At 46.3% G+C, this 288,358-nt stretch overlaps 1 protein-coding gene and 2 long non-coding RNA genes across 12 annotated transcripts in view; 2 read left to right on the top strand and 1 right to left on the bottom strand.

Annotated features, from left to right (window-relative positions):
- Positions 1-93,902: 93,902 nt before the first annotated feature.
- On the top strand, positions 93,903-124,957 carry LOC307215813. 2 transcript variants are annotated; one of them, XR_013838629.1, is made up of 3 exons: positions 93,903-94,035; positions 123,923-124,051; positions 124,832-124,957. It is a non-coding gene; the product is annotated as an uncharacterized lncRNA (long non-coding RNA). The 2 variants fall into 2 exon arrangements; XR_013838630.1 differs by lacking the exon at positions 93,903-94,035 and adding an exon at positions 121,668-122,805 and having other exon boundaries at positions 122,842-124,051.
- Positions 124,796-269,895, bottom strand: PAX2 (paired box 2). 9 transcript variants are annotated; one of them, XM_079975303.1, is made up of 11 exons: positions 269,583-269,895; positions 265,967-266,135; positions 265,571-265,732; positions 264,503-264,700; positions 211,327-211,412; positions 194,455-194,574; positions 158,843-159,018; positions 155,039-155,165; positions 136,830-136,931; positions 130,402-130,488; positions 124,796-125,010 (listed from the first exon to the last, which is right to left on the bottom strand). In XM_079975303.1, the coding sequence occupies exons 1-11, from the start codon at positions 269,623-269,625 to the stop codon at positions 124,820-124,822; spliced, it is 1,461 nt and encodes a 486-aa protein (XP_079831429.1). In that variant the 5' UTR covers positions 269,626-269,895; the 3' UTR covers positions 124,796-124,819. The 9 variants fall into 9 exon arrangements, with proteins under 9 accessions (XP_079831429.1, XP_079831426.1, XP_079831425.1 ...); XM_079975300.1 differs by having other exon boundaries at positions 124,796-125,714; positions 269,583-269,721; XM_079975299.1 differs by having other exon boundaries at positions 124,796-125,695; positions 269,583-269,721.
- An 8,615-nt stretch (positions 269,896-278,510) lies between these two features.
- LOC307215852 overlaps positions 278,511-288,358 on the top strand; it is a 21,348-nt gene continuing 11,500 nt past the window's right edge. The window contains exons 1-2 of the long non-coding RNA XR_013838676.1: positions 278,511-279,275; positions 280,423-280,574. This is a non-coding gene — a long non-coding RNA (uncharacterized lncRNA). The remainder of the gene's footprint in view (positions 279,276-280,422; positions 280,575-288,358) is intronic.

The following is a 288,358-nucleotide window of genomic DNA, read 5'->3' as shown; positions in this document are numbered from 1 at the left end:
CGGACTACAATTCCCAACATCCCCGACCGCTGGTCTTGCTAGCTAGGGATGATGGGAGTTGTAGTCCATAAACAGCTAGAGACACAAAACACTGGTCTAGTGTATCTCTGGAGCAAAGGGTGGATGGGAATGGAGAACCTTTTGTGATGTGAGATGTTAAGAAAGACTATGAAAAAAAAGGTACCACTTGAAGCACACACACACTTGAAGCACATCTACCCTTCTGCCCATCCCATTTACCGTTGAATTGGAGCAAACAGCAATTGGGTTTTCTCCGGACTGATGTTTGCTCTCATTTGGTGCTGAAGAGCAGATTTTCGGGGGGGGGGGGGTCGGGGGGGAGTGGCAGGCCAAACAGAAGTGTGGACAGGTATATAAAATCAGCACACACTTTTGCTTTGTATGAGAGGTAGTCTTGGGCACCTCCTTAAGCACACAGATTTGAGCAGGGACATGGTTTGAAAATTGTAAGTAGCATGGTGTCAAGTCTGCGCATTTCGCAAGATGATACCCCCCCCACTTCGTTGTACCACAAGGCTGCCTACAGTCTCTGAACAGTCAAGGCCTGGAGCTAAGTAACCACCACCCTCTCTATTTTTGAGTGAGTTATTACAAATAGTTTGAGTGAGAGTCTGTGACTGGGGTGGACTGTGTGGATGTTAATGAATGGAGAGTACATGAAGTATCTATTGTGTGAATGGTTTGCATGTTCACCCTTGGCTATGGTTACCAGATTTTTTTCAATGAAGCCGGGGACACTTTTTTTTAAAGTAGCAACAGGGAGTCAGTAGTGGGGATGAGGAGGCAAAAGACCCTGGGCCCAAGCAAACGTATTGTATAAAGGTGCAAAGCCCTTCTTTCGCACCCTGTGAAACATAAATGTGCAGAGTTTTTTTAAAAACTGGGCAACGGCCGACCACCTGCAACTCCTGAGCCTCCCCCAATCAGTCAAAACAAAGGAGGAAGGGGGCAGGAGATATATACCGCTGGACGTCCCCGGTTCCCTTTTAGCAGTGGCAGCAACAGCGGCAGTCAGCAGCCTGGAGCCAGCCTGGTAGCGCCAGTTTGCCTCCCGGAAGTCCCCATATGATATGTCTTGTGCACAACACATCATGTGGGGACTTCCGGTGAGGAAAAATGGCGGGCGCCACGGCAGCGAGCAGCAACTGAAGCCAGCCAGAGCCAACTGCGCTACCAGGCTGGCTCTGGGCTGCCGAGGCTGCCGCTGCCATGTTTCCCGGGTACAGATTTGCAAATCTGGGGACATTCCAGGGATGGAATTTGTCCGGGGACAGATTTGCAAATCTGGGGACTGTCCCCGGGAACCAGGGACGTCCGGTAACCCTGCCCTTGGTCCTACTCATGTTTGGATTTGACCTTGTCCAGCACAGCCTCCCTTCCTGCCCAAGGAGACCCAAGAGACCATGTGGTTTTCAGGTGAAATGTGTTAGAGGGTTGAGCAGGCCAATTCTCTCTTCTATTCCAGACCCCAAGTTCGTTCATTCGTTTGTTCCTTCCTTCCTTCCTTCCTTCCTTCCTTCCTTCCTTCCTTCCTTCCTTCCTTCCCTTTCCCTCAACAGTTCATCCCTTATGGAAGTTGCAGGTCCCTGTCAGTCTGTTTTGGGGGGGTTAAATTTTTTCTTTTCTTTAAAATTTATAGACTTACAGGTTTCCACATACCTAGAGTTGCTCCTCAAATTTATAGAAACTACAACCTTCCATGTGGCTGCATTCTGCCACCAATCTAGTGTACATCCAGCCACCTCAGTTCGCTCTTAGAGGGATGAAGGCTTTCAGTTCTCGAATTCGTTTTGCAAGCCTTATCTGCAGCTATAGAAGTCTATCTTGTGCAACCTGAACGAAAGGTAAAACTAACAAAACAGCCATCCAGCTATCAGGATACCAGACTTGCTCTGTTCTGCTTGTAAATTCTAAAGATGTAATTAACATTTTAAGCAGAGGCAACTTGCTGAAAAGGCCAGTCCTGTGCATGTTTACTCATCACTGCAAGACTCACCTCCTCCTTCCTGTTGCTGGCTTGTGTGTCACCCTGTCATGAAGCAGTCACATGCTCCAATGCCCACCTGGCCCCAGTCTTCTGTCGCTCTCTGCATCTACAATCTATCAAGCTTACCGTATTTTTCACTCTATAAGACACACCAGACCATAAGACACACCTAGTTTTTGGAGGAGGAAAACAAGAAAAAAAATATTCTGAATCCCAGAAGGCAGAACAGCAAGAGGGTTCCCGGGGACAGTCCCCAGATTTGCAAATCTGTCCCCGGACAAATTCCATCCCTGGAACATCCCCAGATTTGCAAATCTGTACCCGGGAAACATGGCAGCGGCAGCCTCAGCAGCCCAGAGCCAGCCTGGTAGCGCAGTTGGCCCTGGCTATAAGACGCACCAGACCATAAGACACACCTAGTTTTTGGAGGAGGAAAACAAGAAAAACAATATTCTGAATCCCAGAAGGCAGAACAGCAAGAGGGATCGCTGCTTTTGCTGCACAGCGATCCCTCTTGCTGTTCTGGCTTCTGGGATAGCTGCGCAGCGTGCATTCGCTCCATAAGACGCACACACATTTCCCCTTACTTTTTAGGAGGGAAAAAGTGAGTCTTATAGAGCAAAAATACAGTATTTCCCTCCCACTTTTCGCAACTTGTCACAGTTAACGCATGCCGTTCTCCCTATCCCAAATGAAATATAGGGAAAGCACAGGGACCTCATGCCTGTTTCCCCATACTAGGCCAGTCATAGGAACAAAACACATGATTTAGTAACAGCGCTGGGGAGATATTTTAGCCCCAATGTAGAGTCTCACGGTACCAACAAGGCAGTGAGTAGTGTCAGTCCATACAGCTGGTGGACTGAGCAAGCAGAAGGACTTTCCCCAAGGTTGAATAACCCAGGCGCAAGTTAGTTCAACCCTCCCTATTAGTGGTGTAGCAAGGGATATTCAGCAAGCGTTGGCATGGAGGAATTGGGTAAATCAGTGCCGGATTTATGTATAAGCTAAACAAGCCATAGCTTAGGGCCCCACTCTCTTGGGGCCCCCCAAAAAAATTAAAGAAAAACAACAACTGGATGTACATTTCCCAAATAAGATAAGAAATAAACCTACATACAACAACAGCGTTTTGTGTTGTGTAGGCTCCTATGATGTAAGTCATGGGCCCCGCCTGCTAGCCTGCTCCCTAAAATATCACTGGTTTGCTCATTTCTATATATAGGGTGCCTACATTCTTCATGGCAATATGTGCAAATAGCTTGAGATACCTATTAGGTCCATTAATTACCATATAGCATATATTCAACATGAAAAACGGTCTCTGGACCGTAATACAGTAAAGGTTGATGATGATGATATATTCAACGCGAAAAACAGCGACGATGTGTTGTTGACAAAGGATAGCTGGACATATAAAGGGCCCCATTACCTTCAGTAGCTTAGGCCTTTTCAAACCTAAATTCGGCCCTGGGGTAAACCCATCCCAATGTTCAAGCTCTGGCAGGCATTCAACCGCTTCAGATTGTCATAGTCCTCTGCTGCCAGCTACGGCAGAGCTCAGGGGAGGGAGAAGCCAGCCAGCTGGCCGAGTCTTAGGCTGGAGACAGAGTCCGTATACAAGGTTCAGTCCAGTCCTAAGGTCAGGAATATCTCTGTTCACATAGCCAGACAATCTGGGGTGTGTGTGTGTCAAGAATGCCAAGGGTCCAATGTCACAAGAAGCAGCAGGGTCTGGCCAGGAATGTTGTTTCCAGCAACTGACTGAGGTTGGGAACCCTGCTTAAGAAAGCTGGAGACAGCTGGCTCTCATCAGGAGCAAGAAGGCTGATCAGCAGCAGGTGGAGTCCCTTCGCCTTCTGCTCCTTCAGGTGAAGCCAACTCTTGGCCTATGACACAGATAATGGTCAGGAGTGGTGTTTCAGCAAAAAAAAAGTTTTAATTGACATTTGTAAAAAAAAACCCAAGCATTTTTGTTAGGGATTGGATGGAAGAATGAGGAAATCCCAACGAAAGAACAGTGGCAAGAAAAATTGATGAGTTATGCAGAACTGGCCAAATTGACATATAAACTGCATGAAAAGGACAACTGTGACTTCAAGGAAGAATGGGAACTTTTTACAAACTATTTAAAAAGACAATAAAACGAACTGGATCCTTTGGCAGGTTTTGAATAAACATTCACAAATTTATTAGTGAATGCATTCCTTGGAGGCTGGATCTGTTGTCTCTGTGGGTGCTGCCGCCCGAGGCAGTCACACCCCTTTGCCTTAAGGGTGGGCCGCCGCTGGGTTGCCATATGTCCTCTTTTCCCAGGACGCATCCTCCTTTTTTGGGGTATGTAAAAAGAGAGTTGTCCTACCGATCCATCGTTAAAAGTAGATGTCAGCCCATGAATCCTCTTTTTTGCTCTTCAAAATATGGTTATCACTCACACCCCTGTGCCAAAATTCTGCAGCAAAATTGGCCATGCTTTCAGACAGGGTGTACAATACAGTGGTACCCTCGGGTTAAGAACTTAATTTGTTCTGGAGGTCCGTTCTTAACCTGAAACTGTTCTTAACCTGAACCACCACTTTAGCTAATGGGGCCTCCTGCTGCCGCCACGACGCCGCTGCACGATTTCTGTTCTCATCCTGAAGCAAAGTTCTTAACCTGAGGTACTATTTCTGGGCTAGCGGAGTCTGTAACCTGAAGCGTCTGTAACCTGAAGCGTCTGTAACCCGAGGTACCTCTGTATGTGGGAAAAGTTCCTAACGTCAGAGAGCTTTGCCTAGCCAGAGGAGCACAGTGCAGGAAATATTCAACGACAGGACATTTTGTTATCATGTGTCATACCCAGGAGGTGCAAGAAATAACCATGGTAATAGAAAGCTATTTTCCCTTAGGCGCCATATTTTATAAAGGCCCTAACCCAGCCTGGACTCGAGAGTGAATTTATTTGTGGAGGAATTGTTAATTTCAAAATAGTTTCAGGTGTTAATACCAAGGATTCAGGAACCCTTCAGACCTGTATAAAGCAGAAACTGTTTTACACAGCCCAGGGGGTACCCTCTACTATCTCGGATGCTTTGACATACATGGAAGTGACAAAGAGAAGCTGTTTGTGCTCATTGTGTATATGATATGAGGTCATAACCTGAAGTCTCATCATTGAGGGGAGTAGCTGTCAGAATGGGAAGACAGAAAACAGCACAATGAATGGAAGACGTGTTTGAAGACACAGGATGTTGCTTTAAGACCTGATGCCAAGCCATATCATGTACAAACAGACCATACAGTTCCCATTTGGTTGCTCTGGAGCTGAAAAGAGTGGAGAGATGTGGTATAATTTAAGTCAATTGCCAAACCAATCTTGTGTTCACCAATGGTCACCAGGAAACAAAATGGGAGAATAGGCATCTGTGCAGATTTTTTAAAAAAGCTTAATGAAGCTGTAGTCAGAGATAAATATTTATTTCTGGTATTAGATGACCTTTTCCCAAAAGGGACAAGTGCCAAAGTATTTTCCAAATTAGATGCCCCAAGAAGCTTTTGACAAATGCCCTTGACAAACAGGAGTGCTAAATTGATTGCACTTATCACAACGTTTGGGAGATTTTGTTTTTAGGGTTTGCCATGCGGAAACACAAGCACTTGCAAGTTTTTTTTCAAAGGGAGACGACAGAACTCCTTTGAGACATAACAGGAGCCATTGGCTCCATGGGCAATATATTAATATGTGGTGCATCAGTGGAAGACCACGACAAAGCCCTCATTTTAAATTGGCTCTATGGATCTGGACTGTGAGCTAAACAATAAGTGTGTGTTTTTGATTATTATTAATATTAATTTGCAGTAACCTTTCCCAACCTGAGACCCCTCCAGATTGTGCTATCTGGGACTTATGGGAGACTCTACAATTCTACGATTCTATGAATGGTTAAAGGTAAAGGGACCCCTGACCATTAGGTCCAGTCGTGGCCGACTCTGTTTTTTTTTTATAAAAAATAATATTTATTAAAATTTTAAAGGTTACAAAAAGAAAAAAGAAAAAAGAAAAATACCACATTAAACAAAAAACAAAACAACACATCACAATATAAGAAAACAGAAAAATAAAATCCATTAAGCAAAAACAAAAACACAAGGAAAAATATATCAAATCTCCTCATTACTTATCTTTCATTAGCTTATTTCCTTGACCTCCTCACACCTCCCTTTTTTGTATTCTAGTTCAATTATCCATTTCAGCAAATCCTTTCCCTCTTTTAAAATTTTAATCCTGTAAATTATCTTAATATAATGTAACTTTACTTTTCCTCCTTTCACCAATTAACAGTCAATTATTCCCAAATCCTTTATATCATTTCTGCTAAATTCATATAATATTATTCCAACATCCTTCTAACAATTGTTAATTTTACAATGTTTCTGTAAATAGTCTTTAAATTTCTTCCAATCTTCCTCCACCGACTCTTCTCCCTGGTCTCGGATTCTGCCAGTCATTTCCGCAGTCGTGGCCGACTCTGGGGTTGCGGCGCTCATCTCGCTTTATTGGTCGAGGGAGCCAGCGTACAGCTTCCGGGTCATGTAGCCAGCATGACTAAGCCGCTTCTGGCAAACCAGAGCAGCGCACAGAAACGCCATTTACCTTCCCGCTGGAGTGGTACCTATTTATCTACTTGCACTTTGACGTCCTTTCAAACTGCTAGGTTGGCAGAAGCAGGGACCGAGCAACGGGAGCTCACCCCGTTGCGGGGATTCGAACCACCAACCTTTCAATCAGCAAGTCCTAGGCTGTGTGGTTTAACCCACAGCGCCACCTGCGTCCCCTCTATGAATGGTTAGTAGTGATGCAAATAACTACAGATCAGATCATGCACTTCTACACCTTTTGTTGTCACCTGGAAGCACGTGGAAGCAACAGAAACAACCCTCTGCAAGGCTACATCTTCCTCCTCTCCTTATTATGATTACGCAAACTAATAGGTCGCTTCATGGCATTAAGCTATTGCAAGTTGAAAACAGAATAAAACGCAAATAGTAAATAAAAGCTCTGGAAAAGAACCCAACACCATCCATACAAACTCCCCCCAAAAAGAGGCGAAATAATTGGAGCTAATCAGCATTTCAGTGAAAAAAAAAAAGGGAGGGGGGAGGATTCAGATTGAGGAAATGTCATGGGAAGAAAGAGTTCAACGTCTTCTCCCAAAGCACCACTTCGCTGATCTTCAAAGTAGCCTTGCGGAGCTGCTAATTGGTTAAACAAAAACTGTGGGAGAGCCTAATCACATTATCGTCCACATCATATCTAATGGGCAAAGTGAAGAGGGTGAACAGGGAAGGGCAGGGCAAGGAGGCAGGAGGGCAACTAATGCTGCAAAACGCAGGAGCCACAGGTGTTGTGCCAGTTCACACCTGAAACGTCATGTTGGAAGCATGGGGCACAGGAATGGAGAGCAACAGGGAAAACACTGGAAGGCTACCATTGTTTGAGGAACAGTGCCTGGATCCCGATGAATAAATTGATGAACACATTGTGTCAATACCAGAGGAGAAGGCAAGTGTGGCTATCTTTGATACAGGGAACCAGGCAGAGGGCCTTCTCGGTAGTGGCGCCCGCCCTGTGGAACGCCCTCCCATCAGATGTCAAAGCGATAAACAACTACCTGACATTCAGAAGACATCTTAAGGCCCTGTTCAGGGAAGTTCAGTGAAGTTTTTAATGTGTGACATCTTAGTGTATTTTTGGTCTTTGTGGAAGCTGCCCAGAGTGGCTGGGGAAACCCAGCCAGATGGGCGGGGTACAAATAATAAATTATTATTATTATAAATTATTATTGATCAGTGGCTATCTTCAAACCCCATTTGCTTAGCTGAACAGCTGTGGCAAATCCTGCTTCCAGATCTCACCTGCACATCCACCCTAGGGATACCAGGGCTGGATCTAGACACATCAAAAAAACACGTTTCAGGAAAACACGTTGTAAAGCTCATAATGGAAAATCACGTTGCCGAAGCATCAAACTCTACAGCGCCACCTGGTGCCACAGTGTTATAACGCATTTAAAACACCTTTTTTTTACTAATGTAGCTGAGTCCCAGGTAAACATGGGCTTGCAAATGTGTAGTTCCATCCTGAGGAAGCAGCGTAATCACATTGCTTTATTCACTGCTTGTGTTCATATCCCACCTTCTTCTCCAAGGAGCTCAAAGTGATGTAGGCAGTTCTCCCTCCCCTCATTTCACCTCCAGAACAACCCTACGAGGTAGGTTAGGCTGAGAGTAAGCGATTAGCCCAAGGTCACCTAATGAGATTCAGGGCTGAGTAGGGAATTGAAGCCTGGTCACCCAGGTCCTTGTTCAGCACTCTTAACCACTATGCCACACTGTCTTCTGCAAACGCGCTGCTCCTTCTGTATTTTCTGCTCCCTCTCAGGATGCACTGCAGAAGTGCATCCTTATGCTGTGAAAATGGATGTGGGCCAGAGGCAGGGCACACATGCAGAAGATAATAATAATAATAATAATAATAATAATAATAATAATAATAATAATAATTTATTTATACCCCGCCCATCTGGCTGGGCATCCCCCCAGCCACTCTGGGCGGCTTCCATAGAAACCAAAAATACAGTAAAATATCACACGTTAAAAACTTCCCTGAACAGGGCTGCCTTAAGATGTCTTCTGAATGTCAGGTAGTTGTTTATCGCTTTGACATCTGCTGGAAGGGCGTTCCACAGGGCGGGCGCCACTACCGAGAAGGCCCTCTGCCTGGTTCCCTGTAGTTTTGCTTCTCGCAATGAGGGAACCGCCAGAAGGCCCTTGGCGCTGGACCTCAGCGTCCGGGCATAAATAATAAATAAATAATAATTTATTTATACCCCACCCATCTGGCTGGGCATCCCCAGCCACTCTGGGTGGCTTCCAAAAATATATATTAAAACACTGAAATACATCAAACATTAAAAGCTTCCCTAAACAGGGCTGCCTTCAGATCCAGGAAAGTCATCGGACATGACCCAAAAAATGGGGGGATGGCACAGAAACCTTCTGAATTTCAGGAACAGAAGAAGAAAAACCCGCCAATCAAGATATGCAAACTCCATACCCTACGACATTTCTCCGATGAAAATAGGGACATCCCATTCCATAATGCTAATTTTATGATTTATACCCCACACATCTTACTGGGTTGCCCCAGCCACTCTGGGCAGCTTCCAACATATATAATAACATAAACAAATTAAACTTAAAAAAAAAAAAAACTTCTCTATGCAGGATTGCCTTCAGGCAGCTCAGGGGTTGGATAATTCCATACCCTCCAGCATTTCTCCAATGAAAATAGGGACATCCTCAGAATGCCATCCTCTCTTGCGTTTAAGTGTGCGGTTATGGTTTTGATTTGTACCTCTCAGTGGATAAATGACATCAGCAACCTTTCCACTACCATCAAAGACCAGGGTAGGTGTGGATAGGTTGGGAGGGGTGGCGGATGAGGCCCGAGGCTTGCAAGCGGAAAGCCTCATGACCACAGCATTGATAAGGCTAAAAGATGAAACAGAGCTTCATTGGCAGAAGAGAGGCCAGGAAATGCCACGACAAATTAGCCCTCAGCTTCGCTGCTTTCCCCTTCATTATCCAAGCCCCCTCCAGAGAAGAATGGAGGAGGTTATGACCCTCTCCTGGCAAATGCACTGCTCTGCTTTTCCATGTGTTCCTTTCAACAGCGCTGGATGGAAGGGGTGCAGGGACCTCTGATGCTTTGCGGTCAGGGGCGGAATCTACACACACGTTAAAAAAGTGCAAATGCTTTTTTTTTATATAAAAAAAAAATAACCGTTTTGAAAAATGCGTTGAATTTGCTGTAACTCACAGTTGCCATCAAGTGTCAGAATTGCATATTGCACTTCACAACACGTTCAAAACGTTTTACAGTGGTACCTCGGGTTACGTACGCTTCAGGTTACATACGCTTCAGGTTACAGACTCCGCTAACCCAGAAATATTACCTCGGGTTAAGAACTTTGCTTCAGGATGAGAACAGAAATCGTGCTCCGGCGGCACGGTGGCAGTGGGAAGCCCCATTAGCTAAAGTGGTGCTTCAGGTTAAGAACAGTTTCATGTTAAGAACGGACCTCCGTAATGAATTAAGTACTTAACCTGAGGTACCACTGTATTTGCAGCTGTATAGCTGAGACTGGGGGTTTCTACTCAGGTGACTCCCACATCAAGCCCCCCCACTTCTCCCTCAACCTCACCCAAACAAAAAGACGCCCACAAAGGCATCCCTCCTCTGGCCCACTAATCCTACATCGGTGCAATTCTCCCCATGATGGCTTCTCTGTCCTATGACCCATCATCTAAGCATTCCATCACATACTACACAGTTAAACTGTGGGCTTCTCCATACACCTGCCTTTCCCACACCTAAAAATCATGGATCTGAGTGGTTTTCTGCTGCTCCAGGTTGTTTTCCCGGCATAGGTCCTGGGCAGTTTTGCCTTTGCCCCACTGCTTACCCCAAGAAAGCTCTCTCTTTAGCATCGGAACCAACGGCAATCGTGGAAAACCAAACTGCCCTTTGTTCCAGTTCAGCGTTAAAGCACAAATTTGCACTGGGGGGAAGCAGCGGGGCAAAGAGAATTGTGGGTAATCCCTGTGGAATTTGCCCCACAGAAGGTGGCGATGGCTTTAGCAGACAATGTGCCAAATTCATGGAGGCTGAGGCTAGCGATGGCAGCTGTGTTCTGCCTCCGTTGGTGGAAACAATACGCCTCTGAAGACCAGTTGATGGAAATCCCCAAGTGGGGCTTGCAGCTGTTGCTTGCAGGTTTTCACATTGGTACCTGGGGTTGAGTCCAGTCAGGGGGAAAGACGGGGGTGCAAATAAAAATATGAAAAGAATAAGAATCTGGTTGGAAACTGGGAGAACTCAGTGCTGGATTAGGTGGGTCCTTGGCTCGATCCAGCATTGCTCTTTTTATCTCTTTATCTTGACTATTATCCATAGCCTTCTTGAAGGGATGCGGGTGGCGCTGTGGGTTAAACCACAAAGCCTAGGACTTGCCAATCAGAAGGTCAGCGGTTTGAATCCCTGCGACAGGGAGGGCTCCCGTTGCTCGGTCCCTGCTCCTGCCAACCTAGCAGTTCGAAAGCACGTTAAAGTGCAAGTAGATAAATAGGTACCACTCCGGCGGGAAGGTAAACGGCGTTTCCGTGCGCTGCTCTGGTTCGCCAGAAGCGGCTTAGTCATGCTGGCCACATGACCCGGAAGCTGTACGCCTGCTCCCTCGGCCAATAAAGCAAGATGAGCGCCGCAACCCCAGAGTCGGCCACGACTGGACCTAATGGTCAGGGGTCCCTTTACCTTTACCTTAGCCTTCTTGAATCTGTCTAATTCCCCCTTTATATCCATGAAATCCACTGTGTGAAATATTTCCTTTTGTCTGCCCTGAACAGACCAACATTCAACTTGATAGGAGAGCCGCAAGGCCTAGTATTATGAGAGAGGGAGAGAAACTCAACGGTGTGCATAATTTCAGATACCTGGCTTGCGTCTCCCCTTACTCATTACTCCCTCCACTAAACTAAATACCATATTTTTCCGTGTATAAGAGGATGCTTTTTGCTCAAAGAAATTAGGAAAAAATTGGGTGTCGTCTTATACACGGACAGTGAAAGCAGAGGGGGGACGTGCGATTAATGACAGCAGCAAGCAGGAGATTGGCAGTGGCGATTGGGCGGGTGATTGGTGGCTGTGGCAAGACCTGCTGGTGATTGGCTGTGGCAGTTGGGCAGGTGATTGGCAGCTGTGGCAAGGTGGGCAGGTGATTGGAGGCTGTGGCAAAGGGGGGGGGTGAGCTGTTGGTGGTGGTGAGTGGGCAGACAATTGGCGGCTGCGGTGAGGTGTGCAATCGGCAGTGGCTGTGGCAAGTGATTGGCAGTGGTGGACAGGCGAGTGAGCGATTAGCAGAAGTGACCTCCCCCACCCCCCAAAAGCTAAACAACTTCATTTCTTAATTTTGGGTTAAAAATAGGCATTGTCTTATACATGGGAGCGTCTTATACATGGAAAAATACAGTAGCTTTTCTTCACAGGGAATTTTCCCAGTTCTTACTTCTCACACCAGATCCCAGCCATCATTTAAGATTAAGTCTGGGGGCATTTCCTTTCTGGTTGGTTCCATGACCAACTGCTCTAGGGCACAGGAATTAGGGCATCTAGAAGTTTTGCATCTTTGTGTTCACCAGAACATGTGGAGGGGCAGCCAATATTGTGCCCATCAGATGTTTTCGACTCTCAACACCCATCAGCCCCAGTCAATGCAGCCAGTAGTCAGAGATGATGGGAACTGCAGACCATAATACTAAGAGAGCACCAACTTGGCTACCCCTAATCTAGCGTATGTAAAGGTACTGGAAGCTAACCATTAATACCACACTTCCTGTTTTGTATGCCTCCATGATTTCTCTCTCCATCTCCACCTCCATTGGCTAGGGTTGCCAAAAGCTGTTGAGCTTTTTGGCAAAATCTCCAAAAAAAAGTGAGAGAAGTTTTAAGGTGTGTGTGTGTGTTGTTGTTTTTTGAAATTTGAAAATAAATCAACACCACCTTTGATATGGGCTGTCATACGCCCAGGTTTCCCTTGACATTTTTATGGATGCCATTTTTGATGGGCAAATTCTGGACGTATGGCAACCCTGCCATTGGTACTCTCAGCATTTAGTTGGTGGGGGGTGTAGCGGGAATTGTGTCTGAAGTACTTTTGAATACAGTGGTACCTCAGGTTACAAACACCTCGGGTTACAAACACCTCGGGTTACAAACACTTCAGGTTACAGACTCCACTAACCCAGAAGTAGTACCTCGGGTTAAGAACTTTACCTCAGGATGAGAACAGAAATCATTTGCTGGTGACGCGGCGGCAGCGGGAAGCCCCAATAGCTAAAGTGGTACCTTAGCTTAAGAACGATTTCAGGTTAAGAACGGATCTCCGGAACGAATTATGTTCGTGACCAGAGGTACCACTGTAATAATAATAATAATAATAATAATAATAATAATACAATAATTTATTCTTCATATGCCACCCATCTGACTGGGTTTCCCCAGCCACTCTGGGCAGCTTCCAACAAATTAAAACACAGTAAGACGTCAACACCATTAAGAACTACCCTATATAGGCCTGCCTTCAGATGTCTTCTAAAACTCAGTTATTTATCTCCTTGACATGTGATGGGAGGGCATTCCACAGGGAGGGTGCTACTACCAAGAAGGCCCTCTGTCTGGTTCCCTGTAACCTCACTTCCCGCAGGGAGGGAACCGTCAAAAGGCCCTCGGAGCTGGACCTCAGTGTCCGGGCTGAACAATGGGGGTGGAGAAGCTCCTTCAGGTAAGTCGGAGTCTGGTATTGTCACCCACACAGGTTTTTGGAGGAGTGTACTCCTCATGTAAGGGATGCAGGTGGCGCTGTGGGTTAAAGCCTCAGCACCTAGGACTTGCCGATCGAAAGGTCAGCGGTTCGAATCCCTGCGGCGGGGTGCGCTCCCGCTGCTCGGTCCCAGCGCCTGCCAACCTAGCAGTTCGAAAGCACCTCCGGGTGCAAGTAGATAAATAGGGACCGCTTACCAGCGGGAAGGTAAACGGCGTTTCCGTGTGTGGCTCTGGCTTGCCAGAGCAGCGATGTCACGCTGGCCACGTGACCCGGAAGTGTCTTCGGACAGCGCTGGCCCCTGGCCTCTTAAGTGAGATGGGCGCACAACCCCAGAGTCTGTCAAGACTGGCCCGTACGGGCAGGGGTACCTTTACCTTTACCTTTTACTCCTCATGTGTTTTTTTAGTTTAGGTGTTCATGGGCCAGAAATATGATCAGAAGCGTGTTGGTTATTGAAGTGTGTATGTACATCTGCCTGTATAGATATCTTGCGAATACAGAGAGAGGAAAGATATTTGTCCCCCTTTTAACAAAGCAGTGCTGAAAAGCCAAGAAGCAGAAGCAACAGACTCTCTGAGTGTCCCTATTTTCCAGGGACAGCCCCAAATTTACAGAAGCTGTCCCGGTTTCTGATTTGATCCCGAAATGTCCTGCGTTTCCTTAAAGGGAAAGGTAAAGGGACCCCTGACCATTAGGTCCAGTTGTGGCTGACTCTGGGGTTGCGGCGCTCATCTCGCTTTATTGGCCGAGGGAGCCGGCGTACAGCTTCCGGGTCATGTGGCCAGCATGACTAAGCCGCTTCTGGAGAACCAGAGCAGCGCACGGAAACGCTGTTTACCTTCCCGCCGGAGTGGTACCTATTTATCTACTTGCACTTTGACGTGCTTTCGAACTGCTAGGTTGGCAAGAGCAGGACGTCCCTATTTTAATCGGGGAAATGTTGGAGGTTATGGAGCAACAGCAGTAGGTGTGTTGCGTGGAACACAAATGAGACCCAGGCCAATGAAGGCACGTTTCACCCCTCACAACGATATCTCAATCCCCTCACTCCTCCGACTGGTTACTGAGCACACTCAAATCCTGCAATGCTGTTACAGTGGTACCTCGGGTTAAGTACTTAATTCGTTCTGGAGGTCCATACTTAACCTGAAACTGTTCTTAACCTGAAGCACCACTTTAGCTAATGGGGCCTCCAGCTGCCGCCGCACCGCCAGAGCACGATTTCTGTTCTCATCCTGAAGCAAAGTTCTTAACCTGAAGCACTATTTCTGGGTTAGTGGAGTCTGTAACCTGAAGCGTATGTAACCTGAAGCGTATGTAACCCGAGGTACCACTATATTTGTTTTGGAAGCTGTTTCCACTGAGGGCTTGGGGATGCAGCAGTCGAACTGTCCTGGCTAGGCTCCACCACAAGAATCTTCTTCTTCCTCTTCTTCTTCTTCTTCTTCTTCTTCTTCTTCTTCTTCTTCTTCTTCTTCTTCCTGCCCCCCACACCCCCCACTCCAAAGTGAGTAATTGAATGAAAGAGGCAGTCGGTGCTGGTGCGGGGAGCTGACTTCCAGCCCAACATCATTAGGAGAGCTGCACACAATGGGGGATGACAGGGAGATTCAAGTGTCCAATTTCTCTCTTGAACTCTCTAAACAGGAGGCTCCAGTCAGGGAAGTCCCCTGCCCCCCCCCCGTCCCTCCCTTCCCTTCCCTGACAGTTTCTTTATTAATTAACAGAGTTGGCCAGAGGACGGAAACAGAGGACAATAATCAACACAGATGGGGCCACAGACCTATTTTTAATAATGTGCATTGCATCCATCCTAATTGGGAAAGAAACACTGACCTGATTGGAATGGCTGGGCGGGAGCCCCTTGGGCTCGCTTTCTTTCTTTCTTTCTTTCTTTCTTTCTTTCTTTCTTTCTTTCTTTCTTTCTTTCTTTCTTTCTCCCTGTACTCCAATTTTTGTTTGGTGTAAAAAAATCTGACTCGGTGGGGGACAGAGGGGCCGTAAGAAAGACAAAACATGAGCCTTTAAGGGGCAAACGTTGAGAGCGGAAGGGTAGGGAAACCAGGCAGAGGAGCTCAGGATGGAGTTGAGGCGGGAGGGGGGGGGAATCGCCTCATTTAGTGGCAGTATCACAAAAGGAGAGGCGGAAGAGCCCAGCTGCTACCTAGGGAGATGTGTACGCGGCCTAGCAGGAAGCCCAGGGGGGGGGGAGGAGAGAGGGGTGTACGTGTTTGAGTGTGTGCAAGAGAGCAGGGAATCTCATCGCAAGGGCCAAGCTGCCCGCTGAGCAATTATTACAACCCATGCTACTGTAGCACTTGGCAGCCTTCATAGAAAGGCAGGCACTAGGATCTATATGAGTTAATTTTTTCTTTTAAAAAAAGACATATTCATGGCAGTGCCAAAAATAGCAGGGTGTGTGTGTCATAGAATGAGAAGCAACAGCATAGCTATGGTGGGTGGTGGGATATGGTAGGCTTGACTTATCTCAGAGTTTTGTTGCCATCCAGTCTGCCCAAGATTTTTGCCTGTCTTCATCCCCTGCCCATTGGCTCAGTAGAGACCATGCAAGAGAAATGTTGGAGGGTATGGTAAGGTAAAGGTAAAGGGACCCCTGACCATTAGGTCCAGTTGTGGCCGACTCTGGGGTTGTGGCGCTCATCTCGCTTTATTAGCCGAGGGAGCCGGCGTACAGCTTCCGGGTCATGTGGCCAGCATGACTAAGCCACTTCTGGCGAAACAGAGCAGCGCATGGAAATGCCGTTTACCTTCCCGCTGGAGCGGTACCTATTTATCTACTTGTACTTTTGGGCGTGCTTTCGAACTGCTAGGTTGGCAGGAGCAGGGACCAAGCAACGGGAGCTCACCCGGTCGCGGGGATTCGAACCGCCAACCTTCTGATCGGCAAGCCCTAGGCTCTGTGGTTTAACCCACAGCGCCACCTGCGTCCCTATAGGAGGGTATGGTAGGACATCCCCATTTTCATTGGAGAAATGTTGGAAGCTATGGAGTTATGCAACCCTCAAGCCAAGGAGATAACTAACTCTACAACCTTTAGAAGACATCTGAAGGCAGTCCTGCATAGGGAAGTGTTTTTATTGTTTTATTATGCTTTTATATATGTTGGAAGCTGCCCTGTCAGATAGGTGTGGTATAAATAATAAAATTATTATTAGTAATATTATGGAATAGAACGTCCCTATTTTCATCGGAGAAATGTCCTTTTCAACATGTTTGTGGGAGGTGGGCTCTTGGTTTTATTTGTTTTTCTTCTTGTTTTTTATTATTTATTGTCCTTTTTTATTTTGCATTTTTATGAGATCTTCAGACGAAGGGCAATACAATGGTACCTCAGGTTACATATGCTTCAGGTTACAGACTCCGCAAACCCCAAAAATAGTGCTTCAGGTTAAGAACTTTGCTTCAGGATAAGAACAGAAATCGTGCTCTGGCAGCGCGGCGGCAGCAGGAGGCCCCATTAGCTAAAGTGGTGCTTCAGGTTAAGAACAGTTTCAGGTTAAGTACGGACTTCCGGAATGAATTAAGTACTTAACCTGAGGTACCACTCTATACAAATTTAACAAACAAGCAAACAAACATTATTAGAAGTACTTTGCGCAAGTCCCATTCTGAGGCATGGAAGTTCCCTGCTCACTCTGGCCTTGCCATTTTCCCTCCTTTACACCCATGGGAGGCAAGTGCGAGTGTTATACCCTCCACCCGCAGACGACAAGGACGACAGAAGAATCAGAGGGAATGACGATGTCGCCATGTCATGTCACCTCGAGGAACTTGCCAGTACACCATATAAATCAAGGGCAACACTAACTCATTTCCTGGGTCGTTCATGATGAAAACGCCACATTTCATGGCTTGTTGCCTATTCATAGAAAGCTCTCATTAAAACTTGGCAGATTATTGATACAATTTAAACAAACGGCGATAAAAATTGTGCGATATTCGGTGGCCAACAAAATGAAGCACTGAATATTGAATATGTCGCTGGTATATGTGGTAAAGAGGAAAGGAGGCGAACCTCTGTGGTTTCCCCCCTGCCTATCCCTCTCCACCCAGGAGCATAAGATCTTGCCAGCGTGGGGTGGGGTGCGACCCTTCAACTGAAATAGTTCTAATATAATTCTGTGTTCTGTTTATCAGCTCCATCTGGTATGCAGGCTGAGACCCTACCTGCCCGCAGACTGTCTCGCCAGAGTGGTGCATGCTCTAGTTATCTCCCGCTTGCACTACTGCAATGCTCTCTACGTGGGGCTACCTTTGAAGGTGACCCGGAAACTACAACTAATCCAGAATGCGGCAGCTAGACTGGTGACTGGGAGCGGCCGCCGAGACCATATGAAAGACCTACACTGGCTCCCAGTACGTTTCCGAGCACAATTCTAAGTGTTGGTGCTGACCTTTAAAGCCCTAAATGGCCTCGGTCCAGTATACCTGAAGGAGCGTCTCCACCTCCATCGTTCTGCCCGGACACTGAGGTCCAGTGCCGAGGGCCTTTTGGCGGTTCCCTCCCAAGTTACAGGGAACCAGGCAGAGGGCCTTCTCGGTAGTGGCACCCGCCCTGTGGAACGCCCTCCCACCAGATGTCAAAGAGAAAAACAACTACCAGACTTTTAGAAGACATTTGAAGGCAGCCCTGTTCAGGGAAGCTTTTAATGTTTAAGAGACTATTGTATTTTAATATTCTGTTGGAAGCCGCCCAGAGTGGCTGTGGAAACCCAGCCAGATGGGTGGGGTATAAATAAATTATTATTATTATTATTATTATTATTATTATTATTATTATTATATTCAATTTAATGGAATATCAGCAGAGCACAGTGCTCCTTGCCTTCTTCCCAGAACAGCCATCCATGTTGTTTCCATACCCTCCAGCATTTCTCTGATGAAAATAGGGAGGTCCTACCACACCTTCCAACATTTCTCTGATGACAATAGGGGTGTCCTAAGGAAAAGCAGGTCTTTCCGGTATTGTATCAGAGACCGGGACAGCTTCTGTAAACCTGTCCTTAGAAAATGGAGACCTTTGGAGGGCCTGCCACCTGCCTGTCTCATGTACCTGTCTTTGCCTTCCTTGCTTTATCTTGCTTCTCCCTTGTAGGGAGAAGCTTTACATGTAGAGAGTTCCTGGTTCACTACCTGGCATTTCCAGGTATGTGCCCTGCTTGAACCCCCGGCAGACAATATTGAGCTCGATGGACCAATGGTCTGGTACAATATCAGGCAGCTTCCTGTTCCCCAATGTCAATCTTCACCAGTCCCACACAACTGACATCATCATCCTGTCCCTTCTGCCACAGTCACCCAGCTGAAGTCCTTTTCCACTGCCGAAGACTGGAGCAATTACTGAAGAAATGAACCGACCTTTCGATGTTAAACCAGTGGTGAAGAACTAGTTTTACTATTCTGAAGGAAATCAGCCCTGAGTGCTCACTGGAAGGACAGATCCTGAAGCTGAGGCTCCAATACTTTGGCCACCTCATGAGAAGAGAAGACTCCCCGGAAAAGACCCTGATGCTGGGAAAGATGGAGGGCACAAGGAGAAGGGGACGACAGAGGACGAGATGGTTGGACAGTGCTCTCGAAGCTACCAGCATGAGTCTGACCAAACTGTGGGAGGTAGTGGAAGACAGGAGTGCCTGGCGTGCTCTGGTCCAGGGGGTCACGAAGAGTCGGACACGACTAAACGACTAAACAACAACAACAAACGTGGAGAATGAGGGACAGTGCTTTTCAGGCAAAGCCTGGACTTTCCAGAGAGGAAGTTTTGGTTGCCAGATATCTTACTGGAAACTCTCCTGCCCTGCTTTTGTCATTGGTTTGATGCGCAGAACATCAGGCAGAGAAGCTGCTCGCAACAGGGGGATATGCATTATCACCCACTGATGCCTGCACATCAAGCTGTTGTTGGAAGTCAGTTACAATGATGAGCTGAAAGGCTGGCAAGCTTTGCTGAAACATCTCCGACAGGAAACAGGAGTGAGGAATAGGAGGGAAATGGAACAGATGATAGCTCAGATGGACCACTGGATAGTTCAGTTGGTTAGAACATGGTGCTCATAATACCAAGGTCGCTGGTTCGATCCCAGTATGGGATAGCAGCATATTCCTGCATTGCCGGGGGTTGGACTAGATCAGGTTTTCACATACTTGCGTCTTTAACTGTTAGACTACAACTCCCATCATCCCTAGCTAGCAGGACCAGTGTTCAGGGATGATGGGAGTTGTTGTCCAAAACCAACTGGAGATCTGAGTTTGGGAGACCCTGGATGATCATCAGGGTCCCTTCCAACTCCACGATGCTATGACACTAATTCACATCCAGTTTTTTGAACCAGCAAAGATTCAAAATAGGAGCAAAATTGGCAGTGCTTTGGAACATCAAGGACTTTAGGCCTGCTTTGTCCTTTTGAAGGAGAGCGGGTCACCCTGCCTGCCGCCTGCAACATTCAAACAAAGGCTTTTAAGAAGGTGAGGAGGCCAGAAAGCTGGATTGACCACCTGGGTTTGAAAAAGGTAATTGGCCAGCAGGGAGCACCATAACCTTTGTTTTTGCTTGACGCTTCTCACTTGACTGGGCAAAGGCAAACACACAGCAGTGTTGTGTGTGCAAACACCCACAGACTGCGTGCCTGCAAAAGAAGTCCAGCTCCTCTCTGCAACCACCGAGCTCTCAAGCACCCAAACGTGCGACCAAAGGAAGGCATGAAGCACGTTCACTCTCAGAGGAGCTAAAGCAGTTCCTTTCAAGAGGAACTCTTGCCTAGCGCAGGATGGGGAAAATACATATGGCACATATAGGAGACAAGGTCTGCTCTGTTGTCCAGTCTAGTTATATCTCACGGCATCAAACAGTTTTATTATTTCTAAGGTTTCAATAATTGCTGGACAGATATAAGCTGAGCCAGGTCCCTGACTCAATCTTGAGCCACAATATAGCAAAGGAAGACAAATATGTTGGCATTCTCATCCGCAAAGTAATGATATTTCTTAGGGGGACAGGGGCTGGGTGGGGGACTCCCTGGTATTGAGTGGGGTAACTGTGCCCCTAAAGGGCCAGGTGTGTGGCCTGGGAGTCATTTTAGACTCACAGCTATCCATGGAGATGCAGGTCAATTCTGCGTTCAGGGCAGCTGTCTACCAGTTCCATCTACTACTACTGGGCTCCCAGTACGTTTCTGAGCACAATTCAAAGAGTTGGTGCTGACCTTTAAAGCCCTAAACAGCCCTGGCCCAGTATACCTGAAGAAGTGTCTCCACCTTCATCGTTCTGTCCAGACACTGAGATCCAGCTCCGAGGGTCTTCTGGTGGTTCCCTCACTGCGAGAAGTAAAATTACAGGGAACCAGGCCTTCTCCATAGAGGCACCCACCCTGTGAAACGCCTTCCCATCAGATGTCAAGGAGATGAGTAACTATACAACCTTCAGAAGACATCTGAAGGTAGCCCTGTATAGGGAAGTTTTTAATGTTTGATGTCCCTACCCTCTCTTTGCTATTTTTACCATGAAAAGCTAAATGGATGAAGCTGTGAACGTATGATATTCCTGTAAAGCACATTTGAAGCACATTTTCCCCCTCAAAGAATTATGGGCACTGCAGTTTAGCTATCACAGAGTTACTATTTCTAGAACCCCTTGACAAACTACAGTATCCAGAATTCATTGAAGGGGGAAATGTGTTTTGAATATGCTTTGATGGTATAGTTCATAGAGATCCAAAAATTCATTGAAGTGGTGGTATTCCCCACATTTGAGCATAGATGCCAGTCTTTTCCTCGTTTTGTCTTGTACTTTAATCAAAAAAAGATCATTACCCAAACATCCCCTACATTACCCAAACATCCCCTACTTGCGGTAAGTACTTTTTCTGCAAAAGTGCAGGAGGAAACGGAGGCCGTTCAAAACAAAACGTTGTATGACTACATGACATGTTCAAATTGATCTATATCTCTTGAAGAAGTTATAAAAAGGGATGAGGTGGGGGAAAGCAGGTCTTAAATCAAGGAGGTTGAATCACTAAGTTTCGGAGCAAAGACAAAAATAGTACAAGAACTCCAAGCCTTAATCATATAATAATAAATTGTACAGTACAAGACATCCAGATATTAAACTCTATATCTAAAGCATTATTTAAAGGTGCCCTCCCAGCCAAAATGATTTTTTAAAAAGTCCAGTATATTTTGGATCACAAATGGAACAATGTAAGAACTATTGACCATAAGCAATTCACGCCTAAAAATATTGTTATACGGCTATAGTTCACAATGACGATATAAAATATGGTTATGTTTAATGGTATGTTTAAAACAGGGGTGTCCATGGAAGACAAGATTTGGTTCAGAGCTTGCTTCGGTGCTTTGTATAAAGGTAAAGGTAAAGGGACCCCTGGCCGTTAGGCAGAGTCGCGGATGACTCTGGGGTTGCGGCGCTCATCTCGCTTTACTGGCCGAGGGAGCCGGCGTACAGCTTCTGGGTCATGTGGCCAGCATGACTAAGCCGCTTCTGGCGAACCAGAGCAGCACACAGAAACACTGTTTACCTTCCCGCTGGAGCGGTACCTATTTATCTGCTTGCACTTCGTGCTTTTGAACTGCTAGGTTGGCAGGAGCAGGGACCGAGCAACGGGAGCTCACTCCATTGCGGGGATTTGAACCACCGACCTTCTGATCGGCAAGCCCTAGGCTCTGTGGTTTAACCCACAGCGCCACCCGCATAGTGGGGTGATTTGGTGCCAACTGCTTTGGAGACCCACTTTCCACTGAGTCAGAATTTTGCTGAACCTTCATTTCTCCACATTTCAGATCAAGTGGAAAGACAGACCCTCCAAGCACCCCTATTTTTTAGGGACAGTCCTAGATTTACAGAAGCCATCCCGGTTTCTGATTTGATCCCAGAATGTCCGTATTTCCATCCCTATTTTTCTTGCAGAAAAGTTGGAGTGTGTGGAGTTATGCAACCCCCCCAAACCAAGGAGATAAGTACCTATGCAACCTTTAGAAGACATCTGAAGGCAGCTAGTATAAGGAAGTTTTTTTTATAATGTTTACTGTTTTATTATGTTGGAAACTGCCCAGAGTGGCTGGCGCAACCCAGTCATATGAGCGGGGTATAATTATTAAAATCATTATCTTTCTTTATCGTCATCATCATGATGGAACAGGGCATCCTTATTTGCATCGGAGAAATGTTGGAGGGTATGAAAGCGGTGGGGAAGCAGGAATGTAGATCAGCCCTGAGTGTGGGGTTTCCATTTCTACTCTAATGGTGGGTTGGGGCCTGATTTGGGAAAAGTTACATGGTTGTAGTCACAACCATTGTGTACCCTTGTGACCCTCCAGCCAGTCAATGTCAGTTTTATAAACATATGCACATTTCACAACTTTTTTTTTTTTTTGCATCTCATGCCTAGTATTCTAGAGTTCGGATCTCGTGGGAATTTCAGAGATTACAGGAGCAACTACATGCCTGCCTGAACTATGGCAAACTTCGTTACTGCGCTGAAAGTTCGTCTGCCATGGGTAGTACAGTCATACCTTGTGTTGTGTTAGGTTCATGTTGTGTCTTTTCGGCTTGTGAACGCAGCAAACCTGGAAGTTTATACTTCCGGGTTTTGCCGCACGTACAGAAGCATTCTACATGCTTCGCACATGTGCAGAAGCGCCGCTTTAGTTGCAGACAGAAACTCCTCTCAGAAACTGGGATGATGATTTTGCAAATGAAAATACTGAGGCTCCGTTTTGGATCTTTAACAAAAGTTAAGTCATTTTGCAGCAGAAGAAAAAGCATTTCCAAAGAAATTGTTCCAGAATACTAGCTGAATAACAGCAACCTTGTGTGGCAGCATGCCAAAAAATCCCCACAAATCAGCAACTACAGCATAAGACTATAAGGGGCGATTGCAGAAAGTGAGATCTGTGGTCCTTCTACCCCAGTACTGTACTGCCTGGTGTGACTGGCAATGGCTTTCCGGGATTTCAGCATCCTTCAGCCCTACCTTGAGATGCAGGAATGGAACCTGGGACCATCCGTCATCCACATTCAAGGCATCTTCTGTTGTCAGCACTGCTTCTTAGCTGAATCGAGTCTGTCTATAATTTTAGTGCCCGTGGCCATGAGGAGCACACCTTACCGCCTCCAAAAGGGCTTGTCCTTTTCTTGCTTTGTTTATTACAGTTAGTTAAAGTTTAAACAGAATAATATCCAAAATACAGAGTAGATTCACTGAAATCAACAGACTTCGTCTGCTCTGAGCATGTTGGATATCAACAAGTGCTTTAAAAAAAAAAATGTTTAGGGGTACTCTCATTTTGGCTCAAGAAAACCAAAATTTTATAGTTCAAATCAGGGAAAATAAATACTATACAGTAAATGGACAAAAGTACAAAGATTCACAAAATGTTTAGGGGTATGCGTACCACTGTGTCCCCCCAGAAAAAAGCACTGTATATCACTAACCAAAACTAATCTTGTGTACGACAATCACAAAAGCTATGCAGCTTGCCATTATTGGAGTGGGGAAGTGATAATATATTTTTCTGTATTCATCCTGTTTTGAGAATCAAAAAAGAGTAACCAAAACTCATCAAAATGTGCTTGCATTAGCTTTGCCTTCCCCAAAAGTTTCCTTTTTTATTGAATTTTATTTATTTATTGAAATAATAATTTTGTCCATAGCCAGAAATTTTCCTATCAGTTCCTCACATTTTCTTTGGTTATAGGCATGAAAGCATCTTAGCAGCACAAACAGAAAAATACCTCCGATTCAACGGTCAATAATGTTTTGAGAAAGTTGGTATTACTATGATCCAATACGGTCCATTTCTAGCCATATAAGCTCAAAACTGCTTCTTTAAAGTTTTAAAAAATTAAAGATTTTGGACTGAGAGACCATAAAAAACATTTTGGTTTAAAGAGACTCAATTTCCTCAGATCCAATAATAATGATAACGATAATGATAATTTGTAAACTGTTGGATACCCATAGGTCTCAGGGCTGTTCACAACAGAAAGTTACCATATAAAAGCACAACATACATAATAAAAATAATTAAAACAACAAACAATTCTAATGTATATAAACTAATGAAAAATACCCTCCCTAGCAAAAGCCCCCAGCAGTCCCCCCAACAAACCCAAAAACCCAAATTAACATATAACAAGTACAAATACAAGAATCCAAATCAACATATAACATTTAAAAACAATTTAGAGCGACCCCACTCCCAAATAAAACATCACCCACCCGAGTTAAAACCCCATCTCCCATTAAAACAATATAGCAAAAATATATAAAACTTGCCACCTCTTCTTGCTGTAAATGCAGCGAATAAACGAGCCCCTGCCCTGTGCATTGACAGGCGTCTATTTCAGTCTATAATAATATTATTTTAAAAGGTGGAGGCTGTGGGTTCCTAGATAGCATCATCTGTAGGGCTGCCATACATCCAGACATTAATGGGATTTCAAAGACGGAATTCATGCCCGTTCTGGATTTTAGGCAAAAAAAAAAAAAAAAAAAAAAAAAAAGGTGTCCTGGTTTTTACTTTTTGAAATATGGCAACCCTAATCATCTGTTGGTTTTGAGAGGCCTCCCAGTGCGCTGTGTTTCTGTCTCAAACCTTTGCAGTGATTGGGAATAAAAAACTGCACCTTTTACCAGAGCTTCTAATTCCTGGTGTACATTACATTTCAGGTGGGGGGTGCAGAGGTGCTTTGTCATCTTTCCGTTGCTTTTGAAAGCAGTAGCTAACGATAGTTTAAGATACAGGAGCAACAACTGAGCGTGACATTCTAGAGTGTCCATTTTCCCTACCTAACAGAGAACAGTTCTCTATTTTATCGTCTGTCAAAGAATCATCTTTTATTTGAAGGTTCCATCAGTACGAAAGGCTGACTAATCTGTGTCTGGGGAAAAGATAAACCCCCCTAAGAACATACCCTCCAACATTTCTCCGATGAAAACAGGGGTGTTCTACTCCACGATGATGACCCATTAGCAATGGCAGTAACACAGCTTCTTTCCTTTTGGATGAAGTTAATCTAGATGAGATATGCTTTCTTACGACTTTTCTCCAGTGAAAATAGGAGAAGCGGGTCTCTCTCTGGGATCATATCAGAAACCATGACAGCTTCTGTAAAACTGGGGCTGTCCTTGGAAAATAGGGGCACTTGGAGGGTCTGCAGTTGTAAAATAAAATGCCAGTTAGAGTCTGGGGCCCTGAACACCAATCACAGCAGAGACAGGGTTTTTTGTGTGTGTGTATGGCCGAAGAATTGATGCTTTTGAATTATGGTGCTGGAGGAGATTCTTGAGAGTCCCATGGACTGCAAGAAGATCAAACCTCTCCATTCTGAAGGAAATCAGCCCTGAGTGCTCACTGGAAGGACAGATTGTGAAGCTGAGGCTCCAGTACTTTGGCCACCTCATGAGAAGAGAAGACTCCCTGGAGAAGACCCTGATGTTGGGAAAGATGGAGGGCACAAGGAGAAGGGGGCGACAGAGGACGAGATGGTTGGATAGTGTTTTCGAGGTTACCAGCATGAGTCTGACCAAGCTGCGGGGGGCAGTGGAGGACAGGAGTGCCTGGCGTTCTCTGGTCCATGGGGTCACGAAGAGTCGGACACGACTAAACGACTAAACAACAACAACAACAAATGGCAAGTAGTTTAGAGTTTGGTCCAAACAGTAGAGCAGGGGCTCAGCAAGGTCTGCTTTGGAAACACAGTCCAAATAGTGAGGATTGTGAGGAATTCTTCCCCCAAATTCTATACAGTGGTACAGTCATACCTCGGGTTGAATGTGCTTCAGGTTGAGTGCTTTCAGGTTGCGCTCCGTGGCAACTTGGAAGTAACGGAGCGCGCTACTTCTATGTTTCGCCGCATGCGCATACGCTCAAAATGACATCACGTGCATGCGCAGAAGCGGCAAAATGTGACCCGCAGATGCACCATCGCACCTTACATTCTGTTCAGGATGCGAACGGGGCTCTGGAACGGATCCCGTTCGCATCCGAGGTACCACTGTACCTCAGTTTAAGAACAGTCCTGTCTATGAACGATTCGGTTTACGAACTCTGCAAAACCGGAAGTAGTGTCCCGGTTTGTGAACTTTACCTCGGTCTAAGAACGGAAGCCGAACGGTGGAAGGGCACCGGTGGCGGGAGGCCTCGTTAGGGAAAGCGCGCCTCGGTTCAAGAATGGTTTCGGTTTAAGAACGGACTTCTGGAACGGATTAAGTTCGTAAATCGAGGTACCACTGTATAGGACTTTGCATTCCAATTCTTGGTGGCCTTGCTTTACACAAGTCTGTGTCCTTTGTGTTGAATCGTGGCCCCCCAAAGTCCCTGCCGCCCAAATGCAGCATATTCCCTGCATTAAGGAGACTGTTCCTTCTCCCTCAATCGCCTTCCCCTGTGTGCGCACCAGCTCCTTTGGCCTTGCTTGCCGAATTTATGAAACGCATCCCCCGGGTTTGCAGGAGTCAGCCCTTCCTCCCCCGAGTGCGCTTCTGTGCTCGTGTGTGAGAGCTGATAATTGTGAGCGCTCCCTAGGAGAATCTGTGGGGCCATGGGACACAATAGGCAAGGTTTGAGGGTCTGAAACTGTAGACTTTAATAAAGCCACTGACAGCAAATAAAGAGTCTGACATGTGACTCAGATTACGGACAACAAGGGCTGCTTTGTAGCTCCATCTGCACCCCGATCGGGTCCCATACAGTAGCTGAAAGAACAGAACAAACTGCTGCTGCCTCCAGTAAATACAAGAGTGGCACAAAGGCGGCCAAACAGACCAACTTTGTGCAGCTCTGCTACAGCTGAGCTGCCCTCCCACCTTCGCCTGCCCTCACCCCCATCCCTGGGCTCAGCCTTCCCTGGGTCCTTCCTTCCCATTGGGAATAACCAGGTGCTAACTAAATATAACACGCAGCCATATGAATTAAAAGCCTCGTTGCTTGCTCCTTCTGTTGAGAAGCAGTGATGGGAGGGAGATCTCGGAACAGATAAGGGAGGGGTGCCTCCATGCTTTCTCCACCCAATGGAAATCATTTGCAGCGTTCCAGACACGTTGACCTCACAGGCAATGCATCTGGAACCCTGCAAGGTTGGGAGAACGACGGCCACTTTCCGTGGAGGCAGGGAAGGTCTCAGGAGTAGCCATCCCCCTGCCAAGGTGCCTCTGACCCACGCTGCTTTGCAGGAACCCAGCTTGCCTATAATGTTTAAGGTAAAGGGACCCCTGACCATTAGGTCCAGTCATGACCAACTCTGGGGTTGCGGCACTCCTCTCGCTTTATTGGCCGAGGGAGCCGGCGTGCAGCTTCCGGGTCATGTGGCCAGCAGGACTAAGCTGCTTCTGGCGAACCAGAGTAGCGCACGGAAATGCCATTTACCTTCCTGCCGGAGCGGTACCTATTTATCTACTTGCACTTTGACGTGCTTTTGAACTGCTAGGTTGGCAGGAGCAGGGACAGAGCTACAGGAGCTCACCCCGTCGCGGGGATTCGAACCGCCGACCTTCTGATCGGCAAGCTCGAGGGGCTTAGTGGTTTAACCCACAGCGCCACCCACGTCCTTTCTATAATGTTTAGATGCCATTAATTGATACTTTTCTGGATCAGAGCTGATTTAATAACCTATGTGCGCATGTTGAAAGAGACAGCATAGTGCATGTTGAAGGAGACCATATATTGCTTTTAAAAACAACAACCCAATACAGTACTAGCAAAACAGGACTAGCTCTGAAACTGCCTGAGACAGTCCATTCTCCACTCGAGCAGCTTTCGATTCTTTCAGAGCGGCATGCAATGCAAACAAGGAATCTTCTCAGTCGGCACTCACCACCCTTGGGGCCTGGGTGGCTACTGAATCAGTGAAGCATTGGGGGCTGACCCAATGCAGAGAATGGGGCACCCCCCCACTTCAGTCTGCCCTCAGCCAACCCCCATCTGCCTTCCTTCTTACTTACAACCAGCCCAGGGTGTGGCATTGGCTCTCAGATTCTTCCCCCATGGTCACTATATAACTCAACAGCAAGGAAGATGGCGGTTGGGAAACAACTAGTCATCTGTACCTATCATAGGCTGTGTCTTCGCCTTCTGTTGGCTTCCTTGACTTCTGCCTTATCGTTCCTAATGGGATTCCAGTGCACCTCCAAAGAGGATTCCTCCAAGAGCAGGAAGCTGTTCCTATCAAAAGCACTGCTAAAATGGAGGGTTTTTTGCTCCCCTGTAGCTGTTAGGGACGTGGGTGGTGCTGTGGGTTAAACCACACAGCCTAGGACTTGCCGATCAGAAGATTGGCGGTTTGAATCCCCTTGACGGGGTGAGCTCCCGTTGCTCGGTCCCTGCTCCTGCCAACCTAGCAGTTCGAAAGCACGTCAAAGTGCAAGTAGATAAATAGGTACCGCTCCGGCGGGAAGGTAAATGGCATTTCCGTGCGCTGCTCTGGTTCGCCAGAAGCGGCTTAGTCATGTTGGCCACATGACCTGGAAGCTGTATGCCGGCTCCCTTGGCCAATAAAGCGAGATGAGTGCCGCAACCCCAGAGTCGGCCACGACTGGACCTAATGGTCAGGGGTCCTTAGCTGTGGTTTCAATGGAAATCGCTTCCTGCTCCCATCAGCTGATGAATGGTGAGATTGTGCTTTGCTCCAGCAAATTGGGAGCAACCAGGAGCTCACTTTAAGCTTCTGACTCTTCCTTTGAAACCACATCTGTAGGGAAGATCTGCAGCCAAAATGCCAATTTATGTTTACTGCACAAGTTTATGAAGAGAGCTGAATGCCTAGAGAGAGCACCTCTGTGATATCATTTCCCTTTAATTCTGTGGCGGGAAACATAGGCAAAAGATTTAAATCCTTAGTATTTCCTCCTTGCCTCAGATCACTCTCTTTTTCATCTGCCTGCTGGAGATGGACGTGTGGTTTGCTCTTAGCACATTTTAGGATGTAGAAAGTAAGAATACAGTATCACTGCCTGCCTTGTATTCTTCACAGTGGCGTAGCGTGGGTTGTCAGCACCCGGGGCAAGGCAAGTAATTTGCGCCCCCTAACCCATGGATTTGCGCCCCCTAACCCATGGATTTGCGCACCCTAACCCTAACCCCCAGATGTTGCGCCCGGTGCGGCCGGCCCCCCCTGCACCTCCCACGCTACGCCACTGATTCTTCACCGTAGAATCATGGAATCATAGAGTTGGAAGAGACCACAAGGGCCATCGAGTCCAACCCCCTTGCTGAAGCCTGGCAAGACTTAAATGTGAGTAAACATAGCATTTTCTTATACTTACTACAGAGTTTGTTGCCTGATTATTTTTGTAGGAGAGAAAAAGGGGAAACTCGGACTGCTAAGGCAGTCTTGATAAGCATATTTAAGGCTAAACAGCCTAGTCTCAAGTTTCCATTTTACTCTGCAAAGGGATGGCAATATTTTAAATCAGTAGAGTTCTAAACCCCACTCAACTGAGACTGGGGAGATAAATTAAGTTTTATATATCCTCTCCTGCTTATTGAAATCCACCCAACAACTTTGGTACGTGCTCTATACCTGACATAAAATGTGATATCAGATAGGGAGTAGTTTGGTTCATCAGGAAAAACACCCCCATGGTGGGTCGATTTGGGACCCCTCCTGGGACAAATTTGGCCTGTAGGTTGGAGGTTCTCCACCTCTGCCCTAAACGATCCAGGATCGGAGTATCTGAGTAATTGTCTCCGTACGTATGAAATTGGCCAAATCTTAAGATCTCCTAATAGGCTGCTCAGTATTGTAGCATCCTGCTTGTGGTTAACGCTTAGCTGGAATGAAATATTCAACGCAGCAATAGAGAAATTAAAATAGTAATTTATTTGTCAGACAAATAAATATGAGGCACAGTGGTATATGGTTACCAAGCTCTGGCCTGGCCTCTTGCCATTCTGGCCAGCACTTATATTTCCTTAATCCAGCCCCCTTGCTCCTCCTGTGGCTGCCTCTGTCCAATCAGCCTGGTTGAAATTCCTATTGGCTGTTTGCTAGAACCAATCACAAAAGATACACCCATTTCCTCTTGCCTTTTATGGAAATCAAAAAGCTATATATTCTTCTATCTATAAATGACAAATAAGTAGTAATATATCTTACATGTGTCTCAACAAGGAATCTTAATTACCAGCTCACCTCTTGCCCTCCTTGCCCTATTGCCTTCCAAAACAGATGATTAATCTTGAATTTTTATCTTAAACATATGTCAAGGATTTTGAGTTCACATCAACATTGAGAGATCTCCTTCATTTGAAGGTTTCTAAACAAAAGGCCTGACAACCATATATCAGGAGTGCTCGATGGCGTCTCCTGTCTGGCAAGGGGGGGGGGGGGGCTGGTGGCTGACTTAATTTCAGGATAGTTACAACTCTTACAACTATATGAAATAAGAATCTAGCATTTCTTAAATCCTTTGCATAATTATATTTAAGCTAATATATTTAATACATAAATAACCTTTTAAAAGGAAAAGAAATCTTAAAAGGATCTTAGTTTAAGAAAGAAACAGCTTTAGAAAAGACTTCCCAAAAATGTTCTGTTTCTGCCAGCCAGACCAGTTGCTTTTTCACTGCTCTTGACCTTCTTAACCTTAGGAAGAAGATATGGCTCATTTTACTATTTATCCACCCTTAATTTGTAGGGTCAGTGTAACCTTGGCTGTCAGCCTGTAATTCCCTTTTTACGACTTTGAGAATTGTTTTCTACTATAAATCAGGGGGCCCCTTTGTCTAGGAGAAAAACATTCTGCCAAGGTTCTTTAGGCAGCTGGTCTTCTGCCTGGCATAAAACATTTATGAATTTGAACTCATTTTTAAAATACAAGCCCTGATTAAACATATAAGCTTTAATAAAAATGCAGGCTTATGATTAGATGCCTCAGTATCTCCCACCCATTGGTGAAATTATAGTGAATAGACTCCAAGGAGAGAGTCTTTACAGTGCCAAGAAAATGGATTGCCCTATCCAAAGATGTTTGGCTGGTCCTGCTCATCTTTTGGCAGGCAGCTAAGATTGCTTCCAGGCATAGGTCTTTTTAGGCACAGTCTTTTGAAACAGGTTTTGCTTTGTATCTCTGTGTTTTTAAAAATTCCAATCTGTTTCTGAGTCACTCTGTGCTCTCTCTCTTTCTATCTATCTATCTGTATTTTGGGTCCTGAGCTGCTTTGTATAAAACAAGGCTCTGTGATCTCTATTCATCCCAACAAGGAATCTACAAACCTTAACTTTCCCCCCTTGGGGGCCAAAGTGGATGAAATTTACAGGCAGAGCCCATGAACCTACAGAAATATAGAGACAGATGGAAACATAAAGCTATACGGTACAGGAACAGCATAGTAGCATCAGGCAACTGGGTTGGGTATGTTACTGACATCACACTTCAACTTGGGGGGAGAATACCTATCACCCCAACAATTCATGTCTCATTATTTGGTTCCCCCAAAGAGCTGATGTGCACCCCTAGCTTTTACTGCTGCTTTTATTCCATTGTAAACTGCCTTATACTTTAGTTTTATTTTAGAATTGCATCATCATCATCATCATCATCATCATCATCATTTAAAATGCTATCATAGGTGGTCACCTTGATTCTATTGTTTTACATAGGAAAAAAACTGGTTTTAAATGAAATAAATAAATAAATGCCCACCTTGTTTGAAGAAGAGAGTGATCAGGTAAACAATTTACTGACTCCTGACTGCTTTAGATGCCAAACAATCCTCACGGTGTCTCTACACTATGGAAGTGCTCACATGCACTTTTAAAGCAGGAGAAACGAAAAACTCCTGTTTTCAGCAAAACTGCAAGCCTGTCCAGTTATGGGCCCAATAAGCTGCTGCTGCTGCTGCTGCTGTTCTTTAACAGAATTTATATACCGCTGGATTGTAAAACAAAAAAACAAGCCCCACCTCTAAGGGATTTACAAAGATATAAAATAAAACATTAAAACTATCATTACAACGTTAAAGAAAGAAGAATGCACAAGTAAAGTGATGGGTTATGCTGAACCGAGCAAGTTAACAGCTAAGAGAACTTAATGATGATTGCTTTATGGAAAAAATGGACTATTTAAAGAAATATCATAGCATGATGAATTTGCCAGAAGGATTTGAACTATGAGCAACAGAAGGAATGAGAGATTATTGTATTATTGTTATGATATAAGAGAGGGAAGATCAGGTGCAGCAAGGGGGAGATGGGATGAGAAGTTGACAAAACAAAACAAATTATTATTTATTGGAATGTTTATGTGAAATTTCTGGAAATTTAATAAAACCTATCTTAAAAACATTAAAATTATTGCATTTAAAAATATTCAGAAGGTGATTAAAATCAACAGGAGCTAAAATGATAAAGCACATGTAACTGATATGTGTCTGGAAAAGTTTGCTGGATTAAAAATATTTTTAGAAGGTGTTACCAAATAAAAAGTACAGCGAAGATGCCTGTTTGATGTAAATAGGTAGGGAGTTCCCAAGTTGTAGGTGTCGCGGCACTAAAAGACTGAATGAGCATTAATTGGCACCTGTAACAGTTTGAAGCCGGAAGAGTTGATGGGAGTGGCTGCCGAGACCATATAACACTGGTCTTGAAAGACCTACATTGGCTCCTGGTATGTTTCCGAGCACAATTCAAAGTGTTGGTGTTGCTCTTTAAAGCCCAAAATGGCCTTGGCCCAGTATACCTGAAGGAGCGTCTCCACCCCCATCGTTCTGCCCGGACACTGAGGTCCAGCATCGAGGGCCTTCTGGCAGTTCCCTCCCTGCGAGAAGCGAAGTTACAGGGAACCAGGCAGAGGGCCTCCTTGGTGGTGGCACCCGCCCTGTGGAAAACCCTCCTATCAGATGTCGAGGAAATAAACAACTACCTGACTTTTAGAAGACATCTGAAGGCAGCCCTGTTTAGGGAAGTTTGTAATGTTTGATGGCATTTTTAATATTCTGATGGGAGTAGCCCAGAGTGGCTGGGGAGGCCCAGCCAGATGGGCAGGTATAAGTATAGCATCTAGATCAAGGGAAGTAATAGTGCCACTGTATTCTGCTCTGGTCAGACCTCACCTGGAGTACTGTGTCCAGTTCTGGGCACCACAGTTCAAGAAGGACACTGACAAACTGGAACGTGTCCAGAGGAGGGCAACCAAAATGGTCAAAGGCCTGGAAATGATGCCTTATGAGGAACAGCTAAGGGAGCTGGACATGTTTAGCCTGGAGAAGAGGAGGTTAAGGGGTGATATGATAGCCATGTTCAAATATATAAAAGGATGTCACATAGAGGAGGGAGAAAGGTTGTTTTCTGCTGCTCCAGAGAAACGGACACGGAGCAATGGCTCCAAACTACAAGAAAGAAGATTCCACCTAAACATTAGGAAGAACGTCCTGACAGTAAGAGCTGTTCGACAGTGGAATTTGCTGCCAAGGAGTGTGGTGGAATCTCCTTCTTTGGAGGTCTTTAAGCAGAGGCTTGACAACCATATGTCAGGAGTGCTCTGATGGTGTTTCCTGCTTGGCAGGGGGTTGGACTCGATGGCCCTTGTGGTCTCTTCCAACTCTATGATTCTATGAAATCATCATCATCATCATCATCATCATCATCATCATTATTACTATGACCCCGCAAGTGAAAATAAAGAGAATCTTGGACCCCTGAATGGCCTTGGGATTTTGGACCGCATTTGAAAATGAGGGTGAACGATTTACCGCTAGGGGAAGGGATTTACAGGGAGTGGCTACCCCGCCCTGTGGTCTTGGGGAAGGAGAGCGGTGCCCGCAGGAGAGGAAAGGTCCCCGACGAGAAGCTGTTAGCATCTTTCAGGCCTCGAGTGCAGGAAAAGAGAAGCTGACCTCGATAACACCAATCAAGAGCAATTTCCCAGCTGAAAGGTGGCCTTGACGAAGGAGGAGTAGCCAGAAGCAGCTGCATGCCACTGCTGTCAGAGTTGGCCAGGTCTGTCAATTAAGAGAACACAGAGCAATCTGTGATCGCTGAAAGAGATCCCTTCAGTCTGCTTGGCGGCTGAGAGACAGGCCTTTTGTCTGCCTGCATGTCTCAAATAGTTTCAGGATTCCTGATAAGAAGGCATCCCATAAAAAAACCGGCCTTATGTGGCAGCTCCGGCATACCTCAGCTGGGGCGCAGGAGGTGGGTGGGAGAAGAGTGAACAGTGCACCTTGCTTCACCAGGAGGCAAGTTAGTGACAGATGCCTGGTTTGGTGGTCGCCGCGTAAAAACCTGCTGTCACAAACTCTTGTTGATGGATGGCGTAATTTACCTCTCCCATCTCAATGGAGTTTCATAATGGACGAAAGGGTTATGACAGCGCAGAACAGAGGGGCAGATCATCAACTTTCAACATGTAGCAATGCCGGCGATGAAAGCCTCTTTGAGTAGGGAGCAGGGAAAGGACCACCAGCGTTCTTTGAACAGTGTACAGGATTTGAACCCAGCGCAGTTGTGAGACTGGGAGACAAGAGAGAGAGAGGTCTTAGAATCATGGGACCTATGCGGACGCTGCTTGTTTGAGATGTTTCCTTTGTCTGCCTTGGACAAAGATGGCGTTACTGCAATCATGAATTTATTTATTTTTTAAAAAGTGTGCCAGAGGCAAAATCATATAACTGCTTCTAATTGTTTGACATTTGCAGCCACTACCCGTTGGATGTGTCTGGTTCAAAGGCATACCAGTGTTTTTGGCAATTATATGTGTTAACGGCAACAACCAGGAGAAATGTTCGTCTTTCCCTGTTTTCTACTCATCTGCAACAAGATGTCTGGCTCAAACTGTTTCCAAAACATAAGGTACCATACAGGAGCATGCAACTAGCAGCCTTTGTAAAGTATGAACAATTGTGGAAAACAAAACTTTGGGAGATTCCTAAATTTGGAGATTTCACCTTGAAATTTGAAATGCACCGAAATTCATGCTCGCCTTGTATGCAGTCTCTTGGTTCTGGTGAGGTGTTGAGGGGATATTTTAAAATTTGTTAATATGGTTTCCCATGTCTTGAAACTTCCTAGCTGGATCAGAAATTATGTGAACAAATGAGGGTTGCTCGGATTGAAGGGTCTCCCCCCACCTATTGGCTGTTTGAGACAGGCTTGATTGAATCTCCCCTGCATCTCTTTCCCCATCAGACCGTTGACTGGTAGAATCCAACTAAGTTTGCCCTATTTTGTACAGGTGTCTTGCAAATAAAAGCATAGAGGCACTGCTGTTGTTGGTAGCTGCCTGTCAGTACCCTGGGGCTCCTCTTCCATTGTTTATTTTCCTCCCTGTTTAACACCTTCCCCTCCCAATGCTTGGTGTGTGTGATTTTCAGCAGAACTGCCACAGAAGGGTTAATTTCTCCCTCCCTGCTTCCCGAATTCTTGATCCTGATTACGCACCCCAACCTGCCATTTGCAGTTGCTAAAAGATCCACACATCTTAAACCAAAGCACGCAATGCCAGGAGTCGCTTAGTCCTGAAAATCTCCAGATTTTCAGTAAAAGAAAGCACTCTTTAAAAAAGAAAAAAGAAGAGACTTGACCTCTGCTAAATGCCTCTTGTGTGATTCTCATAAAGCACTTGATGCGAGAGACCACTTCTCATGGGCCTGATTCATGTTTGAGTGCTTTGCAAAAAATTTGTGTCATTTAACTGTTGCTTCTACTTAACACCCACAGTTTCATGATAATAGATATCCTTGTGTCTACCTGGCCCAATCCCTGGAATACTTAACAGATATCCACAGGATAATTTGATGTGGTTGTAATAAGGGGCAGCTCAAGATGTTTTGCCACCTGAGGCAAAGGACAAGCTGGCATCTCCTCCCGGTTTCATGTGTAGGAGCCAACTGGACTGCACTTAAATCTTGCTGCAACACTGGTGACAGGATAGCATCCCACCACGCCTGAGACAGCAGGCCAGATGAGAAAGCACAGAAGAGGTCATGTGGCAACAAAGGAGAATAGTTGGGGGTCCAGAACCGAGGGGCTGCTGCTGTCCTGTGAGCATTTGCCATCTATTTCCCTCTGCCTAATGGTAGGGCCGGCCCTAGCTTTAATTCTTTTCTCTTTATTGCACAAGTCTGTGATTGATCTGGCCTGTTCACCGTTATTTCATTAACTAACCTCCTTTTGCCTTGAAATCTTTTGATTTATGTACATGTGAACAAAGCTGTAGCATCGCTTCTGTGCTGGTCAGTGTCCGGTGCAACGGCATTTTGTGCATTCTCCCCCGCTATTGATTTATTGCTTTGGGTGTTTCCAATAATCTACATCACGTCCACTTTCTGGAACAGTGTAATATATGTCACACCTCTGCAGCTGTTTATGGCTGATGTGTGAACACGTTGATGCTGAGTCACAGAGTTTGCAACAAGGAGGAGCACATCCTTTTCACCAACCACTGAAGGTGCAAAGTGATGCTGGCGTAGGAGAGGGCTGCCAGCCTGCTTTTTTAAAAATTACTTTTTTATTCAAAATTAAAACAAAACATATTGTCCAGAAGCATATCATCCTTATTTCCCCCCTTTTTCCTCCCTCCCCCTCCCTCCCCCCACAGAAACCCGCCCCCCGACTTCCCTCAGTTCCAGTCTTTGATTTCTCTAAAAATGCTGTTTTCTGCATGTTACACAGTTGTATAGATCCTCAAACTATTTAAGTAATAATTATCAATAAAAAGTTTGTGAATGTTTATTCAAAACCAGCCAAGGAGTCCAGTTCGCTTTGTTGCGTCTTCAAATACTTTGTCAAGGGTTCCCATTCATCTTTAAAGTCACAGTTACCCTTGTCCCGTAGCTTGTATGTCCGTTTTGCCAGTTCTGGAGGGTATGGAAACATGGATGTCTGTTTCTGGGAAGAACGTATGGAGCACTGTACCAGCTGCAGTGCCAGGATTCCCATTCCGTTGTCCTCTCCTTTCTGCAACTCATGCGGTTTTTTAAAACCACAATGGCCATAGCAAGGGCTTCAGCCAAAATCCAGTTCCCCTGCTCTCAGTATGCATGCTTTAATTTAAAACATCAAAGGGGGTGCAGGGCTGGGGGAGGAATGGCTTCTGCTTCTTCTGCCACCCTCATAGATGGCCATGGTTGTTTTTTTTTTGTGTGTGAGTGTGTGTGTGTGTGTGGGGGGGGGTTTGGTTATATCTAATGAAGAAAAAACGAAGCTCAAGTTTCCACGCACTGGTAGGTCCCAAACCTGAGCTGAATGAATCAGTTCAGCTCCCCTCCCCACTTATCTTCCACTCCAGGTGGCAAGGAGGTCGCAGAGAAACTGTCTCTTGCAGTAGTATAGACCATGGGTAGGCAAAATAAGGCCCAGGGGCCGGATCCGGCCCAATCGCCTTTTCAATCCGGCCCGCAGACAGTCAGCGTGTTTTTACATGAGTAGAATGTGCCCTTTTATTTAAAATGCATCTCTGGGTTATTTGTGGGGCATAGGAATTCTTTAATATTTCCCCCCCAAAATATAGTCTGGCCCACCACAAGATCTGAGGGACAGTAGACTGGCTCCCTGCTGAAAAATTTGCTGACTCCTGGAATAGACTCTCTCTCTTTCTTATAAAAAAATCCTGGGGGAGAGCAGGAAGACACCAGTGCCTCTGCTGTTCCATTAAGAAGAAGGAAGCAGGAGGTGCAGCAGGTGGAATTAAAACAAACAAACAAACAAACAAACAACAACAACAGTAATGAGTGCTATTTTTTTAGAAAAAGAGGTGCCATGAACACCACCCTTATAATGGCTATGGCACCTACCTGAGAGGTGCCAGTACTGAGTTTTAGCTGAAAAAAGCCATAATAATAATAATAATAATAATAATAATAATAATAATAATATACCACCTTCTTGCACGGATACATGTCACAATGCCTGAAATGAGGTTGGAGCTATGTAGAAGCATTTGCTGGCTTCACAGTGTTTCCCATATTGTGATTTTTGCAGTGCTTTTTCCCTAAAAAATGTTTGGGGTACTCTCATTTTCCTCCTCATATTGAAATACTGCCCCTCAATGAGGCCAAACTTAAGATTCACAAAACTTTTAAGGCTATGCGTCCCCCCAGGAAAAAAGCACTGGATTTTTGCATAGCGCACACACACATCATGACTCGCAATATATTGCCAGGTCAAAAATTATGAAGCCGATATCACGATAAGGACTCCAAACCAGTTTTGGACAATATATCGATACATCACTCAGCCCTAGTGTAAACTGGAGTGGATATCATCCAGTCGCAGTGAATTAAAGTGTACTCATTTGAGAGAGGCACTGGTGTAATTATTTCAAAACTTGGTGTCAATCCTGCGAAGAATGGTTCTCTGGGGATAACTGAGACTGCTCAAAGATCACCCAGCGACAACAACATGAGATATAATATCAGGTGAAGGTCCTGTGTGAGTGTCTGGAGGCGGTTGGAGGATAGATGGCGGCTAACAGATTGAGGTTGAATCCTGACAAGACAGAAGTACTGTTTTTGGGGGACAGGAGGCGGGCAGGTGTGGAGGATTCCCTGGTCCTGAATGGGGTAACTGTGCCCCTGAAGGACCAGGTGTGCAGCCTGGGAGTCATTTTGGACTCACAGCTGTCCATGGAGGCACAGGTCAAATCTGTGTCCACGGCAGCTGTTTACCAGCTCCATCTGGTACGTAGGCTGAGACCCTATCTGCCCACAGACTGTCTCGCCAGAGTGGTGCATGCTCTGGTTATCTCCTGCTTCGACTACTGCAATGCACTCTACGTGGGGCTACCTTTGAAGGTGACTCGGAAACTACAACTAATCCAGAATGCGGCAGCTAGACTGGTGACTGGGGGCGGCCGCCAAGACCATATAACACCAGTCTTGAAAGAACTATATTGGCTCCCAGTACGTTTCCGAGCACAATTCAAAGTGTTGGTGCTGACCTTTAAAGCCCTAAACGGCCTCGGTCCAGTATACCTGAAGGAGCGTCTCCACCCCCATCGTTCTGCCCGGACGCTGAGGTCCAGCGCCGAGGGCCTTCTGGCGGTTCCCTCATTGCGAGAAGCAAAGCTACAGGGAACCAGGCAGAGGGCCTTCTCGGTAGTGGCGCCCGCCCTGTGGAACGCCCTTCCAGCAGATGTCAAAGCGATAAACAACTACCTGACATGCAGAAGATATCTTAAGGCAGCCCTGTTCAGGGAAGTTTTTAACGTGTGATATTTTACTGTATTTTTGGTTTCTATGGAAGCCGCCCAGAGTGGCTGGGGAGGCCCAGCCAGATGGGCGGGGTATAAATAATAAATTATTATTATTATTATTATTATTATTATTATTATTATTATGATTATCAACCTACAGATTGGTAGCTCGTGGGAAGAAGCTAGTTCAAGTGCGTCTAGGATAGGACAGCAATTCTTGGTAAATCTCTTTCTCTCCACCTTTAAGAGACGATTCTGTTCCTGAATGGCTGAAGAAGGAATTGAGCCTCTTTGGGGCTCTTAATGTCTTCACTGCCTCTAGTTTAGCACCTTTTATCTCTTAATGCCCTTAGCCAGCCAGCCAGCCAACCAGCCAGGGAGGTAACTGAAATCACCACCCAGCCATTTGCGTTTCCTTTATGTTCCTGGTTGCCTCCCTGTGTGCGAAGAGCCTGATTTCAAGAGAGAGGGAGGAAAAGAGAAAAGAAGGGAGAGAGAGGGAGAGGCGCTAAAAGCTCATTTTCCTGGTAATTTACTCTTCTCTTCAGTTGGGTCCTGCTGCTCAGAAGCCTATTCCTGTTACAATATTAGATATAAACAAGTAAACTGTGTAATGGATCACATTAAGCAGACCCTGCATCTTGAGGCAGGATTTAATTTGCATGGCAGATTATCTTGTCTGCAGTAGGAGAGACGCCCTGGGGCACCAACCGCATTAATAGGATCTACTCTCTTAAAATCCATTAAGTCAATTGAGTGGACCAGTCTATAATCTCATTTCAAATACAGCGTGAAAATGCTTAAACACTGGCCCCTATGACATTGACAGCAGCGGGGAAGGGGCTAAAGGGAAGCTGGAGACCTCACTGTACCATATTGCTCGCCTGCCTGCGGCAAGGGGGAGGGCGAGGGGAGGCGATGCTCTCTTTCAGCAAACTCTGTTCGCAAAGAGCTTGACAGCAGGAAGGAACGGGGACCAGAACAGGAGGCAGGGGCTGCACAGGGAATGAGCCTGGGCTGCGTTCCAAGTCGCAGAGAGCTGCTGGAACCAAAGCGCGCCGTTTTCCTACGAGGGTCTTAGGCCTAGGAAAAGGCAGGGTAATGGCAACTTGGCTTTTACGCACCTCCTCACAGTTCTCTGTTTATCTACACACCTGTGCTGATCCCTGCTTGGGTTACTTTGCTCTCGTTCAGACGTACAGTAGTACCTCAGGTTACATACGCTTCAGGTTACATATGCTTCAGGTTACAGCCTCCGCTAACCCAGAAGGCAGCAGCAGGAGGCCCCGTTAGCTAAAGTGGTGCTTCAGGTTAAGAACAGTTTCAGGTTAAGTACGGACCTCCGGAACGAATTAAGTACTTATCCTGAGGTACCACTGTATGTTGTAGTTACTCACAAAACAGGGCTCCTAAGTTGCCACAGGTTCTCCCCACACACCATGTGCCAGAACCGAGAAGATGCTGCGTTTGAGGAGGGTGTGCCTGCCAAACATTTAAAAATACAGTGGAACCTCTGTTTTTGAACGTCTCCGTCGACGAACAATTCACAACTCGAATGCCAAAAACCCGGAAGTAATTGCTTCCGTTTTCGAACGTGCCTCAGAAGTCGAAGGGCTTCCGAGGCATGTTTCTCCATTGTTTCAAAGGATTTTGCTGACTGCCCTTTGATCTTCGGTTTTTGAACATTTTGGAAGTCGAACTGTCTTCTGGAACAGATTACGTTCGAAAACCGAGATTCCACTGTATTCTGTCCCATACTTTCCTGATCTGGGCCAATTGTTAAAACAACAACAACTAATGACTTATATATGAAATCGAAAGGAAGTAGAGAGTGGCAGGAGATATGATATTGCTGCCCCTCTTGCCTCTTGTTTAGCCTTGACCACAAAGAACCATCTCCACTGATGGTTAGGAGGGGAGAGATACCAAGGTCTTTGACTTGAGGTGGAACTCTCAACAGAAGGTATTATACAATCACATTACAGCAACTGGGAGAAGAGACATTGACTCTCAGGGTCCTGCTCCCTTTTCTGCGCTTCTTCTTCAGCCTTGGAGCACTTGCAAAGAGCGGAGGGAAAGTGTTGGAGAACTAAGGGCTGAGTTTCTCCTGAAAGATGTCAACCTCTGAAGATGCCTTCAGCCTTGGCCACAGTACAGAAGGAGTTCCTTGGGGGAAAGCAATGCATCACCTCATTTTCCAAGACATTGCAAGTTAGGTGACGATTATTGTCATTCTTCAAATAGGGGAAATGAGGCACAGGTGAGTGGGGATGTTCAACCTGCACATTCTTTCCAATGGACTTGCCTTCTTCCCAGCTCAGGGAGACACCCTTGAAGAATGGGTGTGTATGATATTTAGTAAAGGTAAAGGTAAAGGTACCCCTGCCCGTACAGGCCAGTCTTGACAGACTCTGGGGTTGTGCGCCCATCTCACTTAAGAGGCCAGGGGCCAGCGCTGTCCGGAGACACTTCCGGGTCACGTGGCCAGCGTGACATCGCTGCTCTGGCCAGAGCCAGAGCCAGAGCCAGAGCCGCACACGGAAACGCCGTTTACCTTCCCGCTGGTAAGCGGTCCCTATTTATCTACTTGCACCCGGAGGTGCTTTCGAACTGCTAGGTTGGCAGGCGCTGGGACCGAGCAGCGGGAGCGCACCCCGCCGCAGGGATTCGAACCGCCGACCTTTCGATCGGCAAGCCCTAGGCGCTGAGGCTTTAACCCACAGCGCCACCTGCGTCCCTATGATATTTAGTACATGTGTCTTTACATGGGAGAGCAAGCAATGGCTTGGACCCCAATATTTTGCTGCATGGACTGCTTTGGCCCCGAAGTTCAGGAGAATCCCCAGAACACCTTATGAGGTAGTGGGTGGTGGTGATACAGATATTGTGATTGTGTGTGTGTGTGTGTGTGTGTGTGTGTGTGTGAGAGAGAGAGAGAGAGAGAGAGAGAGAGAGAGAGAGATGCAAACAACAATTGCCCTACTTCAGGCATGTCCAAAGTCAGGCCCCGGGGCCTAATCCTGCCCGCCCGTCGGTTGAATCCATCCCCTGCGTCAGTTTATTTTCTTAGGTAAAATCCTAAAACCAGGTCAGCAGCTTCAAACCTAAAAAAAGGTCGGCAACATCGGGGGGAAATCCCCCCAAAAGTTCAACGACTTGAATGCTAAAAAAAGCTCAAGAACCTTAATCGTTAAAAAAGCTGAACAAATTTGATGTAAAATGCAAAAAGGAGCGCAACAACTTCAATCCTAAGAAAAGGTCAACAACTTTGGTCGGCCCTCACGCATGTTCACGTCATCAAATCTGGCCCTCTTTGAAAAGAGTTTGGGCACCTCAGCCCTACTTGAAAGATGGTAGCAGAGGTTCCCTTCTACTTGAAATGATTGGAGTGAAGGATATTGAAATATTGTTTCAAACAAATATGTTGCAGTGAGTTTCCCAAGAACTGATAGTCCTTATTTAAAACAACAACAACTCTGGAAGCATGTGGTGTGTGTGTTTTAAAGGAGATCTAAGAAAAGCTGCGTCATCCATCATTAAAAAAAGAGCTGACAAAGTGAGGGCTGGAGGTGAGCCTGCAAAACTCACGTCTTTTTACAAAAGGTGTTAAGGGCAATCATGGGAATTACAGGTCTCAGTGAGCCTCACATCTGGAGCAGGAAGAATTGCTGAGTAAATCATTAAAGGCAGAGTTATAAATGTCGAGATGTGCAAGGATAATCTAGTCAAGGGAGGCCAGACAGTTTCTGATTGGTGGCTCTTAATCTTGCCTCTGAGAGAATTCATGAAAAACAAAAATAGAAAAAAAAGGATAAGGACTAGAAGACTACAGAATTGAAAAGGGGGCCTTGTCTTGGTATCCTTTACTAACCACCATGGGCGTAGCCAGGATATTTTTTTTTTTGGGGGGGGAGCAGATCCTAAAAAATGCTGAACTTTTTTTGGGAGATCACAGACATTTTCTTTAAAATGTAAAAATCTGCCCCCCCAAAATACATTACGGGGAGCAGACTTTTGTTTGGGGGGGGGAGACTTCTGCTGGGGGTGGTAGAGGTAGAATCTCAGTTTCTTAAGATTTTTAATGCTTTTTAATACTTTTGGAGGATTTACACCCATGCCAATCAACCAGGAATATCTTGCTCTGATCCTGAACAGTAATAATAAATAATAATAATAATAATAATAATAATAATAATAATAAAATTTTATTTATACCCCGCCCTTCCCAGTTCACAAACTGGGCTCAGGGCGGCTAACAACAAATTTAAAACACTTTAAAACACTTAATTATAAAAGCAGCATAAAATACAGTATAAAAACATGAATAACAATAAAAATCAAAAATCAATTAGATAATCCCCAGGGCTAGCTGGATGAATTGGTCCTACTTGGGCCAGCGAGGAGGCCAGGGGAGAATGAGCTGGGGGTAATGCTTTGGATCATGAAGCTGAGGCTCCAATACTTTGGCCACCTCATGAGAAGAGAAGACTCCCTGGAAAAGACCCTGATGTTGGGAAAGATGGAGGGCACAAGGAGAAGGGGACGACAGAAGATGAGATGGTTGGACAGTGTTCTCGAAGCTACCAGCATGAGTTCGACCAAACTGTGGGAGACAGTGGAAGACAGGAGTGCCTGGCGTGCTCAGGTCCATGGGGTCACGAAGAGCCGGACACGACTAAACGACTAAACAACAACAATGCTTTGGAAAAGTAGTACATTGCAGCTATAAAGTTTTGCAGTGCAAAGGAGAGAGATTTCTTTTTCTCTTGAGCAAATGGCACAAACTCACGGACAAGACAGCAGAAGATCGAGTCACACACATTTGTGGTGTGCGGAAGCCATCCCAGTTTGCCTTTGGGAGAGTGGAGAAGGGAGAAGCAGCTTTGTTTTGCTCTGAGTTGGCTGAGAATCAGTTCTAGCACAACTTTATGCTGCACCAACATTGATAAACAATGCATTCTGTCCAATGGTAAGGCATCTATTCATGGGGCCAAAAGGAAAATAATTTTCAGTTATACATCCCTCCCCCACTAAGCCTGATCCAGGAGATTGGGGGACCTTCCATAGCTGACACAGGGGGTGAAGGGGACTTTAGCGAAGTGGGGGATTGTTGAAAATTGTTTCTTTCCCCATTCCATTGACGGAAGCCTTACTGTTAAGTCTTACTGTTGGATCCAACCCCCCAAAAATATGTAAAAGAGAGCATAAATCTCCATCAGAGGAAAGCACAGCATGAAAGTATGTCTCCAGTACTGTAATTAGTTGGAGACTCTATGCAGGGGCAGCCAAAATGGCACCCATTGGATATTGTTGGACTCCAACTCCCAGGAGCTCCAGCCAGCACAGCTCATCAAAGATCATTGGAATTAGCGTCCAAAAACAAGTGGAGAGCACCCCATTGCTCCATATCCACAGCTGTAATCCATGTCTCCAGATGACACCCTACCTGAGCGAGCTTCAAGAGCACTGCTCTTTGTTAGGAGCCCCATCTCAGCTGTTGTTGTTGTTTTGTCGTTTAGTTGTGTCTGACTCTTCGTGACCCCATGGACCAGAGGACGCCAGGCACTCCTGTCTTCCACTGCCTCCCGCAGTTTGGTCATACTCATGCTGGTAGCTTCGAGAACACTGTCCAACCATCTCGTCCTCTGTCGTCCCCTTCTCCTTGTGCCCTCCATCTTTCCCAACATCAGGGTCTTTTCCAGGGAGTCTACTCTTCTCATGAGGTGGCCAAAGTATTGGAGCCTCAGCTTCAGGATCTGTCCTTCCAGTGAGCACTCAGGGCTGATTTCCTTCGGAATGGATAGGTTTGATCTTCTTGCAGTCCATGGGACTCTCAAGAGTCTCCTCCAGCACCATAATTCAAAAGCATCAATTCTTTGGCGATTTGTTTTTTATCATATTTTTTGGAAATGTACATACAGGTTTGTTTCCTTTACATTTTTTTTAGGGGGGCCCAAGAGAGTAGGAGCCTAAGCTATGGCTTGTTTAGCTTATACGTAAATCCGGCACTGAGTTTGCACATTATCTGCTCTTTTTGTCAAAGAGCCTTAGCAGTCTTCCATCCCTTCCCGGCTGAGAGTTTGCTTTGTCCAGTTCATTCACTGAGCTGCGCTCTGAAATTCCTTCATTTCCCCTCTGCCAATTGACTTTGCCTGTCTCCTCGCTCTCCCCCTTTTTCAAGGAAACCTCGCCAGACCCATCTTTAGAGGTCATCCATTTAATTTGCTGCTTGTTAATCAGAAGGGGGTCCTGGGGTCTCTCTCTCTCTCTCTCTCTCTCTCTTTCTCTCTCTCTCTCTCTCTCTCTCTCTCTCTCTCTCTCTGCCTCCAGAGTTCAGACTGGAGTGCCACCACCCCAACACACACACACACACACACACACACCACACACACACACACACACACACACACACACACACACACACCACACACTGCTTTTGCTCATCTAGCCTCCATCTGCATCTCCTTTCCTGGATTCCTCCCCAAGTCTCTGTGATAAAAAAAAGAAAAAAAGTACCAGATTGGAGTTACTGTGTAAAAGTGTTCATTTGCCATTTGCCACCATATGGGCCCAAAAGCAAAATCGTCAGCTAGGCGATTAAATCAAGTATGTCGAACAAAATGTTATGAACTGACATTATGGGTATATAATTTTATGCCATTTGTTGCCATCTGTTTATCTAAACAGTGCCTGTTCCACACAAACACACACAAATCTCTGCCACACACAAGGCTTGCCGCACAGCAGCCAGCCAGCTCTTGAATCTCTCTTCCTATTCCGCTTCTCCTTTTGCCCTTCTTTCTGCTTTTTTCCTTCTGCCTGACTCCCAATGACAAGGGGCAGAGAAGCAGCAACACCTGCAATTTTACTGTGGCGGATTGGGGGCGAGGGGGTGGTGGCAGAAGGAAGGAAGGAACAATTCAGTAAACAGTGGGAGCACCTCTTTAATTTCAGTCCTTTTGCTCCTCTGTATTTATATACCAGCTAAAAGTCATAATAATAATAATAATAATAATAATAATAATAATAATAATTACCTGCCCCTCAGAATAAGATTCCAGGACTTTTTAAAATAAAATAAAATGAGCCAGTACTCACCATAAAGTGATAAGCTTACTATAAATGCCACATTTTTATTTTTATTTTTTTAATTTAATATAAATTTTATTAGTATTTTCCACACAACAACACGAAAAATATCAAAGAATAACAATACACAAAAACCAACATTCAGAAAACAAAACAAAAATCCATATCTTACAAGTTAACAATATAAACACTAAAATGAAAAACAAACATTGACTTCCACCAATCCCACAGCACCTCCTTTATCTCTCATTGTGTCTTCCTTTTTTCCTTATCATCTCTATCCTAACATCTAGATATAACATCTAGATATAAATCCCTCTTTCTTATCCTTTCACTTCACAAGATTATTCCAGACTCAGCCAGATTTCTGTCCTCGAACCTTGACTTTTAAGGTATTCATTTAGGCACTCCCATTCTTTTTTTTAACTTCACTTTTTGGTTTTTGTCTTATTAACGTCTGTCAATTTGGCTACTTCTTAATATTCTGAGAACTTACATAACCATCCTGGTGGCTAAGTATTGGAAAGGGAATCAGTTACCCACTAGGGGAGAGTGGTTATGTAAATGCCACATTTTAAACATTTTTTTGTGAGGGAGGGGAAGTTGCCAGTTACAACCATTTAAAAATACATTAAAATTAGTTAAAACATGATGTGCTATCCTGGGTACTGAACTCCAAACATTTCGTTGTTTAAGAGAATCCCTGGGCTTTATAGAAGTGCATTAACCCAAATCTATAACCCAGCAAAAAACTCAAATTAGCTTAAGAAAACTATGAAACCGAACTGCATTTGCAGTGAAAATCGGGTGTTTTGAGACTTTGAAAACGGAATGTTGAAGTGCACTCCTTGGTGAAGTTGAAGGCCAACGTATCTCAAAGAGGAAGTTGTTTAGTCTGTCATGATATCTCACTGCTTCTAGACAAGGTCTGTTTTGGTACTGATTTCCTTTTTAATGGAAAATATCACCCCCCCCAAGGGACTACCCCAGAGTCGGCCACAACTGGACCTAATGGTCTGGGGTCCCTTTACCTTTACCTTTATCCCCCCCCTCCCCGGCAAAATAAATAAATGTATTCTTCAAATTATATTTGGATTCTGAAATGTAATGTGTGAGATTCAGGAACCAAAATGTTGGATACTGAGATACTGTGTGTAAGACTGAATTTCAAAATGCTTATAGTGTTCGTCTCCAGTCTCCACCGCTCCTGCCCTACAGGGATTTTGCTGCCCAATAATATTGTTTGGAAGGTGCAACAGCTTCCCCACTTTGCCCCCTGTACTTCTTGTTGCACAGATAGCAGTCAAGGTGCAAAGCAGAATGTTTTCTGTCTGGGAAAAATGAATTCTTTCCCAGATAAACACGTCCACAGCTTTTGAAATTGCCACAGATTGGAGTTGTACTCCATGGAAATTGTTTTATTCAGGAGCCCACAACTGTATCCAGTGTGGATCCTACTCAGAGGAGATCTGTGACATGAATGGATCTGGTTAACGTAGAGTAGATTCATTGAGTAGGGTTTGGTTGGCTACAATGGCAGTTGTTATAATAATAATTTATTATTTATACCCCGCCCATCTGGCTAGGTTTCCCCAGCCACTCTGGACGGCTTCCAACAAAACACTAAAATACAATAACCTATTAAACATTAAAAGCTTCCCTAAACAGGGCTGCTTTTAGATGTCTTCTAAAAGTTTGGTAGTTATTTTTCTCTTTGACATCTGGTGGGAGGGCGTTCCACAGGGCAGGTGCCACTACCGAGAAGGCCCTCTGCCTGGTTCCCTGTAACTTGGCTTCTCGCAGCGAGGGAACCGCCAGAAGGCCCTCGGTGCTGGACCTCAGTGTCCGGGCAGAACGATGGAGGTGGAGACACTGTGAGTATGATCTGCTCCTCTGAAGGAGAAGCTCCTGCAGATGAGGGTTCTGCTTTGGCTTTGCTCAACAGCAGGAAATTGTTTTTTGGAGTAGCTTTTCCACCATCGTTCCCTTGATTTCAGGAGGGCTTGAGCTATTTGCAGGGGCTAGTGTAAGAAGGCTTGCAATGAAGGCCATCTCCCTGTTCAAGGAGTTTTGATTAATCATGTCAGTTTCGTTCTATTAATTGGACGGTTTGCATATTATCAAAATGGAAGTTCTGGAGGGTGGGAAGCATGCGTTGCTTTTAGATGATGCACCCAGGTGTCGCAGGAGGAATGACTCTTCTACAATGATTCCGTAAAAGATGGCTACCTTCTATGAAGGCTCTTTTGAAATTAACCTAACCAATTAATTGACTACTTATAACTGGCTTACTTCCAAGCTATCCTTTGTCCAAGTGTGCTTCTCCTTCTTCACACTAGACTTAGGCCACCAGGTCGAATAATCCAAATATGCATGTGGAAGGTGTTTATGTTACCAATCACCTGAACTTAATGCTTCTCCTTACTCCACCCCAGCATCTTCTATCTGAGGTAGCTGCCTCACTCTGCCCAATGTTGGAGCTGGACTTGTCTCTCCTGTCCGATTTCTACCCAAACAAACACAACAAATATTAAAAAAACAACGAAGATCATGGCCACTGGTCCCATCACCTCCTGGCAAATAGAAGGGGAAGAAATGGAGGCAGTGAGAGAATTTACTTTCTTAAGCTTCATGATCACTGCAGATGGTGACAGCAGTCACAAAATTAAAAGATGTCTGCTTCTTGGGAGAAAAGCAATGACAAACCTAGACAGCATCTTAAAAAGAAGACATCACCTTGCTGACAAAGGTCTATTATAGTTAAAGCTATGGTTTTCCCAGTAGTGATGTATGGAAGTGAGAGCTGGACCATAAAGAAGGCTGATCGCTGAAGAATTGATGCTTTTGAATTATGGTGCTGGAGGAGACTCTTGAGAGTCCCATGGACTGCAAGAAGATCAAACCGATCCATTCTGAAGGAAATCAGTCCTGAGTGCTCACTGGAAGGACAGATCATGAAGCTGAGGCTCCAATACTTTGGCCACCTCATGAGAAGAGAAGAATCTCTGGAAAAAACTCTGATGTTGGGTAAGATGGAGGGCACAAGGAGAAGGGGACGACAGAGGATGAGATGGTTGGACAGTGTTCTCGAAGCTACCAGCATGAGTTTGACCAAACTGTGGGAGGCAGTGGAAGACAGGAGTGCCTGGCGTCCTCTGGTCCATGGGGTCATGAAGAGTTGGACACGACTAAAAAACAACAACAACACATACAGCAACAGTGTTTTGTGTTGTGTAGGCTCCTGTGATGTAAGTCATGTGCCCTGCCTGCTAGCCTGCTCCCTAAAATATCACTGGTTTCTTCGTTTCTATATATAAGGTGCCTACATTCTGCATGGACTGGTTGCATGGCAACATGTGCAAATGGCTTTAGATACCTATTAGGTCCACAAATCACCATATAGCAAATATTCAACACAAAAAACAGTGACAATTGGTTGTTGACAAAGGACGGCTGGACATATAAAGGGTCCCATTACCTTCAGTAGCTTAGGGCCTCATCAAACCTAAATCCACCCCTGTGCAAACTGGATTTTTCACGGGAGACAGAGGCTAAAAAGCAGGGTTGGAGATGGGGCATGGGGACTATCTTCTAATGTCAACCAAGATCAGGCCTGCTATTGGAAATGATGGGGCATGGCACCCGCCTGTGCCAGGCGTGATGTTCAGGGGAGGCACTAAGCAAAGGCATACCTAGGCTCCTGAAATGTACTCGGAGTCCTGTAGTGATTTCATGATCTTCATTGCAGCTTGTAAAACAGTGATTGAATTGCATCCCAACCTCAGACTTTTATATACATTATTTACACAATGAGCTCCATCTGATTGGCTGATTCTGGATTCTGCTTCCCTCCTGGATCCTGATTGGTCTTTTCCTGCAGGCCAATCAGTTGTTGCATTCTACGATCCTACCAGCCTAATAAGCTGATTAACTTTCTCCTGGAGCCTGATTGGTCTTTTCCTTCAAGCCAATCACTTGTTGCATTCTAGGATCCTACTTGCCTGTTGTTCTAGGATACAAGCTTAGTACATAACAGCTCGCTTGTGCCCTTGGCAAGGGCCCTTGAATCAGTGCTCCCTGGTCCCCTTGGCAAGGAGCTGACTGGGAAGGGGGCCCCACAAGGCTGCTGTGACAGAGCCAGAATGGAGAGGCGGAGAGGCACTACTTTTGCACATACATCCCAAAGATATGCCCTTGGAAGGTGCCAACCTACTAACCCCTAGGTACGCCCCTGGCACCAAGTGCTCTAACTGACCTCACACTTAAGGCAGCAAGGTGGACTATACAGATGAGAAGACCTCCGCAGACCCCATTCCACCTTGCTTAGCAATTAAGGAGGAGGAAGGACTTATGGATTGTCACATTGCCATGGTCTCCTTCCTTTTTAATACGCAACCAGGTTGTCCCCTCTCCAGTACAAATGGCCATCTGAGGTCAAAATGCAGTGAGCTGACTGAGCTAGACTTTAATTCTTAAAATCCCATTCAGTAAAAGAGTGGGTGACAGGGCGGCATGGGAAACATCAGCTGGGCATGAATAATTTGTCCAGGCCAGCAGTTAATGCAGGCAGTTACAGACCCTCCCTGTTTTCCAGGGACAGTCCCAGATTTACAGAAGCCATCCCAGTTTCTGATTTGATCCCGGAATGTCCCACTTTTCCTTAGGCTGTCCCTATTTTCACTGGAGAAATGTTGGAGCATATGGAGTTATCCAAGTCCTGATCCACCTGAAGGAAGCCCTGTACAGGGAAGTTTTTTTAAATGTTTAATGTTTTATTATGTTTCTATATATGTTGGAAGCCGCCCAGAGTGGCTGGGGCAATCCAGTCAGATGGGCAGGGTATGAATTGTAAAACTGTTGTTGCTGTTACTGAATAGGATATCTCTATTTTCATCAAGGGACGCGGGTGGCGCTGTGGTCTAAACCACAGAGCCTAGTGCTTGCTGATCAGAAGGTCGGCGGTTCGAATCCCCGCGACGGGGTGAGCTCCCGTTGCTCGGTCCCTGCTCCTGCCAACCTAGCAGTTCAAAAGCATATCAAAGTGCAAGTAGATAAATAGGTACCGCTCCGGCGGAAAGGTAAATGGTGTTTCTGTGCGTTGCTCTGGTTCGCCAGAAGCAGCTTAGTCATGCTGGCCACATGACCCGGAAGCTGTACGCTGGCTCCCTCGGCCAATAAAGCGAGATGAGCGCCGCAACCCCAGAGTCGGTCACGACTGGACCTAATGGTCAGGGGTCCCTTTACCTTTACCTTTATTTTAATCAAAGAAATGATGGAGGGCAGGCAGTTTTAGCAACTGCCAACAGGACCTTCTAATTTCTGCAACTTCTCTCAGAAATATTTGCAGGGGGGGGGTATTCTGGCTCCTGGTTTAGGTACGCTCTTCATCCCATGAAGCACTTTCTGGGCCCTGGCTTCTTGCAATTTAGGAACACACTGGGACTGAAAGGAGGGGGGGGTCACACACCACATGGCCTAGAGATAAAGTAGGGGTGTTTGATGCTGTGGATTGTTTGCACCCAGAAAGAAAGCGCAAGGTGTGCCCTTTTCGAAACAGTTCTAGTCAAGTACTGTGACTACAGCTGCCACTAAAATCTACCACCGGAGATCACTATATATGAAGCTCTGCTTGCTGGTCTTGCATCTGTTATCCTGAACTCAGGTGCAACATTGATGCTGCACAGATCACCGGTACTGAGGAAACAGCAAGCTCCCCCTTCTTTGCAACATAACAGTTTATCCTTCCCTTGCATTTGGGAGAATCTGGTAAAGCAAGTACTCAAATAACTCACGTCTGCGGTCATTTACCCCCTGCCAGCACAAAGCGGCTGTGCATCTCTTTCTCACAGTCACAAATGCCAACAGAATTGCAACAACTCTACTTTCCCCACCAGTGCCAGAAAGCGCCAATGCCATTTTATGGGCTGGCTGCCTTTGCCAAATATCCGGACTGGATGTTGGTTGTCAGGCAGAGTTCACCTTGATTACACACAGGACTCACTTCTGGAGTCAAACAGGAAGAACCAAGCTTCCTTAAAACCCCCTTAGTACTTTGACATACATCTTCCTTCGCTCTTGCAAAACACCCTGAAGCTATTCCGTCACACCACTGTGCCAAAATTCACATGCCAAACACAAGCCAAGATGGAAGCGTAGCATATAGAGAGACACGACACCATGTGGAATCACAGAAAGTTAATGTGGTGGCTCTCATTTGTGTTGTCTGAATCTTGACTATGGAATTCAGGCTCCATACAGGTGTCAGTAACTTAACAAGGGAATATACAGCTCGGAGAAAATTCCCCTGCATGCGAAGACAGGCTCTGGTGGACTGAGCAGATGAGACCAAAGGTGGTTTCTGTTCAGATATCAAAATGATGAACTTTTCACACAAGAAAGGAGGCCTTTCGTGGGCTATTTTTAAAAATTACTGTGGTCAAATGAAATTGCGGGCAGGATTCGAGATAAACTCAGTGGAAGAAAAACGATAAAATAATTGTAATGGAGGAACTTTGTGTAATAGATAAAGCTACAATGCAGTAGAATAAAAGGTAAAGGGACCCCTGACCATTAGGTCCAGTCGTGGCCAACTCTGGGGTTGTGGCACTCATCTCGCTTTACTGGCCGAGGGATCCGGCGTACAGCTTCTGGGTCACGTGGCCAGCATGACTAAGCCGCTTCTGGTGAACCAGAGCAGCACACAGAAACGCCATTTACCTTCCCGCCGGAGCGGTACCTATTTATCTACTTGCACTTTGACGTGCTTTCAGACTGCTAGGTTGGCAGGAGCAGGGACCGAGCAACGGGAGCTCACCCTGTCACGGGGATTTGAACCGCCGACCTTCTGATCGGCAAGTCCTAGGCTCTGGGTTTAACCCACAGTGCCACCCACGTCCCTAATGCAGTAGAATAGGTATGGGTAAAAACACCCATGTAGGAAAAAGGAAATTTCTTCGGGAGCAGAGCATTTGTTCCCTTCTTTTGTGGCATAATGCAGTTCACTTCGACTGCAGATTCCTGCTTGGCACCCACCCTATTTTCTGTGACTCTATTTTTTATTGTAAGTTTTAAAAACTGCCCTTAACGTTGCATTTTAAATTGTCATAAGTAACCCACCCTGGGATCTTAGGCTGAAGAGTGGATAATAAATTAATACAATAGGAGCGTAGGTTGGTATTTGGAGATTGTGAGCCTAAGTGAGATGGTTCTGGATCAGGGTTCGCCAATGTGATGCCCTCCAAGATGCTGTTAGTCTCCAACCATTGCCCATGCTGGCTGGGGTTGATGGGATTTGTAGTCCAACAACACTGGGATGGCACCGAATTGGCCATCCCTTATCTCGATTGTGTCCAGTCTCCATCCCACTCCTGGGCTGTGCTGTGCTGTGAAAAAGAACAACCTGCCTCTGGCAGCAGCATTTGAAGCTCAGCCAGCCCTAATCTCTGGAACGAATTTCTTCCAGATCCCTCTTTTGTCCGAGTCCCTGCTCTGCTGATTCAAAAGGAGCTGCCAGCCAGTTGCAGCAGCCGCCCAGATCCTGCTGAATCAGCTGTCCACCCGGGTGGCAAGCGTGCCTCTGCGTCGTATCTGATCGCAAATGAAGGACAGTCTCCGGGAATGGGATCCCTCTTTGGCACGTACCTACCTCCTCCAAGATCCCGCTTAGCATCATCCCTACTTGTGTAGGGCTCGGTTTACAAGGTAATGAAGGGGATCTTACAAGGTAATGAAGGGGAAGACTTCATCATCTCCCCCTACACCTCCAGCCTCTGGCCCCGGAACTATCCCCCCTTTCCTTTTTTTCCTCATTTCGTGCCATTCCTGGCAGTTGGCAACAGAGACTGCTGGAGACAAGAGAAGCTCCCTGGTGCCTCTTTTAATTGCCATTTAGTTAAATGAGAACAGAGACCTACAAATAAACGTCCCCCCTCCCTTCCCTACTCCCCACTGCCAGAAGCTCCGCATTTCAGTCAAGTGCTCACTGGAGAATTTGCCCATTTACTCTTGTTATTTGCATGATAAAGGCGGCTGTGCCAGCCCTGGCGCTGCTGCACTCAGCTCGAAAACCCACCGAAGTTGTCCCGAGCAGGCAAGGATAAGGGAGGGGGGGTTTGCGGAGCGCAGCTGAAAGTCCTTTTTTAGTTTCGTTTTCAGTCTTGTCAAAAAGCAGCTCCGCTTGTCAGGGTGGAAGGAACTTGTAGAGGTGTGTTCTATAAAATGGATCAAGGCTCCCCTTTAAAGGGAATATCTGGAGCCCATTGCAGTGCTTGCAGCCATAGGAAGAAAGAAGACAATTTTCAATTATGCTGAAGTTTTGCTAAGCTAAAACTGCAGCCAACGTATACAAAATACAAAGCAACACCTGAAAGCTGATAATGATCTGTTACAGGCATGGGGAAACTCAGGCCTGGGAGCCAAATGTGGCCCTCAAGGCCTCTGTCTGGCCCTCAGAGCTCTCCCCATTGTTTTAGCAGGGGATTCCATGGAAGCCCCTACTAAAGAGGAGGGGCTCTTTAGCAGGGGATTCCATGGAAGCCCCCCTGAAGAGGGGGGAAATCCTCCCTTTTAGCAGCAGCTTGCAAGGTGCTTTGAAGTCCCAGCTTTGGGACTTCAAAGTCCCTTAACAGGATATGATTGTGAACTGATGTGATTGACAGGTGCGTAGCCCTGCCCACACATCTGCTTTGGCCTGTAAGTGCCGGATGCACTTAAAAAGGGGCTCCAGTTATGCAGAGTAGCTTACATGCTTTCAACTTACAGGTAGGTAGCCGTGTTGGTCTGCCGTAATAATAATAATAATAATAATAATAATAATAATAGTAAATTTTATTTATATCCCACCCTCCCCAGCCAAGACTGGGCTCCGGGTGGCTAACAACCAATAATAAAAACAAGTTGATTAAAATACAACTTAAAAGACAAGATTAAAATACAACATTAAAATGCAGCCTCTTCACAGGAGGAGAGAGGAAAAAGAAAGGGGGAGGGAATCAAATTGATTAGTAGTCAAAACAAAATAAAAAAATTCCTTCCAGTAGCACCTTAGAGACCAAGTAAGTTTGTTATTGGTATGAGCTTTCATGTGCATGCACACTGCATGTCTTCCACCCAACAGTCAAAGGTCTGGGGGTGGAGCTACTGGGGGCAGGGAAGGTTGAGGGTGGGGCCAGCACCCACAGACCCCCCTCCTGCCTGCCTGTGTTCCTGGAATCTCTGAAAGACACTGTCATGTCTCTTTGCTGCAGTGCCTTAGACCCAACAAATCATTCCCTGCGATTTCCCCCAAACTATCAGATTGGGAAATCCTAACCTGCCCTTTTCTACAGCTTGGCATATTGTATTAAATCACTCCCATACCATCTTACTGTCTTAACAGCATATAAACATTTATTGATTTCTTTTATAACTGAGGATTTTAACAAGGACCTAGGCAGAATTCCAATGATCAGATGAGGAGGCAGAGAGTTAGGTGGGGAAATGAGAAAAGGGATCGTCCCTAGAAAAAGAATACAGTCCCATCATGATAGGCCAGTCCAACCAGTCTGAGATCTGGACATCAGTTGGTCTTGAGCACAGAAAGAATGACTTCACATCACAAACTTGGGGCTTTCGTGTGTGGTTCTACCACCTGCCCCAAGAAATGCCCCAAGATGTTTTGGTGGCCGAAGTAATACACTGTAATGACACTATCTGGGCGATGACATAAATGTGTGCTTATATGCCTGTTGTCTTTGTCCATGGAGTTTTCTTGGCAGGGATACTGGAGTGGCTTGCTGGTTTCTCATCCAGGTGGATCACATTTGGTCAAAACTCTCCACTATGACCTGTTCATCTTGGGTCCCCTGCTCGGCATAGTTCATAGCTTCTCTGAGTTATTCAAGCCCCTTCGCCACGGCAAGGCAGTGATCTATGAAGGGGGGAAAGAGGAGAGCGCAAAATATGGTCTGAAGCTCAACATCAAAAAAACGAAGATCATGGCCACTGGTCCCATCACCTCCTGGCAAATAGAAGGGGAAGAAATGGAGGCAGTGAGAGATTTTAATTTCTTGGGCTCCATGATCACTGCAGATGGTGACAGCAGCCACGAAATTAAAAGACGCCTGCTTCTTGGGAGAAAAGCAATGGCAAAGCTAGACAGCATCTTAAAAAGCAGAGACATCACCTTGCCAACAAAGTAAAAGCTATGGTTTTCCCAGTAGTGATGTATGGAAGTGAAAGCTGGACCATAAAGAAGGCTGATCGCCGAAGAATTGATGCTTTTGAATTCTGGTGCTGGAGGAGACTCTTGAGAGTCCCATGGACTGCAAGAAGATCAAACCGATCCATTCTGAAGGAAATCAGAATGGATTCTGATTTCCACCTCATGAGAAGAGAAGACTCCCTGGAAAAGACCCTGATGCTGGGAAAGATGGAGGGCACAAGGAGAAGGGGACAACAGAGGACGAGATGGCTGGATAGTGTTCTCGAAGCTACCAGCATGAGTATGACCAAACTGCGGGAGGCAGTGGAAGACAGAAGTGCCTGGCGTGTTCTGGTCCAGGGGGTCACGAAGAGTCGGACACGACTAAACGACTAAACAACAACATGTGTGCTTATTCAGAGCAAGAGAGAGTCAAATGGAAACAGGGTGATCATAACTGGGCTTTCAGATTTCGTAACCTCAGTACGCAGAATTTTACTGGTGTGCCGGGCTCCATAACTCATCAAACCTCTGGCTATTTTTCAACATCATTCAGGGCATTTGCTGGTCTGGCTTTACTTTACTCTGGCAAGAACTTCCAAATACACACAGTACTGTACTCAATCTAGCTCTGACTTGGGGATATGCCCTCACTGTATTGAGGAGGCAATCTATGAGCCATTCTGCGCACTAGGTGATCAGGCTGACGGTTATATCACCTTGAGCTCAGTCACAGGTGGGTAGTTGAAAAATGTTATGAAGGTTAAATTACATGAGGAAACCAGACACATGTTCAGCGTTTCTCCATTGAATGTTGGAAGGAAGGAAGGAGGAAGAAGAAAGAAATAAAGAAATAAAGAAAGAAAGAAAGATAGAAAAGGAGTGCTTTTATCTAATTCATCAAGTGTCTTACTGCAGTGGTGAATCAATTCATGATGCTATCCAAGTACATTTGTCCAAATGTACTTGTATCCAAGTATTATTTGCCAAAATAATTCTCTGGTCTTTCAAAGGAACTTGGTGTTTCCCTGCCCATAGATTGTAGAAATTCCTCCGGTTTACCTGTTTGGCATTTTGAGGAAACAGACTTATCATTTATGCTGCCTAGGGATCAGCTGTGCGATCTGAGGACCTGGTTAAGAGTGTTTCCTTATGTCTGAGTCTAAAGGGACTAGAGAAGCTGGTTTGTTAACTTCTCCTTTAGATTGGTGGTTCCAGGGCGAGCATTTGTGCGATGCAAGGAGGGGCGCATGGGCCCAGCATCACAATCTCTAGGTCACTGTGGGCCCGAAAGCTGATTTTCAGGTCTGGGTGGAATTTTTTGAGAACTACAATGGGGTATTGTTCCGAAGGGATGAGATACTGTTTGAAGTTGAGCTGCAGCCTCCTCCTGATTTAGCTGGCAGGTGGTGTCCCTAGGCCTGCCCTCCAGAACAGGGAAGGGAAGGGGTGATTAGAGACCTAGCTTTCCTAGGATTCCCACCCCCATTTTAGTCACAGTTCACCTGTATGCTGAGGAATTTTCTAATTGCGCAATGCATTTCTTGTGGAGTAATTAGGGCCCTGCCCTTATTAATTCCCTTACTTCTAAGTCCTCCAGGGTTGTGCGATTCGTTAGGAATGTATTTTGCGGCGCTTGCAATTCAATATTCTGTTTGTACCACAGTACGCGGGTGGCACTGTGGGTTAAACCACAGAGCCTAGGACTTGCCGATCAGAAGGTCGGCGGTTCGAATCACCGCGATGGGGTGAACTCCCGTTGCTCGGTCCCTGCTCCTACCAACCTAGCAGTTTGAAAGCATGTCAAAGTGCAAGTAGATAAATAGCTACCACTCCGGTGGGAAGGTAAACGGTGTTTCCGTGCGCTGCTCTGGTTCACCAGGAGCGGCTTAGTCATGCTGGCCACATGACCCGGAAGCTGTACGCTGGCTCCCTTGGCCAATAAAGCGAGATGAGCGCCACAACCCCAGAGTCGGCCATGACTGGATCTAATGGTCAGGGGTCCCTTTACCTTATGTTTCCAATGTGGATGGTGGCATGGCCAGGGCCCCCTCACATCACCAGGTGGAGCATTTTCCAGCTTCGGCTCTATCAACGATTTACTGCGAGAGGGACAGGCTAGAGGTGCTTTTGGAACCTACGAAGGTGTGTTGCTCTGCATCTGTAGCAGCATCTAGCCCAGGGGTCAGCAAACCTTTTCAGCAGGGGGCCGGTCCACTGTCCCTCAGACCTTGTGGGGGGCTAGACTATATTGGGGGGGGGGAATGAACGAATTCCTATGCCCCACAAATAACCCAGAGATGCATTTTAAATAAAAGCACACATTCTGCTCATGTAATGACTGCTCCCCACATTAAATGGGGGCACCCTTTGCATGGTCGCGCGCAGACCCCTGGACCCTATGCGGCACCATTAGCACAGGCTTGGCTTTGCCTTCCCTCAGGTGGGATACCTGGAGGTCTCCGCCTACCTCAGTCAGTTGTCCAAACCCGCCTGGGGGAACCGTTGCCAGGGAGACCAGGCCAGGTAGGGGAGGGACTACTTGCCCACACAATAGAGGGAGGATCTTACCTGGGAATCCTCAGTTGGCTCCAGAGCTTCTCCCACCCTACCCACCCTCAGGCCTTGGGCGGAATCCTTTAGTCCCCCCACTGGATAACCCTGGTGTTCCCTAGATCCCCGGCTGGGGACTGGGAGGGATAAACGCCCAATGCCTGAGCCAAGGTCTACCCACATCTGAAATATAATAAAGTTGTGGCCAATTTAATCCCATAGCATGTTGTCTTGAGTCTTTATTCCACATGGGGTGGGGGGCGCCCAGGGTTTGGGGGACTCCACCTGTCCATGCAAAAACACACTGATTCCCGGACCGTCCGCAGGCCAGATTGAGAAGGCAATGGGGCCAGATCCGGCCCCTGGGCCTTAGTTTGCCTACCCATGATCTAGCCGTATGGCAAGTCTTCTCTAGGGCCCTGCATCATTTCTGATACTTTAGATTCTGTGAGCAGCTTTGAGGCGTTTCCCATTTATCACTTGTTAGGGTACTTGTAGGTCTTTGTGCTCAAGGACAGGCAGTGTGACCTACGTTGGCATTTTATGTCAAGGTGCTAGGCAAGGTGGCCCTAGGTAAAGGTAAAGGGACCCCTGACCATTAGGTCCAGTCGTGACCGACTCTGGGGTTGCGGCGCTCATCTCGCTTTATTGGCCAAGGGAGCCGGTGCACAGCTTCCGGGTCATGGGGCCAGCATGATGAAGCCACTTCTGGTGAACCAGAGCAGTGCACGGAAATGCCGTTTATCTGCCTGCTGAAGTGGTACCTATTTATCTACTTGCACTGGGGTGCTTTCGGTAACTGCTAGGTGGGCAGGAGCTGGGACCGAGCAACGGGAGCTCACCCTGTCACAGGGATTCGAACAGCCGACCTTCTGATCGGCAAGTCCTAGGCTCTGTGGTTTAACCCACAACGCCACCCGCATCCCTAGGTCCCTAGGTGGCCCTAGTGGTGTTTTTAAGGCCTCTGAGAAGTTAGATGGCTAACTTTTGGTCGGGCAAAATAAAGGACGGGTTGGAGGGAGGGATGTGGCTGGGTAAAAATTACTTAACCTGGTGCAGAAATAACTTCAAAGCCATCCACTGCAATGGCACACAGCAGTTACAGGGGTTTATTCAATTGAAAACACACACACAAAAAACACATCTATTTTTTATATGTCCCTTTTACGATGAGGCATGTAGAGAAACCATTGACCCCCCTGCTGGTGAGGCTTGCTGACCTCCCAGTAAAGCAAAAATTCGATCTTCTTCTGTTAGGCAAAGACTACAAGATGACCCAGATTGTCACCAGATTCTGCACACAGATCATCCCCCGATTCAATCTGGTTTGTTAAGAAAATTCCCAAACCCGGATCCATGGGCGACTTGGGGTCATTTCTCTAAGGTAGTCTATTTTAAAGTTTTTATGTGTTTATATGCCTATCACACTTTTAAATTTAAATTACATTGCTGTATATTGTTTTAAATGTTTGTTTTGCTATTGAGATTTGTAGTTCCATTTGTGTTTCTCAAGCTGGTCTCTGACCCTAATAAATTCCATGCTATGCCACACAAAGCGCTATGAATTGCAACTGTAAGGGGGGTGGGACCCTCTCTCTCGCTCTCTGACTCCGAGTTTCTGTCTCCGACCCAACCACCCCTCTTTCCCCCTGCTCTCCACCAGGATTGCTCAAACTCCCTCTCTCGGAGTCTGACGCACCCTGACTCTTCTGCCCATGCAAAAACTCCCCACCCCACTGTACCAGACACCTGCAAACCCCTTCTCTCACTCTTCAACCCACCTGCCACCCCCCTTGCCCGAGCAAAACCCTCTGTCTGTGTCCCACAATAACTCTCACTCTTGCCTCTCCCAATTCAGGCTCTGCTCTCTTCCTCCCACTGGACCCACCTCTGCCTGCGTCGTTTTGAGGAAGAGAAGCTCAAATATGTGAAAAAAGGCATGCCGTTTGGGCTTCAAACAGGACAAGGGACACTCCCCCCCCCCAAGAAAGCACAATAACATTTTTCTAGGGATGGGTAGCAACCCTAGGAGAGCTCTTAGGAGAGCTGGTACTGTGTCACATTTATCCTGTTCTGTTCATGACTAGACTAAGATGTTTCAAGCAGGTATTGTTTCGTTCAGCATTTTGGTGCTTAAAGCAGCTCTACTGATGGCTACCTTTGGGTTCTTCTGGCTCAGTGAGTTGCTAGTCAAATCAAGTTCGAACATAACGGATAGAGCAGGCATAGGGAAACTCGGCCCTCCAGATGTTTTGGGACTACAACTCCCATGATCCCTAGCTGAGTTTGCCTATGCCTAGGATAGAGCCTATATATAGCAGAGAAGATGATAAAATTATTGATTTAAAAGATTCTTCCTAAATGTCCCTATGCATATTTCATGCAAACTGGCACCCTCTTTTTTTTGGCAGTGAATAAATGGCAAAGCCAGTGCAGGTTATGGGGTACGTTTAAGCTATGGATGTTGGTGAGTACCCCCAGGCATCACTCAAAGAAGGTTTCTCCATAATGGTCTTTGGGGTTACTTGACTCAGGGCACTTGGGACAAGAATCCTCTACTTCATTTGCTAGAGAAGCAATGACAAACCTAGACAGCATCTTAAAAAGCAGAGACATCACCTTGCCGACAAAGGTCCGTATAGTTAAAGCTATGGTTTTCCCAGTAGTGATGTATGGAAGTGAGAGCTGGACCATAAAGAAGGCTGATCGCTGAAGAATTGATGCTTTTGAATTATGGTGCTGGAGGAGACTCTTGAGAGTCCCATGGACTGCAAGAAGATCTAACCTCTTCATTCTTAAGGAGCCCTGAGTGCTCACTGGAAGGACAGATCCTGAAGCTGAGGCTCCAATACTTTGGCCACCTCATGCGAAGAGAAGACTCCCTGGAAAATACCCTGATGTTGGTAAGATTGAGGGCACAAGGAGAAGGGGACGACAGAGGACAAGATGGTTTGACAGTGTTCTCGAAGCTATGAACATGAGTTTGACCAAACTTCGGGAGGCAGTGGAAGACAGGAGTGCCTGGCGTGCTCTGGTCCAGGGGGTCACGAAGAGTCAGATACGACTAAACGACTAAACGATGACAACAACTTCATTTGCTTGGTGCTGGGGGACTCTATTAGGCCTTTTTTGGCCCATCTTCGATGTGTGGCTCCCCATAGGAGTGTGAGGAGGGCAGTCGTTTCTCACTCTGTTTGATTTAGGTACCTTGATTTAGGCGTTGATTATTTAAATAGAATTAAAAGTGATTTTTAAAAAAGCACTGCACATCCTTAAGTTAACCAATCAGGCTATAGCCTTTTGTTTTCCATTGTCTTGAACCCTGTCTCTTCCTGTGTGCTATTGTATTTCTTCCTGAAGTCGCTGCAACTTTGTGCATTGTCTCTTTCCCTGTTGCAGCTCTCTGGAAAGTGAGGAAAGAAAAACAGAAAGTGTGGGGTGGGGTGGGGGGTTTAGGAGAAGCAGCTGTTTCTCACCGTCTCCTCCACCCACTTGCTTGATGGGGTCAGAGGTCAGGCCGGGCAGCTTGCACCCAGCAGACTCCATGCTGTCCCTTCCAAGAGGAGTTGTGTTTTTATGACTGCCTTGAATTAAGATTGATTTTCCCAGGGATTCGCAGCCGCTTCCCCTGGGTCTACACTCCAAATACCAAGTGACATAGAATGGACTAATTAAAAGCACCATTTATCAGCCTTTCAAAATAGCACTTAGGAGTTTATTTAGGATTTGCTTCACACCCCCCCTTTATTGCTAAGGAAAACTCTTGTGCTTAAAGTACTTGTATGTTCCCCCCCCCCACAACAAGGGACATTTCAACTGCCATGGGAAAATGGTTAAATCACCCTCTACCCTGTGCCGCCATTTCAATCTGAATTCAACTCCTCTTCCATTTTCTAAAAATGTGGCAATCCCTCCATTTTGTCTCTATGCTTTAAAACACATAGCTCCTTCTGTGGGGGCTTTTACAGGCAATGGGGTCACCAAGCTAGAAACATGAGGGAATAATATTGTAGAAGGATCGCTGGAGGCTTTGACCAAGGACCTTTCTTACCTGCTGTTAGTAGGTAAAGGGACCCCTGACCATTAGGTCCAGTCGTGGCCGACTCTGGGATTGCGGCGCTCATCTCGCTTTATTGGCTGAGGGAGCCGGCGTACAGCTTCCGGGTCATGTGGCCAGCATGACTAAACCGCTTCTGGCAAACCAGAGCAGCGCACAGAGCGGTACCTATTGATCTACTTGCACTTTGACGTGCTTTCGAACTGCTAGGTTGGCAGGAGCAGGGACCGAGCAACAGGAGCTCACCCCATCGCGGGGATTCGAACCGCCAACCTTCTGATCAGCAAGCCCTAGGCTCTGTGGTTTAACCCACAGCGCCACCCGCATCCCGCTGTTAGTAGAGATGCTCCCAAATTTCACAACCATATTATTCCTCTACAGCCCTCTTTCTAAACCTGGCACCGTCCAGATGTTCTGGACCTCAGCTCCAACATTCCTGATAGCTTATGTGGACACTGACCAGAGATGGACTCCCAAACAGCTGAAAGGAACCAGTCTGGGCAAAGGCTGCTGTAGAGAAACTGCTGTTCCAGCCCATTTCCCCCCAGCATGGCGAATGGGAACCACATGCAACTATAAATGCAGATATCGGGTCAAGCATTAGGTTTTCTTTGAAGGGAAATGATAGGCAGTTAGTTGGCTACAGGAAGGAGGTAGGTTTTGGGAGAATTTCATCCAAATGGTAAAGCTGTGCAAAAATTTCCCGGAGAGGAAAATTGGAAAAGGAAGGGGAATCTTCTAAATTTGAAATTATATTACTAAATAGGAAAGGGATAAATAGCCCTAATAAGAATGATTTTTTGTTTTTAAAAAACAGGGAGCAATATGAAAGGATTGTAGGTATTTTCTAATAAGTTTAAGTATGCAGTCCTAAACTCACTAACCTGAGAGTTTTTCCCATGGAACTGTATTGAAAAGGATTTACTTCTGAGTAGACATGCATAGGATTGCGCAGTAAAGCTGTAATCCTGTGCACACTTACTTGGGAGTAAGCATCACTGAGTTCACAGTCATGAAAAGTTGGGGAAAGTCTGTGCAATATCCATGAAGCTTATGAAAAGAGGAACAGCTATGATAGCAAAAGTGCCTTATCTGTTTAATGTAGAAAAGGTCCTGGTAGATGATAATAGTGTATAGCTACTGGGGAAAAAATAGCCACATTTGGGGCTTTTTGTCCTAGAACAACAAAGGTGTGTGCACAGGGGAGACCCAATTGCAGGTGTCTGCACAACATGGAGGAAGTGAATAGAGCTTTTTCTCCCTCAAACACAGGGTCATCAAATGAAGAAGAAGAGGAGTTTGGATTTGATATCCCGACTTTCACTCCCCTTCAGGAGTCTCAAAGTGGCTAACATTCGGCTTTCCCTTCCTCCCCCACAACAAACACTCTGTGAGGTGAGTGGGGCTGAGAGACTTCAGAGAAGTGTGACTAGCCCAAGGCCACCCAGCAGCTGCAGGTGGAGGAGTGGAGACGCGAACCCGGTTCACCAGATTACGAGTCTACCACTCTTAACCACTACAACACACTGGCTCTCATGGTGGGAAGCTTAATGGTGGGAAATTTCAGGAGACATTAAATACCGTAAATTTCTTTATTTAATAGTTAGACAATGGAATCTGCTACCACAAGCTGCAATGATGGCTGCCAACAGTGTCACTGTGCTCTCAATTGGATTAGATGCCTGGAAAATAATAAATAATAAATAATAAATAATAAATAATAAATAATAAATAATAAATAATAAATAATAAATAATAAATAATAAATAATAAATAATAAATAATAAATAATAAATAATATTATTTTGTGCCTTTCCCATCTGGCTCTAATGGTCAAGATTCCATATACCATCCACTGGGGAGCACAAGCAGGATAATGCTGTTGCCTTCATCTAAACCACTGAGCCTCTTGGGCTTGCCGATTGGAAGGTCGGTGGTTTGAATTTCCGCGACGGAGTGAGCTCCCGTTGCTCTGTCCCCGCTTCTGCCAACCTAGCAGTTTGAAAGCACGCCAGTGCAAGTAGATAAATAGGTATTGCTGTGGTGGGAAGGTAAATAAAGTTTCCATGCGCTCTGGTTTCTGTCACGGTGTTCTGTTGCGCCAGAAGAGGTTTAGTCATGCTGGCCACATGACCCAGAAAGCTTTCTGTGGACAAACATTGGCTCCCTTGGCCTGTAAGCAAGATGAGCGCCACAACCCCAGAGTCGCCTTTGACTGGACTTAACCGTCCAGGGGTCCTTTACCTTTACCTACTTTGGGGTTTTCCAGACACATCTGGTTGGGCACTGTAGGAAATGGGATACTGGACATGAAAGGCCTTTGGCCTGATACAGTTGCAATAGTCATGGCACAAAATAAGGGCGTAGACAAGAGATTTCATTGAAAGGACGGTGAGGAAGGGCCCTATTTTTCTAACGTTCTAAAGGAAGAAGCAGGGACATGGGTGGCGCTGTGGGTTAAACCACAGAGCCTAGGACTTGCCGATCAGAAGGTTGGCGGTTCGAATCCCTGTGATGGGGTGAGCTCCCCTTGCTCGGTCCCTGCTCCTGCCAACCTAGCAGTTCGAAAGCACGTCAAAGTGCAAGTAGATAAATAGGTACTGCTCCAGCGGGAAGGTAAACGGCGTTTCCGTGTGCTGCTCTGGTTCGCCAGAAGTGGCTTAGTCATGCTGGCCACATGACCCGGAAGCTGTCTGTGGACAAATGCCGGCTCCCTCGGCCAATAGAGTGAGATGAGCGCCGCAACCCCAGAGTCGTCTGCGACTGGACCTAATGGTCAGGGGTCCCTTTTCCTTAAAGGAAGAAGCTACTGACTGGAATTGGGGGTCAAAAGAGAGGAGAAGGAAGCAAGGGCCTGATGAATTATGCTTCTGGTGGTGTTCTTGGAGCCAACGAGGGCTTGGGAGGAATAATGGGAAAGATGAGAAAGTTGGTCTCAGACTTGACAAACTATACTGACTGGGCTACACATGAGGAACCTGTCCCACTGAGCTGGAGAAATTAATAGATCCGGTGTCTTCTAGACCCCAGTGCTTGGAAGACACTTGCTCGGGATCAGATGCTGACTTTGTGGGCTGGTGTTCCCTATGGGCCCCCTGCAGACTGAGCATCGCTTTCAAGGCACGAGTAGGGCATGCTTGTAAGGTGGCCAGGTGCTTCTCAGCTGAATGCATTTGTTCCACAGTATTACAGCCGGCTGTTTCTTTTCCCCTGCTTTCCAAAGCTGCTGCAACAGACGGTTGAGGCAGGCACTTGGGTCGGGTCCAAGATCTCATGCAGCTCGGTCTCTTCTCTTCTCGGATTCTCACTGTGCACGGAGCTGGCCCCCCTGCCGCTCCGTTTCCAGCTTTTACAGCCACCCTGCCTGTCAGAACAAATGGCACAACTCAGAAAATAAACTTATCTCATTTGTATGAAAACACAACCCCTCCGGTTAGAGTGCTGTGCTGCTGCTTTTAACAAGGCTTTAAGTTCTCTGATTCAGAACATATAACCAGTCTCCAAAAACTGGTCCTGTCCAAAAACTCTCCCCCACTTCCATATTTTGCATGCTCACTAATATACCTAGAACATCATTATTGTGCTTAGAACACTCTGCAGCAGTGTTAGAAACAGACAGGAAAGCTAGGAGCTCATTGGCACCTTAAATCTAGGTTATGGGAGTCACAATGGAATGTCTAGGTGTGCTTTTTTATAAGAATACACAGCTGAAAATGAGTGAATGAAGGCTAAAACATTGTTTTCATTTTTCGCATGGTCTAGTTCTTCCTCTGCCCACCCCCCTAATATTCTTAAGAGGGTCTCTTCTCTAGTCTTCAGAGAGGAGCTGGAAGTGGGGAGGCAGAAAAAGCTCCTCCTTTTCTTCCACTCAGCAGCTTTAATCTGAAATCTTAGGCGCAGTACCGCGCCCAGACCCCAGAAACTGCTCGCACTAATGAAATTCCCTGTCGCAAAATGCGTCTAGGATAATGTGAGTTTCGAACCATGCTCTGCAGCCTGTAGAAAGGCAATCTGTAACCTCCAGTTACATTTTACAACCATGGCTTTCTCCTTGAAATGAAAATTATAAAAGCCTGTTTTTTAAATCTCAGATGTACTATTTTTATTTTTATTTATTAAATTTGTATACTGCCCTTCATCCGTAGATGTTGGGGTGGTTCACAACATAAAAAAAAAATGTATGGAGAAAATGTGATGAGATTATGCATGGCCAGATGTGTGTGCGGCTTAAACAGTGGATTTCAGTCCATGCAACAATCTCTTTCTTTCAACACCACCTTCAAGAGCCTTTTTCTGTTCTCGCACATCACTTTGAACCATAGTTAAAAAACAAACAATGGCTTATTGTCATAGCTGTCAACTTACAGATTTGAAAATAAGGGACCAGCAGCCTCGAAAATCAGCAGCCAAAATAAGGGATTTTAGTCAACCAGCTGAAATACAAAGTTAAAAGGGACCAGATAATTTGGGAGAGCAGCGCCCAAAGGGTTTTTAGCCCTTCGTTTCCAGAGGTTGCTGCTCAAGACACCATGAAACACTGCAATTAAATAACTACAAGCAGCAACAACTTTTCGTGCAAAATGAAGTCCAAGCTACGAAGATGCTGCCGCAGTTCTGTATCTTTTCTCTCATGCTCCATCTGCAGCTCTCAGTTCCATCAGGCGGGGCGGGGGGGGGGGAATAGCTACTGAAGTAAACCCGCAGCTCAGACCATCTATGCTAGTGTACCACTACAAATCTATGGGAGAAGCGCTTGCGGTCCTTCCTCCGCTTTCCCCCTCTACGGTTAACCCTTGGAACACCTGCCTCCTCCTCCTCCTCCTCTCTCTGAACTGCTTTCTCTATGGTTGCCCTCACTCTCCTCTCAAGGCTCCTCAGCATTTCATAGGCCGCGCCAGGCTGCCCATCTCATCCGGGTCCCTCGGCGGCGCAACTGCAGTATGGCCTAGTGGGAGCGGCAGCGATGGGCAGAGACGCTCAGTTTGGCGGCCGCGAGGAGGATGGCGGTGGAAGGGCCCAAGGCTCCCACCAGTCCCGGCGGGGAGGGGTTCCCGGGGGCCAAGGCTGCTGAGAGGAGGCCGGGGGGGGGGGGCAGCCAAGCAACACAGTTGGAGCCTCCCTCCTCCCTGGCCGGCAGGGAGGGAGGGAGAGGAGCTGCTTCCTTTGAAACCCGGGAAATTTAAGGGACATCATCAATCTGGGACAGCAGCGGGACACTGCGCTGGGATAAGGGAGTTTCCCCCAAATAAGGGACGGTTGACAGCTATGCTTATTGTGAATGAGCAGTGGGCTGGTTCATGCTGCTGAAAAGTTATCAACCTCCTTCTCCCCCTATGCCTACTGGCACACTGCTGGGAAACATGCCAGAGTCAGTCAGTGGGCACTCTGCATATGCTAGGAGATGATGTTGGGGAGAGCTAGAGCAGAGGTGGATGGTACACAGAGCCAGTGCAGGAGTTGGGGGGAGGGGGGAACCAAGGGAAGGATAGAATAACTGTATGCACAGGGTGGTGAGCAGCGATTGCTACTGGTGCCAGAGAGCTGGCTTTGTAGACAGAACTTGGACCAGGGATGCTTGGGTCCAAATCATCACTCAGAAATAATAATAATAATAATAATAATAATAATAATAATGATAATAATAATAATAATTTATACCCCACCCTCCCCAGCCAAGGCTGTGCTCAGGGCGGCTAACAAGCAATAATAAAAACAAGTTGAATGAATACAACTTAAAAACAAAATTAAAATACAACATTAAAATATTAAAATTAAAAAATTAAACGAATAAATTAAAAAATAAATGAGGCTTATGTCATGAGCAGCCTGGGACTAGTCACTGTCTTCCGGTATGACCTGGGAGGGGCAGGATATAAATATGATAAAATAATTAATAATACTGCAATAACAAATAATGCATAAACAATACTGTCTTGGAAAAAGAAGCTCAAATCTCCAACTTCAGCTCACGTTAGCTTTTTGACTTTTCCTCATTTGCTCTGATGGAATTTGTCTAACCTCAGAAGTGGTGGCAGTGCCGAAAATATGAATTTGAGCTCTAACATCGTAATATTTTCATTTTTTAATCTTTTTATTTAATGCAAACGGGATTTTTTTGTATTGTTTACTCAAGAACACCCATCTCTGCACAGAAAAATATTAATGCTAGATAGATCTTACCAAGAATTGGTAGGATTGTTCCTTGCTGGCTTTTGCAATGGGTCCGACAAAAACTTTTATCAGCTGAGATTTGTTGCTATTTCTCCTTTAAAGGTGTCTGCAATAAATCTGGAATCAAGGAGCCACATGATGTGGAAAAACATATCTTTCCATAATGGTTAACTGATGGTCTCTGATTTATTTATTTTTAATGTGTTTTTATTATATATAGATATCACTGTAAACCACTTTGCTATCTTGTTATGATATGGCAGCATATAAATAATTTTATTGTAAAAATACAACCCGAGATCTCTTGACATCTTTTCATTTACATAAAAGTAAATGATTTGGAAGCTGATTTGGAACAAGGCTGTGGCACTCTGATCAGGGCTAGGGGAGCTAACTATTTCCTGGATGCAAGTCCCCTCCCAGCACTTACCGTATTTTTTGCTCTATAAGACCCACTTTTTCCCTCCTAAAAAGTAAGGGGAAATGTGTGTGCGTCTTATGGAGCGAATGCAGGTTGCGCAGCTATCACAGAAGCCAGAACAGCAAGAGGGATGGCTGCTTTCGCTGTGCAGCGATCCCTCTTGCTATTCTGGCTTCTGAGATCCAGAATATTTTTTTCCTTGTTTTCCTCCTCCAAAAATTAGGTGCGTCTTGTGGTCTGGTGTGTCTTATAGAGCGAAAAATACGGTAGCTGTGAAGGAAGAAACATAGATATACTACAAGTTTCTAGCTAAAAGCAGTTCCATGGAGAGGGAGGAGTGATTTGCATCAGAGAATCAGTATGTCTTTAAGGCCTGATCCATCTCTCCTTCAGTACTGGGCCTGCAAACCAAGCCGCCCTGCCATAGTAGCTGCTTTTAGGGAAATAGCAGATTGTGCAGAACTGAACTGTAGACTGGAAAACGAGAATCAGAAATGGACATGTTTGCCCCTCCATAGTCTGGTAACAGACTAAATCCACTGTTAGCCTTTTGTGCAGGGCCGGATTTAGGTTTGATGAGGCCCTAAGGTGGCGCGCTGTGGGTTAAAGCCTCAGTGCCTAGGGCTTGCCGATCGGCGGTTCGAATCCCTGCGGCGGGGTGTGCTCCCGCTGCTCGGTCCCAGCGCCTGCCAACCTAGCAGTTCGAAAGCACCTCCGGGTGCAAGTAGATAAATAGGGACCGCTTACCAGCGGGAAGGTAAACGGCGTTTCCGTGTGCGGCTCTGGCTCTGGCTCTGGCCAGAGCAGCGATGTCACGCTGGCCACGTGACCCGGAAGTGTCTCCGGACAGCGCTGGCCCCTGGCCTCTTAAGTGAGATGGGCGCACAACCCCAGAGTCTGTCAAGACTGGCCCGTACGGGCAGGGGTACCTTTACCTTTACCTTTAAGCTACTGAAGGTAATGGGGCCCTTTATATGTCCAGCTGCCCTTTGTCAACAACAAATTGTTGCTGTTTTTTTGTGTTGAATATATGCTATATGGTAATTTATGGCCCTAATAGGTATCTCAAGCCATTTGCACATGCAGAATGTAGGCACCCTATATATAGAAATGAGCAAACCAGTGATATTTTAGGGTGCAGGCTAGCAGGCAGGGCCCATGACTTACATCATAGGAGCCTACACAACACAAACACTGTTGCTGTATGTAGGTTTTATTTTATTTGTTTTTATCTTATATTTTAGAAATGTGCATCCAGTTTTTCCCCCCTTAAAATGTTTTTTGGGGCCCCCAAGAGAGTGGGGCCCTAAGCTATAGCTTGTTTGTTGTTGTTGTTTAGTCGTTTAGTTGTGTCCGACTCTTTGTGACCCCATGGCAGTGGCGTAGCGTGGGTTGTCAGCACCCAGGGCAAGGCAAGTTATTTGCGCCCCCTAACCCTGAGTGAGCCAGGTAGGGGCAGAGAGCTGCGAGTGCGAGCGCCCCCCCCAGACGTTGCACCCGGTGCGGCCGGCCCCCCCTGCACCCCCCACGCTACGCCACTGCCCCATGGACCAGAGCACGCCAGGCCCTCCTGTCTTCCACTGCCTCTGGCAGTTTGGTCAAACTCATGCTGGTAGCTTCGAGAACATTGTCCAACCATCTCGTCCTCTGTCGTCCCCTTCTCCTTGTGCCCTCCATCTTTCCCAACATCAGGGTTTTTTCCAGGGAGTCTTCTCTTCTCATCAGGTGTCCAAAGTATTGGAGTCTCAGCTTCAGGATGTTTAGCTTATACGTAAACTGGGCACTGCTTTTGTGCCATGTCGGACTGTGAATGATCTCTGCCTGTAGAATTGGGGGGGGGGGGCAACCTTCACAGATGTCCTTCCAGAAACAATTCTTGTAAAGAACAGGCCTACCGGAAGGCGGTTTACCTGAGCGCCAACCTGGTGAAGGGACAGCAGCTCCACAATGCAGGATCCTCATTTATTCCTAGACGATATAGAGCTGAAGACCTTGGATCATCACTTTGGCCTGCCTGGACCATAGCCCAGAAAAGGGTGAAGCGAGGCCTGAGCTGAGTCAGCGTTCGTTCCTCTCCACCTTGCCCATCTCCTTCAGCCGTGGTCTCAGCTGTGCTTCTCAGAGGGCAGAGCGGCTGCCTCAGAGGGAAGGAGGCCAAGCTAAAGCGATTGTTGCTGCCCACAACTCTCATATTTCATGTCATGCGGAGGAAGCCTGACTGCAGTGGCCAAGGCCTGACTTGGCTCAGAGTCTGCCTCATCTTCTTTCCTTTGCTCGGAACCGCCGATTAAATCTCTCTTCTCTCCTTGATGTCTCGAGGGTTACCAAATCCAGGGTTACCAAATCCAGGCAAGCATGTTGCCCTGGGCACAAAATTTCAACGCCTGGTGCTGCCTCAATACAGTGGTACCTTGGCTCTCAAACTTAATCCGTTCCAAAAGTCCGTTCCAAAACCAAAGCGTTCCAAAACCAAGGCGCGCTTTCCCATAGAAAGGAATGCAAAATGGATTAATCCGTTCCAGACTTCTAAAAACAACCCCTAACACAGCAATTGAACATGAATCTTACTATCTAACGAGACCATCAATCCATAAAATGAAAGCAATAATCAATGTACAGTACAATTAAAATTAAAAACATTTCTTACCTGCACTGATTGTTTGGATGGGGGGGGGGGCTTTTTTCCATTTCCGCAGTCACAGAATCAATCAGTAGCTGAACTGGGTTCCACACAGTCACAAAAACAAATTAACCAAAAAAGCCTAAAAAACGCAAAATAAATAGCAAAAACAAAAGCGCCAAACTTAATCCGCTTTGGAAGTCTGCTTGACTTAATCCGCTTTGGAAGTCTGCTTGACTTCTGAAATGTTTGAAAACCAAGGCACAGCTTCTGATTTGTGCATGTGCCCCAGAAACAATAGCTGCCAGCTGCATCGGATGTTCGGCTTCCAAAAAACATTCAAAAACTGAAACACTTACTTCTGGGTTTTCGGCGTTAGAGAACTAAGGTACCATTGTACTTCTGTTGCTGGGCTCTGTTGAAAATGGCTTCTTCATGTGAACCAGGAAGTGACCTCTCTAGACAACAGTAGCAACTCTGCAGCTGTGATCTGCTAGGTGATATGGATGCTGTTAGGCAGTTTAATGCACACACATACTGTGCCCATTTCCATCCCCACTCCCTCCGCGGGTGCCCGGGCACTGGCAACCCATGACACACCACTGTTTCCCACCCCAGGAAAGACTGCATCAGGCAGAACTTTCCCCATGAATCTTTTCAGCTTGCACTTCACTTGGTCACCTTGCCCACCCATCTTTCTGGATCCTGTATCTCCCTGCCTAAACAAGATCGCCATTTTTCGTTTTCCAGCCTGCTTCTGCGCCTTTAACATTGGTGAGGTGCAAAGCAGGTGAAAATTTTTACCATTGGTTTTCTTAAAAAGAAAAATGCTTGGCTCGCTGAAGGAGGCACAGTAAAAGTTGGCAACCACACTGTCCGCTTGTCTGTGGCCCTTTGTGTTCTTAGGGTTGCCAATTTTTCCTTAAGCTAGGGCTCCTGAATCCTTACAAGCTACAAAACAGACCTGTATGTTTGCCCATAACACCACCATTTTCCCGATCTCTCCCTTTCCTCAGCACCATCCTTCCATGTGCAATTCATCTTTAAGGTTATGGCATACACAGACATTATATATTTTTAGGCGCCAGGTAAAAATGTTAAACTTCAGCTAAGCTTTGATCTGATTAATATTCTACAGCCTCTCAAATGTGTCTGTGGGAAGGGGGCGTTTATTGTTTTTACTGTTTTGTTTTACTTGTTTTTATCCCGTACTTTAGGGATGCGGGTGGCGCTGTGGGTTAAACCACAGAGCCTAGGACTTGCGATCAGAAGGTTGGCGGTTCGAATCCCTGCGACGGGGTGAGCTCCCGTTGCTCGGTCCCTGCTCCTGCCAACCTAGCAGATCGAAAGCACGTCAAAGTGCAAGTAGATAAATAGGTACCGCTCTGGCAGGAAGGTAAACGGCGTTTCTGTGTGCTGCTCTGGTTCGCCAGAAGTAGCTTAGTCATGCTGGCCACATGACCCGGAAGCTGTACGCCGGCTCCCTCGGCCAATAAAGCAAGATGAGCACCGCAACCCCAGAGTTGGCCACAACTGGACCTAATGGTCCCTTTACTTTTACCTTTACCCCATACTTTATTCTGTGAACTGCCCTCAGATCTTATGACGAAGTGAGGTATACATACCCTCCAACATTTCTCTAATGAAAATAGGGACGTCCCATTCCATAATGATTATTTTATTATTATACCCCACACATCTTACTGGGTTGCCCCAGCCACTCTGGACAGCTTCCAACATACATAAAAACATAATAAAACATTAAACATTAAAAATAAAACCCCATCCCTATACAGGATTGCCTTCAGACGGCGCGGGGGTTAGATAACTCCACACCCTCTCAACATTTCTCCAGTGAAAATAGGGACATCCTAATGAAAACGGGGACATTCCTGGATCAAATCAGAAACTGGGACAGCTTCTATAAATCCGGGAACATCTCTGGAAAATAGGGACACTTGGAGGGTCTGCGGTATATAAATCTAATAAATAAAATAAACTGGATAATCTAGTCCTGCTCCCTGACCCTAAATCATCCCTATCCTTTTCCTCACAAGGCCAGCAGTGAACCACGTTTAGGGAGTTGTCTGCAATGAAACCTGACAAAGCGTGTTCTCCTTCATGGAGAGCACGTGTTGTGGTGGGGGCCGCCAGGACACTCCAAAGTTGGGGGGCGGGCTAATTGATCGTTGGCCACTGATGCGATTGGGGCTTCCCTTGTTGTTGGGAAGAAGTTAATGTTGCCATTTATTGATTGACAGCCAGAAATAGTAAAACTCCTTGCACGAGGCTAGGGCTTCCTCTTTTCGCCCGTGCATTGGATTGCCCGTCCCTCCCTCCCTAGAATAGGGTTGTTCGCTTTGACCTTGCTATGCCTGTCATGGGGTCGTCTGCTTTGGAGCGGGGGCCTGGTAGGAATTTTGTCCATCTGGCTGATTGGCTGGGGCCATTTGGTTTTTGCCTACTGCGTAGCAAATCTTCACAACTTGTAAGGTTCGCGGTTAGGCATTGGTTTATGGTTTGGTTGGTTGAGGGGCATGGATTGGCTGTGCCTGCCCCTCTAATGCTGCTGCTGCAAGGGATTCTGTTAAAGGAATTGGGAGCTAACTATTGCTTGTCCACTGTGTCAAGGGGGCTCGGGCCAAAGCAATGAGCTCCTGGTTGCATTTGGGGTGAGGGCAGGTTCCCTGCTCTGCGTAACCCCCAAGTGTATTCCCCCATTCTGACTTTCGCATCGTGCGGAATGTCAGTCTGTCCCCCATGGTGGGGGCAGATAGTCGCAACCAATGCCTATGCAACCACTCACAAACTTGTATTTTAATAAAGTTGTGGCCAAAATTATGCCAAAAATCTTAAACAAAAAATTTCTGTGTGATGTGTGAGTTATTGGGGTGGACCTGGGGACCTCGACATGCAATACTTTACAAAACTTGTCTTCAGCGGATGGCTTGCTTGCTCTTTATGGATGCTGCATTCTTGTACGGTCTGTGCCATTTCTGGGCATACCAAGGCTATGGACCTGTGGTGGGCAGTGAAGGGAGCAAGCAAGTGGAAGAACAGGATGAGCGACCGGAGGCCACGAGCCCAAGATGGCTACTTTTTAGCTTTGTGCCTTGCGTGTTCCTTGGCAAACCATGGCAAGGGATACAGAATGCCACAAGTAGTCATCCAATTTGGTGCGTTCCGGCTCTCGCTATATGAGTCACCCCAACAGCCCCCTTCTTCCTCAGGCAGTGCAAAGATGCCACCAAAAACAAGGAGAAAAGAAAGCCTAAAAGGGTGAAGAAGGATTTTCATTATGAAGTTAATTAGCTTCTCTGAGTCAAGCTGCACCTTTTCAAGAGGAGGAATTAGAGGGATTTAATTGCTTTATCAGCCTTCTCTTTGATTTTCAGCAATCAGGCCGATTCCATTTAATTTAACTGCCACAGATGAGAAGAAAATTGATGCACTCACCTGCCTTGGAGCAGAAAAGAGAAAGCGAGATGGGGGGAGAGGGGGGGGGGAGGAAGGAAAGGAAAGTCAAGAAATTGGCAGATTAATGAAAACCAACAGCATTTGCTCCCAATTGGAACGATGTGCCTTGCCCCGAGGTGTTGGGATCTTTGCGTGTGTGTATGTGTGCTTCTGCAGTGAGGTGCACAGCGATGCGAGACCCATCTTAATGGTAGCAATGGGGAGAAACAGGGGGCTGCTCTGCCTTCGGGAAGCAAGGGAATGCATTCTCAAGGAGGTCGGGGACCAATTAATGCATATATACATGGATGATGTCGAGGAAGAACAAATTATGGCTCAGGAGCTGGTAGCCTACAAAGTCTTGGCTCACTCTTGGCAAGTCCTTCCATTGGGTGATCATCAACTACCAACCGATGCCAGTTCCATGCTATGGAAACTGTAGGCCTTGCCTAGCTGAAGAACATTTATCACAGGCTCTCTCCCCATATAATCTACTTTTATTTATACCTACTTAGTGCCTGATCCCCTCATCTGTCTCCTGAGAAATCTCTATGTGGGACAAGACGTTACAGTTAGAACTGGATATGGAACAACTGATTGTTTCAAAATTGGGAAAGGAGTACGACAAGGCTGTATATTGTCTCCCTGCTTATTTAACTTATATGCAGAATTCGTCGTGCGAAAGGCTGGGCTGGATGAATCCCTAGCCGGAATTATGCAGATGACACAACCTTGATGGCAGAAAGTGAGGAGGAATTAAAGAACCTTTTAATGAGGGTGAAAGAGGAGAGCGAAAATATGGTCTGAAGCTCAACATCAAAAAAACGAAGATCATGATCACCTCCTGGCAAATAGAAATGGAGGCTCCATGGGCTCCATGATCACTGCAGATGGTGACAGCAGTCACAAAATTAAAAGATGCCTGCTTCTTGGGAGAAAAGCAATGACAAACCTAGACAGCATCTTAAAAAGCAGAGATATCATCTTGCCAACAAAGGTCCGTATAGTTAAAGCTATGGTTTTCCCAGTAGTGATGTATGGAAGTGAGAGCTGGACCATAAAGAAGGTTGATTGCCAAAGAATTGATGCTTTTGAATTATGGTGCTGGAGGAGACTCTTGAGAGTCCCATGGACTGCAAGAAGATCAAACCTATCCATTCTGAAGGAAATCAGCCCCGAGTGCTCACTGGAAGGACAGATTGTGAAGCTGAGACTCCCATACTTTGGCCACCTCATGCGAAGAGAAGACTCCCTGGAAAAGACCCTGATGTTGGGAAAGATGGAGGGCACAAGGAGAAGGGGACGACAGAGGATGAGATGGTTGGACAGTGTTCTCGAAGCTACCAGCATGAGTTTGACCAAACTGTGGAGGCAGTGGAAGACAGGAGTGCCTGGTGTGCGCTGGTCCATGGGGTCACGAAGAGTCGGACACGACTAAACGACTAAACAACAACAACAACAACTTGGCTGCATACGCTCATACATTTCCATTCACAGCATCATTGAGGGACTTGGTTCTGTGCTGTTTCCCAGCATTCTTTGTTTTGAATATTCATAGAGGCATAAGTTGGAGATTAATAGGGGTTCTTATCATCACATCTTTATTAATTCATAGAAATATTTATATACTATTACTTCATAAAATATATCAAAGCAGTTTAAAACCAAAGTACATAAAGCCAGACAGTAAAAAACCATGTCAAAAAGATTAAAAGCCAGCCAGCAATTAACTATTGTGGAAAGATACATTTTTAATTTCCCACCCAGGCCTGGTGGAATAGAAAAGTTTTCAGCAGGCATTTAAAGGTGGAAACAGAAGACACCTGCTGAATCTCTACAGGTATTTACAGTCACCCATAATACTGGACCAGGGGATACGGGTGGCGCTGTGGGTAAAACCTCAGTTCCTAGGACTTGCCGATTGTATGGTCGGCGGTTCGAATCCCCGCGGTGGGGTGCGCTCCCGTCGTTCGGTCCCAGCGCCTGCCAACCTAGCAGTTCGAAAGCACCCCCGGGTGCAAGTAGATAAATAGGGACCGCTTACTGGTGGGAAGGTAAACGGCGTTTCCGTGTGCTGCGCTGGCTCGCCAGATGCAGCTTTGTCACGCTGGCCATGTGACCCTGAAGTGTCTCCGGACAGCGCTGGCCCACGGCCTCTTAAGTGAGATGAGCGCACAACCCTAGAGTTGGACATGACTGGCCTGTACGGGCAGGGGTACCTTTACCTTTATAATACTGGACCAATGACACTAAAAGCTCTATTTCTGGTTTTCAAACGAGTCTCACCAACTTGAGGAATGACCAACAGCACTCATATGAAAACCCTATTAGAAGAAGATTGTGTTGATTGTTTCTCGCGTTCAAACATACTTTCCCTTCACTTCAAATCATGATTAATTTTCCAGATTTTGCAAAGTGCCCCAAGTGTTAAATATAAATGAACAACACAGGAACCGAGTGTGTTGTGGGTTAGATACAATTCTGTCCATGGTACCTTTGACTGGATTTGTTGTTAAAGGTAAAGGGACCCCTGACCATTAGGTCAAGTCGTGACCGACTGGGGTTGCGGCACTCATCTCGCTTTATTGGCCGAGGGAGCTGCCGTTTGTCTGCAGACAGCTTCTGGGTCACATGGCCAGCATGACTAAGCCGCTTGTGGTGAAACCAGAGCAGCGCACGGAAACGCTGTTTACCTTCCCGCCGGAGCGGTACCTATTTATCTACTTGCACTTGGACGTGCTTTCAAACTGCTAGGTTGGCAGAAGCTGGGACCGGACAACGGGAGCTCACCCCGTCACAGTTATTCAAACTGCCAACCTTCTGATCGGCAAGTACTAGGCTCTGTGGTTTATCCCACAGCGCCACCCGTGCCCCTGTAGTAGTGTATAAATTGAATTGCTTATGTTTTGAATCATAGGGCTGGAAGGTCATGTGATCCAGCTCCCCACCTTGTTTGCTTGTTCGATTAATATCTCATCTTTTATTTATTTAATATCCCAACTTTTTCTTCCCCTTCTATCCATCCTAGTTTTCCTTCCACCCCTTTTGTAGCAGTATATTGGATGTTGCTTGTAGTATGCCTTTACTTTAACGTTTCTTAAAAAAACAACCACACACGGCTCACTATGTAAAAAGCATCAGGGATTTCAGGGTCTCCTGAAATGTTTTAGGTTTGTTTTTCAGTGCCAGGCAAAGTTCATCTCGTTCTCACAGTGGTTTTTAGGATCTTTTTATTGGCCTTAGGTGCTGTCCTTATCAGGCTGCTTCTTTTGCCGTTTTATCTTCTGTAGTTTTTATGAGTCTTTTTTATGATATATGTTGTTTATTATGTTTTAATAAGGGGTTGTTCTGCAAGTCACTTTGCAGGCACTTGTCAAAAGGCAGGATATAAATCCTATAAGCAAGCAAAGAAGCTAATGAACGGGCAAACCAACAAACCAACAAACCAACCATGGCCTCCAAAATGGAATAGCAAATCCCAGATTCTTGGTTTACATTGGTGGCACTAAACTCCAAAGCTTGAGACTTATCTCAGTTCTCATGGCTGTTTAATGCCCGCTTTTGATATACATGTCTGAAATAAAAACTGAAAAAGTGTCCCAGATCGATCAATATTTAGCTAAAGGAACTAGAATTTAGGGGCACGGAGAACCAAGAAGGTAGCTCTTCTCCACGTTCCCCCACATTGAAAGGGTTAATTGGGAATTATTTTCCCCCAGGACTTCCAATTATAAGTCTCCTCCTTGCCAGCCTGCCACCCTCTACTGAGCTCAGGGAATCAAAGGCTGGTTATCGTGAATATTGAGCTGCTATAACCTCTGTCCCCTTTTATTAAAGTGGCACTGCCATGAATTTCTCAGTTAATCACACGTTGGCTTGCAGAGGTCAGGGAACTAAAGCAGAGCAGAGGAAGGTAAAATGGTATTATGCAAATGGACTCGGACGGGAGTTCACCCAGGAAGAAGGGGATAAAGCAAATAACTCTTCGAGGGAGAGGCGTGAATCTCTGGCACAGGTTTGCTCAACTTCTTCCCGTTGAGAAGAGCAAGATCAGGGGCGAAACCAGGGCCTTGGGGACTTAAAGGTAAAGGTAAAGGTACCCCTGCCCGTATGGGCCAGTCTTGACAGACTCTGGGGTTGTGCGCCCATCTCACTTAAGAGGCCAGGGGCCAGCGCTGTCCGGAGACACTTCCGGGTCACGTGGCCGGCGTGACATCGCTGCTCTGGCCAGAGCCAGAGCCAGAGCCGCACACGGAAACGCCGTTTACCTTCCCGCTAGTAAGCGGTCCCTATTTATCTACTTGCACCCGGAGGTGCTTTCGAACTGCTAGGTTGGCAGGCGCTGGGACCGAGCAGCGGGAGCGCACTCCGCCGCAGGGATTCGAACAGCCGACCTTTCGATCGGCAAGCCCTAGGCGCTGAGGCTTTAACCCACAGCGCCACCTGCGTCCCCTTGGGGACTTAGGGGAAGGCAAGAGAAGACATCCAGTGGCATTTTGCGTTTTCTGATGCTCAGGCTCTGCTCATCTGCGAGAACAGAATGGCAGGCAGAGAGCTTTGTGGGCTGATCAGCTTGCTGGAGGGTGCAGGATAAAATTCCTGTGCTGTTTAGGGAAGCTTTTAATGTTTAATAGATTGTTGTATTTTAATATTCTGTTGGAAGCCGCCCAAAGTGGCTGGGGAAACCCAGCCAGATGGGCGGGGTGTAAATATTATTATTATTTTTGTTGTTGTTGTTGTTGTTGTTGTTATTTTCAGCTGCTTACACTTTGCACAGAGGGACTTGAAGGCTATGTCTTCATCAGCTTGAATACAGTATCCCGTAACACATACCTACTGGAATTGTGGGGTGTGTTTGTGTGTGTCGAGGTTCCAGTTTTCAGCCTTTTGCCTCCCTACCCCTTCATAGTTATGGGACAGCAAGCTGGCCAGCTTTTTCAAAAAGCCAGCTCAACGTCATGTACACGAAGAGCGATGTGTGCGAAGAGTGAAGTCCGAGACGTGGGGTTTTGTGACAAATAAAATAAATTGCCATAATGAATGCATTTCTGTCATGCCTCCCCCCCAGAAGCCTTTCCCCCCTAAACTAACTTCAGCTGTTGTAGCCTTTCAACTGCTATAGCCCCCTAATCACTTGACCTGCATCGTTTCTGTCTTTCTGACATGCTTTCCCCCCCAGATTGGATGGCCAGAACTTTGTACAATATTCCAAGTGTAGCAACATCATGCATAAAGATAAGATGGTGGTCTTTTCAACAGGAATGGAATACTTGTATTGAATCTCATTTTGTTGTCCATTCACCCAGTTTGGAGAGATTCCCTTTGAAGTTCTTCAGTGTCTGCTTGGGCTCCCACCATCCTGAATTACTGGGCGCCATTTGCATATTTGGCCATTTCACTGTGCACCAAACATCTCCAGATCGTTAATAATTAAGTTGAAAGCATTGGTCCCAAAAGATGCTCTGGGGACCACGCCACTTTTGACTTCCCTTCCTTGTGAGAAATTCCTCTTTTTTAAATGTTCTCTGCTTCTTGTTCTTTAAGGTTTTCATTTATTTAAGCTGTTAGTTGCTTTTATCTGCCAAAGGCAACCCAAAGAGACTTACAACCAACCCAACTTAAATCCAAAAGAGGACTCACCATGAGTTTTGGCCATAGACTTCTTTGGAAGTCCAAATATTTTCCTGCTTGCTCACACTTCCATAACCCAAAGGAGAAATATTAAATGACATCTTCTTCTATTCCCTGAAGCTCCTGACATCCATCTTGCACAGTCTTCTTAGCATCTTCATAATAATTATTTTTATTGAATATTTTTACCGCCCTTGATTTGAAGATCACAGGTGGTAGTCAATATAAAAACACTAAAATGCATATTATAAACAAACGAAGACAATACCCGCCCCCCTAGTTTAAAAGGCAATATATTGTTTAATTATCCAAAGGCCTGGAAGAAGAGGAATTTTTTGCTTGTGATGCATACCCTCCTTCATTTTTCTGATGAAAATAGGGACGTCCTATTCAACAACAACAACAACACCCCTCCCATCTGCATTAAACATTAAAAAACCCTTTCTATAAAGGGCTGCCTTCAGATGTCTTCTATCTATAGTGATAAAGAAAAAAACCTGGGGTATGGATTTACTCCGCTACCCAGCTCATTGAGGTGCCCCTCCCCACTGGTCTCTTGGGTCAACAAAAGAAGGAGTCTCCAGCCAAGTTAAAGAAGCAAGCAGCGGTCAGTAGACCTGATCTTTATTTGTTGCAACAAGCTTCAAACACACAAAGAGTAGGAACCCTGAGCATGGGCTTGTGTGAACTTTTAAGACTTCCCCATTTCCCATAATACATTCTCCAACAGCATCATCAATGCATCACAAATGAAATATACTCGGAGTCAAGAGTGGATTTCATGCTCTTTATTCAGCTCATAGTGGTGAGGAGGAATGGAACTTCCCCCAGAATGTCTGCTTTATATACATCATTTACACAATGGGCCCCATGTGATTGGCTAATTCCAGGATTCTCCTGTAGGCCAATTAGGTTGTGGATTCGCTTCCACCTGGAGCTGGATTGGGTGGCTCCTGTGGACCAATCAGACTGCTGCATTCTGGATCCTATTGTTCTAGGGCCAATCAGACTGCTGCATTCTGAATCCTATTGTTCTAGGGCCAATCAGACTGCTGCATTTTGGATCCTATTCAACTCAGTACATAACAACAAAATATGTCACAAAGTAGGAGTGCTTGGCATGTAGAAACGTGCCCATCACCCACCCCTGTCAATAACCCCAGTTCCCAACACCTTTTAACTACCCTCTTCCCCAAAGAACAATAAAAGTACTTACACATCCCCCTAGCTAGGAGGCTTTCCTGTGTTTCTCCTTTGAAAATATCAGGATTCAATCCACCATCCCGGTGGATTTCTGTCTGGGGTACGTGCTGCCCTTGATTGCTTCCTGCCTCCAACTGTGAGGCTAAGTTCACATCTTATGGAAGAACAAGGAGTACATGATTTCATGCTTAAGGGATTATGGAGGCAGTGGGAGCCCTGGATTCTGTAAATCTGGGACTTTCCCTGGAAAATAGGAACCCTTGGAGCAGGCTCCTCCACCTCAGCCCTCCAGATGTTTTGAGACTACAATTCCCCTCATCCCTGACCGCTGGTCCTGCTAGCTAGGGATCATGGGAGTTGTAGGCCAAAAACATCTGGAGGGCCGAGGTTGAGGAAACCTGCCTTGGAGGGTTTGGCAAAGCCATAACTTCCTTACCCCAATTCCCTCTCCCCCTGGTGTCCCCATCTTTCAAAACTAGATACTTACATGTGGTATTGGGAGTGGAAAGTATTGCATTGCCACCACTGGCTCATGTTCCCCCTTCTTGGGTTACACTTCTCACTGGCTCTGTGCCCTCCTTAGTGCTTTTGCCTGGCTGGAATTGGTGATAATACCTTTTGTTTCCTTGGACGTAGAGAGGTACATGTGGAAAGATTTTGTGTGGCTGGAAAAAGCATGCTGTCCAAAGGTGAGAGTTGTCTCCGTTGTCTCACACCCTTTTGCCTCTGGGCCCGCCCACCACTTCTCTGTGGCCCTCGGAAGACTCCCCATGAGGAAATGTGGCCCTCGGGCTGACAGAGTTTCTCCAGCTCTGCACCAGCCCTGTTTACCTTTGGTGACTGATAAGAGATATCGGGGCTATTTCACAATTATGAAGCTCAACATCAAAAAAACGAAGATCATGGCCACTGGTCCCATCACCTCCTGGCAAATAGAAGGGGAAGAAATGGAGGCAGTGAGAGATTTTACTTTCATGGCTGCTGTCACCACATCCTGGCAAATAGAAATGGAGGTGGTGAGAGAATTTACTTTCTTGGGCTCCATGATCACTACAGATGGTGACAGCAGCCACGAAATTAAAAAACACCTGCTTCTTGGGTGAAAAGCAATGACAAACCTAGACAGCATCTTAAAAAGCAGAGACATCACCTTGCCAACAAAGGTCCATATAGTTAAAGCTATGGTTTTCCCAGTAGTGATGTATGGAAGTGAGAGCTGGACCATAAAGAAGGCTGATCGCCGAAGAATTGATGCTTTTGAATTCTGGTGCTGGAGGAGACTCTTGAGAGTCCCATGGACTGCAAGAAGATCAAACCTCTCCATTCTGAAAGAAATCAGCCCTGAGTGCTCACTGGAAGGACAGATCCTGAAGCTGAGGCTCCAATACTTTGGCCACCTCATGAGAAGAGAAGACTCTCTGGAAAAGACCCTGATGTTGGGAAAGATGGAGGGCACAAGGAGAAGGGGATGACAGAGGACAAGATGGTTGGATAGTGTTTTCGAAGCTACCAGCATGAGTTTGACCAAACTGCGGGGGTCAGTGGAAGACAGGCGTGCCTGGCGTGTTCTGGTCCAGGGGGTCATGAAGAGTCGGACACGACTAAACGACTAAACAACAAAAATAGCACTTCTGACTTTTTAGTGCTTTGCCAGCACACCATGAAAAAGAGTCAAGACAACCAAACGTGGATAAATAGGTTATATATATTACACAGAACAACTTGAGGATCTGCAAAACAAAGTAACTAGTCAGCTTCAACCAATGGAACCTAATCAAATTAAGTCTGGGCAGGTGTTCATTAAGAGATGGGGGTAATTTCTATCTCCATCACCTGGGCAAGTTATCAGCTGTGGTCATGCAGCAAAGTTTATTGTGATTCCTCCCTCACCACTGTTTGGGCCTTGGGTGTAAGAGGCAAAAGGCAACCCCCCAGGACCCGTAGGCCATGCCCGACAACAGGGATGCCCACCACCCAACGCTGCCTCAGGTAAGTGTTTCCATTCTTTCCGAAATCTTTTCAAATGCCCATACTGCATGCCAACTAACCAAACTTAAAGAACACCACTCAACAGCGTGGAGCAGGCAAAAAAAGAGAAGGCCTGGAGCCAATTAAGGTCTCTCCCCCCCAAACAAAATCCTACTCAGACCCTGGAAAACAAACAAACAACTAGCCTGTAGGCCCACACTGCAAAAGCTGAATAAAGAAGAGGGAGGGAAATATTATTCTATTGTTGATTAAATTTGTATACTACCCTTCTCCCAAAGATCACAGAGTGGTTCACAGCATAAAAATACAAAATGAAAACAGGCCGGGGAAGAGAGCCTGTGCTTTTTGTTTGCGTTAAAACATGATTCTCTGTCGGTATAGAGATCACTCTTCCGCATTAGGAAGCCACTGGCAGAACTTCTGGTTAGAAGTGTGGTCTTGCAAGTTCATTTTTGGTGGTTAATGCATGCTCTTATGTGTAACACATTTTTGTGCAAGCTGTGCGAGCAATGGTCCAGGGCTCTGCCAACTCCACTTTAGGAAGGAAGTTAACACTAGATACCCATTCATCCAGCTAGGAAAACCCACCAGAACAAATATCTTCAAGCATTTCTGGTTCTGCATTTCCATTCCGGAGCAATGTAATAAAGCATCTTACTAAATCAGCAAGTTATTACAGTAGCACGGAGCACAAAATGATTGCTTGGATTCATTTACAATGAGGAAGGGTGTGGCAAATTTGTTCATGGGTTGAATGGCTCCATCTGGTACGCAGGCTGACACCCTAATTGCCCGCAGGCTGTCTCGCCAGAGTGGTGCATGCTCTAGTTATCTCCCGCTTGGACTACTGCAATGCGTTCTACGTGGGGCTACCTCTGAAGGTGACCCGGAAACTGCAATTAATCCAGAATGCGGTAGCTAGACTGATGACTGGGAGTGGCTGCTGAGACCATATAACATTGGTCCTAAAAGACCTGCAGTGGCTCCCAGTATGTTTCGAGCACAATTCAAAGTGTTGGTGATGACCTTTAAAGCCCTAAACAGTCTCGGCTCAGTATACCTGAAAGAGCGTCTCCACCCCCATCGTTCTGCCCAGACATTGAGGTCGAGCTCCGGGGGCCTTCTGGCGGTTCCTTCACTGCGAGAAGCCAAGTTACAGGGAACCAGGCAGAGGGCCTTCTCGGTAGTGGCACCCACCCTGTGGAACGCCCTCCCACCAGATGCCAAGAAAATAAACAACTACCTGACTTTTATAAGATATCTGAAGGCAACCCTGTTTAGGGAAGTTTTTAATGTTTGATGTTTTCTCATGTTTTTAATATGTTGTTGGGAGCTGCCCAGAGTGGCTGGGGAAACCCAGCCAGATGGGTGGGGTATAAATAATAAATTATTAGTAGTATTATTGAGTCTGTCCCTCACAATGGTCTCGTGAAAGGCGCAATCACTGTTGCTCCTAAGATTTAGTAGGAAAAGTAAGGTAGAAGGCTTCGCAAAGAGTCTAAAAGTGAAACGAGAAGTTGAATGGGGTTCTGCCAGGTGGTATAGTGGTGAGATGTTGAGGAGAGAATAAGCACAGCGGGGCCCTCCAGAACAGACCATCTAATTAACTGCTTGCTCTCATTTTATTTCCTTCAATCTTTCCACTCCTGCATCATTTGTTCCCTTGTTTAAGTGAAACAGCAAGATACTTCTCAAAATTTTAATTCTGAAGTGCTGCAGTTGAGTCCTGTTGGGCGGGATGTCCTGGGGGCTTTGTTCTTGATGGCATTGAGAGAGCCGGCGTTCCTGGGGTTATCGAAACTCAACAGGTTTGGGGGAAATGGAAGAACTAGGATATCTGCAAGGGACCCGAAAGGGCATTTGTGCCGCTCACAACCATGACGTTATTTGCCCTCACCCCTGGCCCTGTCAGACTTTGAATGATGTTGCCTTTCCATAGCTGTGTTGCTGCGATGGTGGTCGCCATTTTTCTTCGCTACCAAGGCCTTGTATCGAGGGCAGAAATCCAGCTTTTTCTGAGGGGAAGCTGAAATCGTAGGAAAACAAAATCTCTTGGATTTCTGCCTATGCTCTCATCTACACCAGAGATTGAAAGCCCATTGTTCTCCAGCTAGATAGCTCAGCTGGTTAGAGCATGGTGCTGGTAATGCCAAGGTTGCAGGTTCAATCTCTGTATGGGACAGCTGCATATGATCCACAGGGTCCCTTCCAACTCTATGATTCAAAGAATACTGGGAGCTGTAGTTTGTTAAAAGTGCTGGGAATCAAAGCTCTGCAAGGGACACACTACAGTTTCCAGGGTTCTTTGGGGGAAGTTGTGTGTTTTCATGTAGCTCAGGCTTCCTCAAACTCGCCCCTCCAGGTGTTTTTGGCCTACAACTCCCATGATCCCTAGCTAGCAGGACCAGTGGTCAGGGATGATGGGAGTTGTAGTCCCAAAACATCTAGAGGACCAAGTCTGGATCTAATCTAACCTACAATGCAGAAATACACAGCTGTCCCAAACAGGGATGAAAACTGCAGCTTTGGCACCATGCTCTAATCAACTGAGTTATCCAGGCTCATGGGCTAAACAGAAATGTGGGGGAGCCCTTTGAATGTTCTTTGAACGATGGGCAGTGGGTTCAACACTTTCAGGAGCTGCAAATAAAGGGAACTTGAAATGGCTACCAAACCAGCATGTTTCAACCAGAGTGAACATTTCACTATGGTAAAGGATGCGAGAGAGGTTATCTTGGCCTAGCAAGATCGCCCCACCTCAAATTATTAGTGCCTTAGGTTAATTTTCTGTTTTCAGGTAGGAAGTCTCTTCCATCCCTACCTGGGACCGTCTGCATACAAGGCAAATGTTCTACATACCCTCCAACATTTCTCAGATGAAAATAGGGACGTCCCATTCCATAATGATAATTTTACTATTTATACCCCACATATCTTACTAGGTTGGGGTCATGGGAGTTGTAGTCCCAAAACATCTGGAGGGCCAAGTTTGGGGATGCCTGGATAGGTGCTCCTCAGGGTCCCTTCCAATTCTACAATTTCTAGGCACAAGTCCTTTCTGTTTGCCCCACTGCAGAAAACCTGATTGATGTTCTGATTCATTTTTTAAAAAATATATAATTTTATTTTTATTTTTTCAAATTAACAACAATAACAATCAAATACAAATACATATAGTTGTTTGGACTCCCCACCTCTCCTTCCTTGGTTCCCTATACAAGCATTTGCAAAAGTGCATCTCTTCCTTAACTCCTTTATTACACTTTATACTTCTTCCAAAGTCACCTTTTAACTTTTGTTGTTTAGTCGTTTAGTCGTGTTCGACTCTTCGTGACCCCCTGGACCAGAGCACGCCAGGCACTCCTGTCTTCCACTGCCTCCCGCAGCTTGGTCAAACTCATGTTCGTAGCTTCGAAAACACTGTCCAACCATCTCGTCCTTGTCGCCCCCTTCTCCTTGTGCCCTCCATCTTTCCCAACATCAGGGTCTTTTCCAGGGAGTCTTCTCTTCTCATGAGGTGGCCAAAGTATGGGAGTCTCAGCTTCAGGATCTGTCCTTCCAGTGAGCACTCAGGGCTGATTTCCTTCAGAATGGATAGGTTTGATCTTCTTGCAGTCCATGGGACTCTCAAGAGTCTCCTCCAGCACCAGAATTCAAAAGCATCCATTCTTCGGCGATCAGCCTTCTTTATGGTCAGGCTCTCACTTCCATACATCACTACTGGGAAAACCATAGCTTTTACTATACGGACCTTTGTTGGCAAGGTGATGTCTCTCCTTTTTAAGATGCTGTCTAGGTTTTCTCCCAAGGAGCAGGCATCTTTTAATTTCGTGACTGCTGTCACCATCTGCAGTGATCATGGAGCCCAAGAAAGTAAAATCTCTCACTGCCTCCATTTCTACAGTGGTACCTTGGGTTAAGGACTTAATTCGTTCCGGAGGTCCGTTCTTAACCTGAAACTGTTCTTAACCTGAAGCACCCACTTTAGCTAATGGGGCCTCCTGCTGCCGCCGTGCCGCCGGAACATGATCTTTGTTCTCATCCTGAAGCAAAGTTCTTAACCCAAGGTACTATTTCTGGGTTAGCAGAGTCTGTAACCTGAAGCGTATGTAACCTGAAGTGTATGTAACCCGAGGTATCACTGTACTTGCTTTTAAATTAGCCCTGCTGATGTATTTAATAGTTTTCAATAATAATCCACATATCTCCCCCATTCTTTGCTGAAAGTTATTTTTTAATGATTTCTTAATCTTCCCGTGAGTTTTGCCATTTCTGCATAGTCCATTAACTTTACTTGCCATTCTTCCTTTGTTGGGGCAGTACCCTCCTTCCACCTCTGGGCAAATAGCATTCTGGAGGGTGTGGTTACTTACATAAACAATTTTGCCCTGGTCTTTCGGTATATGCATTCTGATTCAGCAGCAAACTGCGGGTTTTCCTGAGTTGGTTGACCTGGGATTCAAACTCACGGGACAAACGAGTTTGCGTGAGCCTTCAGTGAAGGCAGTTCTGAGCTTGTGGCCCAATGGTCTGACTCAGTACGAGACAGCTTCCTTTGTATGTATTTTCTGCCATGCTTGGTGAATGGTGCATGTCTTAAGCCAGGGGTCAGCAAACTTTTTCAGCAGGGGGCCGGTCCACTGTCCCTCAGACCTTGTGGGGCGGCCGGACTACTTTTTTTTTTTAAAGAACCAATTCCTATGCTCCACAAATATCCCAGAGATGCGTTTTAAATAAAAGGACACATTCTACTCATGTAAAAACACCAGGCAGGCCCCACAAATAACCCAGAGATGCATTTTAAATCAAAGGACACATTCTACTCATGTAAAAACACCAGGCAGGCCCCACAAATAACCCAGAGATGCATTTTAAATAAAAGCACACATTCTACTCATGTAAAAACACGCTGATTCCTGGACCATTCGCGGGCCGGATTTAGAAGACAATTGAGCCCGATCTGGCCCCTGGGCCTTAGTTTGCCTAACTTAACAGGTGTTATATGGTGATGCATCGTGATAGTGAAGATGCAAGGAATGAACTCGTGGAACAGGAATGACACTGCATCATGGGTATTTTGAAATACCACATTCAAGATGGAGCTTGAATTGGTGGCAGTAGTTTAATTGCAGCTGGGGGGGGGGCGGCAGGCTGACATTTTTTATTTACTTTTGTTATTCTCAGGACTTCCAATATTGTGCTACTTCAATGGAACTTTCCTCCTTTCCTCGCCTCCTCTCTTCTCCTCTGCCTTCTACTCTTCTGTCTTGAGTTTGCTGCTTCTTGATTAAAATGTTGACTTTAACTTGGAATTAACCTGATTAATGTAATTGAAAGTAAAAGTCCGCTGCTCAGCACTTTGGGTGATGAGTGGAGATGGATTGAGAAAGAAAGCTTTCAGATTGAATATACTTCTCTCCCCTGGCTGTTAATTGCTCCGTTTACTGGTACCTGCCTCACTGACCGTCACTGTTTAGTCCAGTTAATGATGATACACAGTCCATACTTTCCAGAGATAATTAAAAAACATTTCAGCACATAACGGTACTGCAGGGAGTTTTCCTCTCAGTCACAGGGAAAAAAAGACCTCAGAGGGTAGCGGTGCGCTGGGAGGGGAACATGCGCTGTCGCAATCTCTGTAGAGTTTCACCCTTTGGGGAAAAAAAGAAGCATCAACTTTAAGTGCTGTTGCTAATATCTGTGCAGGTGTCTGTCTTAAAGAAGAGACAGGCAAGGAATCCGCTCTGGGGAGAAATGAGAGAGAAGTAAAAACAAATTAATGCAGGGTGGAGAGCCCCTCTTCCTATCATTGATACCAGGCACTCCCAAACTTGGCCCTCAAGATGTTTTGGGACTACAGTTCCCATCATTCATAGAATCATAGAATCATAGAGTTGGAAGAGACCACAAGGGCCATCGAGTCCAACCCCCTGCCAAGCAGGAAACACCATCAGAGCACTCCTGACATATGGTTGTCAAGCCTCTGCTTAAAGACCTCCAAAGAAGGAGACTCCACCACACTCCTTGGCAGCAAATTCCACTGTCGAACAGCTCTTACTGTCAGGAAGTTCTTCCTAATGTTTAGGTGGAATCTTCTTTCTTGTAGCTTGGAACCATTGCTCCGTGTCCGCTTCTCTGGAGCAGCAGAAAACAACATTTCTCCCTCCTCTATGTGACATCCTTTTATATATTTGAACATGGCTATCATATCACCCCTTAACCTCCTCTTCTCCAGGCTAAACATGCTCAGCTCCCTTAGCCGTTCCTCATAAGGCATCGTTTCCAGGCCTTTGACCATTTTGGTTGCCCTCCTCTGGACACGTTCCAGTTTGTCAGTGTCCTTCTTGAACTGTGGTGCCCAGAACTGGACACAGTACTCCAGGTGAGGTCTGACCAGAGCAGAATACAGTGGCACTATTACTTCCCTTGATCTAGATGCTATACTCCTATTGATGCAGCCCAGAATTGCATTGGCTTTTTTAGCTGCCGCGTCACACTGTTGGCTCATGTCAAGTTTGTGGTCAACCAAGACTCCTAGATCCTTTTCACATGTACTGCTCTCAAGCCAGGTGTCACCCATCTTGTATTTGTGCCTCTCATTTTTTTTTGCCCAAGTGCAATACTTTACATTTCTCCCTGTTAAAGTTCATCTTGTTTGTTTTGGCCCAGTTCTCTAATCTGTCAAGGTCGTTTTGAAGTGTGATCCTGTCCTCTGGGGTGTTAGCCACCCCTCCCAGTTTGGTGTCATCTGCAAATTTGATCAGGATGCCCTTGAGTCCATCATCCAAGTCGTTGATAAAGATGTTGAATAAGACCGGGCCCAAGACAGAACCCTGTGGCACCCCACTAGTCACTCTTCTCCAGGATGAAGAGGAACCACTGATGAGCACCCTTTGGGTTCGGTCAGTCAGCCAGTTACAAATCCACTGAGTGGTAGCATAGTCAAGTCCGCATTTTACCAGCTTCTTTACAAGAATATCATGGGGCACCTTGTCAAATGCCTTGCTGAAATCAAGGTAGGCTACATCCACTGAGTTCCCTTCATCTACCAGGCTTGTAATTCTGTCAAAAAACGAGATCAGGTTCATCTGACATGACTTATTTTTCAGAAATCCATGCTGACTATTGGTGATCACAGTATTCCTTTCTAGGTGCTCACAGACTGTTTGCTTAATGATCTGCTCCAGAATCTTCCCTGGTATTGATGTCAGACTGACTGGGCGGTAATTATTTGGGTCCTCTCTTTTCCCCTTTTTGAAAATAGGGACAACATTTGCCCTCCTCCAGTCTGCCGGGACTTCGCCTGTTCTCCAGGAATTCTCAAAGATGACTGCCAGTGGTTCTAAGATCACATCTGCCAGTTCTTTTAATACTCTTGGATGCAGTTCATCTGGCCCTGGAGACTTGAATACATCTAGACTAGCCAAGTATTCTTGTACTATCTCCTTAGTTATTCTGGGCTGTGTTTCCTCTGCTGAATCATTTGCTCCAAATTCTTCAGGTTGGGTATTGTTTTCTTTATCGGAGAAGACTGAGGCAAAGAAGGCATTGAGGAGTTCAGCCCTTTCTGTGTCCCCTGTTTGCATTTCACCATCTTCTCCTCTGAGTGACCCCACTGTTTCTTTGTTCTTCCTTTTGCTACGAACATACCCATAAAAGCCTTTTTTGTTGCTTTTAACCTCTCTAGCAAGCCTGAGTTCATTCTGTGCTTTAGCTTTTCTGACTTTGTGTCTACACGTGCTGGCTATTTGTTTGAATTCCTCTTTGGTGGTTTCCCCCATTTTCCATTTTTTGTACACATCCTTTTTTAATCTTAACTCAGTTAAAAGTTCTTTAGATAGCCACCCTGGCTTCTTTAGGCACCTTCCATCTCATTGGTATTGCCTGAAGTTGTGCCATTGACCATTGGTCCTGTTACCTAGGGATGATGGGAGTTGTAGTGTACTGGGGGTGCCTTCCCTGCTTTTGGGGTTAGGGGTGAGAGTCTTGCTTTAGGGCAGGAGGGGAGAAGCTGCTGTTGGGCTGCAACTCCCATCAGCTCCATCCAGCATGTGTGAGAGTTGATATTCAGCAGTATCTGGAGGGCTACAGCCTCCCTGTAGGATGTGAGAGTCCTTGGTTGAACTCTTGGAAAGCCCAGCTGGGGCGGGGATTGGATGGCTTCTTCCAGTTTCCTAAGAAGAGAGCTTTCCCTTGTTGCAGGACCCCCCCCCTTCATTCAGTTTGTACAAACACGACACACACACACACAGACACACACAACATATGCGACGTTTCTGTTGTAAATTCATAGTAAATCAACCATACATCGGATTTACACCGGTCCACTTGTATTTTACTCCATGAAGGAAGGACTATGAAAGGGGGATGGTTTGATACAGGACGGCCATAATCCCTTAACCATACCAGCACATACACAGGAACCCTACCCAGTTGGCATGACAACCTTGATGGTCCCAGAAAGAAGACCATTCAGGTCACAAAGGACTTGCATATGGGAGTGGATTCAACATGGACCGGAACAAAGGACAATGATCTGATCTTCCCTCTGGGGGCAGGAAACTGCCAACTCCCTTTTGTCCTCTGGAAATGACTCATGGGGAGGGGGAGAGGAGGAACCAGCCAGGTGACAAGATACTCAGGTTACTTCCACAACTCCTCCCTCAACCCCTCCTTTTTTGTGATGTAGTTGTGATGTAGTCTTAGGGGTGTAGTTTGGGGGATTAGTAACTAATAAAAGTTGGGGTCTTTTGTTGTTCTGGACTTCCATTTTGCTTCATCTTGTTGCGGGTGGGAGTCCTGTTGCAACAGTATTCAATAAAGGCCAAGCCTACAGGCTGCTGTTTTGCTCCAAGTTATCCTGGTTGGTGTCTTTGTTTTTGTCCAAGGAAGTCCTCAGATTCCTCCGTTAATACCCTCTTCCTCCTTAGCACCCCAACACAGCACTGCAATGAGGAAGAAACCCCCTCCACCCTTCTGCCGATTGACAAAACGTTTGTGAGGAGTGTGAGTGCAAGCGATGTGTCATGCAGCCCTTAGAGGGAACCCTCAGTGCCAGAAAAGGTTAACTACTTCTGTGCTCTCCCCATCTCATCCCCTATCTAATCACCATTGGTTTATTTGCATAAAATGCCATTTGCGTGAATCTGCAACATTTAAGGAGGTGCGAGCATCTAAAACAGGGTCTCCAGCTGTTTTTGGACTACAGTTCCCATCATTCCCGATCACTGGTTCTGCTAGCTAGGAATGATGGGAGTTGTAGTCTAACAACAACTAGAGACCCAAGTTTGGGAAACCCTGATCTAAAAGGATCGATACATTAAAGAGCTACAAGTGTTTTCCATAACTGCAGAATGAGGCTCACGACTAGGAAAAAGTATATACAGTGGTACCTCGGGTTAAGTATTTAATTCATTCATTTATTTAATCAATTACATTATTTCCCCCCCCTTTATTCCCCCCCTCAACCCTCCCTCTCCCTCCCACCAAGGACTTCCCTCAGCTCCCCTCCCTGATTTTTTTACATATCTTGTTTTCTGCACGTTATAAAATTGTACATACTCTTACTTTATCTATCATATGTTCAACTAATAAATTTGTGAATGTTTATTCAAAACCTGCCAAAGCATCCAGTTCCTTTTGTTGTCTTTTTAAATACAGTGGTACCTCGGGTTAAGTACTTAATTTGTTCCGGAGGTCCGTTCTTAACCTGAAACTGTTCTTAACCTGAAGCACCCACTTTAGCTAATGGGGCCTCCCACTGCTACTGCGCCGCCGGAGCATGATTTCTGTTCTCATCCTGAAGCAAAGTTCTTAACCCGAGGTAATATTTCTGGGTTAGCGGAGTCTGTAACCTGAAGCATATGTAACCTGAAGCGTATGTAACCCGAGGTACCACTGTAATTGCATCCCTGAGTCCGTCTTCTGGAAAATAGGCTTTCACCATATCTTTCTTTTTCTCAGTATGCCATGCAAACTTTATTGAAAGGTGAGCATGATCTTTGAATACGAGGCATATGTAACAAGCATTAAAAACTGAAATTAATTTAAAGGCAACCACCTTTTTGATATGGACACAGAGGCAGAGATATGGGGGGCATATGGGGAACTGCAGCTTTTAATGGCATCTTTGTGATCAGGTTTGTTCACAGGAACCTGAAAATGAACAGACGCCAGATAATCTAAAATAGCTCTATTTCATGCAGACTAAAGATGGCTGCTTACAGTATACACCACATCAGCCACAGACAGGAAAACTTGTTGGGAGCAAAAAAGAGAGTCTTAGTATTGCTTAGGAAAGCACTCCCAGGCAAGGAGAACAGCCCAGGGTTCGAGTTGGCAAAGTTAGCTCAGTGGGCCGCAGAGCCAGTCGCACTGAGCAAAGAGTCTCAGCTGCTGTCACATATAACTACATCAAGCTGAGGGGCTGGCCCATTGACTTTTAATGGATCTACGGTACAGAATTGCAAGCTGAATTTTGGTTCTGCCTCATACATTCTTAGCAAATGCATGAGTTAAGTTCCAGCAGTAAAGCCTTCATTGCTGATGATAATGGACAAAGTGTAAAGAAGCCAGCTGGAGCTACTCATTTCAGGTGCACTGTTTTGTGACACTGCAACCCTGTGGGAGGCAAGGAGGGAATTATCTTTTTGGCTGGTGACAGGGTAGCACCATTTGAAGGTTTCCTGAATGTCCCGGAAGGAAATCGACCCCGAACCTGTCTTTTCCCATCCCTGGGGTTCACAGGGACCAACCAAATTGGCATCTGCAGGAGATTCTTCTCTTCATTTGTTGTTGTTGTTGTTTAGTCGTTTAGTCGTTCTGACTCTTTGTGACCCCATGGACCAGAGCACATCAGGCACTTCTGTCTTCATTTTTCGATGCTGCCCATCTGGTGATGTCCATGTGTAGAGTCGTCTCTTGTGTTGTTGGAAAAGCGTGTTTGTGATGACCAGCTTGTTCTCTTGACAGAACTCTATTAACCTTTGTCCTGCTTCGTTTTGATCTCCAAGGCCAAACTTGCCAGTTGTTCCTTTTATCTCTTGATTCCCTACTTTAGCATTCCAATCCCCTATAATGAGAAGAACATCCTTCTTTGGTGTCACTTCTATAAGGTGTTGTAAGTCTTCATAGACTTGGTCAATTTCAGTTTCTTCAGCACCAGTAGTTGGTGCATAAACTTGGATTACTGTGATGTTAAAAGGTCTGCCTTGGATTCGTATCGAGATCATTCTATCATTTTTGAGATTGCATCCCAGTACAGCTCTCGCCACTCTTTTGTTGACTATGAGGGCCACTCCATTTCTTTTACGGGATTCTTGCCCGCAGTAGTAGATATACTATTCATGGTCTCTTCATGGTGTCCTACAACTCTTGAAAACATAAAAGGACCCTAGTGACCACCAAGAATGGCAAGGCTGGCCAATAAAACTATACCCAAAATTGATTATAGTTTCAGCTAGAGGTGTACATTAACCTTGTGTGGGGGCTGAATAAGGAAAATTGAGATGATTTGGGGGGTCCCCCTGCCAAATCAAAGTACAATGTCAACAACCCCTTCCATGAGTTGAAGCAGGGACAAAGTCTTTATCTGTTGCTCTATATCTGTACTTTTCTGTGTTGAACAGTTCTATATTTTCCTGTATTGCTATATTTCTCTTTGTCTATGGGCTTTGCAAAATTCAGCTTTGAAATAAGTGGAGCACTGACATTGTCTGTATTATAAATTTTTTAATTAAAGCACAGCAGCGTTTTGGTTTTTTTTTAAAAAGTAGAAGCTTAATTTAAGTTTATTTTAAAATTCCAGGTTACTCTGCTCTAACAATAACAACAAAATCAAACAGAAGGTCTAACACAGAACACAAAGAAGTAGTTGAGAGGGAAGACTGAATGTAAAGCTGCAAACTTTAAAATAAATATGGGGAAGAATCAATTATCTCTTCATTATTGTAAAACAGGGAAGGGCAAAAGACAGCACCCCCATAGGAAAGCGAATCTCTTTTACTTTACTTTCCCCCACAAAAAGCAGCTGGATCTATTTGTCTGCAATTTAGCAGGCTTAATCCACTCTGACGGCGGCTCCTATGCCTGTAAATTTCATCCACTTTGGCTACGATGGGGGAAATTATAGCCAGTGTTAGCTTCCCTATTGTTGGGTTGAAATAAACGACAGACGAATGGCAAGTGTCATATGGGAGGCATCTCCCGAGCTTGTCTCGGGGAGTCCCTTTTATTGAATATTACAGCATTGCCACATAGGTGCTTGTTGCTGATTGGTCAACACAAATACAATGCAAACAATGCAAAGGTTGCATATAGGCATTAATCATCAATAGATTAAAGGTTGGGAAAGGGAACACAGAATTGGACAGGCGTGAAAACCTCCTTATTAAACTATTACTAGTGATTGATATAGCAAGACTTAAACTATTACTAGTGATTAATATATAGCATTCATCCGTAGATGTGGTCAACCAAGATGTGTCTCATGAACTCAATGTGGACTGAACATTCTAGGGTAATGAAGGAATGTCTCAGCTTAAAATGGTTTAGCCAGAGTCATGTGTAGAAGCAAAACTTCCCATCACCCTATTATAGTAAATGGGGACCAGAGAGAATTGTTTTCCACAGAAGAGCTTGGAACCCAAATTGCAGATCAAAGCAAAGTGAGCATAAAGTGATCTGGGAACAGATTGGAATGTTTAAAAACGCACAGATACAAGGTGAATCATGGGACCTGTACACCACCCTAGTTTCACCTCTCACAACTGCAGTCCATTTGTCAAGTAGTGACAAGTTTTCCAAGTCGTGGGTAACCATGTCAAAAGAAGGCTACTGTAGAATGAATTTACTGGAACTAGGATACACAACTTTCTTCTACTACCAGCTCTACTAATAGTGTGCAAAGTAGTGAAGGCTGAAGTGGAGGCTTTTATGGAAGGTGATTGACCTCCAATTTTTCAATATTTTCTAGCTCCGTGTTTCCCAACCTTGGGCCTCCAGCTGCTTTTGAACTACAATTCCCATCATCCCTGACCACTGGTCTTGCTAGCTAGGGATGATGGGAGTTGTAGGCCAAAAACATCTGGAGGCCCAAGGTTGGGAAACACTGTAATCTAGCTCATTGACACTAAATTACTCATTAGATAAGCATGGACAACAAGACAAATGTCGAAATATGAACAATAAACCACAAGACAAAAAATCTGATTAGGATAAAACATGCTCTTTACATCATAGGCAACTGAAACTAAAGCCAATCTGTTTCAAGGGGGGGGGGGGAGAGGAAATTGGGATACAGTTCTAAATTTACAAACTTAGGAGCAAGAAGGGCCATGGATATTCAATAATTTACCATCTAGTTTAATGTATATAAACCTAAAGGAGAGCTTCAATTAAATGAAACGTATCATAACACTCCAGACTCTAAAGGCTAACTCAAAATCAACTTTACTCTGTTATGTAAAATAATAAAAACAAGAAGTGGACCCTCAGCTTACCATAAATCTTCCAGTTGCAGCAAGGATGTGTACTGCTCATTGTTCAAAACCAAAAGAAATACCTTGTAGATCATGGGTAGGCAAACTAAGGCCCGGGGGCCGGATCCAGCCCAATTGCCTTCTAAATCCGGCCTGCAGACGGTCCGGGAATCAGTGTGTTTTTACATTAGTAGAATGTGTCATTTAAAATGCATCTCTGGGTTATTTGTGGAGCCTGCCTGGTGTTTTTACATGAGTAAAGGTAAAGGGACCCCTGACCATTAGATCCAGTCGTGGCTGACTCTGGGGTTGCGGCGCTCATCTCGCTTTATTGGCCAAGGGAGCCGGCGTACAGCTTCCGGGTCATGTGGCCAGCATGACTAAGCCGCTTCTGGCGAACCAGAGCAGCACACGGAAACGCTGTTTACCTTCCCACTGGAATGGTACCTATTGATCTACTTTGACGTGCTTTCAAACTGCTAGGTTGGCAGGAGCAAGGACCGAGCAACGGGAGCTCACCCCGTCGCGGGGATTCGAACCGCCGACTTTCTGATCGGCAAGTCCTAGGCTCTGTGGTTTAACCCACAGCGCCACCCACATCCTGTTTACATGAGAAGAAGGTGCGTGTGAGTGTCTGAGGGCCCTGCTCCTTCTTGCCACTCACCATCTGGCCTGGGGCGGGGCCTGAAGCCTCATAAGGATTGCTGCACTCCGCTGCCCAGGAGGACTCTCCTGTGTGAGTGTATGGGGCCCTGCTCCTTCCTGCCACTTACCACCTGGCCCAGGGCAGGGCCTGACGGGCCTCACTAGGACAGTTGCTGTTACTGCTGGAGGGGTGCAGAGTGCTTTTAAAATGTTTTAAAAATTGTATTTTGAATTTTTTGTATGTGGGGGGTGGGGGTGGGGTGGATGTTTATTGGGCCTGGGAATTTGTTTGATTTTATGTTTTTGTAATTTTTATTGTTTTTTGTTTGTATTGTTTTATTTGTGTTGTTGTTTTTTTGTTTTTTTTAAAGGTGTTATTTTGTTCTTAAGGGGAGGGGTCAGGGCTGCTGGGGAGTTGGTCCCAGCCAACAAAATGGCTGGGACAGGTTTCACAGGGGGGAATGCACTGGGACAACCGATCTCAGTGATCACGGGTAGGAGGAGGAGTTACGCTAAGACCAGACCATGTCATTACAGAGGAGGCAGGTTTAGCCGTTGTCTGAGGACTATCCCTGCCTCCGGGTCTGGTCCTGACCGGATGGATACTAGAATCAGCAAGGGATACCCACATGACCTGAAAGTGTTGCTATGCAATGCCAGGCCAATGATTCATAAGACCACTGCCATCCATGACTTGATCATGGATGGAGGACTTGACCTGGCATGTGTAACAGAGACTTGGTTGGATGAAGCAGATGGGCCTGTCCTGGCCGCTGCTTGTCCACCAGGTTTCCTTTACGCACAGCAACCCAGGTCATGTGGGCGGGGAGGGGGGGTTGCAGTGATTTTTAGGAAGTCATTAGTTTGCACCAGGCGTCCTATTGGGAAGACCCAATTTTCCGAGTGCATGTTCTGGAAGTTGGGCAATAGGGGCAGTACAGGATTCCTTTTGGTGTACCGACCTCCCCGCTGCACCAAGGATTCCCTGCCCGAGCTGCTTCAGGTCGTGGCGGATGTTCTCCTGGAGACACCTAGCTTGGTTGTCCTAGGGGATTTTAACATCCATGCCGACACGACCTTACAAGGGGCCGCTCGGGACTTCGTGGAAAGCATGGCCTCCATGGGGCTGTCCCTGAATAATTCTGGCCCAACCCATAGCCGCGGACATGCTTTGGACCTGGTGTTTACCTCTATGGATGTTGGTGATCTGACACTAACTAAAAGCGAAACGAAAGAAGTGCCATGGTCAGATCACTTCCTGGTGCAACTGGACTTCTCTGCGACCCATCCCCTCTGCAGGGAGGTGGGACCGATTCGGATGGTCCGCCCCCGCCACTTAATGGATCCAAATGGTTTCCAGAGAGTGGTAGGGGATGCTTTATCCCATGTTGATGGCCTTTCAGCTGATTCCCTGGTGGCCCGCTGGAATGTGGAGTTAACCAGGGCTATTGACTGTTTGGCTCCGAAGCGCCCTCTCCGATTGCATGGAGCCCGGAGAGCCCCGTGGTTTTCCACGGATCTGAGGGCAATGAAACAATTGTTGAGATGGCTAGAGCGCTGGTGGCGGATAACTCATTCCGAATCTGACCGGACACAGGTTAGAGCTCAACGTCGAGCCTACCAAGTGGCGATAGCGACGGCGAAGAAGACTTTCTTCACCGCCTCTATTGCATCTGCAGAAAACAGCAGCAGGAGATTCTTTCAGGTGGTTCACAATTTAGCGGAACCACCTGTAACATCGGGGCCCAGTACGGGCCATATGTTCTCCTGCAATGATTTTGCAAATTTTTTTGCAGATAAAATCGCTCAGATTCGGGAAGAAGTAGACTCCACCGTGAGAGCAGGGCCGGGGCGGGAGAGTGCTAGAGTCCTGTCTGGTCAAGTTGTGTGGGATCAATTCCAATCTGTTACCTCTGAGGATGTGGACAGGCTGCTTGGACGAGTGAAGCCAACCACCTGTCTCCTGGATCCTTGCCCATCCTGGCTTATAAAAGCTAGCCGGGAAGGACTGGGCGATGGGCTTCGTGGGGTGGTGAATGCTTCCCTCCGTGAGGGAGCCTTCCCAGACCCGCTGAAAGAGGCGGTTATTAAACCGCTTCTTAAAAAACCATCTTTAGATGCGGCCACGATGGCCAATTATCGCCCAGTCTCAAACCTTCCATTCTTGGGCAAGGTGATTGAGCGAGTGGTTGCTGAACAACTCCAGGCACGCCTGGAAGAAGCGGACCATTTGGATCCCTTCCAGTCGGGATTCAGGCCTCATCATGGGACTGAAACTGCCTTGGTCGCACTGGTTGATGATCTCCGGCGGGCTAGGGACAAAGGTGAGAGCTGTTTCCTAGTTCTGCTGGATCTCTCAGCGGCGTTTGATACCATCGACCATAACATCCTTCTGGACCGTCTTAAATCAGAACCAGTGAAGGCAGTGAAGGTCCTGTGTGAGTGTCTGGAAGCGGTTGGAGGATGGATGGCGGCTAACAGATTGAATCCTGACAAGACAGAAGTACTGTTTTTGGGGGACAGGAGGCGGGCAGGTGTGGAGGATTCCCTGGTCCTGAATGGGGTAACTGTGCCCCTGAAGGACCAGGTGCGCAGCCTGGGAGTCATTTTGGACTCACAGCTGTCCATGGAGGCACAGGTCAAATCTGTATCCAGGGCAGCTGTTTACCAGCTCCATCTGGTACGTAGGCTGAGACCCTATCTGCCTGCAGACTGTCTCGCCAGAGTGGTACATGCTCTGGTTATCTCCCGCTTGGACTACTGCAATGCGCTCTACGTGGGGCTACCTTTGAAGGTGACCCGGAAACTACAACTAATCCAGAATGCGGCAGCTAGACTGGTGACTGGGAGCGGCCGCCGAGACCATATAACACCGGTCTTGAAAGACCTACATTGGCTCCCAGTACGTTTCCGAGCACAATTCAAAGTGTTGGTGCTGACCTTTAAAGCCCTAAATGGCCTCGGTCCAGTATATCTGAAGGATCGTCTCCTCCCCCATCGTTCTGCCCGGACACTGAGGTCCAGCTCCGAGGGCCTTCTGGCGGTTCCCTCACTGCGAGAGGCCAAGTTACAGGGAACCAGGCAGAGGGCCTTCTCGGTAGTGGCGCCCACCCTGTGGAATGCCCTCCCATCAGATGTCAAAGCGATAAACAACTACCTGACATTCAGAAGACATCTGAAGGCAGCCCTGTTCAGGGAAGTTTTTAATATGTGACATTTTAGTGTATTTTTCATCTTTGTTGGAAGCCGCCCAGAGTGGCTGGGGAAACCCAGCCAAATGGGCGGGGTACAAATAATAAATTATTATTATTATTATTATTATTATTATTATTATTTTATTTAAATGCATCTCTCGGTTATTTGTGGCTCCCCACTCTGGCTCCCCACAATGTCTGAGGGACAGTGGACTGGCCCCCTGCTGAAAAAGTTTGCTGACCCCTGCTATAGATGGTATACAGTTACATTTTATTGCATTAGTTTTTTTTATTGGTTTGAGCTGGCAGGGTGGCTTTGATTCTTAGCAAATGCAGTTTTCCAAGCCATGCAGTCATGCATATCCATTGACAACCTGTAAGTCGCATAACGTCTCGCAGGCCTGATAGGGTCACGTGCTGCTTTTCAACCAGGTGTCAAAATACCTGGGTAGTAGCAAAATCCGTTCTAGGATTGCTTTTATGAAAACCAACACGCAGCATTTGTTCCCTGCACACCATACGCTGAAAATACAAAATCCATTTCCGCGGAAAGTCCAGATTTAGGAGATCTGAATTTCGTCTTTGTCATTATTTAAAAGTTGTGACCTGAGATGTAAGTCTGAAAATTCGGAACTTGCCACTGCAATATGAATATTGCTGCTTTCATCGCTGCTCCAATATTAAATACTGAAATCTCAGTGATTCCCCGCTCCTCAGGTTCAAAATGTGATAATTGAAAAGGAAATGTTGCATTTGAAGTGGACAGAGGGAAAAATGAACATGTGAGAGTGCTGGCTGCCATTTCTTCCGAGAGAGCCTAAAGATTACTGGTTCACCCACTTACTAGACCAACTAGAGTGATGTTTGTAAGTGTCTTTCCTGGGATCTCATACCAGCTGTTCCTGTTCCTGGCGGTGTTTGTTAGCTGCCTGGGCTCCTAATTCTGCTTCAGCTACAATTGCCAGACAAAAAGGAGATTCAGGCAGCAATTGTATTCCAGAAATACAGCAGACTCAGAAGCAATTGTTATTACAATTGGGGTGGTGGTAGTGGCATTGTTTTTGTTTGTTACTAGGGACGCGGGTGGCGCTGTGGGTAAAAGCCTCAGCGCCTAGGGCTTGCCGATCGAAAGGTTGGCGGTTCGAATCCCCACGGCGGGGTGCGCTCCCGCTGCTCGGTCCCAGCGCCTGCCAACCTAGCAGTTTGAAAGCACCCCCGGGTGCAAGTAGATAAATAGGGACCGCTTACTAGCGGGAAGGTAAACGGCGTTTCCGTGTGCTGCGCTGGCTCGCCAGATGCAGCTTTGTCACGCTGGCCACGTGATCCGGAAGTGTCTCCGGACAGCGCTGGCCCCCGGCCTCTTGAGTGAGATGGGCGCACAACCCCAGAGTCTGTCAAGACTGGCCCGTACGGGCAGGGGTACCTTTACCTTTTTATGGTACGTATTTTTGTGTTTTTCTATTGCAAACCGCCCTATGATCCTTAGATGAAGTATCAAAATATAACCAATTAGTAATACAAATAATGTGGGACGTGGGTGGTGCTGTGGGTTAAACCACAGAGCCTAGTACTTGCCTATCAGAAGGTCAGCAGTTCGAACCCCCGCGACGGGGTGAGCTCCCATTGCTTTGTCCCTGCTCCTGCCAAGCTAGCAGTTTGAAAGCACATCACAGTGCAAGTAGATCAATAGGTACTGCTCTGGTGGGAAGGTAAACGGCGTTTCCGTGCGCTGCTCTGGTTCTCCATAATTGGCTTAGTCATGCTGGCCACATGACCTGGAAGCTGTACGCTGGCTCCCTTGGCTAATAAAGCGAGATGAGCGCCGCAACCCCAGAGTCATCCGCGACTGGACCTAATGGTCAGGGGTCCCTGTACCTTTACCTTTTACAAATAATAATTGCAACATTTGTGAATGAATGGCGTAAAACCATTGTTTTCTCAGGTTGCGTGACTCCACTACCACCAGTTCAGGTTCAAGTCCATAAAGAATTAATATTACTATTACTTCTGCCCCACCCTTCCTCCCAAAGGAGTCCAGGGTGGCAAACAAGAAAGCAGGAAAACAATACAATAAAATGTGAAATAGATTTTTTTTTTAAAAAAACCTTTGGAAATTTATGCAGCGCATCTTGGACTCTGGTAGGATCCCAAGCTGCACAATCTAATTAACAAGGAGGGTTCTGTGTCTGAGCACTGCTCCTTGCGATGAGCATGTCCATGCCCCTGTGAAATAGTGCGGCCGATAGCTGGGAATTACCTGGGGTGTGTTGAAAAGTTAGTTTGGACCAGCCTTCTGCACCATGAGCTTTGGACTACAACTCCCATCATCCCCGACCAGTGCCATGTTGGCTGGGGCTGATGGAACTTGTAGTCCAACAACATTTTGGAGGGCACCAGTTTGGGGAAAGCTGGTTTAGACACTCTTCACTTACTCCTGCCTATCTGTAAGTAACCCACAATGGCCGGGGAGGGCAGGGAGAACTTCTGTAGATCAGCCCTGGTCTCAACGCTCGACCCTTCAGCTTCCATTTAATTCTGCAGACTTGCATGCTGTGGGACAATGAGCAGTAAAGGTGACGAGTCCACACTGAGACAGTGACGTGTCCCCCTTGCTGTTACATATAATTAATAAATAAAGCACAGGGGGAGTTCTTACCATGTTGGCTGCTATGACAGGGGCTGTCTACAGTGCACTTAAGCATTAAATGACCAATTTCTGTCAGACTAACTTCCCAAGCCTTCTCTCTCTCTCTCTCTCTCTCTCTCTCTCTCTCTCTCCTCCTTCTCCTCCTCCTCCTTTCCCCGTTTGCTTTCTCACTTACAGAGCAAGTCTCCTCGCTCTCTGCACTTGGAGTTTTTCAGCAACTGATGGTTCCTGGTTCATTTCTGTGGAATTAATTGGTCCCTGAATGAATTGTTTTGACAGGGCAATTTATCATGTGTTTGGGTTGACAGTGCTGTATACCGGAGGGGTTCCTGGAGGGGAGGAGGGGAGATGGGCAGGGCAGTGGATGCCTGTGCCAGGAGTTTGCAAAGAAAGGAAGGCATGGGAGGAGGAAGAAGAGGAAGAGGAGGAGGAGAGAAAGAAAGGAGGAAAGGCGACAACTAGGAGGCAGTTAAAAATAGAAAGAGCCACATTCCGTTTGCCATCTCTTCCCCCACCCCACTCCATCATGTTGAACAGAGGAGAGTGTCCTGGTTATTCTCTCACCCTCTTGGCAAATGCAGACACTTCCCTTGCCAAGTTCCAGATTCAAACATGGACGGGACCCACAAGAGCCGGCAAAAGTTTTCTTGGCTACCTGGGGTATATGTAGTTCTTTCTGGGCCCAATGTTCGAGTGGGCTCTTAGCATTCAAGTCACCAAGACCAATCACGAAGCCCTAAACCCTACGGAGGCAGCCTTGGATTAGCACACAACTGAGTTACTTCTCATTTTAGAAGAATGTGACAAATTTGACAGCTGTTATTTGAGTTTGTTTGGCATGATAATCAGGGGCTTAGCAATGCCAAGAGCATAAACAGTCAGATGTACCATTTTTAGCATGCAAAACTTGTGATTTATCCAGATTTGGCTTTTTCTGTTACCTAATGTTTGGATTCTCAATATTCTAAAATCTGTGGACTTAGTGATCATCCAGCCTTATTGCTGATTGACAGACAGACATACTGATGCAACAAATACTTGTCATTGGCTGCAACTTCCCCCCATCTGGATGAGTGCATGTTTTGCTGACTAATGTACAGAGTTTATTTTATCTTCCTTCATTTGTCTGCATTGATATTCCGTAGCAAGCATTGCATGATGCTGTCAGATTTCATCCTCGCCCCCATGATGAAAAACAAGACTAAGAAAAAAGCAGTATGACTAACGATACTGATTACAGGGCAACAATCGAGAGCCCGTTGCAATATACCTTTCTTCCTCCCCTTTTGAAAAAAAAAATATAGGTGCAAGGGATTGAGTAAATTCGCAAACCTCAAACAAAAAGCTGTCTGCTATTTCACTGTTCAAGGAAGATGTTGCAGTGCGGTGGATGGTATTCAATGTTTGCCATCTGCTAGTAGAACCATGTAAAAGGTAAAGGTAAAGGGACCCCTGACCATTAGGTCCAGTCGTGGCTGACTCTGGGGTTGCAGCACTCATCTCGCTTTATTGGCCGAAGGATCCGGTGTGCAGCTTCCAGGTCATGTGGCCAGCATGACTAAGCCGTTTCTGGCGAATCAGAGCAGTGCACGGAAACGCCATTTACCTTCCCGCCGGAGCGGTACCTATTTATCTACTTGCACTTTGACGTGCTTTCGAACTGCTAGGTTGGCAGGAGCAGGGACCGAGCAACGGGAGCTCACCCCGTCGCAGGGATTCAAACCGCCGACCTTCTGATCGGCAAGTCCTAGGCTCTAATTTCAGGGAGTCTACTCTGTAGACTTTGGGGCTCATCATCCACACTTCTGCTGGTTCCATTCTTAGAAAGCACGTGTCTAAGTGGTTTTTCGTTTCTGCCCCACTTTCCCTGGGAAAACCTGCCATTTATCACTGACTCGGAACAAACTTCAATCCACAGAAAAACCGATGGATGTTTGTTCCATTTCAGCAGTAAGCAGGGGGGTTACCCCAGGGGAAAGTGGTGGACCAAGTGGAAGTGTAGACCTGCCTTAGTGGGTATCGCTCAGACACGGGTGGCGCTGTGGTCTAAACCACTGAGCCTCTTGGGCTTGCTGATCAGAAGGTCGGCGGTTCGAATCCCCATGACGGAGTGAGCTCCCATTGCTCTGCCCCAGCTCCTGTCAATCTAGCAGTTTGAAAGCACCCCAGTGCAAGTAGATAAATAGGTACCACTGCAGCGGGAAGGTAAATGTGTTTCTGTGTGCTCTGGTTTCCGTCACAGTGTTCTGTTGTGCCAGAAGTGGTTTAGTCATGTTGGCCACATGACCTGGAAAGCTGTCTGTGGACAAACGCCAGCTCCCTTGGCCTGAAAGCGAGATGAGCGCCGCAACCCCATAGTCGCCTTTGACTGGACTTAACCATCCAGAGGTCCTTTACCTTTACCTTTACCTTCACCTTTTTCCTTCCTCCGCTTCAAATTGGATATGGTGGTTGTACACACTATTTGATCACCAAATGGAAAATTATACTCCATCCCCTTCCAACAGTCCCCCTTGGAATGATGTAGGGATAGCTCAGTTGGTAGAGAGTGAGACTGTTAATCTCAAGGTTGTGAGTTTGAGCCTCACCTTGGGCGAAAGATTCCTGCATAGTCCCTTCCAACTCTATGATTCTAAGGCGATTCAGAGGTGTGAAGGGCAGCTCCCGAGAGGAGTGCGGAGGCCATTACTGTGAGACAAGCGACAGCGGCTGAAGGTGAAAGAGACCAGCTTTGCATTCAGCTAGAAGTCCTCATTGGAGAACCTTTGGCCAAGTCTTTATTAGTAGACTGCAGGTGGATTTCAGTACAGTGGTACCTCAGGTTACATACGCTTCAGGTTACAGACTCCGCTAACCCAGAAATAGTGCTTCAGGTTAAGAACTTTGCTTCAGGATAAGAACAGAAATCGTGCTTCAGCGGCGCAGCGGCAGCAGGAGGCCCCGTTAGCTAAAGTGGTGCTTCAGGTTAAGAACAATTTCAGGTTAAGTACGGATCTCTGGAAGGAATTAAGTACTTAACCTGAGGTACCACTGTATTACCATAATTACTATGCTGGAGATGTAAATATTATTCTTTATCACTGATATTTAGTCTCTCGTGTTACCTTCTTTTAAATTAGCATGATATGGCTTAGAACATGCGTAGGCACTCACATATTCTGAAAATACTCAAAACTTGCATGGCCTGGTAGAATTGTCTTCCATAGAAGACCACGAGTATTACTTTTTTTAATGCTTGTAAAATCTTTTAATCCATTCAGCATCATTTGGATTTTTGATACAGTTTTTAGCATTTGCTTTTAAGTCAGATACAGTGGTGCCTTGCAAGACGAAATTAATCCGTTCCGTGAGGTTTTTTGTATAGCGGTTTTCTCGTCTTGCGAAGCAAGCCCATTGACAGCTTAGCGGATTAGCGCTACTAGCGGTTTAGCAGATTTTAGCCATCAGCTGTTAAGCGGCTTATCAGCGGATCAGCTGATAAGCGGCTTAGCGGCTTAGGGAAAGGGGGGGGAAAGGGGGGGAAACCCGCAGGAACTCGCAAGACATTTTCGTCTTGCGAAGCAAGCCCATAGGGAAATTCGTTTTGCGAAGCGCCTCCAAAATGGAAAACCCTTTCGTCTAGCGGGTTTTCCGTCTTGCGAGGCGTTCGTCTTGCGGGGCACCACTGTAGAATGTGCATTTTAGAGGATGCAGGTGGCGCAGTGGTCTAAACCACTAAGCCTCTTGGGCTTACCGATCAGAAGGTCAGTGGTTCGAATCCCCGCGACGGGGTGAGCTCCCGTTGCTCAGTCCCAGCTCCTACCCACCTAGTAGTGTGAAAGCACGCCCAAAAGTGCAAGTAGATAAATAGGTACCACTGTGGCGGGAAGGTAAACGGCGTTTCAGTGCGCTGCTCTGGTTTTGGTGTTCCGTTGCGCCAAAAGCGGCTTAGTCATGCTGGCCACATGACCTGGAAAAACTGTCTGCGGACAAACGCTGGCTCCCTCGGCCTGTAAAGCAAGATGAGCGCCGCAACCCCAGAGTCATCTGCGACTGGACTGAACTGTCAGGGGTCATTTACCTTTTTAGGATTTGCATTTAGCCCTATGAGATTGCTTTTGTTTTCACCATGATCAGATGGAATCACAGTGGATCTCGCTTGCTGGATTTCATTGTATTGTTGTGAGCTGGATTTTTTGGGGGGTGGTTTAGGCTGTATGTCTGAGTCCTTTCTCACTCCTGGATCCAGCAAGGGTTAAAATCTAATGGAGGATTCAACTGTTGGAATAGCCAGACCAGCTTCTTGGAAATGGCCCCCAAGTATGGGTCATAAATATAAGAAAGAAATCTGCCAAAGGGGAACAGTGGCATAGCGTGGGGGGTGCAGGGGGGGCCAGTCGCACCGGGCGCAACATTTGGGGGGGGGGGCGCTCGCACTCGCAGCTCTCTGCCCCTACCTGGCTCACTCTCTCTCTCTCACTGCAGTGCTGGTTGTGCGAATCCGATCCGAGCTGCCGGGTCGCCGCTCATTGTGGAGGGGGAGGGTGCCAGGCGTGTGTTGCATTGCGGAGCAGAGAGAGAGCGAGGGAGGGACTATCTGGGGGAGGGACAGTGCAGCGGCCGCCCAGCGCAGCGCTGAGCGCGGGAGAGAACCACACCCGACCAGCCTAGGCAGCAGCAAGAAGAAGCTGGCAGCGGCGGCAGGTTAGGGGCGCAAATTACTTGCCTTGCCCCGGGTTAGGGGGCGCACATTATTTGCCTTGCCCCGGGTGCTGACAACCCACGCTACGCCGCTGGAGGGGAAAGCCGAAGTTGAGCGTATGAGCTAGAAGCAGGAGGAAACCTGAGGGCAAGAGCCATGCCTGATTTCTGCTTGAATCCATGGCTGTGGCTTTGGGAGAAGCAAGACCTTCTGGGTTGTTAATGCTGTGAGCCCCTCCATCTTAGTCTCAGGTTTTGATTTGTGTAAATGAACCATACATCATAAAGACATCAGTGTCTCTGCTGTCCCTCTTTCCAAGGAAACTGGATAAGTGCCTGTAACCCCTGGAATCTCTCATCTCTTGGAGACCGAGGTGGTGTGCAACAGTATTTTATGATATTGTTTCAAGTTTCCTGTTTTTAACACAGACACACACACCCTTGCCCAAATAAATTCTGTTTTAGCGTGATTCATAAATGTAGTTAAGAAATTCCATGATTCTGGTCAGGACTGATGGTTTTGAACCAGTGGCGTAGCGTGGGGGGTGCAGGGGGGGCCGGCCGCACCGGGCGCAACATCTGGGGTTAGGGCAAATCCAGGGTTAGGGGGCGCAAATCCACAGGTTAGGGGGCGCAAATTACTTGCCTTGCCCCGGGTGCTGACAACCCACGCTACGCCACTGTTTTGAACAAGTTATGTCTGAGGAGATACGATAGCAAATCTTCAAATATCTAAAGCACGGTCACATGGAAGAGGGTGCTCTGGAGGCTGGGACTCAAACCAATGGCTTCAAGTTACAAGAAAGGAGATTGTGACTAAACACCAGTAAGAACTTTCTGACAGTAAGAGCTGTTCAACAGTGGAACGGTCTCCTTCAGAAGGTGGTGGACACTCTCCTTCGCTGGAGATTTTTAAGGAGAGGTTGGGTGGTCACCTGCCATGGATTCTTTAGCTGAGATTCCTGCAATGCAGGGGGTTGGACTAGATGACTCTCGGGGTCCCTTCCAGCTCTACTAATCCATGATTCTATGATGTGTTCTGGTTAAAAATGGAGGCAGCTTGCAAATGTTGACAAAAGCTCTGCTGCCCCCTCTGGTGACTTTGTCTCCTGCAGCAGAGGGGAAGGGAGCTCCACTGCCCCTCCAAGGGGTGGCAGAGCTTTTTAAGGTAAAGTAACTGGAACCTCTAGGGACATGGGTGGCGCTGTGGTCTAAACCACAGAGCCTCTTGGGCTTGCTGATCAGAAGGTCGGTGGTTCGAATCCCCGTGACGGGGTGAGCTCCTGTTGTTGGTCCCAGCTCCTGCCAACCTAGCAGTTCGAAAGCACGTCAAAGTGCAAGTAGATAAATAGGCACCGCTCCGGCAGGAAGGTAAATGGCGTTTCCGTGCACTGCTCTGGTTCGCCAGAAGCGGCTTAGTCATGCTGGCCACATGACCCGGAAAAACTGTCTGTGGACAAACGCCGGTTCCCTCGGCCAGTAAAGCAAGATGAGCGGCACAACCCCAGAGTCGTCTGCGACTGGACCTAAAGGTCAGGGGTACCTTTGCCTTTACCTTAACTGGAACCTCTGCCGCTTCATAGGAAAGGAGGAATCTGTCAGTTTCAGTATCTCTTAAGTTTCCCATTTTTGCCATATTAAGTTGAGTTAACATTAAATAACCATGGAACACGAACCTGTAAAGCAGCTTGGTCAATATAATGCTGACTGCACAAGTGAAGAACCTCACTTTATATTCTTGGTCAGAGAAGAGCTTTTGGAGGAAATGGCACTTGGTTAATATTCTAACTGAGCATTGTGAGCTTGACAAATTCACCACTCTCCAGGTAGAAGCAAGAGGAGTTCCCTGAGTGCAGCGTGCATATTATTGCTTTGGGTTTTCTGCACAAATTCTCCACGTCCCCGAAAGCAGGAGAAGTTTCCTTATCAAATGGAAGGATGGACTCATTTGCCTAAGAGTGGCTGTGGGATCAGTTAAACAGGGAATGTTCTCCTCCCCCCCCCCCCACAATACTGAGGTGTCCCGTTGGACCTATACTTTAAGGTTGCTTTGCGCTTGATGTGTTCCCAACACACAGAGAGAAAATTATAGTTGTGAAGCATTGCTGTGAAGAACGGCTGCACCATGACTTGGTCTTCACAGGAACATACTGCCCAAAGCACAGTGATGGCCACCTTTCAGTCCCTAGGTGCCTCTGGGTCTCTGCCCCTCTGGCTTTGGCTGCCACCCACTTTTGGTGGAGCTGGGTTGTCTCGTTCCATTTCCACCTGCAACCTTCTGGAGTGTATCGGGATGGACAAATCTGTCAATTTCCTTTTCTTTCAGTTTCTCATTTTCCAAATCTTCAGTTTAGCTAAGCCCATTTCTGTATCAGTTTGCAGTTTTTGTCTTTCCTGTAATATATGCATTTCCCCTCATATCAGGGCTTTTTAAAAAGCTGGCACTTGCCAGAACTCTGGCACCTCTCAGGTGGGCACCATTGCCATTATAAGAGAACAAGGGAGAAGTTCAGGATGAGTTCCGGCACTTCTTTTTCTATAAAAATAGCACTGTCTTATATAAAGCATTTTCCACATTATTTTCTGTAAATAGGTGTGTGCATGCACACTATTTGGCTGAAGAACTGCACTTCACAATTTGGAGAAGGGCAAATTTTGCAGGATAGCTGCGTTTTGGTTTGCATATTGATTTGGGCAGCACAGATGAGCCAGCTTCATGTTAAACTGTGAAGTGTACAATCCTTTTTTTTACTCCTGCCCATGTGGTAACATTATTGCTGCTCTCCAGTACTGTGAAAAGGACATGTTCATCTTCCTCACCTGTGTTGTGACCAATGAGTTGGCTTTGAAAGCCAACTCATTGCCGTGATGCAGAAGGTTCTGTTTCCTTGCCGCTCAGAAAAGCCCAGCGGAATAGGACCAGGCTGCCTATTGCATCCAAACTGCACTGCGATCTCCTGCAACACCTCTGTCCTCCCACCCTTCTTCGCACGGGGAGGACAGATTCTGTTAAGGGAGTCCCCGGGACTAGAGGGCTTTACTGCGTGACTGGCAAGCATCTTCTGATATGCCTAAATGAGGCCAGCCAATCGGAGGAGCCCATTCCGCTGCTCTTGTCATCTGGCTTTGCTTGCAAAATATGCATTTGATTGGCAGGTGCATCAAAGTTCACAGTTTACTGGGTTTTGCAGAAGAGCCGGATCTGCCAATTTAGACAGGGGAGTGACACAAAACTTTCCATCTAAACGGACTAATTTCACCATAGGGAATTTCCCAGCAGAGCATGCCAAGGCGGGTGCAACCCAGCCTTATTTTTTAACAAGGAGTGAATGACAAATGCAAACGACAGTCTGGGCCTGACGGAACATCAGCATTTGACACTTTACACAGGGAGCGTGAAATAAACAATAGGCAGAGAAATTGAATTAGAATCGGCTGAGCATCCGTGGTACTTGTGGGGGTAGGGGGAAGAGAAGGAAGAAATTAAGGGGAGAGCGGGAATGGGGAAAAGTGGGCGAAGCTGCCACCATTTTGATGTGTACTGCTGGGACTTTCTGTGATTCCACCTTGAATTTCCGCTCTAACACAGGTATGGCTGCCCAATAATCCTTTGTTTTATTAACCGAAAAAAGGGGGTGAAGGAAAGAAAGGGTGCTTCTGGCCCTTAAAGTTATAAGGGTGCTTGAAAAAGGAAGACAATTTGTCCCTTTCCCCTTTGTTTTTCCTGCTGTTACATCTAAATTTGAAAGCACACACCCCTCACTCTGATAGGCCCTCAGGAAGGCTTGTAAATAATACAGATTTTCCAAGTGTCCCTATTTTCCAGGGACAGTCCCAGATTTACAGAAGCCACCCCGGTTTCTGATTTGATAGTGGAATGTCCTGCTTTTCCTTAGGACGTCCCTATTTCCATCAGGGAAATGTTGGAGGGTATGCACCCCCCCCCAGTCAAGGAGATAAGAAACTATACAGTCTTTAGAAGACATCTGAAGGCAGCCGTGTATAGGGAAGTTTTGTAATGTTTTATTATGTTTTATACGGCCTCGGCCCAGTATACCTGAAGGAGCGTCTCCACCATCGTTCAGCCCAGGCACTGAGGTCCAGCTCCGAGGGCCTTCTGGCGGTTCCCTCATTGTGAGAGGTGAGGTTAAAGAAGGGAACCAGGCAGAGGGCCTTCTCAGTAGTGGCACCCTCCCTGTGTAATGCCCTCTCATCAGATGTCAAGGAAATAAACAACTATCTGACCTTTAGAAGACATCTGAAGGCAGCCCTTTTTAGGGAAGTTTTTAATGTTTGAAGTTTTATTCTGTTTTTAGTGTTCTGTTGGGAGCCTCCCAGAGTGGCTGGGGAAACCCAGCCAGATGGGTGGGGTATAAATAATAAAATTATTATTATTATTATCATCATCATTATTGATGATGGAATCAGCCCAGAGTGGCTGGAGTAGCCCAGTCAAATGGGCAGGGTATAATAATAATAATATTAATATTATTAATAATAATTTAATAGGGTGTTCCTATTTTCATCAGAGAAATGTTGGAGGGTATGAAGTCATAGAACTATGGTCTGTGATCAACTTTTCAGGCAAAAGGTGAATTGGGCCTCCCTGGACAGGCTAAGCATAGCGACAGAAAATGTATTCCCTGATGCAAGGATGGGGAACTTGTGGCCTTTCAGACGATGCTGAACTACAACTCCCACCATCCTTAAACATTTCCTGTGCTGGCAAGGGCTGATGGGAACTAGAGTCCAACAACGTTGGGAAGGTCACAGGTTCCCCATCCTTGCTCTGCTGCATATTGCATCTCTGCCCATGCCACCTACTAGACCAAGAGGTCTAGGTGAGAAATCCACAGGTCTCTCAGGCCAACACTGAAAAGACAAGCAGCAAGTACCGTATTTTTCGCTCTATAGGACGCACTTTTCCCACTCCAAAAATTAAGGGGAAATGTGTGTGCGTCCTATGGAGTGAATGCAGGCTCCTTGGCTTCAGCGATAGCAACACGAAGCCTCCGAAGCGCAGAGGGATTGCTCCCTCCGCGCTCTGGAGGCTTCGCGTTGCTTTCGCTGAAGCCTGGAGAGCGAGAGGGGTCGGTGCGCACTGAACCCTCTCGCTCTCCAGGCTTCAGGGATAGCCGCCTGAAGCCTTCGGAGCACAGGCGAGTTCCCGCTGCACTCCGCAGGCTTCAGGTTCCTTTTGCTGAGGCCGGGAGAGCAAGACTCTCCTGGCTTCAGCAGAGAGGGAGAGCTGTGCAGCGCCCCTACAGTGAAGTGGGAGGAGAAATGGAAGGGGCTCTGTTTCTCCTGCCGCTTTGCTGAAGGGGCGCTGAGCAGAAAGGGGGAGAATTTTTGTTTCTTGTTCTCCCCCTCTAAAACAAGGTGCGTCCTATGGTCAGGTGCGTCCTATAGAGTGAAAAATATGGTAAGTGGGAAGGATTTTCTGCCTCTTTGCATTCCCAATAGCAGCATCACTTCTTTGGAGTACTGTGCTAAGGCTGGCCTTTACTTAGCACCCTGAAAACATTATAATAGCTTAACTACCTGGAGCGAGATGAAAGCCAGCATGGGCTGCCAAGTATGCTGATGTCACTGGGAGATAACTGGGTTAAAGTCAACAAACAAAAGCACCCATCAAATCAGCCCAACAAACAGCTGCTCCTCATACTGAGCCATGGCTGAAGCGCTGGAATTTTACGCCTATTAAACTGCTCATACCAAGCAAATTTGGGTTGGCTGAGTACAAGCAAAGCCCTGATTAGCCAATCTATTAATTTAGGGGTTAACCGTACAACAAGCCACCAGCTGCTTTTGCTGTGTTGATTTTTCATGCACTCCCAAACTTTGATTTCTGATTTGCTGCCACGTTTCCCAAACAGCTACCCTTCTTCCTTCCTTCCAGGTGAGGACCCTGGCATTCCTTCCTTTTGTCATGAAACTTCCATGATTGCCTTGGGTCTGTTGGCTTAGCATTCAGTCCTGCCTGGATCCTCAGTTATAGTTCCAAACCCTCCAGGTGTCTCTATTTTCCAGGGACAGTCCTGGATTTACAGAAGCTGTCCCAGTTTGTGATTTGATCCCAGAATGTCCCGCTTTTCCTTAGGACATCCCTAGTTTCATCAGAGAAATATTGGAGGGTGTGGTAGGACACCCCAATTTTTACTGGAGAAATGTTAGAGGGTATGGAGTTATGCAATCCACAAGCCAAGGAGACCTTTAGATGACACCTGAAGGCAGCCTTGTATAGGGAAATTTGTTTTGTTATGTACAGTGGTACCTCAGGTTACATACGCTTTGCCCCGGAACTTTGCCCCGGAACCCAAACGGGGTCCATGAGCTTCTGTTTTTACTGTTGCATAGCAAATTTCAGTCCCTTGCATAGTAATTAAGCCTTCACTCTTCCCACTTCTACCCTTGCACTGTGCATTTGAGTCCCCCCGATAGTAATTAAGCCTTTTTCCCTCCCTCTTCTGCCCTTGCGCCACTCATCTGAGTCCCCCCGATTGTAATTACAGTGGTACCTCAGGTTACATATGCTTCAGGTTACAGACTCCGTTAACCCAGAAATAGTGCTTCAGGTTAAGAACTTTGCTTCAGGACATAGCTGTCAACTTACAGATTTGAAAATAAGGGACCAGCAGCATTGAAAATAAGGGACCAGCAGCCAAAATAAGGGACCTGCAGCCTCACCTGTTCCAGGCACTCCAGTCTTCCTGTCCTCCTGCAGTCTGGACAAACTCATGCTGGTAGCTTCGAGAACACTGTCCAACCAACTTTGTAACCAGAGGTTCAACTGAATAGAATCTGAATCACATGCACCACAAGGCCTACGCAGCCTCAACTTAAGATGGCTCCCCGGCCTGGCTTTGCACTGCAAAGTTTGCAGCAGCACGTGCAACAAAATGGCGCCTAGCATTCAAAAACCCCCTCAGCTTGCATTAACTAGCCACACACAAGGCATGCAAGCTCCACCCCCCAGTCGTTCTTAGACTTCTTATTAGGTGAGCAACACAGCGAAGCAACACAGTTGGAGCCTCCCTCCTCCCTGGCTGGCAGGGAGGGAGGGAGAGGAGCTGCTTCCTTTGAAATTTAAGGGACATCATTTAAGGCAGTGTTTCCCAACCTTGTGCCTCCAGCTGTTTTTGGACTACAATTCCCATCATCCCTTGCCACTGGTCTTGCTAGTCAGGGATGATGGAAGTTGTAGTTCAAAAACAGCTGGAGGCACAAGGTTGGGAAACACTGATTTAAGGGACATCCATCAATAAGGGACAGCAGCGGGACATGGCGCTGGAATAAGGGACTGTCCCTTCAAATAAGGGACGCTTGACAGCTATGCTTCAGGATGAGAACATAAATTGGGCTCCGGTGGCGCAGCAGCAGCAGCAGGCCCCATTAGCTAAAGTGGTGCTTCAGGTTAAGTACGGACCTCCGGAACGAATTAAGTACTTAACCTGAGGTACCACTGTATTTATATATGTTGGAAACTGTCCAGAGTGGCTGGGGCAACCCAGTCAGATGGGCAGGGTATAAATAATAAAATGATGATGATGATTGTTGTTATTGTTGTTGTTATGGAATAGGACATCCCTATTTTCATTGGAGAAATGTTGGAGGGTCTGTAGTTCTATTTCTGTCCTGATGCCTTATGGACTTGTGATCTTGAGTGATGGGCATTCATCCTCATCCAGCATCAATTCAAGGAAGGCCTTAGGATATGCGGCTACTTTTTATTTGCTGTATTTATGTCCTGCCACGTGACACTCAGGAAGCATGCAGTGTGGGGACATGGTCTTTTGTAGCCATGCCTCTGTGTGAAATTTTACTGTTTGGGTGGGCATACACATCCTCTGGACCACTGACAAGTGGCCCTGTAAGTACACAAGACAACCTAGAGAATTCAGGACTGTCTCCCCAGCCGGTTTGGAACATCAGGTTAACAACTTATGCCAAAAGGTGGCTGATGGAAGCCAATATTTAACCATGTTGCCACAGTTTTAGTTAATCAGAGAAGGGATGGAAATTCCCATAAAGGAGAATGGAAATTAGAGCTGAATGCTTTAATCAATGCACCCATGTAATTACTGGCAAAATTCATCTGGAACTTATCTTGTGATTCAGCAAATAGGGGTGATGCCAACTTTTGCAAAGTAGATTCCTGGTGTCTTTTCATGCTCAGCGCATTTTAAACCATTTAATTTCCCAAATAAGAAAGGATTTGTTGATATCGTATAGTGAAGCAAAAGCATTGCCTTAACTAAATTGGTTATTAAGGAAGGTTGGACTTCAGTACTTATATATATATTTATTTTCCTTGGTTCATGAATTCATTAGTAAGGTAAAGTGAGGTGGTTAATCAACAAAAAACAAAACAAAGCCCTTGACAGCTCTAGTTTCAATATTTACTGCTTGTGTGAACACTTTCCCCCTCTAAGCGTTAAAGGTTAAGATCAGACTCTCGTCAAGATTGAATTTTAATGAATGCAGAATCTTGTTTCCAATCTACTGTTCAGTGGAACAACTGGATTCTCAACAACTGCAATTCATACTACTTTAAAATAATGGGTGCAACATCATGCTGTTAGTTTGTGAGGGAAGGAATGCAAAAATTAATTTTATCTGTATCCAGTACTTCACATGGAGAGCTTTCGATGTAGTGGTAACATCTTTGATACCTATGGTGGAGTGCCATTACCATCTAAATTTCTTAATTACATTTTTGCACCACAGTTTATGAAATGAATGCAGGGTAGCATGTTCTCTTGCCTTTGTGTTTCCTCAATACACTCTAATTGCATTAGACAGTCATTCACCAGGTGAGTTTAATGGCTACCAAGGATCAGGGCCATAGGTACAGAGGGGCTAGCCAGGTTTTTTTTTTGCCTCCAGAGAGGCACCATTGAAGCTCCCTGCCTGTGTGTATGCAAATGTATGTAAGGTGTGTGCACAAAACTGAGTCTTTGACCTGGGTGAAGTAAACCCTAATTTTTTCCCCTGCCAGGGATTTGCATCTGGGTGTCCCTATATCAGACTGGTTCTTTACAAATATGACCCGTTGTAGCTTATAGCCTCCATGGGGGCTGGGAGGTTAATGTGATTGTGAAGAATGCTAGACCCAACAGTTTTCAAGATTTGGCCATTGGTATCTGTTGCTCTGCTGGTGGCTTTGGAGAGGGGTATCCAATGTGGACCCTCTAGATCAGCCTTTCTCAACCTGTGGGTCCCCAGCTGTTTTTGGCCTACAACTCCCATCATCCCTAGCTAGCAAGGCCAGAACTCAGGGATGATGGGAGTTGTAGTCCAACAACATCTGGGGACCCAAGGTTGAGAAACACTGCTCTAGATGTTGTTGAGCTACAATGCCCATCCCTGGCCATGGTGGCAGAGGCTGTTGGCAATGGCATACCAACATCATTTACAGAGCGCCACACTGGTTGCCCCCCAGCCTAGGTGATCTCTAGAATGAGATACTGATTAGCAAGGTTGCCTCTACATACAAACTTTCCCACTACCTTTCAGAGGCTTGCTTCCTGGTTAATGATGGCTAGGGTGTTGAGCCAAGATGAGTGCAAAGCAAGGGGCAGAAACTCTGGGCTTAATTTTCCTAAACACAGCATGGAGCTCATTTCCAGGTCTGTACTGTGGCAGGAATAGTGGCAACAAAGGCCTTTTTGTTGCATTTGCACGACAGAGCTGCTGACCCTCCAAGTCTCCCTATTTTCCAGGGACACTCCTGGATTTACAGAAGCCATCCCGGATTCTGATTTGATCCTGGAATGTCCCGTTTTTTCTTAGGATGTCCCTATTTACACCAGATGACTGTTGGAGGGTGTGTAGTTGTGCGGACCCCGAGCCAAGAAGATAAGTAACTATACAAACTTTAGACTCCCTCCTTTCCTTCCCAGCCCTACCTTTGGTCCACCAATATTCCAGTCCTCTTGCCTTTGAAACTTTCATGAAACATCTAAAATAGCACCAGTAGCACTGCCTTAAATATATATATTACCGCTTAGACCTTCTAGAGTTGGGCTGCCCACCCACTTAAATTTGTGGTTAAAACTATGGTTTCTTTTCAATTCAGAATAGACCCTTTAAAATTAATGAACCCAAGCTAGTCATGTCCATTAACTTCAGTGGGTCTACTCAGAGTAAGGGGTTTTCCCCCAGCCGGAACTCCGTTCCGGCACCTCTCAGGCCATTATAAGAGAACAAGAGAGGTGTTCATGGTGAGTTCCGGCACCTCCTTTTCTGGAAAAACAGCACTGCTCAGAAAAGACTAGCGTTGACTATCACCCTTGTATTCTCTTGTGCCGATTTACAGTTTAGGGATCAAGTCAGCCTACCCTGACCAAGTGCTGGCTGGTCCTTGTGGTTATTGTAGAGTCCAAAACATACAGAGGACACCAGGTTGGGGATATCCCTTATCTTGGGTATCTCAGAGGTGACTCAATTTAAAAATAAAAGGCTGGGTTGGGAGGAAGTGAGCAAACAGAGATAAGCAAGCTATGGGTCTCTGTGTCACAGGCTGACATAAAAAAGAAATTGGTTGGTTTTTGACAGATAAGAAATAAAAACAAAGAAATGAAGAATGGCCAGGTTGAGATGCAACAGCTTGGAGGGTGACAAGGACAGAAGGTCCTAGCAGTCGTGGCTCCTCCTTTCTTAGTTTCATCAGTCTGCACCCTAAAATGTGTGGAAACAAAATGGGCAGAAACTTGTGTGGGTAGGATCCAAATTAGATTAGTTCCAAGCAGGCCTTTTTCCCCAGCAGGAGCTCACTGGAGCTCTGGCATCTTTCAGGTGGGCACCATTGCCATTCTGAGATAACAACGGAGGGTCCATGGCACCTCTTTTTCTAGAAATATAGTACTGGTTCCAAGTTGCTATGTAACTTACATTTGTCTTTCTGGCGCTGTGGTCTAAACCACAGAGCCTAGGGCTTGCCGATCAGAAGGTTGGTGGTTCGAATCCCCGCGATGGGGTGAGCTCCCGTTGCTCGGTCCCTGCTCCTGCCAAACTAGCAGTTTGTAAGCATGTCAAGTGCAAGTAGATAAATAGGTACCACTCCGACAGGAATGTAAATGGTGTTTCGATGCGCTGTTCTGGTCTGCCAGAAGCAGCTTAGTTATGCTGGCCACGTGACCCGGAAGCTGTACGCCGGCTCCCTTGGCCAATAAAGTGAGATAAGCGCCACAACCCCAGCTCCCTTGGCCAATAAAGTGAGATAAGTGCCACAACCCCAGAGTCGTTCACGACTGGACCTAATGGCCAGGGTTCCCTTTACCTTATCCCCAAAATAAACCAAGCCACCACGTGTAAGTGCTCTTACCGCAAAGGTTATGAATGATTTTAGACAGTTCAGTGCGAGAAAATACTTCAGATTTTCTTTAAAGGAAGACTCAAGAGGACATAAGAGTGTCATTTGTTTTGTTTTTTTGTTTTTTGACAATTTAATAGCTTCACATTGGTCTGTGATTAGTTCAGAATCTTTTCCTCTGTATTTTAATTGTCACTATCCATGGGCGAGAAAACATGCAACAGCCCTGTCTCTCCACGAGGGCTCATTACCACTAAAGACACTATTCTTTTAAAGAACACTTACAGATCACCCAAGGTGTCTGTTGCAACAGAAAATGTCTTGCTCCTCCCATCCCTCCCATTCTATAAACTCCCCCCGCCCTCCCGCTTCCCCCTTTCTGCAGCTGAGCCATTCCTGGCTGACGTAAAGAAGGCTGTAGTTCATATTCCCTGTGGACTATGTCAGTTGCAAGTGGCTTCTGGGATCCTTTCCCCCAACACAGAAAAGTAGATACAGTCAAGGTTGTTCCTTTTTCTACCTGGGATGAATTTAGGGAGGAGATTCAGCTGAAGAGGCCAGTTAAATGAAAGAACAACATGACAAGACGGACGAGAGGGAGATAACAGAGGGTAGTATTGGTTGCCAACCTGAAACATCCCCCGAGATTTCTCTCCAAAGGTGTCCAAATACTCAGGCGATACTAGCAAGCAAAGAATCACAACACCCCGCCAGGTTAGGGTGTTTTCTTTTTATTCCTATTGTACAGCTGGGGAAACAGAAAGCACAAGGTGGCACAGCATGCCCAAATAAGGTCCCAAGGGGGTAAAAACCCCTCCAAAGTCTTCAATTCACCTATTTGCATTGGCCATCAGACAGCCCTCTGTGGAAAGGGAGCAAAACTATAGGGAGAGCAATGGAGAAATATACCATGGCAGCAAAAGTAGAGGAATCAGGACACATGGGCAGAAATGCAAAAGATGCTAACATTTTTTTCATATTTTTTTCTTTTGCATAGAGAATATTTTCCCCCATTCATTTTTTTTGTGTGTTTTTCTTTCCCTGCCTTTTCAATTTTTTTGTTTAGGTTTTTTTATTTTATTAAAAAAAGAGAGTAGTGGTAAAGTCAACCACTTTTTTTGGGTGGGGGGCTGCTGGAGGTTGCCAGGGAAAAGGCCTTGTCAGGCTTGTTTGTTCCCACAGAGTCCGAGTTTGTGCTGTGCTTTATTGAACACAGAGCTTTGTTTTCAGTGAGCACAATGCGATTCGAACAGTACAGACGGTGCGTTCTTTTATCTACACGATGAGGTGAGCCTGTTTCAATCACTAGCATGATGAAGATGGAGAATGGGCTTATATACAAGAGGAATTGCCTTCACATTACAAACATCATCTTCCTACAAAGCAGCAAATTTCCCCCCGCAAATAACAAAATATTAAATAATCTTTGCATTTCCCGCATTGTCCAGTCCAGTTGAATCTATATGAATATTGATGGTTGTCTTCCGTAGAATAGCATCACGTAAATCCCTTGTCGGTTACTAAACTTAACTATAATACTGCTTTACAATGCAACCCACCAACTGTAACTCAAAACAGCAGGGGCCAACACAAGAAATTCTTTGGCAAATGTAATACACATTTGCAGGTGGCTCTTCAGAAGACAAGGTGGAAAGACTTAAGACTCAGCCTAGTAGTCCTTTGCATAGGATGTTCCAAATAGAATTGCTTACTCTCTTTATGATCATGCCAGGCCAAATCAAAATCAATGTAACATTATCTATGTCAGCGGGCCCCAAATCAAGCCAGTGGTTATGGACAGACATATATTCCCCTTCTTTTCTACCAGTGTAAGTAAAAGACCATGACTATTCTCAGTTGCATCTTCCTTTATTTGTGTTTTCCTGAACCAGATAATTTTAAGTAGGTGAGATGTGTCAGTGTTCTTATACTCTTGCTTTTCTGGGATAGCCAAAGTTGGGGCTTCAAGGACCTAACAAGTTTTCAGTTGACCCAGTTAGCTATTTTCCTTCCCAGACATTCTGGGGTACATTTAACACTAGTCAAATGGGCAATAGTACATGTGCCGTTCCCCAAACAGAGTCATAAATACAGGCATGAGCAACTGGTGTGTATGTGTGTGTTTAAATTGTTGAGCGATGTAGGGACCCTAGCTGGATAAAGCTGAATTTGGGATGAGGTTTGAGGAAGCACTGAAATAGTTTCTGTTTGCCCAATATTTCTTTGTGTGCACTGGATGAGATAAAAAAGCAGGTATATTTACAGAATGATTTCCTGCTACAACCTTATAATTTGGGGGTGTTAATGGCATACAGTATATAGCACAGATGTGGATATAGGTAACTTCCGTAGGCCTGGAACATAAAAGCCTGTTCTTGTGAGTGTCTGTGACAAGCAAACAATTGTTTGAATCGTCTCAGACAAAATATAGGTGAATTAAAAGAGAGTTGGTCAATTCACCTGGGGCAAGCAGGTTACAGAGAAAAATGGAAAGGCGCCATTGGAATTCCTGGCGATCAACATCCTTTGTTGATCCCTATAAAAGGGGTTTATAAAGCAAAAGTATTGCCCCAAATACAGAGACCTCTTATTTCCCCTTGGATATGGCAATTTAGAAAAAGAAAACAGGGCTAAAAACCTTCTGCTTTACACTAGTTTGAAATTTGGTCCGCACTCTGCCTTCTGGAGATGAAAACTGGAGGAGGAGGTTGTGTTCGCCCCATGAATGCTTTCCCTTTCCCCTGTTGATAACTGCTCACCACATACCAGATTTATGAAATACAAAATGTGAGCAAATTTTGTTCTGCCATCTTCTGCTTAAATGTCACCCTTCACAGCCAACCCTGCTGCAAATTCCACATGCAAAAACAATGTCTGTAAACCATCAGTTAATGCAGATGTGCCTTTCTGCATGAAATGGCTCCAATCTGCATGCTTATTTTTGATCCTGGCATTTTGAGAGTTTGCATAATTTGGGATTTTTTAACCATAGGATATTTCATGGTGTGGTCGCAAGAGGAGACGAGCGCTGCTTACGGAACTTAAAGCGGATGCCAAGATAAGAGGATGGAGAGGGATGCAGGATCCCACCTCTCTGTTGCAGCAACCTTTTATAAGAACGGTAACTGCGTGTTTTTATCTATGGGTCCACAAAGACAGGAAATTAGCCTTAAAATTAAAAAAGAGTGAACTTCTTAGAAATCCAAATTCTGCTCAGTTTTTAGGCATGCAGAAACAAGGAAATGAACAGCCCCCAGGAACAGGGAAGTTGCTGTGCTGACTGATGTAAGACTCAGTTAAAACAAGCTTGAGGTTCAAGGATAAAACACCTGCTTTTTGCTGTATGCCACTATTTCAGAGTACTACAGTTCCATGGAGAGTAGAAACACCCCCCCCCCTTACCCCAGACCTCTAGTCCATATTGGTATAGCAGATATGGAAGGACAGAGAACCAGAAAACATTCCCAGTTAGTCTGGAATTGTTTTTGTCCAGTGTCACATGCCCGAAATGTTTCTACCCCTTCAGCAGTGATTAATGAAATGTGGCACACCAGTCGCTGGGGGATTTAAGCTTTTTCCTTCATAAATCTTGCTGGAGTTGTGTATTAGGTGAACAAGTTCCCCCACAGAATACACTTGCACTCCTCTCCGCCATGCATGTAACAACTCCGGCGCGTAACAGGAAAAGAATGAAACCTAGGAATGAAAAGGGAGAATTATTCTTCATGTCTGCCGTTCAGGCTGGGGAGCTATTTCAGCTTGTTTTTGCCAGGACTTTTTGATTTTTAGAAAACAGGGGGGATTTGTTCATTTCCCTCCCCTTCTTTTTTTGTTTGTTTTTTTTACAGACCTTCAGGACAAAGCATTAAAAACAGTTATATTTATATATCTATTTATATAGTTCTTGATTTTGCCAGCAGGTTGACATCGCTCCATACTCCTGTCTGACTTGACTGTAGGTGTGTGTGTGCATATGTGTGAGAGACTTGCCATCCCAACTCCAGCCTGTAAGGTTATGACATCGGACGCAGTCATTCTTCGGATGGAACGGTAAGGAAACCAAGGCCTTATTCAACCAACCTATGGAGGAAATGGGAGGGAAACGGGTCACACAAAACAACCCTTGTCGGACACACAGGATGACACAGGTCTTTCCCCCCTTTGCTAGACCGAGCCAGAGTTGGTCCCCTCTGGCTTCCGGGAACCGTCGCTTATCATGCGGAGATGTTTTTCACAGACGATCTCTTGGGGGAGAACAATGAGTTGGTACGCAGCATTCTCTCCTCCGTTACCTTCTGTCCAAACCACTCCCAAAAGACGACAGTGCAGGCTATATATTGCTCAGATTCCCCTCAGGCTTAAGAGGTTTGGGAAGGCTAGAGAGCCGAGGAACAATTTGTGTGGGGTGGTCTGAAGTACTGCAGTGGCAATAGCGACAGGAGCAGGAGCACTGGCCGCAGGCCTGCTTTTGCCATCAATCCAGTGAAGTAGCTTGGTTGGGTTACAAGGGGCATGAAGTTCTCAAAAATGTGCGGTATTCCATTACGTTTCTGCAGTCTGAAAGAGGGCGGAGGGGGCAGAAGGGGCAGGCGAGGGACACGGAGAAAGTTTTCTTCATCCTTCCGAGTGGCGCAGAATGTTCATCAGACAGGTACAATATGGAGGCCTAGGCTGTCACCCTGCAGTTTCATGTGGTTTCCATGGTAACTAGTGGCGGTCATAGGCAGCGGCAGCAGTGGGAGGTGCGGAGCCCCGGGATGTGGCACTATAATAATAAGGGGAACCTGAAAGTTAACACAGGAGAAGAATGGACTGATTGAAAGGACATACAGTAAAATAAAATAAGAAAAGAAAGGAAGAGAAAGAGAGAGAGAGAGGCATATTAAAAGGAACTAGAGACAGAAACCCGAGGATGGGGACTTATTAGTGGCCAATACAGTGGTGCCTTGCAAGACGAAATTAATTCGTTCTGCGAGTTGCTTCGTCTTGCGATTTTTTCGTCTTGAGGAGCGCGGATTCCCCGGGTATTAAAGGCTTTAAGAAAAAGGAAGCAAACCCGCAAGACGTTTTCGTCTTGCAAAGCAAGTCCATAGGGAAATTTGTCTTGCGAAGCAACTCAAGAAACGAAAAACCCTTTCGTCTTGCGCGTTTTTCGTCTAGCGAGGCATTCGTCTTGCGGGGCACCACTGTATAAAGAACAGGGAACCTGCATTTGCTAAATTACCATATTTTTCGCTCTATAAGACACACCAGACCACAAGACGCACCCAGTTTTTGGAGGAGGAAAACAAGAAAAAAATATATTCTGAATCTCAGAAGCCAGAACAGCAAGAGGGATTGCTGCGCAGTGAAAGCAGCAATCCCTCTTGCTGTTCTGGCTTCTGAGATAGCTGCGCAGCCTGCATTTGCTCCATAAGATGCACACACATTTCCCCTTACTTTTTAGGAGGGAAAAAGTGAGTCTTATAGAGCAAAAAATACGGTACATAGTGCTAGTCACACAGAAAGAGTTCTGGTGCAGCAGCTGCATTCTGGATTCCAGTTAGATGATGTTCAGGAGGATAACCTAGATTCATAGGAGCCAACTCCTAGAGGCCAAAGGTCCCTTTGGCCTCCTAGTAAAATATTTGAGGGGGTCAGTCCAAGTTGATGGACATTGCCATTCAAATGGTATGTGTCTTGTGATTGATTAGGTGGGGCAAAATATTGGGCCCCACAATATTTATTCAAGTTGGCACCCGTGCCTAGATTCCTCGTGTAGCAATTGCCTCATGCCTGCATTCATAGGAATAATTCCACTAAAGCACCTCATGGATACCAAATGTCAGATTGGAAACCTCTCTGCTGTTCCACCACAATTACAATTCAGAATGTTTTGTAAGGAATGTTATGGTGCTGAAAACTTTACTCGCTTTGTGAGCTTACTGAGCTTCAAGCTTCCCAAATACCTGGGTTGCCTGGTCCACTCCAGGGAGGGAAAGTACTGATCTGGTTTTTTAAATTAAAGAAATGGGTACATAGCCTTCTTTGTATCGTGTTAAATATTCAGCCCTGCTAAATATTCAGGGGTGTTGAAAATCAGGGGAGGAAAAGGGGTGGGCCTTTAAAACAGCGATTAAACTGATGGGAAAAGGGGAGTTTGTAAAAAAGTGTGACATATTTTACAAAAGGGCTGTTGGCTACTGCTAAGGGCAAGGCCGATTTTTGCAACAACAAAACCAGAAGAGCACAAACCTGAAGCATGTGGTGCAATGGATCAGTGTGTCTGGCTGTTAGCCAGGCTGGTAGTTCAAGCCCACCCAGGGATGGGTGTGGGCAGAAGTCCAGCATTGCAGCGGGTGGAATAGATGACCCCTGGGGTCCCACCCAACTCTAGAATTGGGTATAGAACATGTCTGCACCTGCCAGTTTTATGTTACAAGTACTGAGAAGTGGAGCACAGCGTTTTGCTTAAACAGTCAATTTTAGGGGACTTGAGGTGAAGGTGTAGGAAGGGCCTGAACCAGCAAAAGTATGGAATTGTTTCTAGTCCCTCTGTCTAATAATAATAATAATAATAATAATTTATTATTTATACCCCGCCCATCTGGCTGGGCTTCCCCAGCTACTCTGGGCGGCTACCAAAAATATATATTAAAATACTCTAATACATCAAATATTAAAAGCTTCCCTAAACAGGGCTTCCTTCAGATGTCTTCTAAAAGTCTGGTAGTTGTTGTTCTCTTTGACATCTGGTGGGAGGGCGTTCTTATGTTGCCCATTAGTTTGTTGCTTATGTTGCTATCTTATGTTGCCCGTTAGGAAGCTGGACTAGATATGCCTTTGCTCTGATGCAGCAGGACTGTTATTATGTTCTTATGATGTGTGCAGAGGAACTGATCAGATTCTTAGGGTGGTGCGTGTAGGACCAGAGAAAGGAAAGGGTGCTCAGTAACAGCCAAATCAACTAGGTAAGACCCCCGTGGCTTTTTGGAGAAATACCCTCGCAGGTGGAAGATATCCTTCTCTGTGAGTTTCTTCACACAGTCAGTAAACAACTGCTTTTAACGCACTTCAATTTCTGATGCGTTTACATGATCAAGGGGCTAATCAGATGCAGAAAAGAGATGGAAGCTAATGAAAAGAGCCCCGTGAGAATTAAAGACTCTTGTCTCAAATCTGTTTCATATTAGGATAAATGGCTCTGTAAATAGCTGTGAGGCCCTCATCTCAGGCATGCAGAGATTGGGGTACTTTGGAATTCGCTGCGAGTACACAGGGGAGCTCACGTGGGAAAGTGGGTGGGATAAAACCCTCTGGGGTTCTGTGCTTACACAGGAGGGACTCGATAATATTTATTTTGCCCGTGCATGAATGCTTCTCTAAAGTGCCCAGAGAGCATGATGTACTGAGAGGGAATGTTGCAGGTCATCTTCGGTCTAGGGCTAACTACTGTATTTTTCGCTCTATAAGATGCACCAGACCACAAGACGCACCTAGTTTTTGGAGGAGGAAAACAAGAAAAAAAATATTCTGAATCTCAGAAGCCAGAACAGCAAGAGGGATCGCTGTGCAGTGAAAGCAGCGATTCCTCTTGCTGTTCTGGCTTCTGGGATAGCTGCGCAGCCTGCATTCGCTCCATAAGATGCACACACATTTCCCCTTACTTTTTAGGAGGGAAAAAGTGAGTCTTATAGAGCAAAAAATACGGTAATCCTCATCTGGTCTGACACCTGAGCCTTCCAGTAGCAGTCTGTGGGAGGGCTAGACTGCCCATGCAGCCATCACCCTGACCTGCTTAAGTAAATTGCAGCAATGCCGGAGTCTGGAGCTACTTATCCTATCTTCTATTATAACAGACCCTCCAAGTGTCCCTATTTTCCAGGGACAGTCCCGGATTTACAGAAGTTGTCCCAGTTTCTGATTTGATCTCATAATGTCCCATTTTCCCTTAGGATGCCCCTATTTTCATCGGAGACATGTTGGAGGGTATGGAGTTATGCAACCCCCCGAGCCAAGGAAATAAGTAAGTGTACAACCTTGGACATATGGAGGCAGCCCTATATAGGGAAGTTTTTAAATGTTTAATGTTTTATTATGTTTTTATAGATGTTTGAAGCCGCCCAGTGTGGCTGGGGAAACCCAATTAGATGGGTGATGTACAACTACTACTGTTGCTGTTGCTGTTTGAATAGGACGTCCCTATTTTCACTGGAGAAATATTGGATGGTATGTTATAATGGTGGTCCAGAAGGCCACATCCTGTCCTGTCAAATTGGCCAACTTTTGCAACAGGAGTTTCCATAGCCTCTTTTTTCACATGCCTTTCATAAAATGGGGGGGGGGGGGCAGCTGGAGACATAGCTGTTAGGAAAACTGAAAGTTGCATGAGTGCTGCACACATTTATTTTCTGTTATCTTTGTTGTTTTCTGGTTAGGTTTTGCAGGTTTCTGAAATGCTACAAAACCCTACAGAACCAGTTTACCAGAAACAGTTCCAGAATCAGTACACTCTACGGGACTACAATCTGTTTCTAGCCAGTTTGGTCCTGTAAAAACTGAGGTAGGTGGCTGTCTGAACACCACTACCTGCCATTTTCAGGTTTTGAAAAGCTTTGCTAACTTAGTAATAGTGAGATATTAATGATTCTGGAATAAACTATGACTATTACTAAGTTGAGGGATGCGGGTGGCCCTGTGTTCCATAGAGCCTAGAGCTTGCCGATCAGAAGGTTGGCGGTTCAAATCCCCGCTATGGGGTGAGCTCCTGTTGCTCGGTCCCTGCTCCTGCCAACCTAGCAGTTCGGGAGCACGTCAGAGTGCAAGTAGATAAATAGGTACCGCTCTGGCAGGAAGGTAAACGACATTTCCGTGGGCTGCTCTGGTTCGCCAGAAGCGGCTTAGTCATGCTGGCCACATGACCCGGAAGCTGTACGCCAGCTCCCTCGGCCAGTAAAGCGAGGTGAGCGCCGCAACCCCAGAGTTGGCCACGACTGGACCCTAATGTTCAGGGGTCCCTTTACCTTTACCTTATTACTAAGTTATTAAAGCTTTTTAAGCCATTGTGTCCCATTTCTTTTCCATACTATCAAACACTGCCCATTGTCTTATAGGGTTTTCTGTTAATTGATTTTGCCAACGGTGTGTTCTTTATAACCTTACTGTTCGCTGCTTAGAAACTCTGGTGTTAAGCAATGTATACCTTGTTCAAATAAATAAATAGCCTTGCAAAACAGAGACGTGGGCAGGGGTGTGGAGTGGGGGAAATAACTAAAGGTACCTCATTTGTATAAATGATCAGGTCATCCTCAAATTATTAACTGCCAGGAACAATGAACTGAGCTGATGGCTACATCATGAAGTCATTTGAAGGTGGGAATGTTCCCTCCATCCCACCCCCTGGTGAAATAGAAACAAAGAAGGAAAAGAAAACAAGGAGACAAACAGAAGGAGAGAGCAAGAGATGGAAGGGGATGCAAGAGAGATACTCACTTAGTAACGCAGGGTTGCTGAACCTCCAGGCCTCGTTGTAGGTTGTGTACTGAGGGTGGCTGTAAGGATTTCCTGAGAATTCACTCCCTAGAAAACAGCAAAGGAGGGGGTGAGTCATTCATTAAGTATGTTGCACACTGAAGGTAAGGGAGCAAAATTGTGACAATGCCTAACAGGGGAGAGGGGGAGCGTGAAGCCACACTTGTGAGTTTTCTCCTTGCTACCCGTGTTTCCTTGTGCTTTCTCCATCTCCCCACTTTCATAATAATAACAATAATTTATTATTTATACCCCGCCCATCTGGCTGGGCTTCCCCAGCCACTTTGGGCGGCTTCCAAAAAAATATTAAAATACTGCAATACATCAAACACTAAAAGCTTCCCTAAACAGGGCTGCCTTCAGATGTCTTCTAAAAGTCTGGTAGTTGTTGTTCTCTTTGACATCTGGTGGGAGGGCGTTCCACAGGGAGGGCGCCACTACCGAGAAGGCCCTCTGCCTGGTTCCCTGTAACTTGGCTTCTTGCAGTGAGGGAACCACCAGAAGGCCCTCAGAGCTGGACCTCAGTGTCCGGGCAGAACGATGGAGGTGGAGACGCTCCTTCAGGTATACTAGACCGAGGCCGTTTAGGGCTTTAAAGGTCAGCACCAACACTTTGAATTGTGCTCGGAAACGTACTGGGATTTCGTACCATGATTTCAGCTTTGCCTGTGAGGACTAACGCAATGCAGGCATTAAACGTCTTCTATTTCTGACGTGCTGTTTCGGAGGATTTGGTCTGCCTAACCTACGGACGCAAATTGTGAGCTGGGGGGAAGGGGTGGTTTCAAAGGAGTGGGTGCAAAGCTGCCCTTCCACTTGCCCAAGGGGACGTCTCCCTGCTTTCCTCTCCCCCTGCGGCCACCAGCACACCCTCAAAATCTGCTCCAAGCAGTTGGGAGAACCCTCTGGAGCAGATTTTGGGGATGTGTGGAAAGAGAAGAAGAAGAAGGGGCAGTCCTTCTGTGTGAGTGGAATGCTGCTCATACAGTGTTAGATACAACCTCAAGGTGTTCTTAATATATAAAATACTGTATTTTTCGCTCTATAAGACGCACCAGACCACAAGACACGCCTAGTTTTTGGAGGAGGAAAACAAGAAAAAAAATATTCTGAATCTCAGAAGCCAGAACAGCAAGAGGGATCGCTGCACAGTGAAAGCAGCAATCCCTCTTGCTGTTCTGGCTTCTGGGATAGCCGCGCAGCCTACATTCGCACACACATTTCCCCTTACTTTTTAGTAGGGAAAAAGTGAGTCTTATAGAGCAAAAAATATGGTATGTTGTATTTTCTAGGAAAGCTCAATCTCACCTAGGGATGGATGAATTCATTAATTTTGATTTCTCTCATTTTCCCAGTCTTAAGTACTGTTCACCACATTTCTGAATTAGTTTGTGGAGTGTCGTTGTTGTTTCAAAACCAGCATTTCACACTGCACATTTCTGCTTGTAGACACATTTATGCAAATAGTTCCCCCTAAAGTTATGCATTTTGTATATTGTTTTCACTAATATGTGCATTCCCCCCCCCCACTTTCCTCTAGGGGGTTGGTTACATGACGCTCAGGGTCCCATCCAAGTCTACATCTCTTTGATTCTAATATACCTTATTTTTTGCTCTATAAGACTTTTTCCCGCCTAAAAAGTAAGGGGAAATGTGTGTGCATCTTATGGAGCGAATGCAGGCTGCGCAGCTATCACAGAAGCCAGAACAGAAAGAGTGATTGCTGATTTCACTGTGCAGTGATTCCTCTTGCTGTTCTGGCTTCTGAGATTCAGAATATATTTTTTTCTTGTTTTCCTCCTCCAAAAACTAGGTGCGTCTTGTGGTCTGGTGTGTCGTATTTTTCGCTCTATAAGATGCATTTTTTTCCTGTTGGATAATTGCATCACAAAATTCGTAGAAGTGCAAATTTCGAATGTGCAAATTTTGTGTTTCGGCTTACACATCGTTTCAGGGAGCGCAAATTGGGTGGCTTTGCAAAAGAATGGAAATTGTGCAGAATTTCTTCCCCCACTCCTGTAAGGAAAGCATGTGCAGGGACTTGTCCAAGTCAGAGAGGAGTTTCTTCACAAAGCCCTATCTGTGTCTGTAAAAAGAAGTCTCAGCTGCTCCCCCGTCTCCCATCTGTATTGTCACCCTAAACTGTTTACAGTGAATCTGAAGTGCAGGTTAAGTAGAGGAGAAAGAGCCTCTCTCTCTCTTTCTCTCTCTCCAGAGCAGTCAAGGGGATCCAGGGAGGGAGAAGCAGCGAGTGTGAAAGGTGTTTATTGACGAGGAGTGAAAGGAAACGTGCTGCAGGATAATGAGCTTTTGAGCTCAACTGTGACCAAGAGGAACTGAGCTATCTCCTTCCCCGATCACTAATGAAACACATGTAATTTCCTCATCAGCACTGGATTCTGTTTAACTGCTCCCTTTACAGCAGACCCTGGCTGTGACCTGCTCTCTCTCGGCTGGTCCCAAAGCTTTTCTGCCAAAGCCTAGGATGTTCTGTAAACGTTGCCAAGGAGTCAGAAGGCAAGCGGAGGCCAGGCTTTGGAGGAATAACAAAGCGTCCCCACGGAGGAAAAGGGTCCCTGGACATTACAGGCCTGTCCTGAGGAACCACCACCCCAGATCGCCAGGAAGAGCTGTAATTCAGTATGCTGATGACACCCAACTCTATCTGTTGAGGGATGGCCATCCTGACTCAGCCCCAGACACACAAATCAGATGTTTGGAAGCTGTGGCTGGATGGTTACGTGAGAGCTGGTGGAAGTTAAATCCTTTGAAGACAGAGGTCCTTTGGCTGGGACAGGACGATATGGGATTGGAGGGGCAACTCCCATCTCTTGCGGGGGTGCAATTAGTGCCAGCACCGTCCGTTAAGAGTTTGGGTGTAATCTTCGACACCTCCCTTTCCATGGAGGCGCAGATTGCAGCTATAACAAAGGCGGCATTTTCCCATCTCCGCAAAGCTAAGCAGTTGGCTCCTTACCTCTCTCTCGCCCTGACCTAGCCACTGTGATCCACGACGGTCACCTCCAGACTGGATTATTGTAACTCGCTCTATGTGGGGCTGCCCTTGAGACTGACCCAGAAACTCCAGCGGGTGCAGAATGCCGCGGCAAGACTCCTTACGGGGTCCTTGCTGCGAGATCACATTCACCTGGTGCTATACCAGCTGCAGTGGCTCCTGGTGGCGTACAGGATCAGGTTTAAGGTGCTGGTTTTAACCTTTAAAGCCCTATATGGCCTAGGACCCTCGTACCTACGGGACCGCCTCTTCTGGTATGTCCCACAGAAGAACTTACGGTCTTCAAACAGAAACATCTTGAAGGTCCCAGGCCACAGAGAGGTTAGGCTGGCCTCAACTAGAGCCAGGGCTTTTTTGGTTGTGGCTCTGATCTGGTGGAACGCTCTGTCACAAGAGACGAGGGCCCTGCGGGACTTGACCTCTTTCCGCAGGGCCTGCAAGACAGAGCTGTTCCACCAGGCCTTTGGCCAGGGCACAGCCTGACTCCGTCCTTTGGCAATCTTCACAGAACTCTAGCCCAATGGTTGCCATCAATTTATTTGAATTAATTTTATAATGAAATGATTTTAGACTGTTGTATTATTTTATTGTTGTTAGCTGCCCTGAGCCTGGTTTCGGCTGGGGAGGGCGGGATATAAATAAAATTATTATTATTATTATTATTATTATTACAAGTGGAAGAGCATCATCTCTTTTGCATGCAGAAGTTCCCTGCTTAAAAACTCAGCATCTCCAGCTAGGCAGGGGAGAGAGGCGTCTCTGAAATCCAGGAGACCTGCTGCCAGACAGTGTAAAAAAATTTGAGCTAGATGGTTCAAATGGTCTGATCAGATGATCCTCAGGGTCCCTTCCTACAATACTATGAGTCTGAGACTCAGTCTAAAGCATCTTCCCACTCCATTTTCAAGCAGCAGGGGATATTCCTTTCACTAGCCTCATAGGACTTTGCTGGTCAATGTGGTTCCCCGGTGGTGTCCCCATTCCTCAGGGGAACTGGGTAACCAGGCTTCTCCCAGCTCCAGAAACAGGCTCACATAATATCTCTAGGGCAGTGATAACAACTGAGGGTAAATGAGAGAAACAGAAATTTATCTCCTGGAGACGGGGAGTACCAGCCAGGTGCCAATCATTCAGAAGGAAGGACTTTCCCCAAGTATCTCCTCAAAATTTAATACCCCTACCGTCTCGCCAGAGTGGTTCATGCTCTAGTTATCTCCCGCTTGGACTACTGCAATGCCCTCTATGTGGGGCTACCTTTGAAGGTGACCCGGAAACTACAATTAATCCAGAATGCAGTAGATAGACTGGTGACTGAGAGTGGCCGCCGAGACAATATAACATTGGCTTCCAGTATGTTTCCGAGCACAATTCAAAATGTTGGTGCTGACTTTTAAAGCCCTAAATGACCTTGGTCCTGTATACCTGAAGAAGCATCTCCACCCTCACCATTCAGCTGAGGTCCAGCACCAAGGGCCTTCTGGTGGTTCCCTCCCTGCGAGAAATGAGATTGCTGGGTACATGGCAGAGGGCCTTCTCAGTAGTGGTACCTGCCCTCCCATCAGATGTCAAGGAAATGAACAACTATCTGACTTTTGGAGGACATCTGAAGGCAACCCTGTTTAGGGAAGTTTTTAATGTTTGATGTTTTCTCATGTTTTTAAAATCTGTTGGAAGCCACTCAGAGTAGTTGGGGAAACCCAGCCAGATGGGTGGGGTATAAATAATAAATTATTATTATTTAAAAGACTTCTCTTCTTCACATGTACCTTAAGAATCTCTTTCAGTAATAATAATAATCAGCATCTAGACAAGTTGCCATCCAACCTGTTGTTGGTTTGCTGCTTTCCCATGATTTAAATCCTCACTTAGTTCAAGCCAACATGAATGCAAAACACGTAGGTTTCATATTCAGGACTGGCAACTCCTCAGTATTTCCAAGCTGTTTCAGTTTTGATCCATGTACATTCCCACAAGATGCTCTCCTGCCAGCAATAATGCCGGGATGCGTCTGTGTTTTGTTGTGTGTTCCCCACTTCCCTAAACAGTGGGATGTTCCAGGGCATCACTCTACAGATGTGGTTTCCTTTGTGTGAGAGAGCTTACACACACACACACACACACACACAGAGGCAAAAAACAGTGGAGGGAAACAGCAGCAAGCACTCCGATGAGCAGCAGATCTACTACCCAATACCAGATCCCCAGAGAAAGCCCTGAATCTTCAAAGTTCCTTCAGCCAACACTTAGTCATCAGGTGTATTCTTACCCCAGTCTCCTCCCTTTAGTTTGCAGGGTGGAGAGGAGGCCATTATCCTATTCAAGTACACTGAGATTGCCATCTCCCTACCAATCATTAGCTCCCATCAGCCAACTATTCTGAGCTATTAGTAGCAATCTAGCTTGGCCAGCAATGCAATAGTGTTTGGAAGTGTGTGCACATAGCTATACATCTAACTGGCACACATATTAATCCTTTCCGTGTTTGCAGTTTTGTTCCCTGCGAATGCAAAAAGGGGAGCTGGCCTTTAAAAAAATAAGTTCATGAACTCTGATTCACTGAAAGGAGATGCAAGGTATGTTGATTATATGCGATAAAATGTGCACGCTCTCTGTATGCCTTAGGCTCACGCTGAGACCCATCAGGTGATTAGATAAAAAGTAGTTCTCATACAGAATTACTGTTGGTGCAGAATGCAATGGCCAGGTTGCTGACTGGGTCTAGACTGTCTGAGCCCATGAAACCAATGCTGGCCTGACTACAGTGGCTACTAATTAGTTCCTGGCCCAATTCAAGTGCTGGGTTTGACCTATAAGGCTGATGCAACCCAGTACCCCAATACTTCAAGGACTGCCACTCCTGAAAACAAAAGTCAAAACCACTAAGAGACAGATCTAACTTGACTGCCCACCAGAATATAATTGGTAGGGCCAAGCAGACCTCTCTTGGAAGGCTGCTCTAAATTTTGGGTACCATCACTGAAAAGTCCCAAACTCTTGTGCCCATCTGTTATACATCCAAGGGCAGAGAGAGGAGTGTCTTAGTGTAGCAAACTCATTCGGTTCCTGAGATATTCTGGTCTCAGGTCATTTAGAGGCCAAAAAAGTAGAATCAAGCCTGAAAAGGTTGGAGAAATAATGATTTGACTTACTGGCTCCACTCAGAACATTTGCAGCAGCTGCCATATTTTCTACCAATCGAAATTTCCCAACTGTTTTCAGTATCATCCAAGAAAACTCTGAGCTGGTTGACGAACAAACCCTCAAGCACCTTGCCCAAATATGACAAATTTGAAAATAAAAGCAATAGACTGTTCTTCTATCTAACTGAAACAGTTGCAAATGTGTCAGTTGCAAATGTGTCAGATGAACTTACCAGGCACCATTCCTGCAAGAGTTGAGGTTGGGTAGCTGCCCTGTCCGGTTGGTGGAACATGGGGTGGGTAGCCGGGCAAGGTTGTGCTTGCCATGTCACGACCTAGCAAGGAGAAAAAGCAGGGAGAGCCGATTTCAGTACAGTAGCTCAGGGTGTGAACTTTAAGGAAGGAAGCTGCTAGTTCACAGAGTGCACCTCAGCTACGAGCTCACTAGGTGGCATTTGGGTGTAGCAGGTTGTTTGGCAGATAAACATTCTTACCTCTACAAAGGCACCTGTACCTTCCTTAACAGAAGTTACAACGGCGCCTGTTGTGTTCAAAACAAACAAACAAAACCCTATGCGCTTTATTCAGTGATGCAGCTAGAATTGTATGCATGCTAGGTAAAGGTAAAGGGACCCCTGACCATTAGGTCCAGTCGTGGCCGACTCTGGGGTTGCGGTGCTCATCTCACTTATTGGCCGAGGGAGCCGGCGTACAGTTTCTGGGTCATGACTTAGCTGCTTCTGACAAACCAGAGCAGCGCACGGTAACGCTGTTTACCTTCCTGCTGGAGTGGTACCTATTTATCTACTTGCACTTTGACGTGCTTTCGAACTGCTAGGTTGGCAGGAGCAGGGACCGAGCAACAGGAGCTCACCCCGTCACGGGGATTAGAACCGCCAACCTTCTGATCAGCAAGTCCTAGGCTCTGTGGTTTAACCCACAGCGCCACCCACATCCCTTGTATGCATGGGTATGTATGCATGCTAACCCAGAAGTAAATCTGATTCCGTTCAATAGGGGCAGGAGCAGAATTGGGCAACCATGCAGCCCTATCCTATGCAAGGAAGTTGCACTGAATTCAAAGTGATTTTGTGCCAGGTAAACACACCTACTATTGCAACCTAAGTCTCAATTCCACAGCTTTACGCAAGGATTAATGGGTATGGATTGTAATATACTTTGCGAAGCTAACAAGTCTTTAATTACATAGGTTAGCTCAGTTGGTGGAGCATGAGACTCTTAATCTCAGGGTCATAGGTTTCAGCCCCATGTTGGGCAGAAGATTCCTGCATAATAATAATAATAATAATAATAAATTTTATTTATATCCCACCCTCTCCAGCCAAAGCTGGGCTCAGGGCGGCTAACAACAATCAAAATAATCCAACGATTCTAAAAACATTTCATTATAAAAATTAATTAAAATCAAATTGATGGCAACCAATAAGCAAAATTCTGTGCAGATTGCCAGAGGAGGGGGGTCAGGCTGTGCCTTGGCCAAAGGCCTGGTGGAACAGCTCTGTCTTGCAGGCCCTGCGGAAAGATGTCAAGTCCCGCAGGGCCCTAGTCTCTTGTGACAGAGCGTTCCACCAGATTGGAGCCGCGGCCGAAAAGGCGCTGGCTCTAGTTGAGGCCAGCCTAACCTCTCTGTGGCCTGGGATCTTCAAGATGTTTTTATTTGCAGACCGTAAGTTCCTCTGTGGGACATACCAGGAGAGGCGGTCCCGTAGGTACGAGGGTCCTAGGCCGTATAGGGCTTTAAAGGTTAAAACATTACAGCGGGTTGGACTAGATGACCGTAGTGCTCCCTTCCCACTCTACAGTTGTATGATTCTATGATATGCAGCCCAATCCTGGGAATTTAGCCCCATGTAATCCAGCTTCCTTTATTTGCAGGTTTGCTTTTGTATGATTGCACCCATAACAACACAAACGCTAATAATGAAATATGTAACAAACAACTCTAACAGCAAGTGTTCTTGACAGAGATGGGTGAGCTTTCAAAAGATTAATTTGGAAACTATCAGGAATAAGACTCTCTGAGGACTGAAGCCTTTTTATCTGCCCCTTTCCAAACTAAAAGCAGCTTGAGAAATTGCCGGACTGGTGGGAGCCTATTTCCCCCTCACCTCCAAACTAATTGAGCTCAAAAAGTGGATGTGCTGGAGAGCCTCCCACTCCCAGGAGCGTTTTGCAGGAGATGTGCTCACCCCTCACCCCGACATAGCTCCATTACATTAAACAGGAGAGATCTGATCCACCAATTCTTCTCCGGCTCAGATTTTAATCCAAGGGAGAGAAGAATTCTTAAGCTTGTAATGTTTGCCTCTCTTTAGTTGGTTGCACTGTAACAAGGAGAACTTCACCCAAATCGTTGGTTCTTTCAGGAAACATGGTTGCTGCAGTTCTTCTGCTCAGTATAATGGCATTTCTACATTTGGTCCAGGCATGTAGAAGCTGCCCAGCATGAGCCATTCAATTTCTCATCTACAGTTTGCATTTCTGTGATTTAAAATCAACTCCTAAGATGCTAAGGCCATCTATTGTAGGGGAAATGAGTTTTAAGCAAATGAAAACCACTGTTTCCCTATAGCTGCTAGGACAGAGGGTTTCTTTTTTGCTCAGTTTGTTCATTCAGAGATACAGAGAAGAAATGTAATGATCACAGGATTGTTGCAGTAGCTTCCTTGGGAATATGTAGAAACAAAAATACATAAGCAGAATAATGATGCAGGCACAGAGTTGAGAGTTGCAAGTGACAACTTTTTGGGTTGTAAGTTCTTATTGTTCCCAGTTCTTTTGTGGATACATGCATCCACCTGAAGCTATGGAAGAAATTATTTCCATTAAAAAAGCGGAAACAAAACCCTATGAGGGTGCATGGAGGATGCCTTATTATTAAGACTAACTTGCATAGGTCAGGAAGAAAGACGAGGACATGTTCACAGATACAGAAGATCACAGTTTGGTACTCTGTTCAGCTACATTCAGAATTGCTAATATGGATTAGAATGCCCATCCACAGTCATGGAGTGGTAGGGTAGAAGTCCACACTTTCAACTACTGAGTACCACAATTATATGATGGGTCAGCTAGAGCATTGAGGTGTAACTAAGCATATTAGTGGAGTCACAGGACTCGCTGGTTTTGTTTTTAATACAGTACACATAAAGTGATTTGCAGCATGTGTCTGAAAAAAATCTGAAGCCCAGCCAAGAAAGATGTCTCTAGCAACAAATTCTGAAGTGGCAAAGTTCCTGTTTTGTAGGCTAAACCAATGAAAGAAGAAACAAGTTATTTAAGAGATGGTTTTGAGCAAAACCAGATTGAAGCCAAAGTTGAGGCTCGAGGAAACTTGCCAAGGTTGCTCTGGTGTGGAAAATAAGTTTAAAATACGTTGGGTGAGACTTTTCTCCTGAAGATGAACTATCCATTCATTTGTTTTTCTCACCGGCATATAAGGCCCATCTTCAGAAACAGCTGCAGGCAAGCTTTTGTTTATTTCCAGAAGGAATTGTCCCATCAGGAGCAGAATTAAGTCCAGAATTATTACTGCTCCTTCTCCTTGCTGAATTTACTGCAATACCACTAGACACATGTTGTGTCTACTCTGGGCAGGAGGAAGCCAACCCAACTGCAGGGATTCTGGGTGAAATAAATAGTAATAGACCACCTAAATGTTTTATGGGAAACATTCAGTAGAGACCAGCTCTTTCCTCCAACCAAAGCTCTGGCACGACTTTCTTTCAGTGGTACATCTTCAAGGATAAGAGAACCCACAAATCACAGCCTTCATTTAAAAAGATCATCTCAAAGATAAGGCTAAAGAGATGCTAAAAGGACACAAAACAAAGAACTGAGTTAAAACTAGTGTGACTTAATCATAGGGTACAGAGGGCCTTTAAAAAGCTCTGATAAACATCTCTTTTTCTTAGCAAAAGGGACCCTTGGTGAGGGTGCTTTTTCTTTTTTTTTGAAGACCATTATTTCCACCCTAATCTTTTAGCACACAGTCTTCAGCCTTTCTCTGTTGCATGCTTTCCAAACACTTTTGTTATCTTGTTCACTTTAGTGTCCAGTTTGTGCCTTGCTTTATTAAACAAACAAAAACTGAAGGGATGTCTCTAGCAACACTCCCCAGACCCTCCAAATGTCCCTATTTTCCAAGGACAGTCCAGAATTTACAGAAGCCACCCCAGTTTCTGATTTGATCCCAGAATGTCCCACTTTTCCTTAGGATGTCCCTATTTTCATTGGATAAATGTTGGAGGGCATGGAGTTATGTGACCCCCGAAACAAGGAGATAAGTAACCATATATCTTTTAGAAGATATCTGAAGGCAGCAATGTATAGAGAGAACTTTTCTGGTGTTTAATGTTTTATTATGTTTTTATATATGCTGGGAGCTGCCCAGAGTGGCTGGGGCAACCCAGTCATATGGGCGTGGTGTAAATAATAGGATGATGATGATGATGGAATAGGACATCCCTATTTTTAACCTAGACAGCATCTTAAAAAGCAGAGACATCTCCTTGCCAACAAAGGTCCGTATAGTAAAAGCTATGGTTTTCCCAGTAGTGATGTATGGAAGTGAGAGCTGGACCATAAAGAAGGCTGATCGCCAAAGAATTGATGCTTTTGAATTATGGTGCTGGAGGAGACTCTTGAGAGTCCCATGGACTGCAAGAAGATCAAACCTATCCATTCCGAAGGAAATCAGCCCTGAGTGCTCACTGGAAGGACAGATCCTGAAGCTGAGGCTCCAATACTTTGGCCACCTCATGAGAAGAGAAGACTCCCTGGAAAAGACCCTGATGTTGGGAAAGATTGAGGGCACAAGGAGAAAGGGACGACAGAGGACGAGATGGTTGAAAAATGTTCTCGAAGCTACCAGCATGAGTTTGACCAAACTGCGGGAGGCAGTGGAAGACAGGAGTGCCTGGCGTGCTCTGGTCCATGGGGTCACGAAGAGTTGGACACGACTAAACGACTAAACAACAACAACAACATTTTTATCAGAGAAATGTTGGAGGGTATGACACCCCAGTCCACTGGGATTCAACCAGTTGCACTGGGCAGAGGTTTGAGTTCAGGTGGAAAAGAGTAAGGAGCAATCCAGAGCAGGAAGCAACTTGCGTTGAACTTCCAAAAACACATGCTTAGGTTTGGGCTCCCCGATGCACCTTTGCTCAGTTTTAGACAGGGCTGCATTTGGGCCATACCATGCTGGCTGAAAGATGACTTTGGGGAGGGGGGAAATGGCAGCAACATGAGTGTGAAAGAGAAATGCCTTGTGCTGCGTACAAAGGCTAACCTTGTTTGCACAGCCCTCGGGCACACCACTTTCCACAGCTCCTTCTTTCCTTGCTTGCTTTATTTCTTTTTTAAAAAAGCATTGAATCCCCCCCCCCCCCCGTGCTCTAATCCCTTTTAAACCACAGCATTTTTCAGGTGCTCTGTGTAAGTGAAACTATAATCTCTGGTAAAACAGACTGCTTAAACTGCTGTAGCATTAGGCCAATCGAGTCCACAGACCCTGGATTTCCCATCTGCCCAGCCACCAGCGAGAGGATTTCAGTCTGAAAGGCTGGCTAAAGCCCCAGCAATGGGAAAGAGCGGGACCAAGTCTTATTTTGCAAAGCTGCGGAGGGTTAAGAGACCAAAAGCTATTTGTCCTAGCATTTTGAAGCTATTCAAGACTGATCTTCCTTGTCAGGTTTTCAGGAAAAGATCAACCCATCCCATCCTTTCCCCCCTTCTAGTATTTATCAAGGTTTGGAAGGGAAGATATTTCACACCTCTCAAAGGATTAAAGAGTGAAGGAACCTGGAAGAGGATAGGGAGCAATAACAAACTGAGGGAGGGGGGGGGAGAGGAGAATATTGCTGGCTCTTGTAATCAGTGCATTCCTGATTGATCAGGCAAATGTTGGAGGATTTGACCTTTCTCGGCACTCAACCACTGAAAATGCCAGGTGGACCATTAACATGCCAAATTTTTGCTGGAATATCAACCGGTCATCCCAGGGAAATCTTGGTTTCTCAGAAATTTCTAGTCTTCTTGCCAACAGGGATTTAAAGGTTAAGAAGATGGGGGAGGAGTAAGACAGAAATCTGCTCCCATTTCCTAGTACTTTAGCCATTGAGATTTCTTGCCAGTACCATCACGGTGTCACACCACACTTGGAATGCTGTGTACAATTCTGGCTAGGTAAAGGTAAAGGGACCCCTGACCATTAGGTCCAGTCGTGGCCGACTCTGGGGTTGCGGTGCTCATCTCACTTTATTGGCCGAGGAAGCCGGCGTACAGCAGTTTGAAAGCACATCAAAATGCAAGTAGATAAATAGGTACCGCTCCGGCGGGAAGGTAAACGGTGTTTCCGTGCACTGCTCTGGTTCGCCAGAAGTGGCTTAGTCATGCTGGCCACATGACCCGGAAGCTGTACACCAGCTCCCTCGGCCAATAAAGCCTTTCTGTGTACACACTAGCCAGTATTTCTGTGCTGTACTCAAGTACAAAACCCAGCAGACTGGTGGATCTCTCAAATCCACATTAGGAATGCACACATTTTTCTTACGTGCACAAGGAATTCAACATATGGTGGATCACGTAGTAGGGAAGAGAAAGAAGTTGAGCCATGCTTGTTTACTGAGCTGCCAGGAGGCTGGCAGAATCTTACCTAATGCCCACCCCTTCAGGAAACCTTGAATGATTCCACTTCAATTGTTTTTTTAAAGCTCTTGGCCTTGGTAGGTTCCGGATATCACACACTGTCTCTCGCCTTGTCATTCGCCCCCCAGAAAACTTTGCCCATCCCTATCATAAACACACCATGAATCATTCATCTTTAACAGATTATGCAAATTGGGGGGACATAAAATCAATAATAATCAATAACTGCAGCCACTTAATTGCCAGCAAAGACATTTTTAAGAATGAGCATTATCTGCAGCCTTTTCTTGGGTAATGGCACCATTAATCCAAACGTTGGATCCTGGCCTAAATGTAGCAACATCCCTCCTCCACCGTTCCCCTCCCTGTCCTTCCCCACACCTCTGAGTGTGCGTTCTTAATTTCCAGTCTTTGCATTTCCTCTCATTACTGCTGGCACGCAACTCCGAATGTTAATGGTTCTTGCTTTTTTTTGTTACTCTGTGCCTGATTGAAAAGTCGCATACAGATTGAGATGTTAGTGTTAAACTGCCACCTGGGAACATCAAGCTGGGTCTGAAATGAACTTTTCTCCCTCGTAGAACCAGATGGATCAGCCAGGAGTGTTCCCGAGTGGGCCTGAGACTGTTCCAGGGCAGTGGAGTGGGGGGAGGAAGAGAAACACTTCTACTCCAGCTTAGGGGGTTCTTTGGCAAGAATCGACATCCTCTGCTTTTCTCAATCCCATTGGCACACGCCCTGTATTCCAAACCATGGCTGCTCCTCAATATCCTTGAAAGCGCTCCGTCTATCATTCTATCTATGAATCAACACCGCTTCCATGACACGTATTAATAAAACGAGATGGGAAGAGGACTTGCAAGTACCGTATTTTTCCATGTACAATTCATAAAGACAGAGGTTTTTTTGGGGGGTTGCCCACAATCTCTCACCCGCCTGACCACCACTGCCAATCGCACACCTCGCCAAAGCCACCAATCGTCTGCCTGCTTGCCGCCAGCAGCTGCCAATCGCCCGCCCGATTGCTACAGCAGCGGCCAATCGCCAGCAGGTCTTGCTGCGGCCACCATTCACCCTCCCAATTGCCACAGCAGCAGCCAATCATCAGCAGGCCTTGCCGCAGCCACCAATCACCCACCCAACCGCCACTGACAATCTCTTACTCGTGGCTGCCACCAATAGCCTGTCCCCCCTCTGCACTATCCATGTATAAGACGACCCCCAATCTTAAACACTTTTTGATAACAAAAAAGCATTGTCTTATACACGGGAAAATATGGTTACTCACGTGACTGGAATGTTACATGGGGAGGATTTGCATATGTAGCTAGCCAGTGCTTTTTTTCCTGAAAAAAATGTTTAGTGGTACTCTGATTTCCCTATTCATATTGAAATACTGCCCCTCAATGAGGCCAAACTTAGATTCACAAAATGTTTAGAGGTATGCGTACCCCTGCGTACCCCCAGAAAAGAAGCACTGTAGCTAGCTCATGTTAAATACGAGTAGCTGTATGCACTCATTCCTCTTACATCACTTTCAGGCTTGGGAATGATTTGTAGGATCTTTCCTACGTTGATAATCCAAAGCATGTGAAATAATAATAATAATAATTTTATTATTTGTACCCTGCCCATCTGACTGGGTTACCCCAGCCACTCTGAGTGGCCTCCAATGTATATAAAAACATGATAAAACATTACACATTAAAAAGCTTTCCTATATAGGGCTGCCTTCAGATGTCTTCTAAAAGTTATATAGTTACTCATCTCCTTGACAACTGAAGGGAGGGCGTTCCACAGGGTGGGTGCTACTACAGAGAAGGCCCTCTGCCTGGTTCCCTGTAGCTTCACTTCCCACAACGAGGGAACCACAAGAAGGTCTTTGGTGCTAGATCTCAATGTCTGGGCTGAATGATGGGGGCGGAGATGTTCCTTCAGGTAAACTGGGCCTATACTCTCCTAGATATACAGAAATCTAGATCTCTGTCATGACTGTGGAGTCAGGCTCCTCTTCTTTGGGGACTTAGGCTAGGGATTCAAAGTGGGAGAAGGAATCACCTTAAGTCCCGATAACACATACTGCAACAGAAGCAAATGGAAGTCCATTGAACCAGAACCTCTCTGGCCCGAGGAGGTTCAGTTGCCCATCACTGAGTTAAGGATTCCAGCTCAGATGCTCTACCAAAATCATAGCTTCCCCTTTTCTGTCAGAATCAATGGCTGCCCAAGCAGGCTGGGGTGTTTAAATGAAGAGGCTTCCATTACAGAAGGCAGAGCTAAATACTGGGAAAGAGTTGCAATTCCTATTTAAGCCTCTCTCTCAGGGCAACGACTGCTGAAACAATATCTGAGCTCTGCTCTGAGCCCTGGAAAGGTGCTGTCCATGGTACCATTGAAGCCTTGCCTCCCTATTGCTAACTCATCTAGATTAGGAATATATTCTCCATTTAGCCTGTTTTGGAGATTGCTGGGAGGCCTCCTGAGGGAGAATCCAAATGGATGCCTCTTTTCTGAAGCAGCCAAGGATACATCTGATGACACAGCACTGGAGTCATCTGGCCTAATCAATGTTGCTGAGAGGTGTCCTTCCTTCCAGTCAATTTATTTAGCACTTCCAAAGGCAAAGGAGTGGATGTGCTTTTCCAGTTGCTTCAATGAACAAAATATGGAAGAAGAAGAGTTTGGATTTGATATCCTGCTTTATCACTACCCGAAGGAGTCTCAAAGCGGCTAACAATCTCCTTTCCCTTCCTCCCCCAAAACAAACACTCTGTGAGGTGAGTGAGGCTGAGAGACTTCAGAGAAGTGTGACTGGTCCAAGGTCACCCAGCAGCTGCATGTGGAGGAGCGGAGATGCGAACCCGGTTCCCCAGATTACGAGTCTATCACTCTTAACCACTACACCACACTGGCTCTGAATACTCAGAACCACAGTACCTCAAGGACTGCCTCTTTCCATATGAACCTACCCAGACCCTGAGATCATCTTCTGAGGCCCTCCTTTGGGTGCCTCCTCCTCGAGAGGTCTGGAGGGTGGGAACACGAGAACGGGGCCTTCTCTGCAGTGGCTCCCCATCTGTGGAATGCTGTCCCCAGGGGAGTTTGCCTGGCACCTTCATTATACACCTTTAGGCACCAGGCAAAAACGTTCCTTTTTAACCGGGTCTTTAGTTGGTCCGATTTACATCCTATGCCCTTTTAAAATATTTTTTTTGGGGTGGGCGGTGCTATTGGGTTGTTGTTTTTATTTTTATTCAGTATTTTGTGGTTTTATATCTTGATTTTATTCTGTGAACTGCCCCGAGACACCCCCCCCCCGGTATAGGGTGGTTTATAAATATAAATACTATAGCTATGTCTATGCATTGGTCATTTAGTATTGTATCATCACATTCCTGGCTTGTATTTAGGTAAATATTCAATCAAACAAGAAAAAATAACTAGATTTATTTTCTATTTCAGCAGCATTTCCATGAGCCTTGCCTAGGTCTTTTTATTGTGCCTTGCCGATAATTCTTCAGCAGCTCAGGATGAGTACCCAACGGAAGTGAGCTTGAAAGAAGCTGTGTGGACTGTCACCATATTTGGTCAGCCAGACTGGCTCTTCTGACAGTAATAACACGGGGTTTTGCATCTGAACACAAAAAAGAAACTACTGCGTTTCCTTCCCTTTTTCCTTCTCCTCAAACAGCTATTCATCTCTAACACCAGGTACAATTCGTAAAGACAGAGGTTTCAGCTACAAGGAAAAGAAGCAAACGAAAGCAAACCTTATCAGCTATTTTGAGGTGTTCTAAGGAAAAACTTTCAAAACCAAGCCTTTTCTTCTATTCTGAGGGCAAATACGATCTGAGCTTTTGCTTCTTACCTCAAGTAGCCTAGTTGCAAATCCAGAGATGGATGTCCTGCCTTTAAACATGGCTGAATTAATTTGTTGTTTAGATGGAATGCCCCCCCCATTGTTTACTATCCTAAAAAGGATCCTCTGATTTAGTGGGTGGTGTTAAAAAATAAACACCATCTTAAACGGCGTTCAACCTTTTTTCTCACATAGGTGAGAAAGCCTCTTCCAAGGCTGTGTTGCCTTGTAGATCATGTGCATAAAGGTAAAGGGACCCCTGACCATTAGGTCCAGTCGTGACCGACTCTGGGGTTGCGGCGCTCATCTTGCTTTATTGGCCGAGGGAGCCGGCGTACAGCTTCCAGGTCATGTGGCCAGCATGACTAAGCCGCTTCTGGCGAACCAGAGCAGCGCATGGAAACGCAATTTACCTTCCCGCCGGAGTGGTACCTATTTATCTACTTGCATTTTGACGTGCTTTCGAACTGCTAGGTTGGCAGGAGCAGGGACCGAGCAATGGGAGCTCACCCCGTCACGGGGATTCGAACCGCCAACCCTCTGATCGGCAAGTCCTAGGCTCTGTGGTTTAACCCACAGCGCAACCCGCGTCCCTAGATCATGTGCATACAAGCTGCTAAAAGGAAAGTATGCTTCTAGCTTCATAATTATTGTTTTTACCCATGTAGAATTCAGTGCAAAATAAATGCAAATGTTAATAAATAAGTTGGCTTAAAGTCATACAGTTAATTAACCAAGCTTTCTTTGATTGGGTGGCACCCATTCCTTTATATTCTCAGAGGCTCAGCACAGCAGAGGATTCTGTTCTCCGTTCCCTCCTGCTTTTCATCTGCCTTCTCCCCTGGCTGCTATAGCAAGTAGGGTCCCTGGTGTTCGAAGCAGTTAGCTGGGGGAAAGAACCGGATGGCAAATGGGTAAGAGAAATCTCTCATTGCATGCGGGAATGTAAAGGTATGGCATCAATCTCTGGACTGCAGCCTGGCCACCCTGATCTTTATCACTAGAGTCTTCTCCCTGGTACTTTTAACACCATGCTCTAGGGTCTCTATAAAACCAGAGGCTTCTTGGGAGAACATTGGAAATGCTTCTGAATCAGGATACATTTTGATTTCATTTTATTTTACATTTCTCCTGATAACCACAAGGCCTAAAAGCACTGCTCTTCTGGGGGGCGGGGAGGAGAAGCCAAACTGAGCTTCTTGTGGTTCTGAATAAACTGTTTCTATGAAAATAGCCATGTTCTGAGTTCTGCAGCCAGATCAAACATTTGACCGTAAAATGCTCATGATGCACACAGGCTGATTTTCATTTCGAAATATTGCAGTCCTTCTTGACTGAATCTTCCACTAAATTTCAGTTTCTAGATGCTTAAGCAGCAACACCTTAACGCAAAATAACAAGGGTAAAACCACTTTTTTTAAAAAAAAACCCCAAATTAATCTTTCAAATAAAAAGTTCTTTCTTTTCATAACAACTGTGTGTGAGGGTAAAGGAAAGCTGCTGGAACAAAAATCGTCCAAAACTGCATAGGACGTGAGTATATGGGCACAATCCCTCAAGGTCTATATTGGTTTTTTCAGTGGCCTGTCCATTCGTTCTGTAGCCTGAGGTCTCAGCAGCTATTTTTCAGAAGGGAAATGGTTTGTTATCTCACTTTCTCAGCCCTTGCCGGTCCCTCCTCTCCTACATCACATGCCTTAGTTTACAAGAACATCAACATCTTCCCTTACCCAGCTACTTCACAGATTCTGGTGAAATCTGAGGGTGAAATCGCATTACCGGATCTGACCATTTCCCCCATCAATGAGACAAATGTACCCCATCCTTATAGCTTGCAAAGTGGTTCAACTATAGGCTAGCTTCTGAGTAAAACAAAAGCAACAATCTCTAACCCTTGGAGTCTTTTCAAGCACTAAACCAGCTCCTTGCAAGCGTTTCCACACAAGCCCAATCCTCAACTATGTGGGGACCAGCCCAATCAACCCCATATTATACACTTATTAACACTTGTAGAAGCTTAACATAGACATAAATGCCAGAGCTACCCCAAGCCTGCCCAATGCTGGCCTCCCAGAGAGCGGGTGGTGCTGTGGTCTAAACCACTGAACCTCTTGGGCTTGCTGATCAGAAGGTTGGCAGTTCGAATCCGCAAGACTGAGGTGAGCTCCCATTGCTCTGTCCCAGTTCCTGCCAACCTAGCAGTTTGAAAGCACACCAGTGCAAGTAGATAAATAGGTACTGCTGTGGCGGGAAGGTAAACAGCATTTCTGTGCACTCTGGTTTCCATCATGGTGTCCCGTTGTGCCAGAAGCAGTTTAATTATGCTGGCCACATGACCCGGAAAGCTGTCTGTGGACAAACACCGGCTCCTTCCGCCGGAAAGCGAGAGAAGCGCTGCAATGCCACAGTCGCCTTTGACTGGACTTAACCATCCAGGAGTCCTTTACCTTTATACCTATTACAGCCAATTTAGTTACTGTGGAGATTCTGGTAAGAGTTCTAAACAAAGCGTCTGAGGAAAACCTGGGATAGTTACAAGCAGGTTACGAGATAAAGAGTTAAGTCTATCCATATCGGAATGCCTCCCCTCATTTTAAAGTAACTTTAACAGAATATTGCACAACTCTAGGTCTATTCACTCATTCACAGGGAAGTTTTTAATGTGTGACATTTTAATGTATTTTTAATCTTTGTTGGAAGCCGCCCAGAGTGGCTGGGGAAACCCAGCCAGATGGGTGGGGTACAAAAAATAAATTATTATTATTATTACTATTATTATTATTTGGCTATGTGCAAATGAAGAGATGCAGCAAGTTAGAGAAATTGTGCTCTTTGACCCCTGCCCTATACACATTCACCTGAATGTGTGAACAGAGTCTATGCACCAACCAACTCTATGTACCTAGGCTCAGACTATGGATTGGAGAACCGGCAAAACACATAGAGAAATGGTGCTGTATCTATACTATCCACACATATTGTTTCCGTTTGTTTTGTACAAACAGTCCATCTATCCATCTATGTATGAATGAATGAGTGGACAACACTAACTCTGTGTTACATAATAATCAATGTTATACAGTGGTACCTCGGGTTAAGTACTTAATTCGTTCCGGAGGTCCGTACTCAACCTGAAACTGTTCTTAACCTGAAGCACCACTTTAGCTAATGGGGCCGCCGCGCCGCCAGAGCACGATTTCTGTTCTCATCCTGAAGCAAAGTTCTTAACCTGAAGCACTATTTCTGGGTTAGTGGAGTCTGTAACCTGAAGCGTATGTAACCTGAGGTGTATGTAACATTTAGCACAGTGCTGGCAGCAGGCACTTAACATAATATTAAAACAAGGTACAGGCCCTGCTTCCAGACTTACAAACTAAAAATATCAGGAACGCAAGGGAGAGCGGAGGTAAAGAAAAGAAAAGAAGGGAGAGGAGGAAGATGGGTTTGACAATGCCGGGATGAAGTGGTGAGTTGTAAACAGTCAGAGACAATATGTGAGTGAATCCACCACAATGTGACACCACTGTCTACCTAGGCACCTCCAAAATGTAAAGCAGTGGATTGGGTCCCCTACTGTAATGCAGTTTTGTGGAAGCGAGGACCATCAGTGGTAGAGCATCTGCTCTGCATGCAGAATATATAAAATAACAACAACAACAACAACAACAACAATAATATTTATACCCCGCCCATCTGGCTAGGCTTCCCCAACCACTCAGTACAGCTCCCAACAGAATATTAAAAACACGAGAAAACATCAAACATTAAAAACTTCCCTAAACAGGGCTGCCTTCAGATGTCTTCTAAAAGTCAGATAGTTGTTTATTTTGTTGACATCTGATGGGAGGGCATTTGACAGGATGGGCACCACTACCGAGAAGGTCCTGTCACCTTACTTCTTGCAGGAAGGGAACCGCCAGAAGGCCCTCAGAGCTGGACCTCAGTGTCTGGGCTGAACGAAGGGTGGAGATGCTCCTTTAGGAATACTGGGCCAAGGCCGTTTAAGGCTTTAAAGGACAGCACCAACACTTTGAATTGTGCTCGGAAACATACTGGGAGCCAATGTAGGTCTTTCAGGATCAGTGTTATATGGTCCCACAGGCCACTCCCAGTCACCAGTCCAGCTGCTGCATTCTGGATTAATTGCAGTTTCCGAGTCACCTTCAAAGGTAGCCCCATGTAGAGCGCATTGCAGTAGTCCAAGCGGGAGATAACTACAGCATGCACCACTCTGGCAAGACAGTCTGTGGGCAGGTAGGGTCTCAGCCTGTGGACCAGATGGACTGGTAGATAGTTGCCCAGGACACAGAGTTGACCTGCACCTCCATGGACAGTTGTGAGTCTATGGGCACATACTGGATTCAATCCCTGATATCTCCAGGTAGGGATGGGAATTGTCCCCTGCCTAAAATCCTAATCAGGGTAGACCAGGCATAGGCAACCTTTGGCCCTCCAGATGTTTTGGCCTACAACTCCCATGATCGCTAGCTAACAGGATCAGCGGTCAGGGATGATGGGAATTGTAGTCCAAAACATCTGAAGGTTGCCTATGCCTGGGATAGACATTGCTAAGGTAGATGAACCAATGGTCTGACTTGGTTCAAGTTTAGGAAGCAAACATATAACAGGGATCCAATGAGATTATAGAAATCAATCAAATATCTTTAAAAGCCTGAGAGAAAAAGCAGTCATAATCCAGCCCCTAAAAGAGAGTAATAACGGTGCCAGGTAAACTATTCAATTTCATGGCAATATGAACTACTGCTGGTGGTTTGTTGGTTTGTTTTTAAGTGAGGGACACACCCCCAGTTCACTTGACACATTAAAAATAATCAAGATTAACCATAGATAAACACACACAGCACCCTCGTTACAAGGCGTGACAGCTAACATGTCTTTAGAGAAACAAAGTACAGGTTCTTAGTAAGGAAAAATACCCGCCCCCCAAACCCACTGAAACACACCTAAAATGTAGGGGGGGGGGGGAGAAAACCATAAACGGCAAGTGTTTAAATCATTCAAAGTATAAAAACACTTGGTATTGTGAAATCTAAAAAAATACGAAGGAAAAACAGGAATGGCGGGCCATTTCTTAAACGACTCTTGTTGTGAAATTCTGTCCCTTCTCCACCTAACATCACCAGTCATGATCACTAAGGTAGAAGACCAAAAACCCATGTGGGGGTGATCTTTGCTAACATCACTAACTTCTGGATGCAGGGCAGTCCATCAAATGATATCAAACAATGTTTGTAGGAATACATATGTTCAGCCCATCACATGGTAGAAAATATCATGTTGTAATTAAGCTGGTCATCTATATTCACCCTTTCTCAGACAAAGGCAAGTTTGTGAGAGTCTGTCCTTTACAATGCAGCATGGGAAATGATCTTCATAAACCAAAACAGGCCCTCTTTTTCCAAGTTTAAAAAGCAAGCGGTGTTGCTCATTATTTACTCATTAGAAATAGGGATATTGGTGTTAGGAGGTTACCTGAGGTTCGGGGCCTGTTATAGGTGAAATATTGTTTCTGCCTCCCACAGTGACACCCCCCTTTTATAGCAGGAGGTACCAAGCCATGCAAGTATTTGCCTAAAAGAGCAGGATTTTGGCTAGAAGGGATAAGTGGTTTCTTTGCATTGCAATCTGGATCAATGAGTCCACTCACATTCCCTGGTGAGGAAGCATTATGGGTCAGCAGTGGCATCACACAGGCCCCACAAGGGGGCTCGGGTCGCTGGGATCCTGCCTGAACAGGTGAGGGGGCAGAAAGCGCCCCTGCACCTATCAGGAGCTGGATTAAAGCCTGCCTGCATGACTGGCCAATGGTAGGCAGGCTTGGGGGACGCGGGTGGCACTGTGGGTTAAACCACTGAGCCTAGGACTTGCCGACCGGTCGGCAGTTCGAATCCCTGCAATGGGGTGAGCTCCCATTGCTCAGTCCCAGCTCCTGCCAACCTAGCAGTTTGAAAACACATCAAAGTGCAAGTAGATAAATACTCCGGCAGAAAGGTAAACAGCATTTCTGTGCGCTGCTCTGGTTCGCCAGAAGCGGCTTAGTCATGCTGCCCACATGACCCGGAAGCTGTACGCCGGCTCCCTCAGCCAGTAAAGCGAGATGAGCGCCGCAACCCCAGAGTTGGCCACGACTGGACCTAATGGTCAGGGGTCCCTTTAGGCAGGCTTGGACACAGGGCTGGCCTTGGGGGCAGACCTAATGAAGCAACCACCTGGTTTTCCTTGTCGGATTGACCTAGCAGGCGGACCGGAACTTAATGGTCACCCTATGCCTATGCTAAACCTCTTTCATTTGTATTCAATAAAGCTGTGGCCTTATTCAATCCAAAGTCAAGTGTGTGCTGTCCTTATTCTATATGCAGTCGGTTGGGGTGATGGGAGGCACAAAGCCTTGGCATGCAATTGTCTGGGTTAACAATCCATTTTGAGATGGAGATGCTAAGGGACAGGAGTCCTCCTTGTAACCTGAGGACCCAAGTTCTGCTTGAGGTCCCAGTCTCTGAAGCAGCGGCAGCAGCAGCTTTGCGAGTTGGGTTTGCTCCTGAATCCAGCTTTCACATCAGGATATTTAAGTAGCATCCATGGCCAGGATTTGCCTTTTACAGTCACTTGGCCATTTTCATTCGAGTTCTGGTAACATTGTATTTGGACAACAACACCAATGTGCCCTGTGTAGGGCTGCTCTGGAAGGCCATGCAGAACATGGATCTAGCTCAGATCATTAACTGTCAGTGGGCATCAACAGTACCCAATGCCTGTTATCTGGCGACTGGCTATTGTCTAGGCAAGATGCAAGGTGCCAATTCTTACCTTGGAACTTGAATACTTCTGGAAGCATGTGCTTCAATATGTCCTCCACCCTTCTAACAAATATACCTAGATCTAATTAGATGCTGCTTCCAAATGCCTGGCTATCATAACCAGTAGTCCCAGGGTATGCTCCGTACCTGGATGGGAGAGGTGACTACCTAGGGACCACCTGTGCACCGTCTTGGCTTCCATGATGGAAGGAATACGGGGATATCAATAGAAGAAAATACAAGAGTGGCCACAAAAATACAGGGCTCTCTCAGTTACAGCACACCTGCCCTCGTTCCCCAAGACACAGCCTTCTGATGCTTTGTTAAGACTATGGTTTCAAAAGGCCTTTTGGACGAGCTATGGTTTGGCAAGTTTTAGCTCAGTGTGGGCTGGCTGGATTTTATTGCTGAGTTTTGTGCTTTTTAAAAAAGTTTATAAAGTGTTCAAATGACTTCATTTGGTATTTTAATGTTTAGTTATTTATTCTGTGAGTCTAGGGGCCCAAAGGGGACACGGGTGGCGCTGTGGGTTAAACCACAGAGCCTAGGACTTGCTGATCAGAAGGTTGGCGGTTCGAATCCCCGCAACGGGGTGAGCTCCCATTGCTTGGTCCCTAGCAGTTCGAAAGCACGTCAAATGCCAGTAGATAAATAGGTACCACTCCAGCGGGAAGGTAAATGGCATTTCCATGCGCTGCTCTTGTTCGCCAGAAGTGGTTTAGTCATGCTGGCCACATGACCTGGAAGCTGTATGCCGGCTCCCTCGGCCAATAAAGCGAGATGAGCGCCGCAACCCCAGAGTCAGCCACGACTGGACCTAATGGTCAGGGGTCCCTTTACCTTTACCTTTTAGGGGGCCAAAAGGCAGGACAGGGGTGAATCAAGTAAATGCACCTGCCAACTGGTTCAGCTGGGAAATCAATGCTGCCCCCCCCCATCAGAGTCCTGCCTTCCTTCTTCCCATCTTTTTCAAGGTCCCTTTCCTTGGCTCTCTGTTTTGGGAGCACGCCACGGTTTCGGGAAAAGCAGAAGTGGGGTAATGACAATAGGAAAGGAAAAGCTTTTGACTCCGGCCTCTGCGCTCGTAACTTACCAGTCACTACAGGGTATGTCTGGGGTCCTGACACGTTGTTCCCCAGGTCTGGGTTAGCAGAGCTGGATAGACTTGACTTGACTTCATCAAGACCAGGGGTCAGAGCTGGGAGGGAGTACTCATTACCCTAGGGAAGAGAGAAAAGAAAGCTCTCTATTGATGGGCTGGAAGGAAGGGAACAGTGGGCAGATGGGAGGAGGGGGTGACAGTTAGGAAGAGGTGCTACGCAGTCCCTGCACAGATGGGAGAAAAGAAGGAGGGCACAAAGCAGAGGAAGGGCAAGCTCTGGCCAGCACCCCCCCCCCAAGCCCACCTCCTCTTGCCTATGAATTTCCTTTTCCCTTATTGGCCAGATTCTATTGGGTTTCCCCAGCAGATGCTACAAGATGGAGGTTTGGCTGGGAGAACCCCCTTCATTCTTTGAAAGGCAGATTCAGAAAACTTGACTGTTCTTGCCACAGAGTGTGGGAAAAGGTTCTGCTAGGGGCAGAAAATGTCCTCTGGGGTGTTTGCATTGTGAGGAAGGGTGGGATTTGCTTGCTGATCAGCTCGTCCCCACAGCCGTTCTTGGGCTCTCTCTCTCTCTCTTATTTTTTATTTTTTTATTTATTTTAAAAGAGCTTCCTTTCTTGCTTCCCCCAACCCTTGTGCATTGGGGTATGAAATTGGGGTGGGGGCAGGCCACATGGCTAACAGAAGGGTGGGAGGGGGAAAACTCATTGCATTTGAAAAGGGTGTCCTGTCCAAAAGGCACTGGTAATTGCCTTTTTATTGTGGCAGCCTCCAAACCAGACACGGGAACCGGAGAGACTACAGGAGGGGAAAAAAAAAGCAGGAAAAGTTGTTCTGATTAATATTACGTTAAATTAAAACTGATTTTCTGCTCTTTTTGCTTTGTTTTTTCCCTGTCCCCGCTTTCCATGCCAGCTCCCAGAGAGCTGCCCTCCTCCTGCCGCCCTCCCTGGCCAGCCGCGATTGCCTAGTCATTTCCAATTCCTTCTAGTATTGATCTTCCTGTAGAAATCAGTTTTGTAATTAGCTGCAAATTAGGCTTTCTGCTGGGGGTGAGGCTGCCCCCTGATTTATCACTGGAGTAATTCGCTGTGATCGGAGAGAAATTAAAATGAACTCAATTAGGCTTTGGATTTGCTTTATGGGCCCCATTCAGAGTTTCTGGGGGAAGAATGACTGTGCTGGTGTTTAATAGTCTAATGAAAGTAAATAAAGGTTATTCATTGTAATAAACTCAGGGACTCGGGGATAGCAGGAGCCTAAAGCCAAGCTCTCCTTCACTTCCCATTGTTGGTTTACCGCTTGGGGTGATTTAAAAAAGACTTTTGATCTTTGTGTTAAAGGCAAACCTCTTGGGGGATAAAAGGCAAGCCTGGGGGAGGCAGGTAAAGCTGGAGGAGGGACAGAGCTTTCCAAAGCAGCGCTTGGGCTTGGCATCAAGCAAAGGGAAAAAAACGCTCCATTCATTCTGGATAAGTCCTTAGCTTCTGCTGGCTGGGCTGAACCGAAAGAGGAGGACTTCCTGCTGAACTGTATCAATTCCTCACAGGTTGTGTCCTGTCTCTGACAAGGGCACAACAACCACCACCATCAGTTGGAAGGTGGCACGAGGAAGCTCTGTTTGGCCGTTAGGAAACTCAAAAGAAGAATTCTCTGTAAACTGAAGGGTCTGTTAAATCAAAGGTGAGCATTTTAGTCAGTGACTCGGCTTCCTCAACCCTTCTTTCCTAAAGTTTGACATTATTATTTTTTAAAACAACAACAACAACAACACACCCCTTGTTTTTGCAACCTAACGTTCCTGTATTACTATGCACAGGAACAGAATGAGAATTTACAGGTCCTCTGATAACTGTTCTACAATAATAAAATAGGACTTGGAAACCCATTTTTTCTATTCTCGGAGGATAAAAATAAAATAATGCTACGGATTGCATCATGATTTTACAATAAATGTTTCATCTATTCATTATGTATTGTGTGTGTGTGTGTGTGTGAGAGAGAGAGAGAGAGAGAGAGAGAGAACTTCCCAGGAAATACTTATTGAAGGGTGGTATATAAATCAATTAAAATTTTTTTTTAAGAAACCCACTCAAAGGACTAGCCTTTTAGAAAATATCTATCTACAGCTCTGTGCGAGAGATATTGTTTTCACACTCAGCTATGACATCTCCTATTGGAGTTCCTACTTGGGGAAGGGAATTAACTGTCTGTGACCTTAATGAGAACAAAAATTACACTGATGTCTTATACGTAATGTGCACAGAATCTGGTCAACTGAATCTTCCAAAGTAGCCTTCGTTTGTGTATCCCAGATAGAAAAATATAGACTACTGCCATCTTTAGGACACAACTGTTGAGCACAAACAAGAGTGCATGTGTACATATTTTGGGTGCGTCCTTACACAATCAAATAACCAAAGGGAAGGTGTGTGCGTTCACACAAATGCCTAAATGGTGTGTTTGAGTGGCTGTGATTGTCTGAGGAGCGTTGCAGGAAGTGTGCAGTTACCCAAAGTGATGTGGTGTGAGTTATAGGCTGTCTTCAACATTATCATCCAAGGTGCCTCAAGGTGTACAAACAATACTATCGAAAAGCAGTATGTGTGTCTGTTTCCAAAAGGAGGCATGAAAAGAACCGATCTACTGCTGGGGAGGGGAGCTACAGAAGACACAAGACTTCTCTAGAAAATGTGCCTGCATGCTAGTATTTCGGCATCGCATTTCCATGTACCTTAAAGCACAAAGTGGGCACGCCAGCACCTTTCAAAAGTTGGAGGTGTGCTTTATGTGTGCTTGGGTGTGTGAGCATGCAGGCAGGTTTTGCACAAGTGTGTGGTGCATAGCTGTCAACCGTCCCTTATTTGGTGGGAAAGTCCCTTATCCCAGCACTGTGTCCCGCTGCTGTCCCTTATTGATGATGTCCCTTAAATCTCCCGGGTTTCAAAGGAAGCAGCTCCTCTCCCTCCCTGCCTGCCAGCCAGGGAGGAGGGAGGCTCCAACTGTGTTGCTTGGCTGCGTTGCTCACCCAAGAAGGAGTCTAAGAACGACTGGGGGGTGGAGCTTGCATGCCTTGTGCCAATCAAATTGGCCGCGGAGAGGTGACAGTAGTTTTCCTTGCTGCATCCCCTTTGCCGGGTTGCTGCGCTGTGGGAACCACCGCTTGAGGCTTTGTTTGGCTGCTGGCTGGGCTTTCTGCCTTTGGCTGGGAGGGGCTCAGAAGTTGAACATAGCTGTGCTCTGAAAATCACTTATTTTGGCTGCTGATCCCTTATTTTTGAGGCTGCTGGTCCCTTATTTTCAAATCTGTAAGTTGACAGCTATGGTGTGGTGACAACTGGGGAAGCAAATCATGCGTGCATGCCATGGACTCAAATGAGTTTTTTGTCTGCCTGTCGTTCTTTCGAGACAGATGCAGATATGACCAACTTTAAAGGAGTGTGGGGACTCACAAAGAAAAGTATGCCAAGTGGGAGGGTGGGCATGTGAAAATGGATACATCATTTACACCACAAACTCATGTTGGTTTCACACCAATTTAACTGTCACGGCTTCCCCCACAGAATTCTGGGAACTGTAGTGCAGGGAGGGCATGAGAGCCTTGTTGAACGGCTGTCCCCCCTCAGCAGCTACAGTTCCCTGGGGGGAAGGGGTGATTAGGAAACCGATTCGAGGTCTGTAAATGCAGAGTAAGGCAAGTACAAGAAGTAAGGAGGAGTGAAGCAGCTTCTCCAGCTGCATGTATCCCAAATGCTTCTCTCCCCTGCCCCCCCGCCCAAGCTGGGTCCACACCTGCTCAGATTTGATGTGCTCTGATGCCTGAAAGACATCAGGGTAAGAAGGACGCTCGAAGACCCGATCTAAAGCTTCCAGCTGCTGCTGCGTGAAAGTGTCGGCCCGAAGGTGCTTCCGCAAACTATCCACACTGCTCTGGGAATCGCCGTTGGGGACTGAGCCCTCGGATACTTCTGCGAGACACAGGAAGAGATAACAGGGCATTAGTGAGGGTCGTCTCTCTCTTGCCAAAAGCACCCAATGTCTCCTTCTCAATTGTCTGGGCAAGAGGGTCTGGAAACCTGGTGACGTTTGCTCCAGATCCCAGGCCCGATTACCAAGTGTCTTTGTGCGAGCTCTCCACCCCTTTTAGAGGACAACATCGAGGCTTCAGAACCAAGCCCAGTCTGCACAAACTTGTACTCTGTGCTAGAGATGGCGTTTCACTTGGTGTTTGGGGCTGTTTGCATCAGCCTGGTGCAATCTGGGCTGTGGAGAATTAGGGCTTAGTTTCTTAGTCTGATTATTCCTACTCTTTAATATTGATAATCACCCAATCTACATACCATGTAGCAAAAAAGAAAGAAAGAAAGAAAGTGGGGGGGGGGAGGAGGTGAGGGGAGAGTATAGGACACACCTGCTCATACAGGATACAAAGAATTTGTACCTCTTTACAGAAAGGAGTGGCCTTTCAGAGCAATGCTCTCCAGTGTTCTGCATAAGGGCAGCTTTCATACAATAGTTCCAAATGCATATAATCACTTAATGAGCCACATTCTGAAAGCAACAAAAAACCATGCACTCAAGGCTGCTGGCATGATTCCCCCACCTCAACCCACATGTCTACAGTCCTGTTAGTCTACACATCTTTCTCTCTCTGTCTGTCTGTGACACAAATAGAGACACACACAGACTTTGCGTCAGATCAAATTCTCTGGGCAGTCCACACCAAGCTGGGCACTACCTCCTGAACACAAAAGCTCCACCTTACTATGCCTCGGGGCAGAAATTCTCTGTTTCTTAATCCTACTTGTATGTGTACTCTGTCAGGCTAAGGTCTCGAGTTGTTGTTCATATACCACCTTCGACCTACGCTAGACAAATTTGATAGAAAACAGCTTTGTACTACATGTATGCAGCCCTATTTAGATTTTTTTTGGTAGATTTGCATTGCCCATTGCATGACGAGATCTCAAAACAAGCCCCAACATCACTGTCACGAGGTAAACAGACCACTAAATAATTACATTTGATTCGTTATTGAGGAATCACCCATCCCCTTCCCACCAACTTCTGCATCCGGTTATCAGGCACGGAAGGGTGTGATTTTGTGCATGCCTCCCTACGCAGGGGATAATCTGGAACCTCAGACAGCACCCCGCCCCCCCAATTCCAAGCTGGCTCGCGCTTGCAGAGATACAACACCAAAAGCCTAGCGATGAATCGCCGTTCAGATTTCAAGTTGTCGTTAACGACAGCTTTGTTGGACAGATACGGCGGGTCTGTGAGGGTGTTGTGGACTTTGCACTGTTCTCTTCCTCCCCATGACAACCGGGTGTGTGTGTCTCCAGCAGCATCTATTCAGCAGCCAAACTATAGAGATTATAGTTTTGTCTCTTGGCTTCCTACCTCAAGGAACCTGCAGTCCAAAGCTTGCTTCTCCATTGTGGCCTACGGTAGTGGTCACTTCCCTCCTGACTGTTATACATGTCAGTTTATATGTGATTATACAATATGATATAATCAATACTGCATTATATACAGTAACCTAATACAATATCACTTGTAAGACCATGGACAATATTACATATTGATTAGTGCAAGCTTGCAGCCTCTTGCTTCCCCACTCTCCCCGACATTCTCATTCAGTGTGGGGGTTGGGGAAGAAGTTGGAGCTAAACTACCTCTCCTCATCTCATTTCCATAGAGTGGGCTTTGGGGATCACTGACCCCCTCCCCCCAAATGCTCAAAATCCATGGGTTCCACTCATGCCTGTATTCAGAGGTAGACTTCACAGCAGGAGGGTCGGTGGAAGGAATAATGGGCACAAACCAGTCAAAAACAAGCCCTTCTAAGTCCCAGTGATTGCAATGGGAGACATGCAAGCACATGTTTATGCTGGCATCCTTAATTTTTTTCTAGATTTGCACCTAAGATCAGAGTTTGTACCTTGGAATGGCTCAGCAACACCATCAAGAAGCTAGGGAAACATAGGTCCTCAGAAAAGTTTCAAAGAAGGGTGTATTTTTTTACCTTTTATGCAGCTCAGTGGGCCATGAAACAGTATATGAAAAAGTCTGAAATGTATCTGTAGGTAGGGACCGGCATCAGACTCTGTGAGGATGTTGGGCTAGGACCCTGGTCCAGCAGGGCTGTTCTTATGTTAACACTTTTAAAAACCTAAACTGGCACATGGTGACTACTAGGCAACTACAGGCATAAATCGCTAAGTCATTTCTGGGTAAATGTAGTATACCTTTTTTTTGTCTAGCTTAAGGAAAATGGCTGATTCTAGGCTGTTGCATGATTTCTGGTGACAAGTGCAGCAGTGGACAAGCGAAAGGAGACTGAAAACAAAGAGTCTCTGGGATGCAGATACACAGGGCTTCCCACACTTCCTCTTCTCCTGCTGCTCCCCCCCCCCCACCAAACCAGCAGGGGAAACTGCTCTTTAGTGCTCAGTCGGAGCAAAGGACAATTCAGGTTTCCCCTAGACTGCCAGTTGTTCCGATCTATCACTAAAGAGTGGGTTTTCCCTTGGAAAGGACTGGGGCAAGTGCAGAGGCACCATCTTCCATCCAGGATTGGGGGTGGGGGCAGCACATGTCATGCATGTGTGGCGTCATACGTGTGGCACCAAATTGTCCGGAGGAGGCCAAGCGCTGAGCCCAGAAAGAGCCAACCATTGAACAGTGCTGCCTTTGGCCTCCTCCTCCTCCTCCTTCTCAACATCACAGGGGCCTTGCCAGAAAACACAGAGGGGGCTGAAGACCCCTCTGCCCCTAGGAGTTGGTGCACTTAGGCAAGCAGAAAACCGATCGGACCCGTGCTTTCAAGCCATGCCACAAGGAGAAATGCAGACGACCCCACGGTGTCAGAGGCAATTGGGAGCCAGCCAGGTCCCCGTCCGGGGTGCCTCAATGCCCAAGCCGCTCCTAAGCCGAAGGAAAAGCAAGGGGAGGAATGCGGACGATGCTCTAAAAATGAATTAGGCGGCAGTCGAGGAGGAGTGGGAGGGTGGCAATGACAGTTATTGGACAAGCATGAATTTCGCTCCACCTAATCTATACAACGGGGAGAAATAATCTATATAACATTTCAGGTTCAAAAGTCTGTTTGACATTCTGCCTTCTCTTCCCATACATCACACTGCTTTGCCAGAACGGACTGTCTGAAAGCCGTGTTTGGGGGGTTGTCCCCCTCCCTGCCACACACATGCAGGCCTGAAAAAGCCCAAATGACTGCCATGTGAAACAGTGCACTGGAAAGTCACCAGTTTTGGTCCAAAATCTTCAAGCTCCCTTCCTCTCTCTCCAGAGGACTAAATACAAACTAAATACAAATACTAAATTCAAATGCGTACCTCGCCGCCACCCTGTGAGCCAGGAGTAGCTTACATTTATTGAACAGCCTCCACTGTGCGATTGTGGGAGACAGGAGGAGATAAAAAGGCAGGAGGGTTATCAGGGCCCAGGGAGCAGAGAGAAGGGCACATCTTAGCACCTCTTCAGGCAAGATCAACATGAGAAGCTGCGGAGGACAGCAGGCTTGAAAGAGCAAAGTCCACATTGGGATAGGGAGGAAGCAGTGCCAGATTTACGTATAAGCTAAACAAGCTATAGCTTAGGGCCCCACTCTCTTGGGGGCCCCAAAAAAATGTAAAGGAAAAAAACACCTGGATATACATTTCCAAAATATGAGATAAAAAACAAATAAAATAAAACCTACAAACAGCAACAGTGTTTTGTAGGCTCCTGTGATGTAAGTCATGGGCCCCTGCTCTCTTCAATATCACTGGTTTGCTCATTTCTATATATAGGGTGCCTTCATTCTGCATCTGCAAATGGCTTTAGATACCTATTAGGTCCATAAATTACCATAGGGCATAAAAAGGTAAAGGGGCCCCCTGACCATTAGGTCCAGTCGTGGCCGACTCTGGGGCTGCGGCGCTCATCTCGCTTTATTGGCCAAGGGAGCTGGCATACAGCTTCCGGGTCAGGTGGCCAGCATGACTAAGCCGCTTCTGGCGAACCAGAGCAGCGCACGGAAACGCCATTTACCTTCCCGCCGGAGTGGTACCTATTTATCTACTTGAACTTTGACGTGCTTTCAAACTGCTAGGTTGGCAGGAGCTGGGACCGAGCAACGGGAGCTCACATTGTCGCGGGGATTCGAACTGCCGACCTTCTGATTGGCAAGTCCTAGGCTCTGTGGTTTAACCCAAAGCGCCACCCGCATCCCTTACCATATAGCATATATTCAACACACAAAAAACAGTGACAATTTGTGGCTGACAAAGGACAGCTGGACATATAAAGGGCCCCATTACCTTCGGTAGCTTAGGGCCTCATCAAACCTAAATCCGGCCCTGGGAGGAAGCTGGCAACTTGAGCATGGTTGTCCAGGGGCATCAGGTAGCAATAAGCAAGGGGTGGGAATGAAGCCATCCTCTGCTTGCAGGGATTCTCGCCACCCAGGAGATATTGTCAAGCCATATTCCAATTAAGTAGCAGACCTTAGTGCTGGTAGCATTAGCCAACATGTGCAATACAGTTATTTACATGTGTGCATCCCCATCTGATTGGCAACAAGGCTATTGCACCATAAATGAACAAACGCTTGTCTGTCTCTGGAGGCTTCAGAATAACACCAGCGTAAAGTGGAAAATGGCCAAGAAGCCTAATTCTAGGGCCTTACACACCTATAGAGCCAGGTCTTTCAGGTAGCACTCATTGAATCATTTACATCAACCCTAGGTCTTGGGGTCTGATTTGTGCCTGCATTTTTACATGCTCCACCAATCTGTACCCCATGATCCTCCCCCTAGGCTATGGATTTGAACGTAGCAGATTTGGATGAGAGTCATCCACCCGTTTAGCTGCAGGCCCAGCTGATTATGATGACTTTGCGATGAAAGGGGGTGAATTTGCCACCCAGACAGCACCCACATGTGGGTGACAATCACACATGCTCCAGGTATGTGCAGTCGCAGTCACCATACATGAAGATCTAAAAGTCGTTTACATGCTTTGCCCTAAACAACCCATACATGAAATTCAAAACATGAAGTAGGCATTGAACGGTGACTTGGGGCAAGGCTAACAGCAATTATAAAATGGTTTTCTTTCTGTTTTGGTTGCTGTCTCATTCCTTCCTGTCTACTAAAGGTTCTGGGTAACTCAAATGGCACCAGAGATAGAGAAATAACGAACACACAAATACCTACCTACCTTTTGTTGTTGTTGTTGTTATATTGCTCCTAAAAGCTTTGGAACCTGAGTGCTAAATCATCTCTATTCTGGGCAGCACAAACTGCACTGTAATCTAATTAATGCAATCTGCTACAGCCACCTTTGTATCTACAATTCCACATAGCGCATTCATGCCTGTGTATGAAATGTGCATGTGTACACTGTGCCTTGTTTGCAGGAGCTGAAACCTGAGCTTTCTCAAGCCACTGTAAGCTTCTCTTTCCCTTCATTTATTCAGGGCCCTTCAGATCTTGACAAATCTGTCACTCTAAATTTGCGAGAGATTATGGTGCTCTCCCTCGTACGGCGAGAGGTGATATATGATATCTGCTGCCCCTATTGATTGCCTGATCTGGTGGCAGAGGGCCGGCAAAATGAACTTGAAATGAACATCATGCCTCAACTCATTGTGCGTATAATACACTACTTAATCCCACATTTTTCAGCCACTATGGAATTCAATTGATCAATCATGTCCCACTGATAGTTCTGTTCTGGGGGTTATTCCCACTCTGCACACAAACTTAGGACATCAAATGCGACAGGCCCCCATACAAAGAGAGAAGGAGAGAGATGGAGGGAGAGGCAGCCCTACACACAATTATCTGGCTGCAAGCAAGTCTCTGGGAATCCAGTGGGGTTACTGCTGAGTAGACGAGTACAGGATTGCAGCCCCAAAGATCCAACAGACACGGGTGAGAAGATGAGACAACAAGGAAGGCACGGATGCTGTTCATATTCCACGAGAAAGGAAATTCAGGTTCTACACCAAATAAATTTTCTGCATCAGAATACTAAAATTTATATTCTGCACTGAAAATAAATGATGCTAACCGAGGGAAGCCAGTGCAACATTCTGCAGCTCCCACCCTCTGTTAATGGATAAAGTGCTCGAGGCAGATCTATGAGGCATGGATTCAAATGCTTGGTTAGCCATGGTTTGAAGGCAAGCTTCCTATCTGTGCGTTGGAGCTGGGAGCATGGGAAAGCGAACTTGAAAATTATGAATCCTAAGGGCCCGCAAAATGGCGAACCGTCAGATTCTGAATACTAATAAGCAGCGTTCTGTGGCACAAATCCATCCAGTTTATATCCCGTCTGACAACTGTGACAATTGAGATTCTGTAGTGTCCCAGCTGAAGGGGATCCCGCTGATCTCACAGAATAAGAGATCTCCCCAACTACTTGTTTTAAAGTTGCCAGATTTCAAACCTTACACATTTTTTCCTTCCTCCAGTGTTTAGAGCTTCTCTAAGGGCTGAGGCCCATGGCATGTTTCCAGCTGGCTTGGCCTGTTGTCTGAAACAGCAGAAAAGACCCCTGGCATATCAACTTCCTGGGGTCTACAACTGGCCCCAGTTCTGTTCCAGGCCGACCAGACGGTAACCAGACATATTCTGTGGCTGAGATCCTCACTATGTTGCACTTCGCAGAACGCATGAAGGTAAAGCAGCAGCAATTCTGGAAAGTGCAAACCAGCATGGCACTACTCAATTCCAGACTTAAAAATGGAAAACGAAAAGCTGGTGGTCAACAAAAGAGGCTTAAAGACTTTCTCAAGGCAAATCTTTTTAAAATGTAGTATGTTGTTGTTTAGTCGTTTAGCCGTGTCCGACTCTTCGTGACCCCATGGACCAGAGCACGCCAGGCACTCCTGTCTTCCACTGCCTCCCGCAGTTTGGTCAGACTCATGCTGGTAGCTTCGAGAACACTGTCCAACCATCTCGTCCTCTGTCGTCCCCTTCTCCTTGTGCCCTCAATCTTTCCCAACATCAGGGTCTTTTCCAGGGAGTCTTCTCTTCTCATGAGGTGGCCAAAGTATTGGAGTCTCAGCTTCAGGATCTGTCCTTCCAGTGAGCACTCAGAGCTGATTTCCTTAAGAATGGAGAGGTTTGATCTTCTTGCAGTCCATGGGACTCTCAAGAGTCTCCTCCAGCACCATAATTCAAAAGCATCAATTCATTGGTAATCAGCCTTCTTTATGGTCCAGCTCTCACTTCCATACATCACTACTGGGAAAACCATAGCTTTAACTATACGGACCTTTGTTGGGAAACACTGGCCTGCAAGTGCTCCAATGGGAGAACAGCCTTTACCAAAGGTGTCATGGGCTTTGAAGATGCTCAAACTCAGGACGAAAGAGAGAAATGTGCTATGAGGAAGGCACGCTTGGCAAACCCTCAGCATGATCAATTACCACCCAGAAACCTATGTTCCCACTGTGGAAGGACGTGTGGATCCAGAATTGGCCTCCACAGTCACTTATGGACTTGTGTTTACGGAAGACAATCTTACTCGGCTATGAGTGATCGCCAAAGAAGAAGAAGAAGAAGAAGACCCGCCAACATTTCTCCAATGAAAGTAGGAACGTCCTATTTCATACCCTCCAACATTTCTCCAGTGAAAATAGGGATGTCCTAGGGAAAAGCGGGACATTCTGGGATCAAAAAAAGAAACCAGGATGGCTTCTGTAAATCCAGGACTGTCCCTGGAAAATAGGGACACTTGGAGGGTTTGAAACCAGCATGGTTCTACATTTAAACACTCTCCCCTGGGACTAGCGCAGCCTCCAGCACTTCAAAGGGGGAGATTTGTGAGTGGAAGTGGCCTGAGGGAGATCTTCAACCAAGACAAACAGAAATCACTGCTCCAAAGCATTTCTTATTTTTTGAAATTAACCAGCTAATATAAGCCCCCGCTTGTCCCAAACTATCCCTCTCCCTCTACCCCATTCTCTGTTGCTTCCCACCCCTGCCGTCAAAGCTCTTTCCCCCTCAGCTGTGCTCCTGTGTCCCAAAGCAGCCAAGGCCAGTCAGCGTCTTTCCGAGATATCCCCCTTGGGGGGGCTTTCATATCACTGCCAGTTGTTGCCGTTTCAAACTCAATTGTTCTCCTTGGTACTGAGGCAAATGGAGTCATTAATTACCTTCTATCGGCTGGGACGAGTTTAGAAAACGATCAATACACAGCGCTTGTCATTCACAGCAGCTAGCCCCAGTCTGCACAGAAAGGCCCGGTCCCCCCCTCCCACAACACGCTTTGGGCCCAACAAGAGGCTGAACAACACCGGCGATTCAAATTCTAGGGACCCTTCCTCAAGCAAACTGTACAAGGAGCAAGGGGGAAAGGGATTCTTGTCCCAGTTTCCCACGTGACTGACCCCAGAAACCCCCCCAGAAAAATAGGCTTCCCACCTATTTTTGATCAACACATAAGAAGCAGCTTCACCTAGGTACCAAACCCCACAGAATGTGCTGAAGGGACATTTAAAATCACACACAGTTCCCCTGGCGCAGGTTCCTCTCAAATGCATGGCTCTCAGATTGTATGAGGCACACCAGGCGTGCATACCCTTCAACATTTCTCCAATGAAAATAGGGACATCCTACTCCATAATCGAAGGGATGTGGGTGGCGCTGTGGGTTAAACCACAGAGTCTAGGACTTGCCGGTCAGAAGGTCGGCGGTTCGAATCCCTGCGACGGGGTGAGCTTCTGTTGCTCAGTCCCTGCTCCTGCCAACCTAGCAGTTAGAAAGCACATCAAAGTGCAAGTAGATAAATAGGTACCACTCTGGCGGAAAGGTAAACGGCATTTCCGTGCGCTGCTCTGGTTCATCAGAAGCGGCTTAGTCCTGCTGGCCACATGACCCAGAAGCTATACGCCGGCTCCCTTCGCCAATAAAGCAAGATGAGTGCCGCAACCCCAGAGTCAGTCACGACTGGACCTAATGGTCAGGGGTCCCTTTACCTTTACACTCCATAATTACAATAATAATAATTTTATTAATTATACCCTGCCCATCTGATTGGGCTGCCCCAGCCACTCTGGGCAGCTTCCAACATATATAAAAACATAACAAAACATTAAACATTAAAAAAAAGCTTCCCTATACAGTGGCACCTCAGGTTACAAATGCTTCGGGTTACAGACTCTGCTAACCCAGAAGTAGTACCTCGGGTTAAGAACTTTACCTCAGGATGAGAACAGAAATCGCGTGGTGGTGGCACAGCAGCAGGCCCCATTAGCTAAAATGGTGCTTCAGGTTAAGAACAGTTGCAGGTTAAGAACGGCCCTCCGGAACAAATTAAGTTCTTAACCAGAGGTACCACTGTACTGGGCTGCCTTCAGATGTCTTCTAAAGATTATATAGTCACTTATCTCCCTGGCTTGGGGGTTGCATAACTTCATATCCTCCAACATTTCTCTGATGAAAATAGGGACAGCCTAAGGAAAAGCGTGACATTCCAGGATCAAATCAGAAACCAGGATGGCTTCTGAAAATCCGGGACTGTCCCTGGAAAATAGGGACACTTGGAGGGTCTGTGAAAGGTAGGTCTACCATTTTCTTTAAACTGGTGGGGGTAATCTGATTGCTGACTCAGTCAACAGGGAGGAAGGGGGGGGGGGAAAGGATTTTACTTCCTACTCTCCAGTTGTGGCTTCTTAATGAATTTTTGCCTTCTGCAAAATGCAAGCAAAAATGTTCATCCTTCCCCCCCCCTTTTTTTTTTTGAGGATCAAATGACCTCAGAAAACCCAGGGGAGAATACGAACCCCCCTTTGAAAACGACAAGGTTGGTGCTGATGAGAACGATCCTTTGTTGGAATTATCCAACTTTTCACGAGCTTTTAAAAATTATTTTTGAAGGCACGATTCACAATGTAGACTAGAAATACGTACAGTTACTCGCCCAGGATCGAGGGTGTCATTTGCTGAGGATATAAATGTCAAATATTCCCCAAATTGGAACACACGCCCTGCATCTACTGATAAGGATTTGATCAGCAGCTGGCAGTGCAGACCTCTGCATGTCTACTCAAAAGTAAGCCCCATGGTCTTCAGTGAGGCTTTTATTCCCTAGTAAGTGTTTTTAGGCTTTCTTTGGGGGGACTGGCACATTTTCTACGGTCCGTGGATAAATAAATGCGTACTTAATGAAGCACATGAAATAATGCAAATATGAGCTTGACAAAAGGAGAGCGGCACCATGTAATGAAGTGTATAAGCATCTCAATGAAGATCGTTTGTAAATAATACGCAGACTGCCTATATGTTAAAGACTGCAGAATGAATCTGAAATCTCAGTACAAGGAGTATTTTTAAAAAGCGCCTGACGTATGGCTGGCTGGCACAAGGCAGTAAGTTGCTCAGGGCCAGAGAAGGAAGTTACAGAATACCAAATGGGAGCCTACTGGCTTCCAAGATTGCCTGAAACACTTCACTTTTTGGCATGCCATAAAGGTAAAGGTAAAGGTACCCCTGCCCGTACGGGCCAGTCTTGACAGACTCTGGGGTTGTGCGCCCATCTCACTTAAGAGGCCAGGGGCCAGCGCTGTCCGAAGACACTTCCGGGTCACGTGGCCAGCGTGACATCGCTGCTCTGGCGAGCCAGAGCCGCACACGGAAACGCCGTTTACCTTCCCGCTGGTAAGCGGTCCCTATTTATCTACTTGCACCCGGAGGTGCTTTCGAACTGCTAGGTTGGCAGGCGCTGGGACCGAGCAGCGGGAGCGCACCCCGCCGCAGGGATTCGAACCGCCGACCTTTCGATCGGCAAGCCCTAGGCGCTGAGGCTTTAACCCACAGCGCCACCTGCGTCCCTTGGCATGCCATAGCACCACAGAAATCTGACCGGCAGTTCTCTCTGGAGAGAGAAAGATGATGACACCTCACTGTAGTTTAAGGAGAGATAAATTTGAATTGAGTTCAACTTTTATTTCTTTAATCGGATTGCAGCTTTTAGAACTCAGAATGCCAGGTTTCGACTGAAAATCCATTGAGGCAGGTGAATTCCAATTTTGATGGAGAAGTTTATGAATATGCAGCTTGAGAGTCACCACAGCAGGGCCCGATTCTGCCGTTGCCCTACAGCTGTGGAATAATCTTCCTGACAATGCACCACGTTGGAAGAGTTCAGTTAGCAATGTAAAATCTTCTTTAAAAGGGTTTAGGGACTAAGATGAAGCGTTCTTATTGAAATGGATGTTTTGTTTTGTTTTTAACTTGCTGTTTTGTTCTGTTTCTGAATATTGTAGGCCCCTTCTTACGATTCTAAGAGTCTATGAAACTTGGCGTCATGAACACCACACTTGAAGCAACCGAGCTACCCTGAAACTAATGAAACAAACAAATGAATGAATAATAAATTCAAAACTATGTTTAGCTTGTAACATATTGGGTCATGCGAAGGACACCTGGCTTGGTGTATATGGGGAGGTGGGGGGGTATATTCAGTAAAGTAAGATACTGAGCAGAATACTAAGCTGACAAGCCCCTCCACACCAAAAGTGATCAAACTTATTTCAGGGTTGCTTCTCTGCACGCTTGCATACATTTTGTCCCAAAGTCATAGAACAAGCCAGGCTGCCTTTCATGAATTTGGGGCACAACTCCACCTGAAAGTTCTCCCACATCAGCCTTTTTCGTGTAATAAAGTCAAACCTTCATTGTCAAACACAATCCATTCCGGAAGCCCATTCGGCTTCCGAAATGTTTGACAACCGAGGCACAGCTTCCGAATGGTTCCAGGAGCCGGCGGCTTCCGAAGAATGCAGGATGTTCAGCTTCCGAAAAACGTTCAAAAACCGGAGCATTTACTTCCAGGTTTTTGGCATTCAGGAGCCGGAACGTTCCAAAAAGGAGGTGTTTGGGAGCCGAGGTTTGACTGTACAGTGGTACCTCGGGTTACATACGCTTCAGGTTACAGACTCCGCTAACCTAGAAATAGTGCTTCAGGTTAAGAACTTTGCTTCAGGATGAGAACAGAAATTGTGCTCTGGCAGCACGGTGGCAGCAGGAGGCCCCATTAGCTAAAGTGGTGCTTCAGGTTAAGAACAGTTTCAGGTTAAGAACGGACCTCCAGAACGAATTAAGTACTTAACCTGAGGTACCACTGTAATGATAAAAGTTTTTTTAAAAATCAGAAGCATTTTTACTTGGTATTATAGGTCAGGACATTAATAGGCAAGATGTTAAATTGTTTTAATATGCAACAACTGCAGCAAGAGTATTGTTAGCCCAGAAATGGAAACAAGAAGAAATTCCGGCAAAAGAAGAATGGCAGATGAAATTAATGGACTCTGCAGAATTGGACAAAATGACAGGAAGGATTCGAAACCTGCGGGACCAGAGATTTAGAGAAGATCGGAAGAAGTATATGAATTATTTGAAGAGCAACTGTAATCAACAAATTACGCTAGTAGGACTACAAGAAGTTTCGTAAGGAGAAATATACGAAGTGTTATAAAGTAGAAAAAGACAGAGATATTGGTTATGAGTCTGAAATGTAATAGGGAAGATAAGAAATGCATACTGAGAGATTAGATTGGAAAATTTTCAGACAGGATTGATGGAAGTCAAAAAAATTGAATAAGATGTAAAAGTATGTTTAATTACTGTTGAAAATGATATGTTAAAAAAACTAATAAAAATGATATATATATATGAATGATAATAGTTTTATTATTTGTACCCCGCCCCTCTGAGCAGCTTCCAACCTCTATAAAAACATAATTAAAACATTAAGAGCTGGTGTGCTTCCTTCATGCCCATAAGATCGGTAAAGGGTAAAGGGACCCCTGACCATTAGGTGCAGTCGTGACTGACTCTGGGGTTGCGGCGCTCATCTCGCTTTACTGGCTGAGGGAGCTGGCATACAGCTTCCGGGACATGTGGCCAGCATGACTAAGCTCCTTCTGGCGAACCAGAGCAGCACACGGAAATGCCTTTTACCTTCCCACAGGAGTGGTACCTATTGATCTACTTGCACTTTGACGTGCTTTCGAACTGCTAGGTTGGCAGGGGCAGGGACCGAACAACAGGAGCTCACCCCGTCGCGGGAATTCGAACCACCGACCTTCTGATTGGCAAGTCCTAGGCTCTGTGGTTTAACCTGCAGCGCCACCCGCGTCCCTGCCCATAAGATACACAGCGGTATATTGCCGGCCCATGAATGAGGTGAGAGTAATGCTCCTCTGTCCCGCGCCCCACAAAGCTTTCTTCCCCAGTAGTAGCAGCAGCAGGAGAATCAGCAAAGCCGTTTGTCTTTGCCACCTGCAGTAAAATAGGCTCACCCCCTAGGCGTCCATCAAGGTGGAGCTCTGTTGAGAGGAACAGGCATCCCCTGGGGTCAATCGCCCCGCAGGCTTTAGGGTGGAATCCTGTCTGGCTTCCCGGCCCCATTTGTGGCGGTAGGGCTAGCCTCCTGCAGCATCCATCCTCTACCAAAACAGAAGATTTCGTTAGCTTAAAGGACACAAGCGTGGCAAAAGAAAAAAAAAGGGGGGGGAGAGAAGGGTGGGTGGGGAAAGGGAGAAAGAAAAAAAAGAGATTACCTTGCATGCAGTTCCTAACTATGCTTGTTTAGAGAAACTGCTTGCATTTATGAAGGCTTTGGTGCGGAAAGCTGGGTTGCAAATGACTGCATCGGAACGACAGTAAAAGCCATTAATTTCCTGTTATGTTATCCGGTGTTGGGGGCTTTATTAATTTAATTTTACACTGTCGAACAACAGCGAGAGCTGACACCACCACACTCAGAGGGCTCTCTCTCCCCCCCCCCTTTCATAGCTGCGCTGGCATGACATGCAAATCAACGCTATTATGGGAACCAATGAAGTCTAAGGGGGCTGGCAAAACGCAGCCGTCCCTCCTCCCATGAAACTCACCAGTTGTTTACACACACACACACACACACACACACACAGCCAGAAGCAGCAATAATGCACTCAGGCAGCCTCGCTATTGTCACACCCTCACTGCCTCCTTGCTGGCTTGGCCTCCTCTTCTTGCTCTGATCTGCACAATGCATACCTGCTTTCAAAAAGCTCTCTTCTCTCCCATCTAACCTACCGCTCCAAATGTAATAATAATAATAATAATAATAATAATAATAATAATAATAATTTATTATTTATACCCAGTGGCGTAGCGTGGGGGGTGCAGGGGGGGCCGCCGCACCGGGCGCAACATCTGGGGGTTAGGGTTAGGGGGCGCAAATTACTTGCCTTGCCCCGGGTGCTGACAACCCACGCTACACCACTGTTTATACCCCGCCAATCTGGGCGGCTTCCAATCAAGTGTTAAAAACAATACAGCATTAAATATTAAAAACCCTAAACAGCTGCCTTCAGATGTCTTTTAAAGAGAAGATAGCTGCTTATTTCCTTCACATCTGGTGGGAGGGCGTTCCACAGGGCAGGCGCCACTACCGAGAAGGCCCCCTGTCTGATTCCCTGTTACCTCACTTCTCGCAATGAGGGAACCGCCAGAAGGCCCTCGGTGCTGGATCTCAGTGTCCGGGCTGAACAATGGGGGTGGAGACGCTCCTTCAGGTATACAGGTATACAAATCTGCCGCCGCCCCCCCCCCCGCCACATCCTTCAATTTACTGCACAACTTCATCTCTTCCAGACTACCCATTCATTTCAAAATGCTGTTTCTGAATCATCCGCATCCCAGCAGCAAGAAGGTGATGTGACACACGCCTTCCTTACAGAGCCCTTGCCTGTGATATGTATGCAAAAGAATTTGAACAGCTATGGGAAATGCTAAGAAAGGTGCTCTTTGTTTTTGGCACTATCAATGTTACGTGGCGCTTTGCAGAAAGGCCGGTTTGTTTGTGCACTGGTGTTTAGGAGATGTCTTTGTCGCGTAAATATTGCTTAAGGGCGACAAGGCAGGAAGGCAAACCCAGCGTAGGACAAAATGCAGCCGTATCATTTGCTGTTATGATGCAACCTAGGATTTTCCTTGGAAAAGTTTCCATGACTGGCCCACATATGCAAAAGTATGAAGTCAGACATTCAAGTTTCTCTGGGTATCCCATGAAGTGGAATTTCACTAGCTCAGATAACAATACTTTGCATATGATGTGAAACCTGTTCCAAAGAGGGCAAATGTGTGCGTTCACATGAATTAGGGAGCAATCCTCTTTCTGGAAAACATTTTGGCAGAACATGCTCTTGAGAAAGCACTCTGCTTGTTCATTGGGAGTTTGGGCATTAAATGAAATGGTTGCATTCTGTCCTGCACTGTCTTGCCTTCTTCCTGGCCTCTGGATCTCCCCTCTCTGCCCCTGGAACTTTGACTGCATTTTATATTGGGGACTTCTCTTATATAATGCAACTTACACAAGTTCATATCCCCATTCTTCCCATTATAGAACCAAAACTGCTACCAGCCCCAAGCTCCATGTTTTGCACATCAATATTGCAGGTAAGAACGCCTGTTTGCATATAGTGCCCTCAAGTCCACTGATAGTGGTTTCTCCCACTGTTGCAACCCATTGATCTCTCTCTCTCATTCTCTGTCATCGACTCCCTTCTCCTTATGTTAATTTCCATTGCATTGGGAGGCATCTTTTTGAGATGATCAGGGATTCAGCATATACATTGTCAGTGGCAATCTCACCCCCTCAACACACACAACACCTGGGACTCAGCTCCATTAGTAAAAAAAAAAAAGTGTTTTGAATGCGTTATAGACATGCAACACCAGATGGCGCTGGAAAGCAAAACAAATTTATTTAGCTATTTTCCATAGTGGTTCTTTTTATGATGATTTAATTTCTGACTTATTTATAGCATTTTCCCCCCTGTGTGTAGATCTACCCCTGGACTATTCATCCCTCCTCCCCCAGAAGAGAATCCTGCACACCTGAACTTAGACAGAACAAGAGTGTTGTGGAAGGCAAGTATTCTCTGGGCTTATACTTTCCCAAACCCATTGATGTGGGACCTACATCAATACACACACATATTTCTCTCTCACACACACTCTTTCACACACACACACACACACACACACACACTTACTTATGTGTGTTATCTGGTTCTCCTACGACCAGTACATATTTCATCTGCACATTTCATTCAGTCATTAAACAGATATATTTTAAAATGAAATGCCTGTTGAATACACTTTGTTGGGAGTTTGTTTGAGTGTGGGGGGTGCACAGAACCACAGACCCACTAGCTGCACCAGTAGAAATTCCTTCCTACAGCTACAAGCTGAGATATCCCACAAATAATAATAATAATAATAATAATAATAATAATAATTATTATTATTATTATTATTATTATTATTACCCCGCCCAGCTGGCTGGGTTTCCCCAGCCACTCTGGGCGGCTCCCAAGAGAATATTAAAAACATGATAAAACTTCGAACATTAAAAGCCTCCCTAAACAGGGCTGCCTTCAGATGTCTTCTAAACATTAGGTACTTGTTTATTTCTTTGACATCAAATCCCACACCCTCAATCTTCACCAAAGGCCCGAAACACATCAGGGCCAATTTTACATAACCACTTTTGGGGTTTATTTCCCCTAAAAGAAGAGTCGTCTTTTGTCTGCTTGGACAGAACATGGCTGTATTTTGGATCAGTTGCATGCGTAGTTCCTTGACCATTCGTCATAAGAGAAGCTTCTAGCAGTCACGCAATGAGTTTTCACACATTCAGCCTAGGCAAGTAAAATGTTTGCCCAACTGGAACAAGTGCAGCCGAAATGGATTTGCCCCCCCGCCAAAGCATCCTCAAAGTCCACACACGCCCATTGGGATGCTGTGCATTCTGCCCTGCAAAAGCTCATGTGCATTGGCTACCTTAATGTGTCAAATGATAAAATTTTATTTCGGTAATTTATATCGCACAGCTGGTGTTTTGAAATGTTTGATCAGCGACGAACAGCTGTATTTAATATTTGGCAACCGACGCGCAATGGCATATCACAGTGGTTTTGACATTTCAACCTTTAGGCAGCGTTTTCAGCTGTTTGCTAAAGAACCTCTTCGTGCCTGCCAGAGGGTTTGCAGACATGTTCAAGGCGGGTGCACAACCAGTTTGCACAAGCCAATGTTAGGCTTCATCATTGCTCATTATTCCCTACGTGCATGTCCTAAAACAAATCCATCACTCCTCAGAAGCTGCTCGTTGCAGATGGAGATCTTAAGTGGTAGGCAAGCTGCCTTTCAACTCTTCTAACCAAGAAGCCCTGACAAATCTCCAAAGGACTCACGGGTAAATTATGCACAATAGTTATTTGATGGTTCATTTGCAATACTATTTGACGTTAGGTAGTGTTGCGCAGAACCAAAACTGACATGCCTGCTGTGGAAAACCTCCTAGGCTACGATCTCCCTGCTAGGCTTGCCTAGTGATATGTCTCTGGACCCCATGATACCCTAGGAGTGTTTTAAAACAGTTGATGTCATTTGATAGATAACATTCAATGGCAATTAGTATCTAACAGCTGGCATCTTGTGAGATTCCACATTTGGAGCTTTCCAAAACAAACAAAAGCCTAATTTAAACCTTAATCAAAATAATAATAATAATAATAATAATAATAATAATAATAATAATAATTTATTATTTATTATTTATACCCCGCCCATCTGGCTGGGTTTCCCCAGCCACTCTGGGCAGCTTCCAACAAAACATTAAAATACAATAACCTATTAAACATTAAAAGCTTCCCTAAACAGGGCTGCCTTTAGATGTCTTCTAAAAGTTTGGTAGTTATTTTTCTCTTTATTTTTCTCTCCCACATCTGCCTGGTTCCCTGTAACTTGGCTTCTCACAGCAAGGGAACTGCCAGAAGGCCCTCGACACTGGACCTCAGTATCCAGGCAGAATGATGGAGGTGGAGACGCTCCTTCAGGTATACTGGACCGAGGCCGTTTAGGGCTTTAAAGGTCAGCACCAACACTTTGAATTGTGCTCGGAAACATACTGGGAGCCAGTGTAGGTCTTTCAAGATGGGCGTTATATGGTCTCGGCAGCCGCTCCCAGTTACCAGTCTAGCTGCCGCATTCTGGATTAGTTGTAGTTTCCAGGTCACTTTCAAAGGTAGCCCCACATAGAGCGCATTGCAGTAGTCCAAGCGAGAGATAACCAAATAGTTTATTGAGCTGATCCTCTGGGAATCATTGTTCAGATAGGATAAAGGTAAAGGTAAAGGGACCCCTGACCATTAGGCCAGTCATGACAGACTCTGGGGTTGTGGTGCTCATATCACTTTATTGGCCGAGGGAGCCAGTGTACAGCTTCCGGGTCATGTGGCCAGCATGGCTAAGCCGCTTCTGGCGAACCAGAGCAGCACATGGAAACACCGTTTACCTTTCCGCCGGAGTGGTACCTATTTATCTACTTGCACTTTGACGTGCTTTCAAACTGCTAGGTTGGCAGGAGCAGGGAACGAGCAATGGGAGCTCACCCCGTCGTGGGGATTTGAACCGCCAACCTTCTGATCAGCAAGCCTTAGGCTCTGTGGTTTAACCCACAGCGCCACCCACGTCCCTAAACTTTATCCTAAAGTTTAGGGTAACCTAAACTTACATAATAAAGGATTTATTATACCAGTGGTTTTCAACCAGCGTGCCCTGGCACCCTGGGGTGCCATGAATGATGGTTGGGGTGCCTCTGTCCCTCTTTCCTTCCCTCCATCCTCTGATGCCCTCCTGTGTCTCTGCCTCCCAAAGGCTTGTGTGGCTGTTTGTTGCAGCAACCCTGGCTACAAGCTCCGTAGGTGAATGGTGCCTCTGGAGCTGGCCAGGGGGTGCTGCTTGACAGCAGCTGAGGCAGCCTTGGAGCAAGCAAGCAAGCTAGGGATGGACTCCAGCTCACCAGCCCTTGCTTTTAAGAATGGACAAACAAGTCCTAGCCCTCTGAGGGGCAGTGGGAGAAGGCAGCTCTTTTTGGGGCAGTGGGGGTCAGCTCAGAGACCAGGGACAGCAGCAGCAGCTGCCTGGGGGACTTCGAAGGAGAGGGGAGAGGAGAAGAGGCTGAGGGAACACTCCCCAAGGGAGGTGTTTGAAAAAGGGCGAGAAGATGTCAGCTCTGCAGGCCAGGGGTGACATAACTGGGCTCCTGAGCCCCACAGGGGTGCTGCAGAAAGAAGGTAGTTTGTCAAGGGAGCCGTGGACTCAAAAAGGTTGCAAACCTCTGTATTATACATTTGTTGACAGCAGCTAGAATGACTCTTAAGCATTTCTTGAAAGTTTTATGCAGGGCTAATATTAAAACTCAGCATACTAAGTTTTGGGATATCGCCCTTCTGGGAAAATGAACATACAAATTGAGAATCACCAGAGGCCTACGTATAACGGATAATTCTGTACCAGTTTTGGTTTGACTTTATCTCCTTGGTATGTAAGGAGGAATATGGGGGAAGAACCTCCACCTGCTTTTGAAGAAAATTACTAATACTTTAACACAGAATGTAAGCTTAAGCTTAATATTGTGATAAGTTTCCCTTGACATGGTAGAGTGTCTGATTTGTTTAGCATTTATGATTATTGATTTCAGCATGTGTGCCTCTTTTACAGTTCTAAGTACTATTTTCCAAGATATCATACGCCTTTGGTTTGTTTAATTTGCTTTATTCAAAGATTTTTTGTTATCATACATTTCACAGTTTGTTCTTAATACAGCGACTGCTTGCTTGTTAATATACTGTAACTATTTTTTTTAAATATTTGTAACTCTGTGATGGGCAAACTGCGGCACCTAAAACGTTATTCACAGCAGCTGCATCAAGAGTTCACTAAACGAAACACAATTTTTTTGCTACTTTATAACTTCCGTTTAGAGTTCAGCCTAGTTAAGTGAAACAAAAAGCTGTGTGTGTGTGCATGTGTGAGTGCATACATGCTTCAAGGGTTGTGTGGAAGGAGTAAGGGAATTAAAAACTCACAAGTGGCATTTCTTTATCATAAGTTAGTTCCCCCTAAAGCTGAAACTAACTGGGCATCACATAAGAACCTCTGTGAATTCTGAAGCTGAATATTCCCCAGATATGCTCTGAACACTTAAATATTTGCTGAACAGTAATTGAATATTTGATATCTATATCTGACACCCGGCAATCTCTTATTTCATTATTTGACATTATTTGAGGGCTGGCACAGAATGGTGTTCCATGTCTGACAGTATTTAAAAATTGGGACATGGTAGTATATCTGACAGCTCACAGCATAGGAGATTGTCCTGCCAAAAATCAAAACGATCAAGAGATGACAAGAAGATTAAAGCACTCCCCTTTTCAATTTTGGAGGTGTGCTTCTGCGCTCACCACCCAAACCAGAGTTCGGAATCTGAAATTCCGCATTCCAAAACCGAAGGCCGAAAGCATCGCTTGTGCATTTGTGAATGTTCACCCCAGCAAGTCGCTCTTCCTCTCTACCACCACACAGCCCCCTATTTCTCTCCAGCTCAATGTTGGGCGATGTCACCTTGTCTCCTCTGTGAGATGGAGGAGAATCAAACCCTATGGAAAGCTGGTGGAGGAGCTTTGATGCCTGCCCTGCTGCAGAGCTGATGTGCTCTTCAGTCACCAAGTTTGATTAAAATGCCACCTTAGTTTTTGTGTGTGTGGTGGGCTGGAGCAGAGCGCCAGTTCTCAGGGTATATATAGACGGGGAGATTATTGCTGGACCTGAGACAACCGCTGAGCAGCTCCTGGAAAAGGAAGCCCCCTGCTGCTGCCTTTTGTAAAGGTTGGGATTTCTGAGCCTGCCATTGTGGAGAGCTGTCAAGGTCAGCAGGTTTGGGTTCACTGAACGGTCAGGATGGTTTGAATTACTGGTGCTGTCTGCCGATTCCGCCACTGATTGCTCCCTGCTCTGGAGCACCGGCGGTGACAAGATGCCGTCTGTGTCGTGCGCAAAGACGGCAGCATGACCCTTGGGGACAGGCTTTCCGTGGTAGGGAGGCTGGGTGCTATGAAAAACCAGGGTGGGGGCAAGGATGGAAAATGGCACCCTGTGCTTTGACTTGGGTTTGACTTGGGACCTGAAATGAAGCTTTGCTGCTTCCAAATCTCTGCCCCCACCCTTAAAGAGCCCCTTATTTCATAATAATAATAATAATAATAATTTATTATTTGTACCCCGCCCATCTGACTGGGTTTCCCCAGCCACTCTGGGCGGCTTCCACAGAGACCAAAAATACACTAAAATGTCAGGCTTCATCTTGATCTTATGTGGACAGGAACCACATCTCGAGCTGGAAAGGACGGAGATTACCCATAATTCCTGGAGATAACCAAATCCGAAAGCTACCATATTTTTTGCTCTATAAGACGCACTTTTCCCCTCCTAAAAAGTAGGGGGAAATGTGTGTGCGTCTTATGGAGCGAATGCAGGCTGCGCAGCTATCCCAGTAGCCAGAACAGAAAGAGGGATCGCTGCGCAGTGCTCCCTCTCACTGTTCTAGCTTCTAGCTTAGCTCCACGAAGGCTCCTCAAGGAAGGGGGAGCTTTCATCCTGCGGCCCTCAGGAGGCTTCACCCTCAGGGCTCGCTGTGCAGAGCTCCCTCTCACTGTTCTGGCTTCTGGGATAGCCCCTCTGTCCCTTCCCCCACCTCCTGGATAAGCCTGCAAGCGCCGTACACACGCTCCACGCGGAGTAAACATGCTTAGGTACTGGATGAAGAACAGGCCATGGGCTTTAACCAGTGGCGTAGCGTGGGGGGGTGCAGGGGGGGCCGGCCGCACCGGGCGCAACATCTGGGGGTTAGGGTTAGGGGCGCAAATCCACGGGTTAGGGGGCACAAATCCACGGGTTAGGGGGCTCAAATTACTTGCCTTGCCCCGGGTGCTGACAACCCACGCTACGCCACTGGCGCTGAGAGGAGCCTGGGATACATCCCAGGCTCTGCTCAGCGCTCCCTTTAAAGAATATTTTTTTTCTTGCATTCCCCCTCTAAAAAATATGGTCTTATGGTCAGGTGCGTCTTATGGAGCGAAAAATATGGCGCTTTGATGGCTCACCTAGCACTCTGCCAACTTATCTGTCTATCCCTGGATCCTGTCCTGGTCATAGGCCCAAACTATGTGCAATACTGCAGTGCCTAGCAATTCACCCTGAAGCTAGATGATGAGTGTATCCAAGAAGAGAGTCATTGTGGCCAAGACAGGTACACTTTCTACGACTGTAGACTTAGACCAGGGATGTACTTCTAACTCTAGCCTTCCTTTTAACTTATTTTTTACCATTAGTTCATTAATTCTTACTCACCCACTCATACGTACATAGTTACGGCTTCTTGCCCTCCAGATGAGGCCTGGGTGGCAGGTGCCTTGTGATGACAAACCTCACCTGCAAGGGCATCGATGCCTAACTCCACCCCTTTGAGCATTTTCCCTCATGGTTTTGCCCCGACTTTGCCACTCCATGGCAGCTTGGCTGCTCTTCTGGGGATTAGGGGAGGGAGCACAAATCCAGGTGGCTCTAATAATGTCAGCGATGAGGTCACATGCACCACATTGCAAGCATCAGACCCAAATCGTTTAGGTGTGCAGGCCACAGCAGCAAACATCCACAGGTGGGGGTAAATGCTTAGCCAGGAATCTTTCACAACCGGGGCTCTCTACCACCCGTCCTAGTGCCAGCTGCCAATCTGATCAGATTTTGTTTATTTTACAGACATACAGGGTCAAGTTTGCTCACTGCTCTGTAAGCGCCCTGTCTGCTCATAATGCGTCAGCTGTTTTAGATACAGATAGATCCACAGACTGTGCAGAGCCTACATGACATACCCTCCAACATTTCTCCAATGAAAACTAGAGACAACCTATTTAATAAATTAATTAATAAATTAATAATAATAATAATAATAATAATAATAATAATAATAATATTTATACCCTGCCCATTTGACAGCCACTCTGGGCTGCTTCCAACAGATATAAAGAAATAATAAAACATTAAACATTAAAAAAGTTCCCTATACAAGGCTGCCTTCAGAAGTCTTCTAAAGGTGGTATAGTGGTACCTCGGGTTACATACGCTTCAGGTTACATACGCTTCAGGTTACAGACTCTGCTAACCCAGAAATAGTGCTTCAGGTTAAGAACTTTGCTTCAGGATAAGAACAGAAATCGTGCTCTGCCGGCACGGCGGCAGCAGGAGGCCTGATTAGCTAAAGTGGTGCTTCAGGTTAAGAACAGTTTCAAGTTAAGAACAGACCTCCGGAACGAATTAAGTACTTAACCCGAGGTACCACTGTATAGTTACCGGTACTTATCTCCTTGGTTCGCATGACTCCATACCCTCCAACATTTTTTCAGTGAAAATAGGGACGCGCCCCATACTCTCCAACATTTCTCTGATGAAAATAGGGACATCCTAAGGGAAAGTGGGACATTCTGGGATGAAATCAGAAACTGGGGTGGCTTCTGTAAATCTGGGACTGTCCCTGGAAAACAGGGACGCTTGGAGTGTCTGACAACACACCCACCTGCCCTGTCATTGGCTTAAGGGTGGTCAAGGTCTTAGAGAAGACAAGAAGCGCAGCAAAACAACGCAGGAACCAGGAGTGTTCCAGCAACCGGCTCCTCCACCCCAATTCTTCACAGCCCCCTCCCCTCCTTCACTTTCTGCCACAACCCGCTGGATGGAGGAGCCTGCCTGGTTCCTAGAGTCTTGCTGGTTTACATTAATGAGATACATAAAGCTTAATCCAGCGGTGGCCTGAGCAGTTCTACAAAAGGAAGTAATAGCAGCCTGCCATGAGCAGTGTCGCTCAGGTAATTGGTTTATCTATCTGGAAGCAGGGGTAGCAATCTCCACCCAGACAGACTAGTAGTAAAGTCTCTTCCTTAAGGCTATTTCCTTTGTCTTTTCAATTGCTTTGCACATCCATGTGAGAGAGGGAGAGAGAGAGAGAGAGAAAAGAGAGGGGGGGAATGTTAATTTGTGAATTAATGGCTTTTCTCAGCGGAATTGTAAATTCAAATGTCATCTCACATGGTGATACTGCGCCTGGGCTTCTGAGGAAGAAATGATAAACGCCGCCCCCCTCTCCCATCCTCCCCCTCCCCAACATACACACACAGACACACATTTGGCTCCTCTCCTCAAGAGAGAATCATGTAGGGCAAAACATGCTACTTTTAATTTGCAGTAACAGCACAACAGAGAATGCCGCGGTGGCTGTTTCCCAGCCCTCCTCCTCCTCTTCCTCCTCCCTCGCATAACCTGGATGGCTCCCCGATTGTGTCTCCCCTCATGCCCATTTCAAACATGTCTGAGAGCACAAAATTGTTTCCGCTCTCCCCTTTCCCCTTCCTTCCTTCCTTCTCCTCCACCTCTGCCAACTACTACCGAGAGCATCATTGGGGAGTGAGGAAGAGGGTCCCCTTTCTAAAGGGTACCGTGCTCCCTTCTCCTTCAGTAGTCAGGTGAATTAATGACCCTGAATTTAAAGTGAGCGCTGATATTCCGGCCTTCTTTGCCTGCCTTGCAGAAAGGGGAGGAAGGCTTCATTGTTCCTGAAGAGGAGGCGGGCAATGGTGAGGGAGATTCATGGATGGAGATTGAATATGCAATTTTCTTTCACCTTGCCAAGAGCTGCCCCTGGGCTGTGCCTGGCCTAAATTCCCCCCCTCCTTCTATTTTCCCCATCTCTGCCATCTCTGGCCCTCCTACCTCCCTTTCATTCTTTCCAGAAAATTACCTTCAAAATTGATTTCCACTTTTACAAACAAATATAATGGGAACATGAAAGGGGGGAAAAGGCAAGTCCGTTGCTATGATGAATTAAGGCTGTCAGAGGCTCCTCAAGTCATCTCTGCTTTGTTTTACGGGCCAATCGGGATTTTCTTTTGTCAGTGGTAGGTACTGACAACCACTTCCTGTCCCCACAACTTAACTCAGCGTCTTAGCACTGGGAGGGGATCCCTAGAAATTATCTAGTCTGCCCTCTGCCCAGAGGCAGGTGACGCTGTCACCAAGGCTATAGCCCTGGCAAATACTGCTGAATTCAAGAGGACTTACTCCCAGGTAAGTGGGGTTAGCATGGCAGCCTTTGTTATAAATGACTTGGCTCAAAAGAAAGGTCTTGATAGCTCATTAAAATGGGGAAATGTTTTATATTGGAGTCTAGAACTTGCAGGGAGGTGCATCACAAAAAGAAGAAAATAAGAAAGACCATTTGTGGGTGATCAGAAGACTAACACATGGCGGTTGGTGCTGTGCTCTAAAACACTGACCCTCTTGGGCTTGCTGATCAGAAGGTCGGCGGTTCAAATCTCCGCAACGGAGTGAGCTCCCATTGCTCTGTCCCAGCTCCTGCCAACTTAGCAGTTCAAAAGCATGCCAGTGCAAGGAGATAAGTAGGTACCACTGTGGCGGGAAGGTAAATGACGTTTCCATCATGGTGCTCCATTGCGCCAGAAGCAGTTCAGCCATGTTGACCACATGACCCAAAAAGCTGTCTGTGGACAAACGCCGGCTCCCTTGACCTGAAAGCGAGATAAGCGCCGCAACGCCATAGTCACCTTTGACTGGACTTAACCGTCCAGGGGTCCTTAACCTTTCACCTTTACCTAACAGATGGTAGGTCTATAAAGAGTTGTCATTCCCAGGTTGCAAACAGCAGAAAGAAACAGAAGGAAGGAGGGACTCCTTCAAATATTCAGGGCCCAACCCGTTAAAAGCGTTAAAGGAAAGCACTGTCAGTCAAGAGATTAGTAGGACATATATTGCAGATGGATGAGAAGCAGCCAGTGTTTTTTCTGCTCCCATACAACTCTCTGAATTTGAATTCAGAGGGAGCTTGAGAACTGTGCCTTCCACTTGTGACAAAACAATTCTGATGACTCATTTGTCCTGACCTGGGATCAGGTGCCATATGCAAACGTGGAACTTTGGCGTCACAGAATTGGCCTGTGCATCTTCTGAGTCATCCTTCTCTCTCTCCTCCCTCCTCCTCCTCCTCCTCCTTCAGATTGCTTGGAGAAGTTCGTGGTGGGGCATTGACTGACAGGCATCTCTCATTCCTACATCCTAATCTACTTGCTGGAGTGAGAACTTGACCTCTGGGAGCAAAGCTGGGAATAAACTGCCTCTTCAAAGCACAGCTTCATCTGGAGGCTGAAGGAAGCTGTTAAACACACCAGTCTGCCCTAACTTTTTTGTCACGGTAGAGATTAGCGCAGCCTAGCTATCTGCGGCAGCAGAAGACAGGCAGCAGTAAGGAGGGCACAGCTGCATAACTAAAAGGTCACACGGGGGGCCACAACCACATCACAAAACTGCTCTTGTGGAAAAAGCCAAGGGTCAGTGCTTTGCTGCAAGGCCACAGTCCTTCCGCTGATGGCAAAATGTACGGGTTTCCTCAGTACACAAACCTCTGCTGTTCCTCATCAAGAATACATGATCAGCTGTGCCAGAAAACCCCAGAGTTTGGGGGTTCCCAAACCCTCAGAGCTTAGGGCTGCTGCTCCTTGCCTCTTTCAGCAACGCAGGCGATGCTCTCAGCCCCACCGTTAGGCAGACTGAAACAACCACCTCAGGCAGCAGATGCTGGGGTTAGGGGCAGCACCAGCTCCCGGTTCTCCCTCCTGAGCCCCCAAACCATTTCTTTTTATTGTCACATTGCCTGTTCTGCCCCACCACAAACCCCAGTTTGGCCTACTGTCTCAGGTACCATGAAGGATGCTACCCTATTTAACTGCCTCTCCTGTCAGCTAGGGACAGAGCCTAGGGCTTGCCGATCAGAAGGTCAGTGGTTCGAATCCCCGTGATGGGGTGATGGCGTTTCCGTGCGTGGCTCTGGTTTGCCAGAAGTGGCTTAGTCATGCTGGCCACATGACCCGGAAGCTGTTTGCAGACAAATGCTGGGAGCAGCACATGGAAACACTGTTTACCTTCCCGCTGGAGTGGTACCTATTTATCTACTTGCACTTTGACGTGCTTTCGAACTGCTAGGTGGGCAGGAGCAGGGACCAAGCAATGGGAGCTCACCCCGTTGCGGGGATTTGAACCGCTGACCTTCTGATCGGCAAGTCCTAGGCTCTGTGGTTTAGACCACAGCGCCACCCACGTCCCTTAGGGATTCATACTAGACTGCAACAACAAGAACAACAATAATAATTTGTACCCCATCCATCTGACGGGGTTGCCCCAGCCACTCTGGGCGGCTTCCAGCAAATACATAAACATAATCAAACATCAAACATTAAAAACTTCCCTGTACATGGTTGCCTTCAGATGTCTTCTAAAGGTTCATGCTAGTCACTTTGCCAGAGTTAGATTCAAGGGCGTTCATTTAAGCATCGAGCAGTTGTCTTGTCCCATGTTGTCCATTTGGATCACTTCTTGAGAATATTTCTAGTCTCCTCTTTGGTCCTTATGAACAAGGTGAAGGTGCTGCCACCAAAGGAGTTGCCACCCTAGTTTCGAGAACTTTTATTCCAGTTCACCTGGGAGTCAGACTTCTTCCGCCCTTCCTTCTCTGCAGTCTCTTAACTCCACACTTACTTCAACAGCTTTGCAAGCGGGCCAAAGTACTCATGCTTGGCACTTGCAAATAAATAGACAGCTGCCTCTTTTACAGATCCTTTAGCTCGTGTGCATGGAAGCTATAACTAACACAGTCGGCTCAAATGTGTAAAAGCCAAAGAACATTTGCATAATATGCGTTCTGTGGTCTATATTCTAATGACAGGGAACTCTGCATTTTTCAGTTTGTCGTAAACCTGGACATTGGAAATGCTATCCGGACACAATGTAGCCCACGTCACCTCCAGCAGCAACGCAGACAGGAAGAATGGAATAAAGAAAACCAAATTCCTTTCTGCCTTAGGTGAATAACAAAAACAAAGCAACCTGGATTGAAATAGTCACATGGCATGAAAAAGGCTAGTTTTGGTTATGCCATCAAAGCATATCATCCACCCACCAATGCAAGCAAACTGCCTGAAAAAATCAACATCAGGTGGCATAGGTATAACCCTGTGACAGCACTGCAGGGCATGAGACAATATACATAAAAAAAGAACATAAGATTAGACCTGCTGGAACAGACTAAAGGCCCGTCCAAGTCCAGCATCCTCTTTTCACAGTGGCCAAACATGCGTGTGAGGAGACCGCAAGGAAGACCAAAGGACCACATCATTCTGCCCACAAAATCCGCAGAATGTCTAGCTCAGAATCAAAACCAGGAGCCAGTAGCAATCAAACAATATGCTCTGATACATGGGCCCTTGTCAGCACTCTGGCAGAAGCATTCTGCATCGGCTGCAATTTCCAAGCAGTTTAATAATAATAATAATAATAATAATAATAATAATAATTTATATCCTGCCCATCTGGCTGGGTTTCCCCAGCAACTCTAGGCGGCTCCCAACAGAATATTAAAAACACGATAACAGACATTAAAATTTTCCCTAAACAGCGCTGCCTTGAGATGTCTTCTAAAAGTCAGATAGATGTTTATTTCCTTGACATCCGATGGGAGGGCATTCCACAGGGCAGGTGCCACCACCGAGAAGGCCCTCTGCCTGGTTCCCTGCAACCTCACTTCTCACAATGAGGTAACCAACAGAAGACCCTCAGAGCTGGACCTCAGTGTCTGGGCAGAACGATGGGGGTGGAGACGGTCCTTCGGTATACAGGGCTGAGGCTATTTAGGGCTTTAAAGGTCAGCACCAACACTTTGAATTGTGCTCAGAAACGTACTGGGAGATCTAGTAGAGTATGCTACAATAGTCTAATCCAGGGCTCACCCACCCCTCCCTTTGTGGTGTATTTCGGGACACATTCTGCATACCTTCCAATATTTCTCTGATGAAAATAGGGATGTCCTATTCAGCAATTATTATTATTATTATTATTATTATTATTATTATTATTATTATTTCCCACCCATCTGACTGGGTTGCCCCAGCCACTCTGGGCAGCTTCCAGCACATATAAAAACATAAAAAACTGGACATTTTTTTTAAACTTCCCTATACTGGGCTGCCTTCAGATGTTTTCTAAAGGCTGTACAGTTACTTATCCCCTTGGTTTGGGGAGTCCCATAACTCTATACCCTTCAACATTTCTTCAGTGAAAATAGGGACATCCTATTACATACCCTCCAACATTTATCTGATGAAAATAGGGCCATCCTAAGGAAAAGTGGGACATTCTGGGATCAAATCAGAAACTGGGATGGCTTCTGTAAATTTCGGACTGTCCTTGGAAAATAGGGGCACTTGGAGGGTCTGTGGTGTGTTGCTAGAGACATCCCTTCAGGTTTGTTGTTTTATAAAGCAAGGAACAAACCGGATAACTGAGGTGAGCAAGATAACAAAAGTTTTTGGAAAGCATGCTATGATGAAAGGCTGAAGACTGTGCTAAAAGATTAGGGTGGAAATAATGGTTTTCAATAAAAGAAAAACCACCCTTACCAAGGGTCCCTTTTGCTAAGAAAAAGAGGAGATCTTTATAAGAGCTTTTTTAAAGGCCCCCTGAACCCTATGATTAAGTCACACTAGTTGTTACTACCAATAACTCCATACCCTCCAACATTTTTCCAGTGGAAAAAGGGACGTCCCAAGGAAAAGCGAGACATTCCAGGATGAAATCAGAAACTGAGATGGCTTATGAAAATCAGGGACGTCCCTGGAAAATAGGGACACTTGGAGGGTCTGGGCTTTCCAACTTTGAGTGTTTGTTTGTCTTTCCTCAGGGTAAATCATGTTTTACCACTGAATTAGAACAAATGGTTTTCTATGGTGTACTCCCAGTCTGTGTGAACAGTTGAAGGTTGTGTTCTTCCCGAGTACAGTGGTACCTTGGGTTACATACGCTTCAGGTTACACACTCTGCTAACCCAGAAATAGTGCTTCAGGTTAAGAACTTTGCTTCAGGATAAGAACAGAAATCGGGCTCCGGCAGTGCGGCAGCAGCAGGAGGCCCCATTAGCTAAAGTGGTGCTTCAGGTTAAGAACAGTTTCAGATTAAGAACAGACCTCCGGAACGAATTAAGTACTTAACCTGAGGTACCACTGTACTGTTCACTGGAAATATACTTTACTTTATACTTTATTGTCACTTGTACAACCAGCCAAGGTGTGAATCACCCCTGAGAATTTCCCCCACTCTCCTGAGGCAACGTTCTTCCGCGATGTCATCCAGCGGATTCACGGGACAGCCCATAATATTTTGTGCTGTATTCACCACCCTCTGTAGGCACTTCCTATCAGTTGATGTCAAACCAGCCTACCACACCGTGATGCAGTAGGAAAGGACGCTTTCTATTGTAGACCGGTAGAAGGAGACACGGGTGGCGCTGTGGGTTAAACCACAGAGCCTAGGACTTCCTGATCAGAAGGTCGGTGGTTCGAATCCCCACGACAGGGTGAGCTCCCATTGTTTGGTCCCAGCTCCTGCCAACCTAGCAGTTCAAAAGCACGTCAAAGTGCAAGTAGATAAATAGGTACTGCTCCGGTGGGAAGGTAAACGGTGTTTCCGTGCGCTGCTCTAGTTCACCAGAAGCGGCTTAGTCATGCTGGCCCCATGACCCAGAAGCTGTATGCCGGCTCCCTCGGCCAATAAAACCAGATGAGCGCCGCAACCCCAGAGTCGGTCACAACTGGACCTAATGGTCAGGGGTCCCTTTACCTTTACCTAGAAGGAGATCACCAAATGTTGATGGACATCATTCTTTCGCTTACCAAAGGTAGCAGAACCTTCACCCACTTTCGGCAGGGGTCTCGCTTCCCTCAGGAACTTGACACAGTGCGTTCCCTTGCTTAATCCTTTCCCCACTGAATTGCTCAACTTAATCAAGAGTAAGCTTTGCAAACATTTCTTTTCCCCTTCGCTTTGTCTCAATTACATTTGGCTCGGGGCCAGAAATGGAGGGAAAGCTCAAACCACTTATTTCTTGATTTGGGAAGGCAGCAATTATGACATTTGAGATACCAGGCCACTCTAGCATCATGCCTCTCTGAGTCTTAAGTGAGCTTCCGCAAGCTGATGTCTCTGTCGCTCCTGTGTGGGACCCTAATCTAGAGATCTCTTCAATCTATAAATTACAGCCTCTCTTGTTCCTACAGTTACATAGACACAGGAAAGCAAGCACTCTGCCTCAACTTATTTTTGTCCACCCTAAAATGGACAATAAGTGTAATTCCCTATTCCTTATTGGGTCGTTGCAGCAAAAACAATTACGAGCGTTGCGGCACCCTCAAGATTGATACTTGGGGCATTGGTTTTTGTGGGTTGGAGCTGATCTGGACAGATGTGATTACCTAAATTCAAGGCCAGATCAAGGTAGTTGGGAGTCCTGGTGCTTTTCTTAAAATTGGGGGTCCCTTTCCCTAAATAAAGGTAAAGGGACCCCTGACCATTAGGTCCAGTCATGGCCAACTCTGGGGTTGTGGCGCTCATCTCACTTTATTGGCCGAGGGAGCCGGAGTACAGCTTCCAGGTCATGTGGCCAGCATGACTAAGCCGCTTCTGGCAAACCAGAGCAGCGCACAGAAACGCCATTTACCTTCCTGCCAGAGCGGTACCTATTTATCTACTTGCACTTTGACGTGATTTCGAACTGCTAGGTTGGCAGGAGCAGGGACCGAGCAACGGGAGCTCACCCCGTCGCGGGGATTCAAACCGCTGACCTTCTGATCGGCAAGCCCTAGGCTCTGTGGTTTAACCCACAGCGCCACCCGCGTCCCTAGTTTCCCTAAATAGGAATGCATAAAATAAGGTGACTTGCGTTATCTTAAAAACTACAAATAAACTGTGGACTTCTGTTTCACAAACAACAAAATATTATGCAGACCTTGGTAAGCAAAAAGAAAATACTTTGACCATGTGCATTTTCTCATTTTAACTCTTATTCTTTTTGCTCACTTTGGGTCACTCACCAACTCTGACCCTAGCCTACCCTGCATGGCTGTTGCAAAGAAGGAGGCATGAAATGACTGCAAGTGAAGACTTTGTGCTTGTATCAGAGGCATCCAATTGGGGCGACTTTAACCAGAGCGATGCATCTCTGCAGTATAAACAGCCATGCCCCTTCATCCCCTACAGATTAAAAGAGCCCTAAAGCTTCAACCAATCTTAATCTGGCCCGGTTACTGCATGTTTTAGATGCATAAGTCCCATTCAGCTGAGCTTACTTCCAGGCCTGTAGTCACTGGGGTTGTGGAAAGCCAAGTGATCCACTTTATTCTTAAAATGAAAGTGGTTACTCCCCACTTGTGGAATGCTCTCCCCGGGAAGGCTTGCCTGGTTCCTTCATTACATATCTTTAGGTGCCAGGCAAAAACATTCTCCTCCTCCCAGGCCTTTGGCTAATTAAACACTCCATGACCTATTAAACTGGGGTGTGTGTGCGCAATTGTTTTTGCTTGTTATTATGATATGCATTTTTGTGTTTTTATATTGTAAACTGCCTTGTAATCTTCGGATGAATGGTGCTGTGGAAATGTAACAAATAAAAAAAAGATAAAACAGTGGGATTTTTTTAATTAGAAAAAATTACAGGTAAAATAGTAAGGAAAAGCATACAGGCTGAATTCATAAAAGCACCGTATGAGGCTAAGTTTAGGATAAGCACAGTAACAACCTTGTGAGCCTATAAGGGGCGTTTTTTGTCTTTTTTTCACACGGGTGTATCTTAACAATTGTTTTTCTTTTCACGTCTTATTTTACCTTGGGCACTTATGATTTTATACTGGGTACAAAAATTGTTTTAAATTTTTTAATCAATACAGGTCGTACTTTCCCTAATTTTCCCAGCAAAATCACTGTGCTGCCCAAACTGCATGTTGTAATATATTGTTTATTTTATTCATAATAATTTAATTGTGTTTAAGCTTATCAGATTATTTTATATCTGTCTATATTTAAGTAGTGCTCATTTTGCACCAATATGTACCTGGGAGTAAGACCCATTAAAAACTAAGAGATTTAATTCTGAGTAGACATGTACATCATTGTACTGTACATTGACTATACCACGAATTCTTCAGTTCCCGCAGAGCAGAAGATATGCCTAAGTCTCTTTGCAAATTTTTTGTATTTTCCATTTGCTGTGTGTGTGTGTGTGTGTGTGTGTGTTCTTTAACACCTACCCAGCCTAACACCTATTATGCTGTAGCATTTGCAGAGAATAGCTTCTAGGGAGAACCTAAGCTTAGATTATCCCCCCACAAGAAAGATGTATTGCAGTTGCTTGAAAGAAAGGAAGGGCAAACAATGGAAGTTCCAAGGACTAGAAAATGAGGGAGAAGCAGGAAAGAAAAGTGCGTTAAAGGAGAGGGGTAAATATGAGCTCTTTAGGACCCCAGGGATTTAGCCTGGCATCTAAGCACAACTCTGACTTCACTCATAGGCTAAAAAGACTGAAAAGTGGAAGCAGCGAGAGGCAGGCAGGCTCGTTTCACAGAAATCGCTTAGATGATTGCCTGCACATTTTGTGTTACAACTTTCTTTCCAGGAGGGCTGGAAACTTCCAAAAGAAAAGAAAAGAAAAGTTCAGCAGTGTGGAGAGTCGGTGTGATGTAGTGGGAGACTTGGGTTCAAATTCTCCCTTGGCCAAGAAACTAACTGAGTGACCTTGGCTGAGTTGCTCCTCTCAGCCTAACCTAATTCACAGGGTTGCTTCCTTGGAGAAAAAGGTGGGATATAAACACAATAAGTAAATAAAATAAAAGCATATGTCGCCATAAATGTTTTACAATCCTCTATATGTCTCAATGAGTTTGATGTGGTTTGAGGTAAATAAACATTGAATTGTAGCCTGGCAGCATAGGCCTCTGCAAAGTGGCTGGGGCAACCCAGCCAGATGGACAGGGTATAAATATTATTATTATTATTTAGAAGTAAGTCCCATTAAGCCCAATGGAGTTTACTTTCAGGTGTTTTCTCTGACTTGGCAACAAGTTCCATTGAATTCTATGGGACTTAGTAGACATACAGTTGTGCTATTAATCTCTCAGGAGTCCATGCAGCCCTTCAAAATTGATTAGAACAACAACAACACAACAGTGTTCGTTTATATTGTGCTTTTTGAATGTTCGAAGCACATTGTACGCTCATTCATTTATCTTTACAACCACCACGTAATTCCAGTGTTTTTGTTCTGCATTGCAGAAGGGGAACCAGTGATTGCTGAGCATTGATCACAAATCACACCCTCAGCCTCACCACCAGCTCCTATGGTAAGAATCCTGACACCAGCAATTCCTTTGCCCACATCCATTTTTTCGTCTCAGTTTTTTTTTTCAGTTAAAATTTTCATCTGGATGGTGTTGTTTCACACATGAATATCAAGCTTAAGCCAAGAGTTTTCACTGTGTTTATAAGCACAGAGTTCTCTCCATATCATTGATGCACATGAGTGCGCATATCAGTTCATGCCAACAAACACTGAGCATATACCAGCTGGAAACAAACGGAGACCATCTACATTTTCAGGAAACGTTATTGGTACCTGGCAACATGGACTGGCATGTGAGGATCAGCATTTGATGGAACAGTATAGGCAAAAGTCACCATTGCCTAGTGAAGACTATGAATTGGTTGTGGTGCGCATAAAAACATATCCTTCCGGAAAGAAAGGAAATTATATCTCTACCTTTTTCTGAATGCTTCCCAAAAATCACATTCATCAGTGTGCAAAGCCTAAAGGGACCCCTTGACCATTAGGTCCAGTTGCGGACGACTTAAGGACAGAGACACCAGAGAAGCTAATCTGTAGAAGATCGCATTGATCAAATACATTGCACAACTAAATTCTTTCATTTTGGGCTTGCAAACCATGAGCTAAAGAGATTGGCAAAAAGAGGAGTATATTTTTTCCCCGTTTTTCAATTCTGAATGCATGTTTTATTTGTAGGGTGCCAAAACACAACAGCTGTCTCTCTCTCTCCTTAAAAATAATTCTCACATTCCTAAACCTTCTCTTCCCTGGCCCTGAAAGCCAGGTTTTGTTTCTTGTCTTAAATATTGCTAGAGGGTTGGGTATACAAAATGGATCTTTCCAGAATCACCCTTTTGCTGCCTTTGATTAGAAATTCAGGATGAGCCACCTTGGTGTGAGTCCAAGGCTCAATCTAGAAACCGGGAGGGGAGTTTGTGCCTTGGCTCCGGGAACGAAATTGGCTGGCTTTGCCTCCTAACGAGAATTCAGCTGGTCATGAAAGACTTTCCGGGCCAGTCGAGTTGTTGTGGTGGTGCTGGTGGGGAACCATCCCTAATCTATGACTAATCCAATATGCAAAGCACCTGCGAATCCTGGTCCAAAACTGGAGCTTAGGGGTGGTAAGAGGGAGGGCAAAGAGAATGGGAATGAGAGGGGCAGAGCAAAGGGGGGAGAAAGAAAAAAGGAAATAAATGAAGGGAGGATGAACCCCTCCCTCCCCCTACCTTCGTCACGTTTCCTCTTCTCTCCATTCGACCGAGGAATCCCCAGAATCCCATTAATGGAGTAGGAGCCCACCGGATCATTGGAGGCACTGGAGACGGGAGGGGAGGCTGTACTGGGAACTGGACAAAATGAAAAGGGAGAGAGGCCCATGAGGAGAGCAGAAGGTAGAAAAGCTAAAGGAGCACACCCTAGCCTCTCCAGAGGTAGCCCTGCTCACCCCGCTAAGGGAGACCCCACCCCTTCGCAAAAAAATGCCTTTCAGTTGTCAACATAGCTCGTAAATCCTTTGCAAAACACTTATTTCTGTCACACAACCTATCTCAGTATGTTCAAGGCTGGCTAGAATTCTCCTGGTAAGCTGAAAACCCCAGGTCTGCAATCGAATTCGCCTACAGTGGTACCTTGGGTTACAGACGCTTCAGGCTACAGACTCTGCTAACCCAGAAATAGTACCTCGGGTTAAGAACTTTGCTTCAGGATGAGAACAGAAATCGTGCAGCGGCAGCGGGAGGCCCCATTAGCTAAAGTGGTGCTTCAGGTTAAGAACAGTTTGAGGTTAAGAACAGACCTCTGGAACGAATTAAGTACTTAACCCGAGGTACCACTGTATGTCTATTTTGGTTTGTGTTTTACAAGACTCCGTTGTGCGTAGGATTTATTTACTTATTTTCAGAATGGAAATGTGTATAATGCATTTTTTAATAATAAAAAAAATCAAAGCACTGTACAACATTATATATATGTGTGTGTATATATATATATATATATAATCTCCTATAAAAAACCAAAATCATAGATCACAGTCTAACTGTAAAAAGAATATCTTTTTCCCTCTCTCTCTTTAATTGTCTGCAGAAGCCTAGCAGATTAGAAAAGTTTTCAGGAAATGCATAAAAATTGAAGATGCCTCCTGAATCTCTGTTGGAAGAGCATTCCACAAGACTAGGCATAGTGGGTTGGCCGATGAAAGAGAGAGAATGAATATTCAGATCCGATAAGGAAGATTAGAATTTTGCAACATGACAGTAACTTTTAAAGGAGTTAAACCTGCAGCTGCAGCTAACACAAGATAAGATATTATTTACAACCAGTGCTTGAGTTACAGAAGGTACACATGAGGGTTGGGCAGCCCTCTTAACTTTTGTGATGGTGCCCTTGGCAACCGTGTCTAACAGGTATATATGATTTAGTTAAATTTAGGGACTAGGGGACTTGGTTTGTGGATTTCACTAAAGGACTCTCCAGCTTCCTGACACCCCTCCCCATAATTAAAGCCCTATTTACGGCCCATTGTCATCCTGCTCACCTTCTAAAGTGTATCCTCGCTTATACTGTTGGATACTAGAACTGTCGCAAACTAGATGCCAGTCTCATGGTCAATAGAGGGTGGAATTACATGGTAGCTAAACACACATGGGTTGCCAAACCCACATTTGCAGAGATATTAATAATAATAATAATAATAATAATAATAATAATAATAATAATAATAATATATTTATACCCCACCAATCTGGCTGGGTTTCCCCAGCCACTCTGGTCGGCTCCCAACAGAATATTAAAAACACGATAGAACATCAAACATTAAAAACTTCCCTAAACAGGGCTGCCTTCTAAAAGTCTTCTAAAAGTCAGGTAGTTGTTTGTTTCCTTGACATTTCTAAAAGTCAGGTAGTTGTTTGTTTCCTTGACATTTGATGGGAGGTGTCTTCTAAAAGTCAGGTAGTAGTTTGTTTCCTTGACATTTGATGGGAGGGCGTTCCACAGGGCGGGCGCCACCACCGAGAAGGCCCTCTGCCTGGTTCCCTGTAACCTCACTTCCCGCAGTGAGGGAATTATCAGAAGGCCCTTGGAGCTGGACCTCAGTGTCCGGGCTGGACGGTGGGGGTGGAGATGCTCCTTCAGGTATACTGAGCCGAGGCAGTTTAGGGCTTTAAAGGTCAGCACCAACTCTTTGAATTGTGCTCGGAAACGTACTGGGAGCAAATGTAGGTCTTTCAGGACTGGTGTTAGGTGGTCTTGGCGGCCACTCCCAGTCACCAGTCTAGCTGCTGCATTCTGAATTAATTGTAGTTTCTGGGTCACCTTCAAAGGTAGCCCCATGTAGAGCGCATTGCAGTAGTCCAAGAGTGTTTAAACAAGCCACCATGTTTTTTTGGTCTAAAAATGCCCCAACCGCTGGAAGTTTTCTTCCCAGCACCTGTTCCAGTTGTGGGGGTGAGCATGTGGGGGGAAAGACCTGTTTCCTCATGACATGCAGTCCACAGCCTTTTTCAAATACTCCTTTCGTAAAGGCTGTTGATGTATTGAACCATGTACATGCACTTCGAAAGGCAAACGGCCTCTCCCTGTCCTACAGTCTGTCCCCTTAGGCCTCTCCCTGACCCAGCCCAGCTACAGCTCTGCCAGCAGAGAAAGTTTGCATCCCCAGGAACTTACCGTAATCTGAAAGGCCCACTCTCCTCCCACAACAGCCTCACCCCCTGAGACAGCCAAAATAGGTGCTTTCCAACACTGAATATCAAGTTTAGAATCATAGATTTGGAAGGGACTTTGAGGACCATCTTGTCGAACCCCCTGCGATGCAAATGGAGGAATCGAACCTGCAACCTTAGCATTATCAGCGCCATGCTCTAACCAAGCATATAAACAGAACATAAAGTGAGCCGTGAAGCCATTCTGAAAGGACCCCAGCTGGACTGGTTTGTTATTGGTTAGAATTCCTGGTTAATCAGGAATCCTGGAGCAAACCTTGAAGGGAGAAGGACTAGAATGGAGGCAAAATGGCCACAAACATCTCTCCTCTAAATATTGGCTTATTGGGTTGTGTGAAGTAGATCCATGGCTTGCAGTTAGAAAACTACCTCTTTATCCGGCGTTAAGCTCAATAAAAGCCAATTCAAAGAAAACCTATTCTGTGCATCAGCACTGATTGGCAGGTGCCTGTTACGTTAGGTTAGTTATGTCATAATCTGCTGTACTTGTGCCTACGCATCACTTTGAGTTCTTAACAGCAATTAAAACGAACCACGAAATGCAATAAAATGCAAAAGTAAAATACAGCGTAACAGCAGAGACAAGAGCAGCAGATAAAACAGAGTTGTTGGATAAAAACATCTGTTTTCTGTTTTCTGTTTTCTTTTTAAGGAGGCATAAACAGGAAGGTTTTTGCCCTATGGCAAAACAGTGCAAGAGTGGGGACTGTCCAAGCCATTAATGAGCATCGTCCTGCATTTGAGGGGATTTCTGAGCTAGAGAACAGTCTTCCTGCATTTGAAGACATCTTCCATTTGCAGGCCTGTCCATTCTGGGTACCATTTAATGATGGAGAACTATTGGAAGGGAGAGCAGGGTAACACGAAAGTTGCCCATTGGCAGTTAGTGCCTGGAGAGCAGAGGAAGCAGGCACCCAGATCACCTGGTCCCAGCCTTCCTCATTATTTAAATTATAGCAATCCTTCCAAATTTGCATCAATTAGCATATGCAAATGTTATGCAAAGTGCCTGTGCTGCCACAAGCACACCTTGCCCATCCTCAGAGTAGCTTTGCAACTCTTTTAAATCAGATTTCACGTTACAAAAGTAAGGCATATTCATGCTTAGGGAAGTTTGAGTTTACTGCAGGGCAATTGTTGGCCCAAACTGTCATGTCGAAGTTAAAATCATTTTTTAATGACAGTTAAAAAAGAAAGAAAGAAACTCTTCTAAGTTCACCAGTTGTATTTCTTAGCCACTGATATATCTCACCCAAGCCCTCCTGCTTGCTATGTTTTTTAGCAGTAAATGAACACCATACTTCTGAACATAGTTTTCTGTGAACGCGAGAGCTGGGAAGTTGCTTGTTTAAAACACACACATGCCAGTGGCATGTGGTCAGTGGACAATGGGGACTAGCTTAATCCCCTAAATGTTCCCAGTAAATCAGAGTACCGTATTTTTCGCCCTATAGGACGCACTTTTCCCCCTCCAAAAATGAAGGGGAAATGTGTGTGCGTCCTATGGGGCGAATGCAGGCTTCAGGAGAGCCGCAGCGCCAGCCCCACAAGGTCGGGGGACAGCGGGGAGGCGGAACGCCGCCATCCCGCTGTCTCCCGATGTGGTTTGGAGGCTGACGGCAGGGAGACGCATGCTCCTCCCCACCGTCAGCCCCACAAGCTCCGGGGACAGCTGGGAGGCGCAGCGTGTCTTCCTGCTGTCCCCGGACCTGGTCTGCAGGTGGGTGGCGGGGAGAACAGCGCTTCTCCCCGCTGCCAGCCCCACAAGCACCGAAAAAACTTGGTGCGTCCTATGGGCCGGTGTGTCCTATTGGGCGAAAAATACAGTATTCAAGTATTAAAGCCTGCTGCCTCCTTCCCAAAGACCAAGAGGTTTCTGCTCATCTGTTGGGGGGGGGGGGAGGCACGATGCTCAGATGGGGCCAAGACCCTCCTGCCACTTTCCCAAAGCCCACCCAACTTTTGAAAGGAGTACAAAGGCTCAAGCATCCCTTTAGAGGCCTGACACCTCCATCCCAAAATCCAGGAAGCTTCTGCCTGGCTTAGGGAGGGAGGCATGATGCTCACAAACGGGGCATTGCGATGTCGGCCCCCCCCCCACAATCCCCCTCACAAACTGGTGCCTCTGACCCTAACTTTCTCCTATGAAAAATTTCCCCACACACCACTGACACATACCCACTATTTTTCAAGAGCCTATGACACTACAGGTAAATATTAGAGTCACAGAATGGCTAACAGTGAAAGTCTTCATGGGAATATGCCCTGCATAGGCTCACTCCTTCCAAACAGGCCTGTAATAATAATAATAATAATTTATTATTTGTACCCCGCCCATCTGGCTGGGTTTCCCCAGCCACTCTGGGCAGCTTCCACAAAGACCAAAAATACACTAAGATGTCACACATTAAAAACTTCCCTGAACTTCCCTGAACAGGGCTGCCTTAAGATGTCTTCTGAATGTCAGGTAGTTGTTTAGCTCTTTTGACATCTGATGGGAGGGCGTTCCACAGGGCGGGTGCCACTACTACTGTACCTTGGTTCTAGAACATAATCCATTCCAGGAGTCCATTCGACTCCCAAAACCACTCAAAAACCAAGGCGTGGCTTCCGATTGGCTGCAGGAGCTTCCTGCACTCAAACGGAAGCCGCATCAGATGTTTGGCTTCCGAAAACACTTTCGCATACCAGAACTTCTGGTTTGCAGTGTTTGGGAGCCGATTTGTTCGACAACTAAGCCATTTGCAAACCAAGGTACCACTGTAATTGGTTACTGGAGCTCACTGTTGCTGATAAGTGTCACCCAGTTAAACAACACATTTCCCACATGACTGTACAACTAACCAGCAAAATCCCATTTTCCTTCCAGGGTATGTATCTGCATCCCAACACAAGTTAAACGAGTCTCATTAGGTGGGGCGGCCTGTCCTGTTTCAGCACCTGAGGCGAAACGGGAATGTGCAGCCATCTCCCCACACCGCTGTGGCCCACTTTTGCCAGCAACTGAACACTGCAAACCCGTTGCCAAACTCGGAGAGAGTTAGGGCGCACCTCATGGCATTGCTATAATAATAATAATCATAATAATAATTTATTATTTATACCCCGCCCATCTGGCTGAGTTTCCCCAGCCACTCTGGGCGGCTTCCAATCGAGTGTTAAAAACAAGACAGCATTAAATATTAAAAACTTCCCTAAACAGTGCTGCCTTCAGATGTCTTCTAAATATCAGATAGCTTTTTATTTCCTTGACATCTGATGGGAGGGTGTTCCACAGGGCAGACGCCACTACCAAGAAGGCCCTCTGTCTGGTTCCCTGTAATGAGGGAACCGCCAGAAGGCCCTCAGTGCTGGATCTCAGAGAATCATAGAATCAGAGTTGGAAGAGACCACAAGGGCCATCGAGTCCAACCCCCTGCCAAGCAGGAAACACCATCAGAGCACTCCTGACATATGGTTGTCAAGCCTCTGCTTAAAGACCTCCAAAGAAGGAGATTCCACCACACTCCTTGGCAGCAAATTCCACTGTCAAACAGCTCTTACTGTCAGGAAGTTCTTCCTAATGTTTAGGTGGAATCTTCTTTCTTGTAGTTTGGAACCATTGCTCCGTGTCCGCTTCTCTGGAGCAGCAGAAAGCAACCTTTCTCCCTCCTCTATGTGACATCCTTTTATATATTTGAACATGGCTATCATATCACCCCTTAACCTCCTCTTCTCCAGGCTAAACATGCCCAGCTCCCTTAGCCGTTCCTCATAAGGCATCGTTTCCAGGCCTTTGACCATTTCGGTTGCCCTCCTCTGGACACGTTCCAGTTTGTCAGTGTCCTTCTTGAACTGTGGTGCCCAGAACTGGACACAGTACTGCAGGTGAGGTCTGACCAGAGTAGTGTTCTCTGCCCCATGGCAGGGAACATGAGTGGCGACCCTGTGCACTATGCCATGGGGTGGGCAGTGTGCCAGCGCTTGTACTTCTGCCACCTGAGGGAGATACTTCACTCTGCCCCACAGGCAGGCTGGTTCTGCTCCGTAGACCTGTGCAGGACTTCAGTTTGCCATACTGATTACAGACATCTCCCCATTTAGGGTTACGTTCCAAGGCACCTCGTGTTTAAGTGAAACCGCGTATATCTGAAACACCATTGAAACATTGCCATTGCCCTGTTATTCAAGGTCTGTTTTACTTTAAAGGGGGGAGCCCAAGAGGGAGGGAGGAGTGTGGTTTAAGGAAGAAAGGAAGGGAGAAAGGGGCCCACTGACATCCTCTGCTCAAGGGTCCCCAGAAACATCCAGCCTGCCCTGCTGGCAATGCTGAAAATTGATGCTGGTGGAAGGTGAATTGCCATATTACCGTATTTTTCACTCATAAGACGCACCAGACCACAAGACGCACCTAGTTTTTGGAGGAGGAAAACAAAAAAAAATATATTCTGAATCTCAAAAGCCAGAACAGCAAGAGGGATCGCTGTGCAGTGAAAGCAGCAATCCCTCTTGCTGTTCTGGCTTCTGGGATAGCTGCACAGCCTGCATTCGCTCCATAAGACGCACACACATTTCCCCTTACTTTTTAGGAGGGAAAAAGTGAGTCTTATACAGCAAAAAATACGGTAATTGAATCACCGAGTTTGGAGGCATCTCTAGAGTCGTTTCATCTGTCCCCCTGCTAATAATAATAATAATAATAATAATAATAATAATAATAATAATTTTTTTTTATATATATATATACCCTGCCCTCCCCAGCCAAGACCGGGCTTGGGGCGGCTAACACCTGATATAAAATCAAATTGATTGAAATACAACTTAAAAACAAGATTAAAATACAACATTAAAACATTAAAATACAGCCTCATTTCAATGGAAATTCAAATCAAAAACTTTTTGGGGGATGAAAACGTCAAGTCTTCACCAAGGCTAACTATCCAGACTGTGGTCCTACATGGGCCAGAAAAAACCCAGGGAAGTCCCCAAATAGGAGTTCCATCACAGGAGGAGAAAGGAAAAAAGAAGAGGGGGAGGGAATCAAACTGATTCCAAGCCGAAGCCCAGGTGGAACAACTCTGTCTTATAGGCCCTGCAGAAAGAAATCAGATCCCGCAGGGCTCTGGTTTCATAAGACAGAGTGTTCCACCAGGCCGGAGCCAGTGTTGAAAAGGCCCTAGCTCTGGTTGAGGTTAATCTGACTTCCTTAGGGCCTGGGACCTCTAGGGTGTTGCTTTTTATGGACCTTAAGGTCCTCCGTAGGAAGTTCAGTGCTCCAGCACCCCCGACAGGTGACCATCAGGCCCACTGTTAAGCAGCTTGTACCATCAGAAAGTTCTTATAATGTGAACCCATTAATTTGAATCCTACTCTCTGCAGCTCCATCCTACCCTCCAGAGCTCCATCATCTATGAGACACTATCAAAATATTTTTAGGTGGCTATCATATTGCCTCTTAGCTGCCCCTTCCAGACTGAAGAAAGGCAGTTCCTTCAACTTTTCACCAAGAATTGCTGTCTAGGCTCTTCACAATCTTTGTAGCTCTCCTCCAGGTACATTACATGTCAGAGACTGTGCTGAGGAGGGCTGCACAAATGAGGAATGGTGGGAGCCTCCCCCTTCCCCTGCTCCTAACCAGGATCCTGAAGCTGCCCAGAAGCAGTGGAACAGTATAAAATTGGAACAGTGGTTTGCAGAGGGGCACAGTTCTGAAGACAAAAGTTGGGAAGAACTGGGTGGTGAACAGCTAGGAGAAGAAGAACCAGAAGAGAAAGAGAGAGAGAGAGAGTTAATGGACTCCGGTTCGCTGGAAAATGTCCAGCCGATCAGTCCAAGGTCACATAGATTAGACAAGGTAGCTGCACAGAAGGCACAGCGGTTGCGAGATCAGGTTGCAAGACGAGGAAGTGACTCGGGGGGGAGTGGGTGGAAACCTTAATTGGGAGCACCTTTACTCCGAGAATAGACTCTTTGTTCTTTCGCTGTGATCATTAAAAGCTCTTTAAATGGTAAGAGACTATTTTTGCTTTGTTCTGCTTATCCACAGCTAAAGGGAGGGAGGAAGCCGCTTCCCCAAAGCCTGACATTACACTTGGTTGATGTCCTCCTTTAACTGCAGTGCCCAGAACTGGACATTTTGCTCCAGTACCAAAGAGTGGTGCCATTGCTTCTCATGAACTGAACACTATACTTCAGCTGATGTAGCATGCAATTGCTTGTGTCTTTTTAGCTTCAGCCCCCCATTTTCCTTCAGCTTTATCCTTTCTTATGCACCTCCTTCTGCATCACTTTCCTAGTCCCAGTTGCTCTTTTGGGTAGAGTGCCTCAGGCAATAATAACCTTTAGCCTATTCCGCCTGCCTTTCCCCTCTGTGACATCAGGGCACCACGGCCAATCACTGCCGGGCGTCTCATCACCATTGCCGCCACCACCACCGCTGTGGTTTTTAAATTTCCTGCCCCTGGGGAACCCCTTCTTCCTCAGTTTATCAGCCAATGAAACCCTAAGCTAGCCTCTCTGCACATTTTATGGTTCTGGGACACAGAGTAATCTTGATCTGCAAGGAGTACTCCAGAAGGGGTACTGTTTAAGCTGATATGCAGACACTACTAAGATCTTAAGCAGGAATTAGAAAGTCATTCCTGCAGCACTCCCCACACCAAGAGAATGTACTGGAACACATTGCTCAGGAACATCTTAATGTGCAACCAGCAAAATACACAATATCCTCTAGCTGTGGATTTTAGGACAAGACTGGTGATGGCAGGTTTTGAGCAACTAACCCCCCCTTACTAAATTTCTGATCAAGAAATTCCTGATAAGCTTTCTAATAAGCGCCTTTAATTGATAGACTGGCTTTCTGCTTGCTATTCTATCTGTTAATAAATTATAATTAAACAAAGTCACAAGTTGCACTGCAGTCACCTGCCACCTTTGCAAAGGCGACTGTTTCCTATACCTTAACCATAGAAAATTTAACCATCTAGTAAGCAAAATGACTATTGTCAGAAAGAAAATATAGCTTTAAGGCGCTTTTAGAAATCAATTTGGGGAAAATATGAGCTATTCCCAGTTACATCAACAGAACAGTTTAAAACGACTACAAAACCGTCAGTATCAGGATCCAAATACATTGGTACCTCGCAAGACGAAACTAATTCGTTCTGCGAGTTTTTTCGTCTTGCGATTTTTTCGTCTTGCGAAGCATGGATTTTGGAAAAGCTTCAAAAATCACCAAAGTCTTCAAAAACCTCAAAAAAGGCTACCACACCGCGTGCTATGAGTTGCTCCTCGAAGTCAAGTCGCAACTGCACCCCCTGAATGCACGGTTTTAAGAAAAAGGAAACAAACTTGCAAGACAAAGGAAACAAACTTGCAAGACGTTTTTGTCTTGCGAAGCAAGCCCATAGGGAAATTCGTCTTGCGAAGCAACTCAAAAAACGAAAAACTCTTTCGTCTTGCGAGTTTTTCGTCTTACGAGGCATTCGTCTTGCGAGGTACCACTGTATATAAATTAGGGTTGCAATAATTAACCAATTCATTTGCTAGACTAATTTATACTATAATTTATATATACATATCAATCACTACTTTTAACATCAGTATGTACAAAGACTGCAGGTGGAGAAGTAGCAGGAACCTAACTTCAGAAGAACCAGAAATTCAGCAGGTGGAGGGAACAAGCGTATTCATCCAAGAGGTATAAATCCCAACCTCTTTTGAACAATTAGCTCTTCATCAGGGGCTGACAGAAAAAGAAATAGGCTACATCTATTACAGTTTCTTAGATGACTAGCTCCAAAATGAGCCACTGACATACGGACTCCCTCCGTGGCAGCTGAGCCTGCAATAGATTTGAGCTAATCCTGATTCTGACAGTCCCCTAGAGAAGAGCTAATTGCTTTTAAAGAAACGTTGGAATCTATACCACTTACTCGGACTAATAAAGGTGTCTCCTTGCACCTGTTGGGTTCCTGCTTGTTTCGCGCTGCCCTTTGATGTGAGCTAGAGGTGTAGACAGGGACGCGGGTGGCGCTGTGGGTTAAACCACAGAGCCTAGGACTTGCCAATCAGAAGGTCGGCGGTTTGAATCCCCGCGACGGGGTGAGCTCGGTCCCTGCTCCTGCCAACCTAGCAGTTCGAATGCATGTCAAAGTGAAAGTAGATAAATAGGTACCACTCCGGCGGGAAGGTAAACGGCGTTTCCGTGCGCTGCTCTGGTTCGCCAGAAGCAGCTTAGTCATGCTGGCCACATGACCCGGAAGCTGTACGCCGGCTCCCTCGGCCAATAAAGTGAGATGAGCGCCGCAACCCCAGAGTCGGCCACAACTGGAGCTAATAGTCAGGGGTCCCTTTACCTTTACTTTTAGAGGTGTAGATAGCACATGTACAGTGCCAGATTTACGTATAAGACAGCTATAGCTTAGGGCCCCACTCTCTTGGGGACCCCTCAAAAATTTAAAGGAAAAAAAATTGGATGTACATTTCCAAAATATAAGATAAAAAACAAATAAAATAAAACCTACATACAGCAACAGTGTTTTGTGTTGTGTAGGCTCCTATGGTGTAAGTCATGGGCCCCGCCTACTCCCTAAAATACGGCATATAGATAAATAGGTACCGCTCCGGCGGGAAGGCAGACGACATTTCTGTACGCTGCTCTGGTTCGCCAGAAGTGACTTAGTCATGCTGGCCACATGACCTGGAAGCTGTACATCGGCTCCCTCGGCCAATAAAGCAAGATGAGCACCGCAACCCCAGAGTCGGCCACGACTGGACCCAATGGTCAGGGGTCCCTTTACCTTTAGACTTACTAAAATGTATAAGTCTGAATCAGATAAGTGCTGGAGATGTAATGAGGTTGAGGGTACGTTTATCATATGTGGTGGACTTGTAAAAGGGTAAAAGAGTATTGGGAAATGATCTTCAATGAATTGAAAAAATGTTTAAAAGGACCTTTCCAAAAAAAACCACAAAAAAACCAACCCAGATTCCTTTTTCTTGGGAATCATTCAGAGGGAAATTCCCAGGTGTAAAAAAAAAAAAAAAAAAAGACTATTTATGTTTGCTGCTACTGCGGCCCGTGTTTTGTTAGCCCAAAAATGGAATACAGACGAGGTCCCAACCAAATAAGAATGGCAACTTAAATTGATTGAATACGCGCAACTTGCAGATTTAACATATAGAAAAAGAGAGCAAGAAGAATGTACGTTTAAAGAAGACTGGAAAATGTTTACTGAATATATGGGTGAAAATTGTGTTCATTTCAAAACGCTGGTAGCATTAAGATAAGTTCAACAGTGCAAATAAATTTTGATGGATGTAACAATGGTTTACTGAATGGTTTAGTTCATGTAAATATGCAGGGATGAACCATGGAAAGAGAAGAAGGGAAGTCATTGATTTAAGGTTGTTTAAATGATTATTTCGAAATGTAAATTAGAAAATTTAATTAAGAATTATATACAGTATTATATATATATTTATAGAAAACTTGCAATCTTGGTATTAGCAATGCACTCTAACCAACTGAGCTATCCAGTACCAAGCTGTTGAGGAGGCCGGTGACACCTTGTGCCCCCCCCCCCAAGTTGGCGCACCTGAACATGCATGCGGCATTTATTTATTTAAAAGAAGTAGTAGTTTTTTTATGCAGAACGTCTTTTTCATTCATGCAGGTTAATTTATGAAAATTTCATTGCTTAAAACTGATTCAATAAATAGAATACTCAGTCTCTGTGGAGGTGTTGTGAAAAAAATCACAGCACAGCAGATCACATGTGTTCTGACCAAAAGTTGAAATGTTGATTTTACTCATGGTTTTAAGCACTCCTTATTCTTCTTCACTGTTTCCCATGCTTCAGAAACTGAATCTCCCTACCTTCTTTTTTAGAGGCCAAAGAATGGGGAATTCCACCTCAAAACACCTGGCGTGGAAGTAACCCGAGATCCAACAGATTAATGCGCTGGATTAATCAACTGACGCTGATTAATATAAACCGCCCCTTGATAAACTTGTGAGGCGGGAAAGAAGCGGTGACTTTGGGATGGCAAGGCCACTCAGGCGCACCTTTTCTCTCCTCTTTCCCCAAATATGGTTCAAACAACAACAACTCCCCCCCCCACCCCACAATGCTCACATGGCAATAGGTCGCAGCTTGAAATTGCTGCCTGCACCCCCAGCAAACTGGACTGTGGAGAAAGCCTTGGCACCATGGAAGCACAGAACAGCCACGTGTGTCCTTGGTAGCTAACGCCAGAGGAGATCATGGTGCTATCACCACCTTGTGAGCCAGAAGGCTCCTTCAGACAGAAGCTGGGGCCATCACTTGTTTATGAAAAAGGACCTGCTTCAGTCTCATGAGCATGGAGGTGGAGGAGAAAATGGCCGCAGCTTGGAAAGTCACCTATAATAGATTAAAGAAGGGAAAAACCAAGGAACGCTGCAGTTTCTTTTGGAATCTAGGTGGGTGGGAAAGGAGCCCTGATAAGAACACCAACCAACCCCCCCAAGGTCTTGGGCAACAAGTAGGGATGGTCATGAAGTATTTATTATTTGATTGATTGATTGATTGATTGATTGACTGATTGTACTCTGGGCAGCTTCCAACAAAGTATAAAGGAACACACCAAAACATCAAACATTAAAAGCTTCCCAAAACAGGGCTGCCTTCAGATGTCTATGAAAAGTCATAGGATTAATTATCTCTTTGGCATCTGGTGGGAGGGCGCTCCACAGGGCAGGGGCCACTACCGAGAAGGCCCTCTGCCTGGTTCCCTGTAACTTGGCTTCTCGCAGTGAGGGAACCGCCAGAAGGCCCTCGGTGCTGGACCTCGGTGTCCGGGCTGAACGATGGGGGTGGAGACACCCCTTCAGGTATACTGGGCCGAGGCCATTTAGGGTTTTAAAGCTCAACACCTAGGAAAGGAGACATACTGGAAAGAAGAGCCCTGGTTATACAACAGTGTGAGTGAGAAATGTATCTTTCTCCATGCTGCAGAATTATTGTACGTGAGAGTTGCTCCCCCCTCAGTGCCCGTCAAAATCAAGTGTTCCTGTGGAACAAACGAAAATGTCTGCATATCTATGTCCAAAGTCCATAACGGGGGCCACCAGTCTGTTTAATCTGGCCCCTGTGGCAGTTTAGCTCAACAACTTTGGGGTAAAATATATATATAAAAAAACTTCCCTCCTAAAAGAATGGTTAACCACTTTGGTTGGCCCTCACGGCCCTTCACTTCATCAAATCTGGCCCCCTTTGAAAAAAGTTTGGACACCACTGTCTGTGAGGATATCCTTCTCCTCGTTGCAGTGACTATAATTTCATTTGCAAAAATTATCTTCCCGCTCTGATTTTAACAACCCTTTGGAGGGCTGCACACAGGACCAGCCTAATTTATTATGTTGCCAGAAGGATGTTGCCTCTCCCAATTTCACATACAAAAACTGGGTGAATGCTGTTAATGGGATACTGTCCACCACACATAAGGTAGCAGGCCAAATTGGGGAGCCTCAGGAGGGCAGTGAGGCAACAGAGGGCCAGGGGCTCAGGAAGAAAAGCCACGGGTAGCTACTGCTGTCTGTTGTCTGGTGATTGCCTCACCTTGCCTTGTCATGGCTACGCACCCCCCCTTTTCTACTGTGGGTGTACACACCACCCCCTTTTGAGTAAATAATGCAACAGAAAGGCTATTTCTCCCCTCACCCACCCAAAATATGCCATCCTACAGGAATTGGATTGGAGTTAGTGCTACTATATTACTAATAATAAAACTGGAGAGGAGTGCTTATTTATACTTCTGGGAATGCTGGCATAACTCTTTTAATGCATATACAGTTGTACCTTGGAAGTCAAATGGAATCCGTTCCGGATATCTGTTCAACTTCCAAAGCATTTGGAAACCAAAGTACGGCTTCTGATTGGCTATAGGAGCTCCTGCAGCCAATCGGAAGCCGCAGAAGCCCCGCTGGACGTTCGGCTTACAAAAACAGTCACTTCTGGGTTTTGATTGTTTGAGAGCCAAAACATTCAAGAATTAAGCTGTTCGAAAACCAAGGTATGACTGTACATTAAAGGTAAAGGGACCCCTGACCATTAGGTCCAGTCGTGACCGACTCTGGGGTTGCAGCGCTCATCTCGCTTTATTGGCCGCGGGAGCCGGCATACAGCTTCCGGGTCATATGGGCAGCATGACGAAGCCGCTTCTGGCGAACCAGAGCAGCGCACAGAAACGCTGTTTACCTTCCCGCCGGAGCAGTACCTATTTATCTAGTTGCACTCTGACGTGCTTTCGAACTGCTAGGTTGGCAGGAGCAGGGACCGAGCAACGGGAGCTCACCCCGTGGTGGGGATTCGAACTGCTGACCTTCTGATCGGCAAGTCCTAGGCTCTGTAGTTTAACCCACAGCGCCACCCGTGTCCCTGACTGTATGTTACTCGGGCGATAATGTGCCATGGACAGACTTGGGGAACAGTCCGGTGGCCACAGCTGGTTAGATCTTTGAAGCAAAAACCTTCAAGGAGGCTGGATTGAGCTGTACCACCCCTCTATGTGAACAGACTCTGGTGTCTTTTCTTCCAGCTTCCAGACTGTATTACGGAAGATTTGGCTGCTTGGCACAGAAATAGAATCTGCATGCCCATTTCCTCAAAGGCTGTTCCTTCCCTGCACTGCAGTCTAGTTTGCATCGCAGCTTGCAGTGTTTTGGAGGAGACGTTCTAGGAATGTGGCGTTGGAAAACAGGACAGCTCCTCCTTCATTTGTCCCTTCGCTTCTTTGGCAAACTTACATTATTTGGCAGCTGATCTAATTTAAGTACCTTTCACGTCCATGAGACAAAAGTCATATCCCTGGGGAAAAGGCTATTCAATTAATTCTAGCCTCTGTTCAGTCTTCTATCGCTCCCTCGGTGTGCACACACTTATAAAACCTGCGCAGAGCAACACCATTTTTTGAAATGTATACATGGATATGGGGCACACTGCGTTTTTGATCCTGCAGGAAATGGGCTCTAATCGCTAACTGTGGCTACAAGGGATTTCTTCACACATGTACAAGGCAGGTTTCTGAGGCAGCAGCTGCATAGATGTGCCCCAAGCAATGGGACAGCAAAGCTTTCATATAAACATGAGGACGACTTTGGAAGAGCAACTGCAAAGCTGCCACTCAAACATACAACTTCTGTGCCCAAGATCTAAGCCTAGCTAGAGGACAGGCTCAATGCTGCTTTGGCCTTGGGGAGACATTCATTAAAGCTTTGCCTCACTTAATCTTGTTCTTTTGTTTAACTGTGTGCTGGACCTGTGCATAGCTGTCAACCGTCCCTTATTTGGCGGGAAACTCCCTTATCCCAGCGCCGTGTACCGCTGCTGTCCCTTATTGATGATGTCCCTTAAATTTCCCGGGTTTCATGCTCGCCGGGCTTGGGAGGGAAGCAGCGGCTCGGGGTCCTCCGCCATGAGAGAGAGCGTGCGCATGAGCTGCCACGTCTCCGTCTCTTCCTTTTCCCCCTCAGGGGCGTGTCATGAGGAGACGGTGGCGGTGGGTGGGCAGGCAGCCCCTCTCTTGCAAGACTTCTGCTGCGCTGCCAGGGGAAGCCGGAGGTGGCAGCGGCAGAGGCTGAGGAGGCGGCCTGAGGGAGGAGGAAGAGGAGGGGATGGGGAGGGACGCAGAAGGGTGGCGCTTCAGCAGCCACCGTGGCACCACAACCGCCTCATGCCGGGCTCATGGGTGGTGTGGGCGAGAGTCTCTCTCCCACCCACCCCTCTCTCTCAGGCGGGGAAGGGCCGATGGAACTCCTCGTGCCAGGACGACGGCAGCCCCGACGTGCTGCTTAGCATCCCCTCCAACCAGTGCAGCATCTTAATGTAGTGATTTCCCCCTCTGCATCCCTTTCATAACTATTTTTATAAAACATTTGTGCATCCATAGTTCAAATTTTTACTACAAGTTTTCTGTCAATCCTACCAATGTATGTGAATCTTTACAATAGCTTTTCAACTAAATTATAAACTTTCCCCATTCTTTATTAAAGAGGTCCTCTTCCTGGTTTCTAATTCTGCCTGTAAGCTTTGCCATCTGGACGTCGTTCATCAGTTTTGTCTGCCCCTCTTCTTTGGTCAGAGTTGTAGACCCTTAGGATCATCTAATCCAACCCCCTGCAAAACACAGTCAGTGGCAGCAAAAGCAGCATGGCTCCATCAGTGGTGGATTTCTGTATGAGCTAAGCAAAATCCCTTATTTTGGCTGCTGATCCCTTATTTTCGAGGCTGCTGGTCCCTTATTTTCAAATCTGTAAGTTGACAGCTATGGACCTGTGTATGAGACCACTCAATTCCTGACATTACTTTCTCCCTCCCTCCCCCCTCCCTCCCCACCTCTCTGGTTTTATCTTACCTATAGTATGCCCAGGTGCAGTAACTCCAGTCGCACTCCCATCTGGTGTTGGGTGGAATGGCTGCTGCACTTTGGTTCGGATGATCCTGCCAAAACAAAACAAACAAACATACTAGCTATTAAATCTGTCTCTTTCGGTTTCTAATTCTCCCCCCGTCTTAAGCTCATTTGCTACGTTTCCGTGTCAGTTTGCAAATTCTGATTAAAAGTCCTCACGAAAATGTGAAAAACGTATTTGAGTGAGCACTTCTCTTAGCATTCATGTTTTTGAATGCAATTTTGCAAAATATGCATATTCTTTTGAAAACAGTTTCTCCTAATATATGCATTTTTGCATTTTTTTGTTTTTGTTTTTTTGGTAGTAGAACTGTACGGGATAATTCAGAGAAGTGCAGATTTCAAAAGGTGGCAGTGTTTCAATGTGCATATTGCTTCTGAAAGTTCAAATTAGCCAAGTTCAAATTGAAATATGTACATTTTCTCCCCACCCCCAGTCTGAACCTGAAGGATAGAGACTGCAAGTGAAAACTCAGGCATGTAGAATGTATGTTTTGAATTATTATTATTATTAGTAGTAGTATGAAAATACACTTTGTGTGCCAGTGACCAAGAGCCACTTAGCCAAATGCATTATGGGAGTTGGTTTACATCTCACTTCTTAATGAAGTAACTGTTTAGAGCTATAATTTGATTCTTACAAGAGAAAGAAGCAGGTTGGAGTAAACTGCCCTTAAGGATGGTCTAGGAAGTTTAGCAACATGTAAAGAATTTTTTAAAAGACATATAGTCTTTGCCATTTTCTATGATGATCCCTTTTATTGGTGAAAGGGTTATCAACATCGGGTGATACTGCAATTAAGTTATACTCAGAGTAGCTCTCCTGACGTTAATGAGCCTAAGTTAGTGCGATTAACTTCAACATACCTAAGGTAAAAGTAAAGGGACCCCTGACCATTAGGTCCAGTCGCGGACCACTCTGGGGTTGCGGTGCTCATCTCGCTTTATTGGCCGAGGGAGCCGGCGTACAGCTTCCAGGTCATGTGGCCAGCATGACTAAACCACTTCTGACAAACCAGAGCAGCGCACGGAAACGCCATTTACCTTCCCGCCAGAGCGGTACCTATTTATCTACTTGCACTTTGACGTGCTTTCGAACTGCTAGGTTGGCAGGAGCAGGGACCATGCAACGGGAGCTCACCCCGTCGCAGGGATTCGAACCGCTGACCTTCTGATCGGCAAGTCCTAGGCTCTGTGGTTTAACCCACAGCGCCACCTGCGTCCCTCAACATACCTACTCTTGAGTAAAATTTAGCTGAATACCACCCATTGTTCTTAACATCTTCCTTTATATACAGAACCATACAGAGTAACTTAAGCAAAAGGTAAGTCTTGCACCAAGTCTTACAAGATAAATATTGAGATTAGGGATGGAACAAGAGAACAGGCACAGAGAGAAAGAAAACAAGAGACAAATGTAACAATCTGTGTATGCACTCAGATGTAGTTATGCTTACATAGACTCAGGGCCAGCCCTACCATTAGATACAGTGATAATACCCACCTCTGGTGGCAGGTGCTGGGCAACATTAATGGTGTCCCCCATCAGTGTTCCTCCCGAGTCTCCCACATGGCCTATTCTGCACTCACATGTGGCCTTTTGCCCTAAGTTGTGGTAGAGGACACTATCCCCTTCACCACAGTATTGAAATAATATTCAACTAGCCGTTCAGCTGGCTTCTGTATATGGAATGGGAGTGGAGGCGCCATCTTGTATTTTGCTTCAGGCAACAAAATGCCTTGAGAGATGGCTCTGCTTAGACTTCATTATGGTTGGGAAGGTTGATGAAGACTGCAATTGTAGGAGTATTTACCAGGAATCCCAAGCAAATGCCATTGAACTTGGAAGGGCTTCCTTATGAGTAAACATGCTTAGGGACTGGATGAAGAACAGGCCATGGGCTTTAACAAAGCTTTCAGAATGTCAAGAGTGTAGCTGGCCAGAAAGGATGAAACTAGACATGAGGCGGGAAAATGCAAAAGCTATTGTGGGGAGGGTGGGTTATGTAATTGGGACTGTGGCACTGGTAAAAGGGTAAAGGGACCCCTGACCATTAGGGTCCAGTCATGGCCTACTCTGGGGTTGCAGTGCTCATCTCGCTTTATTGGCTGAGGGAGCCAGCGTACAGCTTCCAGGTCATGTGGCCAGCATAACTAAGCCGCTTCTGGCAAACCAGAGCAGTGCACAGAAACGCCATTTACCTTCCCACCGGAGTGGTACCTATTGATCTACTTGCACTTTGATGTGTTTTCGAACTGCTAGGTTGGCAGGAGCAAGGACCGAGCAACGGGAGCTCACCCCGTCGCGGGGATTCGAACCGCCGACCTTCTGATCGGCGAGTCCTAGGCTCTGTGGTTTGTGGTTAACTCTCTCTCTCTCTCTCTCTCTCTCACACACACACACACACACACAGAGAGAGAGAGAGAGAGAGAGAGAGAGAGAGAGAGAGAATGAGAGATTTCCTAACAAAAAATCACACGCTCTCCAAAGCAGCAGGGGAAAAAACACAGGTGCCATATTTATTATATATTCTTGCCCGAGGGGGAAATAGGAACTTCAGGGCATGATTTTAATTGGGAAAACAGCATAAAGGAAAACAGTTAACCCTTCCCTCCTTCAGAGTCGCATCCAAACTGATTCAGAGAGCCAGACAGACACCCTGGTAGTTATTACATTTTTTAAAAACACACACAGGAGATCTGATGACAAATCTCCCAACAAAGTAAAGGTGGCAGCCCACAGAAGCACGGGTTATCTTACAGCTCTTTCTCCCAAAGGACTAGTGTCCAGGTACTTTGATATACTTTGCCATGGGGCCTGTATCCCAGGGACTGCACAGTCTTGAGAACCAGTCTCTGAGACCCCTTGCATAGTTGTGAATCTGAGTAGTGTCTTCAAGACATAAACAAAACAAAACGAAGTTTGCCTATCTGCTCATGTAAGACTTTCCATCTTGACAATTCAATACTGTACTCATGAGAATTCAACTCTAGAGCTCCTTTTCAGGAGAGGAGAAAGGAAAGTCTCCCTCTTCCTGCTTCCACATTTCCAATAATAATATTTTCTCATTAGCTGCCACCGGAATACATAATTCTGATCGGAGCAGGAAAGAGTGTGACTTCGGTACCAGAAGTGAAACTTGCAGCTTTGTGCCACCATGAAGGAAGTGGACAAAAAAATGATCCAAGTTGTGCTGGCTGACAAGGTCAACAGAGCTCCCTGACCCAGTAATACAGAGATGGTTTAACCTCTTTGTTGAACATAGATCTTGTAGACATTGTACATTTTCTCAACACTTAAGAGTTCTGCTGTGTGGGATTAGGCTTCACAGGAAGCAAAAAGACAGAGAAAAGCCAGCTTTAGAGGAAATGTGAAACAAATAGAATAGTATCGTGCTGGGGCTCTGGCAGACACAGACCCTCAAAGTGTCCCTATTTTCCAGGGATAGTCCCAGATTTACAGAAGCCATCCTGGTTTCTGATTTGATCTCCGAATGTCCTGCTTTTTCCTTAGGATGTCCCTATTTTCATGGGAGAAATGTTGAAGGATATGGAGTTATGAGACCCCCGTGCCAAGGAGATAAGTAACTGTACAACCTTTAGAAGACATCCTCTATAGAGAAGGGTTTTTTTATGTTCACTTTTCTGTTTTTATATATGTTGGAAGCTGCCAAAAGGGCAACCCAGTCAGATGGGTGGGGTAAAAATTAATAATAATAATAATAAGGCACCCCTATTTTCATCAGAGAAATGTTGGAGGGTGGGCTCATCCCTTAAGAACGATGCTTTATATGTTCTAGATCCTTAAACTACATGGTAGAAAAGTTGACAATGAGCACACAGAACAACAACAAAAGACATTTAGAAGACTAAAGAGGGAAAGACAGCATATGCAAGAGCCTCTACATAATGAAAGACACAATATATAGGCTTCAATATATACGTTGATCCTAGAAGTCGCCTACCCGAGTTGCGTGAATTTAGAGTATTTTGTATGATAGCAGAAAACAGACACAGCAAGTTTATCAGAAAATAGGTAGAACACTGATAATCATACCAGAATCTAGAATCGAAAGGAAGGACAGGGTAGGTTATATTGTGTTGCAGACCCTTCCAAGTTTTCCAGGGGCAACCCCAGATTTACAGAAGCCACCCCAGTTTCTGATTTGATCTCAGAACATCCCACTTTTTCTTAGGAGATCCCTATTTTCATCCCGGTGGAGTATCGGGTCAGGTTTAAGGTGTTGGTTTTGACCTTTAAAGCCCTTTGTGGCTTAGGGCCCTTGTATTTATGGGACCGCCTCTCCTGGTATGACCCACAAAGGACCTTAAGGTCCATGAATAATCAGAGTTTAGAGGTCCCGGGCCCTAAGGAAAGTCAGATTATCCTCCACCATGGCCAGGGCCTTCTCAGTGATGGCTCCGACCTGGTGGAATGTTCTGTCCCATGAGACCAGGGCCCTGCAGGATTTAACTTCCTTCCGCAGGGCCTGTAAGACAGAGCTATTCTGCCTGGCTTTTAATTTGAATTTAGCCTGATCTTTTATTCCCCTTCCTTCCCTCCCCTCCCCTTTTTATGAAGATTATCCACTCTGGGATCCCACAGCTAATTCTCCACTGGTCTCCTCGCTTGCCCAAATAGGACTAATTTAGCCAGCTAGCCCTGGTGATCATCTAATGTTTATTGGATGGGTCCCCCCCTCAATTGATTTTTGAATTCTGAATTTATTTATTCATGTTTTATACTGTATTTTATGCTGTTTTTTGTTACATCAATTAAGTGTTTTAAATTTGTTAACTGCCCTGAGCCCGGTTTTCTGAACCAGGAAGGGCGGGGTATAAATAATTTATTATTATTATTATTATTATTATTATTATTATTGAAATGTTGGAGTGTATTGAGTTATGTGACCTCCAAGCCAAGGAGATAACCTTTAGAAGACATCTGAAGGCAGCCCTGTATAGGGAAGCTGTTTTTTAAGGTTTAAGGTTTTCTTATGTTTTTATGTATGCTGGAAGCTGCCCAGAGTAGCTGGGGCAGTCCAGTCAGATGGGTGGGATATAAATATATTACTACTATCATCATGGAATAGGACAAACCTATTTTAATTGGAGAAATGTTGGGGGGTATGGTGCTGTTCTACGATAATAATAATAATAATAATAATAATAATAATAAAATTATTTATACCCCACCCATCTGGCTGGGCTTCCACAGCCACTCTGGGCGGCTTCCAACAAAATATTAAAATACAGTAATGCATCAAACATTAAAAGCTTCCCTAAACAGGGCTGCCTTCAGATGTCTTCTAAAAGTCTGGTAGTTGTTGTTCTCTTTGACATCTGGTGGGAGGGCGTTCCACAGGGCGGGCGCCACTACCGAGAAGGCCCTCTGCCTGGTTCCCTGTAACCTCGCTTCTCACAGTGAGGGAACCGCCAGAAGGCCCTCAGTGCTGGACCTCAGTGTCCGGGCAGAATGATGGGGGTGGAGACGCTCCTTCAGATATACTGGGCCAAGGCCGTTTAGTAAACCAACAAAGTGCCCTTGTGAGTTTTCCAAAGTTACCTGGTTGATCACTATTGGACACAGGCGGCTAAACTAGATGAGCCTTTGCCTGTGGTTTTGAAGTACCAAGAAGCACGCTCTGAAGGAGATAAGTTCTAGAGCTGCCCGGTGATTGAAGACAGAAAGGGGCAGATATTACAACTGTTCCTTCCTTGCTCCCACAAAGCACCCTGAAGTGATGCTTGCGTGAGCATATTGATCCCACCTCGGCGCTCGCACCCCCTCCCCTGCAGCAGCCCCAGGAAGCAGTGATGGGGTGCAGGCAAAAGCATGGAAATAGAAAGCTATAAATTATTTGTGACAGGAAAGCAATAGTGCCGGAGTGCTACGCACAAGTCCTGTGTCACTATTAGATTCCTTTTAGCCCGATGACACTCTAAGAGAGGTTAAGTGTCTGGTGGAATCCTATACGTGGGGAGCAGGGCAGCCTGGGAGCAGAACGCTCTGCAGAGAGGGGTTATATCAATTCTCCAGGCCAATAATATTCCTTTCATTGATCACAGCCCAAAGTTCAAAAATCTCATTACAGCTTGGCCGACCTGGAACTTTTCAAAAATCAATAGAGTGATATAATGTATGTATACTTAGTAGAAATGTATCTATTCATCAGTCCGTCCGTCCAAAATCCGCCCGAGGGGTTCTGAATGAAGCCTACACATTGTATCATGTTTGGCTACGTAGCCATGTATTCGCTGTAATAAATGAGACCCGAAGTCTCCCTGGCAACCTCGGGTGACACACAATGAAGGGAATTTCCTGCTTTTGGTGTCATCATGGCAGGTTCTATTCATACTGCGGTTCAGCAGAGCTGCCCTCGCTCGACTTAGGGATTTGCACAGCTCTTTTGCTCCCAATAACTCAACTGCAAGCTTCTCTGAACTGTCTCCTGGACTAACTCAGAAAGCACAAATGTTCTAAGTCCCTCTTTGAAGCTTCTGCACAGCTGCGTGAGCTGTGATTCGCATCTAAAAGTAAAGGGACCCCTGACCATTAGGTCCAGTTGTGACTGACTCTGGGGTTGCGGCGCTCATCTCGCTTTATTGGCCGAGGGAGCTGGCATACAGCTTCCGGGTCATGTGGCCAGCATGACTAAGCCGCTTCTGGTGAACCAGAGCAGCGCACGGAAACGCCGTTTACCTTCCCGCCGGAGTGGTACCTATTTATCTACTTGCATTTTGACATGTTTTCGAACTGCTAGGTTGGCAGGAGCAGGGACTGGGGAATGGGAGCTCACCCTGTCACGGGGATTCAAACCGCCGACTTTCTGATCGGCAAGTCCTAGGCTCTGTGGTTTAACCCACAGCGCCACCCATGTCCCATGATTCGCATCTAGGACTTGCAATTTGCGTAACTGTTAAAAGGTTCCTGAAAATTTGATTCTGCTCAATTGCTGCATGTGGAGGGCAGATATCTACTCTATGGTAACCCTTTGCCAACACCTTCCCCCCCACCCCCAGATGGACTTAGTAGATGTGTGTTTTGGGCACACATCCCCAAAACTGTTGAAAGGAAAAAGACTTCCAACTAAAGATTCTTAAACTATATTGCTCTGGGGCCTGTCATTTCCCCATTTAGAAAAATACGGGCAGGTGACTGCTACAGGGGGCTCTCTGCACTTCACAAGTTTTACAACAAATCAGCACAGTGTTGTTGTTTTTAAACCCTAAGAAAAATGTTTGATATATTGGTGCAATAATAATAATTATTATTATTTATACCCCACCCATCTGGCTGAGTTTCCCCAGCCACTCTGGGTGGCTCCCAATCAAGTGTTAAAAACAATACTGCATTAAATATTAAAAACTTCCCTAAACAGGGCTGCCTTCAGATGTCTTTTAAAAATAGGATAGCTGCTTATTTCCTTGACATCTGATGGGAGGGTGTTCCACAGGGTGGGCGCCACCACCGAGAAGGCCCTCTGCCTGGTTCCCTGTATCCTCGCAGTGAGGGAACCGCCAGAAGGCCCCTGAAGGAGGACCTCAGTGTCCAAGCACTGAAGAGGAAGGAACTGTATCACTTACTGAATGCTGATGTTACATATAGCTGGAATCAAAATTTCCAGTTTTGCCGTGAACATCCGCCACACAGGGTAGGTTGAGAAGGTGAGCAAAAAGATCAAGTGATATATATACAGTACTGATATAATCCCCTGTGGATTATAACTAGATAATGGAAGCAAGTAATTCAACAAAAATCCATTGCAGATTAAAATACACCCTGACTTGTTTGGTGTGGACAGTTGTTTGCTGATTTTCCCCACCAAAAATAAAAATAAAAAATAGACGTTTTAAAGTCAGGTAATGTGATGCCTTTTTTTTTCAAATATAAATGTCATTTCATGTGCCCAAATCAATTACTTCACGCATAGCCATGGATAATGTAATCACTACTGAAATCTATGTATACTACATCATAAATGACAAAACCAAGTATTAGTTTGCAACAGATAAGATGCAGGTCAAGTTCCAGTGGCAGACCAGAAGTGGAACCTGCTTATCAATAAAATATCTGCAAAAAACCCTTAAATTATAGCATTTATTCACACTGAATAAAATAACTTAATTATCAGTATACTTTTCTCAACACCACCACTCTGTATCCTACTAGTTAAGTAAGTCTTATCGTCTACTGTATTCCATCTGCCACATACATTGGAGCCAATCCCCTATACAAGGGTTGTCTGTTATTTTCTGTTTATTGGCTATCTCAATTTGAGCACCTATTAGCAGACTGCACCAATTGCTGCCTATAATCGTCCCCAAAAAGAAGACATTGTGAGGCAAGTGAGAGTACGAAGGACTAATTCAAATGAAGTATCTCCAGAGATCCTCAATTGCCCAGCACATAAACCACATGTGGAAGTCATTCTCGTGAACAGCATGCTACTATGTATAAGGGTTATTGCATCTACTTAGCCTTTTCTTGAACCAAGTTATCTGGTTGAGGAAAATATCAAACTTTCTAGCCCCACAAAACTCCTTCTCAGGTAGAATGACCCAAAGGAGTGAACCTAGGACTTTCTACACACAAGCAGCCCCTCCAACAGTGAGCTACAGGCACTACCCAATTTCTCTTCCACAAGAATACCTTGCATTAGTACATGTGAGCAAAGTTACAATGAAATGAATCTTCAACCTTCTAGATTTCAGCAGCAGTAGTGTGTTTGAGGACAGGGACATTTGCAGGGAAACCAAAATGCTTGTTTACGAAGCTGTTGAACTACCAACCTTACTGTATGCTTGTGAAACATGGACCACTTATAAACACCATCTCCAACTCCTACAAAGATTCCATCAACAGTGTCTCCAAAATTTTTTGCACATCACTTGGGAAGACAGGGTAACTAATGCCACTGTACTGGAAGAAGCAAAGATCACCAGTATCGAAGGAATGATTCTTCAACATCAACTTCATTGGACTGGTCATGTTGTGCGGATGCCTGATTATCATCTTCCAAAACAACTACTCTATTTCGAATGGAAAGCGTAATGCTGGTGGTCAACAAAAGAGGTTTAAAGACTCTTTCAAGGCAAATCTCAGAAAATGTAGCACAGTGGTACCTCGGGTTAAGTACTTAATTCGTTCTGGAAGTCTGTTCTTAACTTGAAACTGTTCTTAACCTGAAGCACCACTTTAGCTAATGGGGCCTCCCGCTGCTGACGCGCCGCCGGAGCACGATTTCTGTTTTCATCCTGAAGCAAAGTTCTTAACCCGAGGTACTATTTCTGGGTTAGCAGAGTCTGTAACCTTAAGCATATGTAACCCAAGGTACCACTGTATAAACACTGACAACTGGGAAACACTGGCCTGCGAGTGCTCCAATTGGAGGACAGCCTTTACCAAAGGGGTCATGGACTTTGAAGACGCTTGAACTTAGGACAAAGGGGAGAAACGTGCTAAGAGGAAGACACGCTTGGCAAATCCACATCGTGATCAACTCCTGCCTGGAAACCTATGTCCCCACTGTGGAAGGACGTGTGGATCCAGAATTGGCCTCCACAGTCACTCATGGACTCACTGTTAAGATCGTACTAGGTATGAGCTTTCATGTGCATGCACACTTCTTCAGATACACTGAAACAGAAGTCACCAGACCCTTCTATATAGTGAGAAGGTGGGGAGGGGTATTACTCAGAAGGGTGGTGGGAATGGGTGATTGGCAGATAGCTGTGATGAGCCTGTTGACGACTCTTAACGACTGCAATAGGTCTTACAGGAAAAAGCAAGGGGTGAGAAGGTGAAAAATGGCTTTGTCATGTATAATGAGATAAGAATCCAATGTCTTTGTTCAGACCAGGTCTCTCCATGGTTTTAAGTTTGGTAATAAGTTGCAATTCAGCAGCTTCTCTTTCCAGTCTATTTCTGAAATTCCTTTGTAATAGAACAGCTACTTTGAGATCTTGTATAGAATGTCCTGGGAGATTGAAGTGTTCTCCTACAAGACAGAGAAACCAGTAACTTATTACCAAACTTAAAACCATGGAGAGACCTGGTCTGAACAAAGACATTGGATTCTTATCTCATTATACATGACAAAGCCATTTTTCACCTTCTCACCCCTTGCTTTTTCCTGTAAGACCTACTGCAGTCGTTAAGAGTCGTCAACAGGCTCATCACAGCTATCTGCCAATCACCCTATCCCACCACCCTTCTGAGTAATACCCCTCTCCACCTTCTCACTATATAGAAGGGTCTGGTGACTTCTATTTCAGTGTATCTGAAGAAGTGTGCATGCACACGAAAGCTCATACTAAGAACTAACTTAGTTGGTCTTTAAGGTGCTACTGGAAGGAATTTTTTTATTTTGTTTTGACTATGGCAGACCAACACGGCTACCTATCTGTAACTGTTAAGATCGTGTCTATGGAAGACAATCTTACTCAGCTACGAGTGATCGGCAAAGAAGAAGAGCTAAAATTCTGGAACCTCTCTGGCTCCATTCTACAGCATTATTTTGGCAGCCCCCGCAGCACAGCACCCAGGGTGACTGCAGAGGTTGTGCTTACCTATAACTGCTTTTTCTGGATGCAGACTATGTCAGATCTTCAGGGTCCCTTCCAACTTTACAGTTTGATGGTATCTATGATTCTAACTAGCAGCTCTAGAGCTAACTTTTATCTAAGGGCCGATTCACACCATGCATTCAGAGCACAGCAAACACACATTTACCATACCCTCCAACATTTTTCCAATGAAAATAGGCATGCTTCTTCTTCTTCTTCTTCTTCTTCTTCTTCTTCTTCTTCTTCTTCTTCTTCTTCTTACTATTATTATTCCCCACCCATCTGACTGGGTTGCCCCAGCCACTCTGAGCAGCTTCCAACATATATAAAAACACAATAAAACATTAAAAGCTTCCCTATACAGGGCTCCCTTCAGATGGCTCAGGGGTCAGAGAACTCCATACCCTCCAACATTTCTCCAAAGAAAACAGGGACATCCTAAGGAAAAGAAGGACATTCCACTATCAAATCAGAAACTGGGGGTGGCTTCTGTAAATTCAGAACTGTCCCTGGAAAATAGGGAGAGTCTGTATTACTTCCTTCCAAGGGATTCTGGGAACTGTATTGTTCAGGATTTTCAGAAGTGCAGTTATGTGAAGGGGAGGATAAAGTTCTAGTTTAGCTAGGGTTGCCATATTTCAAAAAGTGAAAATCTAGACAGAAAAGTTATTGAGCTTTTTCCCCCAGTTTTGGCCAAAGTCGTTGAGCAAAATCACAAAAGAATTGGAATTTTTTTGAGCTATTTCTGAGGGAAATCGGCAAAAACGACTGCCATACGTCCGGATTTCCCCAGACATTTTGCTGATTTCTGCTCAGACACTGCGTGCGGTTCAAGTATTACAGATATGTCTGCGAAATTCCGGACGTATGGCAACCCTAGTTAGCTTTTCTGGATTTCACCATGAGCTGTAAGCTGTGTGGGTTACTTACTACCTGTCCAAATATGTTGTGCCTTGCAGACAATGGAATATTTCTGCTTACAGATCTCTCTCACACACAAATATATAACACACACCCCTGGGGGAAATTGTGAGTACACAAGCCTTTATTTTTAATTTTTGCCTTTCATATTATCCTCAAGAGTTACCTCACACCTAAGACTATGCTGCATTTGTGTATATGCAGGTAGGAGAACACAGCCTTGGGAAAATATCTCTCCTTATTTCTATGTATGTGCAGGACATTGTGTGTGTAAGAAAGAATTATGAAATACTAAGTGAATGTGCCGTCTATCCCATTGATTTTTCAGACTCCAACTTGTCTTTCATCTCTTTCCTTTTGTTATCCTGGGGGCATGGCAGCAAGCCCCTATTTTAAATACCTTTGCTTCCTCCCATCTCCTCCTCCCCCTCTCCTCCAAAAAAGTGTCAATATTTTATTTGGATTTTTAACTTCACTCCATAACAGTTGCTTGACCTCCTGACTCGTACGAGTCACATAAATTCTGAGACTTTATTCAGGAGCCATGTTCCCGCTATTGAATAAGCAATTTGGGAGGATGAATTAATGACTTGTGCTGTTGCTGGAAAGTCCCTGAAGAAATATTAAAATTGCTTGCAGACTGAATCAATACTCACTGAACACTGAGCATGAGGACTTGGGTTGTTTTTATGGCACAACAAACAGAAGCATTGGGGAAAGGAAAGGGGGTCCCTGAATACCCCACAAGCACATTCACTTCTTCCCTCAGCCTTCTTCAATATCAGCTGATTCACGCTAAGGTCAAAGGTCCTGTGTCCTGGATTTGAAACCCAGGACAATAATCCCTCTTCCTCTTTCCACAGCTGACGTCTCTTGCAATTGAAGGTCCATTTTCTTCATGCGGGTGGGGGGCTGTACAGCATCTCCCTGACACTGATGCTGCTGGATGCCCTGGAGCCCTTCCAGAGTTTGCTCTTAGGAAATGGGAATATTTAAACTGTTTGTATGCGACAGGTGCAGGCGGCTAGAAGCAGTAAAGGCAGTGGCGTAGCGTGGGTTGTCAGCACCCGGGGCAAGGCAAGTAATTTGCGCCCCCTAACCCGTGGATTTGCGCCCCCTAACCCTAACCCTGAGATGTTGCGCCCGGTGCGGCCAGCCCCCCCTGCACCCCCCACGCTACGCCACTGAGTAAAGGTGGATCCCATTCTGAAGATCAAGGAGGGCTGCCTTGGGCCTGTTGGAGGAAGCACTGCTGGGCATGCCTACTGATTTGTAGCATTCTACAAGGCTGGAAGGGACGCGGGTGGCGCTGTGGGTTAAACCACAGAGCCTAGGGCTTGCCGATCAGAAGGTCGGCGGTTCGAATCCCCGCGACGGGGTGAGCTCCCGTTGCTCTGTCCCAGATCCTGCCAACCTAGCAGTTCAAAAGCACGTCAAAGTGCAAGTAGATAAATAGGTACTGCTCCAGTGGGAAGGTAAACGGCGTTTCCGTGTGCTACTCTGGCTCGCCAGAAGTGGCTTAGTCATGCTGGCCACATGACCCGGAAGCTGTACGCCGGCTCCCTCGGCCAATAAAGTGAGATGAGCACCACAACCCCAGAGTCGGCCACGACTGGACCTAATGGTCAGGGGTCCCTTTACCTTTACAAGGATCTAGGCAAGGCATAAAAGCATAGGAACCTGCCCTACACAGAGTCAAACTATTGGTCCAAGCTGGGATGTGCTTAGCAGCTAGGAGAAACTATATTTATTAGATATTGTTCTTCCTTCCTCACGTTTGTGAGTTCTGCAGAGCACTATCCCTTTGCAGGTTAAAAGGGAACCTTAGATATGGTACTTTTAGCCTTCCGGTTTAAGTAATCCAGAATGAGAAAACAACGCCACTCTCTGCTCAGGCTAACGGTGACCTTTGGGACAGTAAGTTACAGCTGCCTGAGTTACCAAGACATACTTAAGCCTAGCTTAAAAGTCTGACTTGCAGATGTTCTCGCAATGGTGGAGAAGAGCAGAAAGAGAGTGCGCCCAGGCAAGGAGAAAAAATCGACAGCTTCACCCTGTTCCTGTTGGGGTACAAAGGGAAATGATCTCAGAGTCCTCTCTAGCAAGTTGAAACCCAAAGGCAGCTTGGCACACCCACAGCTCTGCCCTCCAAACCTTGCCAACATTTCCTGCTCAGTGCCCCACCCCCCCGCATTATGCTGCCTGAGAGACCTGTTTCCTCCTGTCTAAAAGTAGGGCCGGCCCAAAGGGCAGCATCTTACCCACAACTTGGGATTTAGCTTAGTATATGATCACCTCTAATACAAAGATTTGCTTTCCTATGGGCATATTAAATTGGCATGGCCTTGGCATGATCTCCCCACCAACAATGGTGTCGCAACGGGGGGCATGGGGGCACTACGCTCCAGGTTCCATGTCTGTGGGGGTGACAAGAAGTCACCCCGCGGGGGCTCACGGCAGCGCAAGCAGCCATTGCGCCACTGCCACCACCTTTGAAGGCTTTAGCCATGAGCAGAAGATCCTGGTACAAGCAGCAATCTGTTAAGTTAAGCGCATTTGCAGTGTCGCACGCATGCACTGTACGTAGAAATGACACATGTGCTGTATAGCGGTTTGCGCCCTACTTAGTGATGCCTGCCCCGGGTGTCCCTACGCCTTCCTTCGCCCCTGCCCACCACAACAGAGTTAACAGGCACGAAGAATAAATGCTGCCATAAGCATGCAGTACGCATAGCCCACTAAAATCCCCATGATTCCTATAGGGGTTGCACAGAACTAATAGAGAGAGCTGGACTGCCTTGAACAATCATCATCTCCAAGTTAGTTCTCCAGTAAAATGGCAATATAACAGTGGCCTACTTTCCAGGGTTGTTGTGAGGAAGGTAGGACTGCAGCAGACCCTCCAAGCATCCCTATTTTCCAGATTTAGAGAAGCCATCCCAGGTTCTGACTTGATCCCAGAACGTCACACTTTCCCTTAAAAGGTAAAGGGACCCCTGACCATTAGGTTCAGTCATGACCGACTCTGGGGTTGCGGCGCTCATCTCACTTTACTGGCTGAGGGAGCTGGCGTACAGCTTCTGGGTCATGTGGCCAGCATGACTAAGCCACTTCTGGCAAACCAGAGCAGCACACGGAAACGCCGTTTACCTTCCCACCAGAGCGGTACCTATTTATCTACTTGCACTTTGATGTGTTTTCGAACTGCTAGGTTGGCAGGAGCAAGGATCGAGCAACAGGAGCTCACCCCGTCGCGGGGATTCGAACTGCTGACCTTCTGATCGGCAAGTTCTAGGCTTTGTGGTTTAACCCACAGCGCCACCCACGTCCCCCTTAGGATGTCCCTATTTTCTTTGGGGAAATATGGGAGGGTATGGAAGGCCCAGAGCCATCTGAAGGCAACCCGGTATAGGGAAGGTTTTATTTAATGTTTAATGTTTTAGTATGTTTTTATATATGTTGGAAGCTGCCCAGAGTGGCTGGGGCAACCCAGTAAGATGTGCGGGGTATAAATAGTAAAATTATCATTATGGAATGGGACGTCCCTGTTTTCATCGGAGAAATGTTGGAGGGTATGCTGCAGCACGTTGTATATGTTAAAAAGTTATATATAAATGTAATTGAGTCTAACCAATGTCCTGGCCTGGGGCTCCAGCTATCTCAATGCAACATTTGATTCCCCATCCTAACTTCCATGTGTGTCGAGGTCACTTCCCAAACAGTTAGTGAATAAAGGCACACTTTCTCTAGTCCCAATGCATGTTGTTTTTGACTGTTGTCCTGGAATTCCTTGGCAAATTTGTACTATGGCTGTGTACTCAAGGAGAGGTCGGGGTGCCCCCCCCCATTTTTTCTTTTAGTCTTGTCTGCCTAGGCAGCCGTTACTGTATGTTAATACCTATGGCTGCACTGCTGTATGCCTATGTGCCAGTTTCATTGATCCTATCAATATTATTTTGTAATTCCCTCTTCAACATTGACTTAGCAAGCGGTCCCAGAGCTCCTGTGTATTGAATAATGATGTCAGGGTTTTGTAATAGCCTCTTGTCAGCACAGGGAGTGCATTTGCCTTTCCTGTGTCTACAGCTGCGATAATTTTATTTTGTGATGCTCGTTCTGTTCCAGAAATTGTACTACAATGGCTTTGTATCGCAACCCATGCTACCTTCTCTGCCGGGGGCTGGGAGACCATGCTGGAAAATGCATGCTCACATTTATAAACAGCACAGCATCGAGAGATGTAGGCATCTTTTTCTGTAATCTGTATTCGTATTTTAACCCCTGCCCCCCACCCCAGACGCAAACACGCCTAAATGAGACACTTAGGCCTAGCCAAACACTGCACTGCTAACTAATTGTGTACATTTTTATCACTTGGTCTTGTGTACCTATGTTATCATGCTTCCTGTGTGAAAAGGTATATGTCCATGTTGACATTCTGATACTGAGAGCCTCTAAAAACTGACGCTAGCAAATGACTTAGTAATAAACCAAGCACTGCCCTGGTAACCTGCAGCCTCTGTGATATACTAAGTTTGCAACCAGATAACTACACTTTGGTGAGGCTGAACTAAGTCCCATCCAAACAGCCAAACTTAACATTTGCTAAAAAGACTACAAGTACTGCCAGATGAAAGTGAAGATGCACATGCAGATGAATGAATGAATTAGTATTTATCACTGTAGAGGAAAAAGACTGTCATTGGACTATGGTAAACAGTGACGATTGCACCAGCCGGTACAGGGACACGGGGGGCTCTGTGGTCTAAACCACTGAGCTTCTTGGGCTGGCTTGCCAATTGCAAGGTTGGCGGTTCGAATCCCCACAACGGAGTGAGCTCCCGTTACTCTGTGCCATCTCCTGCCAACCTAGCAGTTTGAAAACACACCAGTGCAAGTAGATAAATAGGTACCACAGTGCCGGGAAGGTAAACAGCATTTCTGCGTGCTCTGGCTTCCGTCGCGGTGTTCTGTTGCACCAGAAGCGGTTTAGTAATGCTGGCCACAGGACCCGGAAAGCTGTCTGTGGACAAACGCCAGCTGCCTCAGCCTGAAAGCGAGATGAGCACTGCAACCCCATAATTGCCTTTGACTGGACTTCACCGTTCAGGGGTCCTTTACCTTTTTACCTGCACCAGCTGATGCACAGAATTCCATATGCATCTCTGGATTGCTAGATGTGCTATTGTTGCCTTACATACATACAGGCATGTATGCACATATTTATATACAGAAGATCCACATGGAAGGCTGTTCCTTCACATGGGTGGGGCTTACTGGATTGGGACATACAAGCCATATCAGCAATCCCTAAAGGAGGGCTAGCAGCCCCTCCAATTGTCCCTATTTTCCACAGAGAATCCTAGATATACAGAAGACATCCTAGCTGTCCCGGAACATCCTGCTTTTCCTTAGGACATCCTTATTTTCATCATAGAAATGTTGGAGGTTATTGAGTTATGCGACCCTCCGAGCTAAGGAGATTAGTAACGATGCAACCTTTAGAACGGAAGTTTTTAAAAAAATGTTTATTGTTTTATTATGTTTTTATATATGTTGGAAGCCGCCCAGAGTGGCTGGGACAATCCAGTCAATTGGGTGAGGTATAAACAACAAAATTATTATTATTATTATTATTATTATTATTATTATTTAGGGCATCCCTATTTTCCATCGGAGAAATGTTGGAGGGTGTGGACTAAATTAGCTGGGATGGCGACAGCCCCATTTGTTTGCTTCTGTGATTGCCTTAATCACATGTAAAGTGAGAGGCATAAAGGGGCTTATAATAGGAGCATCGTGAGGAGCATGTAGGGACGTGGGTGGCGCTGTGGGTTTAACCACAGAGCCTAGGACTTGCTGATCAGAAGGTCGGCGGTTCGAATCCCCACGACAGGGTGAGCTCCCGTTGTTCGGTCCCTGCTTCTGCCAGCCTAGCAGTTCGAAAGCACGTCAAAGTGCAAGTAGATAAATAGGTACCACTCCAGCGGGAAGGTAAACAGTGTTTCCGTGCGCTGCTCTGGTTCGCCAAAAGCGGCTTAGTCATGCTGGCCACATGACCTGGAAACTGTATGCTGGCTCCCTCGGCCAATAAAGCGAGATGAGTGCCGCAACCCCAGAGTCGGCCACGACTGGACCTAATGGTCAGGGGTCCCTTTACCCTTTAAGGAGCTTGTGAGTGGGGGGGGGTTAGAATCATAGAAGTTGGAAGGGTATATCTAGGGTCATCTAGGCCCCCCCCCCAAAAAAATACAGGAATCAGCTAAAGAATCCCTGACAGACCCAGCCTCTGCTTAGAAGCCTCCAATCAATTCTCAGTGATTCAATCAATGAGTTGAATCCTCTCCTCCTTACCTTCCTGTGGTCTGTTGTTGCAGACACTTTTCTCCCAGCCCAGTTCATTTTCTGGGAACAGAGCTTCGCTGGGGGAGGGGTGGGGAGGTGGGGCAATAGGCTGTAGGAAGGTAAAATTGGGGGGGGGGTTTGGAGGATGGACGGCGGCTAACAGATTGAGGTTGAATCCTGACAAGACAAAAGTACTGTTTTTGGGGGACAGGAGGTGGGCAGGTGTGGAAGACTCCCTGGTCCTGAATGGGGTAACTGTGCCCCTGAAGGACCAGGTGCGCAGCCTGGGAGTCATTTTGGACTCAACAGCTGTCCATGGAGGCGCAGGTCAATTCTGTGTCCAGAGCAGCTGTTTATCAGCTCCATCTGGTACGCAGGCTGAGACCCTACTTGCCCTCGGACTGTCTCGCCAGAGTGGTACATGCTCTGGTTATCTCTCGTTTGGACTACTGCAATGCGCTCTATGTGGGGCTACCTTTGAAGGTGACCCAGAAACTACAATTAATCCAGAATGTGGCAGCTAGACTATTGACTGGGAGTGGCCGCCGAGACCATATAACACCAGTCTTGAAAGACGTACACTGGCTCCCAGTATGTTTCCGAGCACAATTCAAAGTGTTGGTGCTGACCTTTAAAGCCCTAAACGGCCTCAGTCCAGTATACCTGAAGGAGCGTCTCCACCCCCATCGTTCTGCCCAGACACTGAGGTCCAGCACCGAGGGCCTTCTGGCGGTTCCCTCACTGCGAGAAGCCAAGTTACAGGGAACCAGGCAGAGGGCCTTCTCGGTAGTGGCGCCTGCCCTGTGGAACGCCCTCCCACCAGATGTCAAAGAGAAAAATAACTGCCAGACTTTTAGAAGACATCTAAAGGCAGCCCTGTTTAGGGAAGCTTTTAATGTTTGATAGGTTATTGTGTTTTAGTGTTTTGTTGGAAGCCGCCCAGAGTGGCAGGGTATTAATAATAATAATAATAATAATAATAATAATAATAATAATAATCTCGTCTCACCTACACAAACCTTTTCGTTTTAGAAGCAGAACCCCCACCTGCCCACACAAAGCAGACACGGGAGAAACAAACATGGCAGCTGCTGTTCTGCCCAAACATGCTTGAAGCTCAATTCTTCCATTGACACCAGCTGATTCACTTCTAAATAGAATCTTCCAACCTGCGCAATCCTCAGTCACAAAGGTCAACGCATATACCCGGTACCCAACTGTAATGTCGGAAAGATGCCTTTATCACTGGAAGAAATTTGATTTTTCATAACAGAGCGCTCAACACCACCTCCTGGTTATCTTTGCTGGCCCTCTGTTCTTTGCCACTCATCTTTCCCTGACCGCTGCATTTTCCTTCCTAAATCCTGTGCGTGACCTTGAACACACATAATGCGACCAAGAAGTCTTCTCTCTCCCCCCGCCTTGCCCATCATCCTCGCCTCCTCATTCTCCTCCCTCACCTTCCACTTAGAGGTGGCAACTTCTAAGGGAAAGCTGGGAAGGGGGAGAGAAGGAGGGTGGCTTTAAAATAATTGGAGGCTGTTAAATGGAGGAGCCCAGCATATCACTCTGGTAATGGAAATAAATTCTGTTGTATTTGCATTTTAATTTTCCACATAAACAAAGGCTCAGAGTGCGCCTTCTTCAGCAGAATTGGCGGCCGGGATTTAATTAGAAATGAAAAGTTTATAGGGTCCTCTTTAATGCGATTAATGCACAGTTAACATTTATCACATGCATATGCTGGAGTTGCCTTTTCGGAGCAGCCATAGGCCATGAAATGAGTTTCTTTTCACTATTTTGAGAACTTGGGAGTGAGGACGCCCACCACACCAAGGCGCACCCTCCTGCCAGCTTGGAGGCCCCCCAGAGACTCTAGTTTGCTGCAATATCTTTGAAGGTGGGGAGATAGATGGCCAGGAATGGTCCAGCATCTCAAGCACAGTTCAAAGTATTGGTGCTGACTTTTAAAGTCCTAAACAGCCTTGGCCCTGTATACCTGAAGGAGCATCTCCACCCCCATCGCTCAGCCTGGACACCAAGGTCCCACTCCAAGGGTCTTCTGGTGGTTCCCTCACTGTGAGAAGGGAAGTTACAGGGAACCAGGCAGAGGGCCTTCTCAACAGTGGCACCCTCCCTGTGGAAAGCACTCACATCAGATGTCAAGGAGATAAGTAACTATACAACCTTTAGAAGACATCTGAAGGTAGCCCTGTATAGGGAAGCCTTTCAATGTGTAATGTTTGGTTATGTTCTTATATATGTTGGATGCCACCCAGAGTGGCTGTGGCAACCCTATCAGATGGGTGGGGTGATAATAATAATACAGTGGTACCTCAGGTTAAGTACTTAATTTGTTCCGGAGGTCTGTACTTAACCTGAAACTGTTCTTAACCTGAAGCACCACTTTAGCTAATGCGGCCTCCCGCTGCCGCTGCGCTGACAGAGCACGATTTCTGTTCTCACCCTGAAGCAAAGTTCTTAACCCAAGGCACTATTTCTGGGTTAGCGGAGTCTGTAACCTGAAGCATATGTAACCCAAGGTACCACTGTAATAATAATAATAATGGATTACACTGGATATTTGAGTACTTGCCAAACAGTTGACGTTTGTTACCCAGTTATATTTGATGCAAACAGCTGATATATTTAATTAAAAAAATTCCTTCCAGTAGCACCTCATAGACCAACTAAGTTTGTTATTGGTATGAACTTTCATGTGCATGCACACTTCTTGAGATACACTGAAACAGAAGTCACCAGACCCTCATATATAGTGAGAGGGTGGGGAGGGGTATTACTCAGAAGGGTGGTGGGAATGGGTGATTGGCTGATAGGTGTGGTAAACCTGTTGACGACTGTTAATGACTGCAATTGGTCTTACAGGAAAAAGCAAGTGGTGAGATGGCAAAAAATAGCTCTATCATGGATAATGGCCCTACAGAGATGTCACTTCAGTGCTGCTGACGCAGAGATTTGACTTCACCCCAGAAGCACACTCCATTGGAGGCAAACAGATCCCAACAGTTGTTATCATGCAAGTTCAAGAAGGACACTGACAAACTGGAATGTGTCCAGAGGAGGGCAACCAAAATGGTCAAAGGCCTGGAAATGATGCCTTATGAGGAACGGCTAAGGGAGCTGGGCATGTTTAGCCTGGAGAAGAGGAGGTTAAGGGGTGATATGATAGCCATGTTCAAATATATAAAAGGATGTCACATAGAGGAGGGAGAAAGGTTGTTTTCTGCTGCTCCAGAGAAGCGGACATGGAGCAATGGTTCCAAACTACAAGAAAGAAGATTCCACCTAAACATTAGGAAGAACGTCCTGACAGTAAGAGCTGTTTGACAGTGGAATTTGCTGCCAAGGAGTGTGGTGGAGTCTCCTTCTTTGGAGGTCTTTAAGCAGAGGCTTGACAACCATATGTCAGGAGTGCTCTGATGGTGTTTCCTGCTTGGCAGGAGTTTGGGCTCGATGGCCCTTGTGGTCTCTTTCAACTCTATGATTCTATGATTCTATGATGCTATGCTCTTGAAGAACGCTGGTCTGTAAAGGAAGCCCTGCATCTCAGCTGTAGAATCCCTGCAGACTGCATTGGCATTTTGGGACATGTTCTAGTTTCACAATCAGTTTAAATAGGAGCACTCCTGAGTGTCAACATTATCTGTTATGAACTGAAAGTGTGAAACCAAAGACACTCAATATTCCCTTGTGACTACACGTTGCAAGGAAACATCAGGCTTGCTACTTCACCATCATATGTACTTCATGCATCTGAGCAAGTAGGGTCTAGTTCACAAAAACTGTCTCAGTCAATTTGTCAGGTGCCACAAGATTCTTTGCTGGTTTTCCTGCTACAGGCACACAGCTAGGTCCCTAATATTTCACGACCAACGGTTTATGGGATTTCATACCCGAAAGCTGCCAAAATCAAAACAAGCAAGCGATACCAGCAAGTCAAAATCATTCAGGTGCACATGTTGAGGCAAAAGATTCACTTTCAAAACACAAGTCTGAATTGGGCAAAATGGACAGCTGGGCCAGATGTTGCTAGCCCAGAGATGGAAAGAAGATAAAGTCCCTACCAGAGAGGAATGGCAAATTTAGTTGGTAGACTATGCTGAAATGACGAAACTGACCAGAAGATTCAGGAACCAGGAAGACCAAAACTTTAATAAGGAATGGGAAAAATTTATAATTTACTGTATTTTTTGCTCTATAAGACTCACTTTTTCCCTCCTAAAAAGTAAGGGGAAATGTGTGTGTGCCTTATGGAGCGAATGCAGGCTGCGCAGCTATCCCAGAAGCCAGAACAGCAAGAGGGATCGCTGCTTTCACTGCGCAGCGATCCCTCTTGTTGTTCTGGCTTCTGAGATTCAGAATATTTTTTTTCTTGTTTTCCTCCTCCAAAAACTAGGTGCGTCTTATGGTCTGGTGCGTCTTATAGAACGAAAAATACGCTACCTTGAAGACCACCGTAAGCAGCTGAAAATGCTAGGATTGCGATAACACTTGTAATGTAATGAGAACTACGGACACAATGGAGGGATAAAAATTTGGTTATTAGAAAAAGATGCAGTAAAAAAGGTTTAACAACAGAAGGTGGGAAGTCCAGAGATTCGTGGAAATCTCAATTTTAGATGTGGTATGATTATAAATTTAAATATGTAAAACCAAATAATTTTTTAATAAAAAAATGAATCGGACAAAATTGGAAAATGTTGGGGGATGTCGGATACTTGAATCGTTGCAGGATCTAACTTCCCACTCGCTTTCCCCTCCACTTCAAAGTTCCAAACTCTCAGCCCGAGCCTCTCTCAGCCTGTGCAGGTGGTTTAAAGAACAAACCACACATTAGATGACAACCTGGGTAATGAAGTCCCACGGCTCCTTCTCATTTTCAAAGCACCTACCCCTGCGTGGTTGTGTGTGCACTGAAGTGAAGAATAGAGGGGAAGAGAGGAGAAGCATTCACCCATCTGCCTTTCCTCTGAAACTCAACCCTAACCAAGCTTTCTAGCAGGATTCCCAGGCCCATGTTTGCAAGGTAAACACTGGGTGTGTGAGGGTGGGTGTGTGCTCTATGACCAGCCCTGCACCCCCTAATAATCTGCTGCCCTCTGGTGCTATGGATGGTTCTTCCCCATTGCCGGTGTCAAAGTAAGATTCAGCTATCATCCTGCTCAGATTCCGCACATGGAATGGGAACGCCTGTGTGCCGCCTTGCCCTCTATCTCAAGCAGCAAACTGCCTTGCAACGGTGCTAGTACGAACCAAGTTTCGGCACTCTGATCAGCGTTCGTAATTTGGGGCTGAATTATTTGGTGAAAACAATCATGTAGCCAATATACACTTATTATTCCCACTATCTCCCGTTTTATAGCTGAAGGAAAGAAGCAATGGCTTATCTGAATGATTCCAATGGCTCTGAAGAACATCTGCCGAGACTGAAGGAGTCTAGCGTTCATCGGCTACATTCGTCGGCGGTACATTATGCCGTCCTCAGAAGTTCTCCGATATATATTCACTAGTAAATCAATTAACTGTGGGTTTAGCCAACAGTCCATGTAAGTTATGGGCTTCATTTTCCTCTTTTGGAAAAGTGCCTTGGACAGTTGGTACAAAAGCTGATCCCACATAACCCTCACCTTCCCAACCTTGCAAGCTTTTAAAAATCATTTGTGTCCTCAGGTGCCCCTTTCTCATGCAGTCTATCATCATCAGGCCAGTCTCCCTGTTCTTGCATCCCTCTCTATGCAGGCACATTTTCCTCAGCAGATGTTTTAAAAGTGTGCGTGAGTTTTAATTTGTTTTAGTCTATTCTATTGCAGTTTTAGCTTCCTGCTTGTTCTAAATCATGGCTGTAAGTTTTTAGTGGTAAGTTTATTGTTTTATCTTTTCTGTAAACCACTTTGAATTTGGTGGGGGTTTTTCCTATAATCAGGTGATATACCGTATTTTTGCTCTATAAGACTCACTTTTTCCCTCCTAAAAAGTAAGGGGAAATGTGTGTGCGTCTTATGGAGCGAATGCAAGCTGCGCAGCTATCCCAGAAGCCAGAACAGCAAGAGGGATTGCTGCTTTCACTGCACAGCGATCCCTCTTGTTGTTCTGGCTTCTGAGATTCAGAATATTTTTTTTCTTGTTTTCCTCCTCCAAAAACTAGGTGCGTCTTGTGGCCTGGTGCGTCTTATAGGGCGAAAAATACAGCTTCCGGTGGTAAGGTTTCAAATTTTTTACAAAAAAGCCCCTTTGAAATTATATGTTGGACATTGTCTACCTCCTTGCAATATTGTTTTATATCAGCCACGAGAAAGGAGGGAGCAAGAGGCCGGATCCAGTTATTTTCCCCCCTCTCCCTCTGTTTTCAAGATAAGCAGGGACAACCTTTGTTATTTGAGATAATGATGGTAATGGACACTGATGGACCAGATGATTACCAGTTCATCAGCCATGCCGTGGAGCCTTCAAGACATGAACTGGAGCTATGACAAGTTGATCCTTCTCCACTGATCATCTCCAGCATTAGATAGTAAATAATAAATTATTATTATTATACCCCGCCTATCTTGCTGGGTTTCCCTAGCCACTCTGGGCAGCTACCAGCACATATAGAAATGTAATAAAACATCAACCATTAAAACCTTCCTGTTTCAGGGCTGCTTTCAGATGTCTTCTGAAAGTATCCTGTTAAAGGGATCCAGGGGTGCGGATTCTGTCCAATGCCTGGACGTGGGCTAGGGCCATGCCACAGCCCCAATGGGGACCCTTTGGGGTGCCCCTATTTGATGCAAGTCATAGGGCTTCCCCTATTGGTGATCTACCCTTAGTTGGACTCCCTGCAGATGGGCGGGAGTTGAGATATAGGCGGGCTTCACCCAATGCCTAAGCCAAACCGCTCACATCTGTAACCAACGAAGTTGTGGCCTGTTTGAACCCATAAGCCAAAATCCACTTGTCTGTGTGTTTATTTATCCACTAGGGAACTGTGGGTCATGGGGCCTTGGCATCTCCTTGACATCTGATTGGAGGGTGTTCCACAGGGTGGGTGCCACTACTGAGAAGGCCCTCTGCCTGGTTCCCTGTAACTTCACTTCTTGCAGTGAGGGAACCACCAAAAGGCCCTCAGAAGTGGACCTTAGTGTCTGGGCTGAACAATGGGGGTGGAGACGTTCAATGAGAGGCTGCAATGAACTGGAAACTCTGGCAGAAATATACCTTCATAAGGTTAGGCCATATAAGGAACAGAAAGCAGGTGTGTGGCTACCAGGTTCTACATTTGAGTGTGTGAACAGCAAGGCCAGCATGAGACAGATTGACACATGAGACGAACCACAAAATGGTGTCCCCCCTAGCCGCCAAGGAAGAAGGGGTGAGTGAAGATCTACATCAGGAACAAGGTGGGGGATAAAGATTCACATCGGGATCTGCTGCCCCTGTGAATCCTGCCACCTGAGGCAGTCGCTTCCTCTTGCCTCATGCATGGGCCGGCCCTAGTGAACAGCCCTACATTCAATAGTCAGTGAAAACATTTGGATCTTAGGCTAACTGAGGAGTCATTGAAACCTTTCATGAGAAGAAGAGAAGTATTTGACCACCTGGATTAGAGAAAAAAGAGAATTCACTGGGAAATGGAATGTCTTTTAGACAGGAAAGTGTATCACAAAATTTTGAAAACTCTCACATTGGGCCAAACCTGATGTGAATAGCAATTTGCAAACTAAAGGCTAGAGTTCAGTCTGCAGGTAAATGATGGAGGGTTTTTTTTCTAATGAAACTAGCAATTTTAGGCCTGCCAGCTTCCTTAGAATCTCATGTGAGCCCCTTGAAGGAAGAGTGGGGTATCAGTATGCTAAATAATAAAGTCTGTACATAAAACCAACCACTTTTAAAACATAAATCAAATCCAGCCATTTGTCATCTCAACAGTTTCAGCCTTTGAAAGTCAGCACCTCTAAATATACCTCAGTGCTGTTATTTGTTCTCCAACTTTTGACATGCTTTGTTTCCGTGGCAGATGCTCTTTTTGCCACCAGCTGACCACAAGTCATGCAACATTACCCAATTTCAAGGAAGTGCAAAAAAGCAAAAAAAAAAAAAAAAAAAAAAAAAAGGAGAGTAAACTGAGAAGTTTTGAGAAAGGAAACTACAACCAACCAACACAAATGAATGAACATTTCCAGGGAGAAGCTTGCAACGACAGAGGCAGGTTCAAGTCTGAGAGAAGAAAGAAGAACCACTGACTCTTCATTTACGTTTTGGTCAAAAGGCAGAAGCAAATCCAGTCACCTAAGCAGCAGCCTTGAGCTTCAACACAGGCAAAATGCACATGGCTTATCCCAACATCTTGAAACAATCTTCTAAATCAACATGTTCCAAGATTGTCACCAGAACAAAAATCATCCTCATCAGCTGTTTCTCCTGCATAATTGACATTTGCCCAGGTGTTTTTAGCTCAAACTGCCAACCCAGAGCACCAGTAAGTAAGTAAATGAATGAATGAATGAATAAATAAATAAAGTGTGTGACAAAAGCTTTCATATATTTATTAACAGGCTCTGCATCAAAATATGGCAAACCAAATGCCATGTTTATTGTGCCATAAGCTACAATAAATGGGTTAGCCTTCACATATGACTTTTGGCTATTTTTGCCAACACAGTAGGGCACGCTGAATGTTTCCACTTTCGAATTCCCAAAAGTGAGGGGTATTAGAAAAAATTCTAACATGACTTGGGAATTCCAAAGATATTTGGGCTAAGTGAATATAATTTTACTTCCGGGTCGGCGCCATCGCCGAATGGCGGACTCCCTCCGAGCTCCGGAGGGAGTCGGCTGGGTAGGGGTCGGTTCCTGCCGTGCCGGCGACGCGGGGACCCTCAAAAACCATGGGCGGAGATGCCCATGGACTTGGTGACTCGGCGGGCACCGTTTGCGCCCCGACCCGCGAAGGAGCCTTTTTAAAGGCTGCGGAGCGGGTGACGGGGGGGGGGGGGGGTGTGGTGCTGTGAGTCCAATGCTTCCCCTGCCCAGCGAAGCCGCATGCCATTCGGCGGAGAGCAACGACTTCTTCTTTGAAAATTTCGGATTTGGACTAAAAGGAACAACCCGTGAATAAATTGATTGGACTTAAAAGGGAAATTTGATCTTTGAATTTGGAGCGAGCGGGGGGAGTGCAAAAAGGAAGTCCGCCCCCCCCCCCCGTTGTAGATGGCTCAACGCAAGGATTTGACAACTAAGATCGAGAGATGAACTTGTTTACCTGAAAAAAATTTTTAACTTCACGAAGGGAAATTACAATAATTGTGCTGGAGGAGAAGACTGATTTGTGGGAACTAAAATGCAACCCCCCCGGGAACCGGGAATGATCCGCTATGAGAGACTGGTGAAGAGACACAGAAACTTTGACAGCTGTCAAAGTAGCTGTCAAAGCAGGAAAATAAAAGAGAACTTTGTTACGATGGCTTTGCTGGTTAGATTTGTTACAATTTGGACATAAAATATTGGAAATAAAGGCAACAAGTTATTTGACTTTTGGGTCTGATTTTGAAAGAAATTAAGTTACCATATTCCCTCTAGAGGGAGGCTGGGACATTGCAACAGTAGCAGCAAGTGGAAAAATACTATGAATTTGAGCAGGATCTGTTATCTCTTGGGAAAGCTGCAAAAACGAAGCATTATTTTGTCTACAGAGGTTTCTATACTAAAGGAGACAATGGATTTATCTATTGAAGAAAGGAAGGGACTTGATGCAAGTTATGTTCCTGAATAACAAAAGCCTCTGTGGAGAACAAGAAGTTTCTGAATTAGAAGGTTTCTGCAGCAGAACAGGAAAAAGCAACCTGAGGAATAAGAGCTGGACCAAATTTGAAGCCGGAGTATTTGGAACATCCAGACTTTAAAAGGACCAAGAAATAGAATCTAAGTTAGACTCTTAAACATAGAGGTCTGGATGGAAGAACAATGACTTTCTCTGAGAGTTTTTTCGAGATTGGACTTTCTGAAATTAAAAGCTATCAAAAGACGGCAAAGTGGAGTTGAGATATAGACGTGGATACACCAGGCTGGCAGTAGACAATGGATGAACTTTGGGGATTGGAACCGGGGAATGGGGGGGGGGGAGATTTGGAATCCAAAGGCTGTAAAATTATATATTATTTCTTTCTTTACTTTTTTTATGTTTGTTGTTTGAAAATAGGGGAATTCGTGGAAGGGAAATGGGGTCGATCTTAGGGAATTATATAAAATATAAGGAGAAATGGTTCATTAAGATAAATAAGATGAATTAATTTGGAATAAATGGGTTATTTAAAATTACAAATAAGGTTTTAAAATTTGGGGTAAGAATCTGTGGAATCAATTTAAGGGAAATGGAATACAAGGGGGGGGGGGAGTCCGGGAAAGATGCCACTGAAACCAAGTGTAAATCATATTTGTTTTTTCTTTCTTTCTTGCTATCTTTCCTTTTTATTCTGGAAAATTTTTAATAAATATTATTTTAAAAAAAATGAATATAATTTTGTTTTGCTTGGTAAGTAAAATGTGTTTTAAATTGCATAGAAATCATTAAAAGTGATTGCCAAGAATTTGAGTTGTTATTATTATTATTAGGCATTACCTGACGTTTTCAGAAGGTAAAATTAAAATCCTTTAGTTTTCCAAAAGCAGTTTATGTGCTCCTTCATAAAATGTACTTACCAAGCTAAATGTTGTCTAGTCACAAAAATAATATCAGATTTAGAATTCATAGACTTGGAAGGGACCCTGTGGATCATCTAGTCGAACCCCTTGCAATGCAGGAATATGCAGTTGTCCCAAACAGGGATCGAACTTGCAACCTTGGTGTTATCAGCATCATGCTCTAACCAACTGAGCTATTTTATATTATAAGACTTCACTGAAATTTGCAAAAATTAAGTTTCACCCCCTAAAATGACATGCCCTACTAATGCAGCCTTCAACAAACTGGTTCCCTGCAGATATTTTGGGCTAACTCAGATACCCCTCTGGATGGTGGAACGATAGAGACAGTAGCTCAACAGATGACTTCTTTACTGGCGCCGTATAAAGGAATAGATATGTTTGTAACCCGATATGAATTGCTGGGCCACTGTATTTTTCTTGCAGGTGTATTTGAATTCTACCATCAGGTACAATGGAAAGAGATCTAATTCTCAGCTGCTTTGCTCCCAGCTCCCTCCCTCCCCACACAGAGCATGTTAAACATGAAGTATAACATGAACATTCTCAGATCTGAACAGCTATTCTCAATCACCGAATCAACAGTGGGGTCAGAAGGGAGCTCTGCAGCCAGGGAATATTAGGTAACAGTGCTGAGGCCCCGATCAGCCACCGTTTCTTCTGTTGCCACCCAAGCCAGAGCTACAATCGCTAAGGGCAAAGAGGGTGGGTTAGGATTTCCAAAGGGAAACGGCCCAAGAGGCGGGCAAAATGGGAGGATTTGAAGAAAGGTCTCATTAATAAACCAGGGCAGCAGGCAGCAAAAAGAGAACAGATGAAATATAATGCGGAGAAATGCGCCCAGGGTGACTTTGCAAACCTTCGCTTCTTTGCCTACATGCAAGTATCAGCAAAGAGTCATATCTTATGCCAAAAAGCAAGGACACACAGAGAAACCTTTTGCTCCTCTGCAACATTCCAGTTACACTAGGAGGTGATGTCCCCGTCTAGACACAAGCCCTGCTCTGTGCTTGCCAGATGCTGTTTGTGATTGTTGCTGCCGTATCTTGCTAGGAAGGCGGGGAGAAGCTAAGACCAGGCCACTTACAGAACGTTCACTACTTTACTAATACGTGCAAACGAAGAAAGCAAAAACCAGGGTATACTGTGTGCTCTAAACGTTCTGTTCTCATCTACAGCTTGCTGACTTCTACACCCAAGTGCCAACATCGTACCTTCCAATATTTCACAGATGACAACATGGTAGGGGTTTTTGTTTTCCTCTCTTTCACAATTTAACTTCCTTTCTTTTCTTCCTGCCTCTGAAGCCAAGTGTCAACCATTCTTAAAGCGATCAAGGCTGAAGCAAGCACATCCCCTTCTCCCAGATAAATAGTTCACTGTTACTTCTGGTTCTGAATCTGTTCTGATCTGGCGCCAGATCAAGATCTCAGTTGCATCCCATACGACTTTTTTTTTTTTAATGGTCTCCTCCCACTCCCTCTTTCAACCTTTTATTTGGGGCAGAAGGGCAGAGGGAGGGGACAACAAATGAACCTTTGCAGAGAGAAAAATGTATTCTCTTGCATACTGCAACACACACTTGTGAATAGTTACATACAGGCTACAAATAAGCAGTTAATAGCAACTTCGTGGCAAGAAAAATTCTCAAGGTCTCCCGTAAATGGCCCATGTTTGGGGCCAACCAGCACGAAAAGGATAATAAATAACATAGAAGTATCATAAAACTTCAACAGAACCCAACAGAACTTTGGTTTCTCCCACAACTCTTTCACCTTCGTTGTATAAGCTTGGAGATGCCTTCAAAACCTTCCTCAGAAGAACACGCCTTGTCTGTGAAGCCTTCCTGCAGCTCAGTCCAAGTTGTGGGATAACCAGCTTCATACAACCAACACACTTAAGTCTAATTAATGCACGAAGGAGTTAATACCGTAGATTAAGCTGTACTACCAGGCTTAGCTAAATCACTTCCCATCACCTGGGAGGAACTAGGTAAGCAAGACTTTGTTCTCCTCCACTCTACTTGAGAAGCTCCATGTGTGAAGAGATTTGAGCTGATTGCCCCAGTTTAGTCTGCATGGCTCTCACCTGTGCTCCTATAGCAATAATTTAGGAACTTTTACCGCTTTAGAAATAAGCCAAGTTTTAATTCCTGTGCGTTGATTTAGGGGAAAGCACATGAATCCGACCTTTGGAGCCTGTAAATAAGCAATTTTTAAACTTACCAAATATGTGGTCTTTTCCTATGCTGGAGGAGGAGGGAAGTTTTGGAAATAAACTTTTTAAGGGAACATTTTGGAACTCACTTTAAAGGGCAGTTTTTAAGGCTTTAAAACCTATATTTCCATGCTTTGCTTTGCTGCATGTTTTGTGATTCTAAATCTCTGTTGGGGTTCTCTCACCAAAGAGTACTTTCCCCAAACTTTAGCTATGGGCATCCAGGAATTCCCCTTTTTACACCTGTTTTTTCCTTGAACAAGGGAGTTGAAATTCTTCCCCTGCACTGATGGTACTAGCACTACATAAATAATAGCTAATAATGATAGCTAATAATCAATTGGTCCAATAAAAGATATATCACCACAGCCTTTTTTCTGGGAGGACGCAGGGGTACAATACCCTTAAACATTTTGTGAATCTTTGTACTTTTGTCCATTTACTGTATTTATTTTTCCCTGATTTGAACTATAAAATGGTGATTTTCTTGAGTCAAAATGAGATTACCCCTAAACATTTTTTTAAGGACAAAAGCACTGCATATCTCCATATCACAGCCTTGGAGCCTAATGTGGCTATTAAATACATTAACAGCAATCCTACGTGTTCATCCAATTCAATGGCAGCTAAGACGCTACAGAAATTCTGCTGCCCATCTCTTGGCAAGAGCAGGTTATGGAAAAATACATTAAATCCTGCCTCAATTGCACTGACTGCCAATCAGCTTCTAGGCCTAATTCAAAGTTCTAGTAATTACCTATGAAACTGGGGGAAAGTTCTCTGTCACTTCAGAAGCCTCTTCTCCCAAGTTATCTTCCTGTGCCCTGGTATCAGCCAGGCAGAATCTTCTCTGAGCACTCTCTATGTCAGATGTTGGGAATCTTTGACCCTCTAGAGCAGGGGTCAGCAAACTTTTTCAGCAGGGGGTCGGTCCACTGTCCCTCAGACCTTGTGGGGGGCCGGGCTATATATTTTTTTTGAGGAGGGATGAACGAATTCCTATGCTCCACAAATAACCCAGAGATGCATTTTAAATAAAAGCACACATTCTACTCATGTAAAAACGTGCCAATTCCCAGACCGTTGGTGTACCAGATTTAGGAGGCGCTTGGGCCGCATCCAGCCCCCAGGCCTTAGTTTGCCTACCCATGCTCTAGAGTGCTGAACTACAACTCCCATTATCCCTGGCCATGGGCCGTGTTTTCTGATGCTTCTCTGTTGCCGGAGATCTGCCTTAGCGACATCTTTGGAGCCACTCTAAGGTCTGCCTTGGTTCTCAAGCTTTAAAAACTTGAAAGAAAGGCAATAAGGTTAGCTAGATGTAAGTCAGGTGTGCGCCCCCAAGTGCACATTGGAATGAAGGCGCTGCGCTGTGGTAGGTTTCATGCACTGCATACTTTGATGTGCATCTGTGCACATTCCTAGAAAGGAGTGCTCTGCTGATAAGAAGATTGCATCTCAGAACTGAAATGCTGGGGAGTCCCTTCAGAGATTCTAAGTTCTTTTACTGAGTTTTCAGCTTTAAAAAGCAAGCACACACATTGGGTGTAACCATGCGCTTGGAGTTTGTGAGGCACTGATTTTGAAAAAAGCAAAGAGCATTAGGTAAAGGTAAAGGGACCCCTGACCATTAGGTCCAGTCACAGACAACTCTGGGGTTGCGGCACTCATCTCGCTTTATTGGCCGAGGGCGCCGGCGTACAGCTTCCGGGTCATGTGGCCAGCATGACTAAGTCACTTCTGGCGAACAAGAGCAGCAGATGGAAATGCCATTTACCTTCCCGCCGGAGCAGTACCTATTTATCTATTTGCACTTTGACGTGCTTTTGAACTGCTAGGTTGGCAGGAGCAGGGGTTAAGCAACGGGAGCTCACCCAGTCGCGGGGATTCAAACCGCTGACCTTCTGACTGACAAGTCCTAGGCTCTGTGGTTTAACTCACAATGCAAAGAGCATTAGTGGACACTTAAAAAAGCAAACAGTGCAGGGGTGCTGAGTGCCCTTTGTCCAAATGGAAAAATACATGTTTGGTAAACATGCTGGCCCTCTGTATAGTTCCGCTAGAAAATCAAGCCAACTTGAAACTGGGATTGCCTAGGATGTGAAGTGCAGATGTTCACAAAGCGATGCTCTTTGGGACTGCCATTGTAGCATTTGCTTTTTCATTCCACACGCCTTCCACTGTTCCTCCTGCTTCCACGTAAGAGGACAAATACAGGTACTGTTCTCCTGTTCCCATGCCGTCCTTCCCCTGCCATGCCTCCCAGCAGTGAATCCGCCCCCCCCCAGCCTCCTTCGTTGGTCCACCAGCATCAGACTATCCCTGTTGTCCATTTCCCAGCAACAAGAGCTCTTGTTACAAAGTTATTGATTGGTTTTCCTACAGACGGATGGGCTTGTCAAGGTCCGCCCCCCCCTTCCCTTTCCCTACCCTCCTTGCGGAATCCACCTCTGTATGGGCTTATTGTTGCCTCTCGGGGGGGATAGGATTGCATAGGGAGACCACCCGAGAGGCAGCGTCCCTCACACACAGACCACAGACTGTAATAAATAGAGCCGGGCTGAGCGATAATAAAAGCAATTGAGTGGGCAAAAGATTTATATCTCCTCATATTTGAAGTGATTGTTTTATTGAGTTCCCGGTATGGTTAGGATGCTATTTATTTATTTATATGTTTACGGGGGTTTTTTACAGCACAGCCAAGCACCCTTCCCCGTTTTCTTGGGTGGGTGGGTGGCTGGGTGGGTGGACCCACACCCGGGGAAAAGATGTGGAAGGAAAGTGCGACAGGCCTTTTGGAAAAACAAGCCCTTTAAGGAGAATGGTTCTCAGACACCGATCATCCTCTTGCTTTCCATAGCGCTAGATGTGATTCTCGCAGGGACAGCGCGATGGTTAAAGAAGCATAAAGTCTGTGCTCAGGAGAGGGAGGGGCCTTGATGCATAGAGAAATCTAGCTTAATAGTAATGATAATGATCACATTCACCCGGTGCTATACCAGCTGCACTGGCTCCCGGTGGAGTACAGGATCAGGTTTAAGGTGCTGGTTTTAACCTTTAAAGCCCTATACGGCCTAGGACCCTTGTACCTACGGGACCACCTCTCCTGGTATGTCCCACAGAGCAACTTACGGTCTTCAAACAGAAACATCTTGAAGGTCCCAGGCCACAGAGAGGTTAGGTTGGCCTCAACCAGAGCCAGGGCTTTTTCGGCTGTGGCTCCAATCTGGTGGAACGCTCTGTCACAAGAGACTAGGGCCCTGCGGGACTTGACATCTTTCCGCAGGGCCTGCAAGACAGAGCTGTTCCACCAGGCCTTTGGCTCAGGCACAGACTGACTCCCTCCTTTGGCAATCTTCACAGAACTTTAGCCTAATGGTTGCCATCAATTTGAGTTGAATTAATTTTATAATGAAATGATTTTAGAATGTTGTACTATTTTATTGTTGTTAACCGCCCTGAGCCCGGCTTAAATAAATAAATTATTATTTATAAATAAATCTATAAATAATAAATGTATTATTATTATTATTATTATTATTATTATTATTATTATTATTACATTCTAGTGTAGGGTATGCATTTCCTTGGAAAAGAACACAATGTTTGCAAAAGAGGATATCATTGAAATGGCAGGACATTTCTGGAGCGGAATGGGTAGCTGTCCCCCCACCTTTTAAAAAGCACATGGGCACCTATATGAAAAGGCAATTTCACACACACCTTTTTTAAAAAAACCAACAACAACACCTGATGTGCACCTATGGAATGATGGGATGTAAATATTAGGGGAGCACACCAGCCACAAGATTCAACTTGCATCTGTATCTGTCGCTTTGGAAAGCAGGCTGATCTGTTTTAGAACCACTCTCTTTGCCATTCAAATTGTTATTTGGGACTAAACTGCATGTGTTTAAAAATGAAGGTCTGTTTCCTCCAGATTTGCTGTAATAGGGAGTCTAAAAATGGCTATAACCTTTTTTTCCCCCTTTCCCGCAGAAGTGGATAAAATTTACAGGCGCAGCACTCCCTCTAGAGTAGATTAAGCCTGTCAAAATGTAGATAGATAGATAGATCCAGGAGGTTTTTGAAGCAGGGCACCTTTGGAGTTTATTTTTTAAAACATAGGAAAAGTCTTCTCCCCCCACCCAAAAATAAAAAATTGGATGCCGTTTGCAGGCACGGTTACCCTTTCTGAGGGGATGAAACCTGCCAAATTTCAGAATGGCGGCCTTGGTGGTTCTTCCACAAGGGCAGATTTTACTGTTTTGACATAGGTACATTCGGACTAATAGTGTTAGTGGTGGAAAAAATATTGTGGATCCCCGAGAAATACTGAGGTGGGGGACATATTGCCATCCCAGTAAGGACCCTGTTACCCCAAGGATTACTGGCAGAGGAGTTTAGAGAATATAACCTCTTCTCCCTTGGAGAGACATCTCTCTCTGTTGACTTGAGGGGGTGGGGGAGTGTGCAAATAGTATAAATCACACCCACCCACCACAAGGACCCTGTTACTCCAAGCTCATTGGTGGGCAGTGTCTTGTGGTCAGTGGACATGGGGGACTCGGCTAGTCTCCTAAATGTTTCCCTGGTGTCCCCTTCCCAAAGTCCGGGAAGCTTCTACCCAGTTTTGGGAGGGAGACACGATGCTCACGCGCATGGCATCACAACGTTGGGACGTCATACATGTCAATGTCCCCTCCCCTGCCCTTGCAAGCCAGTGCCTCTGGCCTTAATCTTCCCTACAAAAAAAAATTACCATATGTCACTGTTGGTGGAGGTGGTCTTAATAATAATAATAATAATTATTATTATTATTATTTATACCCCGCCCATCTGTCTGGGTTTCCCCGGCCACTCTGGGTGGCTCCCAACAGAATATTCAAAACAGAATAAAACATCAAACATGAAAAACTTCCCTATCCAGGACTGCCTTCAGATGTCTCCTAAAAGTCAGAGAGTTGTTTATGTCCTCAACATCTGATGGGACAGCGTTCCACTGGGTGGGTGCCACCACCAAGAAGGCCCTCTGCCTGGTTCTCCCTCCCCACCACCCTCAATGATTATTGGGGTTATAACGAAGATATCTCCACTGACTTGCACGGGGAAAGACATATCTGCATGAAAAACAAAGAGTTTTTAATCCCACCCCCAAATCAGCGTGATTAGAATGTCCTGGAAAAATAAATCACTCTGGTTTAAAGCTAGACCTTTATGTCAAAATGAAAGATTCCGCTCCTTTGGAGCTTTGGGTGTTTCCCCAGTCAGCTTGGTCTCATTTCTAAGGTGGGGGCCACAGGGAAATGGGGGTGTGTGTTTTGGGACATCTGAAGTCACGAGGAAGCATAGGGAGTCTCTGATCTACTTTACTGTGTACCTTGTTAACCGCACGATCATCTGACAAGGAAATGGGAGAAGCTTCTCCAAATCATTCCGATTCACCTTATTCTGTGAGGCGACCACAAAGCTGATGAACAACCCCTGTCAATATCCCAGTTGCCACAACCAGTATATGGGGGGTGGGGGGACGGGACACAATTGATCTTTGTACTTGCTTCGGAAAGTATGACTCGGTGATCACAACAGCCGCTGCCACCGCCTTTTAAATCCTGAGACGCCAGCAGCAAAACCAAACTAACATATTGTACGTTGACAACATTTTGTCGCCCACATAATATCTATCACATGGCAGAGGTTGCCTTTCTCGGAGCACTGTGGGATGGAAAGAACTGTAGGATCCATTTCCTTGATTATCACTGCAAGCTTAAAAAACCGTAGCATCTTTGTCATCAGTGAAATCAGAAGCTAACTAAGCCATTTAGCATGCTCACAAACAAATGCAGTGAAATATTGCAGTGTGGAATATTTTTGTTCAGGATTCCAGCTACTCCATTTCCATCTCCACCTTCTAATAATAATAATAATAATAATAATAATAATAATAATAATAATAATTTTTTATTTACCGGGCTCAGGGCGGATAACCGTAAAACATAATGGGGGGGAGAAACAAACAAACAAACAAACAAAAACCAGTTTATTAAAATACGGGTTAAAATACAGTTTAAAATGCAGCCTCATTTTAATAGTAGCCCATAAATCAAAACCATAAGGGGAGGGAAACATAAGGGGCAGACTGAGTCCAAACCAAAGGCCAGGCGGAACAGCTCTGTCTTGCAGGCCCTGCGGAAAGATGTCAAGTCCCACAGGGCCCTAGTCTCTTGTGAGAGAGCGTTCCACCAAGTCGGGGCCAGTACTCAAAAGGCCCTGGCCCTAGTTGAGGCCAATCTAACCACCTTGCGACTTGGGACCTCCAAAGTGTTGTTATTTGTAGACCTTAAGGTGCTCCGCGGGGCATACCAGGAGAGGCAGTCCCATAGATATGAGAGTCCTAGGCCACATAGGGCTTTAAAGGTCAAGACCAGCACCTTAAACCTGACCCTGTACTCCACCGGGAGCCAGTGCAGCTGAAAAAGCACTGGGTGAATGTGATCATATAGTATTCCATTTCCACAGCCCTCACTAAGCTGTTTTCTTTTTGGGGAGAGGGTGCCCCCAATTCCCTCCTTCCGCTGTGTTTAATTAATTTTGAGGTTCCCCAAGCATACTGATACCTCATTCTTGTGCGTGCTTGACATTTTGGGTACCTAAGATTCAGTACTTGGATTATTTAGATCACTATTAATGTGCTTGTGCGCACATGTTTCAAACTGACATGCAATGGTGAATAGACAGCATGGGATTCTGATCCATGATATCACAGACACTGTCCAGTAGGTAGGAACTTTAGAATTATCATGCTATATCTGGCCAGGTTCTGCCTAGACAGCACTCTTGCTTCCAACTGTGTCCATCAAGATGCCTCTGGAAGTTCACAAGTTCACAGAGGAGATGGCTATTCCATACCTGGTAGCTGGAGATAAACTGTCTGTGTGCATAGCGGTTATACTGAGCAAATAACTGTTGGCTTTTCTGCATGAATTTTTCTAATCCCTTTTTATTAAAGCCCTCTCTAATCTATCAACAGATCTTGTGGCAATGAATTGCATAAGTTAATTATGCATTGCATGAGAAGTCTTTCCTCTTGACAGTCCTGAACTACTACCAGTTTGGTGACCTTGAGACGTACTGTTATGGGGAGGGGGATAGATAGATAGATAGATAGATAGATAGATAGATAGATGAGATAGATAGATAGATAGATGATAGATAGATAGATCTATCATCTATCTATCATCTATCATCTATCTATCTATCTATCTATCTATCTATCTATCTATCTAATCTATCATCTATCTATCTATCTATCTATCTATCATCTATCTATCTATCTATCTATCTATCATCTCTCTCTCTCTCTCTCTCTCTCTCTATCTATCTATCATCATCTATCATCATCTATCTATCATCTATCTATCTATCTATCTATCTATCTAATCTATCATCTATCATCTATCTATCTATCTATCTATCATCTATCTATCATCATCTATCATCTATCATCTATCTATCTATCTATCTATCTATCTATCTATCTATCTATCTATCTATCATCTATCTATCTATCTATCTATCTATCTATCTATCATCTATCATCTATCTATCATCTCCCTAGCCCTTCTGATTTTCATTGTAATAATAATAAAAATATTACTACTACTACTACTATTATTATTCTGCCAGCCACTCTGGGCAGCTCCCAACAGAATATTAAAAACACAATAAAACATCATGAAAAACTTCCCTAAACAGAGCTGGCTTCAAATGTCTTCTAAAAGTCAGATAGTAGTTTATTTCCTTGACATCTGATGGGAGGGCATTCCACAGGGCGGGTGCCACTACCGAAAAGGCCCTCTGCCAGGTTCCCTGCAACCTCACTTCGCGCAGGGAGGGAACTGCCAGAAAGTCCTCGGAGCTGGACCTCAGTGTTTGGGCAGAATGATGGGGGTGGAGACGCTCCTTTAGGTATACTGGACCGAGGCCGTTTAGGGCTTTAAAGGTCAGCACCAACACTTTGATTGATTGAAATATACTGGGAGCCAATGTAGGTTTTCCAGGACCAGTGTTATATGGTCTCATCGGCCACTCCCAGTCACCAGTCTAGCTGCCGCATTCTAGGTTAATTGTAGTTTCCGGGTCACCTTCAAAGGTAAATCTAAAAATTCCCCCCATGTTCTCCATGTTTTCCTCCAACCACCTGGATCTTTTCTATTGCCCTTTTCTATACCTTTTCCATTTCCGTATTTCGTTTTTGAGATGGGACATCCGAAACAACACACAATGTTCTGAGTGTGGTCACTCCAATTATTTTCATAAATCATATTATGCTGCCTGCCTCTTTCAATCCATCCTTAACTTGAAATGGTTGGATTTAAAATCAGGAAGCAATAAAAAGCAGAAAAAGCAGAGAATAAGCAGAAGTGAAGACAAATCCTGAGCGATAGCAAAAGTGCTCAGGAGGTGCCCATTTCAGTTCCACAAAACTACATGCCCTCCAACATTTCTCTGATGAAATACGGATATCCCATTTCATTATTATTATTAATATTAATATTACCCGACCCATCTGAATGGGTTACCCCAGCCACTCTGAGTGGCTTCCTACATATATAACAACATAATAAAACATTAAAAATTAAAAATTAAAATTTCCCCTAAACAGGGCTGCCTTCAGATGTTATCTAAAGGTTGTATAGTTCCTTATCTCCTTGGCTTGCAGGTCACATAACTCCATATCCTCCAACATTGCTCTGATGAAAATAGGGACGTCCTAAGGAAAAGCGGTGCATTCCAGGATCAATTCACAAACCAGGTCGGCTTCTGTAAATCCGGAACGGTCCCTGGAAAATAGGGACACTTGGAGGCTCTGAAACTATTTGTCAGTGCAGGTTGGTTGTGCTACGGGGAGACGAACATGCAATGGAGGAATTAAATATAAAATCTGGCTTGTGGTAAATACTTTGTAGAAAGGTGGGATATATACACTCTTCCTCTGTTTCTGATGTTCAAACTGTGAGGACCATTGCTTTTGTAGCCATCATGGAAACACCTCTGTGCAAGACAGGGGGAACAGCTGGCTTGGGGAGAAACCCAAAATTTGCAGAAGTGCATTTTTCTAAATAGAAAAATCTCTGAGCAAAAACAGCCCAATGAGTACTAAGCATGTTCAGCAGCTGCCAAATGCCGTCTGGCTGGGGGAGACTCAGAAGAACAAGGGAGAAGGGAACTGGAATGGAGTATTCTGGGAGGTGGCATGGCTAATTGGCTGGAACACTGAACATTCCACACTGCAACATTTTGTTGCAGGTTCAGTAGCAATAATAATAATAATAATAATAATAATAATAATATTAATAATAATAATAATAATAATAATAATAATAATAATAATAATAATATTTTTTTAAAAAAAACTTCTTGCAATGTGTATAAATTGTAAGGGGATGATAGGATGCAAGCAGATGCCAAACTATAATGTGCTGACATATTGTATTCTCTAGACTTCTTACTGTAACTCTCCAATGCAAAGATTCCAGGAAAATGTGTAACTGGGGATTTTCCACATGGACTAAACGGGATGGGGATTAAATCAAAGTATACAAAAGTGTGCCAGTTCAGCTTCGGGTGTTTAACAAAAAATATATAAAAGGCACACCTAGATGGTATTCTCAGCTGAGCTTTCTCACATGGTATTCTCAGCTTTCTGTGCACTAGTACTGAAAGACAGGAAATTGAAAAATGAGGAAAATAAACCAGGTGACCACCAGTCAGCCTCCCACCATCAGGGATCTTGAAATAAGGTCCTTTGACACAGCTAGGAGTCACCCCAAGGAGTTATCCCGGGACGTGATCCATCTCACTCCTTGTAACAGCATCCCACTCAATCTCTTTAAAAATGCACATGTAGTTAAAAGCTCAGAGGAAAAGAGCGGTTGTGTCCTTAGCATGACCCACCATCATGGCTCTGTTGGAACATCATTCTTGTTGGTCTTCCTGCTCCTGTTTTTCAGCCCCACTAGTCTGTTCTAAGGGACGCGGGTGGCACTGTGGGTTAAACCACAGAGCCTAGGGCTTGCCGATCAGAAGATTGGCGGTTCGAATCCCTGCAACGGGGTGAGCTCCCATTGCTTGGTCCCTGCTCCTGCCAACCTAGCAGTTCTAAAGCACATCAAAGTGCAAGTAGATAAATAGGTACCGCTCCGGCGGGAAGGTAAACGGCGTTTCCGTGCGCTGCTCTGGTTCCCCGGAAGCGGCTTAGTCCTGCTGGCCACATGACCCGGAAGCTGTACGCTGGCTTCCTCAGCCAATAAAGCAAGATGAGCGCCACAACCCCAGAGTCGGCCATGACTGGACTCTAATGGTCAGGGGTCCCTTTACCTTTTTAGTCTGTTCTAAATGCTGCTGCTGCTGCTCATTCTCATCACTGATTTCCCCCTCTTTGTCTTCACTTTAAGCTCCTTCTACTCACTTTCAAATGCCCCACCAATGGTCCTGTTCCACTCTCTCCCTATCCTTCTCAAGGGACTCGCAGAAGAGGTGCCAAATGTCTAATTGAACCAAAAGTTATATCTTCCCCACTATTTCCAGTGCTCAGGGCAATGAGTGCTGTCGCTTACGCAGTGAAAAGCCACCATCCATGAAGGGGAAGGAGGGAGGTATCAGCAGGCTCAGGGGAGCCCCGAAGTTTGCAGAAGTAGGAGGAGAAAATAAAAAATATTTAGCAGGGAAATGGCAGGGAACCCCAAGAACGGCCTCGGCCTGAAGGAGCGTCCCCACCCCCATTGTTCTGCCCGGACACTGAGGTCCAGCGCCAAGGGCCTTCTGACGGTTCCCTCACTGCGAGAAGTGAGGTTACATGGAACCAGGCAGAGGGCCTTCTTGGTAGTGGCACCCGCCCTGTGGAACGCCCTCCCTTCAGATGTCAAGGAAATAAACAACTATCTGACCTTTAGAAGACATCTGAAGGCAGCCCTGTTTAGGGACGTTTTTAATGTTTGATGTTTTATTGTGTTTTTAATATTCTGTTGGGAGCCTCCCAGAGTGGCTGGGCAAACCCAGCTAGATGGGTGGGGTATAAATTATTATTATTATAGAACAATCCCAAAGGGGGACTAAAGACTCACCCGTATTGTCCTTTAATGCAAGTTTCCTGTACTACTATTAATGCTCCATTGTCCGTATGACGTCCTCCTTCAAATCTCTGCCTTCCCACAATTCCCCTTCTCTCAGTTCTGACTTTCTCATACCAGGGGTACTCCAAAAAGAAGACAGCATGAGAAAATCTGGGCCGAGGGAAGTGTGGGATGACAGTGATTTGGAGGAGAATGTCACATGCACCATGGAGAATTAATAGTGACGCAAGAAGCTTAATATCCTCCTTAAACAACAGCATGGAGGAGTCCTGAGCAGCTACGGGGAGGGGATGGAAAATCAGGTGGGAGGGAATATGGAATGGAATATCCTGAAAAGGAGCACCCCATACTGCAACATTTTGTTGCAGGACTAGTTCTGTCTGTTCCCCGGGCTTTTTCAGGCAGTATCTTACCACCGGTACGCCTTTAAATATAAGAACTGACTCCCTTTCTCTTTTATTGCATCCAAGCATTTCTTAAGACTCATCCATTCATCTGGACTTTTCCTGGTTTCCATTTTCCTTTCCGTCCTCTAGTCCTAACTTCTGGCTGCAAACTTTCAGACAGGATTCGATTATTTCTCATTTTATTTCTTCTACAGTGCCCAGCGATTTCAGGTTCTCTGTTTGTAGCATTGTCATTCTTGAAGTGGGAACACTTTCCCTTTAAAATACCGGGATATTTAGAAAGGAGGGTTTTTTAATCCACTCTTATTATCCTTTCATTTTGATTCACCCCTGTGCACCAAACGCCATCACGGAGTTGCTAAGGTTAGTAGTGTTCTGTATCTTTGTGCCGTATTAAAGGATATCGTTTCAGCTGATTATGAGAAGAAGCTGAAGGAAACCACCGAGATGCACTAGCTCAGAATTTCCTCGCCTCTTTCCTCCTGTCTGTGAACACAGCGCTTCTCCCTTTCCTGATCCTGAAATCTTAAATCCTGAAAATGAAACCTACAGAGCCCTGAGAACAAGCCCCCTGCTGGGTAAAGCAGAGTAAAGCACTTGACCCCGAAATTCTGGTATTTCAAATTAATTGATGTAAAGCTTAATTCAGGTGCTGCTTAATGCACTTTCTGCAGCGAGGAAACTTTGCCCATATATAGCGCAGCCTGCAGCTTGCAGATCCGCATTAGTGTTTGCTGGGGAAATGACACAGGGGTTTAGAAGTTTTTCTGGCTGGGGGAAAACACACATTTGGGGCTGATATTGCTTGGCTTTATTTATTGACACCCCCCCCCCCGCACTCCTTTCCTTGGCAATCACATTATGCCCCAAATTCTAGAGCTCCTCCATATAACTATTTGCTCCCTATAGTCTTGAAATTGGAAGAATCCCAGATTTGTTAAAGCCTGATCCTATGCACCTTTACTGAACCGTAAATCTTGTATGTGCTCAATGGAACTAAGTCACAAACAAATGTCAATAGTAAACAGAGGCGGTTTTAGGGTGGCACAACGGGTGTGAGGCTCATTGGGGGCCGCACTGCAGGGGGCGCCAAAACAATGCTGTAGAACACGGCATGAGAGGCAGTGTGTGTGTGTGTTGTGTGTCAGATTTCGGCAGCGCACAGGGCGCCACTGAAATTTGAGAGCTCCAAGCCCACCACTGATAGTAAATGCGCATAATACACAATGGGGAGCAAGTCACACTGATCACTGGGATCAATGGGAATCCTGCAATCCTATGCATGACAGATGCTCCACAGAACTATCTCCCATTCTTCTTGTTTTTCCCTGAGCATGTTAACGCCACTCTTCTCTTTATGGAGAACAGCGCAAGCCAAAAACCCAGGATTACGCATTATATATAACCAAACGACGCAGAAAAGCTGCTCCAGGTTCCCAAACTTCCTGTGCTTTTATCTTTGCTTGTTATGCGCATCCTGCACCTCCCACATCATATGCTGCACTGATTTCTGCGAGCATCACTTCACAATCAACATCTACTTTGCAGGAACAGAAAGAAAAATGTGCCTCATGAACGAGGATCTCTGTTTACAAATTACTGAATCCCATAGTAAACAGACAACTGAAGCCGACTCAAATTCACTGGCCTGTGTATCATATGACAATCTGCCAGTGACCGTACGTGGAGGAAAAAAGAAAGGCCGGTATTGATTTATCGATTGGGAATATTTATACCGCGCCTTCAAGCTGGGATCTTCAAAAGCAGCTCACATCATCCACACATGAAATGAAATTTTAAAAGGCAAAAAACCCAGCAATTAATATACAATGAAACATAAAAGCAGCGGGTGGCGAGAACAAGACTAAAACCCACAGCCAACAGAAGGCTAAGAAACAGCAGTATCTGTTCAGGCGCAAAGGGAAAATAAAAATGGCTTTGCCTGGCACTTTGAGCTTGTTTAACCTAGTTGTGGTTAAACAGTGGGTGTAGCCTACCTTGATTTCAGCAAGGCATTTGACAAGGTGCCCCATGATATTCTTGTAAAGAAGCTGGTAAAATGCGGTCTTGACTATGCTACCACTTGGTGGATTTGTAACTGGCTGACTGACCGAACCCAAAGGGTGCTCATCAATGGTTCCTCTTCATCCTGGAGAAGAGTGACTAGTGGGGTGCCACAGGGTTCTGTCTTGGGCCCGGTCTTATTCAACATCTTTATCAACGACTTGGATGATGGACTCAAGGGCATCCTGATCAAATTTGCAGATGACACCAAACTGGGAGGGGTGGCTAACACCCCAGAGGACAGGATCACACTTCAAAATGACCTTGACAGATTAGAGAACTGGGCCAAAACAAACAAGATGAATTTTAACAGGGAGAAATGTAAAGTATTGCACTTGGGCAAAAAAAATGAGAGGCACAAATACAAGATGGGTGACACCTGGCTTGAGAGCAGCACATGTGAAAAGGATCTAGGAGTCTTGATTGACCACAAACTTGACATAAGCCAACAGTGTGATGCGGCAGCTAAAAAAGCCAATGCAATTCTGGGCTGCATCAATAGGAGTATAGCATCTAGATCAAGGGAAGTAAGAGTGCCACTGTATTCTGCTCTGGTCAAACCTCACCTGGAGTACTGTGTCCAATTCTGGGCACCACAGTTCAAGAAGGACACTGACAAACTGGAACGTGTCCAGAGGAGGGCAACCAAAATGGTCAAAGGCCTGGAAACGATGCCTTATGAGGAACGGCTAAGGGAGCTGGGCATGTTTAGCTTGGAGAAGAGGAGGTTAAGGGGTGATATGATAGCCATGTTCAAATATATAAAAGGATGTCACATAGAGGAGGGAGAAATATTGTTTTCTGCTGCTCCAGAGAAGCGGACACGAAGCAATGGTTCCAAACTACAAGAAAGAAGATTCCACCTAAACATTAGGAAGAACTTCCTGACAGTAAGAGCTGTTCGACAGTGGAATTTGCTGCCAAGGAGTGTGGTGGAGTCTCCTTCTTTGGAGGTCTTTAAGCAGAGGCTTGACAACCATATGTCAGGAGTGCTCTGATGGTGTTTCCTGCTTGGCAGGGGGTTGGACTCGATGGCCCTTGTGGTCTCTTCCAACTCTATGATTCTATGGTGCCACAACAGAGAAGGCCTAGTCACAGTCATCACCCACCATTCATCCCACAGCAGCAACACTCATGAAAGGGCTCCCCAGATCATCTGTTTACACAGGGCAGGGCGATATGAGAGCAGCAGACCCTTTGCCTATCCCAAAAAATACACCATGGAGCTTGAATAATTCACGCTTTAAATCAGAAAAGAAGAATGCTTCTTCCCATTTCCTCCAACATTTCTCCCATGAAAATAGGGATGTACTAAATATTATTATTATTATTATTATTATTATTATTATTATTATTATTATTATTTTACTATTTATACTCTGCCCATCTGACTGGGCAGCTTCCAACATACAGTCGTACCTTGGAAGTCGAACAGAATCTGTTCCGGAAGTCTGTTCCGACTTCCAAAGCACGGCTTCTGATTGGCTGCATGAGCTTCCTGCAGCCAATCGGAAGCCACGGAAGCCCCGTCAGACATTCTGGTCCCAAAGAACATTCGCAAACCGGAACACTCACTTCTGGGTTTGCGGAGTTTGGGAGCCAAAACGTCCGAGTACCAAGGCGTTCGGGATCCAAGGTAAGGTACGACTGCATATTAAAACATTAGAAAATACTTCCCCATACAGGGCTACCTTCAGATGTCTTCTAAAGGTTGCATAGTTACTTTTCTCCTTGGCTTGGGGAGGTGGGGTCGCATAACTCCATGCCCTCCAATGAAAATAGGGACATCTTATATGATCTCTCAACCAATTGCTCTGCTTCTAGCTAGTCTACCTGCAATCACAGCACCCAGAACTCCCTAGCAACCTTCCAGGAACCTTAGGGTCATGGGATTTCTAGCTGTTTCACTCACGCACCCAAATGGGATCTGAGCCACTAATGCTGGTTTCCTCAAGCTCGGCCCTCCAGGTGTTTTGAGACTACAATTCCCATCATCCCTGACCACTGGTCCTGCTAGCTAGGAATCATGGGAGTTGTAGGCCAAAAACATCTGGAGGGCCAAGTTTGAGGAAGCCTGCACTAATGGACTATTCTCTCCTCTGCCTCAACAACTCCCATCTGATATATACGTGCATGTCAGGCCTGTGGCAACCAAATTTCCTTGGCTGCCTAGAGTTGCTCACTGGGGTCAACGCCATTGGCTCCCATCCAAACAGGGTCCCTGAATGCACCCCTCTGCTTTCTCCCAAGCAACAGCCTCTCCCCTCTCTCTCCCCCCTACCAATATCACAGAGATAAGATATTTCATAGTATATTGATAACAAAAATAAAAGCAGGCAGCCATGTTGACCCATCCCACCTCTCGCTTTTCGTCAAACGCGTGAGGAAGTGTTCTGCGGATCCTGAAAGCTAGCTCCCTGCTCTGTGATTTTCAGTTACTCCTAAAAAATGTCACTGGTGCTATTTAGATTTGTGTTTCATAAAAGCTACATTACCACGGGAACTTCTGCAAACATCGTGACCGACTAAGACTGCCGTCCGAAACATATTTACCCGGTTTCCCCAGCCACTCTGGGCGGCTTCCACAAAGACCAAAAATACACTAAGATGTCACACATTAAAAACTTCCCTGAACAGGGCTGCCTTAAGATGTTTTCTGAATGTCAGGTAGTTGTTTATTTCCTTGACATCTGGTGGGAGGGCGTTCCACAGAGCGGGCACCACTACCGAGAAGGCCCTCTGCCTGGGTCCCTGTAGCTTTGCTTCTTGCAATGAGGGAACCGCCAGAAGGCCCTTGGCGCTGGACCTCATGAAGAAGTCCCAATGAATCTACTGCTCAACTGAATCCAAGGAGACTCTACTTCTGAGTAGGCACACAGAGGATTGTGCTGTGAGGCTGCAATCCTGTTCTAGCCTTTACCCAAGAGAAAGCTCCATTGGCTTACTTTTGAGTAGACATGAAGAGAGTTCCACTGTAAGACTCTATCCAGAAATGCAATAGAGAAACAGCATTGAAAGCCAATAATATAATTTCCCATACCGTGTGATGCACTTATCTGAGAGTTGAAAACGACGCATCTGTAATCTATCACAGCAAGTAAACAGCACAGCCTGTGTGCTCAGAGTTTTGTGCCACAATCTAAAGAGCAATCAGCGAGCCCTTTCCTTCTCTGGTAGTGCTGCAGAGAGAAGGGAAAAAGTTGCTCTTTCTGTCTGGCACCCGGCCAAGCAAGCGGAAGCATACCTCCCATTGGGTGACATGCAACCGCAGCGCAAGCTGCAGCGCACCTCAGAAACATGGTCCTATAAAGATGGACGGCAGTCCGTCTTAAAAGCCAGAAGCCCGCACTCGCTATGGCTATGGCGAAACAGCAAGCCGAGTGGGGCACACAATCTGTTTGACACTAGCGAGATGGTGCAGATTCCACAAGAAACAGGACATTGCCAATTGACGCTGGCTCGGCCTGCTCTTGTGGTTATAGAGGGGATCTCATCATCCGAAAGCAGCCGGTGAAGTTTTTCCACGGCACGGCACTCAACACTACCCCCTGCTACTTGCCGCAGGTAAAACTGCTGGTCAAGTCACCGGGGTGGGGTTCAAAAGTTGGCAACTCTCCTTACGGGAATTCTTTGGTCTCTGGAAATTGCCCAACAGTTTCAAATCAGAGCACAAGAGGGACAAGAGGAGACAGTTGTGTGGGTGTCGTGGGATTCGTTTTAAGGAAGGCAGTAAAACCATTTGAAATGGAGTGAGCTCCAGTCAAACAAAATTCAGGAGGAAAACAGCCAGCTATGCATATTTCCTGCACAGAACAAATGGTAGAATTAGGAAAGTTTCTCCCATTTAAAAGGTAGAACAGAACTACTTGCTTCATTCAAGTTACTGCTTTCAATCTACACAACTGAAGTCCAGTTACACTTCTCTCTCTTGCACAGAATTGTGCCCCATTGAACTTAAGTTTATTTTTACCAATTAATTAATATATGGACGTGTCTTTGCTGCTTGTTCAGAGACAGCTGCCCATTTCAGGAACTGATTCTCCCCCCCCCCCCATGTATCTTAAAAGACCATCTGATCGCTACAGTCTCTGTCATAGGTTTAAGTCATCAACCTATGTCCAAGTCTCTCTTATTTCTTTTTCTTTCTTTCTTTCTCTCTTTCTTTCTTTCTTTCTTAACTGGCTTGAGAAAGGTTTCATACCAGTTACTACTTTCAAAGCTGAGATATCTGTGTTTCCCAAGCTCCCCTTTTCTTAAACTAGGGTCAATGATACCGGGGTCACTCGCTCCTCATCAAAGCAGCACATCGAGACCTGAAGTAACAAACCTTCCATAGGTTCTCATCTATCTATCTCTTGATTTATGGCCCGCCTCATCTCAAAAGTAACAAAAGCTGAAGAAGACACAGGCACACACATAACAAAACAGAAATAAATTCCAGGTTGTTTTTCAGCACTGATCGGCAGTAAATTTATAATGCAGGTATACAGTCATATTGTGGGGAAAGAAGAGGAGGAGGAAGAAGAAGAAGAAGAAGAAGACGTTTTTATTCTTTGGTATACTGTATAGGTGAGCAGAAAGAAGGATAGGATACTTTGGTTGCAAATTTTAAAGTTGGGACTGCTCTTTTATTTCGCCATACCACGGTATACCCCATATATTCCTTATATTCCAACATATAAAAAGGGATATTAAAATTATATTATGATTATTCAAGGATCTATGTATCCGAAATTTGACTGTGCCGTTTCTGAAAAGAGAAAAAATAGACTCCAGCTGAATCAGCTCTAAAGGCTTCTTACAAAGAATCTTCCGTTTTGCACATGAAAAAGAAACTAAAATTTTCTGACTTTATGCCTGTCATTATGTAGCACTTGCTCTTGGAACACAGAAGTGATCAAACGAGACAAGGTATAAATATAAAGTAAAATAAACAAACTCCGGGCAAAATGACACGGTTCTTATAGTTTCAAGACGCTAGATCTGAAATCTGTTACTGAGGGATCACTTCCGAATATTTGCATTTGCAAATGTAAACACTCATTTCCCACATGGGAGTTAAGAAATCTAGTGGGAGCAACGGAGGGCAGTTCCGTCGCAAATGATTGTGCAAATATGAATTTGCAGGCCACATCGGCAAGGCGTTGGCAAACCATTAGCAAAATAATAACATGGTTTTGCGTCATCGTTTTTTAACATGCATGTGAACTAGAAATCGCCTGCTTATCTGCCCACCCAATATTTGTGAATATCGGACAAGTGTTTGCGTTTGGATTTTTTACTAAACCTTTCTTTCTGCACTCTTGTAAAGATCAGAGATTTCCCCACAGAAGTTTGCGGGAGGAAATACTGTTCAGTGGAAAAAATAACGGGTTTTTTTTTGGGGGGGGGTCTAAATACTCCCTCCCGTATTTCTCAACTCCAGGGTTCCTCATTTCTTTCTGCCATTGCTCATGGCCTTAAATTGAGTCATTTTTTGCGTGCCTCAAATTCCAAGAACAAATCCCCCCTTGACTAATGAGTGAAAGGAAGAAGGAGTGGGGAGGGCATGAAAGGCTGATGCTTTTAAAAAATCTGCACCAAGATAACTTTTAATTATTAGGGGAACAAAAAGGGCACCTTCTTCAAAACTGAATTTCAGAAGGTTGAGAGATCTCTCAGGACCCAATGGGTGCAATCATATTTACCATGTTTCTGGGGAATATTTGCCAAGAGTATGATCAGACCTTGCGATAACAAATGCTGCTTGTGTTAACACATTTAACTTCATTTCTGGGGCAGACCGAGCAAACTAAGGTCTCCCAGTTAAATGGATACCAAGTGGATCTAAGAAGTGCCTGAGTCTCAAGTCGATGCCCTGGGCTGGTGCATACACAACCATTTGTGGAATTTACTCATTCTATTCCCACATGCCTAACATCAGCTGCTGCAGTTGCCCCTGGAAGCTCCTTGCTCCTCTGGTAAGTTGCCATCTAGTCAATATTTAAAGGTAAACTCAGAGCTACCTAAACTCGGAACTGACCTCTCCGTTCAGCAACCAGGGGGTGAAATCTAATAGTCCTGATCCAGAAAAGTAGCCAAAGCAGAAGACCGTGTGCATATTCTACACAGAGATAAACAGTGCACAAATGTGGGGCTTGGGATGGGGGGTTGCTACGGCTAAGAAACCAGATTCTGTGTGTTCTACGGGGTGTGGTCTTTAAACACCACCGCCCATCGCTTTTTGCACATCACATCCTCATGCAAAAACTGCTTGACTCCCTAAAGACAGTTCCTACCACCACCCAACTAGTTACATGCCTGATAGTTACATGTGTCAGAGCCGCCAACAGCAGGTTTTCTGCGCTCGCCAAGAAAAGTGTGCTGCTCTCAGGAGGGAACAAACCCCAAATAAAATGAAACTCTCTCCCGGCAATTTTGAGGTGCTGAGTTATTCTCTCTCCCGACTGCCCTTCTACAGCTGCTGCCAAAAAGGTGCCTGAATGTCAAAGTGTTATTATTTCAGTCCCGAACAGAGATGGTAAGATCTGGGATTTTTCAAAAGGAGGGTGTATAATTAGCCAATCAGTATTATGTTACTCTGTTCATAACTTAATAACCATTTTAATACAGATGGCACACACAGGGACAATTTCCTGGGTTAGCCTTGCAGTATATTACAGAGAGACAGTGTGTTTGGGGGGAGCTTTTTTAGCCAAGGTACATTCTCCAAGTTAATTTTACCTGCTGTTTTGAGATGATTTGGGATAATTCCATATCATTTTCAAAAATATTAGAAGCCATTGATCGAAGATGCCAACTTGGGGGGGGGGAGGAAATGCCTCCTGGCCATTAGAACTTTGACAAATCTTCTATGGAAACCACATAAATTAACAAAGCATTTTTCCCCCCTATTCCTATCGGTGAGAATGACTTCTTTTTTAAAAAATGGAATTGGCTACATTTTCTATGTATTTCATGATTAACTATTTAGCCAAGCAGCTGTAGAGATGGATGCTAGACTGTTGTGTCCATCTGGATACAAGTGTCTCTGTGGGGCAACTTTCTATATTACTTTTTCCTACATGGAGATTCATATCTCTGATATTTGCAGCAGCTGCCCCATTCTGCAGTTTGTGGCAGAAAATAGTCTTGCATCTCAATCTGTATGTTTCGAAACACATCCATTTAGAGTTTTCTTTTCTTCTCCTTACATGCATTCTTAACATGCTGGGTATAAGGGAGCCCCAAATACAGGTAAGTCTAAAAATCTGCTCAGATATGTAGCCGGCATTAATTCCTTTGTAACTGATGACAACAGAACGTTGAAGTCCTCCAATCCCACTTTCCTCTTTCAAGCACAACCAATAGTGTGTGTGCCTATCTAAATCACAGTCTCCAGATCACCTAGCACAGGATCTTTGTCCTCCCAACGTCAGCACATGGAATAGTGGAGTGTCTCTCTTTGAAGGAGGGTATTTAGGGTTCTTGTGTATTCTGCCTTTTGCAGGTGTGCAAATTGTCCTACTGCATTGTGTTTGAAAGCACAGGGGATGTATTGCTCTCTAGTTGATTCTCTTACATTGTTGTCTCAACACCAGCACTGGATCTTATCACAGGGGTATCTGTCTTCTATTTATTTAGTTATCTATAGGTAGAAAGACAGGCAGGCAACCTGCTTTGGAAGAAGGCACAGTGAAACGTACATGGCTGGCATTACTCTCTGACCACTTTTGTACGGCACACACTCACACAAATGGGGCGCCACCCCTATGATATATTCAGAAACTTGGGAAGGAAGGAAAGAAAGAAAGGCACACATCAGCAGGGAACCCGAAATAAGATGTTTAGAAAGCTGCCATACTAAAATCGAGATAGCGAAAAACACGCGTGAGACGCACACAGAGCGCAGGCAGAGGCGCCTGCGCGCAGGCAGGCACACAACTGTTTGTAACCCTTGACCTAAGCGAATCTTCCTTTCAGAAGTTTCTCCAACTCCCGAGGGGCTCGAAAAGGTGCGAGGGCTCTTTCTTCCTCCAAAAGGAAGCGTCATTGCCCGGGGGAGGGGGAAAGAAAGGCCTCTTATTTGAGGGGGAGGAAAAGAAGAAGTAGTAGTAGAAGTTAAGACTTTGTTTAAGACAAATAACCATTTGGTATTTGAACGGCACGGCAATCGTCTGCACAATCTAGGAGCTTTTCATGTTTTTAGAGGTTTAATCGGAGAGAAAATGCCCGACTTTCCCAGGGAGGCAAATATACTATGAGCGCTTCCATCTCCCCTTTTCCCCAACAACCCGGACGCCAATTGCGCGCCGAAACAACCGTCGGGGAGATGCGCCGTGGACCCAGCTCCCTGCTCCCCCTACCAGCGTGGCCACCCTACATTTCGTTAGCCCCATAACCATCTCCTTTCGAAAATCTGCCCCGGCGAACCAAGACAAGCCGTCGGAGCCCCACGGGCACGCCCTAAAGCAGATACAGAAGCGGTCCAGAAGCTCGCACGCGCGCCCGGAAACTGGAGTGGCTCCATGAGTTAGGATGGAGACCTCTTTTTTTTTGTCCTTTCAGACGAAGTGTGAGCGAGGGAGAGACAGGCACACAGAGAGAGAGGACTCAGAGAAGAAGAGAGGAAGCGTCTGTTGGGGTGGGCAGGGGTCTTCAGGGCCTCTAGGGACAAGGGCGGGGTGGGGGGAGAAGACGGGCTGGGTGTCCCGCCAGGAAAGCAACCCGGTGGAGCTCAGAGGCTGGGGGGCGCAGGAGGCGCTGGTGTGTGCGACTCACCGGTTGATGGAGGACACGCTGGGGACGGTGTCGTTGTCGCAGATGCCCTCGGCCAGTAGCCGGTCCCGGATCTCCCAAGCGAACATGGTGGGGTTTTGCCTCTTGTACTCGGCGATTTTATCCACTACTTTGGGGGTCGCCACTTTGGGCTTAGAGCCTCCGATCACGCCCGGCTTGATGCTCCCCGTCTCGTAGTACCTGCAAGCGCAGAGCGAGGTTCAAAGCTGAGCCCCCGAGCTTGCAGGGAAGGCTCCATCCACGCACCCCGCGCCCACCGCCGCTCCCGAACACGTGCACACAAACCAAGGGGTTGGGGAGGCGATTTTTGGACCCCGCATTCGCGCCCCGCCCCTGCGAGGATCTGCAAGGGAAACCCCACTCTCGTATCCCGTCCTGGGGCTGCAGGGTCCGCCTTGCCTGGAGTCAGCCCTCGGAAACACCCCCCCCCCCCCCATTTTCCACAGGCCCTTGGCGCGCGTAACGCCTGGTTCGGCGGGGCAGGACGATGCAGAGGCCGGGGGCACCCTGGCCACAACACTCCCCCCTCCCCCCTGCCCATGCCCACCTACAACCAGGAGAAGTTAGCTAGACACACTTAACCGTGGGGGAGGGGGAAACAGAGAGCTGCTTTTTTTTTAAGGGGGATTTCCTCGACTCCGATTTCCTCCCCAGCGCTTGGTCCCGGGTCTCCCCCACCCCCTAAAAAACCCAGACACATCTTTTTTCCTCTGTCTCTCTCTCTCTGTCTCTCTCTCTCTTTCTCTCTCTCTCTCTGCCCTTCGCCGGGCAATTGCTAATCCCTTTGCAAATCCTTTGCAAAGAAAGCGGGGTGATAGTGGAAAATCTACATTTTTTTGGACCCCCCCCCCTCTCCAGCTCCCTCCCTGGCATGCACTCGGCTCAGCTGCCCCCCCCCCGGTCTTCTCCCCACTCCCCCTCTGAGCTGAGCTCTGCTGTAGGGCGGTGACATCTACTTGGCGGAGGGGGGGAGAGAAGGAAGAAAAAGAGAGAGAGAGGAGAAGAAGAGAGAGAGAGAGGCAGCCTGCCGGCCTGCTGGTTCCTGCTGACCTGGGGGTGGAGAGAAAGTAGGGCCCGGCCTGTCTTAGCTGGGAGGAGGAGGAGGCGGGGAGGGGAGACTTGCAGGTTGGTCTCACAGCAAATTGGGTTGCAATCGCTTTGTTTCTTTGCTTGGTGGGCTTTTCCCCCTCTTTCCGAACCCACAGCAGGTCCCTGTTTTAAGATAGTGCCAGACAAAAGAAAGCAAGAGAGGAGCGTGGGTGCTGGGTGGCTGGGTGGCGGGTGCGCAGCGCCGACGAGCCGGGCCTCCCTTCGCCCCCGGGGTCCAGGGCTCCGCTTCCAGGTCCACACCGAGACTGTGCCAAGGGGCAGCCGAGGCGCCTCTCTCTCTCTCCCCCTCCCCGCCCCTGGCGGCGCTTGCCCTCCCCACGCGCGCCCGGGCCTTACCTGCCCAGAATCTTGCTGACGCAGCCGTGGCTGACCCGCAGCTGCCGGGAGATGTCGCAGGGTCGCACCCCCTGGTGAGCCAGCTCCACGATCCTTTGCCTCACCACGTCCGGCAGCGGCCTGCCGTTCACAAACACCCCCCCGAGCTGGTTGACACCCCCGTGCCCTGCTGGGGAGAGAGAAGAAACACGCACACACCAGCGAAGACCCACGCACACCGGGGGTGGGGAAGGGAGGGCAGGAGGGAAAGGAGGGGAAAGGGAGAAAAACATTAGTCGGGGCAGTTAAGCCGGACAAGTCGCCAATGACAGGGGGAGGGGTGGGGTGGGAAGGCAGGCAGGCAGGCAGGATTCGACCCCCGCGCAGGGAAGGGAGCCTTCTCCTGGAGCCCAACGGGGCTGGGTGCTCCCCTGGGGTTTTTTTAGGGTCTTTCCCACCCTAGGAAGGGTGGCAGGTGATTGACCTGGCCGTTCCCACCGGAAACCAAAATCTCTGCTCAGGAGGAAGGTCTCCTCAAATTCTCCCCTCCTTTTCTCTCTCTTTTCTTCCCTCAGTTTATATTTCTACTCGGCTCTGCCCAAGTTTCCAAACAGGCCGGGCTCGATCCTCTGACACGGGCGAAATCCTGCATCTTTCTGAGGGGCCGCTCAATTGTTTCATAGCAAAATGATTGCTAAATTTGTTACATAGACGCTGGTATAAAAATAGAACGAAGGAGTCCGTCTCTTTTCTTCTCCCCCCTCACTAACATTTTATATCTTTCCTTTTTCTTTATTTGCTTTTCGGCATAATTTCTCCTATTATACGGAATTATTTTTCAGGGGAATAATAATTTACACCAGCTTCGGGTGCGCTTTGCTTTTATTTTATTTAAGCCACCTATCTTTTTATATATTCCTCTTTATCCTCCCCGTCTCAGACAATCTCCCAGACCCGAGCTGCCTTTGCAGCAGTCTAATAATTTATAATTTAGCTAAATCCAGCGGGGCAGGAGTCTATCCCTGCTGTTCTCGAAGCAGGAATTTCACGGAGCAGATTTTAATCCAGCGCCTGCCACAATAATCTGTGGGGGTTTGGATGTTTTGGACAGCGCCAAAAGGCTCTAAGAGAATCCCCCCCGTGTTGTTGTTTATTAGCCTTTCCCCGCGGTCCCTTCTCCCTTGCGCCTCGATCCGCAACTCACTTAAGCCGAAATATTTCCCTTTCGGGCGCTCCAGCCCAGGCGGAACCTGCCGTGGACTAGGGAGTTGCTTGAAGCCCCCTATCCGGTGTTTAACTGGAATAGGTACCGGAGCGATGTTAAGTGTCAAAAGGTCCCTGGAGTGATTACACCCACAAGGTGAATAGAGCGCTTCTTTCGCGCTGCATTTAACTCGCACACAACGGACCTAACCTTTGCTGCTGCCTGGGCGAGGTAGGAAGGAAAGGAAAAACAGAGAGATCTTAAGTCTTTGGTTTTCTTTCCTCCCCAAGCTTACTGAAAAATGATCTGTTTGTATTTTTGCCGAGCTCCCACCCTCCTCGGTACTCAGTGACACTGACTTATTGGCTCTGAACTTAGTGGAAACTCTCATTGCCCCTGCGATCGATCCCAGTCCTTTCTCGCAAATAGAGTTTTTTCACCTCCTTCCAGGATGCTCAGCTAGGAGCAGCTTCTAAAGCCCGTTTACATCCTATTTATTGGCGGGGAGGTTGCACAGAAATGCACTCCACGCCGCCGCTCCCCAACCACTGCCACGGCTTTGTTTTCGTGAAATTAAGAGGGGATTTCAGGTCGTCTTCCTGCAACCGCCCCGGCCCCCCAACCTCCTGAGCATCCACCGCACACTTTTCACTGTCTCCCTTTATTTTTTTTTATTTTTGCAGGTGGAATGGCGTTGACCGGCCTCTCTTTCTCTCTCTGTATCTGTTTGTTTCCTTCATTTGTCTGGGTCACCTTCTGCAGATGTTGCCTCTAAAGTTACCAAGCAGGCAATTTCTGCAGCACCTCATTCCTGAATAATTCAGGGCACCTTTGATAACTCGCATTACAGAGTATTAAAAGGCAACAGATGCAAAAAAGATTAAGGGATTAATAATTCAGATTATTGCACCTGCGTCTCCCCAGCCACACACCAGCCCAAGTTCTGAATTCACTTCCTTCGGGCTTAGAGCCTGTCTTTATTTTTCTACGGCTGTTTCTCCCTTTTCGTGCTCCGGCCGTTCCTTTGTAACGCAGGGCGCTCGTTGAATGGCGCACGCTTCTACCCGGAGCAAGTCAGAAGAGGTTGTGGGGGTACGAAATTCACCCCGTTTCCAAGAAACAAAAAAACAACAACCCGCATTTGCAGGAGGGAATTAAACCTTCCGATGAGCCGCGTTGTTTAATTTTAAACGGTTCTAGATATACCTAATGTGGGATTCGGCCTGTTAAAACATTCCTACATCAAACTGCAGCTGGAATCATTTCAGTTTTGCTTTTATAAGAGGCAAGTGATTGACACGAAATGTCAAAAAATGCGAAAAATATAGACAAGGTCGGTTTTTTTTAAAAAAAGGTTGGAACAATTTTTTAAATTGGTTGGAACATCGGTCCTTTTCGCCCGATTTCCTGGTCCCAAAATACGTTTTAACTCCTAACACATTGTTTTCCCCTCCTTTGTGTCTTTTTAAGCGAGATTTTTTGTGTAGGGCATAAGCTTGAAAGTTAAGGATGTCAAAAGTTAGGGATTGCTGTTAATTATTCATTTACTGACTCTCTCAGTCTCCCCTCTCTGGTTTCAACTGAATGTTGTTGCTTTTTGTTTTGCTTTAAACAGAATTGTTTCTCCGCAATTTCCTTTTAAATAAAAAGTGTTAGGCAAGGCGGTGGTTAGCCGCGACAATAAGAAAGAGCCAGGTTGGTTTCTGGGTTTTGCTCCTCCTGAAATGGATTGAGAGAGAAACAATTCCGGGATCCTCTGGCCCTCCGCGTCAGAAATGGATGCATTTAAAAGACAGGCCGAGGATTTGGGGCGGCGGGGGGGGGGGAATGTGGCAAACGGAAAGCTCAAGGCACAAAACTTCAGAGAAGGCAAAGCGAATCGAACGGAAAGGCCTTTAAAATCCTTATTTTAAAGGAAACGCTCTCATCTTACGCCAAGGCAGGCATTTCCGCTCCTGACCCCCGTTTAATAATTACAAATCAGATAATGTAAAATCTAAGGGGAAAGGCAGTATATAGATTTATACCGACGTCTTATAAGCGTACTATATTATGTTCCTATCCAATTATAATTTCATTATATTCTACGGGCTTTACTCTTGCCTAACTGAAGCCCTAGGTTGCATTTTTAAAGTCCAGAACTCCTCCGAACTATTTCAAAGATTTGGCTCTATGGAAAGGGAGTTGGGGGCCTTCACTCCGCTAAGCAGCGTCGCCAGGAGTGTGGGGTCAGGGGGTCCCTTCTGAAACCTCTCCCCGCGCCCCCCGCGCCCCCGCAGTCCACTAGAAAGTGGAAGGACTGCCACGGCTGCCCGGCCTTTTTCCTGCTTCACCTTCCAGCCGACGGAGATGGCAAGCGGGGAAGGGGCTCTCAGGTGCGGAGGGAGAGGAGAGGAGGAGGCGGTGGCGCCGAGGGCTGCTGCCGGTACTCACGGTGCATCGCGGAGAAGGGGTCTGCCTTGCAGTGCATATCCATGGGGAGGCAGAGGAAGGGGAAGAAGTCGGCTGACGCCGCCGTGTCGCCGCGCAGAGTCAACTTCGGCACTTGGGGGAGAATCGGGCCGGAGGCGCGGCGGAGCGGACGGGGAGCCGGCTCGGCGCGCCGACGGGGAGCCGGGCAACGGCCTGGACAAGGAGCAGAAGATGGAGAAGCAGAAGCGGCGGCGGTGGTGGCGCCGCCCCCCGGGTCGCCCTTCTTCCCTCGCTGCCGGTCCTGGGCCGGCGGAGGGCCAAGGGAACTTTCCTTCCTCGGCGGCGCTCACGATCCCCACCCGGAGCAAGGACAGGTGCACGGCATGGCGGGGGCCCCGTCGGGCCGGCGCAGCGCAGCAGCGTCGCGCTCGGCTCTCCAAGTCGCCGGCGCCGCGGAGTTCGCTTCTGCCAAGTTCGTTCGACGGCACGGCGGCAAATCCGGGAGCGATGGGCCGGTGGGTCACCCAGGCAGGCGCTTCTTCCCTCCGCCGTCGAGGATCTGCTTCTGACTCCGCTGCTCCGGGTTCCCTAGGCGGAGGGCGAAGGAGGAAACCCGGCTCCTCCTGGTCCTTCCAGACTTTTTCCCCCCTGGCTCGCTCGCTCGCTCGCTCCCTCCTTCCTTGTCGCCTCCCTCCCTCTCCTCTCTCTCTCTCCTCCCCCCTGTCTCCTTTTTTTTTTCTTTTTTGCACAAGGTGGGATGTGCTTGCCACGAGCTTTGCCTGGAGAATGGAGCTGCCGTCGCCGGTGTGCGCCTCTCTAAAAGCGGCAAACCCCCCTCCAGATCTCACCCCGGACTCCCCCCCTCTCCGTACACACACACACACACTCTCTCTCTCGCTATCCCTCTCCCTCGCACACACCTCCGCCCCCTCCCCTCTCGCTCTCGCCCTCCCTTTTTCTCCGGGCACACACACACACACACACACACACACAGAGAGAGAGAGAGAGAGAGAGAGAGAGAGAGAGATGGATGGCTTGTCAGACAAAGGCAATAGATTCCAACACTCTCGGATTCGCCAACGCGCAGCGCCGGAGACCCGGCGAGGAAGGTCCGGCGCTCTGTCACCGCTAAAGCGAAAAACGCACCCCCTCAAAAAACACACACACACAAAAAAACAACAACGTACCAACAAATAAATATATCTGTGTGTGGGTGCCGGCGCGGGGGAGGGGAGCAGATCCAGGAGACCAGGGAGAGGGGAGAGGACCAAAACCGCCGAGGTATAGGGAAGGCGCGGAGTGGTTGATTGGTTGGTTGGGCGATCGGGGGATCCGGGAAGGGCCACGAAACTCGCAGGGGGCATCAACTGTTGGGTAGCACCTTGGCAAGTCGGCGGGCGCAGAGAGTCCTCGCGGCTTTGTTTTCTTCCCTCTCCCACGCCATGGGATGATGAAGGGGTCTACTTTCGTATTTTACGCGCGTTGGAAGCCTGCCGATGTAGATGTAAATGTGCCCCCCCCCCGAAAACACTTCCCCCGCCGCCATTATTTGTTTTAATGTGGGAGGCCTTCCGCCTCCAGAAATCTCAGCTGCTGGAGCCGAATCGAAGGCGAGGATTGAGTTTTGCGCGCGCGCCTAAGCGCGCGCCCTCCCTCCCGGTTTGCCCCTCAGTCAAACGCAGGCGAAAGGGTCGGATCTGGAGGCGCGGGGGCCGCCCGGGCAGCAAAGCGGCCTCGGCTTAAATCGCTGGAACTCGGTGCGCTCCCCCTCGAGTCGCCTGGAGGTCGGGGCTGCGGCCAGCAAAGCCAGCAGGCACTTGTCCACCCCAGTCCCCCACCCGCAGACCTGAGCGATTGGGGACGAGGCCCTCGAGGTCCCGGGGATTAATCTGTGCATCGGGAGGGTCGTGTGAACCAGCTGTGTGAAGGGCCTGCGGGGAATTCAGTTTAAAAACGCGTCGAACTCTGGCGTAAGAAATATCTGGCATAGGGAGGAGATGGAAAACACTTTTTTGCGGTAGCTGTCAGTCATTTTCCAGTCCCAACCACGTTTACTCGGAGGCAAGCCCCACTGATTCCAATGGGGCTTGCTTCCAAGCAAATATGTTGGGTATTTCCGCCTTCGTGGGGCTTGTTTCAAACGTCCCAGTTTTTTGTACCTCTGCCCGCATTTTCATTTCGTTCCATTAGAAACAGAATTTTAAAACCGCGCGCGTGTGTGTTATGACTTAATGACCCTGTCTCTTATTTTTCCTCTCCCGTTTTCATTTTAAACTTTTAATTTTTCTTTATTATTATTTTTTGTACGATATGTATTAGTATATGGATTTCAAAAACTGGCAAAAACTGAAAGAGGTGGCATCAGAAAACACGCGCAGGAAACTGACGAAAGAGGGTCGGGAACCAACCTGAGATGAATAAACAGACAGATGTGAATATTAGCTCGGGTTTTTGTTGCCTTCCTCGGCTTGTATCATTAGGCGAAGCGCCGCTCCGTCTTCCTCTGCCTTCTTTGATCCATCCTTCCCACCTCTCCGCTTATCTGTCACAAACTAACCTCTTTGTTTAATAACCAGTTAAGCCAAGGATCTCCTTGATGAAATATTTTCCTCCATCTCATAAATCAAATTGGCACTTAAGCTGATGTTCTCTCCCTTTTCTCTTCGTCTCTTTTCCAGCTCTGTGTTTACAAAAGCGCCTCTCTCTTTATTTTTCTGGACATTTTCGGCCCGCTTGTGTGTTCGGCGGCTTAAATTATTATTCTTTTTCAAAAACAAAATCGCTGGACGGGTTTTCTGAGGGCTCTCCAAGAGTGAAACGCCGCCCGCGTCACACGGCAGAGAAAGTGCCGGCGCCAAATTCTCGTCCTTCTGCTCCACTGGATCGGTTTGCCACGGGCCTATTCTAGGAAATGGTTCGAGGGCAGTTCTAATATGTGCGCAACGCTCTTGTGATCGATGGGAATAAGTAGGCTTAAAATTCGAATAACTGGGCCGTGGGAGTCGTTGGTTAATTGTGGCCATATCCAATATAATATTTTTGGAGTTCGCCTATAATTTTTGTACCGGCAATGCAATATATTATTTTATTACGCACGCTGTCTCTCCTCGCCACCCCACGGCCTTTGTTGCACCCCTCCCAGCCGTTGGATATTGTGCTGTTCGCCTACCCCCACTCCACCTCGATCCCAGACTGAATTTCCTCCCCCCACCTCAGACTTTTTCCAACTCCTTTGAGGAGAGCAGCCGAAGCTGTAGATCAAAGAAGGAATGCCTCCCTCGCCGCTCCCGACCAGGGTGGAGTTGGAGCCTGGGTGATGGCAGAGGTAGGCTATGCTAGTGTGCCTGGGACCCTGCTCAGAATACAGGTGGAAAACATGATTTGCTCTGAAGCAAATCCGGAACGAATACAGAGAAAGGGGAAGGCGGCGAAATCCCCTTTCCCGGTTGCGCCTGTAGATGGCGCTCCGCGGTTTGCTTTCTGCGCAGCTTTCATCGCCAGACCTAGGGAAAAGTTTCAAAGTAACCGGATTTTAACTTAATCTCTCCCCTCCCCCTCCCCCCAGGAGTTGCTGCACACACAAACACACACACACACACACACGCCCGCCTGTATCGGGAAGGGATCCAGAAAAGGCGCAGAGAATTTATTCAAATTATACCGAATCCACACACACCTTTTTACTGGAAATAAAACAAGATAGTTCCTGGTATCTCCATGCTATTTCTTCCAGACATATGGAAGACATCTTTCATCTGCAAGAAGCAGGCCCAGAGTTCACAACCCATAAACCCCACTTCGGACATCAACTAACAGCGGTGACTTAGGCCCAGCCTACCCATTTTGAACCCCCACTGCTCTTTCCTTCGCAGCCCCCCCCCGGGGGTACATCTGTTCCTAGGAGGCTATTGTTTGCCTCTCCCCGCAAGGCCCTCGCCGCCCTCCCTGCTTCGTCATTAGCGCACAGGGGAGTTCATTCTGTCTTCGAGCAGGTTTATGGGCTGACCCTATATTTAAGGAGACAATAGTTCTGATTGTGGGAACGAGGCAGTGGAAGCGGGGGAGGGCCTGTTCCTTATCGAGGTTATACAGGAGGAGAAGGAGGGAGAAAAGCCTCTCCCACCCAGAGCCCAATGCTTGGGTGGAAAGTGGGCAGGTGCAAAAATGCAAACCTAGAGAAAGGGCGTCCACACGTTGCCTTCTCCAGGGGCTCCCCAACAAGAGAGAAGCGAAGCGGCTGCAAGAAGGTCGTGCAGAGCCGCAGATGCAACCAAGTCCCATTGAAGTATCGGATATAGAATGTTGTTTTAATTGCAGCCGTTGGTCTTATAAAACATCCCAGCGCGAGAACCATTATATATGTATATATTTACGGCCCTGAAAACAAACAGATCGCTACGGATGCCATCTTTATCTGTGAGCAGGTATACCAGTTGTGCTCTCCGGGCTTCCAAAGAGTTGTTAGAGAGAGCCTCTAATCTCACGGCACATCCGAAGTGTCAGCCCCTGCCCCTCTCCGACTTCCTGGAGGAATTGCTTTGTCAACAATCAAATCCACACAACAATCCCTATCAGCCTGAGGGGGTTGGGGGGTTGGTTGTTCCTCAAGTAGGATCCCTGAAACCGTTTCCCCTTCTTCCTTCCCCAAACAGATGGAATGACTGGATTTCAATAACTATAAAGAACCCCCCCTCCTCTCCCTTCCACCACCCCCTCTCTCCCCACCTCTGTTATCTTTGGGAAAACTCCCCAAGTCCCGCTCGCGGCCTGTCAGGCTTGGCTGCTTCTCCCCATTTTTACTTTAAATGAATCTTCTTTTCTCCTTTTTCAAAGAGGGTCTCCTGTCCCCGCTATTCATCGCTCACCTCCCAACTCGGGACATTTACACTTCAAAAGAGGCGACCGCTCCTCTGCGGAAATTTGGAAGGGGGAAAAAAACAACAACCAACAACCCACAAACTTTTGGAGGAGTAGCGGAGGAGATAGTGATCTTTGCATTTGCTTCATTAGCTCCTCTCCTCCCCCGGCTCCTTAGCTGATCAAGGCAAACCTATTGATCGCACCCGAGCCCCTGCAACACACCGAGGCTCCCCGAAGGTCACCTCAGAGACCTCACCCACTCCCTGGGAGCCTGCACAACAATGAAGTTTATCTTAACCTAGGGAGCTCTAGATAGTATTTTTGCACCTCGACCCTCCTTGCCTTCTTGAAGCTAGAGGATACAAAACCAGGCCGCCACCCCTAACAAGTAACTGCTACCAATTTCCCTCCTCGTTTCTTTGGGGCGCAAATATTTTCCTGCCAAACCAGATTGGACTCCGTCTGCTCCCTCTACCACGGCGAGGTCCTGGCGGCCTCCAAACAGGCCTTACTGACAGGCAGAGAAACCTTGTTGCCCTTTCGGGACGGGTTTAGTCTACAAAACGCGCACACCTCGCGTTTTCCAGTTCCCGGTTTGATTCAATAAACCCAAATTCTTGCTCATTTCTTCTTGCTAAAAGGAGACGGCGTTGGGCAGTCATCTAAGGGGAGAAAGCCTCGATTATCTTATATGCATGAGATAAGACTATCATTCATGGGAGAGGGGCTGTACACAAGCGGGCACACACGCGCTCCAAATGCGCGGCGCGCCAGGTAGGGGTAATCAGAGTTAAAAACAGCAGCAGCAGCAGCTACAGGGCTATACCCGGAGCCGTTGCGGATTTAAACCGGGCTCCGTTTCCGCACATTTAATATGTGCCGCATCCCGAGCTTTAAAAAAAAGCTCACTTGCCGCTTGTGGAAACACTGGAGCAAATACACAGAGAAGCCCTGGATGAGCTAAATGTTGAGAAGTTGCTGTGCATTGCTCCGAGGCGCCCACTCCCCAACTCCGGGGCGCTTAAGCAATGGGCTGCTTGGTGGTGGATCGGGCCCTCCGCGGAGACTTGGCGCTGCCCTCCGCTTCCTGGTCCGTCTCTCTCCCCACCACCCCTCCCGGTGCCCGGATCCTCCGTCTCTTCTCTCCCCCCCCCCCCTTGCCCCTGTGGTCACGTTGGAGGATGAGGAGGGGTTGGCGTGGCGCTTTTTTTGAGAGAGAGAGAGAGCTTCTGGTACAATATGGAACACCATGGGCTGCAATTTCACACTCCACGGCACATTTCCCCTAAAGCTACTTTCTTCTTTCCCAGCCAAGACCCCCTCATTTCCCTCCTCTCTCTCCCCCCCCCACCCCTTTCTCTTTTGTGACTCCTGGGTGGGTTCCATGTCTGGGGGACTTGACGGATACAGTCAGGCTAGGCTTAGCGTGGGCACCTTGGCACCGGGCAGAGGGGGAAATGAATGGACAGGGTGGAGGGAGAGGCAGGCGCAGGAAGGGGGGGGCGAGTCTTGCGGGCCTCCTGCTGCTCCGGCTGTTGTTGGCTCTTCCCCCCACCCTCCAGCCTTTCTTTCTCCCCCCCCCCCCCTTGCTACATTTGTTTGCCCTCAAAGCTAAGAAGCCCACGTGCGCCGCTCTTTATTCGGCAACCGACACTTTAACCTCTCCTCTTTACAACGGAGCGTTGGCCACAAAACCCAGACAAGCCGGAGACCTTTTTACAGCCTCGGCTGGAAAGAAGGGGGAGGCCAGCTCAGGAGTGTGTGTGTTTTCTGCAGCGGGGCTGGCCAGCTCAGGGTTTAAGCTCCGAGTTTAAACTCAAGGGTTAAACCCAGCAACTAACGCCCACCCATCCCTCCAAACAAGGCGGAAAAGGTGCACCCATGCGCGAGTGCTTCCTTGCTTGCTTGCTGCAAGCAACGTCCTTTGCAGTTGCATGCATCAGAAAAGCAGGTGGGCGTCCGGAGAGGAGCTGCAAATATGGGGAAGCAAGCGAGCTCCTTGTGCGGGGAACTGGGGTGAGGAGAGGGGAGGCTTGCTTTTGGTAAACAACCGCTTGGCAAGGCTTTGGGCGCAGACGGACAAGCTCCCCCACCCCCTGCAGCCCGCAAATGCAAGGCGGCTGTAATTTGGTGGCCTCGCCCCTCTTGCCTAGAAAATGCCCATCTCCATTCCTTTATTTGGTGATGGCGAAAACGGCTGGGAATGCAGCGGGCAAGCTGGGCAGGAGACGTTCCCTGGTTCTCCTAGACAGCCTTAGATCTTAAGGCGCTTGAGGGGGGGTCTGGTTCTGTCCTGGCTTCCCTCTCAGAAACAGGCTTTCTCGGGGATTCCCGCCCCCACCCCCGCCAGAGATATTTTTGTCTTCTCTAATTTCTCCATAAAACTCCCGATGAGTGAATTAGGCGCTTATTAAAGTCTCCTTTTAATCAGCAGTAATGGGAGATTTCCTCCCCCCCCAGCTCCGTCCTCTCCCTCCCTCTCTCCGTCCAAGGTTGGCTTGCCTTGGGGCCTTTTGCAAATGTTAGGATTTACAGTGATCACAGACAAAAACATTTATATAACCCCCTAACTATAATGCACCCATAAAAACGGGGACATAGGTGGAAACTGCTGCGGCTCAGCGAAAACCCTGGCGCTTGCCCATTAAGTCCCTGGAAAGGGTAATTCCAGTAGAGGCAGGGCCAAAGTGAAATGATGAGAGCCTGCAATTCACAAAGCCCTACAGGAGAGGATTAGAAGGGGCACTATATTCCCATCACCTCAAATCCATGAAAAAGGGGGAGCACTTCTCCCTCCCTCCCTCCCACCAAACAAACAACAATTCAGTTCCTAGAAGGCCGAGAGGGCAAGGAGTTTATCTGTAGACTCTCTAGATAATGAGAAAGTAGAATATTCCCATTTTCTTTTTCTTTCTATATACATATACATATATTATATATATATATATATATATATATATATATATATATATATATATATATATTCTATATTCTATATATCCATGTTACGGTCGTTGTTTCCATGTTACTGGCCAGTTCCCGCATGAAATTATTTCTATCGATAGAATAAAGGCACCTGCGATGTTGTTATTAATTTTCTGGTGTTCTTTCCATGACTGTGACATTATTTTTTAAGTGTTATTGCCGATGTATATTATCTGAATAACTTACGAATACTTCAAACGGCGCATCGTTACTTTTAGCAATTTCTGTTTGCTGAATAAAGGCGCTTTCTCTCCCGGGAAACAAAACGGTGGTGAGACAAAGTTAACCTCCACACGACAATCTATGTGTGGACACCACTATGCCACCCAGAATTTGGAAACGTGGCCTCTTCTCATTTCTTGGTAACCAGGAGGATAGCGATTTAATACTGAGTTTGTCTGGAGAAAGAAGGGAGATAAAAAAAAACCCCAAAAGGGGCACCGGCTAGCTCCGCGTCTCTGACCCTAAACCTTCCGCTTTCAGGTGGGGAGTCAGCCTCAGCCAGGGCCTTGGGAGGGCGAATACCAAGGAAAGTTTCTTCGTTTGCAAGAGAACAGTTTCCATCTTTTTCCTATAAAGGGGGAAAGGGGTGTTGTTGTTGTTCCCTTCTTTCCCTCACCGTTTAATACTTCTTTGTAAAATCTGAAAGCAGGTAATCCTCAAATCTGAAGTCTAATTAAAAAGTGTGTCGGTCCAAGTCACTCGACTTTGGCAGGAATTGCTAATGGTGTGTGCGTGTGCGTGCGTGTGCGTGCGTACGCAGGGATCGGGAGGAATCGGGAGGAGGAAGGGTGAATTATTGAACGAGAGTCCCCGAAAGGGACAAATTAAGGGGAGGGGGAGGGGGAAAGGGAGAGGAGAACGAGGCGAACGAACGAACGAACAGGGGAAAAACCACACACACACCCAAAGACCTCTCTGTGCAATTAAACAAATGCAGGATTTTAAAGTTATCTGAGACCATAGTCCAATAAAAGTATAGCCGCTTCGGGAACCTTTTGGCTGGAGGAGCAGATCTAAATCCAAGATCAAAATTAATAATAACAATAATTGAAATGATGTAAAAAGAAAGGGTGGGGGGGGGGAGAGGAGAAACTGAACATTTAAGGGCAACATTAAATAGGGCATATGAGAATTGTGAACGGCTCCAAAAGCTGAGCAGCCAAATCTTCTTAGAGAGAAAGAGCTCCTTTCGTTGTTCCGAACAAACACCCCAAAAGACCCCAGCCCAAAGCGATGCGAAGGGAGACCCAGGTGAGCAGCAGGGAGCAAAGGGAGCCTTGCGGGACGCAGGGAAGGGAGGAGACACTCGGGTTCCTCCGCTCCATGTTCAGCCGGCACCGGCTGGGAAAAGGATGGGCTCATGGGGGAGGTGCGTGCTGCATCGAAGGGGCCAGAGAGGCAGGAGCAAAAGGGGCTCCCCAGTCTTTGAACTGCGGCCTGGCCGGGGCTTTCCAGCATCGCCTCTCTCCCCGGCCCACCCAAGCTGCCTCCCCGATTTCTCCGACCCCGAGGTTTGCAAAGACGCCTCTCCCTAACCCACCCCTCACCGCTGGCCAGTCTTTCCTCTGCGTGTGATCCTGACCTAATGGATTTCGCTGCAGCCCTTTCCACGCGGCGGCGGCGAAGTTCAGGGTTTCCTCTCTGCAAACTTTTCTCAATATAGCCGCCCTTGGATGCTGCTGAGGTGGTTAGTTAATTTTGGACACACTTTTCCCATAGAGAGAGAATAAACCTCCAACGATTTCTCTCTGCCCAACACCCCAACAAACTTCGGCATAGATCTCCAACTTTTCAGAAGATCGCGCGTCTTCTTCTGCTCAGAAGCAGCCCGTGGCACCTGCGCTAATCCTTCGCGTACATTTTCAGGTAAGACGGCGGTAGTTGGTGGGGAGGAAGCGGAGAAAAGTCCCGAATGGATTATAATTTCAGGAGTCCTGGCGCTGCTCTAACTTTCAGTGCATAATCCAGTCAAAATGTGCGTGTATTTCACAGGCGGAGAGATGGGTGGAGGGGGAGAGACCGAGGGGCCCACGACAGCTCACCTTTTGCCCGACCAGGCAAGAGCCCCAACCGACAAGAAGGGCTGCAACAGCCTTTCGCGATAGGCCAAGCCATCCTTTTGAATATATTGGTTAATAAAACGGATTAGCAGAGCTCTGGGGCGCCTGCCTGCCCTCTTCGCGCGCGCGTGTGTCTCTGTGTGGGGTTCAGAAAAGGACAAAGGAGAGGAATTTTAATATATACACATATATAATAAATATATATATAGCAGTATATGTAGGAGTTTTCTTCTGGGCCTAGGTGATAATGGTAACACTGCGCTAAAGCTCGAGCAATCACGGCTTTGAGGGTTGGAAATCTCGTTTACCCCACTTCTATAATGGGCAGGATTTTTAAAAGGGGAGAGGACAGAGATTCCAGCTCAAGAGCTCCAGCCAAGTCTGCTTTCCACACCGTGGAATCGGGTTTCTTCTTGCCTCTGCTGTCTCCGCATAGGGGACCGCGGACACCCCCGCCACACAAACACCGCAGGACCGGGAAGGCCCCGCAAACCCACCGGGGCTGGCGTTTTTACGTGAAGGCTTACGCGGCACTTTGCTCGTCCCCAAACCCGGGGGAAGAAGCAGAGTTTCTGTTCGGTTAATTTCACTGCGCTTTGCAGCTCCCCGCCCCCCCCATACAAAAAAATATTCAATTTTTCATCCCTAAAGGAGCCGGAGTGTGTGTGTGTGTGGGGGGGGGAGTTCCCCAGACGTCAGTCTTTGCCTCCTTGCCATGCTTTCTAGGGCAAATTGCAGGGAGTTTGGAGAGGTGGGGAACGGCGCGGTGGGTTGTTTTGGGGGTTAAAGCGAAGAAGAAGAGAACTAGCAAGCTGCAAAGGTTGCTGTTGCGATTTGCTGTTTTTTTGGGTTCTGATTTAGCAAAGCTACCCAAGCCAGAGTCCTCGCCCGGCTGCTTTCTAAAAGGGACCAGCGGGGCGACAGGAGGGATTTCTGTCTCTCTCTCTTCCTAGCTCTCAGTCCTGGTTCGTGAGAAACAAAGCAAAGCCTAGGAAAACGGATGGTGCTCTAGCTGCGGGAAGGGAGAGGAAGGACGGCGAAAAGGCCTAAGAGGGACCTACCGGGCCGGCTCGGTTGGTGGAGGAAGCTTCTCCCCGGAAGAAGGGTAGGTATTAGGGGTGGGTGGGGTGAGAGGGGGATCCGGAGGGCGGGCGGGCAGTCGGCGACCACCTGACCACCCCTTTCCTAAAGTCTGCGACCCCTCTTGGGAGAAGGTCTCACTAAAATCCTTGGGAGGGGGCGGTCGGCCTTGGGAAGGACGGAATCCCTGTCTTCGGGTGGAATAGAGAATGCCATTTCCAAAGAGAGAGTGTGTGTAAGGGGAATACACGTGTTTGCACGCGCGCGCACCTCGAGATTGCCTAGATGTGCACCTTAGACGCCATTGTTTTAGGCCAATTTGTTAGGGTTCATCCGCCACCTCCCCTCCCTGCGTGGTACTTGGCCCATTAATTAAGCCGATATTCGGATTTAGGCAGATTTTTGTGTGTGCAACCAGTACGGAATTGAATGGCTTCGCAGACTGATCCCGAACGGAAGTTCCCATCCCCTTCCGTGGGCTTTACTTCCGAGCAAGTGTGCAAATTCATTACTGTGATTAATTCTGCCACTCTTTTTAAAAAGGCAGCTCCGCTGTGTAGTGTGGAAGGGATATCGAGGCCTCACAACCCACCCGCTACATGCTGGTTCAAACCCCATGGATTACCCTAAAAGTGGCATACGAAAACAGCGGGCTTAGGAGCCAGTGGAACATTAGAACCAACGTGGCTGTTTAGGAATTTGGGAAGAGGAAGTTGTGGCCAATAATAGGATACGAAGTGGCCTCTCTGGATAAACCGGAAGGAAGAGGGAGGGTAGGAGAGAGAGATAGAATCCCAGTTTGCACCAGTGTTTCCCAGTTTCACACTGCTGTTGTTGCTTGTTGCTTTGACTCTGCCACATAACTGCCTCATATTGTGTTTAATTTTGCAACTGCCTGGAGGAGAAGTAGTGGCAGGCTCTGATTCTGCAAGTTTGAACTTCAGGAAGGAGTAAGAACGGGGGCGGGGGGGGGGGGAGAGAGAGATAGGAGGAGATTTCGAGCAGCCTGATCCCATTAGCTCCGTCCTTGGGTTGCAAATTTATACGGTCTAGGAGGTGAACAGATGGACTATCAATTTAATTCCATCTTCAACACCATCAGAGATTGATTTTCTACTCGCTTTTAATTTTGCTATAATTAATTAGATCATTACAACTGTTTTCTATTGATCTTCCTATTTAAACCTCAGATGCAAAGGGACTTGGGCAGATCTTTTAGAGACACAGAAGGGAAATGGAACAGAGGGGACTTCGAACGGGGGGAGGGAAGGGAGAAGAGGGATTTTCTACCGAGAATCATTGCGTGGGAGACTGGAAAATTGGCTGGGCCTTCTCTCCTAGGTGGCAGGTGTGAAACACACGATTAATACACAGCAGTACACTTAACGCGTATTAAGTGTTTGATGTGTTCCTGACTTTATTTGATCAGTGATCATGCATCCTAAGGCCCGCATCGAACCCGAAAAGTTCATTCATTTTGAGGTTCCCCTACAAATCGCCTCCTTCGCAAACTCACATGCCATCAGTTATAGATTCCCTAACGCATATTGCATGTTTTAATTGGATGCATTTCATCTTCCTTATATTTAGAGAAACATCGTTAGAATAACTAGAGAAAATAGACCTTTTTCTTTTAAAAGACTCCTGTTGTTGTTGTTTTTTTCTTTTAAAAGACTCAGTTGGTTTGGTTCTGTTGAGTCGAGCAAGGACTTCAATGGCCCAGCAGCAGAGACTCCTGCCCCCCCCCTCACTCATAATTAGTCAATAAGTCTTGAAGCCTCTCTGTGTCAGCGATTGCGGGACCAGGAGCCCAGATTGTGAGCCCAGGCAGGGATCAGACTGAAGCAACATTTGGAGATCGGTTTGTGAACCCTCAACCATCCTCAAGGCACAGAAAGCTCTTCGAAGATTTAATCCGGGTGTACACGTGGCAGCTATAGGGTGAGCTCTTCAGTTTCCAAAGCTCTACTCACTTAGCCCCCACCGCCACCCCCACTCTTAAGGGGACGCCCTGCGCTCCCCGGACAGCTAGATCCACAACCGAGGGGGCGAAAGTACCTGCGCGGGACATTAAAAGGAGGAGAGCTCCATAAATTAGTTTGCTGTTTGGCAGACCCCGCGCACAGGCGAGGCGACCACAGCAAGAGTGGGACCAGTTTGGCCCCAAATCCAAAACCTTAGACACTGGCTTAAATTTCCCCATTTGACACCAAAACTTTATTCCTTCCTTTCAAACGGAGCGCACGCCAATTTCAGCTGGGAGGGAAGTCGTGATAAGCACCAGGAGGTTAATTGGAGAAGAGCGGCGCCACAGGGAACCAACCAGGGAAGCGGAAGTTTCCAAAGGACCATTTCATTGGGTAAAAGTCCTGATTGCACTCGGGGGCCGCCGAAGGGAAGGCTCCGCGTACCAGATTTCAGACGCGGCTCGCCGCACACCTGTAGGCTCCCTGGAGCCAAGCAAGTCTCTCTATATCCGATGGGGGGGGGGTTCCTTCCCCTGCTGCTGACACCGGGGTGCTGGTGTGGTGGGGAAAGATCTCTGCCTACCTGCCTGCCTGCTTGCCTTGTGAATATTCAGCAGGGCCCCGGGGCCCTAGCCAACCGCCTCTTTCCCCCACCCCTCCCTCCTTTACCTGCTCTCCCGCCGGAGCTGTGAGCCATGCCTGCCTTGCCTAATGGTGCGTCTCCCTGCCTGGGCCGCTTGGCTCAGCCCAGCAGATCGGCCGCGGCCTTTTCGCGTTCGCTGCTCCTCTGCCGAGCGCTTCGCTGGGCCGTCTTGCCGGCTACCCCCCACCCCCACCCCACAGCCCCACTTTGGAGATCTGCGAGCAACCACCCAAAGCTAAACGGTTTAGATAACGAGAGAACGAGAAAGGGAGGGAAGGAAGGAGAGGAAGAACGAAAGAGAGGGGGAGGGAGAGGGGCTCATCTACTCACCCCCCCTTCCCGGGGAATTAAAAAAATAAATAAATAAACCCTGGAAGAAGGAGATGCCGCTCCACAGATCCTCAGCCAGCTTAAAAAAGGAGGGGAGAAAAATTGCCAGCACAAGCACACTTTGTCTCGCGTTCTTAAGATGACAAGAGGCGCTCCTCTCCGCTAGCCCTCGGGGCCCGGTCGCAAGTGGAGAGGGGCGAGGGCATGTACAGAGTGCCTGGGACCCCAAGAGGGTCGTTGCTGAAGCTTGGCGATGGGAACCTCATTTCCCTACCCTACCTATTATTATTATTATTATTATTATTATTATTATTATTATTATTATTATTACCCTGCCCACCTGGCTTCCATCACATATAAAAACATAATAAAACATTACAAACTTCCCGATACAGGGCTGCCTTCAAAGACCGTCTGGCTAACAGTCACCCCCTTTGGACAGCCTCACCTTAGGATCATTGGGGAGGAGTGGGGGATGGGGACCCCGTGGGTCATCCAGCCCAACCCTCCTACTCCGTTCAGGAAATCCAGAGTTAGAGAACCGCTCTTCGTCTCCTCCTCACCCCCTCTCCCCGCGCGCAAAGAAACCCTGTTATTCAACTTCTGCTTGGAAAACCTCCAAGGAGGGAAAACCCAACACAAACCCAACCTTGGGTAATCAAGGCCTTCCCCTCCGTGGTCCAGCAGCTACCTGCAGGATGGTGGCGAGAGAGCGCGCTTCTGGCCGAGGATCGCTGCCAAAATCCCTCGCAAGTCGAAGAGTGGTGAGGCCCAGCTCCAGAGAGTAAGATCCCAACTCACTTTGTCGGCAGCGGAGAGGGCGGGGGCCTGCTACCATTATTTAAAGATCTCAAGAACCACTTTAAGGAAGGTATGGGGTGTGTGGACACGGCAGCTAGAGCCTTGCCCTGACTCGCCTATAGACCCATTGCTCTCAATGATCAGTCTGAAAAGCTGGCAGCCACAGTCAGCCATCTAAGCTCTTCTCCCTCACCCGAAATGCCAAGATAAATCTAGGTCGGATTCAGACGAGATCTTGAACTCGGGTTCCCCATCCCCGTCGGCAGTGGTGCCAATTTAAATAAAATATGGGGGGGGGCAGGTAAGCCCCTCTCCGCATAATCGATCACATGACGCGGTGCACGCACACTATTTGAATGGCAATGCCCATCAACTTGGGGCGCAGGGGGAGCGTGGACTCCCCCTCAAAGATGTTATCGGGGGGCGGCGGAAAACCCCTCGGCCCCTAGGAATTGTCTCCTATGTACTTTGGAATCTCGCTAAGGAGAGAGTGTGGCCCGCGGGCGTAGCCAAGGGAGGGGCAGCTGCCCCCTCCCAAATCAATAAAAATCCATAAATATACATAGCTAGCTGAGGTTCTGCATCCCCCCCCCAACAAAAGGCCTGCCCCGCCTGACAAAAAGCCTGGCTACGCCCATGGCGTGGCCCCCTTCGAGCCCCTGAGACCCTCCCTCCTTGCGGTCTGATGGCCGGTCAGCTTCACCGGCGCTCCGAAGCTTGTTTGTTGGACAAATCCTGTCTCTTCCTTCTGCAGTTCAGGATTGCGAGAGCAGGCGCGGCGCGGCGGCGGCAGCAGATGCGCCTGGGAGCCCATTCTTCCTCGCCTTTCCCCCCTCCGCCTCCCCGCCCCCCCATTGATTGAAAGTCTCTCAACTCCAACAAGGTACCCTAGGAAAAATGAACCATTCGCTCATCGATTCTTCATTAAAATTACATTTCTGCATTTGCTAAATTGGTTTTAAAATGCTTCCCCTGTTATTATGGTCTTGTCAAAACCGACGCCGGGCTGGACAAACAGTGTTTTAAAAGGCGGGGGGGGGGTTCTTCCCGGAACTATGAGGAGCTCCTGGGAAAGAGGGGTGGGGGTGGAGGCCAGGTGGCCAAATTTTTTTGGGGGGGGGGCGAGGAGGTGGGGGGGGACACCGAAGGGAAAGAGGTCGAGAAGACACCTCCAGTGCCACCATCCACTAACAAGCCAAGTTGGGGGGGGGGCATTTGCTTCCAGTGGGGAGACGGGACGAAAAGGTGGAATATAGCCGAACGCTTTGTTAATAATTGTAGGAAAGTCCGTTTGTTGAGTGACCCATTGCCAAAGGAACTTCCAAACAAGCGCAGGCATGAGCTTGCCTCCTGACAGTGGTGATCTTCTCCCCCCCCCTCTCCGAGTCTGTGGGCGCATCTCTGCCAGGGAGAGGATTGGCAATATAAACAGCCCCCCTCCTCCCCAAGAGAGGTCCTTGGAGTCCACAGCTAAGCGCCCAAGCCCACCTGGGAGCACACCCCCCCCCCCCGCCACTGCAGCGTGCCCCCTCCCCATCTGCCACTCTCACTGGCGTTTTATATGTGGGGAGAAAGAACCCTGGCAGGGACAATTGGGTGGGTGGGTGGGTGGGTTGGTGGGGGGAGCGCTGCCTCTCGAAGCTGCTGTCTCTGGCGAAGAGCAGAGGAGCAGAAACGTCTTCCTGATGTGTTTATCCCCTAATCAGTTCATTAGTTATAAACAACATGACATTAGAAGTTAGGAAGCATTTGATATTAATTTTTATTTAACTAGTTGATGTTTAATCCGTCACGCCAGGCTGCCTAGGAGTTAGAGGGAGAGAGGGAGAGAGAGAGAGGGGGGGGGAGGGAAAACTGCCTGACACCAGCCAGTTAGACTTAGAACTTCATATGCCACCGTCGTGGTCTTGGGGGGGGGGGCGCAAAGAAGAAGGAGCGGGTCGAAGGAAAGAGGAAGGGGGAGGAGAAAGGGCCCAGAGGGAAACAGAAAGAAGGGGGGGGGGGAGAAAGGAAGGCTAGAAACTGAAATAGAGGACACCCCCCCCCCAAAAAAAAAGACTGAAAGAGGAAGAGGAGAAGCAGAGGACGTGTAGGGCACCACCACGATGGGATTCGTGGAAAGAGGTTGGGGAGGCTTTGCGTCCCATCCTAAGAAGGACAACCTCTCCAACTTCTGCGCCACCCTACAGCCTATGCAGTCTTACTCTGAAGTGGCGAGGAAATACCCCCGCAACCCAGTTAAACCAAGCGGGACTCGCTTAGGATCGACCTGCGCGGTTCTGAACCCAATCCACAACTCGATTCATTTCAGCCGTCTTGGTTTTCAGCAGGATTTCTCCAGCTCCGTCCTCCCTCTGCGCAACTCTGTTGTGGATCGGTCCCTTTGGAGAACTGGGATTCTCCCAGAAAGCCAAGGTCGGGGGAGCGCTGCGCGGCTTGGGTGGCTGGTTTGCCAAGCTCACTGAGCAGCGCAAACGCAGCGCGCCATCCCTAATTCAGAGTCGCCGCTTGGAATTAACCCTGCGCGGGCTGCAGGAGCAAAGCACCTCGAAAGAGGTGGATTATTTTGCTGGCTCACATACCGCTCCTTCTGCGTTTCAGGCAGTGCCTGTTCCGGATCCTATAAGCACCAGGTAGTGCGCAGCCCTTCATTGCCCAGTGACCAAAAAATTGCCTTGCCCGGGATCAGCCGGCGAAATAAAGCCAAGCAGGCAAAGGAGCGCCCCTGCTTCGGGAGATGGAATAAAAAGCGCCCGGCGTCGGGTGTGAGCGCAGGAGAAACCATCAAACTTCCTGGAGACTTCCAAGGGAGCCAATACTACTCTTCATTATACAAATAGGAACTAACCCCGCTCCCACCCCTCATACACACGACACTCCTGTAATTTCAACTGCAACGACGAAGTAGAAAATTACTCCTCTTAATTGAAATGTTTAAACTTTTAAAAACATATGGATAAGATAGATATAGACGCAGAATGTCATTTGGGGTTGGTTTCCTGCGCGTTTTTGCACAGACGCATCTCTCCGGGGACCTCTTGCGATGTATCTCTCCCCGCCCCCCTCTGCTCAACATAAAAACACCGGCGATCTCTTTGAAATATATATCTGCTATTAATCACTCGCCCCATCTATCTGCAGTGTAAAGGAAATAGCTCACATTCCCAAGAAAATTGCCCGTTGTGCCTCGGTTAATAGTTAACTCCGGAGGAGAAAAGTTCCCAGGGAAATGAGGAAAGCGAGAGTAAGGGGGGCGGGGAATGAAAAGGTGAGCAGGCAGCGTCACTCCTTTAAAAAAATGGGGTTTGATCCGCCATAGACACCCCCGTCTTTTTCCTCTTTCTGGGAGGAATCCGGGTCGATTTCCAACTTGTAACCCACAAGTCCCGAAAAGGGGACTATTGCGCGAGGTGTGGTTGGACGGGGGTACAGACCCAGCGGGTAATGCAGGGAGGTAAACATGGAGAGGGGGCGCGGAGGGGGCGAAGTGAAGTCGGAGCAACAAGCCTGCTAGCCCGATCCGCAAACCATTTAGGCCAGAGTGGAAAGGGGGTCCACGCGCGCGGGCCAGCCTCAGGCAGACAACCCAATAACTGGCCAGGACCGGGAGTGCTTGGGCTACTAGCCCCCTTTGTTGGAGGGAGGTCTCGAGCGCTCCCCCGAGGCGGATTAGAGAACCTCCTGGAGTAGTCAGTTTAGAACCGCTTTTCTCGCCATCTCGGTGAAAAACCGGATCATCAAGGGTGGGGCTAACAGGCGGAGAGGAATGGTTGTGAGTGGCCACATTCAGGCTCGCTCTCTAGCGCGGTTAGAGTAGCACTCCGAGAGGGTGGTGTAGATATACTGAGGGATGGAAGGTTTGAAACGCACTGGGAAATCGGACTATACTTAAATTGTCTCACATGCCTGCGCACCGGCGCGCCTGCCCGCGCTTTGCACCCCCAGAGGCTCTCCGCCTGGAGCCCGCCTTCTCGGTTCAGTGGGTAGGCACTGGGCGAGAGGGTCTTTTCCGCGGTGGCGCCCTGTCTCCCAAAATCTCCTTTTCCGCCCATTTGATTTTCCCGTGCT

Source organism: Podarcis cretensis, assembly GCF_951804945.1.
Source record: "Podarcis cretensis genome assembly, chromosome: 5".
Taxonomy (NCBI): Eukaryota; Metazoa; Chordata; class Lepidosauria; order Squamata; family Lacertidae; genus Podarcis; species Podarcis cretensis.
Note: the sequence above shows the minus strand (reverse complement) of the source record. Positions and strands in the feature narration are given on the sequence as shown.

What these genes read in the sequence shown, in the direction of transcription:
- PAX2 (XM_079975303.1), bottom strand. Translation starts at nt 269,625, where the DNA reads ATGGATATGCACTGCAAGGCAGACCCCTTCTCCGCGATGCACC. An exon ending in GTCAGCAAGATTCTGGGCAG is followed by an intron (nt 265,733 to 265,966) that starts GTAAGGCCCGGG and finishes ATCTTAAAACAG; the next exon opens with GGACCTGCTGTGGGTTCGGA. An exon ending in CAGCAACCCTGCGTTACTAA is followed by an intron (nt 125,011 to 130,401) that starts GTGAGTATCTCT and finishes TTTCCTCCATAG; the next exon opens with GTTGGTTGAATAAGGCCTTG.